This window comes from Drosophila miranda, chromosome XR, assembly GCF_003369915.1.
Source record: "Drosophila miranda strain MSH22 chromosome XR, D.miranda_PacBio2.1, whole genome shotgun sequence".
Classification (NCBI taxonomy): domain Eukaryota; kingdom Metazoa; phylum Arthropoda; class Insecta; order Diptera; family Drosophilidae; genus Drosophila; species Drosophila miranda.
Window position 1 is genome coordinate 22,127,542 of NC_046674.1, and position 281,489 is coordinate 22,409,030.

General features: G+C 45.4%; 23 protein-coding genes, 3 long non-coding RNA genes and 1 other non-coding gene across 41 annotated transcripts; 16 read left to right on the plus strand and 11 right to left on the minus strand.

Annotated features, from left to right (window-relative positions):
• Positions 1–18,315: 18,315 nt before the first annotated feature.
• LOC108153502 (gonadotropin-releasing hormone receptor) lies at positions 18,316–26,241 on the plus strand. Its single transcript, XM_017283553.2, has 5 exons — positions 18,316–19,089; positions 22,865–23,048; positions 23,113–23,318; positions 24,223–24,371; positions 24,482–26,241. The coding sequence occupies exons 1-5, from the start codon at positions 18,316–18,318 to the stop codon at positions 24,942–24,944; spliced, it is 1,776 nt and encodes a 591-aa protein (XP_017139042.1). The 3' UTR covers positions 24,945–26,241.
• A 1,419-nt stretch (positions 26,242–27,660) lies between these two features.
• On the minus strand, positions 27,661–28,545 carry LOC108165502 (U6 snRNA-associated Sm-like protein LSm2). Its single transcript, XM_017301560.2, has 3 exons — positions 28,435–28,545; positions 28,306–28,373; positions 27,661–28,216 (listed from the first exon to the last, which is right to left on the minus strand). The coding sequence occupies exons 1-3, from the start codon at positions 28,435–28,437 to the stop codon at positions 28,000–28,002; spliced, it is 288 nt and encodes a 95-aa protein (XP_017157049.1). The 5' UTR covers positions 28,438–28,545; the 3' UTR covers positions 27,661–27,999.
• Positions 28,546–31,651: 3,106 nt separating this feature from the next.
• Positions 31,652–32,477, plus strand: LOC108152763. The gene has a single exon (XM_017282335.2). It carries the CDS (start codon positions 31,755–31,757, stop codon positions 32,379–32,381), a length of 627 nt encoding a protein of 208 aa, XP_017137824.1. The 5' UTR covers positions 31,652–31,754; the 3' UTR covers positions 32,382–32,477.
• A 373-nt stretch (positions 32,478–32,850) lies between these two features.
• On the minus strand, positions 32,851–61,335 carry LOC108152762 (zinc finger protein 768). Of its 5 annotated transcripts, none has more exons than XM_017282334.2 (6): positions 60,315–61,335; positions 45,609–46,651; positions 44,777–45,533; positions 43,945–44,142; positions 43,493–43,881; positions 32,851–43,394 (listed from the first exon to the last, which is right to left on the minus strand). In XM_017282334.2, exons 2-6 carry the CDS (start codon positions 46,092–46,094, stop codon positions 42,804–42,806), a joined length of 2,421 nt encoding a protein of 806 aa, XP_017137823.1. In that variant the 5' UTR covers positions 46,095–46,651; positions 60,315–61,335; the 3' UTR covers positions 32,851–42,803. The 5 variants fall into 5 exon arrangements, with proteins under 5 accessions (XP_017137823.1, XP_017137821.1, XP_017137822.1 ...); XM_017282332.2 differs by having other exon boundaries at positions 43,490–43,893; XM_017282333.2 differs by having other exon boundaries at positions 43,490–43,881; positions 60,315–61,334.
• Positions 61,336–62,013: 678 nt separating this feature from the next.
• Positions 62,014–64,632, minus strand: LOC108153638. Its single transcript, XR_001774924.2, has 2 exons — positions 63,796–64,632; positions 62,014–62,502 (listed from the first exon to the last, which is right to left on the minus strand). It is a non-coding gene; the product is annotated as an uncharacterized LOC108153638 (long non-coding RNA).
• A 10,252-nt stretch (positions 64,633–74,884) lies between these two features.
• Trnal-cag lies at positions 74,885–74,968 on the plus strand. Its single transcript has one exon. It is a non-coding gene; the product is annotated as a tRNA-Leu (tRNA).
• Positions 74,969–85,959: 10,991 nt separating this feature from the next.
• LOC108153667 lies at positions 85,960–87,307 on the minus strand. The gene has a single exon (XM_017283781.2). It carries the CDS (start codon positions 87,080–87,082, stop codon positions 86,165–86,167), a length of 918 nt encoding a protein of 305 aa, XP_017139270.1. The 5' UTR covers positions 87,083–87,307; the 3' UTR covers positions 85,960–86,164.
• Positions 87,308–87,389: 82 nt separating this feature from the next.
• On the minus strand, positions 87,390–89,024 carry LOC108153666 (protein TsetseEP). 2 transcript variants are annotated; one of them, XM_033387752.1, is made up of 4 exons: positions 88,767–89,023; positions 88,507–88,695; positions 88,321–88,443; positions 87,390–88,272 (listed from the first exon to the last, which is right to left on the minus strand). In XM_033387752.1, the coding sequence occupies exons 1-4, from the start codon at positions 88,944–88,946 to the stop codon at positions 87,499–87,501; spliced, it is 1,266 nt and encodes a 421-aa protein (XP_033243643.1). In that variant the 5' UTR covers positions 88,947–89,023; the 3' UTR covers positions 87,390–87,498. The 2 variants fall into 2 exon arrangements, with proteins under 2 accessions (XP_033243643.1, XP_017139269.1); XM_017283780.2 differs by having other exon boundaries at positions 87,390–88,443; positions 88,767–89,024.
• A 7,351-nt stretch (positions 89,025–96,375) lies between these two features.
• LOC108165286 (oleosin-B6) lies at positions 96,376–96,960 on the plus strand. Its single transcript, XM_017301321.2, has one exon. The coding sequence runs from the start codon at positions 96,376–96,378 to the stop codon at positions 96,934–96,936; it is 561 nt and encodes a 186-aa protein (XP_017156810.1). The 3' UTR covers positions 96,937–96,960.
• Positions 96,961–98,783: 1,823 nt separating this feature from the next.
• LOC108150806 lies at positions 98,784–99,384 on the minus strand. The gene is made up of 3 exons (XM_017279109.2): positions 99,132–99,384; positions 99,005–99,058; positions 98,784–98,946 (listed from the first exon to the last, which is right to left on the minus strand). Exons 1-3 carry the CDS (start codon positions 99,288–99,290, stop codon positions 98,860–98,862), a joined length of 300 nt encoding a protein of 99 aa, XP_017134598.1. The 5' UTR covers positions 99,291–99,384; the 3' UTR covers positions 98,784–98,859.
• Positions 99,385–100,269: 885 nt separating this feature from the next.
• Positions 100,270–101,627, plus strand: LOC108165507. Of its 2 annotated transcripts, none has more exons than XR_001775965.2 (4): positions 100,270–100,442; positions 100,554–100,616; positions 100,677–101,252; positions 101,309–101,627. It is a non-coding gene; the product is annotated as an uncharacterized LOC108165507 (long non-coding RNA). The 2 variants fall into 2 exon arrangements; XR_001775966.2 differs by having other exon boundaries at positions 100,680–101,252.
• An 11,371-nt stretch (positions 101,628–112,998) lies between these two features.
• LOC108153012 lies at positions 112,999–114,104 on the minus strand. Of its 2 annotated transcripts, none has more exons than XR_004471571.1 (3): positions 113,977–114,104; positions 113,374–113,913; positions 112,999–113,317 (listed from the first exon to the last, which is right to left on the minus strand). It is a non-coding gene; the product is annotated as an uncharacterized LOC108153012 (long non-coding RNA). The 2 variants fall into 2 exon arrangements; XR_004471570.1 differs by having other exon boundaries at positions 113,374–113,916; positions 113,977–114,103.
• A 157-nt stretch (positions 114,105–114,261) lies between these two features.
• Positions 114,262–114,985, plus strand: LOC117186557. Its single transcript, XM_033387497.1, has 2 exons — positions 114,262–114,460; positions 114,621–114,985. Exons 1-2 carry the CDS (start codon positions 114,412–114,414, stop codon positions 114,956–114,958), a joined length of 387 nt encoding a protein of 128 aa, XP_033243388.1. The 5' UTR covers positions 114,262–114,411; the 3' UTR covers positions 114,959–114,985.
• A 415-nt stretch (positions 114,986–115,400) lies between these two features.
• Positions 115,401–116,088, plus strand: LOC108153011 (single-pass membrane and coiled-coil domain-containing protein 4 homolog). Its single transcript, XM_017282758.2, has 2 exons — positions 115,401–115,639; positions 115,693–116,088. Exon 2 carries the CDS (start codon positions 115,696–115,698, stop codon positions 115,870–115,872), a length of 177 nt encoding a protein of 58 aa, XP_017138247.1. The 5' UTR covers positions 115,401–115,639; positions 115,693–115,695; the 3' UTR covers positions 115,873–116,088.
• A 323-nt stretch (positions 116,089–116,411) lies between these two features.
• LOC108153010 lies at positions 116,412–117,937 on the plus strand. 3 transcript variants are annotated; one of them, XM_017282757.2, is made up of 4 exons: positions 116,412–116,730; positions 117,328–117,381; positions 117,460–117,542; positions 117,788–117,937. In XM_017282757.2, the coding sequence occupies exons 1-4, from the start codon at positions 116,716–116,718 to the stop codon at positions 117,849–117,851; spliced, it is 216 nt and encodes a 71-aa protein (XP_017138246.1). In that variant the 5' UTR covers positions 116,412–116,715; the 3' UTR covers positions 117,852–117,937. The 3 variants fall into 3 exon arrangements, with proteins under 3 accessions (XP_017138246.1, XP_033243389.1, XP_017138245.1); XM_017282756.2 differs by lacking the exon at positions 116,412–116,730 and adding an exon at positions 117,033–117,252 and having other exon boundaries at positions 117,788–117,922; XM_033387498.1 differs by lacking the exons at positions 116,412–116,730; positions 117,788–117,937 and adding an exon at positions 117,032–117,252 and having other exon boundaries at positions 117,460–117,638.
• Positions 117,840–118,705, minus strand: LOC108153007 (ER membrane protein complex subunit 4). Its single transcript, XM_017282754.2, has 3 exons — positions 118,540–118,705; positions 118,323–118,452; positions 117,840–118,259 (listed from the first exon to the last, which is right to left on the minus strand). The coding sequence occupies exons 1-3, from the start codon at positions 118,593–118,595 to the stop codon at positions 117,945–117,947; spliced, it is 501 nt and encodes a 166-aa protein (XP_017138243.1). The 5' UTR covers positions 118,596–118,705; the 3' UTR covers positions 117,840–117,944.
• Positions 118,706–118,980: 275 nt separating this feature from the next.
• LOC108151433 (ADP-ribosylation factor 1) lies at positions 118,981–123,205 on the minus strand. 2 transcript variants are annotated; one of them, XM_017280029.2, is made up of 5 exons: positions 123,110–123,205; positions 120,769–121,092; positions 120,548–120,657; positions 120,192–120,317; positions 118,981–119,809 (listed from the first exon to the last, which is right to left on the minus strand). In XM_017280029.2, the coding sequence occupies exons 2-5, from the start codon at positions 120,914–120,916 to the stop codon at positions 119,645–119,647; spliced, it is 549 nt and encodes a 182-aa protein (XP_017135518.1). In that variant the 5' UTR covers positions 120,917–121,092; positions 123,110–123,205; the 3' UTR covers positions 118,981–119,644. The 2 variants fall into 2 exon arrangements, with proteins under 2 accessions (XP_017135518.1, XP_017135517.1); XM_017280028.2 differs by lacking the exon at positions 123,110–123,205 and adding an exon at positions 122,590–122,688.
• Positions 123,206–123,211: 6 nt separating this feature from the next.
• On the plus strand, positions 123,212–125,093 carry LOC108151432 (tRNA (cytosine(72)-C(5))-methyltransferase NSUN6). Its single transcript, XM_017280027.2, has 2 exons — positions 123,212–123,560; positions 123,666–125,093. The coding sequence occupies exons 1-2, from the start codon at positions 123,495–123,497 to the stop codon at positions 124,914–124,916; spliced, it is 1,317 nt and encodes a 438-aa protein (XP_017135516.1). The 5' UTR covers positions 123,212–123,494; the 3' UTR covers positions 124,917–125,093.
• A 267-nt stretch (positions 125,094–125,360) lies between these two features.
• Positions 125,361–130,075, minus strand: LOC108151428. 2 transcript variants are annotated; one of them, XM_017280021.2, is made up of 6 exons: positions 129,735–130,075; positions 129,062–129,145; positions 128,560–128,988; positions 127,434–128,383; positions 126,101–127,376; positions 125,361–126,022 (listed from the first exon to the last, which is right to left on the minus strand). In XM_017280021.2, exons 2-6 carry the CDS (start codon positions 129,117–129,119, stop codon positions 125,925–125,927), a joined length of 2,811 nt encoding a protein of 936 aa, XP_017135510.1. In that variant the 5' UTR covers positions 129,120–129,145; positions 129,735–130,075; the 3' UTR covers positions 125,361–125,924. The 2 variants fall into 2 exon arrangements, with proteins under 2 accessions (XP_017135510.1, XP_017135509.1); XM_017280020.2 differs by having other exon boundaries at positions 129,739–130,074.
• A 244-nt stretch (positions 130,076–130,319) lies between these two features.
• Positions 130,320–132,049, plus strand: LOC108151431 (general transcription factor IIH subunit 2). Of its 2 annotated transcripts, XM_017280026.2 has the most exons (4): positions 130,320–130,416; positions 130,488–130,566; positions 130,624–130,965; positions 131,019–132,049. In XM_017280026.2, exons 2-4 carry the CDS (start codon positions 130,502–130,504, stop codon positions 131,947–131,949), a joined length of 1,338 nt encoding a protein of 445 aa, XP_017135515.1. In that variant the 5' UTR covers positions 130,320–130,416; positions 130,488–130,501; the 3' UTR covers positions 131,950–132,049. The 2 variants fall into 2 exon arrangements, with proteins under 2 accessions (XP_017135515.1, XP_033243387.1); XM_033387496.1 differs by lacking the exon at positions 130,320–130,416 and having other exon boundaries at positions 130,424–130,566.
• Positions 132,050–135,449: 3,400 nt separating this feature from the next.
• On the plus strand, positions 135,450–145,150 carry LOC108151429 (cationic amino acid transporter 3). 3 transcript variants are annotated; one of them, XM_017280023.2, is made up of 4 exons: positions 135,450–135,712; positions 142,382–142,999; positions 143,067–143,579; positions 143,644–145,150. In XM_017280023.2, exons 2-4 carry the CDS (start codon positions 142,384–142,386, stop codon positions 144,348–144,350), a joined length of 1,836 nt encoding a protein of 611 aa, XP_017135512.1. In that variant the 5' UTR covers positions 135,450–135,712; positions 142,382–142,383; the 3' UTR covers positions 144,351–145,150. The 3 variants fall into 3 exon arrangements, with proteins under 3 accessions (XP_017135512.1, XP_017135511.1, XP_017135513.1); XM_017280022.2 differs by lacking the exon at positions 135,450–135,712 and adding an exon at positions 140,200–140,378; XM_017280024.2 differs by lacking the exon at positions 135,450–135,712 and adding an exon at positions 140,201–140,361.
• Positions 145,151–154,902: 9,752 nt separating this feature from the next.
• LOC108150840 lies at positions 154,903–155,920 on the plus strand. Its single transcript, XM_017279149.2, has 2 exons — positions 154,903–154,990; positions 155,061–155,920. Exons 1-2 carry the CDS (start codon positions 154,988–154,990, stop codon positions 155,736–155,738), a joined length of 681 nt encoding a protein of 226 aa, XP_017134638.1. The 5' UTR covers positions 154,903–154,987; the 3' UTR covers positions 155,739–155,920.
• An 8,068-nt stretch (positions 155,921–163,988) lies between these two features.
• LOC108153498 lies at positions 163,989–175,713 on the plus strand. Its single transcript, XM_017283549.2, has 3 exons — positions 163,989–164,557; positions 164,624–165,599; positions 175,489–175,713. Exons 1-2 carry the CDS (start codon positions 164,250–164,252, stop codon positions 165,540–165,542), a joined length of 1,227 nt encoding a protein of 408 aa, XP_017139038.1. The 5' UTR covers positions 163,989–164,249; the 3' UTR covers positions 165,543–165,599; positions 175,489–175,713.
• A 10,969-nt stretch (positions 175,714–186,682) lies between these two features.
• LOC108153723 (cathepsin L1) lies at positions 186,683–187,759 on the plus strand. Its single transcript, XM_017283851.2, has one exon. The coding sequence runs from the start codon at positions 186,718–186,720 to the stop codon at positions 187,732–187,734; it is 1,017 nt and encodes a 338-aa protein (XP_017139340.1). The 5' UTR covers positions 186,683–186,717; the 3' UTR covers positions 187,735–187,759.
• A 15,149-nt stretch (positions 187,760–202,908) lies between these two features.
• LOC108152881 lies at positions 202,909–209,266 on the plus strand. The gene is made up of 3 exons (XM_017282514.2): positions 202,909–203,259; positions 203,331–203,631; positions 207,642–209,266. Exons 1-3 carry the CDS (start codon positions 203,094–203,096, stop codon positions 208,546–208,548), a joined length of 1,374 nt encoding a protein of 457 aa, XP_017138003.1. The 5' UTR covers positions 202,909–203,093; the 3' UTR covers positions 208,549–209,266.
• A 1,086-nt stretch (positions 209,267–210,352) lies between these two features.
• Positions 210,353–212,384, minus strand: LOC108152560. The gene is made up of 2 exons (XM_033387913.1): positions 212,192–212,384; positions 210,353–212,111 (listed from the first exon to the last, which is right to left on the minus strand). Exon 2 carries the CDS (start codon positions 212,053–212,055, stop codon positions 210,577–210,579), a length of 1,479 nt encoding a protein of 492 aa, XP_033243804.1. The 5' UTR covers positions 212,056–212,111; positions 212,192–212,384; the 3' UTR covers positions 210,353–210,576.
• A 54,474-nt stretch (positions 212,385–266,858) lies between these two features.
• On the plus strand, positions 266,859–268,904 carry LOC108165285 (muscle M-line assembly protein unc-89-like). The gene has a single exon (XM_033387804.1). The coding sequence runs from the start codon at positions 266,859–266,861 to the stop codon at positions 268,902–268,904; it is 2,046 nt and encodes a 681-aa protein (XP_033243695.1).
• Positions 268,905–281,489: the final 12,585 nt, after the last annotated feature.

The window sequence follows — 281,489 nt, forward strand, 5'->3', positions numbered from 1 at the left end:
AACTGGAGGCACGCACATCCTGCCAACTCGGCTCTGAAGAGTGTTGCCTAGAAATACGAGAATTCGTACTTTGGGGCCGGGACCCATAAGGCATAAATCACACGAAACCAACAACACGACACGTGCCCGCCGTAAAGGCAAGTCCCGTCAAAGTTGAGCTGTCAGCGCACTGCTGAGGGTAGCGGAAGCGGTAGACGTAGAAGTGGGAGTAGAGCCCTGCAGGGGGGCGGGATTAGGCAGTGTAATTGCAAATTCCACGCCACGCACTCTAGTCCTAAATCAAACCGAATTCAAGCCATTAATGTGACCGCAATTGCATAAAATTATCACGCACAGCCCCCAGAAGGCAGGGAAGGCAGAAGATTGGAAGATCTCCGAGTTTCGCGATTCCTTAAAGTCGTGTCAATGGCTTCCGTACCATATAGGTAGGCAACGGTAACGGGAAGGCATGGAATGGGGCAAGAAAGCATAGCTTGTGCAACGCTTTCACTTTTTAATTAAATAAATCGTGGCTGTGGTTGTGGCTGTTGCCGCGGCTGCCTTCGGCGGCCGTCTGCAAAGTTCGGGCCGCGGCCAAGCAAACTCGAATATTGCCAATGACTTTTGGAAATGCTGCGAAACTTTTTAAGCGTTCGCGGAAAGTTTTCAATACTTTGAGCTGCAATTAATTGAGCAGCTCTGACTCGGCGAATTTGGGTTTCGTTTCGGGTGGGGTTCTTGAACGCTTTCATTGAATTGAACTACAGGCCACCCATTTCCATTTCTCCATCGACAATTTGACCAAGTGTGTAATAAACATTTTATTGCTGCCACTAAGACACTTTTAAATAGAGGGTACAACGAGCCACAGCGGCGGCCGTGGGAAAATTCGATCAAAATAAATTTGCATGCGGGCAAATGGAATGGGGAACGCGGGTCGGAGGATACCCAGAGGCACTGCTCCCAAGGATGCCCTAAAGTGACTCGGAGATATTTTCAGCGAGAGAGCAATAGAACGACAAACGACACCCAGGCCCAAGATTCTCAAAAGACTTATTTTCCTTGGGATACTCTTGCAACGGGAGCGAGAAAAGATTTGCGTTAAAGTGGACAAGTGCATTCCCTTGCACATGGAGAGTCCTTTGGATCAAGCATCGTATCTCGTATTTCTGAATAAGGCACTACGCAAATTTAATGAACCTTAAAATGGAATGCCCGTGCCGGGCTATGGATATGATGGTATGGTACCCTCCCTAGAGGACACTTCCTTCCTCCCGCGTGGCCCATCGCGTGTCACGTGTGGGCTTTAAAGTGGAAAAGACAAAGGGAAACTGGGGGAAATTCTGACAGACAGAGGAAGCGACGAAAAATTGTCGAGCTTATTTATAACGACTGGAATTTGCTGCGAACTCGAAAGAAAATGGAGCAGGACGAGTAGAACGAGCAGGACGAGCAGACGAGCAGGAGGTATGACAAACAAGTGCGGGCAAGGACATTACTTGCGAGCAACGACGAATTAGCGAGGCGCTGGCATCCGACACCCCGCCTCCCGGCACGGGGGGACTCAATTCCATAGAGATTTGGACAGGAAGTAGGCCTCACACGAGGCATTAGCATTTTACGGTACGGTACGGTACGGAGGCTCCGTGTGGGCTGGGAGTGGAAGGGCCCCATCCCCGTTGCTGAAGCATTCCCTCGCATTTAGTGAAATTTATTTTCCCAGTCGCATCTGGCTCATCTGCAGGCAAACAAGATTCTGACATGATTTGAAAAATTTTGATGATACATTTATTTTCCGAGCTGGCTGCGAGGGCTCCCATGGTCAGAACATGTGCGGAAAGCCGCTCCCCCGAGATGGTAGGGATAGGGGTAGAGGGAGGGAAAGGGGTAGTAATATTTACTTTGCTCTTTCGAGCAACATATAAATACAATTGTGGAATTTGTTTGGCACAGCTTTAAAAGAAAGCAGAATGTAAATATTAAATTAATACGGAAGGAATGCCAATGCGCATCGAAGGAGAATTCAATCCGTTTCGAGGTGCAGGCAAGTCCTTGATGCTTTTTAATTGCATATTTACTCAGATTTATCAATATTCCTGAATATTGCACCAGCAAAAGGATGTGTGCATAGTGCAAGAGCCAAAAAGCAATTAGATCATCTTTTTTGGAATTTTCCAATTAAAATGTGCCCAAAATTGAACAACTGGCTTTAAGGGAGCTCCGTTTAAAGCCAGCCCAGCCCAGCCCAACCCAACAGCAACCTGAGGATTAGCCCGGAACATGGCCTATTTTGCCTTGCTGATGATGTGTTAATGAGCCCAAAGGGTTAACTATTGGGCTGATGATTACTCGAGCATCCGGCCCACTCAGATGTGGGCAAACTTTAGCGCATCATGCCAGGCCACGCCCCCACCCAACTCTTAGCACCCATACATACACATGTACACAGTTACCAAAACTACACTCACTCGTATATACATTTGCTAGAATTTCGGGTGCGTACGTACACGGTCATATTAAAGTCGTTGGGCATAAATCATGGAGCCACACAGAATTAAGGACCTGCGGCTGGAAATGTATTTATTTGTGGATTAGATTTTAAGTTGAATTTGTGCCCGAACGCAGAGGAGTGCGCGCACTAATTACCCACACAGCGCCAATGCCCCAAAGAGGCAAAGACGCTAAGAGGCAGTGTACGACTCGCGAGTGACCTTGGAGGGCCTCCGCAAACAATGGAAAACTTTGTGTGTCCATTCATTCACTTTAATTGAATCGCCCCGCCGTTAATGAAGAGCGTTGGCGCTGGCGCTGGCACTGGCACTGGTCTCGCGTTGCACGTGAGATGGGGCACTAGGCCACGGCGGTCCTCGTTCGTTGAGCAGTTTGTTATGATAATAATGTAAATTAATTACCGTTAGCAGGCATGGATTAGGCTGTCCGTCCGGCCGGACAGGACAAGTCCGGGAAAGTGCTTCTGCTCTTGGGCGCACAGCCGTAATAATAATTTCCTTTGCTGTTGCGCCGTGCCACTTAATGGGAAAGGCCCTAACTTCGCATTTTCGTGACTGCGGACGCTGTAAATGTTTTCCATAATCGTCTGGCTGCTGGCTTAACTGCAGTCGGGAGCCACTTGGCCTTGTCTGATCCCCGTAATTGTGATCAACTGCTGTTGCCAGGACCCAGCCCCGGAAGGCTTTGCGCCTGGAGTTGGGTACTTTTCGTATTTCGTATTCATTGACTGTCCATCTGCTGGCTTGTGACCAACTATTCGGGGAGGCGCCTGTAATTACCAATTAGCAATGCATTTGATATGAAAACTCTCGGACATAAATCACAGCCATCCGCCTTACAGCAAGGTATTTATTGCCTTTTTAACTAAATGCCACTAATTGCCAAGAGTAGCTTAAAAACGCTCGACTTTGTCGCATTGACCAACGATTTTTATAACACATAAAATATTTATGACCGGGCAGGTTCATAAAACGCTCGAAATCCGAGCGACGCCAGACCTGTCCAAACACCGAAATGCCCGAAACACTCAACGAGAAGCCCATAAATTCCGAATAGGCGATACCCAATGGGTGAAATGGGCTCCGAAGGCGCTCCACCGACCCACCGATCCACCGACCCAGCTATCCACCAATTCACGGGGCGGTCCATGGCGACTGCTTTTTATGCGCAGCACCGTCGTCGTTTTGTTTGCAATAAATGTTTAAACTCTGCATAACTTCTTAATAATTAAGCGCTGCCCATAAATCACGTACCCAAGACCGGGTCCGAGTCTGGGTCCGTGCCGGAGCTGGCTCTGGCTCTGGCTCTGGCTCTGGCGCTGTCGCTGGGGCACATTCCATTAATTAAATCGCTGCATTAAATGTATTATCGTGCTGTTGCTCTTCTTACTGTTATCGTTACTCCGGCGGCCATTCTTGGCAGTCCCTGTATTCCGATTGTTGGTTTATTTATTCCCCTGTCTAATTGGCTCTGCTAATCACAATTTGTGGTGCCTACTGTGTGGAGTGGTGCGATTGTGGGCGCAACGAGTTGAGGACCGCAACATGTGTTCCCATAAAACGCTTATTTTCCTTCGAAAAACATCCAAGCACCAACATTTATGCAGAGTTTTTCTGTAAATCATGGCAAACCCTCAATTCAAGGGGATTATCGCTCGTTAATAATAAATGATGGCCCTTTGCAGCTTCCTTGCAGGTTCCTTTTGTTTGTTTCAAATTCGTTAGCACCGTTTCTGTATCCACACCTATCCGGCTCCACACTTATTGTGTCCATTTGTGCCATAAAACGTGCTCATACGTTTTATCCAGTTCTCTAATTAAACGAATCTTTAAATATGATTTTCGCGGTGCAAGCCATTCGTAAAACAGAAAATCATCGAAATACCACTCTCGAATACACCGGGCACAGCCGAATTATTCGGCTGGAAAATCACGGGAAAATAACAACAAGCAACCAGCAAGAGCAACGATAAAAATAGCACCAGAACTCGCCAGACTTTGCATTTGACTCCTGTCATGTTTTACCACCTGCAAAGCACCCACCTGCTCCCAGGGAGCCGCTGCTGGCGGAATGAAGGATGCTTGGATGATGCCAGAAAACGCTGTGCTTTGTGGCTTGTTGTTTTGCTTAACGAATGAGTTCTTTAACCCTTTGGCACTGGGATAATGCTGGTTGTTGTTATTTATTGTGCCATTCTCAGCGGCCCGCCTAGTCCCTACCCCGAAGCGGTCTGCACTCGTACACGTTTTGGGAGATATTTTATTTGTCGTGTCGTGTGCCGCTGTCCTTGTCCTCCCGACAGACTCGAGTACAGGCGCAGGTAATTAATGGAGAGAATGTGTGGAGCACTGGCCCGTTTGTGATTGAATACTTAAGTGTTTTGTGTCTTAGGCGGGACGACTCAATTGTCAAGCCAGACGCCCAACTGAGGGATCAATTCCACACTGAGCGGAATAATTGTGTTACCCCAAGCTGAAAGAACGTGAAAGAACTCTACTTGAGATTTTGTGTCTTACCCTGAGAACACTTTCAGTGCAATGAGCTCTTAAACGATTCCTTCAGACAGGATAAGACATTTCCACTCACCTTATCGCGCCTCTTGATTAGTTATTTAGTGAAGAATAGGTTTAGTCACACTCCCACATCCTGGCCATCGAAGTTCGAGCTTGAACTCGAGTTCCTTGCACCGGCTCTGATGGCCTGCAAAGTGAAAAAAAATCGAGTTGAAAACAAATCCCTGCCACATCTTATGGCCGTCTGACATTTGGCATTTTCATGGGCATGTGGGGGTCGGTCGGTTGGCCGGTTGGCCGGTCGGTCCGTCTGCATACGTGTAGGATTGAATGGATGCCAGAACGAACATTTGTTTGATTTTCACGTACGCCTTTATTGCTGTATTTCATTGTGTTCGAAATGCCTCGACTCTCCGTCGGGCTATTGGCACTGTCAGACCTTGTCAATGCCCGGACAGCGGCACACCGGGAAACCAGGACCCTGGGACTTCGGGCGTACACCAACGGTCTACCACTGTCTGTGTTTACCCCGAATAGTCCGGGACGACCTGTTGTCAGACTATTTGCTTTGCATTTAGAGCGCAGGCCAGGCAACATTAATGGACAGCTAAACACTTGTGCACGCGCCCAAGAGGACTGCGGCCTCCTGTTCGCCTGGGAGAACTAGTTCCTATTTGTTTCGCTAAAGAAAGGAGAACAAAACCCTTGAGGGACAGGACTAAATAGGTGTAGGCGGCAAACTCAATAAATATCCTATCCCCTGTTCAAGCAGAAGCTTCGCCACTCACTCGCCCAAACGCCATTAGGTGGAGCGTGGGCCTTCAATGCTTGTCCTAAATAGACGTTCTGTGCCGTAAGCCCCTACCACCAGACCACCAGACCACCAGACACCCGCACCACCAGGGTCTGGGCGAAAAACGCTTTTTTTGTACCTATAAATTCTCTGTGTTTTGATTTAACGCCTTACCAGGTGCTTTGATTGAGCATGCTCCGCACATTGGCCCCCATCGATGGCGCCTTCCTCGCTCGGCTTTACTTGGCCTTCGCCCTCTTTTCCCACCTACTGGTCAGTCATTTAATCCGGGAATTTTCCCTGCTTTGGTGATTTATAATTTTAATGATGTTGCCATACCTGGGCATAAAGACGGAATCGACAGCGCGTGATTTCCCCTTTTCCTACCTAATCAATGTGTACTACACGCACAAGCTGCTCCAGCTCCATGAGCTGTACGCCCTCCCGTTTTAGCTGGGTAAATCTAGATTTCTGGGCTCGCCAGCCGTTCAATTTGGTCTGGCTCTGGTTGACTATGCCTGTTGATTAAGCGGTTAAAGACATTGAGAGAACTAGGACTCCGGCCATGAAGTTTGGCCCAAAAATACGGGGGCGTGGGCGTGGGCGTCGGCCAATTGACTGTGTGTAATGGACGTGGCCGCACGGCGTATACTTAATGTATTAGCAATTTGCTCTACCTGAGTTTTGTATTGATTTTGATTGGACTCCTGTTCCCCGCCCCATCCGCCATTAATTTTGTACGCAATCCACTCTCGTTTTGATTTTGACATTTGTTTGAGTTTGTTCACGATGGTAAAAGTTAAGTGTTCCCCAAATTGAGTTATTTGCTGATCCGTGATAGTCCACGAGAACGCCTGCCCCTGGCTGTCGGGGCTGGTTTAAAGCTAGAAAACGATAGGAACGTGCTGTCGCAGCGGGTTCGGATTGAGCTCATTGACTGCCACGGATTACGTTGTACCAGGATATGAGTCAATAGCAGAAGAACCCAAGTTTCCAGCCCTTTGATTTGTTTAAAGGGTAATCCGCTTAGGATTGTATTCGCAAATATTTGTATATCAATTCTCTGGTCCAACACCTGCGACAGCAGACTGCGATTCCAGCATTAGAAATCCCATGACGTGCTTAGCCCGGTTCAGGACCCCAGACAAAAGGTGATGCTACTGATGTTTTCTTTTAATGTTTGCTTGGATGGACTGCTGCTTCTGCCGCTCCTCCTCCTCCTCCTTATTGTTAAGCGCATTAGGGCTTCTTCTTGGAAACTAGAGCAGATCTAGCTGACCAAACCCCATCCTCTCTGATGCGAAAGTCAGCATCTGTGTAAACCGTTGGGTACTAAGCGCACAGTCAATGCCTCTTGACTCCAATTGTTCTTGTTCTTTTGTTATTTTTGCGGAGATAAAATTTTATATGCAATTGTGGGTCTGTCCGTCGACAGTTTTAGTTTGCCGGATCGATCCGCCAGCTGTCAGTTTCCCGTGGATTCCGTGCCTCTGCCGCCATTTGGTTGCGGCCCATTTTGCGCCCAATTCCCTTTGAAAGAATCGATGGATAGTAGGCCATAGTCCAAGTTTGCGACTGGTTCACGCCACATTGGGCAGCCCCTGATGCATAATCGGACTGTCATCTCAGCCGCAGCCAAACATATTCTGATTCCGCCTCAAGCGTGCCGCCTGTGTTCCACGCACCAGGAGGACATTGCTTGGGTCCTGGGAGCAGCCGTAATAATTGTGTATTCACTCCGCTCTTCCATACATCGAGAGGGTGTGACGATGCGCTGGTGCGATGTTGGGTGGCCTATTAGCCGCTTCATTTATGCCGTTCGTGCTTGCCCACAACAGCTAAGCGAACTAGTAGTCTGTGTATCTGACAGATTTGTATGGCTGTGGCACGCAGACAATTATGTTGGGGCATCCACAAACACGGCAACCAGAGACGGACGTACACTCCGTTTAGCCCTAATTAAAGCACATGACTAGGGCCGCTCATTCATTTTGCCTAATTGGAGAAACCCCTCGAATCGTCACCCTACTCCTATACCTACACCTAAAGGTCCGATTTCCTACGAATGTGTCGGTTCTCAGTTTTCTCTCAGTGAGTCATCAGGCCACGCAAATAACCACGTGTAGCTGCACGACAGGTGGGTCTTTATGACTAGATGATTGATATACTGGATCTGAGATGAAGCTACCTGCTGCAACTGCCCCTGCCCCTGCCCCTGTCATTGCTACAATTTCTCAATAGCAAATTGAAAGCATGAAAGATCTGCGAGCTGTTCTGCGGATTAACTCATTCTCTAAGATCCATTAAGGTCTCTGAGCGGAAATTATGCGAACGTCAGAGGGCTGGAGTGTTTGGCAAACACGCTTAAATAGTTTTGACCCTCTTCATAGTTCGGTTGACTTATGGTTTTTGCATCAAATTGGCCTATAAACCTTAAACGACTCAGCAATACTTACTGATGAAACCAAAGGAGACCAACAAGCTGAAGTCATGGATTCAGCTCTTTTGTCTTTCACTTCAATTTTCATGATAAAGTTATTAGTTCTCAAGTGAAATCATCTTGTTAATGCATGTAGCAGTCATGGATCATCGTTTTCAATATCAGGCATGTGGCGTAGTAAAAAACATGGATTCTGCGAATTTTTTAATCAATTTTTTCTTTCTTCCCTGCTCTTTTGAAAGTCGAAGAAAAAAAAAAAAATAAATAAACAAACAAACAGGCGTTTGTACCGTTCCTTGTTTGCATGACTTTTGACACGCCACCCGCAGAGTGAGCTGGAGCATTGTTGGATATGCCACTCTTACGTTTCCCTGCCACTTGTACCTGTGGCAGCCAGCAATGCCTACCGAGAATAGAACAAAGGGCCCCATGAATGGCAGCTGGGGATGTTCATTTGCAGGCCGGCCTCCGTGGTTCGCCAACATTGAGCCCCTGCTGGTTGGCACGTAAACAGGCGGCCCTGATAGGCATCGGAGATCAATTCGACTGCTCCTTTCCTTCTTCCTTCCCTCACCCCATGTCGGTTGCCACCTGTTAATTTTATTAAATGGATATCAACGCACCAGTCGTCGAAAAAAGTTCAAATATCTGAAGGCCTCGTTGGGCCAAAGGGCGCGAGGAAGAGCCCTGACTCCCGACATACATATTTCCTTGATTTGCTGGAGTTGGCTCCTGGACACCATCTGAATATTGGAATCAACGGTATTATGCCGTTATTATTGCAAGCATTTTAATTGTATTTATATATCCATTGTTAAAAATCGCAGAAAGAGTGAAGAAAATAGTAAAGTGTTAAGCCCACTTCGGCGGCTCATTATGTTAACTAGCCAAGTATTCAACTGAAGGTCATGAAGTATCTACGGGATACGTCCTCGACTCAAACGCCCTGCTGTCAAGGTTATTGTGATATAAAATACTTTACAAGTACATTCTTCTGTACTTGTGCCAAGTGCCAGAGAGGGCAAGAAGGAGCCAGACCTATGTAGTTGCTTGGTAGCCGAAGTGATGCTTAGGCCTAGACAGTCGGAACCCTTCTGCTTTGTTTTATGCAAGTGCAAAAGGTCAGCGGGACATGGGCAGGCCCAGACAGAAATTATGGTTACCAGATTTTCAATGGCCGAGACGTGAGACCGTCCAGAGTTCACTGGCCACCAGTCCATCCAAATCCCAATCCGAATCCGCTGCCACAGCCACAGATGGGCCAGATATACCCATCCGTATCAGGCCACAATTAAACACTTGGATTCTTGGCACGACTTTGGCTGTTGGGCTGTATTCCCATCTGTTACCCGGGGCACGAATATATTTGCATGCGTTTACGGGTCTTTTATTTGACGGCCATTAAAATGTTTAATTAGCGCTTCGCAAGTCATTCCGGCCAATTTTTTCATGAGCTCCACACGTCGTTTGCCCCCGTATCCACTCAATTGTAGGGACACGGATACGAGCACAGTAGAATTGTACATTTTAATTGGAATATTTGAAGCCCTTAGGAGCATGTTTATTTATGCTAACCTGTGCTCATGTTCCCGGAGCTCAAATTGGATAGGAATTTGTGCGATTTTCAGGCAGAACTGGAGCTTAGCTGCAGATTTTGAAAGCACAACTTGAAGGGGAACTTCAGGAGTTTTAGCACTTAAAAAAATTTAAATAAAATACTTTTCTTGCTCAGCAGCTCAGCAGTTGCAAAACAATTCCTGGAAAAATATGGAGCCAACCAACTGCCGAAAGGTTCAATGCCGTCTGCTGTTGCTTGTACAAATTGGTCATCGTAAGCATGTGACTAACAACGCTGCGTCATTTACGATACCTGTGTGCTATTCCGTACCGTGTATACAATGCCGTGTCCCTTCTGATTGGACTGCAAGTCCCAAGGGGGACGCCGATGCAGGAAAAGGAATTTGATTGACAATACAATGATTTGCCTGTAATTGCTGTACGCCGAATGATATAGAATTGATAAGGACGTAGTTCCCAAGGGATGTAGGTTGCTGGTTGAGTTTGGGTTTCCAAAAAGGCATAGAAAAATGTTCTCGAGGAGGGAATAGTTGGGTCTGCAACCTTCCAACTTGTGTTCAAGTTCAGTGTCCTGATCGTATTTGTATATGAAATGGATGGTATTCTGTCCACATCCGCACTTAATCTTCATACACGAATCACTAAATCATCTCATTTTCTCCGTAATGGTTGGGTATTAGGGCAAGATAAATTGGCAAGAGTAAACAGCTTTGAGGTGAGTGGTGCAGGAGCGAGTAATTTTTGTCTACTAACAGATATTGAATTATTAATGACGTCGGGCTTGATTGATACAATGTAGCTGAAGATTGTGGCGATTACCTGAAATAACAACACTTTTGCTAATGAATTCACACTTAAACTAGTAGAATTTCTTAATTTCGTTTGATGGAAAACTGTTCTCCTATTATGAGATACTGATTACGTTGAATGTATTTACATTTTTCATCCGCGGGGAATGCCAGAAAAGAGAATTTATGATTCCATTCCCGATTCATTCCCGGCAACGCTTCAATCGCTCTGGTTTAAAGCCTCTCCAAAGCACCAAGAGCCACCAGACACCAGGCAGGCACTTCAAACAAACAGATGTCCAAATAAAGTATGTAGTTTGGAGGGGAAAACGGAGGGAAAGATGCCAAAGAGGCTAGCAGAGCCCGGCAGAGCCCAACAGAGGACAGGCAGGCCTCGAGTGCCGGCAACAGGAGCCGGCATTGGCCCACGTCTGAGCAACATAAAAAATGTGTTCAAATACTTTAGAAAATGAACATCGCCGTACGCCAGAATGCCAATGCCAATGAGAGTCAGGGAAAAGCCCCGGAGTGGCAGCCATAGCTATAGGCACCAGCATCGGCACAAACACAGGAGAAAGTGAACGAAAATCATAGCTGCTGCAAAGCGAAAAGCCTCTCCGCTCTTGGGGCGACAGTTTCAATTGGACTCAGCCACCGCCAAAGCCGCAGTAGCCGAGAGCCGGACCCTAAAGCTGGCTGAAAATCAATTTGTTCGACATTTTTTCCGGCATCGTGCACAGTGGATCGAAGCATTGAACGCAATGAAGTGTAGGGAATACGAGTGGTAGGAAACAATAAATGACAGAAAGGTTTTCACAAAAATGCCAACTTGTATATTAAGATTTGTATCGTGTGTGGAGGCCTCAACTTTCTTATTGGAATTCTATTGGAAAACTTAATTTTCGCAATGCAAAATTTTGATTTGGGTCAATGGACTTTACTGTCAGTTATCAGCCTTCTCATCTTCCCCCCGTCACATACTCGTACTCGTAGCAGTGAGTGCCTCTGCGTGTGCCCCTGCCCTTGGCCGTGCCTAAGGCCTGGTCCAATCTGGGATAGGGATTTGGGTCTTGGCCGCCAGCGCCACCGTTGCTGTTGCTCCTGCTGCTGCCCATAAACTCCATTATTTATGCGGCACACTCTAGCAGCACATTAGTCGCTGGCACGTGTAGGACGTGGACGAGTGCCAATATTGGGGAGCGCTTGTTTATTTTTACTGGGCGGCTGTGTGTAATCAGCGGGGCATCCGAAGCTAATGATGGCCGGGGATGCTGATGCCGATGCCAGGAAGAGGCTCTTCTCTCTTGGTGTCACCTGCTACTCTAGCCGCAGCCCCAGCCCCAGCCCCAGTCCCACTTTTAAGTTTGAAGTAACCGCACTGTATCCATGCGACACGACATTCATTTTTACGTTTTCGACCTTTATTGTGTCGAGTTTTGGGACAGAGATATTTTACATACAGCTTGAACGATTGCGCAACAGTGGCGAACTTTTGCCAGTCGGAAGACACTCGGTCCTCGGTTCCATCCCTACATGCCATGCATACATGTACGCAGCGGTTTCCTGGCTCACATGTAGCAACCATCCCGGCATACCAGCATCCCAGCAACCGAGTCAAGTGCTGTGACAATATTGCGCAGAATGAAGATAAATCACAAGAAAAGCAGGAAGCCGTAGTCCCAAGCCCTAATTTTATGTACCAAATTATGCATTTGGCGGGGATTACAAAACGAAACTGGGAGCACGGTATGACGGTCCCGGATCGGTCTTAAAATTGAGAACGGAGCAGATACCGCACGGGTTCCTTTCCAGAGGCACACGTGCATGATAGTTAATACGAGTTTTTTTTATAATTCAATTATACTCTGCGTTTGTTGAAAAGTTAGTCTTTTCTCAGACTTTTTGGTTGCTCGGGGCCCAATAACGGTGCGCAGAACTCCTTGAAACGCGTGCCGGCATGGGTGATTTTCAATTGTTATTCCATGCCAAAATAGGCGGTGATTAATCTGCCAGTTTGGATGAAATGATCCTCTGCAATTTGTAATTTGTAATTTCTTTTGCTCAAAATGCATCAATTTAGTGTAGTTCTGACTGTCTGCTTAAGATTTAATGTGTCATGCAATACAATTACCTTGCTTGATCATTCCAGTGCCCGAGCTAAAAGGGGAATGTTTCTTTCTTTCTGCAATTTTTTTAAAATATATTCATTTCGATAGCAAGCACCAAGTGCTCGTTGTGCATAAATCACTTTATGCGATACGCCTGCCACCTTTTTTACAATATCGCTCTAGACACATAATGTAAATTTATTTAGTCATCAGTTGTCAAAGATACACGGTGCTCCTGCTCGGGCTCGTATGCTCATCTGTTCATTGGATGAGATCGTGAAATGCCTTCAAACAACATCAACATTGACAGCTTCAACGGCCAGTGCTGGCAACGATTTCCGCATCCTGCGTAAGTGTCTAGGAAACAATGCCAGGCGGTGGTTCGAAAAACCGAAAATAAGCGGACTCCGGGCGGGTGGAGATGCGGCACATTAGCTGAAATTGTTGCTGGTTCATCACACGTGACTGCGCTGCCACTCTTGGCGTCATTTGTCATGCGGCTCGTGGTTTTTGCTTCCTGTCTCCCATCTCCTACATACGTACCCTGTGGCATGTGCACATCTTGCTCTGGTTCTCATCGCCGAAAATGAATTTTTTTCCTATTTAGCGTCGTCTCCCCCCCAGCCCAATCTGGTTTGTTCTATGCGGGCTCTCTGTGGTAGTTGCTGTCTGGCATTCAAATCGATAATGAGAGGTAACAAAGCCATTCTTTCTATTCTCAAAACCTCGCGATAGCACAAAAAAAAACGACACACACGAGGGAGTGGGATCTGTTTCCATTCTGTTCTAATTTTCACTCATTAATGGGTCTTTTAGGGTGGGGGGGTTGGTGCGTCAGTTGCCCAACCTTCGTTGAGCAGCATACAGCTTTCTTGCAGCCACGTCTCCGCGGTTACCAAACTGTTGCATTATCAGCCTTAACACTGCATACTTCATATGCTCTATGAAAAATTTTCGAATTGAGGAATGAAAATTTATGATGTATGATGAGGCCAGTGCAATAGTGCGCTGGCCTTGGGGAAGGATTACAAAACAACAACAACCGCACAACGGCAGCACTGGTGGGTCCTCAGCCGTAATGAGTTTACTCTGGCTAATATGATTTTCCGGAGCTTCCAAAATTGCAAACTTCAAAATAATTGGATTAAATTAGGAAATGAGGAAATATGAGCGCAAAAGTTGGACATGTTTTCTGTTAGCAACAATTTGTTACATTTTTACTCACACACTGCCGCTTTCAGGTGGAATAAAAAGAACATTTATCTCTTCCATTATATTTTTGTATTATAATATTCAATAAAAAAAGTGGTATTTTTTGTAGAAAAATTTAATTTTTTAACTATTTTTTTGGGGTATTTTAAAACCTTTAATTAACTTTATGTTTTTCAAACTCTATTAATTCCAAGGCTACATATTTTACGGAGCATTTTAAATTAGAACGTACATGTGCACCGGCAACAAAGTCAAAATTTCACAATATATTTTGACATCTAGACATCGCAGCACCATGTACCCGTGTACCCAACAATGTTGAAAAGTTTCCATTCAAATACAGTTTGTTTCATTAAAATATCTCTTTTCGTTCAGAAGCTATTAATGAAGCAACCTAAGATGTGCGACGGCACACTCTGCGTATTAGCAATGTCTGCAAGGTTTTCATACGCCAAAGTTGCCAAAGGTTTTATGAATGAATATGCACGCAACACGTTCGCGGCCGGGCCGAACATGTTCGAGCTGGCTTCAAACCAACGCCACTTGGGGCCTGAAAAACTTGGAGATTTCTTTGGCGCTCGCCAGATATCATTTGTCAGAACTCGACGCGCGGCAACGGTTGAAAGAGCGCTTTGTGGAGACACAGCTTGGAGCAGGATTCTAGAGAACGAACTCTCTGTTACAGCTAGCTCTTGGAATAACAAGTGGAAGTGAAATAAACGAGTGAAAAGATAGAGTAGAAAACCTTAAGCAAAAATTAGTATTTTTTTTGTTAATTTTATGTGAACGCATTTAATTGGTATAAATATTAAGATATCTGTATAAAGATATAAACAGAAAAATATCAAGTTCTGCAAGCAACGAAGTCAATAAAAAAAATCTAAAAATCTAACAAGTTACCAAGGCAAGTTTTTGTACCTAGATACAGATGTTCCAAATCATATGATCTTAAAATAAAATACAGTAACACAATAATCTTTGAAAGACTGTGAAAGCTGTTTCGAATCGGTGTGTTCATTTGATCGACATGTACGAATATTCCCATTTTGTTTGTTTTTGTTTTGTGTCTATTGAATCCAGAGTATTAATCAAATTGGCATCGCAGCTACATATGTGGCATGAGGCAAACAGTGAATAGCGCTCATATTAAGATACGGATACTTGCGAGTAAAGAAGCCCATTGGGATAGATACATGCGGCGATAGACAGCCAGAGATCGAGATCTGGCAGGGGTGCAGCTGCCGAAATTTTAATGACATGATAATATTTAACCTGAAAATACCAGCTGTTGTGGCTTTCAGTGCTTCAGTGTTTAGAGAAGCGGGCGGTCCAGCTGTGTAAATAGCCGCAGTTTCGGCTTAGACAAAACCCAAAGGTTCCCAATACATAAACGTGAATGTGAATGTGAGTACAAATAAGAACACGAACGAACGCCAGCCCCAATAGCCAAATACCCGAATATTACCCAAAAACCCGGCTAATATCAGAGCAAGTGGAAAGTGTTGTGCTGTGTTGTATTGTATTGTATTGTGTCAAAGTGTTGTTACCTGCCTGCTTGCCCCCCAATTCAACCTACCACCAGGCAGTTCGTCCCTACAACGGACGCCCTCTGGACACTGTTTCCGTGGAAAACATGGAGCTCGAGTCCGTCTTTTAGCTGTGAGTGGGTTGAGGCACTGCCATCTTCCTGCCATCAGGGCAGCTCCTTATGAACCTGCCAACTAATTACAAAGTAGCGCAGCGCCAATATTTATAATAACAAACAGCCTTACAAATAAATTCCTTGGATTTCCTGACGAATGGGGAAAGTTTCCTGGAACTTGGAAAGCTGTGAAAACTAAAAGCAAATTGCACTTGAAATTTTTGGCACTTGTAAAAACTTTTCCTCGTTACAAGAGTAATAACCGAAAGCGACCCAACATTCAAAGTACTAAACACAACAACAAGAATCCTTATTAAGACAGCCCTGTGGCACATAATATTTGCAGTCAGCATTAACATCAAAAATTAACAATTCAAATAATATCTCTTGAAAGAGCAAGTAGTAATGGCCTAAAGATACTGCTAAAGATACTTTTGCCTGCAACAATAAGACAATTGGATTGTTGCTATCATCCTGACAAACAGTTCCCCATCGACATCAAATAGATGGGGGGTTGTGGGTTACGAGTTGGCTGGCGATTATACAGAGGCCAATTGCGCATATTCGAGTGCAGGAACATCCTTGTCTGTCCTTTATGTGTTAACATTTCTATCTGGTGGCATTTGGTATTTGAATATTCTATTGTTTTGTTCCGGCGAAGCAGTGCATCCATTCATCCGATGCCTTTTCAGTGCATATCAATTAGAGATTGATGTGGCATTGACATATTGCTAGTACACAGTATTTAAATGAATAATAAATAAACAAAGAAAGTAAAATGGCCTGCATTCTGATTCTGGTTCCAAACAAGTGAACCTTAGAAAGCAATTGGCGTTGCTGTCAGAATGAATTCCTGCCACACATGCAAATTGCTCGATATTGAAACAAATAAATTCAATAGGAAATATTTATGTATAAAGAGTTCATTCAACTGGAACTCAATTCAATTGTAGAGTCGCTCTCTACCAACGCATGTTAAATGATCGCATCCAATATTTCGAAAATGAATTGAGGATTGAAGATGGAATCGCCTTGATCTTTGTCGGAAAAGCGTCAAGTGTCAGTCTGATTACATGCACATACATACATATTTGCACTATGTCGATTCCGAAAAACAAGCGTCTAGACGGTTTGGACAGGGATTACTCCGGGTTGTGTGTGTGTTGTGTGCGGCAGGAATGCAAATCAATCAAAAATCGTGAGCGAAATTTGCTGAAAAGTTCACGCCAAAGTTCTCTCAACATCTTGGCTGTCGCCACACACGGATTATTGCTCAGATATCCCATATCCCATTTACGGGGAGCAGATGTGCCAAAGCCCGTCCCGGCCCGGCCACTGGCCCCGGCCGCCCACCGATCCATCAAATGCGCATTTGTATATTAATCGCGTTGATTAAACGCCCTCTGAGCGGGTGACGAGCGACGAGGTGTGGAACTCTCGGAGGCAGAGAGACAACTCTCGTTGACCCAGAGGAGAACGAACAGGCCATTAGTCGATAGTCGATACAGCCAGCTCCCAGTGCTCTCAGCTGCAGCGGGCTTATGCGGTTAATTTGCGATAAAGTGCAATTATCATGTACAATAGTTAGCAGGTTCCAGTTTTGAAATGAAATGCTTCACACAACCAATTACTCTCGATCTCGTTTGCTGGGCTCTTGGGCACTCACCAACCGATTGCCTTCAATTGATGTGTATCAATTTAGGAGGAGGAATACTTGCTTGAATGTTGCTTGGTCCGTTGCCTGCCGTTTGCTGCCGCGGGCGTTGACAATGCCGCGGACACGCGCTTTTCTGCTGCTCGAGTGCCTTGAATTGGGTTTATTGTTTTCGCGTTAGGCAGAAAGCAACGAACGCAATAACAAAGCCCCAGCCAAGCGGCCAATTTAATTTATGTTCATAAATTAATTTGGAAAATGAAATTTTATGGAATTTCACTTTGAACCCCCCACTGCATAACGACGCTCGATGTTCCGGAAAGCCGGACCAAAGTCGACTACGACAACATCAGCCACGGAACAGACAATCGCAGCGGAATCTATTAAAGTTAATTCGCAGCACTGCAGCGCTGCAGCTCGCTCTGATCCGGAGAACTTAATAGCCCAAGGCAGCCAGCCCCCGGCGAGGGCATGGCTCTATCTCTAATTACGATTCGATAATTGCGTCTGATAATTGCCGACCCCGTCGTTGACCCCAACGACATGTGATTTCCACGGCGCTGCAGCGTTTGAAATCGTATCCGCAGTCCGCAAAGTGTTCACCTGAGTTCAAGGTCGGGTCAGCAGCGAGAGCTGCTATTCCCGTGAGACTAAATGCAGCCCGACTGTCCCGTCTGTCGGCCTCTCATTGGGGGACGCAAATTTCAGCAAATTCCATTTAACTCTTCAAAGAAATTCCCCCAATATTGTTGCCAACGATTTTACAAGCAAAAAAACCATAAGCTTTATGTACAAACAGATTAAAGGCCATGAAATGGCACTAATTAATTTGCAATACATGTGATGAAATTATACATTCTATTTATATGACTTTCCATGACATCTTTTTGTTTTCTATAAAATATGTATTTGCAGATTTAATTCAATTTTCCGAGAAAGTATGCTCTTTTCACAACTCATTCAGAGTATAACGAAGTAAAGATGCTTACACTGCGTCCTGTACGGACCATCGCCTGCCCTTGAACCACCGACATTCGCCAGCGCCAGCGCCAGCGAAAAAACCAAATTGAGAACCAAATTAAGCCGTCCCCGGAGTCATGGAGATCGATTGGGGCACGGATGCCCGTCTGCCCATTCCCTCCGATGCCGCCAGCGGTGCCGAAAACGATCTGGCAAGCAATTGGTCGACTCTATCGAACTTCACACGCCTCTTTAACGCCGCCGCCCCCGACCTTGTCAACTACACGCTCAACATGCTCGACTTGAGTGTGTCCATGGCCACGGAGGTCGCTAATGTGAGCGTCTCTTCCACCACGCCAGTGCCCGCCTACGCCATCACGAACAGCTCCTCGATGGCCCACACCGACGGCCTACACGAGTCAGGCTCCCCGATGGCGGAGCAGGTGCCGGAGCACATGATGGACCATGCGCCGCAGCTGTCTCGTTCGGGACTGCTGAAGGTCTACGTTCTGGCGGTGATGGCGCTCTTTTCGCTTCTCGGCAACCTGCTGACCATCTGGAATATCTACAAGACGCGCATCTCGCGTCGCAACTCCCGGCACACGTGGAGCGCCATCTACTCGCTGATGTTCCACCTGTCGATCGCCGACGTCCTGGTCACCTGGTTCTGCATCATCGGCGAGGCCGCCTGGTGCTACACGGTCCAGTGGCTGGCCAACGAGCTCACCTGCAAGCTGGTGAAGCTCTTCCAGATGTTCAGTCTTTACCTGTCCACGTACGTTCTCGTCCTCATCGGCGTGGACCGTTGGATTGCAGTCAAGTACCCCATGAAGTCACTCAACATGGCCAAACGTTGTCATCGCCTGCTCGGGGGCACATACATCCTCTCGCTGGTGCTCAGCCTGCCACAGGTAAGTGCTGTCCCTTCAATTCCATTCATACTCGTACCAGCGAGACGTGCTACGTATGCACTCACGCTAATATCCTTCTTCTGTCTGTCAGAAATGGCTCAAAAAATGGTTGAAATGTTTGAGAACTGTCTTAAGTAATCTGTGCCGTTATAGTATCTTGTGGGGGTGGGCGTTCCATTAGGATAAGTTGCGGATTTAGCGTACCGCATACCTCCGACAGCCTTCTGATGAAGTTGAAGTAATATGTTTACTTTATAACACGCATACGCCCCGTGGCAAGGCTCAAATAGTCTTGAGTAGGCGCCAGAATGTGTGCAGACATTAAAAATGATTGCCTTCGTCGTCTCCTTCCGCCTTCTCTTTCCCCCCCTATAAGTGTGCACTAAATGTGGCTTTGAGCGGTGACACGCCCACACACGTGCTCGTCGCGGGGACAGTCTGCCTTTGCTGCCAATCGAAGAACGGGGGTAGCTGGGGGTCGCTGAGGGTCGGCAAGCCGTCAGCGCAAAGGGTTTATACCATTTTTACCCAAACAAAAAACTGCTGGCATTATTCATATTCTCCTTTCTCATTGTGCGAGGGCGCCCTTTGACGACGCCCTTCCACACGAAGATGGCCTGAGATATATTCCTTTCTCTGGCAGCTGGACGATAAGCCCGACAGGGACTGCATTAATAGCTTGTTCTCGGATTGCCCTTCTCTCATTGATTGCATAATGTGCGCCGCGGGTATGTATTGTGTCGCCCGATAACATACATATAACAAATCCAGCTCTGTTGCCTGCCCCTGATTTATGGACCGTGGAACGAGCTGCTTGCCCACAGTCCATCTATCAGTGTGGCTCGAGAGTAGTATGTTTGGGTGCTCAACAGTAGAAATACGCGCAGTCAGATAAGCAATTAATCTGTAAGGATTTTCGGAAATGTTGCCATGGAGCGAGGAACTAATTAAGTTCGATTGAAATCCAATTCGAAGGAAATACAAACGGACGGAAAGACCCAGTGTATGATGTTTATCCCATTCTTGTTATGCAGGTGCGGCACTTCCCAGTAATCTATGTGTGCTGGCCTAAGCGGGAGCTGCATTTAATTAGGGGACTCCCTAGTACACGCACATGCGCGTGCAGGCCCAGGTTATGTGGGAATGGACCAATACATGATTCCCGCCTGCGGTTCTGCTATCTTTTATCAGTGTAAAATATTGCCTCGAATGGAAATTGCGGGCCTACAGCCACTAGGAGGCAGGATTATGCCACAGTATTACTGTGTTTGTGTGGGTGTGTATACCAGGGTATACGGGTATGTATACTCGTCGTATGAGTGATTTGTGCGTGTGGGCGTGCCTGCCTGCTGTGCGTGCCGGCTTGTCAAAGTGTCTGACTTGTTTAAATGCCGCAAAAAATGTTAAGTCTAATTACATTTTTATGTTATCCACCTACTCATTCCACCCCAAGGGCGTTCCAGAGAGGCATTAAGCCGCTTTTTTGGCAGCTTTTGGAGTAGAGGGCTCCGCCGGCGGTCGTCAGTAGCCCGAGTCATTGTTTTCGACTCTTTCGCTCTCTCTCCCTCTCTTTCTCCCTGACTCCCTGACATGTCACGACCCTATGTCTCAGGCGACTGACTCTCGGAGCGCTCCGAACAAGTTAATCTCAAATATTAATTACGGTGTTTTCTGGAGCTCATGGGGCGGCTCTGCTATTTCTGGATCGCACCCCGATATAGTGACATAATTATAAGGCCACTGTCACCCAATTAAAAGAAACTTTGCAATCATTATGTCTCATTTTATGGTGCACTTTCGCTGGGAGCCGGCGCCTGAGCAAACTTTTTTCATTTCGTTTTATTGAACACGCCACATAAAATTTATGCGCCAAACAGACGTGACGGCCGAAAAACACCCAGCGTCCAAATGGAATTGCTTTAAATAATTTTCCGGACACCTCTCCACTGCCACACACGTTCTGTCACCCATCCGAGGTGTCACCCACACATGTTGATAAGCAATCACACCGAATTCAATATGAGACGCACCGCTGAACTCGTTTCCTCAAAAAAACCAACATGAAAACTTCCTTGACTGTCAATAAACAACAAATGCTGAAAAATAAATTCGCGTATTGGTTTCCCCCCAATGCACATTCCACAAAAAATGGTCGATACGAAAGATACGAACGATACGGAGTTCGCACAGCGACCACAAAAGAATGCTGACAGTGTGGAGTTCTTTCGGAACATCTGTGAGAGAAGCACACTACTGCCTTCTAACTTTGAGATTTCAGCGCAGCTGTGATTGTACGACTCACCACGATTATTCGAGTGGCTTGATACTCGTTCGATTTTGGATAACCGCTTGGGTGACGTATGCGACGCGTGGGTGAAGTCAAGATGCGGCCTTCTGCCTTTGATATTCTACTCGTATATACGAAAATAATATTTTCATTACCCTTGTGGCAAAACAAGTTCCTGGAATAAGTCTCTGTCCGTGCCGCAATAAATGTCAGGCCTCTCATTTTCGCCGGAATATTTTGTTGCCTACTTATTTGGTGGTCTCCATAATAGACTGCATAGTTGACATAGGGTACCTGCACAGAATTATAAATAAATTCAAACGAAGTGGATAGGGAAATGAATATGGCTCATGAAAAATTAAATTTCATGATTTAAAACAATTTTTAAATTTGTAAATATATAAATTGTAAATATATAATTGTTGTAAAACCAAATCAACAACCACAAAGAACTGAATCAAATAATCAATCAAATGTGTTTGTGCATTGGCTTACAGAAAGATATTGCACATACTTCCTGTCACTCTTCTGGATTAAAGACTTGGACTGTCCAAGTATCGTATCGATCCATATCTCTTAAACCCATTTTGAGCACCGCTCTGTTCGCTCTGTCCGGCTGCTTTAGTCGAGTCAATGGCTCGGAAGTTATAAATGTGCGAAATTAATAAAAAAAATCAACCATTATACGATTATGCGCTTTCTTTCGCCTAGTCCTAGCTCTAGTCCCCAAGTGTCTTAGGTCTTATGTCTTATATAGTTTTACTGCACCGCTTAGTGGTGCGTGGCAAGTTTCACCATTTGGGTCAGCTGCTGGCACAGCAGCAACAGCAGGCGACAACCGGCAACGGTTGAGCGGCGTCAAGAAACCCATAAACTGTGCAAATAAAATGCGTCTTAGCGTATTGGCTAAGCGCCGACCCATCTGTCCCCAGGAGTCCACCCAGTAAGTCTCGACTTCCGTTTTATCAGCGTTGGCCAGACTTGAAACGACCAGTGCATTGGATCCTGTGCGTATCCAGAGGCAGAGACATCGTCTTTTTTCTAAGACACAGGTGGGCTCTTATGAGGGTTAATAATGGAATGCGGTGTGTGCCATTCGAACTCGAACTTGAGCTGCCAAAAGCATGGAAGTGTGCCTTCAATTACAGGCCCATTCACGTCCAACAATGGGAAAACCCGAGGGAGTCTAGGAAGGCATCAAAATGTGCTGGCATTCGCAAATTCACAAATGAAAGCAGCACAGCTTCTTCAGTCAGCAATTTTTAACTTTGGCTTAGCTGAGGCCTGGCAGCCTTCGCCTCCGCCTTCGCCTCCGCCTCCGCCTCCACCTCCACCTCCACCTCCACCTCCGTCTCCTGGCCTCCATATTGGCCAACGTGGGAAAAAGGTTAAGCAAACACTTATATGTCCGTCTCGCATCCACACAACTCATTTCGCCGCTTCTACTCATTGATAAGTAACCAGTGCATAATTTCTTTCTCACTCAAGTTCTTCATATTCCACGTGGCGCGAGGTCCCTTCGTGGAGGAGTTCTACCAGTGTGTCACCCATGGCTTCTACACGGCAGACTGGCAGGAGCAGATGTATGCCACCTTCACCCTGGTCTTCACCTTTCTACTGCCGCTGTGCATACTGTTTGGAACGTACATGTCGACCTTCCGCACAATATCAAGTAAGTTTCGGACAGCTCGCATAAGTATCCTACTGATTTCCTCTCTCTGGTGCGCCCCAACCAGGCAGCGAGAAGATGTTCCAGGGCTCCAAGCTGGCTAACTACTCCACGAACAAGCTTCCCACCCAGACGAATCGGCAGCGGCTAATACACAAGGCGAAAATGAAGTCGCTGCGCATCTCCGTGGTGATCATCATAGCGTTCCTCATCTGCTGGACGCCCTACTACGTGATGATGATTATGTTCATGTTCCTGAATCCCGACAAAAGGGTGAGTACAACGTAGGCGTCGCTTCCCTTTCAAAGGAGCGCCATTTCAATGGGGTCCAAGGGCACTTCAGAAATTTCCGGCTGCTGACTGACTGACAGGCCGAAAAAACGATTTTTAGTATCGGCTGATTTCGATGGCACATCAATCAGAAGTCGATTTGTCAGTTTGTTTCACTTCAACCCGAGCCGCGCCATCAGCATCCACAGGCCCCAAAGGCTTCCAGCCTTTTCTTGTCTTGTCTAATATTACGGCTTGTGGCGGTTGTAAAGCACGAAGGAGCCAGCCCCGACCCCGACACGCCCAAGTCGCAGATGCTAGATCCTATTCAGGCAATCTTTCCATTCTTTCACCACCTGCTCGAAGGGGCGGGCCATAGCACATAAAAATGATTTCTAATGCTCAATTTTTAATTAATCGTGCGGCCCCCGGACCCGGACCGGCGTGTCATTAATTTTCCTTAACGGTTACGAAGGACAACTTTGATGACTCCCTGTGATTGCCCGTAAAGCGTGTACCAGAGGTACAGGGTTATGGCTACCTTTCCACAGTCTTGGGCTGCCACCGCCTGTGTGCCCTATAAAACTTAAACCATTTAATATCAAAGAGGGGACTGACTAATCCTTTTATTGAGCATTCGCATGCACTCGACTGTGACCACTCCGAGCACTTGTACCTGTGATAAGCGCCGTTAGATTTCACCAATGTCCATATATAAAGGGCACAGTCGGAGGTAGCTAAGACGGTCCGGTCCAACAGCCCAAGTGCCCCAACAAGCCGGCATTGTTTAGGGTCACAGGGAAGAGACCACAATCGTCCGCCTGCCTACCAGACCCATCCAGACATACACAATCCCGACAAAAGGACTGCAAAGAAAATTAATTTGAATTTTCCCATTTGTTTGCAGCTGGGCGACGATCTGCAGGACGCCATCTTCTTTTTCGGAATGTCCAACAGCCTCGTCAACCCTCTCATCTACGGGGCCTTTCATCTGTGTCCGGGCAAAGGTAGCAAGTCCAGTGGAGGCGGCAATAACAACGCCTACAGCTTGAACAGGTGAGTAGTGAGTCCGTGCCCCACCACGACATGGGCAAGGGCAAGGGCACTCCTTTGACACGGAACTCCGTTAACTCCGTTGCTCTTTCTCTCTCTCTCTCTCTGCACAGAGGCGACTCTCAGCGCACTCCATCCATGCTGACAGCCGTGACGCAGGTGGACGGCACCGGAGGAAGCTCCCGACAGATGCGTGCCTTCCGGCAGCAGAGCTACTACCGCAGCTCGAGCAACGGCTGTGCCGGACCACCCTTCAAGGAGCAAGTGGGTCTACTGCACGTGGGTCCAGGGTCCTCCAGTGCCGGTCCCGGCTCTGTGTCCGGCAGCAACAGTGCAACGCCGCAGCTGATGCGCAAGGGCTCGTCGGTGCGCAGTCCACATCCGCACCTGGCGATCCTGGCCCGGCACCCCAGTTGCCTGCGCGAACAGGAACAGCAGCGCCTTCTGCTGCAGACAACCCCATCCACTGTCGTTCTCAACTACGACGCCCAGCGCGGGGGTGTAGGCGTGGGTGTGGCCAGTGGAGCGCACCTCACCGCGCTGCTGGACAACAACGAGCGGGTGTCGAGCGTGTGAGACGAGCTGGCGATGGCGGCGGCGGCAGCGGTGGAAAATGTGGCGACGGATGGGTCGGAGGACGCGTGTTCCTGCTGCCATTGCCTGAGCAGGGAGCTGGTGCGGCGGCAGCAAGGTTTCCAAGAGATTCCAGTGCAGTGATGATGTCAGAAGATTAGAGTATCAGAGAATCACATAGAGTAAGAGTAAGAGTAAGAGTGAGAGCGAGAGGTGCACCTGGAACAGGATGAGCCATGTGCTAACCATGAGAGCTGAGGCGTCGATGATCAGATCACCGAGCCGAGGAACGTGTGGGTAGTTAATACCAATTGAGAGTTAAGTCTTCAAACACAATGGGTGTGCTTAGAGTAGAGTGTTTATTTCTAGCTTGTACGGTCTCCTCGCCCACACCGGGGGCAATCCCTGGCAGATGTGGGTGGGAAGGTACTACTCATCGATAAGCAGCGGGAGCCGTCTCGCTTTGTGGCGGCAGCGATGCAGCTCCAACGATAAGTATTTTAATTAGCCATTAGTCCGTTTCAGAGAGCAGACACATTGAACCTTCTGAAATCAGTCAGTCTGCTTCTATGTCATTGCAACGTTGAAAAGTTTGTTAGCGGACGGAATCCTGTCAGATTCGTCCCTCAGTTGTCATTTTCTGAAAATCAATTGTCTAACGCAGCCAAAAACCAAACAGGGTAATAATTACTTAATACATTTAACTATAAATATATCAATGTGCATTTTTTGGGAGACACGTTTCGCTCTCGAATAGTTCCCCCAATAGCATCTGCAATAGCATAGCAATAGCAGCCCCCAATATAGCAGCCCCCAACCGAATTTTTAAACAAACATTCATATCTATCCAACGAATTTCCAGAGTTTTGGAATGCCCTCATTACTTACTCAGAGCCTATTCCTGTTTTTCTTTTACGAGTAGCATTGTTTTAAAATGTATTTACTTGAAGACAATAATGTTTTGATTTTTGAATGTCATACGAAAGCCAAATCTCTGCTCAATTTGTTCGAAAAGTTATCCAAGGGAGTTTGAATTGTATGTATATTGGATTGGATTGGATTGGATTGGATTGGATTGGAGGAGTACGGTGCACGAGTACCGTACCCTTTGTAAGCTGATTGCCCCGAAAAATGTGCACGGATCCGGAGGACATCTCTACAGGATTACGTGTATGCCCATCTATTCAGCATCCTGATCGCATATTCATGTGCACCGTACGTTGTGTGTACTTATGTATAAATAATCTGTGTCAAATTTGTATAGTTTATTTTTAATAAAAACCGAATGATCCTTCCGAGACTTTACGAGCCAACTTTTTACGCCCACGCAGAGGCAGGGGCGGAGGCAGAGGCACAGGCAGAGCTCAACACGTTGATGAACTAGCGCTGGCGGGGGGGCCTATAAATCCACCGGGCTCACGTTCATAGGTCTCCACCCTCCACGCCTAGCATATTACAAAATTTTATGTGCGACACAGGCGGACGCGGACGTGGACGCAGAGACATGGGCCGCTCATCATGATAGGCAACAGCATAACATAGGCGGGGACACTTTAAAAACGTTGGAATCCACTGCTCCGACGCTGTATCTATCTCGCAGTCCGTGTTCAAATGCTGAACAATGGGGGGGCGTGGGCCTGCCCCCCAATCTGCGGCACGAAGTTTTTGCTCTGCCGTTGCGCTACGACGGAAACCGGAACCGAATTACCACAAATAATGAAAGTCCTGCGTCCAAAAGAATCCGTGCGGGAGCGGGGCGATGGCCGAAAATGTTTTTCTCGTCCTGGCCCAAGCAAGGCCCAGGCTAGGCCCAAGCAAACCCCATGCCCCGTTCCCAAGTCAATTATGCGCAGTCAGACGGCGACTTCTCTGTCTCGTACAACTTTTGATTGCACGATTTTTCACCCAGTATGTATTGCCTGGGTCCAGCAGTCTTTAATGTAAATGCCGTAAGCATCGAGTGCACAGAAATGTTTTACGAACGAGTATTTCATTTTTAGTACGCATTCTTTCAAACAAAGCAATTCTGGGGACGGATGGATAGCGGAAAGGGACAGCACTTAACGGCCCGTATTAGGTACGAGTATGGGCGGAGTGGAGGGGAGGGGAGTGGAGCGGGGGTCCCCAGGAATTAAAAACATTCCGCTGCTCCTCTCCATTTTATTGGCATAGCCAAAAACTGCTGTTTTTGCTGTCCTACTGGGTCCTACTCGACGAAGCATCACAGTGACAATGCCAATGCCAATTCCAATGCCTGAGGACGGACAGTCATGGCTGTGACAGCCGCCATTTCGTAGCAGTTGGAAAGCAACACAAAAGGAACAATCGTAAAATGCGAAATATACGTACATACATAAAATGTATGTACATACATTAATCGAGACAATTGAGTCTTTTTGTCGGTAGATACCATTCTACTGTGTTCATACATGACCTACTGGGAGTAGACGGGACATCGTCACAGCAATTATACAATTTTATGGAGCCATTCCTTTGGCCATTATCAACATGACGCAAACTGAGCGGAGGAGCTGCGACCCACGGTCGCCATTCGGGCATGGAACGGCATTGCCGCGGCATATCAACATAAAATCGAAAGACTTCCGTGGTCTACCCGAAACCTCAGGCTTGACTCATCAGAAATTGATGAGCCGTAAATAACTCACATAAATGGATTCATTGTGCTGCCCACGAGCACTATCGTTAACATAAATATGTATATGTAGTGCATGTATGTATATTTAGTGGTACTTTAGGCACTCCTTCTCTGCGCCCTAGGTTTCGTTGAGTGTTTTTTCTGTTGCGTTGAATAAAGCTTCGCCTGCTCAATAAATTATTTTGGAAAATACAATATCTAATGCGTATAGCTAAATGCATTACGTGTCTTACGTGTTGAGTGGTTCTATTATTTTGTATTAAATTTCTTCATTTGCTGTTTCACTTAGGTTTAGGGCGGGAGCCCTAATAAATATATGTAATAAAAGCCTTGGAGTACACAAACAAAAAAAAAACGTCCAGAGGAGCTGGACTGAGGTGAGCGTGCTGCAAAGGGGTGCTTCTACCGCGTGCTCACCACGGCCTCTTTGCGCGCGGCGTCTTGCAGCAGCTGGGTGTCCACCTCCTCGCCGGGCAGCTGGACGTAGCGGACGACAGAGCCGCGGATGAAGCAGTTCTTCACGCTGAGCATGTGCGGATATTTGTCTGGATCCGTCACACTGATGTCCGTTAGCTTTATATTCAGATACTGGTCCACGGAGTGCAGAGTGCCGCATATACTGTGGATGGGTTGTTGATTGGAGGGAAAAGAAGATGCATGATTTCGGCGGCCGGTTCCACGCACCAAATGCACAGAAACCACACTCACCTGAGGTCATTTTTCAGCTCGACGACGACTTCCTTGCCCACCAGAGATTTGAAGAACGAGTAGAAGAGCTGATGGCAACGAGGAAAAGTTCAATTAGCATTGTATATTACTTTATTTCAGACTTCTCACCATTGTTTTTGTTATTTCTTGCAAATCGATTGATGGATTTATCGATAATATTATAATAAATATTCTACACGTTTGCTACATAATGAAAGGAAAAAAGGGTATGGGCAGAACGGGCAGAGAGGCAGAACGGCACAGAAAATGCAACGCATGCAATGTAAAATCCACCCCATTTGCTCAATATACCAGGTTCGTACGAATCTTTTAATTTGCCTTGGCTGTTTTTGCCTGTTGTTGTCCATACTCATGTTTTCGTTGCATTATGAGCATTACCGATATATACCGATACAAAATCCCCGCTCTATTTAAAAAGCTGCACAACTTGGAAAATAATACTGTTTTTAATTATTCCTGTAGATCTATCTTCTCTGCTAACTTTCACCTGAACTGCGCTAAAATTCTTCCAGTTTCATTCCATTTCAAATTCGTGAAGTGTCTTTGATACTCCGATTTCGATATTCCAAACATATGGAAACGTACACAAAATTCCATAAATGCTAGAATTTACTTATCGATATATATTTTCTGTATGTGATATTTTTGTGTGATAGGCGGAACATATCGGAAGCAGAGATGCATTCTAGCTGTGAACCTTATTTTAGTAGTCTGGCAGCCTTCGACTGGAGAACCACTATTTGGCGGTCTCATTTAAATTCTAATTTAAAATGTTGTCAGCCGCTTAACACCTGGATATCTATGAAAATCTAGTGGTGTGTCTTAGATTATGCTTACATAAACTCGCGATCGGCCTCGACCGGCCTCTCCACAGATTGGGCAAGGAGTTAACAGAGAAAGAAAAAAGTGTTATTATAGAGGCATGTAAACTTTAACAGCGAGCAGGAACTATCAGAGAAATAACTCCCACGCTGCTCTGCTGTACCCCTCTCACCACCCTCCTTTAGCCACCCACTCTGCTGGAGTCTTATCCAAGCTTGCATTTTTCCCCCTCCCTCACTCAAAGCGGTCAATAAAATCGTGCGTCTAGAGGTGCGCGCGAGTCTAAATGCAAATGAAGTGAAAAGTGCAAGGCAAAATGCGGCAAAAACTGAGTGAAAGTGCGAGTGAAAAAGAAAATATGTACCGCAAGAACAATATAATGAGCGGGAGAATGATAAATGGACAAAAAGTGAGTGACAGATCAAAAGCAACTGAGCAAGCAGTACAAGGCGATAAGCAGTGTAAGGCAATGGTGCAAACGTAAATGGTCGAAAAACGAGTGCAAGTGCGAAAGAAAAAAAATTAACCGCAAGAACGGCTTAATGACCAAAAAGTTAGTGAAAGGCTTAAAGTGAGAGCGACAAACAGTTCGGCCATCTACGAGCAGAAACGAAGGCCGGTTACTAAGCGGAGCCTTGCCGTCTTATCACAGCTTACAGCTTCCCCTAAGGTCACTCATTAAAAGCGGTCAACAAAATCAAGAACAAAACAACGCAGCAAAAGGGAACATCAAATAATATTCAACGCTTATTGAAGTATGGGAACAGGTGAGTCCTTCTGTATTGGTTCATTCTTTATACTGTTTTTTTTTTCGATTTCTGTACCCGATTCTCAAAATGAGTATAGGGGTATATTAGATTTGTGGTGAAAATGGATGTGTGTAACGTCCAGAAGGAATCGTTTCCGACCCCATAAAGTATGTATATTCCTGATCAGCATCAATAGCCGAGTCCATTGAGCCCTGTCTGTCCGAGTCTGTCTGTCCGTCCCTATCAGCGCCTAGTGCTCAAAGACTATAAGAGCTAGAGTAACGACATTTTATATCAGGACTTCCCCGTTTACTTCCGCCCCCACAAAGAGCGAAAATCTGTGGCATCCACAATATTGAAGATATGAAATAACTAAAAACACACAATCATAGAGAGTGACCATATCTATCAGATAGCCGAATCTGGATCAGATCGAATCATTATTATAACCGAAAGGAACAAATCAATTTGCGGTCGTTACGCAGCGTTCAGACCCGTTTTCTGTCTCTCTCGCACGCACACATTGTCGCTCAATGTAGCCATACTGACTACATATGTATGTATCGGGTATAAATGTAGACTCACAACGTTCCCCCCCGTTCTTAGTATGTTATATATATATGTATATATTATCTATATTTATATACATATGAAGTGTTTATAATTTCTACACATATATTTTCTCGTGTATTCTCCTTTCGTTCCTTAGTTTGGCGGCCTAGTTAGAATTTATTACAGCAGGCACTTTGTATCCCAGGAGTTTTATATATTATTCATCAGTTTACCTTTTCGATTCTCTGATCTTGGAACGTGTCACAGCGTTTCCTATCATTTAAGCCTCTTTGCTAGATCAGCATACATATCATTTTAAACACTTTAAACATGTTACCGGATCAGGAGGCCTATTCGACGCAGGATAAGGAGAAGGACGAACGTCACTCCTACACTAAGGAGAAACCTCTGACCTACAGCAGCAATGTGTTGGTCGGAAATTGGTTCAATCAGCGCTATCGAAACGACATACGGTACGGGAACACCATACTCCCCGGGCTGACGGCGGAGGAAGCTTGCGAACGGCACAAGACATGCAGCCAAGCCACGTATACGCCCTTCACTAGAAAGGAAACGCTATACGATCACATCGAAAGCAAGCACCTCATGGAGGGAATCAAAGAATCGCAGAACTCGCGCCAGCCACTGGACCAGGACGATCGGTACCTCAATAACTACACCTCCATGAACACCCTGATGTTCAACATGCTGCCCAAGATGCGACTGGACGAGTGCCTACAGATGGAAAATGCAGGTCTGAGGTACCAGCCCAGCCAGCTCGATGCCACAGAATGTTACGGCAACAACAGTGTACTACGCAATAAAATTCGATGCAAGCTGCTCAGCGAACGCCCGAATCGTGGAGCTACCAGCTACATGACGGACTTCAAAATCAAAATAAAGCCCGTCGAGCAGGGGCTGGGAGAGTGGACGACCGCTGATAAGGCCACCAAGACGAAGGATCGCGGCAAGTTTATTTTCATGAATTGTAACATGCACGACGACTTGATGAGCCTTAATATTGAGTCCGCAGTCTCAAAGTACGCATAATATATACCATATTTAGAATGTATACCATACCTACAAACATACATCCAAATCCTTGGCCAACAGAATTCTGCTTGTCTAGTTTTTCAAGTGGGTGGGGGGTGTATAGTAGGTCGGTGTTCACTTGTTTATCTTTCATCTTAGTTTACTCTTTAATACTCAGTGTCTTTGATAGTTCTGAATTGTTTACTTGTATACATAGTTTTCATCCAGTTGGACTCGCAGATAAATTGATTTTCGTATTAGTAAAACAGTAGAATGCATAGCACAGGCCAGAAGTCCTTGCTGTGTAACATGGCCTCATCGCCGTATGGCAAGGAGGTGCTGATAGGCAACTGGTCCGAGCGCCGCTATGAGATCGAGGAGAAGAGCAACGCCGCCGTGCCAGGGGTGAGAGCACTGGAGGGCTGCGAGAAGCACCAGACCGTCAGCCAACGGACCTACACGAATGCGCCCTTCAAAGGGATGGACACGGTCCAGAATTACTCGGATCAGCGCCAGGAGGCCTTTCAGAACTGTAGGAAAAACTCGACATCAAGCCTGAGTTTAGTAGACCACATCTCCCTGACGCGGAATTTCACCACCACCAGCACCCTGACCTACGAGGTGCTTCCCCAGCGGTTCCTCAAGCAAAAGCAGTTGGATACCGGACACTGCGGCCCTCCTCAGCGCCAGCCCGAGATCGACATGCTGCAATCCTTCGGCAATCTGACCAGGACCTACAACTATAAAAAGCTTTTCAGGTGCGAGAAGCTACTGGCCCATCTCGCCGGCAAGGCACAGACCACATATAGCTCCTCCTACAACCGGGCGTTAAAAAGCAAGCCCATCATGGAGTTTGGCCCGGATTACGACGGGGTTGTCAAGTTCGATTTGACCTGCTAGGTAGCCGGCTAGCCTCAGTTCGGATCAGTGTGGACCAGTTGCCCAGATCTTTTCCAAAATTACAGGTGTTTAAATAAAACTACGAAAGCTATATTACAAGATTCAATTTATTTCAAATCATTTTCTTGTATAATAATATAGGTTCGTATTTTAAGTAGTTTCTATATTTTTGATGCCGGAAATTCATTGTGGTTTTATTTTTTTTGGTTGCACATGCCGTGGCATTGGATGCTTTTTGCTTTCGCTTTTTTTTGTTTTTTAGTTTGCAGAGTTATTTTGCTTGGATTCTTGTTTTTTTGTTTTTGTTTTTGTTTTTGGTTTTTTGAAATTAGTAGGTCGATAGACGTTTACAATACTCGTACTTTTGCTTTTTTCTTGTGTTATAGAATATATACTTTAATTTAATGTTAATTATTACAAAAAGTAAAATTTGACGACATTAAACTAGACGACGACTTTCGCTTAAATATTTTGCTTTTGATGCATTAAGATTTGCTTGCCTTAAAATCGTATTTTCGTTTTCGATTAATTTTGGACTGCCTCAATAGGTTTTTGCTTTTCTTTTTATTTTTGTTTTGTTTTGTTTTGCTTTTTGGCTGACGATTACGTTAAAAATTATGCTTAAAATCTAAACCAATGGAAGGTGTTGGTGGTGTGTGGGTCAGAAGAGGTGTGTGTGTGTTTGTCTGTGTTTGTATGGGGTGTATGTGTTGGGTGGGTCGGTGTGTACTTTTGTGGGTGGGGTCCGAGATTTACCGGGATCGTGTTGGTGGGGCAAGTGGCTGTGGGGTAAGTGTTTGCGGGTTGTGGGGTGCTCGGTGTAGCTCGTGTGTGGTGTGGGCTTGTGGGCTTGTGGTTGGGGGGTAGTTTAAGAAAGGTTCTGGTTATATGCTCGTATATATAGTTTTCTTTAGTTTGCTTACAACAATTAAAATTTTGAATTTTTAGTAATTTGTATTCTCTTGATATATCAATTTTGTTGCGTATTTGTATTGTATTTTAGTTTCGCTCCACTCGAGCTTTCGATTTTTCATTACTTTCGAAATTGATCAATGTTTGTTTTTTGGTGTTTGGTGTTTGGTTTTCGTTTTTGTTTTTTGCTTTTTGCGTTTTGCTTTTTGGTTTTTGCTTTCGATTTCCCAATTCGCGTTCTCTTACATTTATTACCTAAAGTATTTAGTTTTAGTATTACTTAATTTGTATGTAAAAAATGATGCTTATACATTTGGCTTAAATTTAAATTCAAATTTTCATTCTGTTTTTGTTGCTCCGAAAAATGTAATTTAATGTGAATTTGAATTTTTGAACTGCCTTTAAGTAGTTGCCTCGAGTGTTCACTGTGTGGTCTGTGCAATCGATAATCGATTGATTTTTGAAAGGCCGAGAGTTGTTTCTTTGTATTGCCGAGAATATATACTTTGGAATGGGCCGAGAAGTGTTTTTGTTTGCTTTTTGTAACTCTATCCTCAAGATATTTTGCCACTTATTATGATTTACTTTTTCTGTATTGTTTTCTTTTATGTTTTCTTTTCTTCGATTGCCTCTGGACAAGTCATCATTTTTTATTTTAGATTTTGATCTCTAAAGTGTTTCTTTTTTCGTTCAGATGCCAAAGGTTCCTTGACGATCATCCTCTGCAAGGATTCAAACATATGTTATGCACTTGTTAAATGTTCGCTTAAACGTTCTCCCTCTAGTTTTGATTGGAAATACCCTTTCCGAATAATTTTTTTTCATTCATTTCGCTTGTTATATCCAAATACTTTATCTTTTATTATGAACCTCATATTTGATTCAGCCAAACTAAGATGCTTTCAATAAATATGGTTTTTTTTTTGTTTGTTTGATTAGCCACAAATATTTTTTAAACTTGAGTCCCGAAACTTGCATGCCAGTGTGTTCCTGATGTTTGATATATATTTTTATATATTTTGTTTTTGTTTTTTGCTTTTGAAATTGTTGTTGCCTTTTCTGGTTGTTGTTGTTGTTGCTCTTGTTGTTGTTGTTGTTGTTCTTGTTGATGTGTGCAAAACAAAACAAAAAAAAAAGGATTGGAAAACTTGACAATTAACGAAAGATTGGTTTAGATTGTGAAATGATTGGAGAAATTCAAACGAAATGCGAACAAAAAGTCGAATAAACATCGTATGCTGTTGCTGTTGTTGTGTAGCCAGTTTTATTGTTTAATTCACGTGCAATCTGCTGTTGTAATTGTATTTGTAATTGTAGTTGTTGTACCAATTGATTAGATTTTTTTTACCAGGAAAGTGAGATTTATGTAGTTCTGTTTGTCGTTTGTTTCTGATCCTCCTCTGTTTTTTATGTCTCTTGTAATATAAAAAAAAAGGTTTTCTATATATTTTTTTCATTATTTTTTTGTTTTTTGGTTTGGTTTTTTCACTGATTCTGTTTTGGTTTTGGTTTTTGGTATTTCTTCATCTATATAGTATGTATAATTCTCTTTTTACACTCAATTACATAAATGGGAAATCATACAATTGAAATATAAAAATGTTTAACAATCTTTTAGCTATTGTTAGTGCTGCATCTTTAAAAAATATATGTATATAGTTGCTGCTCTGCTCTGCTCTGCTCTGCTCTGCTCTGCTCTGCTCTGCTCTACACTGCTTCCTCCTGCTCTCTGTTTGTTGTATGTATACTTAAAATTGCCTTTGTATTAGTCGGGTAATCCCCGTTTTGATTCGCATTCGACCTGCACTGCACTGCATCCTGCAGGATCCCCTAATCATCATTGTCTTCTATTGCTTGTTCATTCAATTGTTTTTCTGCTTCGGTTTCGGTTTCTGTTTCTGTTTCTGCTTCTGTTGCGGTTGGTTTTGCTGTATAAAAGTCGCTCAATAAGAAAAATGTATTTTTATTGTACTATGGTTGCTGTTGCTGCCCGCGGTATCCGTGGCATTTGTTGTAAGTATCTGTTGTAAATGAAGAGATTCGTTCGGTTTATTGTTGCTCATTCGCATCAGGCTATTGGTTAATTAATGGCTTATGGCTGACCCAGGCCAGGTACGTGTTCCGTCTCCTGATCCTGGCAGTTTAGTATCACTATTGCTTTGTCTTGTTTGATTCTATTTGATTTGATTCTGTTTTGGTTTTGGTTTGATTTGTGGTTTGATTTGTGGTTTGATTTGTGGTTTGGTTTTGATTAACTTTCTGCTCAACAAACAAATGTGTGTGTATGTCTTCGATTCGATTCTCATTCTCACTTTCTGATAAAAAGGTTGAAATTTAAGGTTGTGTGTGTGTGTGTGTCGTGGTGGTTGTGTGTTTGTTGTTGTTGTGGGGATGGTGATGGATGGTGGGGCTGGAATATGGATCATATTCTCACTCGTCTGTGGATATGTCGCGTTCAACTGAAAGTAAGAACTCCTGGGACTCGCTCGGCTCCTGTTACTCTAATCGCACTTGAACACTGCTCTTGAACTACTCTGATTGCTGATTCTTTGCGTTCCTAAGTACGTACCTCCTGTTGCATTAGCTATTCATTAGCAAAATGAGGAAAATAATTGATTTACTTATGTCGGTACTATTGCAGTTGCAGTTTGCAGTTTGTGATTTTGGTTTTGGTTTTGCTTTTGGTTTTGGTTTATGTACAGTTTCAGTTTCAGTTTTTGTTGAGTATATAATTAATAATAAGTGCATATCAGGGTCAGGGTCGGCGGCGACGCTGATTGTTGCATAAATAAAATTTGTTTCTATTGCCTCTGCTCAGTATTATTTCTATGGTAGTTATTATATGGTAGTCCCTGTCAATTGTTCATAATAATTACAAACGTATACATATTCCCATCAAATAAATGTCAACATAACAACAAATTGTGTTCGGTTCGTTCTCTCATCTGATCTGATCGTATCTGATTTAATCAGAACTTATTTACGTAATTTATCGTATCGTATCGTATCTGTATCTGACGATTGATTTCATTTCTTCGGTTCTTCTCCAATCTGCTTTACACTTAGGCGAGCGCAAGTTTTAAAAATATTTGTTTGCATTTCCATACTTCACTTAACACTTAATCGAATATACTAGTACTAGTACTCGTACTCGTACTCGTACGCGTATCTTTTTTATGTCGTTTTGAAAAAAAAAATGTTACTATATTTTCTCAGTTTTGGTTTATTTTTTTCGGCTTTTGCGTCGATCCTTTTCGGAAATCGACTTTTACTATTTTTTTTTTTCTGTTTAGTTTAGCTGATTTTTCCATTCGTTTGCGAACCGCTCGCTGGATTGAATTCTTCGAAGTACTGTAACTATTGTTGATTGTAAAAATTCTGTAAAATATTTTCGGTACTATTTCATGTTTGTTTGTGGTTCGTGGTTTGTGGCTTGTTACTGTTGCAAAAACAACAGTTCGTACATATATAATAATACATATAAATAAATCGTTTGATTTCTGTCTGTTATAAATTACTTGTTCTATGGGCACATTGTGTGTACTGCAAAAAGTCTATTCCTTTGGTCCAGCCAGTTTCTGGGTTCCGGTTCCGGTTCCGGTTCCGACGCCGGCTCGAAAGCCGGGCCTGAGTCTGGCATTGTCTGGGAACGATAAATCAATGATATTTGTTGGCCAGCTATGGCTTCCATTAATGTTTTAAATCTGTGCCATTTATATTGATATTATTGAAGAACCATTTGAGGAGAAACCAAATGAATTAGTGGTTAACCTCAATAATCTCGGGAGCCTGGAGCCTGGACGCTGGCTTGGACCAAGATGTTCGACGTTTTTGCAATATTTTGTATAGAGATATTTCACTGATATTTCATCAACTTGATCATCTGATTATAAACTAACGAGGCTATTGTTGTTTCGGATTCCCTCCATCTTTTGAAGAGGGGAACAGAGATTATTCTATCTTCGGGCTATTTTACAACTGATATTCAGTAATTCAGTATTCAGTAATATGGATAGTCTGCGGGTCTGTGTATGTAATTCTTCCTATTCCCTCGGCTGGCTGCTCGCACAAACTGTTTAAGGTTACTTCAAATATAAGTAGATATATCGTATATATAGAGAGTATGCATTAAATACGTTAAAAAATATAATACACCATACATATAATATAAGAGTTTAGGGTTTTCCATATGCACTATATGCTATATTTCTTTGCTTTGCTTTTGGTTTACATTTGGGTTTTGCTTTTGCTTTATTTAGAGTGTATTTTGGAGCGATTCAAATATTCCATTCAAATATTTTATTCCCTCCCTTGGGGTTCGTTCTATAACTCCATTTTCTTTGTGATATTTGAGAATTTAACTAAAAATCGTTTGGAGACTTGAGTTAAATGCATCTGTCTGCGTCTCCGTCTCTGTTTTCCAATTTGAAATCAAATCAAACAGCTGTTCAATGGGCATTCATCGCTTCGTAATATTATCGCATCGCATCGCATCGTATTATTATAATTCAGTATTATCATTGTCATTATCATTATCATTATCATTAGTATTATGCTTACCGTTTCTATTTGAAAGTGTATGTATTTCCTATCGTTTCGTTCCCTTACTGTTTGCTGATTCATTTGAATTGTTGCTTGTTTGTTTGTTGTGTTGTTTTTTGTTTGATGGTTGCTTTGACGCTTGGTGGTTGACTTAAAAACTATTATCACTATTGCAGAAAGCGGCTGTACTCAATTATAATGCATTCCCCCCCCAGGCAGGATCCGGTGTGGCATGGAGGTATGCACCATGCCACACCTTTCCCCTTTGGAGTTTGATTCATTGTTGTTTGTATGTTTGTTCGGCATTTACTATGAATTTTTGGTTTGTCTCTGGATCTGAATATAAGTCTGAGTCTGAGTCTGAAGTGTAAGCCGGAATGGTAATAATTTGATAGCATTTCTCTCAAATATTATACTGAAACATGTGTTCATTTTCTTAATCTCTTTATCATGACATTCGTTCATTATCTGTTGCTTGTGGTATTATAATTTTTCACTATATTAATTTTTAAGAAGAAAGGATTTTTCTTAGTGGTTTTGTTTGTTCTTTTGAGTTTTTGCTTTCTGGTTTGTCGAGTTGTGTGTCGTCGAAAAGCAGCTTTCGAGCTCCGAATTTCTCTCGCGTTTTCCTCTCTGATTTTGTCTCCTTCTTGATTTTGATCAAAGTTCAAAGTTTGTCATAGTTCATAGTTCATATTCATGCCTTTGCTTGCTTGCTTCTTGTGTCGTGTCGTGTTGTGTGGTGTGTGTGTGGTTTTGTCTTTGGGCTGTTCGCTTTATAGTACACGTTGTTGCTTATGTTTAATTATTATGGCTTTTTGAGACTGCAATTAAAATTTCTGCTATAAAAATTACTTGTATTTGTACTCTTGGTTATTTAAATTGGGCTATTGTTTGGTTGTTAGGTATGCTTGTAACTTTGTTTCTGTCTCTCTCTCTCACTTGTCTCTCTTGTCTCGCCGAGCAGGGGTATCTGCTGGCCCCTGCTGCCACTCGTTTTCTATATGTATGTATCTATGTATCTATGTATTTATGTATTTATGTGTCTCTCCTTCAACTATCTGTCGAGGCTCTTCTATGGTATGTTTCTGCACTGCTCTGTTCTGTGCTGTTCTATTATGTTATATTAGGTTATTCGTCAGGTGGTAGCCCCTTTGTCTGTCTAGGCTTTGAGTCATCGATCGGGAAACGTGTGTCCCCGATTCGTGATCAGTATATCAGTACAGTAAACACTCGTGGGTATGTATACTGGTATTTTGTCGTTTGTCATGGCCGGTGTGCTCTTGGGTCTGTATTCCTCCCTTCTCCCTGGGTTCCACTGAAGCATCTGGCTTACACATTTTTGGAGCTTTCTTCGTACTCTTCTCTCTTCGCTTTGAATTTTGTTTGCAACTACGAAAACGATCCGATCCTTCAATAAAACGTGAAAACAGAAGATAGGTACATATATAAAAATAAAAACAACTGAAACCCAAATCATACGAAAATGGTAAATAAGGTGGAAAGTATTTTCGATTTGCAGGCAGTTCCAGGACACTGGACTCCCTTGGAGGCCTGCAAATCGTTTGTGGAGCGTTTCAAAATTTTGTTGTTAGTCTTTATGCTAGAATTTATAGCGCCTAAGGTATGTTTTTGTTTTGTTTTTTTTTTTTTTTTTTTTGATTAAGTGTATGCTTTAAATTTTGTTTTATGCCTAAAAATGTACAAAAGTTTTATGTTTTAGTTTTGGTTTTGTTTTCGTTTTCGTTTCATTTTGTTTTTACTTTGCATTTATCACAGCGACATTCAGTCTAAATTTTGCTTTTATTGGAATTATAGCATAATTTGCCATAATTTACTTTGATATAAACATTCCCATCAATTTTTCCATTCCATTTAGTTTCTTTAACTAAAACTAAACATAATTTTGATTTAAAGCCAAAAGGTTTTTGTGTATGTGTGTGTGTGTTCGTTCGTTTTTCGATTTTTCGATTTTCGTTTAAAGCCGAAAGAATTGTTAAAATTTTGTCTAAAAAGGCCTAAAAGTATGCTAGAGTAGAGCATTAGCTTAGTGTTAAATTTGTTTTGTTTTAGTTGTCATAAGTATTCCTTATAGCAAATCATGCTGATCGCTCCGATCCGATCCGATCAGGCGGATCCAAGTCCCTTTGGTCTAATCGTAATTCCAATAAAAGCCGCCATATCTCGGTTACCGTATAAATTTTTGGATGTTGTTTTTTGCCTTTGTGCCAAAACATGCAAATTGTTCGTGGATAGTGTTTTCCATTTTTTTCAATTTCAATTTCAATTTTGATTTAGATTTCGAGTTTTCAATGTGCCTAAAGAGTGTTCTAAAATTTGGACTAACTTTACCGTAACCGTAGGTGTTAATAAAACTCTTACAATGCCAAAAAAATTTGCTCAAACTATTTATAAAACTTTTGTGCGTAATTTTTTCACTTTGTATTTTCGAAACGTTCTATGTACAATTTTCAATGGTCAACCCGTTCACTGGTTGGTTGCCGAAACATTTGCCATAACTGAGCCCCACTCGTATCACAAAAACCAGACGCCTGTCCAAGCCGAAAAATGTTGTGTTCAATGCCAAAAATGTCGTTCGTTTGCCCCGATAGTTGGGGAAATTATACATATATATCGTTTGGGGATGGGGTAGGGTCTAAAAACTGGGCTGGGATGAAACGATGAATAAACAGAATAAACAGAAGAGGAAAACGGAAAAATCGGAAATAAAATAATTGTGTTTTTGTTTTATTTGAAATCATTAAATAATATATGCAAACATAATTGATAATCTGTATGCCTAAAAAACAGCGAAAACAAATCGTATTCCGAGCACTTTCTCCGATTTACTTCCATCGAAACTTAATTGGCTAGACACTAAATGTATTAAATAATGAGTAGATAGTACTTGCAAAAGTGAAACGACTAAACTAGAGTTAATTTCTGCTCTCTCTCTCTCTCTCTCTCCCGCTCTTACTCTCGCTCTTCCATCTGCGATCCCATCTGCGATCCCATCAATACGTATTACGTAGGAAGCATACGCTATAAGATTAATAACAATCATAAATGCTTTGACGGTACATTGGAAAATTTGATATGAAACTAAATTTGTCATCTATATCCACACAGTGGTTTGGGTTTTGGACTTGGATTTGGATTCGGATTTGGATTCGAAGCAAGGGGAAAGGGAAAAGTATTGGGTGGTGGGGTGATTCAGATAACTTTTTGACTATTGTTCGATTGTATGGCACCTGAAGAGTCACATTTGAATTGCGTTCGCTATATAGTAGATCGATTCTATTCCCGCCCGTTCGCCTTCTCACTCTCTCTCTCTCTTCCTCTCTCTCTCTCTCTATCTATCTTGTGTCTGCCTATGGGTTGGTTGTGCGTGCACTTGTGTGGACATATTTGGGTTAAACGTATGCCTAATTACTCGTACTAAATAAAAACTCAACATAAATTACACACAATTAGTTGGGGAAGACAACAAATGAAGCCTAGTTCAATGTACTAAGGTTTCTACAACTTATTCTGCTCGTTGTATAATTATAGATTGCGTTTTAGTGTTATTTTATACATATACAAAAATCACATATCAATTGAAAAAAAAAAAAAAAAAATTAGAAGGCTCTAATAAGGGTTATCCATATTCATTCAACAAAAATTCGAATACTTCAACATATCTGGAGAACGAAATCAAAACTTAGCTGCTGTGTCATCGAAAAACAAATTGCTCAGCGCCAGCCAGCGTCTGTGGCGCCTCTCTTTCTCTCCCCTATAGCTGCCCTATCTATCGCTCCTATCGCTCGTATCACTTCATACTCCATACTCCATATCTGTCTATCCATTCATTCCCCCATCTATCTCTTGCTCTCGCTCTCTCTATATCTGAGTTATCCTAAGTGTACGCCTAAAATCGTATAACTCTTGTCGATTGTTTCAGTAATCATCGTCACTATCATCATCCTCAGCTTCATGTCTGACGAACTTGTGTTTGAGTGTGTGTGTGTCTGTGTGTATAAATATTTGATGTATTGGTAGTCTTAAGAGGTGTTAGGGTCCTTAAACGAAATTATCAAAAAGGAATCGTATAACGTTGTGTTTTGGTTCTCATTCTCGCTCTTCTCTTTGTAGCGCTGTAGCTCTCAATCGTTAACCATTTGCATTTGATGTTAATGGTCGTAATCAAAGGAGTTTAGAGTCCTTTTCGAAAAGACTAGTACTCGTCCTGTTTTCCTGTTTTTCCTGGTTCAGCTCCTCTTCTCCCGATCATCTTTTCTTACTCTTCGCCCGCTCTGCTCTGCTCTGCTCTGTCCCGTTCCCGTTTTTGTGTTACCAAAACTGTGTTTTGTGGTTTTAAGATTAAAGATTAGTTTTAAAAACTAAGAGAATTTGTATGCGTCTATAACTAGAGAACTTATCGAACCTATCGAACCTATCGAATATTGTGAATAGTGTGTTCCTCAATTTTGATTTCCTCTCCTCTCTCCTGCTACTTCTACTGCTTCTGCTTCTGCTTCTGCTCCTGCTCCTCTCTTCTCTCTCTCTCTCTCTCTCTCGCGCTTCCTACTGATGACATCATAGAGATCCGAATATCGAGTGTATGTGGGGATGGATGGGTATCGCATGTGTTAGAGTGGGCGGCGGTGGGGGCGCACCCCCGTTGGGCACTCCCGGGTGTCCCGGATGCCCCGGATGGGGCGGGTGGGACGTCGGCGGTGGCGGCAATGTGATCGAAAGCGTCACCGTTTGCGGTGCCGCCACCGATGAGGCGTGCGTGGAGGTGGGCGAGGCCGCTGCTGCTGCTGCCGCCGCCGCAGCTGCTGCTGTGATATGATGTGCGGACGATGTGGGCGGCGGTGGGGGTGGCGGATGGTGTTGCTGTTGGGGCGCCGTTGGTTGCTGTTGCTGCTGCTGCTGTTGTTGTTGCTGCTGCTGCTGGGCTCCAGGTGCTCCAGTGGTGGGATGTCACTGGGCCACAACGGAGGCGGACGGGTTCTGCTGCACCACCACGCCGGGCGCCACCGAATTGGCCACCGTGACGGTCACCGGCGTCGTGGGCCCCCCGTTCGCGTGTGCCACGCTGGGCTGCTGTGGCTGCTGCGTCTGGAAGGGGTGCTGGAAGGGCGGCCCATAGCACTGGGGGAAGTACAGCTCGTTCTTCACCACCGACTGCTGGACGACGGCTGCGGCCGCGGCATTGGCCGCTATGCTCCGCACCGGCAGGATGTTGGCCTTGTTGTCCACCGACGTCGGGTTGTTGTTGTTGAGGAACTGCTGGGCCGCCAGGCTCTTGGCGTCGTTCATCAGGTGATTGGCCACGGAGGCAACCTGTGCCACCGCGTTGCTGTTGCCCTGCTGCTGCTGCTGCTGTTGCTGCTGCACCTGTTGCTGCTGCTGCTGCTGTTGCTGCTGCTGTTGCTGCTGGTGCTGCTGCTGCTGGCGTCGCACCTTGGTGGTGTTGGGATTCATGTGGTTGTCGATGTGCTTGGTCACCTCGTTCTCGGTGGCGAAGCGTCGCCGGCAGTTGGGCATCGGGCAGCAGAAGGGTCGATCCCCCTGTATCAGAAACGAAACAGAAGAACAGAAAGATCGCTGGGGTTAGGCATCGTCGATTTGGGGGAGAGTGGCGAAGACTGAGGCCAGGCTACAACTACCTGGTGGGTGCGCGTGTGCTGGTCCAGAATGGCCTTCTGTCGGAAGTCCTTGCCGCACTGGGTGCACTTGTAGGGCTTCTCGCCGGTGTGGATACGCAAGTGCTGGTTGAGGATGGTCCGCTGGCGGAAGAAGCGCGGACAGTACATGCAGCCGAAGGGCTTCTCGTTGGTGTGGATCCTCAGATGCTGCGTGAGGTGCGACTGCTGGCGGAAGCGCTTGCCGCACTCCGGGCAGGGATACGGCCGCGACTCGATGTGGATGCAGCCGTGCTGCAGCAGGGTGGTCTTCTGCTTGAACTCCTTGTCGCAGATGGGGCACCGGACGTAGAGCGGCATGTTCGCCGGACGGACACCGATGTGCTGCAGCACCTCGGGCAGTATCTTTTGACCTGCGGAATGATCTAATTAGAGGATTGATCGTTCGAATGCCCTTGCCACTGCTGATCACTCACCCTTGCCGTCCTTGAAGTACGAGGGATAATGCATGCCCCCGCTGCCGTCTGGCGTGCCCTGGGAGTCGTCGTCATGGTATCCGCCGCCGGCACCGGCAATGTCTCCCTTCGTGTCGTTCTCCTCTCCCGGGAAGGGCACGTCCGAGGGCCACAGCGTCGGGTGCGGCCCGTTCTTGAAGATGAGGTGTGGCGAGACATCTGTTGGGGGGACGTTTTGATCCGCATCCGCCGCACCAATCGGTTCAACACGGAAGTAGTTAATCGATAGAGAAAGAGAGAGAGAGAGGGATAGAGCAAATGTTAGCAGCGCTTAGACTTGGCTCATAGCCGAGATACAAATCTTGAAGAGAGAATAGCATCTAAAATCTTTCGCTAAACTAGAGACAGATTTTAATAATCTTTTTGCTTATGTTTTTTGCAGTTGGCTTGCCGTTTGGTCGAGCTGCTGGGCAGGAAGATCAAAGATCGATCGATGGATAGATGGATAGATATACGAGTATCTGCTGCACTCTCAACGAATCGACACGCCAACACGAGAATCATCTTAGCCTAGGAGCATGAATTTTGATTTTGGGCCAAAAAAGCATTGAATTTTGCAAGGGAAATGGTTTGTTGCCAAAAGGTGCGTCAGGGTCAGTTTTCTGTGTAGCCTTCCGACCCCACTCAAACTGTATCTGTAGCTCTAACTGTATCTCTAACTGTATCTCTATCTGTAGTATCGGTAAGGAAGGAGTTATCTGTCGCTCGCCTTGGTGGGTGCGCACATGCTGATTGAGGATGGCCTTCTGGCGAAAGTGCTTGCCGCACTCGGGGCAGGCGAAGGGCTTCTCACCCGAATGGATGCGTATGTGCTGGTTGAGAATGGCGCGCTGGCGGAAGCTGCGCGAGCAGTACGGGCAGGTGAAGGGCTTTTCGTTGGCGTGGATGCGCAGGTGCTGTGTGAGGTGCGACTGCTGGCGGAAGCGCTTGCCGCACTCCGAGCACGGGAAGGGGCGCGCGTCCGTGTGGATCCGGTCGTGCTGCAGCAGTGTGCTCTTCTGCTTGAAGTCCTTGCCGCAGGTGAGGCACTTGAACAGCCGCAGGTCGCTGTGTGGCTTGTTCTTGTGCGGACGCCCCGGACCGTTGCCCGTCCGCCCGCCCGTTGTCACTCCGCTAACCGCCCCCACACCGGCACCCGTCGCCCCTCCGTTGGCCGCCGCGGCGCCTTCATTGGCATTCGCGTTCGACGGTCCGCCGTTACCGTTCTGCTGGCCATTCTGCTGGCCCGGCAGCAGCTCCGGCAGCGAGTAGGCCTCGCCGCCACCGCCTCCTCCGCCCCCTGCCCCGTTCTGCTCCATCGGCAGGACGCTCTTGTTCAGATAGTGGAGCGGCGGGAAGCCGGGTGGAGCCAGCATCCCGCCCTGCGGCGCCGCGTGTCGTGGTGCATAGTAGTCGGGCGTCTGGAAGCCATTGCTGGGATCGCCCTGTGGTCCGCCGCCGCCACCCCCGTTCTGCTGCACGTGCGGGTTGCCCGCCTCCCCTGGATTCGAGCCGGAGTGTTGGGGGTCGTTGCTGCTTTGGTTTTGGTTTGGCGCGGAGTTCTGCTGAAGCTGCAACGAGAAGGCAACCGTTAATCTGCTGCTGTGGATCTGGATCGTGGTCGGAATGTGAGAATCGGGACTCACCTGGTTCATGGCATCCTCCTCGCCGCCGGCATTCGCCCGCTGCTGCTGCTGCTGCTGCTGTTGGACCGAGGGATACGGACTGGACGAGGGCGACACCTGCTGCTGGCGGCCGTCGCCGCTGCCGTTGTCGCGGGGCTCCTGGCCCCCGCCCGGAGGACTCTGTGGCTGGCCCGCTGCTGCAGCCGCTGCGGCGGCCTGGGCGGCAGCCTGTGCCGCATTCTGTTGCTGTTGCGCCTGCTGCTGCTGTTGCTGCTGCTGGGCGTTGAGGTGCTGCTGGGCTTGCTGCTGGATGTTGGGGTACATGTCGCTGCCCCACTGGGCGGCGCTCGCCCCGAGGGCGCCCGGGTTGCGCTCCGCGTCCTGCGAGTCCTTGTAGAGGACGTAAGGCTGGCCCGAGTCCTGGGTAATGCAGTACATGATCTGGCGGGGCACCTTCAGGCCTGCCGCTATGCAGGCCGCAAACGAGGCCGAAAAGTTGATGGCCATTGTGCTCTCCCCTATGCTCTCGATGGGAGCCTTGTATATCCTATTGGTTGCTGCTGCTTGTCCTCTCTGTGTGTCCTTTGACTGGACACCCGGAGAGTTGCTGTGCCTCTCCTCTCTCTCTCTCTCTCTCTCGTGTGGCTTTTGTCTCTGTTGGGACTCCTTCTCTATTGACTTTTGATGCACATTTCTGCAGTTTCTGTTTCTCTTTCTTAGCCGCTTAGCCACTTAGCCACTTAGCTGCTGCTTTAGTTGGCTTTTGCTTCTGCTGCTGCTGCTGCTGTTTGGGTTTCTGCCACTCTCTTCATTTGTTTCTCTTCATTTTGTCCAAATTTAAAATTCCTTTCTTCTTAAGTGTCACATTTATTTATTCCTTCGTTTATAATAAACTTGTTTTTGTTTTTGCGTATCTGCTCCTCCCAGGAAGCTGTTGCTTTTGCTTTTCTTTTTAGTTTGAAATGAAATTGTATCTCCCTCCTGGTCGTGTTTTCTCGATGATTTCAAATTGGTTCCAAAGATATTTCTGGGCTGGCAATCGTCAATCCTTGTTTTTGGTTGAACTGAAAGTGGAAGAATTGAAAGGATTAGTGACGAAAGCAGATACTTTCTGTGTTGGCATGCAAAACGCCTTCGACTCTCAATTTCCAGGCGGTGGCAGCAGAGCCAGAGCCAGAGCTGCCGCTTTTTTAAAAGTGAAAATGAAAAGGCCGAGAGACATTAGCAGAAATGGCTGGCAAATTAAAAACAATGAAGATCATCAGCGGCTGATTGGAAGGAGTGGCGCACCAATGGACACCGCATGCCAAGCAGCCTGCTCGGCCCCCTTCCTTGCCACCGCCCCTGCCCCTGCCCCAGCCCCTGCCCCTGAACCCACAAAATGGTTGGTTGTCCACATGCCTCCTCCTCCTTTGTTGTCATGAGCGACCGAGTGCCGCCACCCGGCACCCGCCCCCGCTCCATGCCGCGACTTGACTCACTTTCTGTACTTCCTACCCTTCGTTAGAGGGTATTACAGCTTTGAGCAGAGGTTTTCCCCACACAGAAAACGAGGTACTTCTGATACGAAAGAGATTTGAGTATTTTCGAAAGGCGGCCGAAGTTTCATCTTCTTTCTTCTTCCCAGTTGCGTCAAAAACATGTCAAAATCGAATAACTTTGTTCCAAATTACCCACATATAACTGCCAGGGATATGCTAGGGTATTTAAGGCTGCGACCTGCCAAAAACTAGCCTTTTCTTTACTGTTTTGTCTTTTTTGCTTTTCGCTTTTCGCTCTTTGTTTTTTTTCTTTTTTGGTTTTGGTTTTGGTTTTATCTCTGTGCCGTGTTCTTTTTGTTGTCCCACGACAACGACGCCGCGCCGATGACGACGACGTGCCAACTTTTTAATGCGGGATCAAGGTCTCGGAGAGCCACAGACACAGCCAGGGACACAGACGATACACGGACGAGGAAAGGCACACAGATACACACGATCGCAGAAAGATATCCCCAGGCCGCGGCCGGCCCGCGGAGTAATGCCACAAGGCAGGCTGCAATATCCATTAAAAGTCTTCGATGGGGACGGGACGCGGTAGAGACTCCGCCGATCAGGCAAATGTTCTGATCCCGACTATGATGTGATAAGAGAGCCATCCCCATTGATGATTGACTTGTCTTCAAAGGGGTCAGAGGCAGAGTCGGAGCATGTGCCCGGAACAATCTCTGGATATACACACTCGTACGCTTACTTATTCGCAAATTGTGAGCCAATCAAATGAATCGAATCGACTGGGGCTGGAATCGCTTTGCGTGTCGACATCGACATCGACATCGGTTCAACAGCGATTACAAGAAGTTGTTGAGCCGGGGAATCGGCACGGTCAATGGGCAGTCGTCAATCGGCTATCGAGAGCCGGCTGTTCGCGAGAGAACGGCGAAGCAAACTACCTTGAACCCGCGAGTGAACGCGCCGCTGCAGCGTCGAACTGTGAGATACCTCAACACTGGAGAGAGCTGGCGGGTCCGGAACATGCACTCGGACTGGGACGACGGCGGCCGAGAGGGGGCTGGCTGTGTGCTCTCCCAACGACTGCACTGCACTTCGTGTCAAATGCAGTGCCGCCGTCGTTGCCGTTGCTGTTGCTGTTGCCTTTGCTATTTGTGAATTATTGCGCTCCATTGGCAGAGCGACAGCATTTGCAATTTATGCGTTCGTTGTCGTCGCAGGTCGCCGTCGCCGTCGCCGTCGCCGTCGCTGCCGTCGCCTTCCAGTCCAAACGAATCCCATTCCGATTCCGAGTGCCACTATCTGAGGAGCACGGCGTCCTCCCCTCGCCCGTTCACAGCGTGTAATGAGTACCCAAATCCGCTACGGGTATAACAATTTTGAGAAGCACTTTGCATCAGTCTAGATTCTAGGCGAAGATGCTCCACAAACAAACCTAAGAAAGGGGTCATAGATCTGATAAAAGCATTTACCCAAAGCCGAGATGTGCGACTCCTAATATGGTCTTTAAAAAGATCTCCCCATTGATCATTATTTACATCATTTCGCAATGCCATTCAATCTCTTTTTCCGCGCACATCCGCCATCATTTCTAAACACATACTCGTACTCGTACTCGTACTTCAAGTCGTATTCGCATCTGCAGTATGCATATGCTCCAGTTTTTGGTATTTTCGCTTATCGTCGAGCAAATTCGAGTTGCCAATTTCTGGCTCACGCTCCGCTGCCAGTGAAAGTTGTCAATGTACCCCCCCCCCACCTCCAGCTCCAGCACCAGCTCCAGCTCGATCTCCAGTGCTAGCCCCTGCCACCGCCACCGCCACCGCCACCGCCCCACCCACAACCAAGTCGTGGTCCACTTAAGGGGAGAATGATATTTCAGTTTCTATTTCTATTTAAATGGCGGCCAGCCAGCAGCAGCCAATGACGCCGTCGCTCATTGCCATTAATATACATTTATCTTGCACCATTCGTATCTCGTGCCGGTGCACTTGTATCTGGTGTCTTGTTTCTTGTATCTTGTGTCTTGTATCTCTTGGTGTGGCTCGTGTCTTGTGGTATGTTGTGTTGTGCCGGTGTCGGGGCTGTCAGGTGTGAAGTAGGTGGAGTTTGCCAGACCGCCCGCCCAACTCTTGCTCCCATTTCCCGTTTAAGCTGCGCCTCGTTCGGCTCTGCTGCGTATCGGGTGTCCGATTACCCGCCCCCATCGACGCACCGGACGATCTCGGACCCCATGTCCTCAATGTCCGATACAGGTTCCTCCGAATTCCTTAATTTACGGAACTATCTACGAGTACAACGAGTATCTATGGAGCTGTCACTGCGTGTCCGTCCATTGGTTTTATCTAACATACGAGTACTCATAGCTGGCCCCCTCCCCCAGCCCCATCCCCTTCCCAACCAAAAAAGAACGATTCTCAAGGTTAAGGCAGCGAAACTGAGAACAACAACAAAATATATACAAATTGCCAAAAAGTTTTTTGCGCTTGTTGCTCGACAACGACAACAAAAAACGAGCGCCAAAAACATTTTAACGTAATTTGTGCAGCAATCTAATTCAATACACAAAAGCTTTGCCAAACACGGAGAGGGAGAGCAATAGACCCGAACAGATAGATAGAGAGAGAGAGCACTCCGGAGAGAGAGAGAGAGAGAGAGCACACATAAACTATAGCGACAGGTACGGTACGGGTGTACCCCCATACAAAAGATAGAGATACTCGTACTCCCGCTCCCGCTCGCACGAGAGCTGCGAGTGCTGCGAGCGCTCCGAGCGAATAAAAACAATTTGCGCCACAAAAATACAAAAATAAGGCAAAAAGTGACTCACAAAAAAGAGCCAAATGGGCAATTTTTCAGCATTTTACGAGTATTTTGCCCAAAATCTGGTTACCTTTTGGGTTTCTATTTAATCGGGTTGAAGCGGGGGGAGGGGCAGAGAGCAGCCAAAGGGTTTATCTGTGGGGCTGGGCTGGGCTTTTTAGGCGATTTTTCATAGCGCTTTTCGTCAGTAATTGAATAAAGGAATTCAGATAGCTGTCATTGTCGGTTCGGAGGAGGTAGGAGCACCTGCCCTACTGCTTACCCTCCCCCTTTGGGTGGTACGTGACATTTTTACTCGTTTATGTGGGGGGTTGTTCAACTCGGACAGCCTTCAGATTATCTATAGGGCCTGCCCAACGTCTACCATCCTCATTTTATCCTCATAAAAATTAGTGATTTTTAACCGAATTATTCGGATCACTTAGGGCAGTAATTGAATAGAGAAAAATCCGGATATATTAGTTTTGCGCCCTTCCACTGTGTTGGGCTTTTCTTTCCTTTATTTTCTTCCCTCGTTTTTTTTTTTGGCAAATATCTGTACATTTAATTAACGCTCCATTCGACGCTGGCGTCGCTGTCGTGTGACAAACAACATTTTTCTACCGGCAAAAAAACAACAAGAGCCCCCTCCCCCTTTGCCCATTGCTGTGGGGCAGGCAGGCAGATGTACGGGTGGACGGACGGACGCCAGCACGCCACACATGCATTAGGAGTGGAGTTGGAGATGTATCTGTTAGATACATAGCGCCAAAACAGCAGCAAAACAAAAAAAAAGCACACATCAGCGGAAAACGCCAGCTAACCTACGGCAGAGATCCACAGCACACAGATACACACGCACACACAATTAAGTGATTTCGCTTGTTTTATTGTTGAACATTTTGTGGATTTTAGTTTTTTGTGCAAAAAGCATTTTTTTTGCTTATAATTCATCATATTCCTTTATGGGCTGACATTCGCACACAAAATTCGTAGATACTCGAACGCACACTCACACAGGCGCACACACACACACACGCACACCGATGTGCCCTACTCTTTCAGACCCCAAAAATATAAATGAATTTAGCCCCAGGGAGAATTTCGCAAAAAAAAAACAGAAAACAGAAAACAGAAAAAATCGCAGAAAATTGGGAGAGCAAATAAAAATTGCAAATGATTTGTGGCAGAAATGTATGTTGTTGCTGCTGCTTTTGCTTTTGCTTTTGCTTTTAGTTTTTGTGTGCCCCTTCTGCTTCTCTGCTCATTAGTGCCGTTTTGTGTGTGTGGAGTGCCGTGCCCCCCTGCCCCCCTGCCCCTCAGTCCATCCATCCATCACTCCCTACCACCCCTCCATATGTGTGTGTGCTGTATCGCCCCAGAGGCGAATCTCTTTTGCATTTTGTCAACTTGACTTACGCGCAAACATTTTCAAGTTGTGTATCTTTTTATTTTTTTTATTTTTATTTTTAGTGGATTTACATTAAATTTTCCTGGCTCTCTCTCTTTCTCTCTCTCTCTGTCTTATAATGGATAAATTCGAACCGTTCAATGTTCAATTGATTGGGTTCGAAATATGTCAGATTTCCCTGAAATTTACGGCACTCACGCCCAGTTATTGGCTCGGTGTTTTTGACACCTCCATTCGAAATGGCCTTGATTCAGATGATAATATTGATCCATGCAGTACTGCCTCTTGGGGGCTGGCTCGCAAAGAAGAGATCCTCCTTGAGGCGGTAGCCCACTGATTCTGTATCTGTATCTCAGCCAAGACATCACCGAGCAGTTCTTTGACATGCTGCAAAATACACTAACCTCAAAAAGTTGATTGCGGCAGGCGATGGCATGACTCGGCGACGGGTGGGAGGGTGAGAGGTTGGGGGTGGTGGTGCATACTCTTAGATACAAAAAAAATTGCAAATTGCAACGGCCACGAATACGAACACAGGCGCAGCGCGCACACAGATGCACACGTGCTCACACAGACACCCCCGAAATGAACCGAAATTCGTAGCTGGCGACTGCACAGATACTTCTACCAATGCACGTTGCAGTGGCAGATACACACACACACAGACAAACAGACACACACGACGAGATTCACGAACTCTGTCTGCAGTTGCAATGTTGCAAAAGGGAAAAACTGTCGACGATCACAGAAACTGTTTTCGTTGTTTTCTGTTTTCGGTTTTCGGTTTTCGGTTTTCCTTCTTTGATTATTTTCAATACATAAGTTTTGGAAAAGTTCACTTTTCATTTGGCGGTTCCTTCCAGCCTCTGCCCTGCCTCAGCCCCTGTCCTCCGTCACTGCTACTGCCACTGCCTCTGCCGCTGCCTCTGTTTCTGTTTTGGCAGCGTTGCGTATACGCCGCGTCGTGCGGCACACATGTAAATTATCTATTGTTGATTCGCGACACTTTTTGCCTCGTTTTCCTCTATTCTCGACTGTTTTTTTTGGTGCACTTTTTGCGTTTTATTTCAGTTCACTACATTTTTGGTTATTTTTGATGGCTGCCTGCCTGCCTGACTGCCTGCCTGCCCGAGAAGTTCCCGATGGGAGAGCGCTCCACACATGTGTGTGCGGACTGTGTACAGCAGCTTTTTTTATTAGATGTCGTCGACGTCGTCGGGCATGAAAAATCGAACAAAATGCCAAAAAATAACAAACCGAAAGAGATTCCGAATCCGAATCCGAACCGAGACTCAACTCAACACTCAGCGATGTCGTCGTCGTCTGTTTCTGCTTCTGCTTCTGTTTCGGTCGGTGCCTTGCCTTTGCCTTTGCCTTTGCCCCGTCCCAGTATCTGTATCTGTATCTGTGCCTGCGCCTGTATCTGTGTCTGTGTCTGGGAGCGGAGCGCGCCAACTTTTGCTTGAACTCAGATTCTCGAAACAGAGAGACACAGAGCGACACAGAGAGAGAGAGCGAGCGCGAGAGCCCCATCGCGGGACAGAGCGTAGCCTCTAAGCTTTTTTAGTCAAAACATTTGCAAAATTTTTTCCACTTTTTGCCGGCGAGGAGCCTGCATTGGTGTGAGTGCGAGCGCCACTCTTGCGTCTTACACAAGCGTCTCTGTAGTGGTGCAGTGGCGCTCTCAAAGCTCACTCGCTCTCCCGCTCTGCCGCTCTGCCGCTCTGCTCGCAGCAGACTCTTCTAATATTGGGGCAGCAGCTCTCTGCTTTGCTCCTCTCTGCTCTGCTTTGCTGTGCTCTGTCCTGTGCCCCGCAGCTTTTGGCGCGGCCTGCACTTCGGGAGCGCTTTCGTTCGCTTCGTTTTATTTTGTGTATAATCTGTTTTTTATTTCGGTTTAATTTGCAGATTGGGCCAAAAAAGATTGCAAGAGGCGCGAAAGGGGGGAGACTCGATGGAGCCCTGAACTGAATCTACTCCATGCCACATCAGTGCCAGCTCAGCTGTGTCTCGACAGCGTCTCATCGCTTAATCAGCTCAACCTTTGGACCTGCTGACCAAATACCCAAACCGTTAAGTCAATTACGATTTGCCACTCCCACCCCCACCCCCACTCTCATCCCTCTTGGCCATGACCGCTCCCCCCCGTCCCCCAGCCATTGACGATTGTAGCGAGCGTCCCACAAAGAGCTCTGCTTTTATCGTGCCAGAAAATTTGCAAATTGTTCATTTGATTTCGTTGCTTTCCGGGTTGATTGCTGGAAGGGGTGGCCAGCGGACAGTGGCCAATGGGTAGTGGGAGGGGGGGGCGGATAGGGCCGGCAGTGGGACTGACAGGTGCCGAGGGACGGACAGAGGACCGAGTGGGGGCCGAAAGCGTGTACAAATATTAAGTAAATCATTGTATGATGTGTATGCAGCATTATTGTATAAATAAACAAGGCGCTTTTTTATTACTATTTGTATTTTCTTTATAAACAGCAGATGCAAAAAGCGACCCTCGTACGGTTAGTACTACCTAAAAATACTCGTAACGCCCGAGCCCGTCCCGCAAGCGTACATCTGTCTGTGCAACAATACAATGCTACACATGCTGTACGACTATATATCGTACATTTGCTGACATCGTGTCTTTTGTGGCGTTTTTGCCCGATATTTTTACTTTCGACGGATTCTGCTTTGTTTTGGGGCTTCTGCAGTGCTGCAAAAACTGGCGGAAAAACACGAAAAATTACAAGTTATTTTTTTATGGTAAAAATAAAAATGCATTTTAAATGCCATTTCGAAAGAGAGGCCAAAACGAAACGAAAATCTTCCCTTGAGTTGAAATTAAACGAATTGGCATTTGGTGGTGCGGTACTCAGAGATACAATTCTATCTCGCAGTGTGTGTATCTCTCTCTCTCTTGCCTCAACTCCTCTCTGGGGCATCTTTTGTGCAGTTTGTAGTTTAATTTTAGAATTTCTTTTATTGCATTGTTGCCAAGAATCTTGGCTGCTCCTCTTCTAGCCGTTCCTGTGTGTTGTTTACCAATGCATTCAGCTGTTTTTGCACCCCGTGTATCTCCGTGTATATCTGTACCTCTGTGCTCGTATCCGCCTGTGTGTGTGTGTGTGTGTGTGTGTGTGTGTTTGGATGTGATTGCGCCTTGGCTTTTGGTTCAGTAACCTATCGATTTGATTTTGTTTACCTTCCCGACTTGATAAAATGAAATGTCGGAGAAAGCAAAGCAAAGCGATTCGCAAATATTATGACATGCATGACATTCGTATGAATGAATGAATAGGGAACGGAACCATATCCGTAGAGGAGATTGCCATACAGAATAGGCACTCACCCACTCCACTGATTTATTGATTCGATTCAATATATTCTTAGAAAACAAACCTATTCCCTGATAACAAAAGAGCTTGCAAGACCAAGGGGCACGTACCTAGGGGTACGTGGCGGACGCGGGGGTACGCTCTCTTCCATCCCGACCTAATGCAACATGTCGAACGAGTCTAATGCAATTACCTTAAATGACTGCAGAAATGCAATTTAGCGAAATATGTTCAAATCTTTGGGGTCTGAGAGTGGCATGGAATGGAATGGCCAACAGCTTAGGTGCCACAAGTATTTAACAACAGAACGGACAGCAGTGGCAAGTGCCTCGTTTTCAGGTGACAAAAATGCAGCCGTGCGTAATATTCCCCCCTCCACCCCTCTTCCGTTTGCTACTTTGTTGTCTGTGGGTTTTCCAATCCGGCGATGCGTTAAGTGTGAAAATCCGCACGCACCCAACCCTCTGATGGGTGAGGGAGAGGAAAATGGTAAACGGGAGAATGTTGCAGGGAAAGCCTCGCAACGCACATAGCATTGACCAACCTTGTCGCTTGTGGCACAAAGACCCACCTCTAGCTCCGCCCCATCTCCAGTACCACGTGGGTCTTTTCGTTTAATGGCATTTATGTAAGTAATAGGATTAGTGGGGACCATGGGTCGGACACCTTTTGCACCGAACCGACCTAAGTAGCTGCCAGACATGGCAGACTCTGACACTCCGCACCACTCTACCACTCTGCCACTCCGGCACTCTGTGGCCCACTCCGACACCGGAAGCACTTGCAGATGTTCTGCCAAACATTTCCTCGAGAACTAAATGAGTTTTGACATAGTTTTCCCTCGAGGAGTTGGCTAGAAGAGAACCCGAAACGAACCGAGAACCGAGAACCGAATCTCCCATCCCCATCCCATTCCAGCCACCGGTCCGGCCACCGAGGCGTATGCGCGTTTTTGCGTCTGGCAACTTTTCGAGGGCCCTCCGGGGAGTGTGTCAAATTCAAATTCAAATTGGCAGGCAGCACTCGTTAAATAGTTTGGGGACGAGAAGGTGTGGCGTTTCCCCGGAAGGGGGACTCCTATTATTTGCACGTGAAAGCGCTTCTCCCAAAACGAAAAATACTCGTACATATGTACACATTTTTATGCTTCATGTGCGAGTATTTGCCGCTTCTTCTGGTCGGTGGCACTTCCGTTTGTCGTCTTGCCAGAGCCGCTAATAAACTTTATCGCGTTTTGTTCGCTTTGTTTGCTTTGCATGAAAGTGAAAACCGAGAGAGATGCGTCGTTGAAGGCTCTCCTTCGTTTAATTTTCCCCCTTCGCTCACAGCAAGTTTTATGGGCAGAAAAGTTTTAGCGCAGACAGCAGACATCAGACATCAGACAGCAGCCAGCCGCCAGACGAAAAGAGATAGTTACCAGCAAAAGGGGGCAAACATCTGAGATGCAACAACAGAAGAACAACAGGAGGACAACAGGAGAACATCGGGAGACCCGAATGTGGGTGAAAGTCTTTGGTGTTCCACATTCGAGGAGCGAGGACTTGTACTTTAATTAACCGACGCGAACTTAACGACGGATCCTTCGCTGCAAGGTCTCCGAAACCGTCGAAACTCGGAAACTCGGAACCCCGGATTCCTGTTCACCCTGAGAGGGGGGGGAACCCAGCTTGAACACCAGCTGAGCAATTGTAATGAGGCTGTCTCTTTCTCACTCCCCTTTTCCACTTGTCCCCTCCCCCCTGACAGGCCGTAAATCAAATGAGGCAAATTTGTGGCAACAAAGGAGAGAACGAGCCATGAACATGAGGCATGGGGCATGGGGCATGGGCCATCGGCCATGGGGCGCTTACAAAGTTTCCACTGCAGTTAAATGCAGTTGCAGGTTTACAATTTTATAGCTGCCTTGCCAACGCCCCCCGAGACGCCCCCGGGAACCCCTCCTCGTGAAGCAGTCTGTTGGGGGTTTGGTGGCAGGCTAGTGGCAAGCTCTGTGTGTATGTGTATGTGTTTGTGTGTGTCTGGCTGCATTGTGCCCCCAGCACTGAGCATTTTTATGCTATTTCTATTTGGCTGCAGACAAAAAGTGCACTTGTACGAACATTCGCAGTTTTTAGAGCCAGAAAAACGCAGCAGAACAAAAGTGTGGCCTGAAAGGAAAGACAGAGTGCGATGGGGTGGGGTGCGGTGGTAGGGGTATGTGGCAAGTGGAGAACTGTACATTCATGTGTGTGCAAATGCTAAATAAATGTGGGCTTTTTGTTCCAACGAGTGCGAGTGCGAGTACGAGTATTGTGGATGAGGGATATGCATGCATTAATGAAAAGGTTCCCCAATTGTTTCCTGCCCCTTGCCCCATGCCCCATGCTGCTGCTGTTTTTCTTTTAAATATTTATACCTTTTTTTCTCTCGCTACCATCTCGGAGTACCGTCGGCTAATCGGATTTCCCAGCAGCCTCTTCTCTTTGATCTAATTTTTGCTTCACGTTTCAGGCTGATATCAAAGAACGGGGCGGGGTGCTGCCGCTACAGCCGAAAAAAACAGTTGGAAATGTTTTAATGGCCTTATTTGTTCGTCTGCTGTTTACCTATTCAACCCTTCACCCCTCCAGCCAGCCACCCTTCCGTACGGCCACCCAGCCACACAAGCCCCCTTTCTCGATTCATCCTTTTGGCTCGGTAAAATGTTTATTGCATGGTAACGTTGTCGTCGTCATGTGGAAAACAACTCCCCCCCCCCCTCCCTCGCCTGCAGGTCTGCCACCATCCTGCACAATCCTTCCACCCACCATTCGGTGGCAAGACGAGCGAGCGATCTCAGAACGGGGCGTATGAAAATGTTACGCATACGCCCCGTGCTGCCTCGCGATAGGCTGTTGACATGCATCGGCCAGCCCTCCTGCAGCCCTCCTGCAGCCCTCCTGCAACCCTTCTGGACCCCTCCGTAGATTGTTGTTTATTTTAAATAAAATACAGGCATTTCTTCTGTTTTTATTTTTGGCATCTGCAGATGCAAGTGGGCGTGACTAAAGGAGGAGGCCCCTACATACGAGCCTTCACTTACTCTTCACGCTCCGCCGTTGACTGATCTCTGCAGCTGTGCGCTGCAATCAATGGGTGAACTTTTGGTAAAGCACATTCCATGCTCCCATTTCCCTCCTGTTCTCCTCCCTCTGTGTCCCTTTAATGTCTATCCTGGCTAATTACGAGACCAGGCAAGCGTTAAAAAAAAACCTTTTCATCGGAGCCCCAACTTTTGTGGCCCTGCGGCATGTGGGTGAACTCGTTTCGCTGACTTTTGACAACTTCAAAAGCATTTCAGCTAACATTTCTGCCCTTCCAACACACATGTGCGGGCCCTGCCGTGTCCCTGCCGCCCCACCTCCGTGGCTCTCCTCCCATGCCTGATGTTGAACCTAAGCTTCCGGCATGCCTGTGCCTGTGCCGCTGCCGCTGCCACTGCCACTGCCTCTGGCTCGAGTCTGTATTCATATTTCCATCCATCTATCTTGCCATCTACTATCTGTCATCTATCTAGGCAAGCATCCCTCTAACTAGCACGTATCTGGCCCATACGCAACGTTGTCAAGTGGCAGCCACAGCCAGCGATGCCACCAAGGCCAGCGAAAGCAGCCATCCACCAGAATTGTTGGGCGGCCAGCCATCCACTTGAGGCCAGAGGGCTCTCCATTCTCTATCACGTGGCATGCCACGCTCATGCCATCTGCTGTCTCTCAGGACTTTCACTTGCAGCATCAGCGAGGAATGTTTACAAATATGTTGTGAATATTTCTAAATAGAGCTTTGAATAAGTTGAGAGGATAATTAAGGGGAGACCAATGCAAGAGTTCTGCGTAGTGCTTGCTCTTAGGATACGGATTGAATCCATCATGGAGCCCTCTCCACCCTCACCGGCCTCTTTAGACCTGTAGTCACCTCGCCGCAAAGAGGCCAAACCTTGGGCGACACAAAAGAACACCAGCTTACAATTAATTCCGATGTTCTACACCCAAAACGAGACCCATTCTGCCCCTCTACTCCTCTTCTCATCATATGTCACGTTCGCTCTAGACTCCACAAAAACTACACATTCAATGACGGGGCGAAAAAATCAGCAAAGAATGAGAAATTTTTCCGCAGCAGCTGCAATAAAATGAGACAAAATGGAGGGGCAATGGGGGAAAGGGAATGCGACCGAAAAAATGCAATTTCCGTGCGGTTCGGTGGGTTTTTTAGTAGATTCTCGGTAGAGTGGGGCTGGGGCTGGGCGGCTGAGTGGGTGGTTGGGTGGTTGGGTTGGCTTCTGTGGCTGCCACTGTTGCCAAGTGCAAGCGTAGCGAAAAATTAAAAGACAGAAAAAAGTTTAACGAATGTAAATTAAAGTTGTCATTAATGACATGGCCCACACGTACGCCCCGCATAGATGCAGATACATTTACAGATGTAGATACAGATGCAGAGAGAGAGAGAGAAAGAGAATAGGTGTGTGTGTGTGTGTGTGTGTGTGAGAGGGAGAGAGAACATATAATTGCGCTCTTTTGGGCAACGCGTCGCTGGCTTCAAACCCATTAAAAATTGCAGCTACTTTCTGGCCAGGGGGTGGAGCGGGCAGACAGTCTCTGCCGCCGCACATCCTCGTGCCGCACAGCCTCTGCTGGCCTGGCTGACCAGGGTGCTCGGCAGCTGCCCCTTCGGTGGGAGACCACCCCTTTTCCCTGGACAACTACGCCACTGCCCACGCCTCTTCCGCAGCCGCAGTCGCTGCCACTGCCACTGCCACTGCTGCCATTTGCCGTTAAAAATGTGTGGAGTCAACTGTACTTTTACGCTCACACACTCACGCATGCACACCCACACACACACACTCACACAGACAGGGGGCATTTTTATATACGAATTTTATTTCAATTCATTTAAAAAATATGTGTAATGCTTCCTTTTTTTCTGCCGCTGCCACTGCCACTGCCACCGACGCAGCCACTGCGGCTATAGATGCCACTGCTCTGACACTCTCCTCCATCTCCCCTGCTCTGCTGCCGGCGCTCATCCTTTCGACTTTTGTGTTTCGATTGTCGATGGACACAGCACACAACCCACCCACCACCCACCATACACCATCAGTTTTAATGGCCAGCAAAAGGGGTCGAAGAAGGATGTGGAGAATGGAGGCTAAAGGATATGTGGTTCGCGCGCTCTTTGGGTGTCCGTCGCGCATTTTTTCAATAATTAATTTTTTGCGCGTAAATGAAATTTGCATGTAGATGAGGATACAAGTATATACACGCAGACAAATGCACATGCACATGTACGTGTGTGTATCTCTGGGAGGCTGTTATATAATGTATGGATATATGGATGGATGGATGGACGGATGGTCACGGTCTCTCTCGCTTGGGCAAGTAAATGGTTTCTGTGTTCTGTGTTCTGGCTTCTGACAGTGCATACGTTTTTGTTGCATACTTTTTGGCGCGCACGCCTCCTGTCCTTATCTCTTTCCCCCATGCATGGGGCATATCTGGCATATCTGCGCTCGGACTGTACTCTTTTTTCCTGCACTGTACTCTGCCACAGATCCCACAGATCAAACATTGTGTATACGAACACCTGGAACTTGGAGCAATCCCACCCAACCGTATCCCCCTATCTACTCCAAGTCTATGCCCATTAAGATAGGTATACTCAGACAATAAGCAAAAGTACTCACCAATTCAGCAGCCAATAATGATGGCTTGTTTTCCTTAGCCAAAGTTGTGTACCAAATGGGATTTCGGGGAATGTTGATTTATGCCAGAAAAACTCTCCTTCTCCTTCTCTCTCTATTTCGTTTGCTCCTCTCCACTCCTGTCTATAGTTTTAAGATGCTCGAATACTCGTGTTATCATAAATGTTAATATAATTTGTTGTTTAGCTTAGAACGCTCCGCTTATCTGAATGGATTTTTGTTTGGTTTTTGTTTTTGTTTTGTATTTTTTTTTCACACTACTAATATTAGCTTTAATTTGTTTTTGTATACGTACGAAATGCTTTCGAAAACTGTTTTTACATGTTTTAGATCATAGTTTTGCTTTTGCTTTTGCTTTTGCTTTTGCCACGATATGAATAATTTGAGATAATTTTTATATGGATATATATTGTGATATTGTGATGTTCTTCGATCTGATCCTCTATCGTTCTCTCTCTTTCGATCTCTCGCTTCTGCGAAGACTCCTTCTCTGCTCCGGGTCTCCGGGTCTCCTGTGTGCTGCTTAGCCAACGATGGCCGCACACAGATACGCACCGCACACACACATACACAAATGTACAGTTCTCGTTGCGCAACTTTGGCACAAAACTGTCCTTCTCCCCCGTTTCCTAGTATTCACTCGCGAAATGTTTAATGTTTAATGCTTAATGTTTCTTCTCCTTTCTCCTCCCTTGTTTTTGTCGATGGCTTCACCTCTCAAAGTTTTTTCATTCAAGACTTTTTCAGAACATTTTCTCGACCGCGTTGACGAACGTAAAAATTCAAAATACTAAGACGAAAATTCAAATCCTAAGACAAAGTTTTAAATTTTATAAACGACAAAATTGTGCTGCTGCTGCTTTTCAATGGATTTCCGTTAAGCTTTTCGTGGCTGTTTTTCCGTAGTTGTTTTTTTGTTTTTGTTTTAAAGACACAAAAAAAATTTAACAAATTTTGGCTATTTCCTTTTTTTTTTGTATTCCGTTTTTTTGTTTTTTTTTTTTTGGATTTTGTTTTTGAATTTCAGTTTTCACTTCTGCTGTTTTGCTGTTGCTTTTCTGTTTTCTGTTGCTGTTGGCTGTTTCGTTGATATATTTTCTATTTTCTTTTCTATTTTTCCTGTTAACGATTATCGCTTTTCTGGGCTGCGGTTTTTGGGAGGCGGGGGGGGGCTGGAGGCTGGCTGTGGGGCTATTTCTTTTGATTTTTGTTCTGTTACTCTTTCCGGTTTTCCGGTTTTCTGTTTCTGTTTCGATTTCGTTTTCTGTTGCTATTTCTATTTCCGTTTTCGTGTGCTGTGTGTTGGTTCCTTCGTTTGGTTTCTATTTCCGTTTTGTTTGATCTGCTGTCTGCTTTGTGGTCTGGTTTATTGGCTGTTTGCTTTTGGTTGTGGGTTCTGTTCTTCTGTTTCTTCTGTTTGTTTGCTGGTTTCTTGGTTTGTTGCGCTCTGATTTGTTATTATCCTTCGATATCTGTGGTAGTCCTTTTATTGGGGTTCTCGTATTATGGTTACAGTTTTCTCTTTTATTATTCCTTTATCTACTCTATTATTTGTTATTATTTTCTTGTTGCTGTTGTTGTAGTTGTTGTTTGTTGTAGTTGTAGTTGCTGTTGTTGTAGTTGTAGTTGTTGCTGTTGCTGTTGCTGTGTTTGTTGTAGTTGTTGTTTGTTGTATTCCAAATTTTGTTGTGAATTTTGTTTGTTAAATTTTGAGAAACTAACTGAAAATCACTTTTTGTTTTTCCATACAACTGAAGATGAACTTTAATTTGTTGTACTATTTCCTCTTGATGTTGTTGTTGTTGCTGTTGATGTTGTTGTTGTTAGATCTTTGTTGTTGTTTTTTTTTTGTTTTGTCGTAGAATTGATTGATGGAAATTATATACAAATTATTCAGTTATTTAGTGATAAGAAGGCTTCAAAATAATAAGTTTAAATGATTGCACATAAGTTGTTATCGTTATCGTTATCGCTGCTATTATTATTACATTTGTATTATGTTGACGGATCTTCTATCGTCTTCGTTTTCGTTTTGGTATTATATTAATAGTATTATATGTGTTATTATTATTATTATTATTATTATTCAATTAAATAAAACAATATTTCAATAAGTATCAACAACGTTTTAACGTAATCTTTAAAAATGTTCCAAACAGTCAAAAAGCACCTAAAGATGGAAGAAACAAAGAAGATATCATCATTAGTATCTGGGTTCCACAAAGCTGGTTGCAACATTTGTAGCAGGGGCAAGGTCGTCGTCGCCAGTTGGCTCTTGATATCAGTTTAGCAAAAGGGTACAACGAGGACTAGAAAATATACAAATATTTAATGTTTGGACAGATATTATGTATATTATAAGATCCGATTATCCTTGCCACCAAAAGCTACCGACGCATAAGAATTGGGGTAAAAGTTAAGACAGTTATAGGATGGGAGGATGTCGATGGGCTTTTGAGAAATGAGTTCAGCGTGTTTCTCGGTTCTGGGTTTTCGATTCTGGGTTCATGCCTCATCGTTATCATGGCAGCCTTGTCTGGCTTCCTGTTGCCAAAATAAATTCAACACATGGCACAAACGCACACACACACACACACACACACTACCAAACACGCACGCACGGCAAACGCACAGATACTGCAGACAAACAACCGCAGACAGACACCCCCCACCCGCAACACCTCGACATCGAACACACACCCCTTTCGCTCTTCTATTCCTAACCCCAGACACGCGTGCTTTTCCTCTATGGAGACACGCATATTGTCTAAACAGCAGCGAAAGCCCCCGCTTCACAACAGAGAGAGGAAAAGCGCCACGCAAAGAGAGCCATGGAACGAGAGACTGTGTGTGTGTGTGTGTATAGGAAGGACGAGAGGACAATGGACATGCATGGGAGGGGAGGAAACTAAGCGAACAACAAAATTTTCAAGTTCAAAACGCCGCCAGAAGATACAACGAGGCTTTCGATAGCAAGGGGGCGTCACTGGGGGTGGGGGGTGGGGGGTGGCATTGAAGGGGTGTGGCGCAACAAAACCAGAACTAAGCACGAAAACAACAACGTGTGAGGGGTGAACAGTGTAAAATCAAACCCCCTGCGATACGATCAAATGCAGAAAACAACGGTGAAAAAAGCTGCGGCGGCGGCAAAGTCAACGAAATAAAAGTTAACCGTCGGCGACTGCACTATGCGCGGGGTGCAGGGTGAACACAGATTCCCGGATAGCGATACACAGACACAGTTAGACAGATCTTAATACAGACAGAAGCAGAGGCAGACACAGACACAGACACATGGGGCACAATGGCACAAAGGGGCAACAGACAGACAGACAGACAGACAGATAGATAGACGGACACACAGAGACACATCCACCCGGCACAAAAGCACAAAGTTCCGATTAGTTGAGCAAAAATTGTTGAACCGCATCGGGGAGAGTCAATAGATAGTACTCGCAGATACCTCGCTCTGTACCCCATGGGTACACGGCAATGGTAACGGGTCTACAGCGACGGCCACACATTCACCAGATGTGTGGGGTGTAGTGAGTCCTGCACTTCCTGTTCATCTCACGGTCTTGGAAGTCTGTTCTTTGCACTCGGGATTCGCACAACATTTCCACAGTATTCACATGGAGCAACCGATCGTTGATCCCAAAAAAAAAAGTGTTGTTCATAGATGGATCCATCTGTTTCGACTCCAACTAATCTGCACATCTGTTTCACATGCAAATACCCTTTAAACCCCCCAATTCACAAGGCCATTTGGCGCACAACTGTCCAGAAAAAAAACGCACACATAAAAAATATTTTTCTGACTTGACAGAAACTGAATGATGCTGAAATTTTTTGGCGAATTTATTCCCCAAGACATCGCACAGATACAATTACAGTTACAGATACATTTGCACAGACACACACTCGTCTCGAGAAAAAAAATACACTCTGGATCGAAAAATAGCAAGAATATCGTGACGCAGATGTAGGAAGTATCGGAATCTGCTGGAAAGATGCAAGACGGAGACGTGGAACCAGAACCAGACTCCAAAAACACGGGAACAGAATTTCTTTAGAGCGCGCAAAAAACTCAAAACTCAGATGCCGCACAAAAATGTTGCGGGAACCCGTCAGGAGCCAGCGAGCTCCACGAAACGCACCGAAAACGGCCAAAAAGATGAATATGTGCAAAAATCTTTTGCATACGCTCAAGAACCCCATGGAAGGCGGCAGAGCTCGCAGTCGCGTCGCTGTCGCGGCCGGCTTTGGCAGCGGAGAATGGAGCGGCACTCTTCGCTGCGAGAGAACAGAAAAGAAATTGAAAAAAGTCGTCGTCGTCGTCGTTGTCGTCGTCGTCGTGGTCGTGATGAGTGGTAGGTGGGCGGAGGGAGTGTGGGAGGGAGGGTGCACAAAGCTTTTACAGACGCTCGCGCTCAGACAACAAAAACGAAGCGAAAATGAAACGAAGCGAGCACAAAAAGGCGACGGCGACCACGACGAATGCGCTCCGCTCGCTCCCCTCTCCAACCATTCCCCCCACTGCAGCTCCAACACAAGCACAGCGAGAGAAAGAGAGAGGCCGCCACTCAAGAATTTGTTTGTGTGCGAGAGCGACAGAGTTGGTGGCAAAGAGACAGAGACACAGAGAGAGAGAGAGAGAGCAAGCAACGACAAGTAAAGCAAACAAAAAGCGTCGGCAAAAAGTTTGCAAAAAAAAGTAGCTTGACAGTGGAGTCGATGGCGGCGGCGGAGGAGGCGTGCAAGCATGTGGTGTATCTACTGTGTCGGTGTATCTGTGCACAGGCTACATGTGTGTGCCTGAGTGTGTATCTGTGCGTGCTTGTCGCGCGACTCACATGGGGCCCGCAGTCGGCTGCGACGCGTGCGTCGACAGAGCCATCAGCGTCGCGTGCCTTTGCAGTTGAAGTTTTGTTGCCTGCTTTGGGTGGCTCCATCAGGCAGTGAAGGGTTAAACATTGGCATGCAACGCTCTCTGTATCTCTGTGGGAATGAGTGTCTTTCTGTGTGTGTGACGGAGAGAGGAGGAGGAGCTGCGACAGGTCTGGCCTGCACCCAGCCCCTCCTGCCATCCTTCCCAGTGTCTGGCCCTGTGGTTCCTTTTGGCGGACGGCGCGTGAAAGTGTTACGATTCGAAACCGCCAGAGCTTAGAACTAGGTAAATCAGTCCCTGCCCCAAGGGGAGGCACGAGAGCTTAGATTCGAGCTTTTTCACGCGCCAAAACGCTGAAAATTTAGCTAGATTCCATGGAATTCCCCCATAATCGTATCTAAAGGGTATCTAGGGGTACTTCTGTTCCTCAATGGAACGTTTCGTATAACCCATTTCTATGTATAGACTTATCTCTATCAGCTTCAGAGCCTTAATCAGTTCCCCCCGTTTCTGTTGCTGTTGTTGCTGTTGCTGTTGCTGTTGTGGTTGTAGGGTCCCAGGGGGGAGACAGCGGCATACCCATTCTATATGCTGCGTTTTCCTATCCGTCCTCCTATCAGTAGAATAACAAAAGTGCTCACTTATAAATATTTATGAAAAACAAAATGATAAAGCGAATCGAATCGAAGCAAAACAGCAAACGTCGCTGAACGCTGACTGAACAGCTGACTCAAACAAAAGGGAAAGACTATAGAAGACTATGCATACATACATATGTACATATGTATGAAAGATCTTAAGGTCTTTAAGAAATAGATGAGCCAATGTAGAAGTACAAAAGATCTTGAGACTTTTAAGGAATTGCTCTCGTGTACTCGGGATCTTTCTTTAACATTAAAAATATCAAATCTCATCATTGCCAGTGGAATCGTCTGTTTCCAGATCCTCGCCCTCGCCATGGGAGACTTTCTTCTTGCGGAAGAGTATCCAGTCCACCAATGACATGATGCGACTTTGACGATTCACTATGCTTTGGATCTTCAGTATGGCCCCCTCGCCGGCCTGCATCTGCCGGAGATCCGGGATACTGGTCGCTTCGATCAGATCTGGAATCCTCCTGCCCTTGCAAATGATGAAACTGGGCTTTCCGCAGAGATTGAAGGCATCTTGTTTCGGATCTTTCGGGGACTCCTTCTCACGGACGCCTGACTGCCCCTTTGGCACTGAGATCTTTGTCAGAGATTTCGAGAGAGAATTCTCCATCATGTTCGACTGATTCATTTTGCAGAGCAATAATTTTTTTATATTCCTAGAACTGTTTTCTGAACTAATTTTACAATTGAAATTTCATTTGAATGACACTTGGTTTGACAGCTAGGCCTGTCTATCTGTCGGGTCTGTTTACAAGACACAAAGTACGAGTGTTGAATCATTTTCTGAATTGCCAAATTATCCTTGGAAATTTCTGTCGGCTTAACGAAACATAAATTTTCCGATTTAATAAAAATTTCGCCATGTCTGATCGCCTGAACCTCGGAAAGGAGCGGAAGATACACGAAATTCGGGCCAAGCTGATGGGCGTTTTGGACCGCCAGAATGAGATCAGCGCCAGCCTGGAGGTGGCCATGAAGCACATAAAGCTGTGCCAGACTAAGTTGGTGGACTACTGTTCGAAGAGAAGCCAGACGACCATTGGGAAGGATGGTGGCACCGACAAGACCCTGAAGGCTCTCATCCGCCAGATCCGGATACTGGACCTTCTGGGGGAAGATAGCTTTTCAAAGAGCTTGGAAGAGCAGAATGACAGCGACGAGGAGTTCTTTTACAAGGATTTCTCGCTAGGGAGCCTATACGACCCTGACAACTTCGATCTGGAGCAGTTGAAAGAGGATCTGAAGAGTACTGGTGCTGTGCCATACGATGACGATCCCGAAGACACTGTACGGTGCAATGTTACCATCTAAACAACGTGAAACGTGACAACGGCACAATCTAAGCAACGTGAAACGTGGCAACGTTGCTCCAAAAACAATAGAAACTCTCGTTTGGCGCCAACACGAAAACACAACAATGTATAAAAAGCGCCAGAGCACACTTCACAAAGAGAGGAGAGAACTGAAATCGGAATCGGAGAGGCACTGACTGGCAGCAACAGCAACAACATTTGCCGGGTGTTTAGTTTTTTTGCCGGTGCAAAAAGTAGACGACAAGCGGCCCCCTCTGAAAGCTTCCACTCTCCCAAAACCCAACTTAACGCGCGCGAGCGAGCCCAATTCCGACCCCGACCTTCTCTCTCTCGCTCGCTCGCTCGCTCTCCAGTATAGTACATCATCACCCACGCAGACAGACACCAGCATCACACATGGTACATGAATAATGCAAATAAAGAGTCAACTCCGAGTAGTTTCTGCGACCATCCGACCATTGGCATTTGTTGTTTTCTAACACCTTTTGCAGAGCGGGCACTGTGACTATGACAAAGAGTTGGCCCCTCTGAGGGGCCCTCTAAAACATTGGTATTCCGATGGACGCGATCCGTTATAAAATATCGCTTCGCTCGGAAATCAAATCTCAGCAGACCTTCTCACACTGTATTTATGTAGAGGTCATGGAATTGATGGCTTTGGAAGGGTATCAAAAGGTTCGTCATCGGCAGCTACTTATTATTTCTTAATTTTAGCATGTCTTCTTCCTCTACGCCCCCACTCTCTCTCTGTCTCTCTCTGGCGCTTCCCATCGATGGCCTCGGCATTCAAAACGAAGCTTCAGGGCCTGCCTGGCATCGGGACAATGGGGGCCGGGAGCGAGGAGAACGGACGCGGTATAATTGTGTTTTTGTTTGCGTTCTCACTTGGCGGCGCGGCGTGGAATAGGTTAAGAACAGGCCAAGACCCACTCACTCGGCCCCCCCCCCTCCCCCTCCTCACGGCCAGCTAGTCGAACATGCAGGGGGTTTCTATGGCCACAGCAAAAGCTCTCTGCTCTCTGCTTTCTGCTCTCTTAGCCGCTACTGGCGCTGATAAGGCGTCCTTCGCTCCGCACCCTTCTGTCGGGCGGGGGGGGGGCTCTAATCTTATCGCGAGGAAGGAACGAGAGTTTGAGAATCGCACTTCGTGGAACAATTCTCTGTGCTGTTCTGTGCGAATTCTTGCTGCCTTTTTGCCAAAGTAGTAGTTGTTGACTCGAATATTAGGTCACACAAAAAGCCGGTTTCTGTTGTATGTAGCTTTTGTATCTGTTATCTTGTGTGGAGCGCTTGCATATGTGGGTGAGCTTCATATCTGTCTGTGTGTCTGTGTGTTGGGATATGTATTTTTGGGAGTGTGTGTGTGTGTGTGAGCTGGAAAGCCGGTTTCTGTTTCTGTTTCTGCCTCGCTGTTGCTTTTTGCGACTTTGTCGACTTTGGCTATGTAAATTTTTAGCCAGCCCATTCCCATTCGCAGTCCCATTCGCAGTCCCAATCCCAGTCCCAGTCCCAGTCCCTCTACGAGTACGAATACGAATACGAGTACAAGTATAGCCCCCAGCCATGTCCGAGCATATGCTCGGACAGAGAGTCAGAGTGAGAGTAAGAGGCAGAGCAAGGGAGAGAGGAAGGAGAAATAGAACGCAATAAATATGAATTAGGCAAGAGGAGAGGATGGGTTGGGAGATCCGACCACCGCCGCCGCAGACTATGGGGTTTCCCTAATGGCCTTTCATCCGAATTTGCATTAATATAGATTGGGGAATTATGTATTCAATCATTACGGGAATGCGGCACTATACATAGATTACATGGGGGGGTGGGAGGTACTGGTTACTGGTACATATGTACAAAGGTGATGATGGTAGTGCTCTATCCATCCATCCGTTCAATCAGGCTCATGCAATTTTTATGCAAATATTTCAATTTGCGCCCCATGTCTCGTGGCTCATTTGCTGAAATCCTCTTCCGCCGCCAAAGAGCATCGATTAGCCACGAGCGAAATTCAATAGAATCCAGGTGCAGATACACACACAGATACCACCGACACATGTGCATTATCCTCCTGCAGGTACATATATGTATGCCCATAGACGGGGGCGATTACCATTTTTGTAATTTGCAGTGAAAAGGCTTTTAATTTGATGGGAAAACATAAAGGAGCTGGATGGGACAGGAAAAAACATCCTCACGTGGACAACACGTAGGTGGCCTCGGGGCCAAATGCCTACCCTCCTCCCCATTTACCATGCCTACCCTCCTGCCGAGTGGATGGCAATAGCAGCAACAGCCTTTCGTTCAGGATATGCAGATAACTGTAAATAACCGATTATATGTACACACAAATACACACACACAAATGGCATACATATGTACACATGTACATATATGTATATGTACATCATGCCACATATGTACATGGGGCAGAGTTTACATTTGTTCTTGTTGCTTAATTTACAGCCTTATGTCACTTTTTTGGTGCATTATACTTTTTCATTATCGCGCAGCAGCAGCAGAGCAGAGCAGCACCCAAAATCAGATAGAGAGAGAGAGGGCGCATCGAATCTCCTGCTGTCTCCCTCCCTCTCGCTATATCCATCTCGTTCTGGCAGTGTCCGAGCAAAGAGAGTAGAAGAAGACCACACATCAAAGGGAAATGAGTTTTCATTTAGCCTCACACAAAAGCGGAAATGAATCGAAATAAATAAATAAATTGCACCTGTCCCACCCCGCAGAGCCACCCAGTCATCCGCCGTCCGCCGTCCTCCATCCGCCCTCCCATCCACGCGCGCTCTCTTCCTTTACATACACGCGATCCCCTCTCCTCCCTGCTGCAGCATCCCCCCCCCACCAGTGCGGCATTGCACATGCGTCGAGAGAGCGAGCGAGCGAGCGAGCGACAGAGAGAGGGAACTGCAGCAGAAGCTAGCCATCTCGCTCTGGCACCCACATATAGCGCTCTCCCTTTTCCGCACGGCGTGCATTCAACCCGGCAACGCACCTGAGCCACCCGCTGCCCCACACCTAACCCCACCGCCACCGCCACCACAACCCCAAGCCCAGCCCCACTGCCATGCCACTGTCCTCGAGGCATTTTCATTCTCTCGCTGCATTCCTGCTCGCCTTTCGTCTTTTCCTTTTCGCCTTTTTCTATAGAGGAAAACCCTATTTGCTGTTTGTTTTTCCCGGCGACAGGCCCCCCGGTTGTACCATCCGCTCTCCGGCCCACCCGCTGTCGCTGCCTCCGTTTTGTTTTGCTTTCGCCTTATCAAACTTTGGCGCTCTCTGGCGCCCCCCAATCGCCCACTCAGCCCCTCCATTCCGCTTCGTGTCTCTGGTTTTGTATTTTGTTTAGGTTTTTGCTTCTGTTCTGTTGTTTTTGCTTTGTTTTCCCGTTTTTACTTTGACTTTCATTCAAGAAGAGTCTTCGTCGCGTCGCCTCGCCTCGCCTCGACTCGGGAGGGAGGGACAGATTGGAATGGAATGGAATGGAATCTCCTCTTCGCGACACAGAAACGCAAACGCCCAGCCACGACGATGACGATGACGACAACGAGGGGCCTTGCCCGACTAGAACAAACTCCCCCCGCCGCCACCCGTGCTAGAAAATAGATCACAAAATGGCTAACAAAACCCCATGGAGGTCGGGGAACACACACAGCGATATGGAGAAAGCACATGGAAAGCGGCAAAACACCGCAGCAACATTTCTAATGAAAATTAAAGAGAGCCGAAAAGTTGTCTAGGACCAGCATCCGATGGATGGGTCTTTAAGATAGAGCTTCTATTACACGATTCGTTTTCCACCGATGCCATTTCTATTTTGGCATTCCCGTAATATGCACAGCATTCATCCACTAATTTTCACGAAATTCTATCCTTATGTCTGCCAACTAAATACCAGGAATCGTAGGAATCATAATTTGTATAAAATTATACAAATTAATTAAATAAAAACTAATTTCTGAATTGTATTGTAAAAACTCTTATTTTTAATTTGTATAGAACAAATTGAAAATTATTATTGAACTCAAATATCTATCGAATCTACGCTACAATACCTTTCGTTTGGTACATGATATGCCAAACAATAATTGCAGTCTGAAGGGCTATAGTTATCCACTAGTTCTATCTAGGCTTTAATCAGCTTACAGACCTTCATTCTGAACGCTTTCACGAGCTCTTATTTGTGATCTCTGATACTCTCAAATACTTCAAGCCGATATTCTCTTGGAACGATTGTTTTTCGCTTAAATTAACTGAAGAAAAATGTATTTTTTCAGGGTATATTTTCATGATTTGTGTCTTCAGAGAATCAGAGGCTGATCATGGAGTACATGAAGATCTGTCGAGGCCCAATAGCTTAGAGGTATACTACTTTTTTGGTGAATCGATTATTTACATCTCAACTATAGACAAATCACTTCTTCATCCACATGACATACCATCGCTAAGCTCTTCTCCTTTACATATCCTTTTGATTCATTCAAAAATGCAATCAATCGCACTTTGGGAACACATGGGGAACTAATGGGGACTCCGGCTCTTTGGGAAACTTTGGGAAATTACGAGTTGTAGGTATTTTTTAGGTAAGTCGAAAAAAGCGAACAATTTTTGTTTGTTTCGAACGCGAGAGCGGAGTTTTCTAAACTAATTTTGTTAATCAGATGCATCGGTCGCCGCAGCTAACTAGCGACAACAACAAAACCGCAGAATACGGAATACAGAATCCAGAATAGCGTCGACGTCAGCGTAATAGAGAAATAGGGGGTGGGCCGATGCGGGTGGTGTGGCCTCTCTGCGGTTTAGGGCTGTAATAGGGGTAGTATTTGCATAATTTACATCCAAAACACACTGCACACATACACATGCACACGCACATGCAAATAAAAATACAAAAGCACATACACACATAAACAAAAATAGAGAGTGGCTATGGGCACCCACACTGCGTATACTTAATCCATGGTACGCTTAGGCTTAGGGGCCGCCCGAGGCCCGACGCGCGAGACCTGCACCATGTACCATACACCATGCACCATGCACCTTTCACCATACACAACGCACACTCAATTCACTCACTCATGCTTTTAGGTGCTTCCCCGCTCGACAAAAAATTAAGAGGAGAATTTTTCCAACACAGGACCAAGTGGCGCGCCAAAGTTGTAATGTTGCACTAAATCAGGCAAAATAAAACTTATGCGACTAAACCGAAAATTTTGAATGTGTGTTGCTGTTGACAAAGCATTTTCGAAACTGATTTCGCCCAGGCAGGACGCACTGCCACGCATTTGTTGCAACAGCAACAACAACAACAACAGCTACCACTGCAGCCAGAAAAAACTCATTATGAGAGCGGGCCGGCCACTGTCGACGCAGCCACAGCCACAGAAGTGGGTCCGTCCGGGTTACAGTCTGGGGCCGGGGCCGGGGCCCATCAATAATTAGCAGACCTATTAATACGGAATGCAGGAGGGTTTGCTGCCTCCACCACGCCGCATCCACCGCCCAGTGCGTGGCGATTGAATTTTTTATATTCCTTTTTTTTACATGTTAATTTATTCGATTATTTTGTTGTTTGCGCATCGTCATGAACATAATCAGCAGCAGCAGCAGATGCAGAAGCAGCTAAAGTGGCAGCAACAGCAGCAGCAGCAAAAGCAGTGGCAGAAGCAGCAGCAGCAGCAGCAGCAGCGGCAGCGGCAACAGCGGCTGCAGTGGCATGCGTCAACTGCAGCAGCGCATTAATGCCACGCATACCACCCAACGCATTCCCCCCTCCTTCCCAGGCATCCTGCGGATCTCCTACTGCATCTCCGCCTGCCTTTTCATTCGCTGCAGAGTTTTTTTAAATTCTTTTTTAGATGCGTTCGCACACAAAAAGTGCATTCATTATTTTTTCACTCGGCGCCAATCATTCACAGTCGGTTTCGGCCAGAGGATCGAAGACCGGCTTCCATACTACACGGAACAGGTACAATATTTTATCGCAAAGAAAGAAAATGACTTGGGGTTTAAAGATCAATCGTTCCTACGAGTATTTTTAGAATTTGGGAGAAATTTGACTATAGGTCTCAGCTATCACTGAACATCTACTAGTTCAAGGTCTTCCAAGTAAAAGTCTATAAGAGGCCGATAAACTGCGTACTGCTTCCCCAGATTCTCGTATCTTGGAGGCGAAAGATCTGCATTGTGCAGATGATATTCGGATGCATACCGCCTGATCCGGCATAAAAAAGAAATTATAATACAATTTATTATTAATTTTTTTTCCTGCTGCACTCACAAAGAGCCGCCGACCAACCAAAATGCAACCCACACGCCGTTCCCAGGGGGCGGGCCCAAACCGCACGCACGCATCAACGCATTATTCTCCCTCTTTTTTTTTGTATTTTATATTATTTTTTATGTTGTGTTGTGCTCAGCGCAAGTATTACACTTTTATTTCGTATTTTTTATCGCATTTTATGCGATTTTATTGTCATTTTGCGTAGCCCAAACCAGTGACAGCCGCCTGCCCACACCCCCAGCGGAGTATATAGCAAGTACATATGCAATATATGTACATATATGGTAGGATTCGGCAGGAGCTGGACGTGAGCGTTATGCAAATGAGCCTGTGCGTGTATGCAGGTATGTACATGCTTTCGACGGGGTAATGCGAATGTTCACGTATTCGATATTAGTGGTATCCTCCACCTGGGGAGCCTAGAATGGAACAAAGAAGGGATTTCGCAACTGTTTATAGCCATCGGCTATAAATTCGCACATTGCCCACAATCGGCGAGTACATAAATCGCCGGTACTTGCGGCTATATATTGTATAGTGGCCAACGTGTCTACGAAGCAATTGAATGAAATAGGGCTGATGCCTCGGAGGTGGGAAATATTAAAATAAATTGTCGCAAATATACGAGTACGAGTGTATTTGTATTAAATTCGGTTCGGTTCGGTTCGGTTTGGCAGTACATAGTTCACTCCATATCCAATCATTGTGAAAACATTTTGATTGAATAAATATCCATAATAAAATAAGACCGCTTATTGGCTAATTGCAAATCGGGAAATCGGCAGACGATTGGCTGGTTCCGAGGATCGGAGAGAGCCTTTTTTCTGACTAGAATCCAGTCCGTCATTGCTACATCATTATCCCATGATAAGTACAGTTCTCTCGGGCAGTGGCAGGCGACATCCGAGCCAGTGCATTAAGTGCATCCTCCTGTCGACTGTTCATTTTGCTGTCCCTGGGTTTGGGCCACGCACAAACAGCCCCTGGAGGTGGGAGTGCATTGGGGTCGGGGTCGGTGTCGGGGTCGCTGTCGGGGGGCCATACATACATGGGAGCAGCTCAATGTAGTATGTATCTGAAAAAACATATTCTTATTTAACATTTTTGTTTAATTTTCGGCAAGCGCACAAAAAATTCGGCCACCCTGCAGTGAAAGGCGTCGGGCATATCCCTACCGGCAAGAGATGTCTCTGTGTAATTGAAGAGCTGTGTATTTATCACTTCCACTGCCTGATCCCCGAAACTGTGATCCATCGCTTCATCTAGTGCATTCGTCAATTCCATAAAAATAGTACATATTACATATTCATTAATTTTCCATTCAATGATCGATCATGGGCGTAGATGTCATCGTTCAAAAACGGGGTGGGATGAATATCAGGGAAGCATTTACGATGGAGATCGCTACAGTCAGGATGGCCGAGTGGTCTAAGGCGCTGCGTTCAGGTCGCAGTCTACTTCTGTAGGCGTGGGTTCGAATCCCACTTCTGACAAGAACGTTCTTTCTTTTTGTAATTTTTACTCTATTTTATTTGGATTTTTTCCTGGTTAATGTATTTCCTGCACACAGCGTCGCGCCTCGGCGCGAAAAACAATGCAACAAAAATACATTTTGCATGGAAACATAGTACATCGCTACATAGTCGTACGTCACCCACCATGCCCACCATTTGCCCCCCTTATGTACTCGCATTGTTTCCATTTACAGCAAAAAGAGTCCGCAAACCAAATTGATTTTTATTCTACAACATTTTCGAATGTTTTTATTTCGCAAACAATTTGCAACCCTTAAAAAAATCCACGCCGGCTTTCACATATGCGAATTTTTCGGGGTTTTCGTTTTTTAATGATGCGAATCCGATGTACGAAATTTTCATTAATACTCGCACTCCGTCCGGCCGGCCTCCCCTCATTGTGTGGCTGTCGCTGTGGCAGTGGCATTGGCGAGGGTGCGAAAGAGATGGCTAGGAAGCACCACAGACACTGGGGCGACATGGACATGGATATGGACGTGGACATGGACAGGGACATGGGACTGTGGGTTTAAAGTGCGTCATGTATGTACATGTACAGGTCAGGACATGGACTTGGTGGAGCATATGCAGGGCTCCGAACATACATACATGCATCTGCCTATGTAGTACATAGGCCTTTACATGGGACCCGAGTGCTTATGCAATGCGGTTAACGTTCCCCCCATCCCTCACGAATCTCAGGCCAGACCACACCAGATCTCTGCTGTTTGTTTGAATTCTTTTTCAAAAATAATTGAATGTTATTTTCAATTAATTGTTCGTTAGGCGGGAGCACCTACCACCATCCAGAACAAGGCCCAGACCCAGACCCAGACCCAGACCCAAACCCAAGCCCAGCTCCAGGCCGAGATGCAGATACAGTCACAGGTCCAGGCACAGGCTGGCAACAAATTGGCTGCAATCGAATTGCCTCTCGATGCACACTCCCAGATACGAGCTAATGGATAATGCGACCCCGTAATTGGATTATCGGCGAATGAATAACCCGCCAAATTTACTGTGCTGTGTCCCTCTCAGTCTGCTCCACTGAAACGTGAATTAAAGTTAAGTAAAATCCAACCATGTGGCAATCGGACGGGACAAAGAGGATCCTGCTCTTTGCGAGATCTACATAAGTATGCTGGGCAGAACAAAACCTCAACGAAGGTTACAACTCTTAAGGCCTATCCGAATATTGTCATGAAATTGCATCCTGAAAATAATACTTATTTGTATACTCGGCCAAGTGGGATAGGTGGGAGTTAAACCAGGATAATGACATGACCCGAATCACTTATAAATTCTGACTAAGAAATCGTTCCTGGACAACAAGGTTTCGCCGGATCTTAGTCCCATATATCATCTTTGGGGGATCGTAAAGAAAAGGACTTATGGCAAAAAGTATAGTCCTGGGGGATTTCATGAGTCGTAGATGCGCTTAAGTCACTGAATATCGTGGTGCCACAAACAAATATTAAAGCTAAAAATTAATCCACTATTCAAACAAAATCAGAAAGAAGACAAAACGATCGTTAACGTTGTGACTCTTATTTACATATACCCGGTACTCCGTCTACTGACTGAGCATAAGTGAGGCAATATATTTTATGGTATGTCGTTTGGAAAACGAACAAAAATTGCATACAAATCGGCCAAACCATTTAGGAGACTTTATATACAGCTTAAGTTCCATAAGTCGAACCACTTCGAAGACTTCGACTTACAGCGTTAAACGTAATGTGCTCGCTAAAAACTGTTGCCACACGTTGTATTTCGAAAGTAACAAACGTTCGAGTAATTGAAGTTCAACTGTATGTATTAGATTTGATCTGTTTTTTATTTTTCCTTAATTTTTTTATATCTCTGTCTCTTTTTTTTCTATTTTCATACAAATACCAGCCGTCTTATCTCGCCCCCTGTCGCCACAGCGCGAACACTGCACGAAGAAGAGTGGGTGAGAGCGAGAGAGGGAAAGAGAGAGAGAATAAGCCCGTAGAATGCGTTGCGTAGCCACTGAAATTGTATTTGTTCGTTCTGGCTATAATAATAAACCGATCTGATGCAGGTTCGGCAACCTGTTAGATATGGTCAATCTCTTTAATTTGTATTTCTCGTATCTTCAAAATTGTGGAAGCCACAGAAAGACCTTTCGCGGGGGTTATACATATATGCTCTTATAGTCTCTGAAATCTAGGCCCTCATCGAGAAGAACGAACAGATGGACAGACAGACATGGCAATATCGAGAAAACGGAAACGTGCTCTTCTGGGTGTTACACACATCCACTTTCACCACTCTTTGAGGATCGGGATATTCCGCTTATATTATTTTTTCTATGACTGTATGTACAATATTTGCCTTTGACAATCGTATGTTTTCAGTGTGTAGTCCTTTCGAGCCCTTCTCGCAGCTTCCTATTCAGATTCTGGCTCTTGGCTTATTATTAGCTTCGAGCATCCGATTGAATTAGACTACTTCAAATGTAAAGTACCCTGGCTCATCCTCCGTTTACCTGCAGCCTGCACTCTGCACCACAAGGTTGCATACAGAGGGTGCCCCCACATATGTATGTATGTATGTACATACATACATATATTGTAGTACATGAACAAGGCTCAGTCTTTCGTAAGGGATGCAGCAGGAGGCAGCCCCAAAGCAGCATAAAAAAAACAAAAAAAAACAATAGAAGAGTAAAGTGCATTTTAAATTTTGTTGCTATCGATTTTCGCGGGGGGAAAGAGACGGCCAGAGCAACAGAGCGAGATGGCTAGCGGCCATCCCCATATACAAATATATTTGTACATGTATGCACATGCAACGGGGTTGCACACATACATCGGACTGTTGCATATATGGAGTAAGCATAAAAAATGCAAATGTGCATGGACATGAAAGCCTACCCCACCACCAGCCCCTTCGCTCCTCCTGCTGCTCCTGCTGCTGCCGCCTCCATTTGCATTGCCGAAAAATGCAACAGACCGAAGCCTGGTCCTTGGTCGAAGTCGGAGCTGGCGCTGGAGCTACGGCCGGAGAGACTCTGCCTTAAATGCACCCAAAAGGGTTGGCCCAACATGGGCTGGTGGAAAGGGAAATCCCTCTGAGCTGCTTTTTGCATTGTGGAGCCGCCTTTTGGTCCAGCCTAGAACCAGGTACCAGGTCCAGGAGCACCTAATGAAGTTGCAAGCCGCTTGTCATCTGTACCTGGCAACCCACATGGATGGTGGGAATGGGAGCATGGCAATGGCAATGGAGATGGAGATGTTAATGGTAATGGGAATGGGTGTGGATATGTAGATGGGTTGGGTAGACGTCCAAGAACTGAGGCCCATGTTCGACGTGTTGTCAGCAATTCAACCGCACACAGACGATTGCCAATTGGGAATGCACGGATGCAGTATTCAGTATGGACACATCCTGCGTGTACAGTCAGGTGCAATATCCGCAACAGGAGAGTCTTACATTTTTAAATAATATTGCATCCACTGCTGCCCCATGCCATACATGCCACCCATGCCACCCATGCCAGCACTGCCGCCACCCTTAAATAAAAATGGCAAATGAATGGCCATTTTTGCAACTGAAGTTTGCGGTTTGTCCTCAAAGTACTGGGACTCTTCCAACGTATCCTTATTGGGAAATAGACGTAGATACCCATCCATCGAAAGCACATCTCTTGGCTCGTAATTAATATTGATAAATGGATACATTTCGAGCGCACTTCATTGGCCAAGTTGCACTGCAGTTGCAGCAGTCAATGGGAGATGGCAATGGCGATGGCAAGGCCTGTCAGCAATCCCTCCACTCCGAAATCCCATTGCCAGAAGCATGGCGATGAAGCTCACTCGGGAAATCATCCATCAGTTGACAGCAAAAGGCAGACAGACAGGCAGACGGACGGACAGATGGACTGACAGACGGACAGAGGCTGTCCAATTCCGAGCAGGAGATGAATATGAAAACTCGGATAATAGACGAAACGGACATTGATGCATGTATGATATATGAATCAAAATAATGGCTGGCGGTGGTTCGGTCTCGTGATTCGGTGATTGTGGGGATGGGTGGGGGGGGAATGTAATTACGCAGCCGCGGCATCTGTTGCTATGGGAATGGGCTGCCGAGCTGTACATTTCACTGCCTGAATGCGCGAAAAAAAATGAGTCCCACAGCAGTGGGGCGATGCGAAATATATCCATTAGCTTCTGCTTAAAACATTTTCATCGGTAAAAGGAAAAAACGAAGAAACCCAGGAGCTACTGATAATTTTTGAATGCACTTTCTACGAGAAAAAATGATGTTGTAGGCCCGGGTGAGTAGATCACTTCCGCATACTTGCAATTTCCCAATTGAAAAAATTCAAAAGCCGCGGCATACACAAAAATTAATTAATTTATTAAAAAGAAAATTGTAGCACCTGTGAAAATATTTTACATGCGTGTCGATAGAGTGGATTTATCTGAAGTCTTTTACCATTTTCAATGTACCTCACGTACTCTTCTTCGTGCAGTGTTCGCGATATGACGAAAAGCAGCGAGATAAAACGGCTTTTTTGGTGTTAGAATAATCAGTATAAGCAAAAAAACGGATGTAAAAGATATGTTAATGTAAAGGAATATGAGAAAAAAAAAAAATCGAATATATAAAAATCTCGCAAACTGGTCGAAATGTTTACATGAAATTTTTTTCGGGACGAAACCAAATAAAAATCGCAATATAAAATATTTTGTATAAATTACATAAATCATAAGCACACACACATACATATGTACATAGATGCTGACTGAGTACCGGCTATAAAGTAGAGCCGCGGCCCTTGCCGCTAGTCAAAACTTTCCCGCCCGTTTGTGTATTGTATGGTCCTAATTTTAGACGTTAGTTCTTAAGTGGCTATAATTCTCAACAAAATTAGATAATAATTGTTAAAACCATTTTAATTGATTAAATTGATTGAAAGAAAACTACTTATAAGAAATACTATCAGGTAAAATTTGTGACAAAGCTGAACCTGTCCCGAATCAGAACGGAAAAGAGAGGCTTTTGGCCGCAGCGCAGTGGAGTGGGGGGGGGCTATTTATTTCGGTGCATGCTTCAAAGGGGGGCATGGTATTCTTATTGTGCATATGAAATATTGAAATTTAGCCCGTAGGCTTATACCCGTATGAAAACAAGAATAAAGTCGAGGCGCCTCCTCGGCCGCATGTAATGAAAATTTCAACAGAACACAACGGAAAAAGGGTGGATGTGAGTGGGCGCTCGGAGGTGGGTGGGCTTGTGCGGCAGGCAGGGGTTGACTTTTCAAGAGGGACCTGGGACCTGCTGGGCCACTCGACATATTGAAGCATATTAATTAAAAACATTTTCATTTATTAAAAGAGCAGTCGGGGAGGAGGAGAGCATGAGCGGCCGGTGCACAGGAGATTGTGGCACCTGAATAGCTGCAGAAGCAGCAAAAACAACAGCAGCTGAGGGGCGAATCAGCAGTACTTTGCTGTGTTCGGAATTCCCTGTAAAGCAGGGAATTGGTATCTCCAACGGGGACGGGGATAAGAGTAATTCTATTAGCCATTCAAATGAAACCGCCTCCATGCTAACCACTAATCCCTGGCATTCCCTGGCCATTCCATCAGAAATATGCATCCAGAAGCCTGCAATTTTCAGCCAAGAACATTCGCCATTCGCCAATGGCCGTTAATCGTTCGATGCCTTCCGATTTGCCCGATGGGACAGTCCGCCAAGCGGCAATTTGTCCCTAGTCGAGTCCCATTGGGGCGCCTCCAAAAAGACAGAAGGGGCACATATTTTATCAGGCTGGTTCCTAACAAATTGCTCAACAACCAGCGACCATAATCGTAATCGTAAGGCATACCAGGATCCATAGATGGAGGATGGTAGATGGTAAATGGGAGATGGGAGGGACTCGAGAAAAGATATGTGTGTAGGACCACAACATAAATTTAAATGATAATAGCGAAAACATACATTGCCAGATACTTTGTTGCTAATTGCGGTCGAGGACGACTTTGCTCTAATTGAAATACAACACGTATTCCGGTAGAGTCTTCCGGGGGTGGTGGACTGCGGAGGGGGGAGGGGAGTCTGCAGACATACGGAGTGCAGCTTCTGGACTCTGTCTTGTGGCAGGTGAACTTGTTTCTCTTTTGGCGCTCCGCTAACCAGACACCATTTATCATTACGAGCCCCGAGAACTGGGAAAACTAGATTTCACTGACCGACTACAGGCCATGGCCACAGCTACGGCTACGGCTACCGCTACCAGAGAGTTGTCTCCGCTGGGAGTCATCGTTGTTTTGAGGCATGTGGATCGTTCGTACTCTGTTCCCTGTGCTCTGTTCCATGTTCCATGTTCGATCGGGGCTCTGAGATTTTTGCGAAAATTAATTTTAATTACCCAACGATGTTGTCGCCGAAAGCCGCTAAAGTTGCTGGCTGTCTTGTCAGTTCTTCATAGACAGCTGATCAATAACAATTTTCGTGGCATTTCCGCTTCTAATTAAGTGCGGCAGAGATTGTCGCCAGTCGGATGCGAGATGCCATCCAGGATTGGGCAGGCTGGGTATGTCGTAGCAACCAGTAAAGATCTTTCACCATTATGACAGAGTTCGAGAAGTACTTGTAAAATTCGAAATTAAACATGCGTCCATTCCGACAGAATTCAACAATCTCCGAATCCGTCCCGGGGACCAATCGAGACGATTTTCCAGAGATCACCATTGAGTCCACAATGGAGAAGCTCCTGGAGGTCCGGAATCGCCTGCATGGCATCTCGGAGCGCTCGCAAGCGCTGGAAACCGGGGTGCAGTCTCTCCGACGTGTGCTGACCGCCCAGGCCCAAAAAGATAGTAAGAATGCCTTGGGAAAACTGGAGGAGTTACGGCAAATACGGAACGCCATCTCATCCGCGAAGAAAGATAATGAAGATGAACTCAGGAAAGTTTTAGGTCGTATCACATCCGTGAAGAATGGGGAGAAGTTGGAAGATAATGAAGCTTCAGTCAGTGGAGTTTTAGGCTGTAGTTTTCACTAAAAACAATACGTTATTGAAGAAACAAAGGAACGAGCGTATGTTCGAGTGGTTTTTTGGGTGTGTGTCTTTTTGGGACTGAGAGCACGTGCCCTTGACCGTGGCATAATACCGAAAAATACCCAGGCACACGCTATCAAGAGTCGGAGGCATTCGTCATAGCGGAACCACGCCTGGGAGGAGAAGATCACCATGTACTCGTATACGTATTGTATATGTGGCAAGGTCTATTCAGACACCAGAATAAAAGGTAGCTCTCCCTCCTGTTCCACCTCCACTTGTGATTCTCCCAACCGCAAATGGGAGCGGGAGGAGAGAAGAGAGCAAACTAAACACAAACTGAATGCAAAATTTGCAGCATGCGTCATTAGGCTGGCTGGCTGCTGCTGCTGCTCGTGGGGCTGAGGGGGGAGTTCAGTGGAGTGCCAGTGGAGTGGCTGTGCCAGTGCAAGTGGAAGTGGCATTGACGCTGCCGCTGCCGTTTCGACGCACGCTTCGCTGGTCAGTCATTAAGTGAGTCAGCGGGTTGGTTGAAGTGCTGACTGACCAGTTCCTTCCTCGCTCTCGGCCAGGCCCAGACACAGACACCACCCTCCAGGCATGTGTGTGTGTGTGTGTGTTAGCCTGTGGCGAGTGATAAAAGGCAGTCAGGGCAATGTGGCTGCGGCTGCTGCTGCTGCTACGCCTACACAGACGACTCTGGGCCCATCGTTTAAAACAATTCCAGGGGAGCGTGCGGCAAGGGCAGGGGCTTCCACAGATGCATGCAAAATTGAGAGAGATGAAGGGAGAGTGAGAGGGCCAGAGTGTCCATGGAATCTGCTTATTCCTGTTCTATTCCCACAGCGAGAACTGTAGCCAAGGTGTATTATTAGGTGAGGTGCAACAGCTGCTACTGTCGAGCCTCAGAGCCTAAGACAGCCTTGGATGATTGAGAATTGATTTTCTTTTCTTCAGGCTATAGGAACGTCCCACCTTATTTCGATTACGCAGTGGCTGTAGCGCATCTATCTTTCGGCTAGACCCAAACTCACACGCCCACACACTCTCTCTGTCTGTCTGTCTGTCTGTCTGTCTGTCTGTCTGTCGTTTCTCTTTGGGGGCTAATGTCCGGGCTTCTTGTTGCTCTCTGTTTTCTCTCTCTCTCTCTCTCTCGCTCTTCGCTCATCATTCGGGTCGAATAGTACGAGTACTCGTAAAATCCTTGAACGAGATCATCAATCTTGCTTTGTTGTACTCGTACTCGTAGCTCCCATTCCCTTTCCAATTCCCCCTGTTCCTGGGCCAGGCCCTCCTTTCGCCTTTGTTTTTGCTCTTCTCTTTTTTGCTGTCGCGCCTTTTTTGTATGTCATTTGCCATGCCGCCCGTCCCTTCCGCATTCGGGTAGTATTCCCCGCTTTTTGTTCTTTACTTTATTTATGCCGCCCAGCCTCCCCCCAACATAACCCCAACCCCCTACCCACCAAGCAGACAGAGGGACAGCGGAAAAAGCCAGCGGCAAAAACTGCAATCACTTTTTGCTGTTGGTTTTTGTCAGTTTTTTGCGAATTTCACTTTTTTAGTCATTTCCATTTATTTTATTTGCAGTTTAGAGCCCCCCTCCCCAACCCCGTACTGTGCCTCCTTTTCCACCCACAAATGGGGAAATGGCGGTGAGTGGAGACAGAAGAGAGCAAAAAACAGAGCGAGAGAGAGCAAAAGAGTGGGTGGAAGAGTGAGAGCGGAGCTGGAGCTGGAGGAGTTGGTTGCATTTCATTTATGTTTTTTTTCTTAACTTTTGTTTGGCTGTGTTAGCGCTAGTGTATCTGTTTGCGTGCGTGTGTGATGCAATGACCTCGAACTTTGTTTGCCCATCGCTGCATCTTGAAGATCTTTTTTTTTCTACTATACCCTTGATGAGAGTGGGTACAATGTGTTTTGATCAAATGGTTGGAAAGCAGGAAAAGATGGATTTTGTAAATACCTACACATACATTTGTATATGTACATATTTATGTGTATGTATGTGTACATAAGGAGTGAGTGGTTGGGGGGTGGGGAGCTGATATTCAGAGCAATATAGCCATCTACAATTCATGTAATAATTCTTTATAAAAACAAAGTTTTACACCTTTCTACTTTGAAATAGCTCCATTAAATTTTAAAGATATCGAAATAAAAATGCATTCCAGCATATCTAAACAGCCTGCACTTTAATACTTTGCAAAGCAACTCAACTATCTAGGAGATGAACCTGCTAGGGTATCAAAAGCTTCGACCTTCCCTTTGTTTTTTGCTTGTTTCTGGGCAGTGGTTATCGCATCTGGGCTTGCCGGCTTTCAGCATTCGGCTTTCGGCTTAGGGAATTATGGACTGCAGGGCATGGCCTGGTCAGTCCAGGCGCCCGCCGCACAGGCTTGTGCCCTGCTCCGAGCTTAGTAGCCGGAGAAGCTGCTCATCTGGTCCGCTCATTGGCGGCTTCAGCTTTGAGGTGAAATATTAGGAATTGGAGGGAGTATGAAGATTTTCGGAAGAGCTCCAATTCATAATTATCATCAAAAGTAGCATGCGAGACTTTGCATTTATATGCATGTACAATAAAAATCAATAAAACTCTACATCCCCACACTCCAGCCACTGGGAGCGAGAGAGAGAGAGAGAGAGAGCTCGAGAGCTCGTGTGAAAGAGCGGACAGTGGCACTACCACAAGTTCAACAGCCCACGCATACAGGCAACCCGGCACTCAACCCTTCACACAGATACACCGGCAATAAAAACTGCAATAATATTCGTGTGTAAGCAGTGCAAAAAAACGACTCTCTCTCTCACCAATACAATGGCAAGCAGGCGGCCCCCAAAGCTGGACGCAGCAGCAGCAGAAGCAGCTCCAAATTCGCTGTCGCTCGTTCTCCCAACTCGTTCACTTCTCTCCCAAATGGCAGAGCGGCGCTCGCTCGCTGGCAGCACGCGTTGCATGCTGCGACTGCGACTGCGAAAGCGGCTGCGATGCCTGCAACATTTTGCGGTTGCTCTCGAAATCTAAATTTCAAGTTCGTCTCCCATGCAACTCATCCGGTGTCAGAGAGTTTTGGCCAGCTTCAACTAGAGCCCACACCAGCACCCGCATTTTGTCTACGGCTACGGTTGCACGATATTTTTTCCCCACATGCTATTTCAGAGCACACTAATCGCACAGGAATACGGTCACATTTGTCTGCAATGATATTTACAGGGACCCGTCGGTGTTTCTAGCTGGAGAAGACGGTCCAGCTCTCTGCTGTCTCCGATGTTGTACCAGTGGAATAAAACGTTCTACGAAATAAGTTTGTCTTTCAAAAAGCGTCGGTTAAAAACGTACACTAAATTCCGCTTCTATTACGAGCGACAGCCGCAGAAAAGAGAACAAAAAAAACATGCGAAAAACCTATGCGATAAATAAAGCAGCACGAAAAAGGGACAGAGAAAGGGACAGCGGCTGCACCGGGAAGGGCAGAGAGAAGGAACGTGGCCCCAGCTCCAGCTCCAGCTTCAGCACCAGCCCCCGTTCTGGTTGAAAACGAAACCGGATTTCTTTTTTGATTTATTTTTCCCCACTCCCCCGCTCCCCACCTCTCGCACTCCCACACCACACTTTCATCCAGTTTTGTTTCCTTTTTTTTTTTAGAAGTTTTCGAGTTGTCTCGTGTTTGGAGCTGCCTTTTTTTACATTTGACTGAGTTTTCGGAATGCAGTTTCCCTTCTGGAAACTTTGCCCCGTTTTGTTATGTTCCGCTGCAGCAGCAGTGGGTTCCGGGGTTCCGGGGCTCCGGGGCTCCGGGGCTCCGTGGCTCTGCGGTTCCGGGGGGTGGGTTCTCTTCTTTATGGTTTTATTTTATTGGATGGTTTATGTTTATTTTCCACTGCCCGGTTTCCGTGTAATGTTTTGCATATTTTTGCGGAGTGAAACAGGTTTTACTTTTTATTTATTTCATGTATTTCTGTTTTATTTTTTGAATTTCTCGCCATCCAAAAAGGAATACGAAAAGCTTTTGTTTTGATTTTGAAATGGAACTGGTTTTCTGAGTCAGTTGGTTGCTTGTCCAGATCGTGTGAGGGGTGGGGTGGGGAGAGTTGGAGGCACCACCTTCAAGAACTTGTGGCCCAGTGCCCCACCATTAAGTCGGCTTTGCCTCTGCCTCCTCGTTGTCCTTTCGGGCACCACTACTGCTGCTGCTGCTGTTTCTGCTGGGAAGTCGCACCATGTCCACGTTGTAGAGCCGAAAGCCGACCTTCTTGCACCGCAAATTGAGGGTGACGACCATGCAGTAGAGCAGGACCATGAGTTGTCTGGCCCGCAGCACATACGAAGCACCCATGCCGTCAGGGAAGATCGGCTTGTCCCACTCGGAGCAGTCGTAGAGAAAGTAGCCGCCGTCGTGGCTGGAGCTGAAGCCGAAGGCAAGGCGTCGCTCTTGGCACTCGAGGATGCCCCATTGGAAGCGCGTAAAGAAGTAGCTGAGAGCCTCCAGGAGACTCATGGAGGAGCTGGCCGGGGCGCTGTAGACATGCCCGAAGGCCACCAGCTCCATCTGCACTAGGAAGTGGATGTCCTGGAAGTCGCACTGGACGGACATCTGGTCGGGACCGAGGTTCTGGTCCCACCGCTGGCTGTACTCCACACTGTCCCGGTAGTATTTATCCCCGTTCACGACAATCGCGTCCAATAGCTTGCTGGTCCAGTCGCCGAGCCGCCGGAAGATGCTGGCTGCACAGCAGGCCACGACGTAGCAGCCCAGGGACTGGCGACCCCGCACCTTGCTATCGAACCAGGCGGCCCGCGGATGCAGTCCGCCCCACATCGACCAGAGGCGACCCTCGATCTCCACGTCGAATTCCCGCCAGCGGGTGTCGCTCTGATGGCGCGGGCGGCCCTCGAGGTTATACCTCAGTCTTCGACTCCAGATCGGAGAACTGTTGCCGGGCACCAGCCAGGTCATAGACTCGCTGCGAACGGTCTGAGACGCGGGCTGCTTGAGCAGCTTCATCAGACCGGCGATGGCGGCCGGATCTTCGGACTTCTGATGATGCAACATCTCTCGGCCTCGAACCGAAGAGGGTTGGCAGCGATCCTGGAGCGGCTGTAGAATCAGCGATCACCATGCGCTTGAAGCCAGTCTCTGGCCACATTTTGGGACTCCACGGTACACCAGCTGGTATGAGGCTGGTATGGGGATGAAACGGGAAATTTGATGGGGGGAAATTACGGAGAAAGTACAGAGACGCACAATTTAAAACTGAATGAAAAGGCACAGCCTTCTAAAGCCAAAAAGGCTGCTGTAATGAGGCTGCTTCATCACTCCCCCATAGGTGGAGTCACGAAACGAAAGAAAAATGCATCGATCGTGTTTTCTTGTAATGTGTAATCACTGTTGTTACAAACACACACTGATGGCATTGGACCAGAGTCCACAGTATGATTTAAAGTGCCACTTCGCGCTCTCTAATCGGTTCAATTTCGGAAGAGGTCCAGAGACTCATTTACCGGTTGCTCTGCGCACTTACAGCGCTTGAGCTCCTCGAGGACCTTCTTGGTTTTCTTGAGCAGACACTCCCTTGACAAATACAAGTCCTTTTCCATCTGGGCCAGCCTGCGTCCAATCCTGTCCTGCATACTCTGGAGGACGGCCATGTCCCGCTCGGCCCGGTCTTTGCTGATCTTGCTGTTGCCCAATTTGTCGCAGAATGCTTCAAAGTTCTGGTCCAAGGTGACCATCTTGTCCTCCATGCCACTGATTTTCTGCCTGAGATCCTTGACGCGACTGTTCAAGTCCTGCAGAGGCTCGACTGTATCTGATTCCTCGGGCTTTTGCTTGGCGTCACTTGGTGTCTGATAAATCTCGCAAACCTTCGACAAGCTGCCACGAAACTGTTCCCAATCAACGCTATCGAGGTCGCCATCCATGTTATTTGTGAAATCGTTGATCTTTACGACAAGCTGATTGATTTCATCCTCCTTGCTAACAGCATCTTCGGTAGACTTCTCTTCAAGGATCTCTTTCGTTTCGTCCGTCTTGTCAATGTCTTGGTCTATCTCGCTGGATGTCTGGGGTTCGGCCTGGAGATCGACCAGGGGCTCGACCTGAGGCTCGGCTTGGGGCTCCGCCTGGGACTCGTCCTGCGGCTCGTCCTGCGACTCGTCTTGCGGCTCGTCCTGCGACTCGTCTTGCGGCTCGTCCTGCGACTCGTCTTGTGGCTCGTCCTGCAGCTCGTCCTGCGGCTCGTCCTGCAGCTCGTCCTGCAGCTCGTCCTGCAGCTCGTCCTGCGGCTCGTCCTGGGTCTCGACCTGGGGCTTGACCTGGGGCTTGACCTGGGGCTTGACCTGGGGCTTGGCCTGCGGCTTGAACACGGGCTCTTTGACTGGGTGGTCTCTCTTATAGCCACACATGATGCCCCTCTGTGGGTTGAGCACTTGTTCATTTATTCCGTAAACGGATACCTTTTTGACCCAGCCACGTACCTTAATCAGTGTCGACTTGAGGCTCTTGGCCTTAGAGATCGCCTTCGTCATGAATTCATTACGCATTTCTTTGACCAACTCCTGGATTTGGCCAGAAGCCGCATAGTCGGCCGACAAGCGCTTCTGATAGTCACCGCAGTTGTCTTCCTCCGTTGGCTTATCCAGCGACTCGTACTCGATCAAACCCTTCTGCGAGGGTGCATCCAAATGTTGGTTACTCGCATCCCATGGGATAATCTCGCTTTAGAGGCGATACTTACCTCAACCATGAAGCCCAGATGTATGGCGTCGGAGGTCAGCTGCACACCCACCGGATCCTGGTTCAAACTGTCCTTGGGGGCGGGCAGACCGTAAGGAGATTGGACCACCTCGTTATCTGGCTCAGCCTCCCCGATTCCCATGGAAGCGTCGTCCGTAGGCTGCTCCCGATTCGATTCCATTTTACCGAAAATTTTCAATTTAAAAATGTTTCACGTTCGTCTGTATTGGAATAATAACAAATTTAAAATGATTTGTGGCTCCGATTTGATGTGGAGATACAAAACGAAATGACAGCTGACACTTGGCCTGGGCCTAGGCCTACTTTTTGAGCCAGTGCTAATGGGGAAGGGGGGGGTTCCTACTTTTTGGGCCAGTGCTAATGGGGAAGGGGGGGTTCCCTGATCTGATTATGGTTGACCCGCCCGGGAGCAGTACGAGTACAACCAGAAATTAAGTTCGCGTTGCAGCAACGCATTAGCGCAACCAATAATTTGAGGCATCGTAAACACGTCGTAAATGTTGCACTGGCAAATTTTAGGCCTTAATTTTCTATAGAAGACAACGGGGGGGGACAAGGGAGTCCCCTCCCTCTCCTGGCTCCTGCCTCATTGCTCTCCAGCAGGGAGCTTCTTGCAACTGCAAGGCGTAATTACAGTCCATTAAATTCGCAGCGTTTGCTCCGCGGTTGCTTCTTTCACTTGGCGCATGCATGATAAGTGCCACTTGCCACTTGCCGCTTGCCTCCTTGGCACTCGCCCCATCCCCATTCCCATCCCCACCACCTTGGCCAACGTGCGTTCATCAAAGGGAAATGAAAACGTTTCGCATTTCTCTTTTCGCTGCTCTTTCTGTGGCATGCAGCAACAGCGGTCTTTGTGTCTGTCGGTCTCTGAGGTGTAACATACAAGCAAAATATACATACGTATATTCTTATGCTGCAAGGGCATATTCGATTCCGCAAAACTGAACACAGAACTCATTTTTTGGACCCTGATTTACCAGCTTTAAATAAATAATAACGAGTTCCATAGTCATAAGCCCTGAAAAAGGTTACACATAAAGACAATAAAGAATGAGTTCCAAGAATGGTAATCCGTAAAGGCTACGACACATATTCAATGAAAGTATGGACTGGGAATCCGTTTGCTTCAGGAAATTCCCGGAATATTCTGAGTGGCATCCCCTCGAGAGGCAATGCAGGGTGATCCAAGAGTCGGCTCTTGAGCTAAAAGTCCCCATTTGTTTTCTCATATTTTAATTAGAGCCTTGTGCCACTCGGTGTCCGTTTGTCTCCTCACCGCTGACTCTTGTGGCCCCAAGTTAGTTAGGATTCAACCTGCCTCTGCCTCTGCCTCTGTCCCTGCCTTAAGACATATAGCAGTGGCACTTCTCAGCCAGTAATTACATAACTCGCTGCCATGCCATCCAGTTGACCATGGCCATGGCCGTGGCTAGAAGATGTCGGAACGAACGGCTGCCACAGCCACTGCCACTGCAACTGCCGCCCCTGATAGGTTAATCAATTTATTTGAATGCGGAACGCGGACGAGTGTAATTGCCCCTGCGATGCTTATCGTCAAGTTGATGGAAAAGAATGGGATAAGAGAGCCATCCCAGCGATCGCAAATAAAATGCGGATAAGTGGGTCTGGATGAAATAAAAAGATCCAATCCAAGATGATCCCATCTCTAATGTGGCATTTCCTAGCATTTCCCGCAAGTATCTGAGAGTGGAATATTAATAGACCTGGCAGCAAACCGATTCAAGTGGGTCACAAAGCAGATATGATTAGGCCAGAGCCGGGGCAGATCAAATGATCGACTATTAATAGAGGTGGCCTGGCGTGGATAAAGCGAGGAAAGCGTCGCGTCGCTGGGAAAACTGGATGGATGGAAATTGTGTGACCAATCGGCAGAAAGTCAAGGCTTCGACTACCACCAAAAAGGTGGAGTCCGTTGACGATCTTTCTCCTTGATCTTGCCAAAAGACAGAGTTCCGATCCCCCTTTTCTGGCTTTATCCAGCCATGCCAGCCGCAGGTTTGAAGTTAATTTTTTTGAATTATAACCAAGTCCCCAGTGTCCCATCTACTCGTAAAACATTCATCTATTATATTATGGCGATGTATTTTTCCGCTGCGGTTTTTCTGCTATTTGCTATGATTAATTTTATTATTATTATTCCTTCTCATTGTTTGCAGCCAAATAAAAAACTCGAAATAAAAACAAATGCTGCTCAAAACAGTATCGAATTATTGGATAGATGTTCGGAGAACAATGACGGGGGGAGGCCGAATGCAATTAAATTAAAACTGCACAAACATGCACAATTTACATAAATGAATCCCGTGATGATTTATTAATTTCATTTTGTATTAAAATCCAGCATAATTTGCAAAGCTTTTTATATGCACAACATATATCAATGAGGGAACAAAACGCGCGCGCGTCCAATACATCCAAAAAAAGGAAAAGGAATGCTTTATAATTGGAATTAATTGGAAAAGTTGTCGGATCAGAGAAAAGCGGAATGACAAATTGTTGATTATATTGCTATTATAAAAGCATGATTTGCCGAGGCAGAAAAACCCGAGCCTAATTAGCTGTTTTTGTACCAGGCGCCTGCATTCCATCTCCATTCCTCCATGTCATTGTGGCATCTCCAGGCACCATCAATCGATATGGTGCGGACTTCGGAGAAGCCTCGGCCAGATCTTGCACTTGCCTGCCCTATCGCGGCAGTGGCAATGTCTTTGCGCCTTCGTCCAGAAAGGTCAGGGATGCGGTCCGTCTTGGACAGAGAGATAAGGGCCCATGGACAAGAGCCCCCATTGTTCTCGATTTGCTTGTGGAGGGGACACAGGGCCACAGAGCTGCAAGGGGAATGACACATATAGTAATTGTGGAAATACTAAAATCCCACTAAAAAATGAGTTTCTCTTTTGGTAATGAGTGAGATTCGCCTGGAAACCTTGAAGTGGTGAGTGCCTGAATCGAACCGTAAAGTGCAACACAATTTCTCCGCCCCTCGAAGCCTCACCTGCCACACAGCACTTGCTCCTGCCACAGCCCACACATGCCACAAGTTGAATTTTCATTATACTCTTTCGTAGAGAGTGTGTTATGATTTCAAACAGGTGTTTGCTAGGCAAAAACTGCGGCCTCAAAGGATATATATTCTAAATCAACAGCGAGGCAATGTGCATCGATTTTCAACATATTCCTTTTATATTTGATGACTCCAGCATACGAATTTGTGCCCGTCTAGGAATAGACAGATCCGAAAGTGTATAAAAACCATCAACCCCTTGAAGCTGCCAATTTTTTGTACTTAATTTTTCGTTTTGTTGCATTTTGTTTTGGCCGCCAGTCGGCTGACCGAACTTGAAATTTGATATCCACTACAACAGCGGCACCAGACCAACAATTGCAACCTGTTGCAAGTAGTTGTTGCCTTAGCCAGAGCCGAAACTCGATGTTGTTTGCTGTTGCTGTTGCTGTTGCTGTGGCTGTTGCTGCTGCTTTTTTGTCGCCAAATCCTGTGCTGTGATACTGTGATGCTGTGGCGTTTGCCCACGTGGTGTCATGAACTTGCCAATCCATTCCGGTGAAAACCAACAAGGCTGCTGCTGCTTCTGCTGCTGTTGCTGCTGTTGGGGAGAAATTTTCCTGTGGAAAGTCGTTAAAATATTTCTGTTCACACTGCTCGAGTATGAGTATGAGTATGAGTAGGAGGAAGAGGAGATCTGCTGGAAGGAGCCTTCTTCTCCACAAAGGATGCTGGAAAGAGCCACAACAGTCGACACCCAAACAAAATCCATGGGGCTTTTAATTGTCAAAAGTGTAATGCGACAGCGATGCATCAACCGGAAAGAGAGCAGAGCCCCGGCCATGATGATGACAAAGGCCCAGCACGAGGCGTCATGCCACTGGTCTCGTGTAACAGCCGCCTGGGTGGATGGTGGCAACACTTGAGCCAACACGCCGTCGGCCGGGGACACGTGTCTGGCTGAAAGCAGGCAGGGTGGGGGACGGGATGGTATGGGCTGGCAGGCAAGTGGCTAATTAGGGCTACGACAGCCACTCCTCAAAGTAAGACACCTCAGTGGCTGCCAAATCAAAACGACAGATGATTTGCATTGGAGCAACAGCAACAGTTCCTCCATCCATTCTCGACTCTTCGCAGATGATGGCGATGGCGTGCAACCGACAAGTCCAACTATTAATCCGAGTATGTGGAACACAATTCCTCTGGCAATTGCCAAGGCAATTTCACAATTATCGCATGTACTCCTCGTACCTTAAAATTCCAGCAACTTATCCCTGCCCCAGCCCCAGCCCCTGCCCAAGCTCCTCCTCCCGTTGCATGAGAGCTAATTGAAAAGCTGCGTGTCCGAGTACGAGCTGGAGAAGATATGTGTGTCTTCTATTGAAGAGCGGGACTGGGACTGGCACGGAGACTGAGATCGGGACTTGTGTGGTCTTATCGCACTGACAGTTGTCAGTGCCGATAACTGACACTTTACACCAAACCATTTATGTTCTATGTTCGGTCTAGCACTTTCTGGTCTGGATCTGGATCTGGGTCTGGGTCTGGGTCTGTGTCTGGGTCCCTCCTCGCTCTGACATTATTTGTCAGAGATTTTTTGACTGGTTGCTGGATGGGTCGGTTTCCTAGCGGTGTTCCAAGAGCGTCAGGAAATGGGACTCTGGGATAAGGCGAAGACAGATGGACAGATTGACGGGAGAAGATTCAGATTCGGATTGGGATTCAGATGCAGAATGCAATCTTCCACACTTCCTTGTTGGCCCTCTGCCTCTCCCTCTCCTGAATGACACAACACAATAATGGCCAAGACCTAACCCAAATACCAACGCATTGTCCAAGCTAATGAGCGGGCCACTTAGGAGCGCATTCCTGCAACTCATGGAACATCACCGAAGTGTGCGCAACTTTAATTTCCAGCGCCATAAATCAAATCCGCGACCCAGCCAGCCAGCAAGCAACCAGCAAGCAGCCAGCCACCAAGTCAGAGCCAACTCTAAATGAAGTAGTTACCAGTTGCCATCGACCAGGCCGCCGCGCATTGAACGCCATTCATCATCATCATCATCATCGCCATGTCCATGATGCAGGGAATTCAATTCACGCCTGCGAGGAATGCCTTTGAGAGTGCACCAGCAGTGGTGAATCCCCATATACCCATGTCCCCAGCAGCAGCAGCAGCACCACCAGTTGCAGTTGCAGTGCGTCGCATGAGGCGATAATTAGCGCGCAATTGTCGTTAACGCCGCCTTTGTCTACGTCTATTCCTGCCATGTCCACCGGGGGAGCAAAGGGGGGACGGGAGAACCCTGAGTCAGCAGCAGTTGATCGTCCGCCAGGAACGTGACGAGCACCACAATTGCAGTCAATCAACGATTGGATGAGATGTGGTTGGGATGCGGCTGGGGTTGGGTTAGATTGGGATTGGGATTGGATGAGATGATCACCTGCAGAAGGTGTACACTGCACATACGTCGCGTCGATTATTCTATGCAGCAAAGACTCGGCAAAAGAGCTCCTCTAGGAGCAACCGGTTCCTGCATAAATCATAAAATAAAAGACACTAAAAGCGAAAATAAATCACGAGAGCGCATGGGGGAAACCGGGCGGACATTAGAGAAATTTGCCTGGCCACAGGACCGGCTACCGGCTACCGGGCTACCGGCTGCCCGAGATCCCCTGGCCGAATATTAATTGTGAGTGCACCGGGCGCATCAATTCAAAGCTGGGGACTCTCCTGCTCTGCTCTGCTCTGCTCTGCTCTGCTCGAACACTCCACAATCCCGCGGCGAACCACCACAGCCACAGCGCATGCGTGGCTGGATGAGGTATGGGACCTGAATATAGTCTCCGATTGCCTTTGAAATATGACGCCCAGTTTTTGCGCACATGGAAATGGATTTCTCTGGCGGGGCCATTTCCAATGCGAATGGAGCGTGGATTTCCGAGAATTCAACAAAACATGGGCGTTATTCTCCTCCATTTGTGCAAATGAACCTCTGGAATGGCTGCTGGAACGGCTGCTGGATGGTTGTGATGCATGCGAGTGAGATTCAAATTTGCCACAATTATAGTACATATGTATGCCACAATTCTTGGCCAGAATGGAAGGGTGAACCAAACCAAACCAAACCAATTTCGGAAGATTGTTCCCGCCAATTAACAATAAACGAATGTTAATCGATTCAAAGTACAGTTGCCGCATGTTCTGCTAGTCTGCAGTCGAAATGCCATTACGGACACATGCTAATGATGCCCCACATCTCTCTCCCTCTCTCTCTCTCTCTCTCTCTCTCTTTCGCTCTGTGGCTCTGTGTAGATCTCTGGCCTAAACGCGATGAATCTGCAGTTTCTCTGGCCCATAAACTGACTGCCAACTACCGACTTCTGTCCGTTTGCGAATGAATGCCTCCTATGGCGTCGACTCAAGTCGGCAGGAAAAACCGGCAGTCAGCAGCAGGCAGTGTATGGCAGAAGGAAGTAGGCAGAAGGCAGAAGGGGTGGTGGGGGATGGGGCCTCCTCCAGGCAAGACCCAAGCACCAAAGCGGCGGCAAAAAGTGGCAAATGTAATTTAATAAATTAATTACATCAATTAGTTGCTGCATTTTTATTGAAATTGCTGTAAATATTGGGCTAGACAACTCGGCCAGCAGCCAGCAACGGCCAGCAGCCAGTGGCACTACTGTCTGCCATTCCGCCTGGATTTATGGAGCATTTCTCATCGCCCGGCAATGGAGCAGCGAAGCCTGCCTAACTTATGGGAAATTTATTCGATGTGGAATCGGTAGGAGTGTCCCTCCGGCCCGGAGTTAATGAAGGCGCTTTGTATTGATTAGCCCGTGGAAGGGGAGACAAATGGGTATTCAAATGTGTGCGGTATGTGGGGTGTGTGTGTGTGTGGGGGGGGGGGGGGGGGACAAGTTATTAGATCTAAAACAATTTTCAAAAGGGAAAGAGAGCAGGGAAGGGGGCACTCAATCGATTTACAGTCCATTATGTCAGTCAGATCCGCAACCTGCCCCAACTCTTTGTCTTGGGATGGCTTCATTTATAGTGTCAAGCGTGTTGTGAGGGGGAGGACGTGACTAAACTGCTACCTACACCATCTGCATAATCCGTCGGGAATTACTTTGGAAAATGCCCAAAAACCAATCGAAACAAAGACAGACCTGCCCAGGCCCCATGCTAGAACATTGGCTGCATATTGATGTGGGGGGATGCCGATGCCTATGCCGATGCAATAACATCCAAAATACACATCCAAATCCACACATCAACCATATTCGTAGCTGCAAATGTAAATGCAAATGCAAATGCAGCAGCGCCCCGTGATTGATTCAGCTGTGGATCGTGTTGAGCTGTTTTGTGTCGCGCTTTTGGGGTCAGTGTCAGCGGGAGGTCGTGGCAGCCGCTCCCGCACCCGCACCCGCACCCGGACCCGGACCCGCCCCTCCCATCTTCGATCACACACGCAATCCGCATCTTAAGCAGAGCCCCCTTTCGACGGGGGTCTCGTATGTATATATTCCAGCCCCACCGCCAGAGCACCGTGTAGTCATGACAATGGAACTCAGCTCGACGGTTGCCTGTGTGCTAGCCACTCTCTTTGTTCTGGGCCTGGTCCAGGCGGATGTGGGCGTGGCACAGCAGCGCCTCCGCCTGCAACAGCAGCGACAGTCGTCCTATCCTGCGGCTGGCTACAAGCCGGCCAGGCAATTCCCCCTCCCCGCGGCCGGAGATCAGCCGCAGTCCGCCCGGCTGGTGGCCACCGGTGCCCAGCCGCAATCCGCTCGCCTGGTGGCCAACAGCGAAGCGCAGGAGGATCTCGACGATGCCGCCGAGGAAGTGGAGGTGCCCATGTCGAAGGTAGCGGCTCCTGTTCCAGCAGCAGCTCCAGCTCCAGGTCGAGGTCCTGGCGCCGTGCCTGTCCCAGCCGCAGTCCCATTCACACCCACAATCGCATACTATCCGGCGGGGGCTGTGGGCTTTGTCCATCCAACGGCATACGCCAAAATCATTGCAGCTCCGCAACTGCCACAGGCGGCATTCGCAGCCCCGCAACTGCCACAGGCGGCATCTGCCTATGTGACCGCGCCCCAGTACTACGCCGCTTACTTTGGATAAGTCGCAAGAAGACGGGGATGGGATGGGGGATGGGGATGGTGGAGACGTACCTTAGCCACCATAAAATATATTCTAATAAAAGTTGATTGTTACTGTTGAACACACTGACTGGCTCTGTCCGGGATATGATGTCCCGAAGATACATATTCCGACTCCTAGAGGCTGCTGCTGCTGCTGCTTCTGCTTCCAGAATTAATCTTGCTCATAGTTTAATTGCGCGCTTCTCCTGCCCTCGTGCCTCCTGCCCTTGTGCCTCCTGCAACTACTGATCGAAAGCCATGTGATTAGGCATGCTCCATCAACATGCCAAATCTCTGAGACGACAACAACGAATCTTGGCCTCCAGCTTAGGCTGGAAGAACAGACAGAAAGCTGCTTACCGAACGAACGGTAGGCACTCACTGCACCTAACGAGCATTTGTGCAGCTTGTGCGGGGAGAGGGAGTGAGTGGTGAGAAGGGGAGGGAGAGCTGCTCCGACAATGAGTGAGCAAAGATAATCTATTATGACCGTAACAAGAAATAAATCCCAACTCGGTAATCCATCATTTTACGACTTGGCAATCAAAACAAGGAGTTTAACTAAAAGAGTCAGAGTCTCGGCCTGCCCCGCAGGACTGACGACTGACGACTGACGACTGGCGGACAGTCAGTCGAATAGTCGAATAGTTGACTCTGGCTTTGGCTTTGGCTGTGGCTCTAGCTCTAGCTCTGGCCCAATCAACGACAACCAGGTTGGATTTTGCTAACGAACAAGTCGAGAGTCATGTTAACGTTGGCCAGAACTAGAATCGCAGCTCTCTGGCTCCCTGGTTGTTGTGGCCGCCTGTCCTAAGATTGTTTGGGCCTGGTCAGGAAACATGCATTTTGGACAGGCTCATTGGCCGCATGCACATTCAGGCCAAATCAAAGGAGCAACTGGTGGAAAGCTGGCTCAATTTACGGGGCTGCCTGACGTGACGACATAGCCAAGTTGGCAGCTCTGGGCCATTTTGGGGGCCCCCGACTAAATAGTTGCCAATAATCCGTGTCCAAACTGATCGGGCTGCCTTTTATGGCCATGGACGAAATTAGATGCCAAAATGCGGCGACCGACCGACGATCGCTGGATGGAGAGGAGTGAAGTGGTGTGGCGGAGGGGAGGGGAAGAGAGGGGAGGCGAAGGATGGATGCTTCATTACCGATGCACAAACTTGGGCGTGTGCGTCTCGGTTGATTTGCAACGGTTCTCGGCCAAACATTTTGCATTATTATTGCTTCATCAAGTGTCCAGCAGCAGCAGCCAACGCAGATGGGGCACGCCGCAACGGAATGCCAATCATTGCAGAAACCTAAGCAGTGACTGCCTGCCTGCCCCCAACGAATCGGACAAAGGAACAAGACAGAAGACACATGAGACATATGAGACAACTGAGGCACAAGAGACACACACGACCCGTAAGAGCATTTGGAACTGCTCAAACATTTTTGAAATCGCATTTAGAGGTGAAGGTGCAACAGTTGGTGGCATAAACGATTCTGACTGGCCCCAAATACGCCTGGAATAGTATGAACGGAATATCCTTTGTTAACTTTTGCACTTATTTGTGGCGTACATATTCATTGAACGTCACTTTATTTGATCAAAGTCGATACATTTGTTTAAATAAAAACCCTAACATGGCATTTTTCCATCATCCGAGATCTGTTCAGAGGCTGATCTGTGGAAAGTGAAAATAAATTAACGAAATTAGAATTGCGTTTCGGCGTACTTTATTTCAACCTAATTTATTGGGTAAATGAGTCCCCTATGATCTGTAAATCTGTTGTGCTCCCTCACCAAATGATAATTAATAACCACAACCAAAGGTCAGTCCAATTTTTTATTCTAACAGTGAATTTTTGTAGGTCGGAAGGTGGATGCTGATATGAAGCGAAGCTGGAATTACTTCTTCTTGGTGTTGTCAATTAGCTCTCGTATCTTGTCGTTCATTCGCTGGACCAGCGTTTGGGGATCATCAACACGGGGCACCTAGAAACAGATTTATGTAACAGTAGAGCTAATTTAAGACTGGAAGGTGCAGCTGTACCTGATAGTTTTGGGATGTGTAGATGCCCGTGTAAATTCCGGCTCCAAAGGTCAGCTGCAAGAGAAGGCGGAAAGATGGAAACTGTTAAAGTGTGTTGCATTGGAGCGTTTTCACACTTTTGGCTGACCATAGAGAAGCACAGGGTTCGTTTGAAGTTCCAGAATGGCTTCTTTGGGCAGTACGGAATCGTGTCCTGCATCTCAGGGCAGCAGCTGTAGGAGGGTCGGTTGTTGCCCGCTCCACATCTGGCTTTCATCAGTTGCAGACCGACTCCAAGCAACTTCATTTTTGTGAAATTTATTTACAAATATTAATTTTTACTGACGAATTTTGTTTGGAAGTTTTACCAGATTCCAGGAGATTACTGGGATCGGATTTGGGAAAATATCTATGACTGACCACTGAAACAAATATTATGTATACAATTGAATTTACGTTCCGTTAAAGTTGTCCAGCAGCCAACGCAGATGGGGATTTGAGGAGCTGAGAAGGCCAGAACAGAATGCCAATCATTGCAGAAACCTAAGCAGTGACTGCCTGCCTGCCCCCAACGAATCAGTCAAAGGCAAAGCCACAAGAGACACGAGAGACGACCCGTAAGAGCATTTGGAACTGTTCAAACATTTTTGAAATCGCATTTAGAGGTGAAGGTGCAACAGTTAGTGGCATATCTGGTGGCATATCTCCCCAGTTCGCTGCCACATAGAAGGCAGCCACAGGGGCTTAGCAAAGCGGCAGGGTAATTAAAAAGCAAAATGGGTTACCGAACACCCCGACTAGTGTGGGCGGCACACTTTTCGCCCACACGGGACGACGACAGTGGTAGCCGTATCAGTTACCAATCAGTCGGTCTGGAGTGTGGGTGGGTGGGCATTTCTGTTTTTACATTGGGGAAAATGTTTTCCAACGCCAGCGCAGTTGAAAATGAAAAACAAGCAACAGACGCAGTAGCGGCAAATTGAAAAATAACAAAAACGAGCCGCATAAATCCGAATAGCGAAAGAGAAACAAGAGCATACAAAGAGCAACAAAGAGCATAAGATACTATATGTGGTTTGAATAGGTATTATTAATAGTATACATATTCTAATAGAGCTATTATAAATAACATAAGGTGTGACGCCCAGCCGCACAAATAAATATTAAAATTCGAAAAATATGGCGCGCCCGCTCTTCACAGTGAGACCATACCACAGCCACAGACGGGCACATTACCAGCTGATAGAGCACAGTGTGACCGTAGCGAAAAAGCCAATGGGCACACTCCAATTGGAGCCAACAGACGGAGCCAGCATCCGAGGCTTTGACCTTAAGTTCTCCGTGTCCTACGCCACTCTGGAGGTTTTCCCATTTAAAATCAGCTGGCGCAGTTGTTATTCAGTTATTTTTCAGCAGATGGTACATTATTTAGCTACCTGCACACTCTACGACGTACGACGTAAGTGCTTCGCAGGTGCATACATTACCGAAATCGATTCCTTGTTTTCCCCTCTGTTCATCTTTTCCATAGACAGTATTTACTTGGTTCTCCTTTTTGTATTCCTTCCAGCTCTATTCGACGAGACCCTCTCTGACCACAAGCTGATATGCCTCGATCTCCTCCTCTTAGCAGGTAAAGTTATTAAGTTATTATTTATTCATTTACTTTATTTAACTCTTCCTCTCATTTCAGCAGGTTGCCCCCTTCGGATGCCAGAAATACCTCTGGCGTGACCGTGGACACCGTTATGACCACCATCGCTTACCAGGAGGGTGACGCATTCTTCTGACGGCCTTTCACTCCAGGAACCTGACCGGTTGACAACGCTAACTCTCGGCTCCTGCGCACGGGTTCAGGAGGGGCCAGGAGGGGTGCGTGTCAACATAACCCCGAGCGCCCCTGATTCCTATCGCGTGAGGCTGTGTCGTTTGGCCTGGGCGACCTTTGGGTCCAGGCACTGCCATAGCAATCTGCCTTGCGTCCCACGCTGCTTTCTCCGCCTTTCCAGTCCGCTCTCCGTCGGCACCTCCTCCCCATCCTCTCGGGAGGTCCAAGGGATGTCTTCTTGGCTCAACTGTGGCAACCACTGGCTGCTACTGACATGCTACTGGCCATAGCCATGATGCCACTGCTGTGCCGCTAAGTCGACAACGTGGTGTCACGTCCGTTGCAGCATGGACAAGTGATCAACGGTGCACGCGCACGGAAAGTATTGTGAGCAACCCCCCATTCACACGCCGTCGAATCAAACGCTGGGCTTAGAGACGCGTAAGTAAATCAGTATATAAATATGGACATATTTTAAGATGTATCTTCCTTCACAGAGGACTAATCGGATTACCACGAGCCGAGTCGTACCACCACAGTCCTATCAGACAGCAGGACAGAAGCGAACCCTTTGCAAGATCCCAACCTAACAAGTCATCGTCATCCTTCGACCTGGCCATCGACAACAAGTACTTTGACTATGACAATCAAGAGAGGAGCTACGCGGGCTACTAGACTCTAGATAGATTTCGTTGTTGTTAAGTTTAGGGATATACGCGTCCATATATGTATTTAGATAGTAGATACAAATGTTTCCCACTTGTTTATTTATTTATACTAAGCTAAGTAATGACGAATAAAACTATTGAAAAATCATCCTTGCTGTATCCTGTATCGGAACAACTATCCAGATTACAAAAGGTGTGGCACGCCCAGATCGGATCACAAATAGCGGAGAAAACTCAATTTTTTTTATTGTTGAAAAGGTCCTTGATCCTTGATAAAGATCCTCCATTTAATCAGGGCCATTTTGTCGATGACAGGAAGCCATCGCCCAAATAGCCCAGAAAATGGTTTGAGTCCTTACCGATGGATCAAGGACATTATTCTGATAACGGCGGGCCATGGCAACCCCCGATCAGGCCACTAATAGGGGAGAAAACAAGATATATATGTCTGCAGGAAGTATCATTGATCCTTGGTCCTTGAAAAGGACTCCAATAGGCCAGGGATATTTTTTGGATCACAAGAAGGCACCGCATGCCCAGATCGTCCCACAAATAGCCGAGAAAACTAAAAATGTATGGTTGGGGTTGTTGGAGTCCCTACCAAAGGATCAAGGACACATTCTGATCACACCGGGCCATGGCAGGCCCTAATCGAGTCCCAAATAGGGGAGAACATAAGATATATGTATATGTCTGGAGAAAATATCCTTCATGCTTGGTCTTTGGTAAGGACTCCATCAGATCAAGGATGTTATTCCAAACACAGGAAGCCGCCGCACATCCCGATCGGGCCTAAAATAACGGAGAAAACAACAAAAGTTGTTGTTGTCAATTGTTGTACAAATTTTTGTTGTTGTACAACAACAACTTTCAAGTTGCGACCGCTCAAAGGGAGAAAAATGTTAATTTCAAATCTGGGATACCAGGCAAACAGAAATAGCAAAAAGCCGCTGGTTTTACTTTAATTCCTTTTAATTTTATTTTTACGTTTTTTCATATTTTCTTTGGCCGCTCAAAGCGAGAAAAACGTTAATTTCAAATCTGGGATACCAGGCAATCAGAAATAGCAAAAAGCCGCTGGTTTTTTTTTTAATTCCTTTTAATTTTATTTTTAATTTTTTTCATATTTTCTTTGGCCGCTCAAAGGCAGAAAAACGTTAATTTCAAATCTGGGATACCAGGCAAACAGAAATAGCAGAAGGCCGCTGGTTTTTTTAAAATTCCTTTTAATTTTATTTTTACGTTTTTTCATATTTTCTTTGGCCGCTCAAAGGGAGAAAAACGTTAATTTCAAATCTGGGATACCAGGCAAACAGAAATAGCAAACAGCCGCTGGTTTTTTTTAAATTCCTTTTAATTTTATTTTTAATTTTTTTCATATTTTCTTTGGCCGCTCAAAGGCAGAAAAACGTTAATTTCAAATCTGGGATACCAGGCAAACAGAAATAGCAAAAAGCCGCTGGTTTTTTTAATTTCATTTTAATTTTATTTTTAATTTTTTTCATATTTTCTTTGGCCGCTCAAAGGCAGAAAAACGTTTATTTCAAATCTGGGATACCAGGCAAACAGAAATAGCAAAAAGCCGCTGGTTTTTTTTTAATTCCTTTTAATTTTATTTTTACGTTTTTTCATATTTTCTTTGGCCGCTCAAAGGGAGAAAAACGTTAATTTCAAATCTGGGATACCAGGCAAACAGAACAAGGCAAAAGGGCGCTGGTTTTTTTTTTTAATTCCTTTTAATTTTATTTTTAATTTTTTTCATATTTTCTTTGGCCGCTCAAAGGGAGAAAAACGTTAATTTCAAATCTGGGATACCAGGCAAACAGAACAAGGCAAAAAGGCGCTGGTTTTTTTTTAATTTCCTTTTAATTTTATTTTTAATTTTTTTCATATTTTCTTTGGCCGCTCAAAGGCAGAAAAACGTTAATTTCAAATCTGGGATACCAGGCAAACAGAAATAGCAGAAGGCCACTGGTTTTTTAAAATTCCTTTTAATTTTATTTTTACGTTTTTTCATATTTTCTTTGGCCGCTCAAAGGGAGAAAAACGTTAATTTCAAATCTGGGATACCAGGCAAACAGAAATAGCAAAAAGCCGCTGGTTTTTTTTTAATTCCTTTTAATTTTATTTTTAATTTTTTTCATATTTTCTTTGGCCGCTCAAAGGCAGAAAAACGTTAATTTCAAATCTGGGATACCAGGCAAACAGAAATAGCAGAAGGCCGCTGGTTTTTTTTTTTTGAATTCCTTTTAATTTTATTTTTACGTTTTTTCATATTTTCTTTGGCCGCTCAAAGGGAGAAAAACGTTAATTTCAAATCTGGGATACCAGGCAAACAGAAATAGCAGAAGGCCGCTGGTTTTTTTTTAATTCCTTTTAATTTTATTTTTAATTTTTTTCATATTTTCTTTGGCCGATCAAAGGGAGAAAAACGGTAATTTCAAATCTGGGATACCAGGCAAACAGAAATAGCCAAAAGCCGCTGGTTTTTTTTTAATTCCTTTTAATTTTATTTTCACGTTTTTTCATATTTTCTTTGGCCGCTCAAAGGCAGAAAAACGTTAATTTCAAATCTGGGATACCAGGCAAACAGAAATAGCAGAAGGCCACTGGTTTTTTAAAATTCCTTTTAATTTTATTTTTACGTTTTTTCATATTTTCTTTGGCCGCTCAAAGGGAGAAAAACGTTAATTTCAAATCTGGGATACCAGGCAAACAGAAATAGCAAAAAGCCGCTGGTTTTTTTTTTAATTCCTTTTAATTTTATTTTTAATTTTTTTCATATTTTCTTTGGCCGCTCAAAGGCAGAAAAACGTTAATTTCAAATCTGGGATACCAGGCAAACAGAAATAGCAGAAGGCCGCTGGTTTTTTTAAAATTCCTTTTAATTTTATTTTTACGTTTTTTCATATTTTCTTTGGCCGCTCAAAGGGAGAAAAACGTTAATTTCAAATCTGGGATACCAGGCAAACAGAAATAGCAAACAGCCGCTGGTTTTTTTTAAATTTCTTTTAATTTTATTTTTAATTTTTTTCATATTTTCTTTGGCCGCTCAAAGGCAGAAAAACGTTAATTTCAAATCTGGGATACCAGGCAAACAGAAATAGCAAAAAGCCGCTGGTTTTTTTTAATTCCATTTAATTTTATTTTTAATTTTTTTCATATTTTCTTTGGCCGCTCAAAGGCAGAAAAACGTTAATTTCAAATCTGGGATACCAGGCAAACAGAAATAGCAGAAGGCCACTGGTTTTTTTAAAATTCCTTTTAATTTTATTTTTACGTTTTTTTATATTTTCTTTGGCCGCTCAAAGGGAGAAAAACGTTAATTTCAAATCTGGGATACCAGGCAAACAGAAATAGCAAAAAGCCGCTGGTTTTACTTTAATTCCTTTTAATTTTATTTTTACGTTTTTTCATATTTTCTTTGGCCGCTCAAAGGGAGAAAAACGTTAATTTCAAATCTGGGATACCAGGCAAACAGAAATAGCAAAAGGCCGCTGGTTTTTTTTTAATTCCTTTTAATTTTATTTTTACGTTTTTTCATATTTTCTTTGGCCGCTCAAAGGGAGAAAAACGTTAATTTCAAATCTGGGATACCAGGCAAACAGAAATAGCAAAAAGCCGCTGGTTTTTTTTTTAATTCCTTTTAATTTTATTTTTAATTTTTTTCATATTTTCTTTGGCCGCTCAAAGGCAGAAAAACGTTAATTTCAAATCTGGGATACCAGGCAAACAGAAATAGCAGAAGGCCGCTGGTTTTTTTTTTTGAATTCCTTTTAATTTTATTTTTACGTTTTTTCATATTTTCTTTGGCCGCTCAAAGGGAGAAAAACGTTAATTTCAAATCTGGGATACCAGGCAAACAGAAATAGCAGAAGGCCGCTGGTTTTTTTTTAATTCCTTTTAATTTTATTTTTAATTTTTTTCATATTTTCTTTGGCCGATCAAAGGGAGAAAAACGGTAATTTCAAATCTGGGATACCAGGCAAACAGAAATAGCCAAAAGCCGCTGGTTTTTTTTTAATTCCTTTTAATTTTATTTTCACGTTTTTTCATATTTTCTTTGGCCGCTCAAAGGCAGAAAAACGTTAATTTCAAATCTGGGATACCAGGCAAACAGAAATAGCAGAAGGCCACTGGTTTTTTAAAATTCCTTTTAATTTTATTTTTACGTTTTTTCATATTTTCTTTGGCCGCTCAAAGGGAGAAAAACGTTAATTTCAAATCTGGGATACCAGGCAAACAGAAATAGCAAAAAGCCGCTGGTTTTTTTTTAATTCCTTTTAATTTTATTTTTAATTTTTTTCATATTTTCTTTGGCCGCTCAAAGGCAGAAAAACGTTAATTTCAAATCTGGGATACCAGGCAAACAGAAATAGCAGAAGGCCGCTGGTTTTTTTAAAATTCCTTTTAATTTTATTTTTACGTTTTTTCATATTTTCTTTGGCCGCTCAAAGGGAGAAAAACGTTAATTTCAAATCTGGGATACCAGGCAAACAGAAATAGCAAACAGCCGCTGGTTTTTTTTTAATTCCTTTTAATTTTATTTTTAATTTTTTTCATATTTTCTTTGGCCGCTCAAAGGCAGAAAAACGTTAATTTCAAATCTGGGATACCAGGCAAACAGAAATAGCAAAAAGCCGCTGGTTTTTTTTAATTCCATTTAATTTTATTTTTAATTTTTTTCATATTTTCTTTGGCCGCTCAAAGGCAGAAAAACGTTAATTTCAAATCTGGGATACCAGGCAAACAGAAATAGCAGAAGGCCACTGGTTTTTTTAAAATTCCTTTTAATTTTATTTTTACGTTTTTTTATATTTTCTTTGGCCGCTCAAAGGGAGAAAAACGTTAATTTCAAATCTGGGATACCAGGCAAACAGAAATAGCAAAAAGCCGCTGGTTTTACTTTAATTCCTTTTAATTTTATTTTTACGTTTTTTCATATTTTCTTTGGCCGCTCAAAGGGAGAAAAACGTTAATTTCAAATCTGGGATACCAGGCAAACAGAAATAGCAAAAGGCCGCTGGTTTTTTTTTAATTCCTTTTAATTTTATTTTTTCGTTTTTTCATATTTTCGTAGGCCGCTCAAAGGCAGAAAAACGTTAATTTCAAATCTGGGATACCAGGCAAACAGAAATAGCAGAAGGCCGCTGGTTTTTTTTTTTTGAATTCCTTTTAATTTTATTTTTACGTTTTTTCATATTTTCTTTGGCCGCTCAAAGGGAGAAAAACGTTAATTTCAAATCTGGGATACCAGGCAAACAGAAATAGCAGAAGGCCGCTGGTTTTTTTTTAATTCCTTTTAATTTTATTTTTAATTTTTTTCATATTTTCTTTGGCCGATCAAAGGGAGAAAAACGGTAATTTCAAATCTGGGATACCAGGCAAACAGAAATAGCCAAAAGCCGCTGGTTTTTTTTTAATTCCTTTTAATTTTATTTTCACGTTTTTTCATATTTTCTTTGGCCGCTCAAAGGCAGAAAAACGTTAATTTCAAATCTGGGATACCAGGCAAACAGAAATAGCAGAAGGCCACTGGTTTTTTAAAATTCCTTTTAATTTTATTTTTACGTTTTTTCATATTTTCTTTGGCCGCTCAAAGGGAGAAAAACGTTAATTTCAAATCTGGGATACCAGGCAAACAGAAATAGCAAAAAGCCGCTGGTTTTTTTTTTAATTCCTTTTAATTTTATTTTTAATTTTTTTCATATTTTCTTTGGCCGCTCAAAGGCAGAAAAACGTTAATTTCAAATCTGGGATACCAGGCAAACAGAAATAGCAGAAGGCCGCTGGTTTTTTTAAAATTCCTTTTAATTTTATTTTTACGTTTTTTCATATTTTCTTTGGCCGCTCAAAGGGAGAAAAACGTTAATTTCAAATCTGGGATACCAGGCAAACAGAAATAGCAAACAGCCGCTGGTTTTTTTTAAATTTCTTTTAATTTTATTTTTAATTTTTTTCATATTTTCTTTGGCCGCTCAAAGGCAGAAAAACGTTAATTTCAAATCTGGGATACCAGGCAAACAGAAATAGCAAAAAGCCGCTGGTTTTTTTTAATTCCATTTAATTTTATTTTTAATTTTTTTCATATTTTCTTTGGCCGCTCAAAGGCAGAAAAACGTTAATTTCAAATCTGGGATACCAGGCAAACAGAAATAGCAGAAGGCCACTGGTTTTTTTAAAATTCCTTTTAATTTTATTTTTACGTTTTTTTATATTTTCTTTGGCCGCTCAAAGGGAGAAAAACGTTAATTTCAAATCTGGGATACCAGGCAAACAGAAATAGCAAAAAGCCGCTGGTTTTACTTTAATTCCTTTTAATTTTATTTTTACGTTTTTTCATATTTTCTTTGGCCGCTCAAAGGGAGAAAAACGTTAATTTCAAATCTGGGATACCAGGCAAACAGAAATAGCAAAAGGCCGCTGGTTTTTTTTTAATTCCTTTTAATTTTATTTTTACGTTTTTTCATATTTTCTTTGGCCGCTCAAAGGCAGAAAAACGTTAATTTCAAATCTGGGATACCAGGCAAACAGAAATAGCAAAAAGCCGCTGGTTTTTTTTTTAATTCCTTTTAATTTTATTTTTAATTTTTTTCATATTTTCTTTGGCCGCTCAAAGGCAGAAAAACGTTAATTTCAAATCTGGGATACCAGGCAAACAGAAATAGCAGAAGGCCGCTGGTTTTTTTTTTTGAATTCCTTTTAATTTTATTTTTACGTTTTTTCATATTTTCTTTGGCCGCTCAAAGGGAGAAAAACGTTAATTTCAAATCTGGGATACCAGGCAAACAGAAATAGCAGAAGGCCGCTGGTTTTTTTTTAATTCCTTTTAATTTTATTTTTAATTTTTTTCATATTTTCTTTGGCCGATCAAAGGGAGAAAAACGGTAATTTCAAATCTGGGATACCAGGCAAACAGAAATAGCCAAAAGCCGCTGGTTTTTTTTTAATTCCTTTTAATTTTATTTTCACGTTTTTTCATATTTTCTTTGGCCGCTCAAAGGCAGAAAAACGTTAATTTCAAATCTGGGATACCAGGCAAACAGAAATAGCAGAAGGCCACTGGTTTTTTAAAATTCCTTTTAATTTTATTTTTACGTTTTTTCATATTTTCTTTGGCCGCTCAAAGGGAGAAAAACGTTAATTTCAAATCTGGGATACCAGGCAAACAGAAATAGCAAAAAGCCGCTGGTTTTTTTTTAATTCCTTTTAATTTTATTTTTAATTTTTTTCATATTTTCTTTGGCCGCTCAAAGGCAGAAAAACGTTAATTTCAAATCTGGGATACCAGGCAAACAGAAATAGCAGAAGGCCGCTGGTTTTTTTAAAATTCCTTTTAATTTTATTTTTACGTTTTTTCATATTTTCTTTGGCCGCTCAAAGGGAGAAAAACGTTAATTTCAAATCTGGGATACCAGGCAAACAGAAATAGCAAACAGCCGCTGGTTTTTTTTTAATTCCTTTTAATTTTATTTTTAATTTTTTTCATATTTTCTTTGGCCGCTCAAAGGCAGAAAAACGTTAATTTCAAATCTGGGATACCAGGCAAACAGAAATAGCAAAAAGCCGCTGGTTTTTTTTAATTCCATTTAATTTTATTTTTAATTTTTTTCATATTTTCTTTGGCCGCTCAAAGGCAGAAAAACGTTAATTTCAAATCTGGGATACCAGGCAAACAGAAATAGCAGAAGGCCACTGGTTTTTTTAAAATTCCTTTTAATTTTATTTTTACGTTTTTTTATATTTTCTTTGGCCGCTCAAAGGGAGAAAAACGTTAATTTCAAATCTGGGATACCAGGCAAACAGAAATAGCAAAAAGCCGCTGGTTTTACTTTAATTCCTTTTAATTTTATTTTTACGTTTTTTCATATTTTCTTTGGCCGCTCAAAGGGAGAAAAACGTTAATTTCAAATCTGGGATACCAGGCAAACAGAAATAGCAAAAGGCCGCTGGTTTTTTTTTAATTCCTTTTAATTTTATTTTTTCGTTTTTTCATATTTTCGTAGGCCGCTCAAAGGCAGAAAAACGTTAATTTCAAATCTGGGATACCAGGCAAACAGAAATAGCAGAAGGCCGCTGGTTTTTTTTTTTTGAATTCCTTTTAATTTTATTTTTACGTTTTTTCATATTTTCTTTGGCCGCTCAAAGGGAGAAAAACGTTAATTTCAAATCTGGGATACCAGGCAAACAGAAATAGCAGAAGGCCGCTGGTTTTTTTTTAATTCCTTTTAATTTTATTTTTAATTTTTTTCATATTTTCTTTGGCCGATCAAAGGGAGAAAAACGGTAATTTCAAATCTGGGATACCAGGCAAACAGAAATAGCCAAAAGCCGCTGGTTTTTTTTTAATTCCTTTTAATTTTATTTTCACGTTTTTTCATATTTTCTTTGGCCGCTCAAAGGCAGAAAAACGTTAATTTCAAATCTGGGATACCAGGCAAACAGAAATAGCAGAAGGCCACTGGTTTTTTAAAATTCCTTTTAATTTTATTTTTACGTTTTTTCATATTTTCTTTGGCCGCTCAAAGGGAGAAAAACGTTAATTTCAAATCTGGGATACCAGGCAAACAGAAATAGCAAAAAGCCGCTGGTTTTTTTTTTAATTCCTTTTAATTTTATTTTTAATTTTTTTCATATTTTCTTTGGCCGCTCAAAGGCAGAAAAACGTTAATTTCAAATCTGGGATACCAGGCAAACAGAAATAGCAGAAGGCCGCTGGTTTTTTTAAAATTCCTTTTAATTTTATTTTTACGTTTTTTCATATTTTCTTTGGCCGCTCAAAGGGAGAAAAACGTTAATTTCAAATCTGGGATACCAGGCAAACAGAAATAGCAAACAGCCGCTGGTTTTTTTTAAATTTCTTTTAATTTTATTTTTAATTTTTTTCATATTTTCTTTGGCCGCTCAAAGGCAGAAAAACGTTAATTTCAAATCTGGGATACCAGGCAAACAGAAATAGCAAAAAGCCGCTGGTTTTTTTTAATTCCATTTAATTTTATTTTTAATTTTTTTCATATTTTCTTTGGCCGCTCAAAGGCAGAAAAACGTTAATTTCAAATCTGGGATACCAGGCAAACAGAAATAGCAGAAGGCCACTGGTTTTTTTAAAATTCCTTTTAATTTTATTTTTACGTTTTTTTATATTTTCTTTGGCCGCTCAAAGGGAGAAAAACGTTAATTTCAAATCTGGGATACCAGGCAAACAGAAATAGCAAAAAGCCGCTGGTTTTACTTTAATTCCTTTTAATTTTATTTTTACGTTTTTTCATATTTTCTTTGGCCGCTCAAAGGGAGAAAAACGTTAATTTCAAATCTGGGATACCAGGCAAACAGAAATAGCAAAAGGCCGCTGGTTTTTTTTTAATTCCTTTTAATTTTATTTTTACGTTTTTTCATATTTTCTTTGGCCGCTCAAAGGGAGAAAAACGTTAATTTCAAATCTGGGATACCAGGCAAACAGAAATAGCAAAAAGCCGCTGGTTTTTTTTTTAATTCCTTTTAATTTTATTTTTAATTTTTTTCATATTTTCTTTGGCCGCTCAAAGGCAGAAAAACGTTAATTTCAAATCTGGGATACCAGGCAAACAGAAATAGCAGAAGGCCGCTGGTTTTTTTTTTTGAATTCCTTTTAATTTTATTTTTACGTTTTTTCATATTTTCTTTGGCCGCTCAAAGGGAGAAAAACGTTAATTTCAAATCTGGGATACCAGGCAAACAGAAATAGCAGAAGGCCGCTGGTTTTTTTTTAATTCCTTTTAATTTTATTTTTAATTTTTTTCATATTTTCTTTGGCCGATCAAAGGGAGAAAAACGGTAATTTCAAATCTGGGATACCAGGCAAACAGAAATAGCCAAAAGCCGCTGGTTTTTTTTTAATTCCTTTTAATTTTATTTTCACGTTTTTTCATATTTTCTTTGGCCGCTCAAAGGCAGAAAAACGTTAATTTCAAATCTGGGATACCAGGCAAACAGAAATAGCAGAAGGCCACTGGTTTTTTAAAATTCCTTTTAATTTTATTTTTACGTTTTTTCATATTTTCTTTGGCCGCTCAAAGGGAGAAAAACGTTAATTTCAAATCTGGGATACCAGGCAAACAGAAATAGCAAAAAGCCGCTGGTTTTTTTTTAATTCCTTTTAATTTTATTTTTAATTTTTTTCATATTTTCTTTGGCCGCTCAAAGGCAGAAAAACGTTAATTTCAAATCTGGGATACCAGGCAAACAGAAATAGCAGAAGGCCGCTGGTTTTTTTAAAATTCCTTTTAATTTTATTTTTACGTTTTTTCATATTTTCTTTGGCCGCTCAAAGGGAGAAAAACGTTAATTTCAAATCTGGGATACCAGGCAAACAGAAATAGCAAACAGCCGCTGGTTTTTTTTTAATTCCTTTTAATTTTATTTTTAATTTTTTTCATATTTTCTTTGGCCGCTCAAAGGCAGAAAAACGTTAATTTCAAATCTGGGATACCAGGCAAACAGAAATAGCAAAAAGCCGCTGGTTTTTTTTAATTCCATTTAATTTTATTTTTAATTTTTTTCATATTTTCTTTGGCCGCTCAAAGGCAGAAAAACGTTAATTTCAAATCTGGGATACCAGGCAAACAGAAATAGCAGAAGGCCACTGGTTTTTTTAAAATTCCTTTTAATTTTATTTTTACGTTTTTTTATATTTTCTTTGGCCGCTCAAAGGGAGAAAAACGTTAATTTCAAATCTGGGATACCAGGCAAACAGAAATAGCAAAAAGCCGCTGGTTTTACTTTAATTCCTTTTAATTTTATTTTTACGTTTTTTCATATTTTCTTTGGCCGCTCAAAGGGAGAAAAACGTTAATTTCAAATCTGGGATACCAGGCAAACAGAAATAGCAAAAGGCCGCTGGTTTTTTTTTAATTCCTTTTAATTTTATTTTTTCGTTTTTTCATATTTTCGTAGGCCGCTCAAAGGCAGATACCAGGCAAACAGAAATCAACGGAAGGTCGCTGGTTTTTTTTAAATTCCTTTTAAATTTGTTTTTACGTTTTTTTCATATTTTCTTTGGTCGTTGAGAGTTGTTGTTGTACAACAACAACTATTGTTGTTTTCATCGTTACTTGAAGCCCGATCTAGTCGTCCGAAGACTTCCTGTGTTCGGAATAACATCCTTAATCTGATGAAGTCCTTATCAAGGACCAAGGATTAAGGATATTTTCCCTAGGCATATATATCTTGTTTTCTCCATTATTCGTTGCCCGATCGCGACATGCGACGGATTTCTGTAATCAAAAAAATGTCCTTGATCCTTCGCTAACAACACCTGCCATACAAATATAGTTTTTCCGGCTATTAGTGAGCCGATCTAGGCGTGCGACGGCTTCCTGCGGTCGAAAAAATCTCCCTGATTTAATGAAGTCCTTATCAAGGATCAAGGACATTTTTCCCAATCAAAAACATTTAGTTTTCTCCGCTATTTGTAAACCGGTCTGGGCGTGCCACACCTTTTGTAATCTGGATAGTTGTTCCGATACAGGATACAGCAAGGATGATTTTTCAATAGTTTTATTCGTCATTACTTAGCTTAGTATAAATAAATAAACAAGTGGGAAACATTTGTATCTACTATCTAAATACATATATGGACGCGTATATCCCTAAACTTAACAACAACGAAATCTATCTAGAGTCTAGTAGCCCGCGTAGCTCCTCTCTTGATTGTCATAGTCAAAGTACTTGTTGTCGATGGCCAGGTCGAAGGATGACGATGACTTGTTAGGTTGGGATCTTGCAAAGGGTTCGCTTCTGTCCTGCTGTCTGATAGGACTGTGGTGGTACGACTCGGCTCGTGGTAATCCGATTAGTCCTCTGTGAAGGAAGATACATCTTAAAATATGTCCATATTTATATACTGATTTACTTACGCGTCTCTAAGCCCAGCGTTTGATTCGACGGCGTGTGAATGGGGGGTTGCTCACAATACTTTCCGTGCGCGTGCACCGTTGATCACTTGTCCATGCTGCAACGGACGTGACACCACGTTGTCGACTTAGCGGCACAGCAGTGACATCATGGCTATGGCCAGTAGCATGTCAGTAGCAGCCAGTGGTTGCCACAGTTGAGCCAAGAAGACATCCCTTGGACCTCCCGAGAGGATGGAGTGGACGGAGAGCGGACTGGAAAGGCGGAGAAAGCAGCGTGGGACGCAAGGCAGATTGCCATGGCAGTGCCTGGACCCAAAGGTCGCCCAGGCCAAACGACACAGCCTCACACGTTATGTTGACACGCACCCCTCGTGGCATCGTGAACCCGTGCGCAGGAGCCGAGAGTTAGCGTTGTCAACCGGTCAGGTTCCTGGAGTGAAAGGCCGTCAGAAGAATGCGTCACCCTCCTGGTAAGCGATGGTGGTCATAACGGTGTCCACGGTCACGCCAGAGGTATTTCTGGCATCCGAAGGGGGCAACCTGCTGAAATGAGAGGAAGAGTTAAATAAAGTAAATGAATAAATAATAACTTAATAACTTTACCTGCTAAGAGGAGGAGATCGAGGCATATCAACTTGTGGCCAGAGAGGGTCTCAGCGAATAGAGCTGGAAGGAATAAAAAAAGGAGAACCAAGTAAAAACTGTCAATGGAAAAGATGAATAGAGGGGAAAACAAGGAATCGATTTCGGTAATGTATGCACCTGCGAAGCACTTACGTCGTACGTCGTAGAGTGTGCAGGTAGCTAAATAATATACCATCTGCTGGCGCGATGCACGCGATCGTGGATGCAGTATCGATCTGGCAACACCCAAACGCCTGAGGGAGCCCTGAAAAATAATATGCGCCAACTGATTTAAAATGGGAAAACCTCCAGAGCGGCGTAGGACACGGAGAACTTAAGGTCAAAGCCTCGGATGCTGGCTCCGTTAGGCGTTAGGCGAACACCAGAGCCGAAGACCCTGGGATCTAATCCATAATGTTCGTTTGCGACATATTCGCAGTAAGAACAGAAACATCTACAAACTGTATGTTATTGCCCCAAGCAAGAGGCTCAACCATTGCTCGCTAACTGCGGTCAACACTTTTTCCTTTTGGGTCTAGTGACTGACCGAACAGCAAAATACCATGCCCGCTCTCAGGTCGAACTGGTCTTTTTCGTTTCTTAAGTAAGTGTTCCTTTTTCAGACACCCCGAAAGTGTCAACCTCTATTTGCGAGTTCTGGGAACAACAGCTAACTTCAGGAAATAAAACCCGCGTCGCTGGAGCTCATCGGGGCAGTCCATTTGGGTTCCCTCTGAACGTGCCTTATCCTCCGTTCTCGTCTCTCGAAGCGTACTGTATCCTCCTCATCATGACGCCTCACAGAGCGACTGCACTCCTCCGCAACCTTGGTCACCAACCGATGAGAAGACCTACACTCACCATCACGCAGCAATCAGCCACGTGCGGTTCCGTAGAAGAGCCTCAAGGAACACCCACAAATGACTACGATCCGGGATATAGCTTGACACTGTTAATCTAAAAACAATAAACACAGAAAGCTTCTTGTGCCGCGTAAACCTTGTATAATTCTTGAACCACGAGACTTTCTATTCCAGCTACCACATCCAGAAATAAAAATTTGTGTGAACCCCGGCACGGAGAGCATACCCCGTCCAAAAGTAGCGTCACAAAATTTGCCAAAGTAAAAGTACTTGAGCACTTAATTTAAAATGCGCAATAAACACAGAAACCTTTTTGTGCCGCTTAACCCTTGAATAATTCTTGAACCACGAGACTTTCTATTCCAGCTACAACATTCAGAAATAAAACTTTGTGTGAATCCCGGCACGGAGAGCATACCCCGTCCAAAAGTAGCGTCACGAAATTTTGCCAAAGTAAAAGTACTTGTGCACTTAATTTAAAATGCGCGCCCGTCAAAACTGTCATTTTACAGCACTGAGTTTCGAATCAGCTGTGTCAATAATTGACATACCAAAAACGACTACAAAAAACGAACTTTCTTTTGGGGCTAACAAATAAAACTTGTTGAGCGTAGAGGTAGAATCGACCAACTTGTCGTTCCCGCTCTGTCTCACGTGTTTGTTGTTATTCTAATTATACATATCCACATGCAGAAGAACACGCAAGCGTACGCATTAAAAAAACTCTACACGTCACCAAAGTTTCTCCCCCACAGGTGTGTGGTACTGCCAGCCAAAGCGTAAGTGGATCAAATAATCAAATAATCGTGTGCTTAATAGTTCGATATTACAGAAAATGCGTCAATTGAAAGGCAAGGTCAAGGAGACGCGCAAGCAGAAGAAGGAGCGTAAACTAGATAATGTGGAAATTCAAGGAAAAATTCGTACAATAGTTTTGCCGGCCATGGGCGTCTTAGCGTTATTTGTAGTGCTGTTCGTCTACCTTAAGACGCGGCCTGCAGTGACTGCCTAGTGGACACACAAACTGTGCAACGATGAACATGCATCCCGTCCGATGACCGTCTATAGGCTTAAGTTAGTGTATTTTCTGAATTTAAATGTTACCTGTGCAGTGTGCAATTCATGTCTAACGTCGTTTACTGTACAAATTAATATGTATGCATAGTAAAATTAAAAGAATACCATTCCACTCTCTGCGGAGTGTGATTCTAAGGTTTCCAGAAACGGATTTTGATTTAATTTAAATTTTCTTTAATTTCTGTAAAAACTTCTGGCAGTAGTGCTGCGAAACGTTTCATCATGGCAGGGCTGCACTAAAACGGTGAAGAAAATTTGGCGCAAGAAACGAAATATTTGAACAAATTTCCCGAAAAAAGACTGAGGCTTTAATTTTAATTTAGAAAGCTGGAAATATGCAAATTAATTATGGCTTTTAGCTGTCCAGACAGAGATATATTTACCACACTGAACCTGACAGCCACGAACAAGTTTTATTTTTGGCTGTTTGTGTTTTCCTTGTGTCTATATCATTTTCTCCCAGTCCACCACTCTTGATAGTAGCGCTTGTCGCTTGCATTTGAATAGCCCCTTAGAGGCAAATTATTTATTAAATCGGCTATCAAGTGCAACTTAAACACACTTTTTCGTAGAGTAATTGTACAACCAGAGAGCAGAGCACGCCAGCAGCACTAACTGAGATTATCTAATCTCAGTAAAAAGTTAAAAGTGAAATCAGCTGTTCGCCCACACATACACACGCAAATCTGCGTTTGACATTTCTTACACACACACACTCTCACTTACACATATTAAACTGGCGGCGGGTGAAGGCAAAAGTGGCTTCAATTATTCGACAATGCTTAAGTTTTTGGTAAGTTGCATTTTCTAATATTATAGCACAGCGTTTGTGCAAAGAAAAGCCCATTTATGTGTGCATAAATACAAAGCATCAGGTTTATGGATATATCATCAATTTGTGGTTCTTCTTTTTGCGGCGGTGACGTTGTTGCCGCGGTACCTCGTCATCATCAAAACAACCTTTTGGCCAACAAAAACATACAAATTTGGATATTAGACAAGCGCTTTCAAGGTTATATAATAGGCGACAACGAACCCAATCCCCAAATCAAATCACAGTAATCTCTTGGAAAAATGTCAACTGGTAAAGCTTCAAAAAGTTATCTACTTTGGTCAAATCAATAAAAATTAATAGTTTTACATAAATTTCACAATAATGAAGTTGCTTGGAGTCGGTCTGCAACTGATGAAAGCCAGATGTGGAGCGGGCAACGGCCGCCCCTCCTACAGCTGCTGCCCTGAGATGCAAGACACGATTCCCTACTGCCCAAAAAAGCCATTCTGGAACTTCAAACGAACACTGTACTTCTCTCTGGTCAGCCAGAAGTGGGACCAACCAACCAATGCAACAAATTTTAACAGTTTTCTTTTTGTCCGTCTTCCCTTGCAGCTGACATTTGGAGCCGGAATTTACACGGGCATCTACATATCTCAAAACTATGAGGTACGCCTACCACCCCTACACTTAAATTGTCTCTACTGAAAATAATAAAACTATGTATGGGTGGGTATCTGTTTCCAGGTGCCCCGTGTGGATGACCCCCAAAAGCTGGTCCAGCGAATGAACGAAAAGATACGAGAGCTAATTGACGACAACAAGAAAAAGTAATTCCAGATTAGATATAATCTTACGGGCATTGTCGTTCACTACCACCAGTCGCACCACAAAAATTCATTGTTAGAATAAAACATTAGACCGACCTTTGGTTGTGGTTATTAATTATCATTTGGTGAGGGAGAACAACAGATCAACAGATCATAGGGGACTCATTTATCCAATAAATTAGGTTAAATATTAGTTAAATTAAAGTGCGCCTGAACGCATTCTAATTTCGTTTTACTTTCCACAGATCGGCCGCTGAACAGATCGTTCATGACATCAAAAAGGAGGCCAAGAAGATCTTGGATGATTGAAAAATGCCATGTTAGGGTTTTAATTTAAACAAATGTATCTACTATGATCAAATAAAGTGACGTTCAATGTACATACTCGCCACCAATTACAAACTAGACAAATGATATTCCTCCTCCATAATATTCCAAGCGAGTTTGGGGCTGGACAAAGGCCAGCCAGTCAGAGGCGTGTGTGGGTAACAGGCCCATGCTATGGCATTTGTAAAGGGCCAGCGCTACGTTGGCCAGGTTTCCCAGAAAGTAGACAATTCGCTGACCAGTTCCCTGGGCGCCTTCGGCCATTTTCGAGGTAACTTGGGTTGTGAACATTGCCTTGATTGGCCGCACCAGCATCATGCCGACCATCATAATAGGGAAAATCGATATAGAATTGCCGGACATGTACATGATGAACAGGTTCATGGGTATCTGCAATGAATCCAAAGGTTATTACGTCCAGCATGGAGCCTGCATGGTCGACTAGACACTTACATTCTTCAGCGGTCCTAGAGCCAGATCCCATGATTTCTTTATAACCAAACGCTGATCGCGTACGACTTCGGTTTGATTTACCACTGCACTGGGATTGTAGCCCAGCGGAGATGGAATTTCCGAATTTTTGCTGCTCGGGAAAAACGAAATGGGGTGTGAAAATATCTCTTGTGCCGCTCATACACATATTAAATACTCAATTCAAAATTGCATTTACCTTCCATTAAAGTCCAACGCCCACTTGAATTTCTTTGAATTTTGCTTTGCAGACATGCTGAGTTTTCTTTTTATTTAATAATTGAAACAACTTCACAATTCGGGGTGAATTTTTCATGCATTAACACAAATTGGGGTAGCTAGTGTGGAAAAACGTCAATCGTCAAAATGAACAGAGTTGCAAAACTTCAAACGCTTGAAAATATCGTTATCGATAGACCACAACAAAAGAAAACGGGTATTGTCAAAAAAAAATTATTATTTATTTCGTATTATAAAAATGTCCAGCCGGTTTTATTTATTTAAATTTTATTTAGAATTACCTTTTAAATAGTACGTTTTCCGTTTTAATATGGTTTTATGTATATGCGTGTGTTTGTTTTATGGGTTTTCTTTTTTTTGTTTTTTGCCAAGCGACGACACGAAACGAAAGTGTTAAAAATTAAAATGGTTTTTGTTGTTTATTACTTCTCATTAATATTACTTTTATATTTATAAAATTAAAAAGAAATATATATTGATGAGGGGGGGAGAGGGAGAGAGGACAAAAATAACTTAAAAAAAGACATTTTTTACCATATACTTTAGTGTTTTGTTTCCTTTTTTTCTTTTGCGATTGGTTGGGGTTTCTCTTTTAATCGTTTCGTTTTTAAACATCCAATAATTATGTATATAAATTTAAATTAAATAATAGCGTTCTTTTATATGCTGATGCTGCTTGAAAAGATCTGTTCTTGCAATTTCAATTTCTTGTGTTCTCAACGGACAGGAAGGAGCCTTTTAAGTTATGCGAAGATCTCTACTCTTGTTGTTTATGTTGCTGTTGTAGTTGTTGTTGCTGTTGTTGTTGTTGCTGTTGTTGCTGTTGTTGTTGTTGTTGTTGTTGTTGTTGTTGCTGTTGTTGGTGTTCCTTCTTGATGAGGATAGGATTTCCGCCGTTTTCCTGTGTCTGTTTTGTCTGTCTGTTGGTGTTTCTGACGTTGATGTTGGTTGTTTTCTGGTTCTGCTTCTGTTTCTGCTTTGCTTGAAATCAAAGTTAGTGTGTATTTATGTTGTTGCTGTTGTTGTTTTTTGTTGTTGTGGTTGTAGTTTTAGTGTATGTTTAATTAGCGATTAGCATTCTTCAGCTGATTGGACAACCAGTCGAGTCCCTCGTAGAGTCCATCGCCGCTAGTTGCACACGTCGCTTGAATGTACCAGTTGCGGTTTCTGAGTGAGTGCAAACCGAGCTTGTCGGTAATTTCAGCCGCATTCATTGCATTTGGCAGATCCTACAACGATTCAATACAAAAATGGGTTTATTTGAGGTTATTTTGGGATAGTTGCAAGAAATATTCTGTGTGGTGACAATAATTGGCATATCAGTCCCGTCTTGAAACAAAATAAACTTTGAATAATCATAGTATCAATCATAACAAGTTATTAACATCATCTAGGAGGGGGTCTCTGGCGGTGCCACATAATCAACAAAGGTGCACGGTCTATTGCTGCCATCGGCTGGCATACACACATATGTTTGCAACAACTGCCGGCTCTTATCAACGTATGTATGTATGCATACATTTTCTGTTTCACACATATTCGTTAATGGAGTTTGTCACCGCTTTGGTGTGTTATGTGGCAACCGATTCGGTTCGCAATTCGCATGCTTACCTGTTTGTTGGCGAATATTAGTAAGACTGCATCCCGAAGCTCGTCCTCCGCCAGCATGCGCATCAATTCCTCTCTCGCCTCACCGATACGCTCTCGGTCATTGCTGTCAACGACGAAGATAAGACCCTGTTGTAACAAGAAAAAACAAAAATGTATTCCAATTAGTGAATCCATGGAGAATTGAAGCAATGATCTATCTGTTTTTGGGGGGTGTGGGGGGTACATATCAGTCCCGTCTTGAAACAAAATAAACTTTGAATAATCATAGTATTAATCATAACAAGTTGTTAACATCATCTAGAAGGAAGGGGCGGGGGGTCTCTGGATGCGATAGGTGCCAAGATCCAGTCACTTACTTGTGTATTCTGGAAGTAATGCCTCCACAATGGACGAATTTTGTCTTGGCCGCCCACATCCCACACTGTAAAGCTAATATTCTTGTATTCTACAGTCTCCACATTGAAACCTAGTCGGAACCGAGTCGAGAGAGTGAAAGAGAGAGAAAACACACATGAGAATGAGTACCGAGGAGAAAAGTAGCTACAATTGCTAGCTAGCTTGTTGCTAGTCCACTTACCAATGGTAGGTATCGTTGTAACAATTTCGCCTAATTTGAGTTTGTACAGAATTGTGGTTTTACCAGCGGCATCCAAACCGACCATCAATATTCTCATTTCCTTTTTGCCAAAGAGGCCTTTAAACAGATTGGCGAATACGTTTCCCATAGTTGCTTGCTTTTATTTCGATTCTTTTGATTGGAGAAGTAGGAAATCGGTTATGCTGCTGCTGCTGCTGCTGGTGGCCTTCTTGCTTGGCTGGAATTATTACAAGTTCAAATCCGAGTTGCAAATGCTGTTGATAATATGCAAACTCTGGACTTGTGTGCTTGGACTTGGAGAATCTGCAAATAAACCAAACAAAATCGATATTAAAATTAAACAATAATGCCGGCATATGGTACAGGACTGAACTTCACTTATCGTTGTGGCAACTGGAACTGATTCGAGTGACAAATAAAACAAAAGATGCTATGATGTGATGTTATGTTAGGCCCTTCCCACTGAATTGTTCGAGCTGTCTGAGATTGGGCCCCGAGGCAGAGACTCCTTTGTTTGGCTTAATCGTTTACCCCAAAGCTGACGTGTTGATTGCTTCCACAACTGAGTCACAACAATTCGCTTATGAAATTTAGCAACAATCCCATGGAACTGTTCGGACATGAGCTTTGCTTTGAAAAACAACGCAAATTAAACGCAACTTAAAAAAAAAAGCTCGGCCGTTTGGGAAATATAGTATAGTATTTTTTGCCCATAATATCAATGTGTTGCCCGCTTTGCTGGCTGTGAATGTCGATGTCGGCGGCCGCCGCCGCTGATAAGATATTGATTTTTGTTGTTGGGAGGCGATGACGAGTCGGAGGCACTGCAGGAGGGTCGCCTTTTCTCCACCCCGTCTCATTCACGAAACGTGTATAAGCTGGAATGCGCGTAAAATGATAAAGCCAGGGGCGAGAGGCTAGATGGAAATTCGCAATCTCGGAGAGTATAAGTTCTAAATCTGCGGTGAGTCACCCGGCGACCAGCTACAGAGTCCAAGTGGCTCCGAGTGGATTTGTGTGTGAGTTACATTTGTACAACCAGCACTCTCTCCTGCTCCAATGTGCAATTCAATTAAAGTTTTAATTAAAGAACCGAAGACGATGTCCCCTGCTCTTCGTCGCACTCCCCTCGCGCACGAACAGCAAAGCGTTGCCAACGAAACATAATGCGCAAATAAAAAAGAAACATCACGCAAATTTTGAGATACACTCAAATTTAGTGATAATTACCAAAGTTTTGTGTTTATGTTGCTTCGGATCAACTAATCAAAATGGAGAAATGAACAGTAGAAATTGTATGCCGGAAAAGAAAACGAAAACTACACGTAGCAACTTTTATTTGCCAAGCGACGACGACTACGACGACGACAAGAAGCGACGGCAGCTACACCAACACCCTGCACACGCACACACTCACACACCCATGAGCCACACTCTAGGGTTGCCTATTACGTTGTCGAGTCGGACCGGACGCCCTGTGCCAATTGAATTGAAATCCCTATTGTATCCTCACATACGGCGGATTTCAGGATAGCATCAGCAGTATATGTACATATTTAGATTTTCTTGTCGGTAAATTTCAAATTGGATGCAGAGAGAGCCTTTGCTCTGAAATTTATACGTGGTTAGTGTGCGTCTGTGTGAGTGACGTATGCTTTTTTTCTCCCTTTGAGGTTGGTGAAATGCGACGGCGGCAAGACCTTGTTTTTTTAAATACAGTGCAATATTCTGTGTATTCTGCACTAGTGTCAATGAATCCAGGTTGGGATTTTTTAACTGCACATTACACGTTTTATTTACCGATTTATTTGAGCTTCTTTCGTGGATTTTCCTTTTATTAAATTTTCTCTGCTGCCAAACACACCACACACCGAATTGTGAAGAGAAATATGATGGAAAAAATATCGATATGAGGAATGTGTGATGGGCGATAAGTATTACTAATTCTTTTATCAAGGGGCCAAAGTCGAAAAAACTTTGAAATTATATAATACATTTACCAAATGTTCGATATGAAGTAAACAAGTAAAAAAAAATAAACAAAAAACAATTTAGGAACTTTGATAATTTGTAGTGCGCAAGTTAATAAACAATTTTTAGACGATACATTTTCGGCGATTTCCGATACTATTTATCACCAAAACTCCCCACAGCGGTGTACGTTCTAAGTTTGTGTGTGGGTATGTTTGTGTGTGTGTGTGTGTGTAGAAATGGCTTACACTAATACGAACACACGAACACTGTCCACACTTTAGACCAAGGAAATAAATCCATTTTACTCATACACTACCCCTGATTTTGACTAAAGTCAAATACGCACCAACTAATTGAATCAAATGCACACAAATTTGAGCGGAAATTTTAGAAATTTCTGCTTGGAAATGTCAAAAATCACAGAGCAAAAAAAACTTGACCGAGAATACACTTGCCGTTGAAAAAACTGCAAACTCACCAACATAAACGTTGTGGCATGGCGTGTGTTAGAGTGAGACGACAATGTTACAGATGGTATATGCTTTGAAATGCTGCCACGTCTCTTCTTCAATAAATATCGAAATTTATACGCACGCAAATGATAGATATCGAAATGAAACATATACGTACATACATATGTATGTTTACTTTATTACAGTCGGCCTTAGAAAGTCCTGTTTTTGTTAGTTCACAGTTGGTTGAGGCGAAGTATTTAACTAACTTGGCGCCCCATGTTCTACCCAAAAACTCCGTTTCTGAGCAACAGTTTGCTGGAAGCCGAAATTCTTAAAGTCAATGTGAGAATGTTGTTTCTACGGCTTGCACCATGTGCACAAAAACGATAAGGCAACACTGGTTTTCAAATATTAAAACTGTTGATCTCATATAATGTTTTTATTCAGTCGGCGGCTGTGTCGCAACTATTGGAATGGCTCTGTCGGACTCCACGTGTCACCACGTACAGGGTGAACAGACTGCGCACCAATGTAGACACGCACAAGGCGCAATTGGAGGAGCATCTAGCAAGGAGATATCCATGTGGCCAGCAGGCTCCGAGGATTTATGGCCTGGCGGATCTGCCCGAAGTACTGTGCATAGCTCCCCTTGAGGCGGAACTGGCGTTGTCCGTACCCGATCCTACGCTCAAAGAGGTCATTGTGGACACCAGCTGCGGAGCTGCTCTGCTGCGGGGAGCTCACATTTATGCCCCCGGCGTTATGGCCATGGAGTCGAACACACAGCTGCAGGAATGCGTCAATGTCTATGCTGACTTGGCCGGCAAATGCAAGCGAGGGATGACCACGCGCTACGAGAACTCGGAAAAGGTCTATGTGGGCGTGGGCAAGGTGCTAATGCAACGCTATCAACTGTACAATGACAAGGATGAAGCTCCCACAGGGATCGCCGTTGAAATGCAATCGAATGTCAGTGGAGTGCCCTCGCTTGGGGACCTCAGCAGCGCAGACGCCCTGCTGCAAAATCTGCCCTCTATTGTATGCGTGCGTGTCCTGGACCCACAGCCTGGTGAACGCATCCTGGACATGTGCGCCGCTCCGGGCAACAAAACCACTCACATAGCAGAGCTAATGGGCGATCAGGGGTGCGTCGTGGCGTTGGATAACTCCGCGAGTCGTGTGCGCGGCATGCTGGGGAAACTGGGGAACAACTATCGGAGCATACAGGCGCACGTCTTTGACTCCACAAAAGCAGTAGCCGCGTCGAGCGATTCGTCGTGCCCAGCCGCTCCACCCTTTCCATGTGCCAGCTTCGATCGCATTCTTCTGGATGCCCCATGCAGTGGTCTGGGCAACCGTCCGCAGCTATTGTGCAGCATTAAGCAGGCCAAGATCTTGAAATCCTATCCAAACATTCAGCGTCGTCTTCTGGCACAGGCTGTCCAACTTTTGCGCCCTGGCGGCATCCTCGTCTACAGCACTTGCACAGTCACCGAGGCCGAGTGCGAAAGCATTGTGACCTGGGCGCTGAGAAAGTATCCCGAACTACGTCTGCTGGATGCCACACCTCGGTACGGGGGTCCCGGCCTGCCACTCCCGGATCTGGAGACCGCTCAATCGAAGCTGCTGCAGCGCTTTGGTCCCGGCAACGATTTGGACACTGTGGGTTTCTTTATTGCAAAATTTCAAAAAGATTAAACGATTATTCAAGTTATCTCGGGTTTTATTTAATTGAATTGCAGTTCTTTACATATTTTTGCTTGCATTTGTTTCGAGGCGAGGTTCCTTTTCGGGGAACATTGGCCGATGGCCGAGAGATTTCTTTCACTTAGCTCCCTGCAGAATGGACACAAATTTCATAATAAATGAAAAAACCACACAATGATATCTTTTTAGAGTTCTAAATATTAAAATTACTTGTAGAAATTACAATTCACATCTATCGTAATGTTAATTATAGTCTAGATATTATTTTAGCAAACGATGCATTTTTCATCTCTCTCTCTATCTCTATCTCTCTCTTTCTTTTCCTTTATATCCCTCTATCTCTCTTTTTCTCTCTTTCTGTCGCCGATTACACATTTATATATATTTATATATACGTACTTAACTTAATTAATTAATTACTAAATAATTAGTGTGTTTTTTTTTTTAGGGATTATGGTAAAGAAAATGCCGTGTCCTAGGCCTTGCTCTGGGTCTGGTTCTGTTTCTGGTTCTGATTCTGGTCCAATAACATAAAATAATTCCTCTTCGCTTGGATTCCTTCTTTTCGCTTACTTAATAAGTCGCCCCGCAATTGAATGATCAACTATTATCTAGCTGCATGTGATTTGTTTTTTTTTTTTATTTTTCTGACGTTCATCTTAGCTTCTGACTTAATTATTCTTTTGGCTAATCCCCAAATGGTTTCTCCTCCACTCCTCTAAAAACTGTCGGGAAAACAATCACATTAGTGAAGACGAAAAGAACTTGCAAAAAAAAATAAAAAATTATATATATATATAATAAGGGAAAAACCAAAGTGTACTTTAGTCAGATGGAAATGGATGTCCCCAAAATGTATTCTCGGGAATGTCCTATCCTAAACGAAGCCGCGCAGGTTTAACGGCGGCCAGTGCTCTCATTCTATATATATATATGTAGTATGTATATCTGGCTTAGGGGCTACGCCTAGTGCTAGGTTAAGAGACTATTAACATGTTTTTACGTCGGGATGTTGAGGGTCTTGAATTGCTCCTCGTTCATCTCAGTCATCATAAAAGTGCCATCCTGTATCATCAAAACGACGCGACGAGTGCCCCCTGAGAAAAAGTGCAAAGAAAGGAGAGAAAGAGGAGATTAATGCACAGAAGATGGAAGATTATTGTTATTTGTATTACCTGGTGAGGGCAGATCCGCTCGCACCACCTCGGCCGGGATTTGGGACTCGGTGCCATCGCTGTCAGAGGTCGTGATGTGAATTTGTGCAGTGACCGGTGTTCCCGTGCCGGTGCCAGAACTCTCCTGCTGCAGTGCGGCTGCCTGATGCTGGGCCAGCTCCTCCTCGGTCATGGAGACGAGAATTTGCTCGCCATCGGATGTTGCTGCTGCAGCGGCTTGTTCCCCAGCTTGGACAGCCTCAGCCACGGCATGGTCTAGCGAAAGGACATCCTGATCGTCGCCTTCAGCGGCGGCCACATACGCGAACTGTTGCTCGCCATCCGGGCCCTGGGTAACCAGTATGGTCTGGCCTTCGGCATTCTTGCCAGCCACCTGGTAGACGGTGCCATCTTCACCTCTTACCAGAAGAGCAGAGCCGTCTTCGTTGGTCAGCACCTGCTGATCGCTGCCCAAAAGCGCATGCGCTGCCTCCAGCTGTTCGCGCTGTTCCTCCTGCATTTGCTCATGCTCGACCTGCAGCTGCGACTCTTCCCCCCCAATCAGCTTGCCAGTGATTGGGCACAGCTGGACCTGTTGCTGGTGCAGATCCTCCTCCAGCTCCAACTGGAGCGGTGTGGGCTGTGGCGTTGGCTTGGGCGCTATTCTTTGCCTTTGCCCTGGTGCCAGCACCTTTTGTAGCTGCGATTGGGATTGCTGCTGGCGTTGCTGGCGAGCCTGGGCCTGGCGTTGGGCTAATATTTCCTCCCTGGTCACCACCTTGCGAGTTACCTTCAAGTCCCCAGACTTGGACAGCTGCAGGATCTTCTGCTCTGGCGTCACCACTTTGGTGCCGGCTCCTGGCGACGCTTGATGCCGTTGCTGGGGTGTACCGAGACCAGCGCGTGCCAGGGGCCGGCCGCCAGGATGTGCCCTCGTCGGTGGCTGCTGTGCGCGAGCCTGCGGCGTGCCTGCCAAAGGACGACGTTGCACCGCCGATGATATCGGACCGCCCTGACCAGGGGGACGTATCACCTGCTGACGCTGGCTTACAGTCACAGGCGAACTGGAATTGGAGTGTGAAGGGCGGGCTACGCTCAAACGTTTGGCTATGCCCCCTCCTCCCACTGTCGTGGCTGAGGCGATACTGGTGCTGGTCTTTTGAGCGGCAACGGGGGCTGCCACTGCTGTGACGGGGGCTGTCGGCTCCGAGTGCTCAACGCGGAAGACCCCTGTATTATTGCTGGCTATCTCCGAACGGGACAGATAGCGTACAGGACACTCGACTTTATTATTTTTCTGAAACGGATTTCAAGATGAATTATCGTTTTTTACAGATGATCATCATTTATTTACCAAATGCAGGGTGTTTGGCATTTCCGGTTTACGAAACATCCCAGAGCTGGTGGTGTCGTCCGTGTAGATGATCTCTCCCATTTTGGTACTGTCCGCTCCGGAGGCAGCAGAGTTTCCATTAATTTTGGACGCAGCCTGTCTATCAGCCGACTGGACACGCGACTTGCTTTGCTGCACGGAGCTATCGCCGTTTTTTAAACGCTTCACAGTGTGCGTGGGCAGATCCTCCTCGAGATCCTCTAGTTCCACCGAGTCATTCGCTGCGATCTCTTCAATACTGGAATCAGTTTGATTGAGCTTGCGTTTGGTGGGACCCGACGTGGCGGCGGCCCATTCCTGCTCGTTGGCGGATTCATCGTCGTTGCCCGAGGAGGGCGATGAAGAACCTTCGCCAACAGCAGTATCGGTTACCCATTGCTTGAACGCATCCATGGCTTTGGTTTTCGAAGTGCGCGATGGCCGAGAGGTCGGCGATACTTGTGCTTGAGGCGTGGCTGGACTGAGTGGAGCTGGAGAATCGGTTTTCGATGAGGGCACTGGATGCTGCAGACGCTTCAAGGCATCCAGTCCCTTCTCTCTGGTCAGTTTCTGACGAGCCAGCTGCTTCTCAAACATTTGTAGGAAAAAGGGCACACTCTCGAGATTGGCCATCACCTCCCAGGTGTTGTCATTGTGCGAACGATCCACCCATTTAACCAAATACTCGTGTGTCTTGCGTCTCGGATTGAAGCGTTTAGCGACAATCTTTTCCACAGCCTCTTCAGTGCGCTGTTCGGTCTTGGCATCACAACGGGTGGCTATTCGATTGTTCGGTTTGACAGCACCACCACTCGAGGCAGTGGATGTTGTTGTTGGTGGCAGCGTTGGGGTTCCTGGCTTGGATACGGGCCGTTCGTTCTCAATGTCTTTCAGTTGGTTGGACAAGGCTGGCAGCTTATTAGCGGTCGATTCTGAAAAGAAGTCTACAGTTTTTAGACGATCTCGATTCTAGTCACACATTGAAAGAATGTTGCTGGGTATCAGCATCGAATCAACCACGAGACTAAGCTTGAATATGCTTTATTTTTGTATACGGATACAGACACTGATTTAATAGTAATTCCGTTTCTATAAAATTTATACTTACTTCTGGTTGGGGATGTGCTTGCGTTGTTATTGCTGTTCGAAGTGTTATTATTGTTGTTGGGATTCACAACCGTTTTGGTGATGCGCACTGGCATATCCTGCAGCTGTCCATGTGCAATCTTGCCAAAAGACTGTATTGTCTTGCCAGCCACAATCCATGGCTCCCTCACGCTCTCCTCGAGCCTCACCCAATGCTGGTACATGGCCCATGAATTGCTAGCACTCGATTCCTTGCGAGCATGCAACTGTGTGGCCTTCCACAGTGAAAATGCCCAGATTGAAGGCTTGGTGTCCAGCGAGTCCTTAAGGTTTGCATTCTCCTTCTCGCAGGCATCTTCCTTGTGCGACTGAAACTCCTCGACAAAGTTGTAGGCCTTCAGGCAACGTCCACATACGAGAACATCCATATTTGCCAGATTCTCCTGGGCAGCTGAGAAGTGAAAACAAAACGAGTTACTTAAATTGCTTGCTATTTTTCTGCCATTTTTTTTTCCTCCACTTACCTCCGATAATGTTTGCGTGCTTTCCAATTTCCGTCGGTGCTATCTCCTGTGCCAACATTATAGACAACACCAAAGCCTACGGTTCTGTCGAATTCATTTAAATAATCAAAATAAAAGAGCAAATTTATTTAGTTGTTGTTTGCTTGCTTTTAAAAACGGAACAGCTAACAGGGGGAAGAAAAAGTACAGTGCCGTGGTGTGTTTTCGTTTGCATGGGTGGCAGCCCCGAATGTCTACGGTGTGTGCCCAGAATGGTGGGTTTCTCTAATGCAGCGGCGCGGCGCCTTGGTTACAGCAAGCCAAAATACACAAAAAATGCAATGCACTGCAGCGAACCGGGCACACAGCACACAGAAAAAAAGAAACACACTGGGGAACGAGGGTACACCAGATTGGGAATATCAAATTGTTTATATTAAAAAAAATCATTTATGCCATTTTAAATTGCTCCGTTTTTACAACCTATTTAACATATTTAATAGTAGTTGACTCCAACCGCTACCAGGAAAAGATTACAATTGGCTATTTGTTTCATTTAGTTCATTTAATTTTCACTTTTTGATATGTATACTGATTCCCGCTCAAATTGCTCGCCAGCAACAATGCTTGCCATTTCACAACTTTTTGCGTCAAATCAATAATAATGGACCCACTTTTACACTGCATTACTTACACACCTTCATAAACCAAATCGATCTGGAAACGAAAGTTTATATTGTTTTTTGAATGTTAATATAACTCCAACTGTTTTCTCCAAATGTCAATACGCGCAGCGCTGTTCTGCTTTCAACTGCTCGCGCGAAACTCTGAATGCCAAAAGCAAAACGGTGTCTATTTGCCTGAAACGCAGACCAGCGGTGGTTAGACTGCGGCTAGGGTGACTTTTGTATGAGCTCTTTTTTGGATATATGCCGAATAACCTATATATTAATTATGTCTGGGATTGTCGAATATATTAAATGTATTAATTTTAACACATATTTTGCTCAACTGCCACGAAACTTCTACACGTGCTCACTTTCTTGTGTGGTTTCACAATTAGCCATAAATCTCAAATGCCTAACCAAGAGTGTAGTGGACCTTTCAGATCGTACACATAAAATAGCACTTGCTAAGCCAATCGCGTGTCGTGTTGAGTTCATTTACTGATATGGTAACTTCGTGCACCCTGATGTTATTCAAGAAATTTAAATTAAATTGTAGAAAACATTACAATTAAACCCAGTTCATATTTTTTGTATGTTGTTTATAAAATAAGAGCTATGTAAATAATTTAACAACTGATTTGGATAGACAAAATATTTCGCCATGGCATGATTTGACAACCCTCGACGTTGTGTTTTGCCGCTGCCTTGGTGTGTACACACTTTCACAGTTGCCGGTGAATTTCGCTGATATTTGTTTTATTTAATTGTTTTCTATTTAGCTAAATAAAATATCATGGCTGATGACGACCGCGACGATCAGAAGGAGTACCGCTGGGAGACGGGATATGAGAAGACATGGTAATATTGCGTAATATATTATAAATCATCTCAACTCAATGTGGAGCAACTTCTCAGGGAAGCCATCAAGGACGACGAGGATGGGCTGCTCGATGGGGCAATCGCGGATATTATCCAGAAGGCCAAGCGTCAGCGGCAGGCGCAAAAGACGAAACAGAATCGTCTGGGAATGATGCGACATCTATTCATCATACTCGACTGCTCCGAGTCGATGAGCGTGCCTGATCTGAAGCCCACGCGCCTACGCTGCACCCTCAAGCTGCTCGATCAGTTCATCGAAGAGTTCTTTGACCAGAATCCTATTAGCCAGATGGGCATTATTGCTCTAAAGGCGAAGCGTGCTGAGAAAATAACCGAATTGACCGGCACCTCGCGTGTGCATCTCAAGGCATTGGAAGGGTAAGTGAGAGTCCTGAATGATTGCCATCGCAATAATCCATTGGTTTTCTCAGCCTAGCAAATGTGCCTTTGACCAGCGAGCCATCGCTGCAGAACGGCTTGGATTTGGCATTGAAGACCCTCAAAGTTGTTCCATCGCATGCTTCGCGGGAGATTGTCATCGTGATGGGCTCCCTCACCACCTGCGATCCCGTGGACATTAATCTAACTATCGATGAGCTGAAGAAGGAGGGTATACGCTGTTCGGTAATCTCATTGTCGGCAGAGATTCATATCGCCCGCTACCTCACCCAACAGACTAGGGGCACATTCGGCGCTGTCCTGGACGATGCTCATTTTAGGGATCAACTCATGTCCCAGGTGGATCCGCCGCCTGCGGCCAAGACTCAGCACAATTCCCTCATCCGTATGGGCTTTCCGCACACCAAGAACGAGGTGGAGGGCAAGGATGCACCGCTCTCGATGTGCATGTGCCACATAGAGAATCTGGAGGAGCCCAGCGAGCTCTGCACCACCGGACACCACTGTCCACAATGCAATAGCAAGTACTGCGAACTGCCCGTGGAGTGTCAGTCGTGTGGTCTTACGCTAGTCTCGGCTCCACATCTTGCCCGCTCGTACCATCATCTGTTCCCTGTTCCCAACTTCGAGGAAATTCCGTTCGATTCTTTGCCGAAAGCCTCCTCGGACCGTGGCGGGACCGGGACCGGGACCACGGAATGCTACGCTTGCATGAAACTCTTCGTCCCAGTCGCTGACAAGACTGTTTTCAAGTGCGGTTTCTGCAAGCAGTTCTTCTGCCTCGATTGTGATATCTTCATTCACGACACCCTGCACGCCTGTGTGGGCTGCAACACCATACCAGGCGTCGATGGTCTGGTCTATCAGCAGAGCTCCAAGTCCGTCTCGGACTCTCACCACCAGCAGCAGGCGCACGATTTGCACCCAGGAACGTCCAAGCAACGTGGACAGTTTAGCATATAACTACATATAACTACACTACCGCAAATCTGGCCATCTGCACTGTAAATAGTTACTAAAACTCCATCGTAGCATAGGGCGAATACACACCGATACAGTTCAATTCATGTTCGTGTTTTGCATCATTATAAATTTGCTGTTTTGGTATGGCTAATAATTGTGAAGGTGAACGCAGAATCTATATGGCTGTGCCCATTAACATTCATAGTTAATTTTTTGCTTGTTTGCTGGCGATTCACTGTGCCAGCCGGGCGGACTTTTGTCTAGAGCCCGCTTGAGTTCATCGCCAGCGCTCGAAGCATTCGGTTGGGTTGTGTTTTTTTTTTAATTTTGTTTTCGTTTGATTCGATCCCAAAGCTTCACGGCTTCCACAGGTGTTCTCTGTGATCTGTTTGTTGTCTGACGTTGAATAAGGTACGAGTAATAATAATAACAGACGCGTTGGTGTGTGAAGAGTCAAGAGCGAGCCCTGAGCCCCTGAGCCCCTGATCCCCCGATCGCCGACCCCCAGAGAGTTCCGAGTTTGTTTTGGAGTCGTAGCAGAGATAATATACGCGTACTCTATGGCCCCATAAAGAATTATGGGGCTGCTTTAAACTAGTATTTAACTGGTTTGAGCTCAGCCAAACCGCCAAACCGCCAACACCATTGATCATTTTATTACAGGTTGAATACTTATCCGAATGAAGAGTTTCGAGTGGACTCTGGAATAAAGGTTCCAACTCTAGCATTCGGCGATGGCGTTTTTTTTTTAAAGACTTAACGTTCTAAGTGATTCTGTTTAGATCCTGTAGTTCTTCTGATTATTGTACATATGTACATATGTACATACATTAGGAATATACATAGATCATGGCCCTTGGATAAATGTCGCTCATGTGTTGTGTCCTCCCCAGTTCGTTTGGTGTAATAGTCGTTCATTGAAGCTGATTTAAAACGCAAATCGCAGATAAACGACTGGCAGACAGTCTGGTCTAGTCTGTCTAGTTAATTACTGACTATCCCAGTAGCATACCTGCATACACCACTCATTTCCACACATACGAGTATTCGCGGAATAAAGACGTTTCCGCATTGGAGCGCCAAACGAAAAAAAAAAAAATAAATAAAAAAGGCGAGAAATCACAAATCGCTGGGTGATAATTGTGTGTGAAAGTGAAATGAATCAGATGAAAAGAAAATAAATAAAATATCACTCGTTTTTGTCAATGGCTGGTACAATTAACGACAATTAAAAGCAAATTGTGTTAGGGCCGGGCTTAATTGAAGCACCAAGAAATTCGTGGCCGCTTCAGGTCTCCCCCATCAGCATCATTTGGAAAATTGCATAGGAAAATATTTTGCACAGGAGGAGGCGAGGTGTTCATGAAACGCTGCCCGGGGAAAACTAACCGAAATTTGGTCGTAATAATAATTTATGCAGAAATAGCCCGAAAGTGTGTTCTCTAATTTGCATGGCTTGTCGGCCGAAAGGAAAGGCGGAAAAGCCAATGGGTGGGAGCGGAGGTGGGGCGGCCGTCGAGGCAGACTTTGATGCTGGAAACTTTTCTGCGGCTAATCACTTGTTAAGTAATTTGTTGCGGCATGTTCGGTAGCAAAAGGGTTGGATCCCCGGAGTCCGGAGTCCGGAGCCCGGAGCCCGGAGCCCGGAGCCCAGAATATAGTACGATACGAAACCCTCGTAGACACATCCCCCACATCGATTGGTTTGGATTGGATTGGTATTTTCCCTGGGGCAAAGTTATTTGCATTGTTTAGAAGTTGTTTGGGAAATTGTTGTGAATATTAATATAAATACTTTTGCAATTTGCAAACACTGATTAAAATATGATGTCTGGCAAATTGACTTCAAAAGCTACTAATTCACGAATTCAAGAGATGAATAATTATTACCCACTGGAAATCCAATCGGTGGGGTAGGGTAGGCACCTCAGAGGCAAAGGCAATCAAATACTTGACGTATAAAACGGAAGTTATGTAAGAGTTCCATTAGCAGTTTCGCTTTCTGGATGGGACTGGGATTGGGATTGGCCCCAGCCCCAGCCGCAGCCCCATCCCCAGCCCCATATGATGTCGAGCCCATTTCTGGTGTCTGGGTTTAATTTTAAATATTGCTAAATGAATAAATTAATTGAATAAAGGGGCAATCCAATTAGCAAGTTTTCAGCGCAAATGAGAAATCGATTCTTATATCGGAACATAATTTAATTATTATCGCAACACCCGACAACAGAGCCCAGCTTGGGGTTGTTTATAAATACATTACATTAATTTACCCACAAATAGATATTAATCATTCTAGTTGATTTTTTTTTTTGCTTTATGCAGCACATTTTTTTCTTCTGAATTATTAACAATCTATGAAAAGCCACAAACAAGAATTCCGCTTTCATTTCTCAAAACAGCACAAAAACACATCATCAACAGACGGAAAATAGCTTCCGGCCAATTGAAATGAAATTGATAATCCTATTTCCCCGCCGCCACCCACCCACTCATCCATCCATCCATTCATTCGTCTATCCATTCATACCACCCACCCTTCTCCCAACGTACAGCAAAATCATACAAAAAAATGACAAGGAATTAACAAAAAAAAAAAGAAAAGAAAAAAGGCGATTAATGTCGGTAAATGGAGTTTTTCCTTGATTTTTTTGTTTGGCTTACCTCCGAATGCAATTATGCAATAAATGCTTCACAATGTTTGCACAACTTTTTAATTATAAATGTTGAATTGCTAATTTGAAATGCGGCGAATGCAAATCCGCGGACGGCTTGAGGGACCTAGGCTCCGTCTCTATATACTGTACTAAAGGTGTATGTACTAAAGTTAGTGCCTGCAGTTTAATTGCAGCTTACATCGGGCCGTGATAGCCTTAGCCCATTTTCCATGAAGCGTGGCCGCACCTGGGGTAAAACCGCCCACTGCCCGGGTGAGCCCCACCGACCAGGTGTGGGCTGTTGTGTCTATAATTTGATCGTTTGGAAAACTCACGCACTTGCATAATTAAGTTGCATGATAAAGGTGGAGAAAGAGTGGAACATTGGGGAATTTGAAAGTCTTAACATATATATTCCAGATCTGATCTGATCCGATCTGTTCCCTGATGATCGTAGCCGTCTCTAGAGTCTAGACACATCTCCTGGCTATCACTCGTAGAGCTGAGGCACTACTTGTGACAAAATGATGTTGAGTTGCTCCTAGCTCAACTAGCAAACATGTGTATGATATGATGTTTATGATCTCTACATCATATCGGTGTTTGTCTAACTAATGAATCTCATCGCCTACCGTTCTAGGGTTAAAACACCTTCAGCAATGCAATGCCATCACTACGAATCAATAACTGTAAACAGATCTATTTCCATTCCGCTCTGGCACACGTCGTACACCATCTTATCATCAGTGCATCAGCTCCCTCGTCTTCTCTCGTCTGGTTATTGGATTTCCTTTCACCTGCTCCTTCGCCTGCGCTAACTCTCTGCGGTTCCAGATCTTAATTGCTGTTTGTTTAGCGTAATACAGATTGCAGAGCGGTGCGCGCCGGGAGAGCAGTACGTGTTTGATAAATTAATGTTTTTTTGTCCCTTTGCGTTGCTTCGATCTGTTTCGATTTTAAGTATAAAATAAGGCGCGAATGATATACGGATAATACTTCGATTTAAGTGTCGTCGCGTGACTGTCGTTTCAGTGATTTTCTCCGTAATCTTTCCATATAATATAGCCTGAAACGAATCTGCAACGGAGGGCACTACTTACACCACGGTAATTCCGGTTTCAGAGAGTTTATACATACATACATATGTACGTCCCGCGGGTTCTTCTTGCCTTTTTTTTTTAATTTTTTATCCACAATTTCGGTTCTTATTTATTGTTTTTATATTACGGCTCGGACTTTCCTTTTGATTTTGTATTCCACGCATTTTTTCCATAAATGACATCATTTTAAAGTCATTTTTTGTGTTTTTTTTTTGTTTAAAGAGAGATGTACACCAACATATGTATGTGTTTGTGATATTTATTGTACGTCTGTAGTGCTTTGTTTTGTTTTTTGTATTTTTGGAGTGTTTGTCTACGGATTGGAAGGTCACCCACCACAACATCATTAACGACTTCAAAATAGAAGTGGAGCTCCATTAAATGCTGATCTATTTGAATCGTTTAATGATCATTTATTTGGCCTAAGCTTAATACCGGGTTGCCTTCCAGCATTGGGATTCATACAGCCACCCTCTCAAAGTACTTGCTATCACTTACTTGCCGCAAAACACAAACACTCTTCGAATATGGCCCAATGATAACTTGAAAGGAACAGGCCACGCCACATAGCAACTGGGGATTGCACAAACACAGAAACCACAATAACAGTAACAGAAACAGAAACAGAAACTGATTAACTTGACCGATAAAATTATCTTGTCAGGGTTTAGGTGGAGATTTCGTTGCGTTTCGGCCAATACAGAAATCTCTATCAACAGACTACAAGTCATATACATACATATATGTACATAAGTATATAGGTATATATTATTTCTGAGAATAACGAGCACGAGTCATGAGCCAAACATTTCCAATTGAAAATGTGTGTACTTCAAACGGTATCTGAGAGGGCTTTTACATTGTAATAGCTGATTGTGATTGTGAAAGTAGAGATGCAACATTCTTGAAACATTCTTAAACGATTATCCGGATTGCAATTGAACCAGAGAGCATTATGTGGCCAGAGGCAGCAGTCAGAAGTCAGCAGTCAGCATCCCCGACTCTCGGTATTCCATTTGAGTTGGTTTTGAGCGCGCCCCCACACAGATTTCCATCACCATAATTAGCCCGGCTGAGTAACTGCCTTGCTGGCGACTGCCTTTGCGAATGTCAAGTCAAGAAAAGTTCCCCACCAAACCAGTCGAATAAAAAATGCAGCCGCATGCGGCGCGCTTCAAAGTCACAAACAATTTGCAAGCCACACTGAGCACTCAACAAGCCGCATTAAAATACAGCCCATTGTTGTGGCACCCATCTCCCATCCCCAAACTCCAACCAACCCCCAGACGCAGCCGCAGCCGCAGCCGCAGCCCACCGACAATCCAATCCTCACCTGACAACCAGCTAATACAAATTGTTAATATTATGAAGTACGGCACAATGTTCTACTCCAGTCAAATTGAAACTTTTCGAAACAAACGAGCAAAACAGCGCAAAAATAACCATTCATACTCGAGTATAATGCGGCTACTGTGTATTGTGCATATAACATTTAGGATTCTCCAGCGGGTTCAGTGACTCTCGGAGTGTAATAATGAGAGAAGTCGCTGGGGAAAAAAAGGGGGTACAAAAGTAATCTCCGTAATTATGGATGGGTGAATGGGCAGAATCCTATCAATTGGTCCCAATTTGCCAATATACAGAAATGGCTGCTAACAGCCCGGAAAAGATGGCATTAGAAAGGTGGACGTACTACAACAAAAGGCACTCCACTCTTCACTTATCAATGTCGACAATTCAATGTCTCTTCATTTGTACATTCTCCGTGTCAACATAGACGTCGACATCCTACCGGCCAGATAACGCTCCCCGTGCCATGCCAGCCATTCCATTTCATGAAGATAATGTGAAGCAAACTGGGGCGATATTCATAGTCTCTCTGCCTATCTCTAGCTCTCCTTCTCTCTGGCTATCAGGGGGAAACACAACATGGGAATCGCTCATTCGAGCCATGGAGAGTGCAGCTATTAGCAGCTCTTATCTCGAGGGGTCTTGCCAAATGGATGAGGGCCTACTTTAATTGCATCAGATATACGTAGACGTATGAAATTATATGGCCCCGCAGGCCGACTTTGCACTAGGCCGACACATGGAGTGCCTCTTCTCGGCTTTACGAGTGTTTTCTACTACGTCAAGAATTCTCGGGCGATTAATCTCCTCTCCAAATGTGTCTGGCCTCCAGAGAAAGATAATGTCCACGATTATGTTCCCAAAAATTCTGGCGATTATACAAATTTTGGCTAATTTTTATGAACCGTCTGGGAGGCGTTATAAATCTCCAACTGATGCGATCTACCAGAAGACCAACCACGAAATAAAATTGGCAACAAAATATTTATAATCCTCTTTGCTAATTGTGGGTCATAAAAAGGAATTGCAAAGTGCGTAAATAAATATTTCTGGATGTATGTATGCTTCAAACGACAGTAGAAGAACTATTCAAATGGGAGAAAATTCCTAGGCAGATGGCGATTCCTGGAATTCAAATGTTTGCCACGGCACGGGAAAGGAAATCGTAAAATTCAGTCCCCAGTTGAGCGATCATAAATTAAAGTGGGTAAACAAATATTGGACAATGTAGGACTCATAAATCGATTGATTGGGCACTGCACTCGTACTCGTACTCGTTTTCGTACAATACCAAAGATATCGCTTTATATTTGTTCCATAAAGTAAGCGAAAATTGTTGTTTTGTTGCGGTTCCACAATTATCCATGGGGCTTAACGGCCATATACCGCGAAAAAGGTGTGAAAATGTTTATCAAAGAGTTGCTCAATGGGAAGATCAAATATTTGTTAGTAATCGAACATAAATTAGCGATCAATTAGGCCATCTTTTGGTCTGGCACCGATTTATCAAACAAAAGTGACGTCACAGAACGACGCTTCTGACGTCAAAATGTCTCGGAAAGAAGTGTTAACTGAAAATGGAGTGGTACCACTGGACCACTGGTCTCCAAATAGAGACGTTTGGGACCTATCGTTAGTCACAAGCCACATCCCATACCATGCCGTCCCACCCACCATTAAAAAGATTTCAAATCGTACTTTCGAACTCAAGTTTTGTATCTGTGGATATGTTTCACTTGGGGGGATTCATGATGCAGCAAACTAGGCCTACTACTTACCACATATAGCTACTATAGACCGACAAAACGAGATTTTCAGATGTTTGCGGCGACTCCGTGATTTGTTTTTCAAGTTTGACTAGACCGTCGTCCCCTCCCCACAGCCCCACGGCCCAACAGCCCCACAGCCACCGTCACAGCCACCACCACCACCACCGCCACCGCCACCGCCACCGCCGCTGGCATAGCCATAGCCCCAGCCGGTCTCCGTATGGCTGGCTGCGTGGCAGACACACTGCTTTGGGCCGAGCTTTTCACTCGATAAGTATTTTGACAAGTCATTGGTTTGGCCCGAGGCTGCGTCTCCGCTTCTAGCCAGACTTTGGCGTTAATGGTTTCTACGGGAAGGGGACGGAAGGAGAAGGACGTGGTGCTGGTCAAAGTCGCATTTCATTCCATTGGTATGGAAAATAACCGAGGTAAATGTGAAAACTGCTTGGCCAGCTTCAAGATTTCGTAAGGCTGAATGTTAGGGTCTCTCAGCTGCGCCTACAACTGTTTCCAGAACGATCGGAATCGTACGAGCAGGCCGTCGCAAGGCCTCTTTGGATGGCGCTTCCCCCGCCGCCCAACTGTGTCAAGGTCGATCGGCAGGCGCTTCAGTCCACGTCTCGTAGTAGGTCTCGATCAGTGTCAAGCGGGTACAACGGCCTGCATTCTAAACGAAGCCGCTTACAAGTGTTACACTCTGCATTCATGGCCTGGCCTGCCCGTCGATCAGTGGCAAGATATAGACAGGTAGAGCGCGCATTTTTCGGGCTACGGACGTGTCTGAATGTTCAGCGAGCGAGCGCTTATCAGAATACCCGAAAGTGGGCTGTAAATGTGTTGAAGTACAGTGATATGCAGCCACAATTGCTAACGACTCTCGTCGAGGGCTGGCTAATCAATGGCACGAGCGCTGACAGTCGGCCCGCAATAGTCGTAAAACAATGGCCCAATGGCTGGCTTATCGGGCTGTGACGTCAGGAATGTGTGGATGAAGAACGATTAGGCCCATCTGTTAATACCTATAGCAGTTATTATCGGTGTGCTATTTATTGTATACATTTATGTAATTGGGAGTTCAACATTCGGTTTCAAGTGCGAATCGGGACTAAGGCCCGCCCGATCGCGCTCTCGCTGGCAAATCCGATTTGAACCGGAAACATCGTCGCCCTGCGAAATGCCTGCGATATCGTTGTCGGCGCCGTCGTCGTCGTCGCTGCTTTCGTTTGGGAAAAAGTTGTTAACAATATTTTTGCCGACGCGTCGGGGGCCAGAAGTAGCAGCAGCAGCAGCAGCAGCAGCACCAACAGCCGCAGTGAGCAGAGCGTCAAAAGCGAAATCCAAAGCTTTAACCGTTCCACCGCCAGCGGCCCACGATCAGAAACACTTTGGAGCGCGTCGCGCGCGGTAACTTGATCGGCAGTTAGTTAGTTTTTTTCCACGCAAAGATTTCCCACCGAGAGTCTCGAGTGTGACCAAAGTGAAACGGTGCGCCTTTTTTTTTGACTTGAACCCGCCAGAAAAGAAACGAGGGAAAAAGTATGTGCAAATGACAGGTGATGCGAGTATTGTAGTATATCGGGAGACGGTCCCCATACGCCAGAAAGGACTCCTCCTCCTCCTCGCGCTCCTTCTTTCTCGCGCTAATCCCAAGAACCCAGCAAGCAAGCGAGCAGCCAAATCCCACCTAATTAGTGGGGGTCTTATTTATACGACCAAGTCCCGAACCGACCTAAAACAAAGAGAATGATCATAAAGTATACAATATGCGGTGCTTATAAAATTGTGCAATTTATAATTGCAAACTGCCTAAACCCAAAGTGTGCTTTTATCAAGGGAACAAGAAAATAACGAAATAAAAAAATATAATAAAAAAAAATACTAAGAGGAATGCGGCACGGCCCGGCCGGGCCGGGCCGACTCCCAGCTGACCGACCACGCAGTGGCATCATGGCATCATATTTGGGTTTTCGGCCTCAGATCCAACACTGGATTACCTCCCCAGCACCAGCTAACCCCCCACCCCCCCAAAATATGTCTCGCACTTTGCATAAAACTCGATCTGATATTCTGTCGCCATTGCTATTATATATCGAGCTGTCTGTTCCCATGACAGATTCGAATTAATTGGTCATTGAGTGACCTATAAACTAGTCGCATACCTAATGTCGGATAGCCGACCTTCGCACAGATGATTTAACATTAACATCACGCAGCCCTCTACCTCTCGGGAACAGACAATTTAATTTTTTTAGTTTTCCAGCCTTTGTCCGATAGATAAGGCATCGGAAACAGGTATTGGCTCTTGGCGATTTTGTAACTAGACTGGGACATGTGTGTGTGTGTGTGTGTGTGTGTGTGTGCGGAAAAGCTTGAGGAAAAGCGAAAGCCTCGCGATCGCTATCTAGAAAGAATCAATGAGCTCACTTTCGCTGGGCTGTCCTTGAAATCAACGAGACTCTTCAGTGGTCTATTAGTCCCCACATTAACACCGATTTCTCGTGCTAATCAGCCTTTCAATCACTAAACCGCAACCCGATAAGATAACACACCAGGCGTGTGCTCATCGAGAGCCCAATGGCAGGGAGGCTTATCTGGATTACTAAGGGGTCGAAAATATTACACTTTAAACCCGAATTGGGGGTTGGGTAAAACCAAATAGTACCATAGAAAATGGCTAATTGATTGGCCCGATTGGGACAAGACATTGTAAACAGTAGACATATAGGCAATATATGGCTTGTGCCTGCCGGAGTGAGTGTTGATAACCGATAAATCGGCAGGATTACTTTCCAGGAATACAGGTGTACCTGTACATGGTTTAATCTGTGCACATAAATAATCATCTATTGAGCGATAATAGCGTTTCTAACTGGGCAAATCAGTTGGAGCACAACTCGAGAGATGGTGAAATCGACCCTAGCTATACATCTCATACTTATAGTATATATATATGTACGTGTGGGCTATATGCCCTTCGTTACTATATCTATATGACTCGGAAGATTGCGGAATAGTTGTTACCGTTCGGTTACATTATATGACTTTGTATTCCTGATTTCATTTACTAGCTCACAAATCAACTGCTATACTATATTTTAGACTGTCATCACGTTTTGTACTGGTTATAAACTGCATACGTATGTATATACTCGTGTTCTCGTAAAAGCCAGGGAAAAAATGCCCAAGTGACAGTCGTCGGAGTACGTTCAACAGACATTAATTATATGTGCATATGTTATTGCTCTTTCGCCGACCTGTTCCCAGTAACGAGTTACTACTCCGCAGTGAATCACAGTGCCGTGCCACAAAAAAAACACAAGAAAGACAGACATCAAATGTTATTAGGGATGGCGGATCGGGGATTCTATCGACACAGACCGGGAACGCAGCTCAGCTCTGTTTCTCTATCTGTTGTCACAGCCGCTTTGGAGAGCCACTTGTCGAGATATGCTAGTCTAGCCCCAACCCAACCCATCTGTCGCGATAAGATATGCTAGTCATTTGGAACATGACCTGGACAATATCTAACCGATCTGTTTTCTTACTGAACTTTTAGTAATGGCGAAATTCTGGAATGCACTCACCCGCCGCAAAACGGACGACGTCAACGAGGGCGAGTCCCAGCTGGCGCGTGTCCTCAATCTCTTTGATCTTACGGCCCTGGGCGTGGGCAGTACTCTGGGACTGGGCGTCTATGTCCTGGCCGGACAGGTGGCCTACAACATTGCCGGTCCGGCGGTGACCATTTCATTCCTGATCGCGGCCGTCGCATCGGCCTTTGCGGGCATCTGCTATGCGGAGTTTGCCGCTCGCGTGCCCAAGGCAGGAAGCGCCTATGTGTACAGCTATGTGACCATTGGCGAGTTTGTGGCCTTCACCATTGGATGGAATCTAATCCTGGAGTATGTCATCGGCACTGCTTCCGTGGCGCGCGGCCTGAGCGGCTACTTTGACGCGCTGATCGACAACAACATGTCGAAGGCGCTGAATGAATCGATGCACATGGATGTGGGCTTTTTGGGCGACTATCCGGACTTTCTGTCCTTCGGGATGGTCTTGCTGTTGGCCGGAATCTTGGCCTTTGGCGCCAAGGAGTCCAGTTTCCTGAACAACATCTTCACTTGCGTCAATATAGTTACGATCTGCATTGTTCTGGTGGCCGGAGCCATGAATGGTGAGTGGCATGCTCTTGATTTCCCGTGGACGTCTGATCCTCATTTGTGTGTATTCCTTCCGTACAGCGAATGCCGATAACTGGCGCATTCCCCAGGACCAGGTGCCCGAAGGAGCCGGCACTGGTGGGTTCATGCCGTTCGGCCTTGCCGGAGTGATGGCGGGAGCGGCCAAGTGCTTCTTTGGCTTCGTGGGATTCGACTGCATTGCCACCACGGGCGAGGAGGCCATCAATCCCAAGCGCAACATCCCGCTCTCGATCGTCATCTCGCTGATCATCATCTTCCTGGCCTACTTCGGGGTCTCCACGGTGCTGACGATGATGCTTCCGTACTACCTGCAGGACAGGGACGCCCCTTTCCCGCACGCCTTCGACGTCGTCGGCTGGATCACAATCAAGTGGATCGTGACTATCGGAGCGGTGTTTGCCCTGTGCACCAGTCTCCTGGGAGCCATGTTCCCACTGCCCCGCATCCTCTACGCCATGGGCAACGACGGCATCCTCTTCAAGCGGCTCTCCAAGGTGCATCCCTACACGAAGACGCCCCTTATAGCCACCATTGTCTCGGGAATCTTTGCCTGTGAGTTGAGCGGTTTGAAAGTGATCAACAGAATTGATTTCTGACCTTTAATTTTTTCTGACAGCCATCATGGCCATGCTGTTCAATCTGGACCAGCTCGTGGACATGATGTCCATCGGAACCCTGCTGGCCTACACCATCGTGGCCATTTGTGTTCTGGTCTTGCGCTACCAGGACGAGGACATGACCAAGCTCGTGTCGGTGAAGGCCCCAAATGTGTTCCGGCAGTTCTTCAACGGCCATTCCTATCGGGAACCCAACTCCTTGACCTCTAGCATCACCAAGGTCGGCATCGTGGTCTTCGCCGTCGTGTGCCTGGTGTGGTGCTCATTGCAGAAGGTATTTGACCTTGACAGTACCGGTGGCATAGTGTCGCTGAGCCTGGTGGGCGTCGTACTGATCCTCATCGGCGTGGTCATTGGAATGCAGCCAGTGTCGACCATTGAGCTGACCTTCAAGGTGCCGCTGGTGCCGTTCGTGCCGTGCCTGAGTGTCTTTGCCAACCTCTACCTGATGTTCCAGCTGGATCTGAACACCTGGATTCGATTCCTCATCTGGATTGTGATTGGCTATGTGATCTACTTCTGCTATGGGCTGCGCAACTCTACTCAGATATCCAGGAATCGCAACCACGCCGAGGTAGCGGCCAATGCCTTGCAGCAGCAAAGCAACAATTATCTTGGCCAGCACGAGAACCGCGCCTTTGAGCCCGACTTTAAGGCGGAAAATGGCGTCAAGCTGCCGCCGTACGAGTACTCCGAAAAGCTTTAAGCCCGCAGAAGCAGCCAAAGTATTATAGGTCCCTTTTTTTTTTACCCGACAGCGCACTTTTTCAGCTTGAACTTCATTTACTCCTCGACATTTTCTCTTGAATAGAACAAAGACTCTTGCCTTCCTAGCTAGCACGTGTATGTGAGAGAGATGAATAGATTGCGCATAAAAATTAAATGGATCCGCACACCCACCCCCACTCTTCCATCTATCCCCCGACCCCGTCTTATCTGTCCCAGCGGATCTGTTATTTCTATGCGCCACGCACGCTTCGTAAGCGACTTCTAGAGAGAGCTCCAGTACCAGACTCTGTTTAACCATTTCGCCATTTTACTACCATTTTACGTATACTTGATTATCCAACCAACAACTATTTTTTTTAACTGTTTAACTGTTTGCTCCGCTAACCCCTGAATCCCTGAGTCCCCTTCGCAATGCCCCATTTTGTTGTGATATTTGTAAATATGTATGCCCCCCATATAACATATGTATATGTATATGTACTGTATAGATCTATAATGAATGATCCCATATTTGTATATTTTTGTCACAATTAATGTAAATGAAATACTGTAGCAAACTAGCCAACTACTATTTTATGTCATCGCAGATGCCTGCTCGTGCAACCTGTACCACCATAAGCTGCACTTAGTATTTAAGCTCTTTAGCTGCTAAGCCTTTACTTTCCTTTCCACAATTGTTAATACTTTGCCAAAACACCAGAAACCAGATACGAATTTTGCCCACTTGCTTGTTTAATAAAATCCAAATGTTGTTCATCACAAAACGGATGAGATATTTAATTGAAATTGCTGTCTTAATGGTTTAATGGTTTGTTTGTGCCGGGATTATGCGTGTACCTATGTTGCTGCACAAAGTATTTATCCAGGAACAGCGCAACGAAATAAAGGAGTACAGTCCCCAGAGCGTAGAAACTTCTTCATGAGTGCCATATCCTTATGCGTCTGTTTCAGGTTCTCACAAACTTTGCAGCCTCTTCCATATGCATTTCTGCTTTTTTTGTTGGCAACTGTTGGACTGGACTCCGACTGCGATTGCGACTGCGACTCCACACTGTTTGCTAACCAGCTTAGTTAAATGCCAAAGAATCTGGACCCCACACCGCTGTTTTGGCCAGCTCCTCCTCCTCCTCCTCCTCTAATTTCTAAGCCTGGGGAAACTTGAAGAGTAAATAGTCGGAGCGGGTCGAAAAAATTCGCAACTCAGAGCCAAAAAGCCAGACAAAAGTTGCTTGGGATAATGCAAGCAAACAGAGGAGACCCTACTCACCCCCACTCTTACACACACACACACACACACACACACACACATTCGAGTACGAGTACGAATGGGGATGGGGATCCTGAATATGCCAAGTGGAGGATTGGTTGAGCAGCAGGGATGGTCGACAAAGGCGTCCACTGAGAAAATACAATTGTTTTGCCCGGATTTTCTCTTAACCCCTTCTATTTCAATCTTTTCCCCAGCACTAATTTATGCATTTTAAAAGCATATCAAATGCTTACGTGGAGCCGGAATGAAACGAAGCGAAGGGCAGGGGAGGGGAGTGGAGTGGGGGCGGCTATCCAGCTATAGCCAGCAAAGAGGATATTCAGAGAGGGAATTGTAATTTGACTTTTGTGTCTTTGCTGTGCACATATGCGGAAAAATGCAATTTTTCACACGCTGCCATTGTAGCAATTGAAGGAAGAGCTTTTGCACAAAATCTCCTTTTCTTCCCTTTCTCTTTTTTCCACCAGCTGCTGGGTAATCAATAGCCCCTGGTACTCTACAGAGTTAGTCTCTCTAAGAAGTATTTTCGGTGGTATTATATGGTCATATACGATTAATAGCAACATATTTCGAGTCTTACATACATATACATATGTATTTTTTATATTTATTTTAAAAATTTCAAGAATTTAATACATGACTTTTACATTATACATTGACATGCGCGCAAAGCATGTGACACTTACGAATTTCTACACGGTATTCTACATACATATGCCCAAAAGTATGCTATGTTTAACTTTTTAAGTTGGAGGGAAACTGGCAAAAATTGTATTACTGTATTGTTAATCAATGATTTCATAAGAATTGTCTGAAAACATCAAGCTTCTATCACTTTATCTTGGGTTTTTGGATGAAAATAGCTGGAATTTCATACCTCAAAATAAGTTTATTTTTCAAACTGAATTTTTGTGGTGTGCAGGCTGCCTCGATTCGAAATTCTTTAGCTTCTCGCTAAAAAATAAGAACTACTTATAGTAGGAAACAAACATAAATAATAATCGCATAAGATTCGTCGAGACTCCGAACTTTATTTATTAACTATTCTGAAAACATTTCGTCTGGAAATACTATCACTGAATATCTGAGCTGGACTCACAATCCATCAGTCATCTTTAAATTGCTTCTGGAAAAGCAGCCACAATTGGAAATAATATTGTCAACCTTTTGGAAAAATCATATGAATATCGTTCTCCTCTTGTGCAAATTGGATGTGATGGAACTGCTTTGAGCACTGGACATAAAAACGGAAAGAAACCTTAATAGATCTTACAGTGGCTTGTTTGCTAGTGAATTACCACTTGGCCATTTCTTTACTTCTGTGGACGGTATCACAACAGGCTTTAAAAGCCTTACTGGCAACATAGGCAAAGTGCTCGATTGCTTCAGCAATCATTGTCTCACAAACCTCGCCGATACCCAGGGACCCTGAGACTTTCTCGTTAGCTAACTAACGAACAGTTAATCCTTACAGGAACTGACCAATTTCGTCAAGCAGCTGGTTCGGCTAGGATTTTGTGCCAAAAGATGTTTATATTTGGGAAATGGTCTAAAGAGCATTGGTTTGAAAAGCCATGCAAAGAAATTCCTTTTTCAAAATATATTATTGGCTTTGTTACAAGATGATGCGTCTAATAGTATAAGAGAACTGATAGAATACTGAAGGCGCATAAGGAGCCAAAAGTAAAAAAAGTTCCAGGACTTTAGGTTCACGCGTTCAGGCGAATGTAAAGGTAACAGAGCCTTCAATGAAAATTATGTATAGAGACAGCAATATTGAGAACTGAGTTTAATCAGGCAGATGAAAAGATGAGTGAAGCTGTGTTGGCTTCATTGTCTGTTTGAGGACCAGAAGCTAGGGATGGGTTCATTCGTATCCGAATAAAAGGAAGGAGGGGAATACCAATGTTTGAGACAAAACAATTGTTACTCCATCCTAATGTTCGTGTCCATTTCGTTTTATATTTTAATCAGCTTTCGGAAATTAGATCCTAATAATAATATGTTCATGTTATAAGAGAACTGGGTCCGGATACTGCATTCAGTGCCGACCATAGAACGGCCCTCGTCCTCGTAGACCGCGCAGCTTATTGCTAATTGAATTCAAATTCTTCTTAAATGAAATTGTTTTGTTTCCCTGTTCCGTTGTTGTTGTTGTTGCTGCTGTTGTACGAAACTGCACCGCAGGCAAAAACATGGATACCTTGCTCGATTTATATCCTCCGAAAATACATACACATAAGGGAGAATATAGTGGGTCAGCCCCCCCCTCTGCCGGTAGGTATTATGTATCTAATCGAGCATGCAACATACATCTATAGCGTCATATCCTCGCCTTTTATGCCCTAGCGAAAGAATATTATGTTTTGGACCACTATTGCACCGCTATATCCGATAGAATCGATAGATAAACCAGATATTTCGAAGAAAATTTAAGATACTCCAACCAAACGCTACCAACGGCAGTCAAATTGAATTGAAATCGACTGACTATTATATCATACCGCAACGAATGAACTATCTTCTCTTCGCGTTAAAAGTGTAGTTCAAGAGTCGTGGGAATGTCTGTCTTGTATAAATGCTGACGAGTGGCCGATCTCTGGCCCCCATTAAAGCGCTATATTTCCATTCGAATGCCGCTTCCACTCCATCGAATCGCAAGGTTCAATGTAGGCGCGTGGGCTGGGCATGGGCGTGTGCGTGGGCGTGGAGGGGGGGTGTCATTCCGAGTATGCAATGCAATTTGCGTTACAATTGCGCTCAAATAAAATTTTGGCCTAAAAGTATCAGATTCGATGCAATGAGAGCTGCACTGAAAGGTGAATAAATAAACAATAAATGCTCGGCAAGGGCTATGGGATTAGGGTAGGATTGTGGGAGGATGCGCCTGCCATTTTGGCCGCTCATTGCGCGCGCTCTGCGTTTGTGGTTTCATTTGTGAGTTTTAATTAAATACGTTTAAATATTTGTTATTTCCGACAGACAGAGAGACAGAGGTGGGGGCAGACAATGCAAAACCAAACCAAACCAAACGAAACGAAACGAAACCGAAGCGAACAAGCATACCAGGAGCGGCATGGATGATGGTGGATGGAGGAGCGGACTGTCATCCGTCCACCTGGTAAATATTAGCGAAAAATTAGGAAAGTATTTTAAGCGCAACATGTTCGTCCTGCGGCTTTCAACATCAAAATCCCCCGTACGCGCACCGCACCGAACTGCACCACAGCAGGGAGTTCCTGTTGTCCAGGGTCCCGCGCATCATTTGCAAAAGTTTTCGGTGCGTGTGCATTTCATTTATTTATAAATAATGCATAATTAATTTAAAGTGCGTGCGTAAAATTGTTGTTAAGTGCTTAATCCTGTAAAACTCACGGAGAGCAGCAGGAAGCGGAACATGGACGTGAACGCGCAATCAAGGGCAGCGCCCAAGAGCGCACCGGATATTGATTTGCATTTTGCATGCATATTCCATAAGCCTATAAACTATCACTAAATCGAAAGAGAAGAGCCATGCGGGAGGGAGGGACGGTACGGTTCCGCTGCCTCTGAGAGTTTTCCATTATTTATTTGATATTTATTAGTCAAGTTGTGGGCTGAAACGGCACTGCAGATTGCTCATTTATTTCATCACAAACATTTCTGTTTTCCAAATCCAGTACTTGACAGCCACAGCCCTCTCTATTCTACTCTTCAAACCAATTAACTGAAATTTCAAATTTTCCAAATAGAATATAAACCAAAATTGCTAATGATTCTGGTTCCGTCATTTCCGCGCCGCCAAGCCCACATAGCCTACCACCCTCCACCCTCCACCCCATTGCCCAATGCAATTTGAATCCGCAGTTTTGTCAAAGTCAGAAAGTTCAAAATTTTACATGCGGTCAGAAAATCAAATTAACTTTTAGCGCGTATACATTTTGGCGTGACCACAGCTTGGTAATAGTCTAAAAAAATGTAATATTAAATGAAATAGAGGGGCTCGAAATGAAGCGACGGGGCCATGTGCATATAATAGGCCGATCAACATCAATTAAGAAAATAATCCCCGCATTATTCGAATGGGAAAGCGAATGCGACTGCCATTGCGATTGCGACTGGGACCAGTGGAAGGATGTGAGTGCGAGTATATAAATATTGTTTGACATCGACGAGGGCACAAAAAATTGTCATCTCCGAAATCCGGGGAGGAGCGAATTGGGGAATTAAGCCAACATTTTCCACATATGCTAAGCGTGTGGAAAAAAATGGGAGCAGACCATGTTGTGCGGTCGTAATGATGACGCTTCTGGCCAAGCGCATTCCGGATGTTGGTATAAATGACGACGATGATGATGACAGGTGCTACATACAAGGACATGACATTTATGAACTCGGATCCTTGCACGGAGCACGGAGCACGGAGCACGGAGTACGCTTGGATGGTCCGCTGTTGAGTTGCAGAGGGGATAATTATAATGGAGGGCTATGGAGGGGATCTATTTTACGCAAAAACTGGGCAAGAGTTCTTGAATCCTCATACAGTGATCCCTTTTACCGTGCATACATTCACTTTCAATTAACATTTTCAAGTATTTTCAACATTTTCCACACTAATTGCATTTTACGTGGCTCATCAAAACAAAAACAGCACCAACTAAATAAATACACACATTTTCTCTCTATTTATTTGCGCACAGCAGGTGCTGTTGATAAAACAAACAAAAATGCGTGCTATATACTGTTCGAGCAACCACACAAACACACACAAATACAATGTATGTATATGTATATCCATATAGTATATATGGTATATGGGGAAATGTGGTTAGAAGGCATTTTAGATTTCGGCCAAAACATTGACGCATCGAGCCATTTAACCAAATTCATCATACGCACTGTTGCATGGTTCGCACCTCTCGATTATTATACCCGGGTACTGGTTACTCGGTAGAATAGTAGTACAAGGGTATATATATTATTCGTAGATCGGAATCGGAGTCGGGAATCGATCAGGTAAAAACCTTGTGCTATTATCAAACTATTGGAAATATCGAAGACGTGAACATAAGAGAGCTGTTCAATAAGTCTGACTTTTAGAATTTTCCACCTCTTAAATGATTAGGAGAATTCTGCATCTGTCGACAGGAATTTATCATTAGAAGACTCCTGTCAAAACTTGAAGAAGCTGCGTCTTTTGGATTGTGTGTTTAACAGCCTTTGATGGCAGACTTCCTCGTAATTTGAAGAGAAAATGGAAAAACGTGAATTCCTGTGTGCTCATTAAGCATTTTTTTTTTTTCAGAAAACCCATCACTCAATCCATAAATTTCAATGGTAAAAAAGGCGCTTACTGAATATCGTTGTGGCTTTAGCCGATCCGATGTTGAAAGTGGGAGAGATTGTGGAAGCCATAGGTAGTTTATTATTTGTGTTTCAAGGCCCCTTTTGAACCAATATGGCTAAGATATGAAAGTTTAGCTGGATTATATATTTAGAATCTGGAGTATTATCTACTTAAAATAGATAAGAAATACTTATACACCCCATTTCAAAGCTTAAGACCAGGGGTCGGCACGGCCCTGTCCATTGTGCTAAGGAAAAGGCGCTCACGTACACGTGTGGTCCAGTGATCGGCACCAATTAAATACAACTTTTTGTTTCATTTTTCCTGCTGTCTACGCACACAAGCTCACTGTAAGTTCCGTTTGAAAGTTAGACTGCAGGGGGTATCATTAAGTCGGTAGGTTTCCGTTTGACGGTTCTTGTGGACGCAGCACTTGCAACAAGCCCAACAAATATATGTGCGGAAAGCAAACATGGCCATAAAATCGCATTTGGCATTTTGTGTAAATCAAATCAGCAGAGCGGGAAACGGAAACAAAAGCCCGAGTTAGGGGGCAGTACGCGGGTGGAAAGGACTTTATGTTTTTTGATGACCATAATGAAAAGATCAAAAGGCCATAAAATGCCGGCTCCCGTGGAGGGCAGTAACAAAAATATATCAACGACATGTGTGGCATTCAAAAAGACAAAAAAGAGATGCATAAAATTTTAAATGCAAATACGCAACTCACAAAAAAATAAAGGTGGAAAAAATAAAAGTTATCATATAATATGGAGAGTAATGGGGCCATTAAGTGGGTTATGCCGATGGGTTATAAAGTGCCGGGAGGATAAATGTCCGCGTAGATATAGGAGTAACCCCCAATGCGAAACTCTCGCACCCAATCGCCTCTTCATTAATGCAATCCTGGCTTCAACTGTTACCAGCCCCATTCGAAAATCCTCTCGACTTTGACCAAATTAGTACGCTTTGGGGCGGGTGGGGGCACAGTGCGAAAACTCAATTTGCTGCTGAAACGTCTCCACAGCTCGGTGGATCCGATTAGGGTCCAGGGAGGACAGGGACAAGAGCGGGGGCGGGGGCAGGGTCCAACTCTCCGTTCGAGTTCCATTTAGTCTCGTCAACTGCCATCAATTTGACTAACAATATTCACGCCAATTAACAAATTAATTGCCTACTTTGCTGGCTGCACTTGAAGGCAGCAAACACACAGATACAAACACACAAACGCACACACGAGCACACTAACACACACGAACACAACAAACTGTGCACACTCGCTCTCAGGCATATTCCCAATGGCGTCTTAGTTTTATGGGCAAACACAACACAGCCACAAAGCAGAAACGTTAATGAAATTTCTAGCCCAAGCGGCGGCGCTACGGCATTCAGCCCACAGGGCTGACAAAGGGTTGGAGGTGGGTTGAGTGGAGGCAGGGGCAGCAAAGGGAGTGCCAGTTGTGCAACCTCTGCCCGGTAGGTGGCGTATTTGCAAAGCTTTTAATATAATGACACATTATCATGGCGTAGGCTGCGGCAATGTCAAAGGCAGGGCATACACACACACACACATTTGCATGGGTGATGCATGGAACAAATGAGCTCACGCATAAGCAGATAAAGAGGGGGGTGGGGTGGAGTATGGAGTGGCAGGAACGCGGGACAGAGATGCACTTTCAACCGTTCGTTCGCATAGGGTATCATAGGATACGTACATACAATACATACATCTGGACCCTTGATCATTCTGGACTGCATATGCAACTAAAATTCATGTGTATAAAGGACTGTAAGAGATTAACAACTGAATATTGAATACCTTTTCAATATTTAAATAATACTCTCTTCATCATCAGCACTTTACCTCTCTAAGATTGGTCGTTGGATCAATGAGATCAGAGAGGTATCGACTCAGAGGGAGGGTATCTGGCCACCTCCCATCGAGTAAGGCTAGACTTTTCCATTGTGCTGGTATGCTCTCTTGTCGTTGTGTGCCCTCCCATCACCCCACCTCATTCTCTGCACTTTACTGTCGATTTATTACTGTTATTTCTGCTGATTTTACGCATACGACCTGTAGGCCGAACTGGCCCGTTCCAAAAGGCGCTTTAAATTGGCTAAAAAACCGAAAAACAGAAAAGGGGAAGTGCAAACAGTATGCTCCCCTCTTTCGCATATGCTCGTCGCTTATAAAATATGCAGCAGCAGCAACGCTTGTTGCAACAATGACAGTATCAACAACAACAACAATTGCCACAGCAACAACAGTGGCATCCATTTAATTTCGTTTTAATGCACAACATACATATATCCCCACGAAGGTGTCCTGGCCGATTGCCGAGAGCACCGCCGGCCATTGTCCTTATGCCGAGCGCAAACAATTGTACTTTATCCAGCAATCAAATGATTGCAAAAGAGAGGGCCACAGAGAGGGGTCACAGGACAGGACAGGCCAGGACAGGACGGGGGCTGCGGCAATTAAATGGCAGAAGTCTGTTTAATGCATAATTTTTGGCCGAGTTGCATATTACTCATGTTGTTGTTGTTGTTGTTGTTACTGCCAGCCCTGCCGATTGTCGCTGTCATCATTTGTATTTGCCTGTTGTCTGTGTTTGTCGAGTGCCAATCGAAATTTTATGGCACCACTTAGCGGACAAGAAGAGCAAGGTGTTGATGCTTTCAGATACCCTTTCAGACACATAGATTATACCCATGAAATATATACCAATCAAATATGACTTCAGTACTCCCAAAGACTTGGTTTTCATCGCTTTGCTTCAAATAATTGCCTAAAAAAGTCTCCATCGAAACATACAGTCCATACGATGTGGTCTGCCTTTCGTTGTCAAAGATAATAAAAATTATTTTCAGAATTCGACAGTAACACCTATTCATAGCTTTCAAATGGATGGATAGCTTAAATAGAAATTGTAGAAATTTATAGATACATATATTAAAGTAAATCTAAAGCAAATACAAATCTTTGCGTGTGATGATGGCTGGAATGCTTTATAAATAGCACAGAAGTTTGCCAAAAATAACCAAGAGTCTCCTGGTCTTAAGGGGGGCACCACAAGAATAGACACTGTGGGAGGGATCTCTGTATACCAATTCTCAAATATTCTTTAAGGACTGCCACATTATTCGCTCGTCATTGCAATTAAATAAGAATAAGAATTCGAAAAAGATTGACAAAACGTTGCTATTGTCCAAGTAAGCTATCGATCATTCTAAAAAGCCGCCTCAAGTGGCCCTCGTCCGAGCAGGAAACAAATTTGCCAAAAGTGTAGCGATGTTCAAGGTCGGAGAGCATCTCAAGAGGCTGTGCCAAGATGCTTGAGCAGAGAACTCGTGAAGTGGCTAAAAATGAGTGGTGTTGTCCGTACATGGACTGCTAGAAAATGTGGGAGTCCAGGAGGAACGCATTCCTTAAGGTTGCTGATTTTATGGGGAGACTGCAAGAAAGAAAACCCCGAAAACAGTTGCATGTGCATCAGTGGATAGCTTGGAAAACCATAGTTCCATCCACATTACCATCATCGAAACATTCACAAATTATGATTGCGATACTCGTCCAAGATGTGGAGAGACACTTCAGAATGAAAACCAGATCCAAAAATAATTTTACTCAAGTGCGTGGCCGAAAACGAGTCGAAGGCGGACGGACGGGACGGGACGGTCCACGAATGGAGCACGTCCAAACTGATATTTGGTTGCCAACAACCAGTCGAAGGCATCGTCATCGTCATCGTCATCGACATCGCCCAAGTGGTTAATAGAGTCCGCTGATGGCTTCGATGTATGTACAATGTACATACACTTGACTTGGCTCCATATTACGTTGATTGTTTCTACCACGGAGATTGGTAATAAAACCTGATTTCGATCGGGGATTTCGCTATAAATACGCAACGCGATTCGGAACAAGACATCATTGGGTTCAATACCTTCGACACAGTAACATCTTCAGTCAGTTCGAATATAGTTTGCCAATCTCCACAAGAACTATAGCTTCAGAATGGTGAGTGAATCCACACTTGGGATCACACTTGGAAGTACAAACCGAACCTTCCTCCCCATTTTCTCTATAGAAACTCTTCATCGGTGTCCTCTCTCTGTGCCTGGTGGCCATCGCAGCTGCCCAGTCGGCCGATCCGGCGGCTTTGGAGCCCTCGGCAGAGTACCTGCCCCCTGTTGGCGACGCCGAGGCCGCTAAGCTCTCCGAGGATGGCTACCGCTACAAGACCGTGCGCCGACTGAAGCTGCGCCACCGCCGTGAGGTCCCCAACCAGGAGTACCTGCCGCCTGTGGACAACGCACCCAGCCAGGAGTACCTGCCCCCAGTCGACGCTGCTGCCATCGGCGACACCAAGGTGGCTGATGATGGCTACCGCTACAAGACCGTTCGCAAGCTCAAGTTCCGTGCCCGCCACCGCCGCGATGTGTCCGAGATCGCCGAGCCCAGCAACGAGTACCTGCCCCCCGTTGAGGTGTCGCTGGCTCCTGAGCTGAAGACCGTCCTGGGCGATGATGGCTACCGCTACAAGACCGTGCGCCGCCTCAAGCTCCGTCGCCACCGTCGTGAGGTCGCCGTCGCTGCCGAGGAGGCCTCCGCCGAGAGTGCCCCCAATGGTGAGTACCTGCCCCCCGCCGAGGCTGCCGCACCTGTCGAGGCCGAGCCCAAGGCTGCCGCTGAGGAGGGAACCGAGCTGGCCAAGGACGGATACCGCTACAAGACCGTGCGCCGCATCCGGTACCGCCGCCACTAAGTTTCTGGACACGGACTGAGGAATATTGAACCAAATTGATCCTGAAAGTACACAGAGTAGAGCCGGGGACCGGCCCCTGCCCCCTTCGCGGCTGACTCGACAGCAATCTTTTTTTTCTCCCAATATACAGACTTTCAATTGTCCCAGCATATGGAATAATAAAATTTATTCACGAAAAATCAGTTGAAACCGAGTTGAATATTTTGTCCGCCGACTGCTGGCTGTTGGTTGCCTCTCCTCAATCATGTGGCTTGCCAAGAACCGAGAACCAAGAACCGAAGTGAAATTAACATATTTTCTAAATTGCACATTAAATAATATCCATATAGGAAAAAACGGAGTACGAGAGAGCGAGCAGAGCCAAGCCAATGGCTGAAATGGAATTGAAATCAATGGCCAAGTAATGGCCAAAAGGAGGCGGAAAGGCAAAAAAAAGAAAGGAAAAAAAACAGAGACGAGAAGCAAGCGAATGGAAGGGAAAAACTTTTGGCCTGCGCCAAAACGGGGCGAAATTCTATTTAGAAATGAAGTGTGCTCTTTTAGGCGCACCAGCATCCACCATCCACTCAAAGTGCAACGACTCCCCCCCCTCGGAACCGACTCCGCGACTCCTCGACAGCCTGCTCGACTGCTCCAGCATCTTTTTACGGTCAACTTTTCGTAATATTATTTTGCATTTATTTGCACAAAGTTGATTTTTCCTCTGATTTCTTTGTTTTCTTTGGTTCCCTTTGCGGACTGGCAGCCAAATTACAATATTGTAGCGGTCCATGGTCCTTGGTCGCTCCTCGGATCCATGGACCAGAACCAGAACCAGAAACAGAACCAGCGGGAAAAGAGTAAATAAAACATTTTTTTGTGCGCCAAACATAAAGTTACGTAATTGAGCGCTTGACTCTTGAAAGCTGATGGTTCGGGCACGCCACGGATCCGTCCACGGGTCTGGGTCTCAGGGCCAGGCCAGAAAAGGTTATCGACGAGTTCAAGTTGAATGAATATTCATTTCATAATAGATTGAAATTAGCCACCAAAAGGTTGAGGTTGAGCACGCGTACTCCTCTGGGACAGGTGGTGATTCCTTCTCATCCGTGAAAGGGGTTTGCCATCTCTGGAGATACCAGGCAAAAGGCTAAGGCTAAAAGCCAGGCACATGCATTGCTAATTGATATTGATAAGCTGCCATGGGGCATGCGGCATGCGGCATGGCATGCCATGCTATCTTTCGTTGCCGTTTGAAGAGCACACTTTTAATGGGCAGCAGGCAGGTCTAATCTGGCCTGCTCGCCTCTGCTCTGTTCTGCTCTGTTTTGCTCAGCAAATTTACTTCACTTTCTGGCCCAATTAGTAGCGATTGGCATTGGCCAGAACCAGGCAAGAGGCAAGAAAAATCGTCAAAGTCAAACATGCAAAAAGGCCAGATGCAGCAAACTTTTTGGCCAAGCGGAAAACTTTTCGAGCAGCAAACTTGTGAAATATTTAAAATTATGGTTCTTGTCCGGCATACGCCAAACACAAGGAATGCGAATGCGAATGGCTTGACCCAGGTCGAGGCCGTGCATCATGCACTCGATGCGACAGGGTGCAGGCAATTTCAATTGCGCCTCTTAGCCACTTACGACTCTCCGTTCGAGAGCAGAGCAAAGCAATGCAAAGCAAAACGGTCCGGTCCAGGGCCAAAGCAGAGCAAATTGAGGTGAAGTATTTAAGGCCAAAGCGGCTTGGGTCCCGCTCCCTAGCTCCGCCCCCGCCCCCGATTCCGATTCCGATTCCGACACATAAGCGGATGAGGCCACCCCGGGCCCGGTAACGTGGGGGGCAACCAGCTGGCAGTCGCACTCTGATTGCAGGGGCTCGCTCGCATTCTGTTGCTTATCTTCTTTGTCAGAGATTTTCTCGCTCTTCCTTCTCCAAAGTGTGTCTGTGTCTGGCAGAAGAGCACAAGAGCACAAGAGCAGAACTGCCAACTGGCAACTGTTTCCATTAAAAAACCATTTAAATATTATCTCCACCGACTTCCTCCGCCTAATCCACATGCGTCGGCCGTGGGGGCCATCCATCCGCTTGACGTTCAGCCAAATGACAGATACAGGCCGCCAAAGGAATCTCTTTGCATTAATGAGCTTTGAGTATTTCGAGTTTGATTTTATTAATTGGGCTTTCATTGGATAAACATCTTGATTAACTTTCTGTCGTACAGCCTGTCGCATGGGCGCCTCTGAGGCACAGATATTCGACTCGTTTGACGCACCAATTACAAATGCAATTACAAGTGGCAACAATGAAATTAGCAGGCAAATTGTTTCATTGATTTAAGAGGCCCATTAAATGTTTATAGCACTCTCCATAACCATCTCCATACCATTCTTGTGTCTGTCTCTGGTCTCTGGTCTCATTCGATTGTCATTTCACAAATTCTTTCGCCCCGAATATTTCAATGGGACACTGGACAATGCCTAACCAATGCAATTTCCTCCTAATGGATTGCAAACATTCTCGAATTAGGTTCAAAGAATTTTTCGCAAATATGTTGTTGACTCCATTAAATGGGAATTTGGCCAAATTGTGCGGTTTTCAGCTTATTTTCCGTACGTACTACATTCATATTTGTGTAATTCCCTTCCCAGATCTTATCGTTGCAAAACAATTTGTCATTTCTGTGACATCTTGTTGCTGCTCCATTAATATCGTACACACGGAACGGCAAGCGAGCGAGCCGAAAAATATTTGCTTGCCACAGATTTACATTGCAGTAATTGATTTAATTTCAATTGTGGACCGTGTTCGTCTCTGGCTGCCTGGATGGTTGAAGGGATGGATGGGATGGTGTGAGCGTCGGGAGTCCATCCAAACACGAGAATATTGATAAGTCAAATCGAATAGTGATGGTGCATGGTGTGGGTGTGGGTGGGGGTGTGGGTGAGTGACTGGCCCACAGAACTGCGATTGATAAATATCAGAGTGTTTTTAAAGCTTATTTTTCAGATGTCCAAACGGGAGACGACGCCAACGGGCGACAAAAATAAGTAAACAAGAGAAACAACGGCAGCGAGTACAGTAGATCCTCACAAATTATCAGGGCTTCGGCTCTGTATATAAATATTTTATATAAACACTAAAACTTTTTTGAGCTAGCTTGGAATATCTCGACCCGAAGCAAAAGGGTGTCTGCCGAGTACTAAGGAGCTATTGCTTTTCTGTTTCTGTATGGTATAGAGATCTGATTTTAATGAAGTTGATCTGATCTATGGAAATCTGATTTCGATGGGTTCCCTATTGACCGTTTTCTTACTTCTGAAATTTCAATTCGAAAGCTTTCCGTTTGCCTAATCCATATAATGTGTGGGGGATAATCGTATGGGTGAGGCTCTACTGTAATAAAGTTGATTGCAGCAGTCGGTGGCAAATTGAATATTTGCCCGCATGTGAGAGAGAGCGTGTCTCTGCGAGTGAGTGCGATTCTGTCTCTTTTTCTCTGTTTGCACGAGTATTTGTAAGCATTGTTAAATGTCGGCTCCACCATCCACATCCACATCCACAGCATCCACAGCGTCCACAACGGAACAATATCTGGATGATAAATGCAAAGTAGTGAGAGAGAGAACATTCGTTCGCTCATTCTCTGGAAACTGTGTTCCACCATTGTTAACGGTTGCTCGTGCGTGGATGCAGATTGGGTCTGTCTCCACGAATTTCTAGCTACCAATATCCACCATATCATTCAACCCTTCTTGCTCTCTGCGGTCAATCGCTCTCTCTCCCTAAATCTCTCGCCAAACTATCCTCAGCTGTTGCTTCAACGCCTGTTTCCACTGTAGTACAATTGCTGTTTTTGTTCTCTGTTGTTCGGTATCTCTATCTCCTCCACGAGTACGTTTGTTGGTGTTGTTTGAGGCAGCGCACTATGGTCCGAACGACCACTTTTGTTGGCCAAAATTAATAACTCCCGAACAGAACAAGATTTTTTCATTTAGTTTTTTGTATTGGATATATATAATCAATAAGAATTGGATTTAAGAAAAAAATGGGTGTGGCACCGCCACTTTTTTTAATAATGCATATTTAAATTATTAGTTATAGTGAAAAAAAGTATTAAGCATATTTTATTTAAGAAAACGGCGTTGCACGCCTAAACAAAATTTTGATTTAAATAAAAATAAAATCGTTTAAAGGTTTCCGTAAATTATTGCTGAGATCCTTGTCTAGAAGCAAGGTTAACGCCTCGTTAGGTGAGATATGTGCCGGCTTTCCGACTGGGTCCTGTACAGCCTTACGAACTTAGTTAGCATTCTCTGGGCATAAAGATAATAGTAGTGAAATAAAGGCTTGTGGCCAATCCACATATTTTCGTTCAAACATCTGTGAATTTTACTTGCATTTGTTCCGGTATGTTGCCAAGCGATAACAAATTTTCTTGCTGGTATCTTCAAAAGCTTTATTAATTTCATATGATATGTCGCCTTAAGATCCGTTTTCAATTAATTGATAATTTTACCCTTTTTGAAATCCTTACGGCAAACAACTCTGCATTTTCGAATTTGAGGTTATGCTCTATTAATGCAAATTCCAAGAATTGTGGTGAAAAGTGGCATTTCTTACTATATACATTTCAAAAAGAATTTATTAATCTACGAGACACAAAAGGTTTCAGGGTGGGACTAGGTAGGACTCACTTTGTACACCTTTTCAAAAATTAGTTTTCATTGCAAGTTGGCACATGTTGAAGGCCTCACTTTAACCTTCAATTACGAAGACATCACAACTACCAGAGACAGTTAAAAACTCAAAACACGTAGTAAGAACCCGACAGATTAAGATTCATCAAAAAAATTTAATCACATCTTGCCGTTTTTCAATTTTTGAGAGATCTAAAATGGTTATTAATTTGGCACTTTTTCCCTTCACGTGCTTTACTATAAAAACAGTTGGGTTGCACAGCTGATTTTGCGAATGTGGCGCCATCTATGGAAAATTCTAGTACGCAGCTTTAATGGTCCATCTTTTTCTAATGCAGAGTGATCAAAACCAAGTTTTAGTTGTGACTCTTAAAAAAAAAAGGTTTTGGCCAACAAAAGTGGTCGTTCGGACCATAGTGCAGCGTCTTATGCCAATCTTTGGGTTTTATCGATTTTCTTTTGTTTAATTTACTGGACCTCTTGCCGCGCGGGGGAGCGCGGAGCCCTTTTCGATTTCGTAATCTAGTTCGAATGGCTTTGTCTTGTTTATTTGTTTGAGTCGAGCTCTTGATAAGGTTCGAGTAGAAGCTACCGAATATTCCCCTCTTTGTTTTAAGTACGAGTGCTCTTGCACCCAATTTATGTACATATGTGTATCGAACATGGTAGAGGTATCCGTGATTCCGACTAATCCGAAAAGTATTTAGTTGCTGGCATGATCTACATACATAGATATGAACAGCTTTTTATCCGATCAGATGTTTATGGATTGGAAAAGCATAGAAAAATATAATTTTTGTATACAAAAAGCCAATAAAAAATCAGGTGGGCTAACGTTTCAACACCAAAATGCATCAAAATACATATACATATGTACATATAAATACTTATATATGTAGTGTACTTAGAGTGCCCATGGGGACAGACAATAGTCGGAAAAATGTCGTCGACAGAACATGTGCACGACGCTCAAGTAACTGGACACAATTCGACGGTGTGTCCGGTATCTAACACATATGTACATAAAACATACCGTCATCAGCATCTTGCTTTCGGAAATATGATCCCAGAAATCCAAAATAAGTCTAAATACCAAAAATACCAACAAAAACGAAGTACTACAGAAACAGCTTTGAAGCAGCTGATCAACGAAATCTCAAAAGCAAAACCAAAACGAAGCCAAATCTCGTTCAGGAATACCATTGATGGCTATTGGCGACGAATCTGTTGACTGTTGATGTTACCCCGCGCTTATCGGGCGGCATATTAATCAGCGTTTTGGAATTACTCACAGACCACAAGAGTGAGCGGCGATAAACTTGCCACTGCTGCCACAAACGGCGTCGATAAGAGAACCAACTGCGAACTGCGAAAATTTGTGTTTTACCAAAGTTCTCTCTCTCTTCTCGGATTGTTTACAACCCACCGAAGAGAGGGACAGCAATACAACAACGACAACAACAATAGCATCCTCAGAGAGGGATGCTCTCTTTGTGCACTAACACGCGCGCGAGAGAGAGAGAGCGAGCAAGCAATTGTTGCTCTGCGCTCTCGCAGAGGCTGGCTGCTGCGCCGCCAATTTGCAAGAAAATTTAGTTCGTTTACAGTTGGTTTTTGTGGGCAAGTTGTGAAAATCGCATCGAGGAGAGAGCACACTCCGACAAGGAAGAGTTGCCAACACGCAGCAGAAAGTGGCAGCTACCAGCAAAAGCAGCAGCAGCTAGCAGTACAGTGAGTGGCAAATGGACAAACCCAACTACCAAGTGGTGAAAACTGATAACTGAAAACTAAGCCAAAGTTTGGAAATACGAAACACGAAATACCCGTGTTTTAAATTGTGGAAATGAGCTTGCTGCTGCGTGCTCTCTTGCTCCCGCTTAAATAATATGTGTACACACACACATTGGCAAGCACTCACACGCATACTTGCATACACATAAGTACAATAATACTTATGTATGTATTTTCATATGTGTGCGGTAAATTTTGCCGTGTTGCCGAACCTCGTTTGGAGATTTCTGTGTGCGTTTTGTGGTGGCAGCAAATAGTTGTTGCAAGGCCTTCGAGCAGTAACAAACAGCCAGCATAGCATCCATCCCCCAATAAGTGGCAGCAACGGCGACGACTGACGCACACAGCAGCAGCAGCAGCAGCGGCACCAGAGGCAGCGGCGGCCACAACAACGTTGTTAATTGAAATAAATTGAAATAAATTCCACAACGTTTGCTGCTCATATTGTTAATAAAGAAAAGCAGCAGCAGCGGCAACAGCATCAACGGCAACAACAACGACCGAATCACCAGCATAAACAAAACAGTGAACCGCCCAGTCGAAATATTCAAATAAAACCAACTGGAACCCGAAATCAGGCAAGCATTTATTCCAAAACAAAAAATATTTAAAAAGCTAATTGAATGTGTTGCCCTCCTGTCCCTACTCCCCCTTGAAGAGAGATTTTTCTCGAGTTGCAAATAATCAGCAAATGCGTTCGCCAGTTCGTAAATTTGCGTTTAGTTGTGTTTCTCGATTTTTGGTATCAGCGGCAAATGCGTGGCAAATACATTTATTTTTAGACGAAAGTGTGTGCCCGAACAAGTGTGCGAAGACTCGTATGTGCATTGCAGCATCGTTGAAAATAAGTAAATGAAATTGGCAAAGAAAAAAATAAAGAAAAAAAACAAAAAGACTGCTTCCAAAGTGCATTCAAGACGAGAATCAAAGAGAAAATATTTTAAAAAAGAGCTTGGTTTGAGTGGAGGATCTTTCCTGCCTATTCCAGAACATTCCTTTGATTGATATAGGATTCAGTCGATCCGATCTGGTCGATTTCCCACTCACATTCCAATGATTAGTAGAACTAGTAGAGATCCTTCTCTTGGCAGTATTCAGGAGATAGCTTTTGCTATGCCTCTAGTGCAGTTAGACTCTTTTCTAGCCTCGCTCTCGTAAGCAAAAAGTTCTTATAAGATAACCAAATAAATAAATAAATAGTTCCATGTCGAATCACTCGGATTCGCAGAAACAACAGCACACGCACACACAAACACACACAATTGTTTATGTTATACGATTGCGGCGGGGTTTTTGATTTCAGCCAACTCACAGAGTACTTCGATTTGTATACAAGTGGAAAATATAGATTTGCGGGTTTGGTGTGGCAACAGAAACAGAAACAGTGCCTCAGGTGGTACGGTACAGTCAGTACACCTGGATGGAAGGCGAGTTAGAGCGAATTTTCCAGCTATTGTTCTATCATTTGATTTTGCTCGTAATCAATTTAATATTTACATTGTTTTCTACTGTTTATTATCTCAATCATCTACTGCTCCCCCCAAAGTCAATTGAATTTATTTCTAAAACAAATATAAACCCACCTTCGCGCCCAGGACTCGAACTCTCTCCAGGTTCAGGTTTAGGTTCATTGAACTCCCTAACCAGCCTCAAGGACCTCGGCGACGACCCTTACCCTTTCGGGACTCAAGAAGAGCGCCGTAAAGTATGCAACGGCCATGGACCATCAGGGCATAAACTAATATTAACGATTTTCTCACTTCACTTCTTTCCCTCCTACTTTCAGCAGCATCCGTGCAGCAGCATCCCACCGCAGTGGGCCAACAAACACATACACACACACACACACACACACACACACACACACACACGCGCGCGCGGACACTCGAACAACTCTCACCGACAAGTGTACCAAAAGTCGGACATGCGCAAACACCATTTTGGTAGTGGTAGCACGTCAGAAGTTAACGTTAATAGCGCCTAAGAGAGCGCACCGAGAGAGGGATTAAGGGAGCGCGCCAAAGTCGTAAGAGAGAGCCAGCCCGAAATGGCCTTTTCGCGCCACAACATTGAAAAGCGCCGACTCATCGAGCTAGTGCGCCTGAATCCCATCCTGTGGGACTGCCGCCTGCCACACTACAAGCGCTCCGACAAGAAGAAGGCCATCAAGTGGAACGAGCTGGGGCGCATGTTCAACGTGACCGGCGAGCGGGTGCAGCGGACCTTCACATCCCTGCGGGAGATCTTCCGCCGGGAGCTGAACCACGAGAAGATGCTGGGCACCACGCGGTTCAAGTCCAAGTGGGAGTACTACGATGCCATGGCCTTTCTCAAGGAGGTGATACGAGAGCGGAAGTAAGCTTTTTATTTTATTGAGGAGGCTTTAGGAGCTGCGACTTACACTTTCTCTTTCTCTTGCAGATCACGGGAGCGCGTTAAGCAGGGCCCCACTGATCCTGCCACCAGGTCAACTTCTACCAATAACAACAACAACAACAACAACTCGAACAGCAACAACAACAACAGCGTGGCATTGGATGAGTACCAATATTTTGCCCCAAGCGATCCCAACAATCCCAACAATCAGCCGCAGGCTATGGCCCTCACGTCAGTGTCGAGTCCTGCAACCATCCTGCCCAGCCTCAGCCAACTGCCTGCCGCACTGCTGCCACAGGCCCAACATTTGCAGGCCCTCCAGCTGCAGCCGGATGTGACGCTTACCTCGTTGAGTGCCATTCCCAAGCATCCGCCGTCCGCGACAGCATCCGCAGTGCCCGCCGCGCCTGCATCTCCCGCCCAGGTGCTGTCCAGCTCACGTTCCTGCAGCTCCTCGCCCTCCATCTACATCAAGGACGAGCCAGGCTCTCCAGAGAATGCGGACGGGCTGGCAAGCGGAACAAAGCTGGCCACCATTCGTCCGCAGACCAAGCAGCAGCTGAAGGCGCGCCTGCAGGTGCCAGCACCCAAGAGCGCCTCGATCTACGCCACGTCCCCACCACGTCTCATCATCAACGCGAACAACGAGCTCATCGATGCCGATGCTGGGGACCTGGACGAGGATCTGGATGACTTCGACGAGGATGACGACGAGACAGGCCGCTACTCCCCAGTGGTAGATGTGGATATGATGGGGCCCGACGGCCGCTTTTCGCCCGCAGGCAGCAGCTACACGCGAGTGGGTGCGGGAGGAGGCGGGCGCTCCCAGTCCCGGCATCTGCCCAGCCAGGAACTGCTCTACATGAAATTCGGAGACTTTCTGGCAGCCCGACTGAACACCCTGAATGAGACTGTGGCCAATGAGTTGATGAACAAGATACTGCTGCTCATCGCAGAGAAATGAGCGCCGCAATACACCGCATGCCGCATGCTCAAATATGATTGAATCGACAAAGGAGTGGTGAGTGGAGCATAATTTATTACGAGTGTTATTTATAAGGATCGGTGGATAGCTTTTCACTCAGCCCAGCACGGTGTTGCATTCGATAATAACTTCTAGTCTAAGGAGCAAAAACCATACAGCAGGAGAGGACAGTACAGGACAGAGAGCTCTCCTGTAAATCTACGGAATGTGTGATGATCTTCCTGATTTTTTGAGGAAATGCGAATGTGCAAATCGTTTACAAAAATGTTGTAATGCTCATAGCTTTTATGCTCTGGCCAGAAATTCTTGAACTAGTTTGGCCCTGGGTGTGCTCTAGAAATTTATTGCCCTGACCAATTTATTTAGCAACACACATACACATATTTAAATTTCGAGTTTTATTTACACACAAAATGCCAGAGCCATAAAAAAGTTTTAATTTCCGGACGTTGAAGTGGACCCCAGACACACACACACACACAGCCACACACGCAGCCACACACGACCGGACGGAACGATGCAAGTTTGGAGATTTGAGAGCATTTCACGCATAAATAAAATGCCTAGGACTCTGCAACATGACAGGAGCCAAGTCCCACTCCCAAAGCCCTATATTCCAAAACCGAATAGGCCCCATAGAAGAGCTAACTGACGGCACAGCCCACAATGGGCGAAGCGCAGCCGAAACTCAAAATTAGAACAAAAAACGAGCCATGCAGCTCTAAGCTTTGCTTTTTGACTCGGACTCGGAATCGGACCTCAGACCTCGGACTTGGCCACTTTGGCCATCTGACGGGCTGTGGCGAAAGGGCAAAAATGAAAGAGCTGCGTGCCGGATATGCGAACGTTTAGCACCCTGGATAGCCCTTGGTATAGATATTCAATATATATATACATATATATGTCGTTGCAACGAAACAGCTGATTCGCTGGTAAAATGCAGGGGAAATTACTTTGCTTTGGATCAAATCAGCAACAAAAGGAACAGTTACACTCGGAATCTAGTGGAGTTCCGCCACCAAAATGTGCATCTCTTGGTCCTTTACTAACATCGGAATGTTGATTAACCAATGATCATTATACTAAGGGTAAATGTACAAATTGACTCTTGGGCTTGGGTTCGGGAGAAGGGTGTCACAGATGGAGACATGTGTGTAGCCTTCATAGGCAGATTGCCTCGATGACACCACAGCAGTGCCCAACCAAGTTCAAACTGTGTGTGTATCTGTATCTGTATCTATCTGTATCTGTATTTGTATCTATATCCGTATCTGTAACTAGTAGTAGCTGCAACTGTGCGAATGGCTTCGCACTCTGGCACTCTCCAAAGCGTCGTCGGCATGGAGCGTGTGTATTTACGATTTTGTAATATTTATGCAGCGACGCCTTTGGTGTGTGCCCTTTAGATGCCATTGCGGCTGCCCTTCCTATACATCCATGCACCCATCCGATGTTGATGCCCGCACCAGCCCGAGCACCAGCCCGAGCACCAGAACCAGCACCAGCAGAGCACCCGACACCCCACTCTTATCTATGGTTTGGGCCAAGTTGCTTTACGAGCACAGACGCAGCCTCGGATTTGAGTTGGAAAGTGGAATCGAGGGAGCCTCCAGCACAGTGGGTGGCGTGTCCGACCTTTTATGGATAGTTACAGCAAGTTTGTTGGCACTTACAACATTATAAATTTGCCATAAATTATCATTTTATGGATGCAGCTGATGACACGATGGGCAACAAAAGATACTTTTGATCCGAAATGAGCATTAAACGGGGCCAAACAGCGGGGCTGGCTGCATCATCGAGGATAATACCATCCCATTGAAGTGTGTATTTTAAAGGATCGATAAATTGCAGAAATATGACATCCCAGTGGCATTATTGTCCATGCATCCCATCGTAGTACCCCCATCGCCATTACTATTCGGAATTCACAGTAAATAAACTTAACATTTCCTTGTCTAGGATGCCACACAGAGGCCCACTCTTGAACGGAGACCGCCCTTTGGCTGTCTGAGTGCCTGCTGCCAGCCTGCCAGATTTCCCAAACACTTTCCACACTTCCGCCCGTTCTCGTTCCCGTTCCCGTTCCCATTCGCATTTCCGCTCAAAAAATCAAATCTCAGTTGGTTACAATGTCTGAGGATGCTGATATACGCACTCCCTATGCACTCGTTCCGGGTCTCCGCCTCTCCGGCTCTCGTAGGACTCTGACTCTCCCCGTCAATGGGGCAAGTTTTAAATGGCGGCGCTAAAAAGTATTGCATGCCCCCGCCGGAGCGCGCGGCCCCTTTCTGCACATAAAATGCATATGCAAGTTAATGTTTACAATAGTCGTAAAAGTTTAATGGATTTTGCCAGCTACTGCACGGGGCTTAGGATCGTAACTTTCGAAATCAGTTTTTTCCCAGAGACAGCTACAGAGAGGGAGTGGGTGTGGGCGATGGTGAGGGGGAGGGGCAGCACACAGTGTGTGTGTGTGTGTGTGTGTGTGTGTGTGTGTGGCAGGCACATCAGCAGGCCCCAAACTTTCGCGCTGTTTGTATAATCAAAATGCATTTATTTGATTAATACGCCGCCATCTTTCTCTCGCTTTTCCACTTTTGCCAAAATATTTGGAAAAGCTTCTGTTGATTTTATTTTGGGAATTTTCCTTTGTTTTCCTATTGACTTTTACACTTTTGCCCCTGCCTGGTGGTATTGGTGGTGTTGGTGGTGCTGCCATGGCCGGTGATGGGGGAATAGTCGGGGACTAGTTTGTCGTTTGGGGTCGAAACGGACACATACTCGTATGTATTCGAAACATATGTATATTGTAGTCTCTATGCCTCGTCGTAGAGTGTGTAGAGTGATTATGTTGTACTAATATTGGGAGAGACTGGCAATCGGCAAACATTGAAGTGGGGCTTGGGATTGGGTTTGGGCTTGATTTTGGGCTGTACGAGTACAGCTTAAAGGGCTGGCTGCGTTGCAAATTAAGCGCCAAAACTAATTCATTAAACTGGAGAAGCAGATTGCAATTGACAAATTATGGAAACCGAAACAAACTCCACAAGACTTCCGTATGAATTTATCATCTGGCTTTTGTCTCTGGGAATTCGGTTTGTGATTGAGTGCATTCCATTCAGGTCCATCATCTAATGAAATGCATATGCCAATCAACATAATTATAACTTTGAATGGTGTGTAGTGGGGCCACGCCCAAATTGAAAGGGCCACAAAAACCAGCAACAGGCAGCAGCCAGGCAGCAGTCAGGCAGCATCAGGATGGGGGTTATGTGGAAAAGGATATGCCAAAGCCACAGAACAGAGAGAACCATCATCGGAGCATGTATCGAAGCAAATCTAACATCTGGCTACAGAATATGTGGCAGCCAGGATGTGTTTAATGGTGATCGAATGCGGGATACCCAATAGCTCCCTTTTGACTCCTCCCAAAGCTCCTGCCACATTGTCCGCCGCTGCAACGGATACGTATGTGAGGGATATATGTGCATAATTTATGGTCTTGCAACTTCCTCGTGCAGCCCCGATATACCCTGGAGGGCCCTGGGTACTCCTTCTGCCTTCTGTATTATAATGTTAACCCAAGCCTGGCGCACACAAAGAACTTGTCCAGAGGATGGCGATATGGATGTGGCTGTGGCTATGGCTATGTCTGTGGCAGTGGCAGTGGAAGTGGCTGTGGATGACGATGCCTAGGCCTGGGCATATGTCGATGACTATAACTATGAGTAGTATCAATATTGACAGCCATTAATATGGCATTTTATGCAATAAGCAGAGACATTGATGAGGCGGAGTCCGGAGTCTCGGCTGAGCCTTGCTTCTGTCTCATGGCACTGCTGCATTTTTAATGAGCTCCAGTGGAGGAGGCGCCTCGCCTCGTCCGGGCTTCCGCTGTTGCCTGATGACTGGGGAAATGCTTCCGTCTGCGATTGGAAATTTGCCAACCCCGTCGTGTGGGAGCCGTGTGGGAGGCAGCCACTTGGGGGCAGGTTAATTTCAGAGGTAGCTGGGGGCTGGTGGCTGGTGGTTGCTAGGAGGTTGGGGATTGAAAAGCGGAAGGCAAAACGGAAGCGCGCAGACACACACGATCTCGTCTTGGATACCTCGTAGTCGTATCTCCTTCGTATTAATGGCCGGAGGACATGTCAAAGGAACTGATGACGCGCCGCGTCTCCAGACCGACGTGCACTGACTGCAATCATGGAAACCAAACCATGCTGATGAGGCCCCCAGGTATGGACGGATGGATGGGTGGACAGATGGATGGGCGGGTGGATGCTTCTTTAGATACTTATTGTCCGTGCCCGCAACCCGATACGGACCTGCAATGCCCTCTGACTATCCTGCATATCAATCAGGCGTGCCGGCGTGCAAAAAAAACACGTCGGTCGCCATCTGCCGCCGCAGATTGCAGATTGCTCAAAGGATGAAATGAAACAAAAATAATTGCACAGAATTTATCGCCAGATTTACCTTTCGGATTTGGCCTGCTCGAGCGCGTTTCGTTTTCCTAAATTAATAATTTTGATTGCCTCGCCTTGACTCTTGCCTCTTGCCTCTTGCCTCATGGATGCTGTGCTGCAGCAAAGCTGCTGTTGCAAAGTTGTGCCGCTCCGCTCTGCTCTGCTCCGCTGCGCGACAGTTGTTTAAGTTTTGCTTGCGAAAAATTATCATCATTAGTGCCCGAACTTTGAACTTTGCCTTTTCGACGTCACTTTGACAATCAAGGGCGGCGCACTTTCTTTCGCTGCAAAGTTTCGTTCTGCAAATAAATTGTCTCGTAAGCTAATGAAAATGCCGGAGGCTGGTAATTAAGTTGCAAATGCAGCAGAATTCAGAAGAGGCGACGGATGGGGGGGGGCGGAGTGTCATCTGAATTACCCAAGATTATGTTGAAAATATATTCCGTTTTGGCCAAATGTTTTGGGTTTGTGCCAATTAGAGAAACCATTCTTATTGTTTTCTAAACATTTTCACCGCACATTTTGCCAGGCACGTTGATGTTGATGTTGATGGACTGGCAGCATCAGCAGCAGCACAAAATGGTTTTGGTAATATTTTGAGCCTTGCGAGTCATCAAGGACATGGATGCTCCACTCCTCCACTTGAGGCCACTCCACTCCACTGCACTCCTCTCCACACAAATCGACTCGACTCCCACTCGAATCGTATATATTTTGGCTGGCCACAAAAATTGATTGCCGTAAATGCCGAAAAGCAAGGCAAATAATATTTGTGCTGTTCTGTGGCTTTTTGCGGCAACGATGGCAGAGCACACAGCATTTATAAATAAATTACAGAGAAAAAGAGGAAGGGCAAGAGAGAGAGGAAGAGAGGTTTTTGGAAAAAAAAAATCAAAATATCAATTGCTGAATGCGTTTTCCATTTCAACGAAACGGGAAAGCCTGCTGCCTCCAGCCAACTGTCTCTTCGACTTGGCAGATTGTTTATTCAGGGTTCCACAATTAATTACCACTAAAAGTGCGACCAGCTGTGACAGAGAGAGATAGAATGAAGAAGCGAGAGAGAGAGAGGATGTTCGGTGAAGACACAGAGACAAAAACAGACTAATTACATTAGCTGCCACAACGATTTGTCTCCCGACTCAATCAAAATGTTGGCCCTTAGTGCAGGTTGCAGACGCTGCTTCTCGGAGGCCTGCCGGAATGCTGCAAAATTCCTCAGAATGTTGCCACAAATCACCAGGAAACATGATGACAGCATACGGTGCCTGACTGCGCCTACAGGTATGCAACAGTTCTTGAGAAAGCCAGAAGAGAATGGCAAAGGCACTCGAGTGGGAGGGGGATTGGGATTGGGAGTGGTTGTGGATGTGGATGTGGATGTGGGAGAGGAGCTCGCTGTTTATGCATTTCCCTAATGAAATGCAAAGAAAACAAAGCGAGCTCCAGCCTAGCAATATCCCAGCCCCAGCTTACAGCTCGGGGTATCCGCCCTGCGATAGGCAATGCAAATTTCAGGAGAGCCCTTCTTGTGGCTGCTTCTGCTGCTGCTGCTGCTGTGGCTGAGTGGTAATTAAATATTTATTTTCTCCGTAGCTATTTGCTTTGATTAATAGCTAACAAAAATGGGGAAAATAGGAAAAGATAGGGCTTTGCTGCGGGGCACACACTTTGGATACCCTTGCAGATAATAAATAGAATAAATTGATTTGTTTTGATTAAATATCTCCCTATAAGAACTACCCAAACGACTAGTCTTCCAATCAAGAATCTGGGTCTATATGGCATTGCAAATATCTGATAATAATCATAGTATCATCTGAAAGGGTATTACAACACAACAGGCGCCTCAACGTCATGTTCTTTGGCTGTTGGATGTTTTTAATATTTTACAATTTCCCAATTGTTTGCCTCCCCCCTCCGCTTTTGTTTAACTTGAGTTACGAGTATTGTTGGTTTTTGTTCAGTTGTTCAGTAGGTAAATCAAAAACTTGGAGAGCGAAATCCGGGTCTTTGACTGGGTCCCATTTAATTTCGATAATGTGTTTCGGATTTGACAATTGATTTGGGTAAGCGGGTGGGGGATTAGGGATAGGATTACGGGCCAGAGAGTCCATTGAGATATTAATAGAGCCTTGGAGTTAAGACCCTGGGCTGTCGTAGGGCTGGACACGTCGTTCAGCCATGAGTCACTCTGTGTGGCACAGGACACCACGACACAACGACACCAGGGCCAGGACCAGGACCAGCACCAGGACAGAGCTCTTTCGACACCCCATGGGTGTCAACCAACCGCATTCAGTTTGCATATTGACACGTCTCCTAGTGTGCATGAGTAATTTATTGTTTTCCATGGCGTACTTCAAGGCGCCAAACTGGGAAATGGCGCAAACACAAACCGAGCGAGAAGCGCATGGAAATGTTGCATGGAAAAAGGTCAGCGAGACACATTACCACATGATTACGAGACCACAGGGACCACCGACTTGACCTCCGAACAGCCACCAGCAGCCAACCACAGGGAACGCTGGAGCTGGAGCTGGAGCTGTAGATGGCGATGGAGGCAGACAACCGGCTCCAGTTGCATATAGTATCCAGCTGCTGCTCCATCTCCATCTCCCGCTCCACTATCTTCTGCTCGATCTCCGTCTCCTGCTCGAAATCCGAATGCGTAAAACCAAAGGGCGAACAAAATGGCACCACAACAGCGGAAATGCGCAGGAGGCAGAGGCAGCGGCAGAGGCAGGAGACAGAGGCAGGATTGCAGTTGCACCAAAGCGTCATTAAGTCAATTTGTGAGAGGCAAAGCGGCAACTTAATGTGCAGTCGGGGACCCCGGGACCCTGGGAGTTGAAGAGACCCCCGACTAGCAATAGGAATTGGACCAGCACTACGACTGGTCCTAGGCACTAGGACCCCAAACATGGACACACCAATTATCCAGAAATGCCAACACACAAAAGCAAAACCATGGCATAAGAAAGCTGGGGCTTGGGGTTGCTGTTGGGGCCGCCCCAAAAAGGAGATTGCGCTTTTGCGGTTGTGTTAAGTTGATTTCCGGGCACGTCTGGTCCCCCTGTCCCTGTTCCCATCCCTATCCCTGTCCATTCTCTCACACATAACCCCACATGGGGGCTTTCAAGATGTCCTACGCCAATTATGCGTAGGGGCCCCATCCTCTGCTCGTCAGCGGTATATTCATAAACAGACGACGATGTCCCTGTTGTCAATGCCATCATCATCATCATCAGCGCCATGGTTATCATCGTTCTCAGCAGTCTTGCAGTAGGTGTTGGCCACGCCCCCTGCGTCAGTGGCTGTCACAAGCACCGGCACCCCCCACAGCCAGGCCCCCCCCCCACTCGACCCACTCATTTCCTCCTTTTCCTCCTATCCCCCGATAAGGTGTGCTGTAAATTATACGCTTTTGCGTTTAGCCTCCGCCACAGACCTGTAGTCTGGGTCCAGCCTCGGAGGAATCCCTCCTGCTGTCTGCTGCCCGCTGCCCGCTGCCCGCTGCCCGCTGCCCGCTGCCCACTGCCCGCTCCATCTCCGTCCAGTTCGGACAGTCCGGCAGTTTGATGTTTTGCGGTTGTGTTGATGTTGTCCCAGGGCCGGAGAATGAGCAGCCAAGTGAAGGGCCCACCCACAGATGCTGGTGGCCTTTAATATTTAAAGTGCGCTTTTAGGCCAAAGTTTGTCCATTATCCTGCCGACATGTTATTGTCCTTTCGCTTTGCGGTGCCGGGGCCAATTAATGAGATTTCCACAATGCCAGCATCGCATCGCATCGCATCGACCGGAGCGCATCCGGGCGTGGTGGGGATGGGGGTGGTGTTGGACTTGGTGTTGGGTGTGGGTGTGGGTGTGGGAGGCATTGTTTCGAGAAGACAAGACGGTTGCCCTGGAGCACAAAGGTGAAGGGCCCTCCACTGGGTGCTTCATCTGGCAGTTAAGAGGTTGAACAACAGCTAACTTTAGAGCTTCAAGAGATCCGTTTTCTCAAATCAAGGTAGAGCTATGATGATGAGTGGTAATCGCAGTTAAGTTGTCCCTTAGTGCACCTTGGAGTACCCCTAGTTTTCTTTGGGAAATAACCCTGCTCTCCGGCTGGGAAGCTTCATTTGAATAATCCACTTTGATCGTCACTCGAAAACCCCTTTAACAGTTCGAAGCGGAAATGTTTCTTTAGCAGGAAAAACTTTCACACTTTCCATCGCACCATCGCACCCTCGCACCATCGAGCCATCGCATCATCGAGCCATAGCCACAGCCACAGCCTTAGCCTTAATTTTCATTAGCTGCAGTTTCCCATCTTCCGAGCCGAACCAAACCGAACTGGGAGGAACTCTGTGCCTCCTTCGAGTGTCTCCTTGTGCAGCCAGTGGCAGAACAGACCGCAAAGTTGGGGCAGCCACTGTGTCATTTGTTATGTTATTGGTTTGGACATTTTGCAAATTGCTTATTTAGCAGTGCGTAAAATCCACAGCGTCCTCTGGCTGCCTGCTGCCTGCTCATCCTGCTCCGGTTCCGTACTCTCATTCTGCTCTCGTCCTGCGGTTCTCTTTTTGTCGAGGCCACACACATGTCAAGGAGCAGTAGATTCTGCTATTTCTCGCCTCTGAATCCTGCTCGTGCTTCTGCCTCTGCCTCTGCCTCTGTGTCTCTGTCTGTGTCTGTGTGGCCCAAGAATTTTTTCCTCTTCTCCATTGTTGTAGCCTCAAAGTTAACAACGTGTCAAGCAAGCGGTTAGAAGGTCTCCTCTCTCTCCATCCGTGCCTGTACTGTCCTGTCCTGTCCTGTCCTGTCCTGTCCATCCCGTCTAACCCGTTCGCTTCTTACCATACGCAGCAGTATAGGGAGATTGGCAGGGGTGCCAGAGATGCCCTGGGTCGTGGCAGGTGTCACCCATCCAGTTATTTGGCCAAGTGTTCGAAAACTGTCAATGCAGTACAATTTTCCCACTTGCACATGAGTATATTTTTTTTTTCCGACTTCGGACTCTCATCTGTCCCCGTAATAATATTTGTCTTTCATTCTGTGTCATTTACTCCGGCCTCCCGGCCTCCCGGCCTCCTGGCCTCCTGGCCTCCCGGCCTCTGGTTCTAGTTCTGGTTCTGGTTCTTGGTGTTTTTGTGTGGCGCCTAATTGCCTGCTACATTTTGTGGCACTTGGGTGCGGCAAAAGGGGCAAAAAGGACCCCGAAACGAGTGTCATAAACTTTTTTACGACTAATATTTTGTGAGGCTTTTTAATTAGGCGAAATGGTCGTTAAAATTGATTTATTGCCTGTGATGGGAATTGTTAATTGGGGGCTCTTTCCAACGGGTGGGGGCAAACGGCTATAAAATTGAATAACTCTCTTGAATTGATCGATAAGCTAAGGTCCTTTCCTCCCTCCCTAAAATGTTTGCCTAATTACTAACATCTACTATTCTGTTCTCTTCTCGTTTCAGCTCCCAGCCCAAAGGCTAACTTTTAGGATAATGTTAAAAATAATAATAATAATTTTTTTTTTTTTTTGAATTAAGTCTGTATTACTCGGATGTGCCATGGAAGACAAACGGAAGGAAATGTATGGATAATCCAACACTAAAATATATCAAGTGGTTTTTGAACTCGAAAAAAGTTTTAGAAGGCAGCAAAGTTGGAGAACTCAAATATATTTGGTTTCATCGAAATAATTGAAAGTTTCAGTCGTTTTTTATGATACGTACATTATACATTGTACGTGAACGTGAACGTAGCCCTCGTCGTCCCAGTGGAGTAGGCAAAAACTTCTGGCCACTTTATCGCTTTAAGTGACTGGAAAACTCGGTAAAGTTCCAATGCTCCTCCACTGCACGGCCACTAAACGGTTCAACTTTATGCAAATTGTGGAGCTCCCAGGAATCTTCAACCAAAAACGATTAAACGTCATTAGCATTATAATAGCATTTTACTTTCGCGACTTTGACTCTACCAGAGAGCTCCACGGTCCGTCCCTCCGTCCGTCTGTCTGTCTGTCCGTTCCCACCTCCTTGACGACTCACCTTTCTGTCTGCCCAGGTCTGGGTCTGGTTCTGAGCCTGGTCCTGGTCCTGACTACGGCTCTGCCTCTCATTCGTCCCGTCCGTCGTCCTCGTCCTCTCGACCACGACCCCGACTGTCCTGGATGGATGGGCAGTCATTCATCTTCATAGTAAAAACAACAGCACCAACAACGATACGATGTGATTACAGTTCCGTTTTAATTGTAATTAAAGCGATTATTACGACGGGGTTTTTGTCTCTTTTGTGCCCTTGCCCTTGCCCTCCATCTCCATTCCATTCCATTCCGTCTAGTGATTCCGCCGCGTCCGCGTCTACGTCCGCATCTGCCCTCTTAAACTCTGCGCTTAATCTTTGCTACTTGCTACTTGCGACCTGCAGCTTATTTCAATTTAAAAATCCCGCCAAGTTTTTCTATTTTCCCGCACGACTTTTGCGTGGGCCGAGCCTAAGGGCTTTTCCTGCGATGCGATGTGGGGGCGGGCGGAGTGAGGCCAAAAACTGTTTCTTGTTGCATAGAAAAGTTTTTCTTACTTATTTGTTGGTTGAGCGCAGGCTTTGGGCACGGGGCATGGAGGCATGGAGTGAGGTGTAGCTTGTGGCACCACCTGGCCAAAAAACTTGCTGTTGCTCTTGTTGCCGTGTCTTGTTATGTCTTGATGGCCCCCGTCTCCGGCGAAAAATTTGAGGCAGGCAGGCTGGCTCGTATAGTATATTTTACTAGAGTCTGGCACTAGTTCGACTTAACTTACGGACTTAACTTCCATAGAATTGAAATTGATTTGGCCTTTGCCTGCAGCAGGCTGCAGCAGCCACCAATTGCAGTCGGAAGCGCAGGAGGCCTTCCTTAGAGGAAGGTGGAATACGGAACGAAATAAAATTAAGTTCGCATAGCATACTGCCAGGCGCCTAAACAAGTTGGGAGAAGTAACGTTCGACTCATAATTTCACCCCGGTAACCCCGGTATTCCCAGCAGAGTTCAAGGGTATGGTATTCTGTATATTTGGGCCAAAAACTGGAACAGAAGAAAGCTGAGCCACAGAGATGTCTTCGGATAGGTCCCAATTATACGTATGTTCTTACACATATTTCCCAAAACATCTTAAGATTCGTGCTCCCACTATTAACCTCGTTTGCTCATTGCAAAGAAGGAGTATGTTGCACTTAATTTACACTTTTCGCAAGCTCTCGCCTGCATTCTTTTGGGTCCTTTTAAATGAAAAGTAACTGCAGGAATGGCAAAAACATTAGCAACAGCTACAAGAACTACATCCCGATCCCCACCGCCGTCTGCCCACCTCCAACCAAACACAACATTTGGTTGGTGTAATTTTTATAACGATATTTCCCAACTGAGTTAAGTAGCAAAACTCACTTCGCATAATTACACAAAGTGTGGGAATGAGGGAGAGGTTTCGACTAAAAAACTGTAATTAGTGGTGCGAAATTAGTGTTATCCTGGCAGGGGCAGGGACGGTGGCAGGGGCAGCGGTAGGAGGGCGGAGAGAGCGATGAAAGCAACTCGAAAGTGAAATGAAACACACACGCTGATAGTTTTTTAATGTGTGTGCACATTCGTTGATGTATGAATGCAGACACATCTGCAGTTGCAAGTTGCAACAGCCCCTTCCAAACACCCCATTCACACACACACACACACACACACACACACAAAAACACTACCCCACCTCTCTGCAAAAAAAACTAGCGGTAGAGTGGGGCTCGCAGGCTTAGGCTTTGCGCCTCTCCGGTGCTCAAAGCGCTATTTGGGTCAACTACGGCGTCTACACACGTCAAGGGGGGAAGAGGTGCAGTGCGGCACGGGTCGGTTGGGTACAAAAAGGTGTGGGAAACTTTTTTATGAACTGTTAAATTTCCAATTAGCGCTGATTGTTTCGATTTAACGGAAAACAAACAGTGCGTGTGAAAAGGTGAACTACCTCGTCGATTTTCCACGCTGCCTTCGCGCTCTCTCTCTGTATCGTTATGAAAAGGATGGCTGGAATTTGAAAATCAATACCAGTCGGAGATAGAGATACATATATCGCCAACCAGAGATATATAGATACACAGGCAGCTCCCTTGTGGAACAATTTATAATATCCACGGATTGATATTGCTCCTGGATCGGGGAGTCCGGAGACGATTGAATTCCCGACCAACAACGCAGCTTACGAGTGGGGGGCATTATTTAAATCAATAATTAATGCACTTGACTACGCTTCACGTCAGAGTCTCTGCTTCCTGCAAAAGGCCTTCACAGTTGTCTCTGCTGTTGCTGCTGCTTTTGCTGTTGCTGTTGCTGTTGTTGCTGTTGCATGTGTCAACGCCCATGTCCAGAGGAGAAGTCTCGTCTGGGGTCTCCTTTTGGCGGCACTAGCATTTTTATGACCATAATGTGCAAGCACACGTACGAGTCTCCGCCAGCCACCCACCCGCCATCGAGCGCCAGCTCCAGCCACCAACTCCAGCAACTCCAGCTTGACTGCCACTCCAACTCCCTTGCTCCCCTGTTGGCCATCTACCGCGTGTCCCAGGTCCTCCGTCTCGCCGGCCATTGTGCGGATATCGCATTGCTCCCGGTGCAGGCGGTCTGGTCCTGGGCCTGTGGCTCCTTCATCGGTTCTCCCAACAGATGAATGTCTGTTAAATATTTATGAGTATCGAAATGTTGCCTCAATGCATATTATAACAAATGAAACGTCAATTTCATGCGAAAAATGCAAACAGCATTGACATCCCAAGGATTGCTGTTGCCGTTGCTGTTGCTGCTGCTGCTGTGGACGAGGACCAGCACAAGGAGCTTCAGTAGTCCGGCTTGGCTTGGTGGGTAGTTGGTCATGGCTGGCACGTGACAGGCCTATGGGCATGGGCTAAGTGGGTGTCCAGCCCGTTCTTTCGTCTTTCATCTAGCCCCGTCTGTCGTCTGTCCGATGTCGGATGTTGGATGTCGTCTGTCGGATGTCCTTTGGTTTCTGCACAATTTCATTATGGAATTTCATGCTCTCCGTCCCCAAAGGACTGCACATTCAATTTGGTGAGCTCAAAGTGGAGTTCTTCCACATAAAACATACATTTCATGGACTTTTGGAGTAGATAATGGGTTATGACAGACATTTTGCCCCACAAAGCAAAGACCTCCTCTTCGACTGATGGCAAATTTCGTAAATGTTCGGAAAATATCTAAGAACTGTGTGCTGAAATAATATTATGTTGTCCAAGCTGCCAGCTTCAATCAAGTGAAAACTCATTAGCAAAAGCGACTCCCAAAAAATCTAAAGAAAACTCCACACCACTCCATTCCTCAAGAAAAGCAGCGCAAAAAATGGAGCAAAAATATTATTACAACTGTGCGGAGCCCACGGGTGGGCGAGGGGGCGGGGTGTGACGAGTGAGGAGGAGCGAGTGATAGGCGTTTTCCCAGCCTAGCAGCTAATTTGCGAAGGAGCAGAGCAATAAAAATTGTTTATTGAAATGTGAAAAAGTGAAAAGTGTGCGCGGGCGAAAAATTCCAAATACGCTCCAAGTATTTCCTTTTGCTTTGCGCTTTTCCACTACCCGTTTTCCCCACTTTTCCCAATTTAGCTTTTATTTTTGCAATTGCAAAAGTCTGAATTTAATTAAAAATGCAGCAGGCTCTACTCGAACCCCCCCACCCCCTCTCACTCTCTCGCGTGCCCACCATCCACCATCCCGCTCTTTGTACCGCTGTGCACTTGAACTGCCAAAGCAGGACAGACGCAATAATTTTCATGTTAGATGCCAAAAGCGTGCAAAATGTTTTTCAACTATCAGACAATAGGCCTGAAAGGACAATGGGAGGACATACAGGCGGCTACACTGGCAGAGGTGCGGATTGCGGGGGCGGCAAAGAGGGAAGAAAGTTGAGCCATCACCGACATAAACTTTATTCAAAAGACCAAATACAGGGAGCGAGAGTGGGCCCCTACTGCCAAGGTGTTGTCGGCAGGGAAAGGGATGGGTACAAAATCAACAATGGGAGAAGACTCAGCATCGCCCACCGCATCTTTTGATACCCTTTGCAGATCTATGGCATTAAGCCCAGAGACAACCCCCGGCTCACTAGCTTCACTCGCCCGCGCCGTTATGAGTAAAATATCAGGCCACGAAGACGTCAAATTTTGTATTTAATAGAAAGATGCCTCAAATGTCTGGCTACGGAATACATAATCCTAGTGTGCGGGTTGTCGAGGCCACTCTTTTTTCTGCGTCGCAAATACCAGCTCAAACTCATTATACCCTTCCTGCAAGGGTATAGCAATTTATAAATAATAATTTCTCCTCACCTGCTCCATTCTCGAAGGCGGACCGGCCCGGCCCGGCCCGGGCCCGACCCTTCTGTCGTCACCAGGCGGGCAACCGAAAGGAGATGATGGTGCTGCAGGGACAGGAAGGCAGGGAGACCACCTTTGTCTAGCCTACAAGAATAACAATAAGCTCAACAGCAACAACAGCAAAGTGCGCAGCCCCGAGTGAGAGAGAGCGACAGAGTGTGAAAGAAAAAGAGGGAGAGAGATAGAGATAGACACAGAGAGGGTGAATATTGCTTGAGAAATGCCAGCGGCAGTTGATGAAGTGCAGACAGCAGACCGTTACTAGGCAATGAAGTTGCCATGCCTTGCCACCCACCCACACACCCACACACCCATAACCCACCTGCCAACTGCCTCAACACCGCCCACAATTGCCGCCTAACATCTACCTGCCGCCGCCCACTGCCCCACACTCTGGGAGGATGGTCACACCTGTCTCTTTGGGATCTTTACCGTTTGCCTGCCCACTTTTCATTGTTTTAATTGTTTGTCAGCTTTTGCCTCCTCTCCTCCTCTGTCTCTTGCCTCTGCCCCACTCAATCTCAGAAAATTTACGACACAAAATTTCCCCCCTTTTTGTGTGTGTGTGTGTGTGTTTGCGTGTGGGTGGGTGTGTGGGGGCTTTCTAGGCCTGAATTCTGCTGAGTTCTTGTCGTCAATCTTTGGGGCAGTTAATTTAGTTGGGCATATTTATTAGAAGGAGTTCTCTCTTCCAGAGTAGGTCTGTTCCTGTTTCCATCTGATTTCATTCCGTTATTAATGGCCGCCCATTTTCGGTTGGGTTGGGGTTGTCTCCTTATCGGCAGACAAGAGTTAAGACTTCAAATGAAAGGTAAACTTTAAAAATTATCCCATAAAATTTGTATACTTTATGCATGGACTTTTATTCTTGCATAATCGTATGAAACATATGAAAGCTCAAAATATATATCAAAATTTTGCCTCTACAGCCATACGACGTTTCAATTCAAGAACTTTTCTAGACATGAAATATTGCAAGTGTTTCTACCTCATAGAAAACTTTATGGAATGCCTGAAAAGCGGTATTCTCATACCAAATTTGGTCGAAATTGTTGGAGTTGTTTGAAAGATCTCAGGAACATCTAACGCATTTTCAGAAATAGAGTTGCCAATTGTTTGTTCAATTCTTCGTACAAATGTGCTTTCAATTCGCTCGCTTTTTACGAGCTAAGCCATCCGTAATGAACCGAGTTCTGGTAAAGTCCCCAAGCGTGCTCCCCGGGGGATAAAAGCAACACGGCCAGGGTTTCCAGACAGTAACCAAAAATCGCGCATCGTTTGCTGTCGAGCTAGAGAGAGACAGAGAGATAGAAAGATGAAGAGAAAGAGGTGGGGGCGCCACGGACGTGGACCAGTTCAGTTATTGTCAACAGGATGCGGCAAATATGCCACTTTTATGGCACGCTTCCGTATCCGGAACCCGCCAGCGAAGGTGGTGCTGAACAGTGCTCGTTCCCGACTCTTCCTTGCCGCCCAGCGAGGGTTGGGAGATTGGGAGAGGTAACAAGGCGGATATAGTTGGTAAATTACGGTGGCAACCTGTGCAGCGACTCGCAGGATGCACAGCCAGCCAGCCAGCGCAGAGAGTGGCAGCGCGATATGCAAAAGCGCAAAAGTGCCAACGCACTGCACTTGGGCCATGCCATGCCACTGCCACTCGCTCCACTCGCGCCACTCGCGCCACTTGCCCCACAGTAAGACAAGATGCTGGATGAACTTGAGTCTGAACAAGGAACCTTTAATGCCCTTCGCCAAGCCGACTTATCCATTGGACCATTTTTTTACACCGCTAAATTGCCCGAATAGCCCCGTAGCCATGAGTTTTCCACCAAGTTTCATCCATGGGAAGATTGGAGAACTTTTGAAATTTGGTTTGGAAATCTCGAGGAGCTCTCCTTGACGTCGTAAATGGCCCGATAAGGTGACGGCGCGACCTCGATTGTGAAGAGTATCGAATGGCAGGACGCTCGCTCGTCTGCGGGAATGGGTACGGCAACTGGTGCGAGTGCGAGTGCAAGTGCGAGTATCGATAGCAACAGTTGCAGCGGGTAGGTAGCAGCGGGTGGCGATGGCGGGGGCGGTGGGTGCAGGAAGTGGCTAGAAGTTGGCTGCAGCTGGCGGCAGCTGTTGGTGCGGCATTTTTAAGTTTTACGTGTGGCACGTGCTGCAAACCGGGGGCAGCCAAGGATAGGAGGAATGCAAAAGATGCCACACAGCAACTGAGACTCTAAGACTGAGACTCTGCCACACGTGCGCGTCCTGGGCGCGTTGTTTTTCCACTTTTTTCATGACTTTCAACAGCGCGTAAAACTAAAGAAAAACTGTCAGACCAGCGCGCTGCAGAGCTGCAGAGCTGCCGCGCTGAGGTGGAGTGGAGTGGAGTGGTGTCAAGGTGGCACTTTAAGCTGCGGCTGCGGCTTCTATGAGTTACGGACCGCCAGCAATCAGAGCAGCTGCGTAAGTGCAGCTCCCAGTGCAGTCCCAGCGGTGAGCAGAGGATGATTGGAAATGTGGGCCACTGCGACAGTTACCAGCTACCAGAGGGCCAGGAGGACAGGACTGGCGTCCACCAGTCCACCAGTCCGCATAAGAAAGAGCTCGCATTCGAATCCCACTATATATTCAAGTCAGTAAAAGAATTTAGCAATAATTCAGAGAGGTGAAAGCAGCATAAAATATATCGGAATTCAAATGTGGATCGCAGATGATCCGAGACAGCCTTTAACTGCCTTCCATCAGCACTCACTTATGCATGTAATATCCTGTCGTTGGGCACGTTCGAGCGACTCAATTCCGGGCACTTGTCCTCCGAGCTGGCAGGACAAGTGCTGGCTGGGACATTACAAAGCGATTGACCGGAAGAGGACACGGCACGCACGCAGGACACTTGCGGCCACCGCACGAAAGAGTAAAGTTTGCCGAAGAGTTGCCAGCTGCAGCTGTCGAGGAGGAGCAGGACCTCAACTCAAGGAACTCAAGGAAGGTCCCCCTGCAGAGATTTGGAAGCGTCAAGCAAACACTTCGAAGGGCAACTAGAAGTGGCAAGTCGAGTTGGTTTGCCCAAAGCTGGGTCCAAGCAATCGTTAGTAGATGCGACAGCACGGGGACCTTAAAGCGCAACTTTTCCCCCATTCCCCATTCCGATTCGGGCAAAACTTCTTATGGCCTTCTTCTTATGGTAGTGGTAGTACGATAGTAGCATGCAGGAGAGTATGCGCTTAAATTATGCGGCATTCATAATGCAACAGAGTCGAGGATGTGCCATCGTACTCTTTGACATATTCCTTCCAGAAACTGCTGCTGAAACTTGGCAACAACCAGGCGCCGAAGGAGGATGTGGAGGCAGGCATTAAATTTTATGCACATTCCCCCATATACACACCCATACCCATACCCATGCCCATACCCCGTTTCCTTACTCCAAGAGTCCATATCCTGGATGAGTGCGCTGTGGAGCTCGCTTAAGCCCAAAATAATGCCCAGGCTTCTGGCCCATTATTTCAGCGAATTTTCTGTTGCACATAAGTGTGCTAGTTGCTGCTTCTTTTCCATCCTTTCTTCCTCCTTTCCACTGCTTTCTCTTGCCTCTTTCATATTCTATTTTATTTAAGAACTTTTCCGCGGCAAAGGCAAAGTCAAAAAATTTATTTAAAGTTCAAAGTTGCCTCCTCTTTGTATTTTATTTTACGGCACTTTTGTGTACTCGCTCCGCTCGAATATTTAAGCTTGCTCGCGATTTTTGCGGCATTAGGAGAGTCTCTGCTCCGCAGATGGAGCTATCAAATTGGTAGCTTCCAAAAGGAAGTTCGGATCGGATGACTTCCTACTTCCTGCACAATGTTCTCAAGCTACATACATAGATACATTTTTGATTTACAATAAACATTGCATTGTTTGATTACTCCGGACCCACGACCCATGACAAACATATTCAATATTGAGGAAGGGGCTAGGACATACGTATCTCTGGAGTGTCCGCGTCCACCCACACTCCCACCCACACCCCGACACACGATATCGATGTCGATGTCGGTGTCGTTGTGGATATGCATTGTTGCAATGAAAACCTAATCTATTTTTGATGAATCGCAATTGTAAATTTCAACAATGGTAGTGAACCCAACGCTTCAAAGAGCTTCAACGAATTATTGTGTACAAAATACTCGTACTCGCATATTTGTGTATGAGCTTTTGTGCAGCATGCCCTGATATTTGTCTGTCTTCGATCCCATTAGCTTTTTAATAGATTATGAAATCTACTGCACATAATAACTGCTTCGTGAATGACAGAGCTTCCAATTATGCGGCTCAATGCGATTTGACATCCAGTCTTGACCGGAAATTCCCTGATCTCCTGTCTCCCATTTCAGGGAGATCTAAAAACCAGAGATATGAAATGTCACTTTATAGATGAGTATTTTAGGAAGGTATTATGGGTATTCCCTGTCTAGCTGCAGGGTGTACCAATGTCTGCAATGAGGGCTCCAAAAATGCCCTTGCTGTCCTCTCGGCCGGGAGCATTTTTTGTGTGCTGTTCGTTATAGGAGTATTCCAGTCCATAATGCAATTGAAGTGCTGGGCCATATGTGCGCGCGGGTCCACATTGCGAGGAGTAGTAGTTGGCCATTGTGGGGGATACTTTTGGCCCTCTATTGATGATGATGATGCTGCTGATGCTGATGCAGATGCAGATGCAGATGCTGATTTCGTATGCACAAAAACAGCCGAGTGGCAGATAGAAATTGTCATCAATAAAATAAATTGTTGTATTATTTTCGTTTTATTCAGTGCCCCCGCTGTTGTGTCCCGCCCCGTTGTGTTGTGGCATATGCAGTTGTTTTGCGATTGTCTGACAAAATTAACAGAAAATAAAATTACTGCTTACATCCTGCTGCCCCCCCCAGTATCGCTTGTCTCCTGTTGGGAGTGCACTGCATAAATCATGAGCCGAGAGAGAGAGAGAGAGAGAGAGAGAGAGAGAGAGAGTGAGTGCATCATGTGGGACGCTTGGTCCTGCGAATTGAGTCAATTGTGTGGAAATTATGGATGCATGGGGATGGATATGGATAGTGCCATCGATATAGACAGAAAAGTCATTTAAATTCATCTTTCTTTTTGAAATAAATACTCAGAGTGCAGCAGAGCTCGGAGTAAATGCCGAATCCAATCCCATCATAATACTCGTAGTACACACAAAAACACAACAATTAAATGCATTCGGGGCGTGTCCTGTAATTAATAATTTATTGACTAATTGGATTATGATTTGCACACTCGCCAAACACTGCATGAACGCTTTCGCTTCGCATCGCTTTGCACCGCTTCGCATGCCAGACCTTATCAGAAGAGAGCTTGTTCGAAACCTACAGTGACTGACATGGAATTTGGCTTTTTAGTGGTTTTTTAATGAGATTAGAAATGCGCTGCGCCCTTTGTCTAATGACATCAAGTGCAGCGTGTTCGAGTGTTTGATATGCGGCTCGAATGGAATTACAAAAACATTATTCGCATCATTGGAAATTGTTTCTATTTAAAAGTGAAGCAAATAAGCATGACATTCATGATATTACGACTGGACGATACCTCTGGCTACTACCAATAATAATTTCATTTACAGGATCGTTTTTGTATTCGAATAGATCTAAATATTTATACCAATAGATTTGCGCCGAGGTTGGAAATGGTAAATAATATATAAAATTAATATGATAATTTGGTCGAAATGTACATATTTCATATTTAAAATATATATATTTCATACTAAAAATAAATATTTTCATACTTAGATTAAATATATTTCCTGCAAATCAAAGTAAATTCTATATAATTCCACTCTTACATAGCGCAGTTTTTTTAATTGTACATTTCACGGGTTTTTCTCCGTTTGAGGCTTCAATAGTTATTGAATAATTCTTCATGCCTATCAGACACATCTGTGTGAAATTTTACAGGTTCCTTTTATAAATTTTATGTAAATTTTAGTTTTTGTAATATTGTTAGTAATTAAATAATAATTTAATTAATTTAATAAAACTCAAGTATTGTGATTTGGACTCCAAAAATGTCGAGTGCAGCCTATCACTGTTTTCTCCATGGGTTCCGGGAATTCTTGCGAATTCCTGGAACGAAGCTGCGGGCCAAGCGATAAGCCGAGCTGGGGTCTGCTCCAAAGAATAATCGCTACAATTATCGTCGGAATACTGTGAAAATATTGCTGAAACATTGAACATAAATAAATAGCCCGAGCTCGCAGAGAATCGCCACAGTTATATTGTGATATTTGCCCCGTTGAGATCGCAATGAATTTGCCCCGGAGTTATTTGGCTTTTCATTTCCTTTTGCTTCTGCTCGGGATCGCTTGCGCCACTGCCCGGGTGTCCATGGCGGAATGGAACGCGTTCAAGCAGAAGTACGGCAAGCTGTACGACTACAATGACAACATGCGCCACTATGGCATATACAAATGGAGAGCACTGAAGGTGCAGGAGCACAACAGACGATTTGCAGCGGGCGAAGTAGGATACGAAATGGGACTCAACGAGTTCTCCGATACCATTCAAAACGTGATCGCCTTCCGATCGAATGGCGCCGAGCCCGAGGCAGATGCTCCCACACAAAATCGGACAATTCCGTCCAACTACAAGTATTACGATCAGATAACGGACGGAAAGGACTGGAGGGAGTCGGGATGTATTTCGCCGGTGGGCAACCAGGGCACCGAGTGCCTGGCGTGCTGGGCCTTCGCTGCTTCGGGGGCCATCGAGGCTCATCTGGCACTGAAGAATCATCGGCTGGTGGAGCTCTCTCCTAAGCACCTGCTCGACTGTACGAACGGGTACAGCGCCAAATGCGAGGGAGGGTGGGTGAGCGTGGCGTTCAACTACACCATTGAAAATGGCATTGCCACGAAGGAGTCCTATCCGTTCGTGCCATTGAGTGAAGAGTGTCGCTACGACAGGACAACTAGTGCGGGCAGGGTGCGTGGCTATGTGACCCTGAATAATGCCGATGAAAGGGAACTCGCCGAAGTGGTCTACAACATTGGCCCCGTCGCCGTCTCGATCGACCATCTGCATCAATCGTTCCAGAACTATAAGAGAGGTGTACTGAAGGATGAAAAATGTAGATCGGACAGGGGATCGCTCCGTCATGCCATGCTGGTGGTGGGTTTTGGCACCGACGCCGAGTGGGGCGACTACTGGCTGATCAAGAACTCCTATGGCACATCCTGGGGGATAGACGGATATCTCAAGTTGGCACGTAACGCGGGAAACATGTGTGGCGTCGCCTCCATTCCCCAGTATCCGCTCGTATAACTTTGTCATATTTTAAAATAAAAAATGAAGAATCAAATATACATACGTACAAGTGTGTTCTCTTCTTTCAGTTTTCTGGGGGCTCCGTTTTTCGTACTGGCCAGCTGTCGTTTAGGGCCGGCCATCAAATAAAAGAGTTCATTTGACCATTTAATACTTTTGGCCCGCCACGAATTGCCCAAGTGTTTTGAGGGTCCGGGGACTACCATAATCTCGGATTGCTGGCCCAGGAGCCGCCGCACAGAAACCCAATAATTGACACATAAATAACTTTAAACAACTTACTTACAAGCCCTGGGCTCGGGGGAGATACGAGTATCATGCCTGCCTGCACACTCTCCAGGCCCCAGACTTCAGGCTTTGGCCAGGGGCACGGGCACGGGCACGGGTACGCCCACACAATCTTATTAAAAATGTCCCCGGATAATACAAGGAAGGCTGCGAAGGAGGAGGAGCGGAGAGCGGGTCGGGGCCATAGTTGGCTCGCATGTTTGTGCAACTTTTAACTGCCACCGCTGGGATAAATCATAAAAGGATATTTCTGTGCCAGCCCTGAATGTGGAGTGGAGAACCAGCTGGACAGGGGGGAGTTGGCTGTGGGGACTGGTGGCCGAGGACTGGTGGGGCTCACTGTCAGGGCCATTACTTGGCTGGAAAATATTTTTACAAGCTCTGCTTTTAATGTGGCCAATTGGCGTGGCTTTTCCTTGGGATTGTCTCTCTTTGTATCTGCGTATTCTTTGTGCCATTTATTGACATTTCTCTGGCACTTTGCGTGGAGAAGAAACTACTTTGAGTGGACGTGGACCTTTGGAGACTTACTGCCTGTCCCAGAAGCCCCAGAAGCCGAAGTCCTTTCAGGTCGCGGTCACTTTGATGGCTCATAAAAGGATCAATAAACTTGGGAGCGCCCACAGGTGTTGGCCCAAAGGCCACAAACAAACTTTAGGTCGTTGAAATAGAAAAACATCATCTCCTTCGGATCGCATTTGTCGGTTTGCTTTATTCCCGAAAAAGCCCCACCAGGAGACAAAAAGGGAAACTCTCGGTACGGCAAAAATTCGACTGCCACTCTCTTCTACATTGTGGAACATGCAAAACAACTTCCGTTGCCTGTGGCAGCTGAGGCATGCCCCTGCAAAAAAAGAAAAAAAGAAAAAAGAAAACCGAAAGAAAACAACAAGGGAGCAGTTCCACTGTACAGTGGAAAACTCTATGATTTCAGTGGAAATGTACTAATATTATGGGAATATTTTACACTCACTTTATTCCATAATATGTACATATGTATGTAGTGTTATGATTTATGCAGGGTATACAATACAGTTTCTACGTAATTATACGTAAGCGCCGGGATCCCCCAAATTTGCTCGCACTTGTCATGAGTGATGAATAAATATAGAGAGAAACCACAACCACGAGTTATGTTCTAACGATAATTCTTTTACTCCGCTCTTTACCTAACGACCTATTTGATTAGAACAATAGTATATTTTCTCTGTTTCCATTTTTCTCAAAAATTTGTATTACATATGTCTCTCTTTTCTTAAGGGACCTCTAAAATTTGATCTTTTCAGTCTGGCTATAATAACGATCCGATGTGATTATTGTGACCTGATATGATCTGATAACATTATGATCATTTTCTACGAATCTGCTTTTTCCTTTTTTTTCTTTCACAGGAGTCTGGATACAAAATTTGATTCCTCTAGCTTTTATAGTCTCTGAGATTTAGGCGCTCATCGATACGCACAGACAGACAGACATAACTATTCCGACTCGGCTATTGATGCTGATGAAGAATATTCTTATATGTATACATATGTATATATACTCTTTGGGTTGGGAAACGCTTCGGTTAGACTTATTTTTGACAGCATTTCCATCGTGCTGAGCCCACTGTTGGCTCTGCCTACCCCGACCCAAAAATTCAGTTCTCGCGGTTTGTTTGCGGTTGTGTGCTGGTGCTCGCGCCTCTCTTGGCCACGCATTGGGAAATGGGGAACTGGGAACAGAATGAAAATGTGTTGCATATGCAAGAGGCGCCCCGACACGCACGACAAAGAGGCAGGCCAACAACAGTTGCAACAGAGGCAGCAAAAGCAACACCAACACCAACAACAACAACAGCAACAGCAAGAGGAACAGAAGTGGCAGCAAAAGCCAAAGATGTTGATGAAGCACTGACACAAGTGACGACGTTGGCGGCTAGAGTTTGATTGAAAATTTGCATTTGGGCCTGGCTGACTCTCTTCTGCTATGGCGCCTTCTCTTTGGGCCAACCCCACCCCTCCCCATTTCTGCGTCTTGGGCGGGGCGGTACGAAAAGTTTGCAGCCACTGACAGCTGTCAAATAGATGTAGCACGGTTTTGTCGCTGTGCCTCGGCCTTGGCGGCAATGGAAGACAATTTTGCGGCATTTTGAATTGTAAATTTCTCGCGTCAAGTGCCAACGAAGAAATGGCTGTTGCCCGAATGAATGAAGCGGTGGATGAATGGATGGATGAATGCATAGATGGATGGATGGATGGATGGTTGCTTGGTTGTCTGTCAAGTGCGGCAAACTACTCGTACTTTTGGCAGCTCCTTCGTCACATGTGGCTCCACAGAGTGGCGTCACCTGGCCCAACACGGTATACGGTATAGTATCCTCTCCATCCTCCCCATCCCACCGCTCAACCGCCCAACCACCCGCCTCTGTTTGCATTCATTCATTCATTCCACTAAAAATGCAAAATCTCTCCAAAATTTCCCGTCGTCACTGCAACTGCAATGCAATTTACACTTGAATACGAAATGTTGCGTATGTTGTTCCACCCAAAAAACCCAAACGCCAAACAAAAATACCAAAAAAAAAAAGGAGAAAAAAAAATAAGGAAAGAGGAAAAACATAAACCTGAACCCGAACCCGAATCAGAACTTTTGGGGATTCCGGGAATTGCGATGAAGGGGCAAATTCCGGGTGCTTGCTAAGCAACAAATTTCTATGCGAAAAATGCTAAAATTCTCCGCACACCCCCCACCCGTATCCGTAGCCGTACCCCCAGCCCGGTACTCGATTGCAATTGCGCATATTAATTGAAAATTTCTCACGCAAAAAAGACTCTGCACTCCACAGTAAATTGGTCCACTTCCATAGCCCAGCCCCCTCTCAGAACGAACCCCAAAGGCTGCATGCATAACAATGCGGGGTGGAGGGTGGGGGGAGGAGCGAGGCAGGGAGTATATGCCGCGATTGGGTTGTACAAATCGGTATTACTTTGGCCAAATGGAAATGCTAATCAAAATATGCAAAGACTGATCGATGTGCGCGCAGAATGATGATGGACCTGGTCAAAATGCAATGGAATATTTTCAGCAAAGCACTCGCAATCGCAATCGCAATCGCACTCGATCGATGCCCGTCAATTATTTGTATTTGCACAGGGACATTTTTCCAACGATTTTGGCCAAGAACTAACCAAATTACATGCAATTTGGTGCCCAAGAGCTTACTAACTCTAAGCCTCATTTAAAAATTACTCGCTTCAGCTGGCTTGCAACAGCCACAGCCACAGGCTGAGTGCGAGTGCGACTGCGACTGCGACTGCGAGTGGCAGTGCCGGCTTCCTTTCTTTCATTAGCGGAGTAGAAGGAGGAGGAACCTGGCGCTAATTTTGGCCAAAAACTTTTAAATGTTCACACTCCGAAGAGCCGTGTGTCCAGCAGGACACTCTTTCCGAGTGCTGCAGACAGACCCAGACCCAGACCCAGACCCAGACCCGGGGCCACATCCACAGTTGTGCACCCTCTAATCATTTTAACAGCTGCCAATCATCATTAGTGCTGGTGTGCCGTGCCGCTCTGTGCTCCAGGATTAGGGATTGGGGATTAGGGATCGTGGTGTGAACGTGGTTTGACTCCTCGTCTGTCGGTTGCTGTCGGTTTAGCCAGTGACTGGAACTGGGGCTGGGATGGGGGCCCGTCGAAATTTCAAAGCCATTTACAAGCTACAACTATAAAACCGCCAATTAGCAACGCGTTGCCAATAAACTAAACAGCGTGGGAGGGCGCCCACAATTCCGATTCTGTCGTCAAACGTAAGGCGAGGTAGGGCTACGGGTATTCCAGAATTTCTTTTTCCGGCTCGCTGCACGCTCCTCTCTCCCAGCACCTGCTCCTGCTCCTGCTCCTGTTCCTGTTCCTGTGCTCCTTTCTCCTCCTTCCTCCACATGTTAGCCGGGCGTTTTTAAGCCAATTCACCAGACTAATCAGTATAAACCACTTCAAAGCAACTGCTGCTGCTGCTGCTGCTGCTGCTGCCACGTCGACGGCGGCGGCAACAAATTTCCTTCTTTGTAATGCGCCGGGGATGTGCGCGAATTCCGATGTGTCTGACGCGGTACTAAAGCCCGGCCCGGCCCAGCCCGGCCAGTCGTACAACCCGTAGTCGATATAAAATGCTGCTCGAATGTGTAGAAGCTATTTGGCCATTTTACTTCCCCTTTTCGTGTGATGGAGGCCATCAAAGCGGGTATGCCTCTGCCTCTGCCTCTGTGCCTCCTCTGTTGCAAGGAAAGACAGAGAAAAGAATGAAATCGTGCGGTTCTCTCAACGAAAGAGCATTTCCAGTTCGAATCGGGAGCCCATGCGGCACTCCCTTCTCGCTGTGTTAAGTGGTCCCTGGCAAACGTGTTAAAATGTGTAATTTAATTTCGACAGCCAGCGAACCTCATTTCTCTCTCAGACATTTACAGCCGCACTCATGTTGAGATTTAAGCGCAAACTTCAAACAAATTTAAGGGTCTTCTGGATTGGAGCTAAGCCGGTCGAAAAAACTTTGGCCAACGCCTGTCCCAACCAACCAAAAATAAGCAACGGACAAGCGGAAAAAATCAGCATTGACAACTGGCAGAGCGGGGGGGTTGGGTTCCAGCTCTACTTCCAGTTCCAGGCCAGGTCCCGAGACGAGACTCAACTTTTGGCGGCCATATGTCAATTTGCTGTTACAACTCGTTCACTGGGACGACGCTGGGACAACGCTGGGACGACACTGGGAAACTCCGAGAGCTTCAAAACTCCGTATTCCACACTCAATTTCAGAGACGCCTCCGATTTGCGGGTCTGGCGCCGACAGAGAGCTGGTGCTGGTGCCGTTGCTGGGGCTGGGGCTGGGGCTGGGGCGGAAACTTTTTAACAACTTGGGGTCTCGGTCAGCCGAAGAAGTTTTCTAATCTGTTTTCTGGTAGGTAGTAGAAGATACGAGTATGAAGGGCGGGTAGGTTGATTTTCGTTTGTGATTTTTAAACGGCCCTGGCCATTGATCCGAAGTCTTTTGTTGTGCACTGTGTGTCGGACACGCAAGTGTTTACTTTCCCACTATATTGGGAGAGGATAGCAGAGGACAGGACTCTATAGGGGACATGCTCTGGGGTAGTATATTTATCTTTAGAGAATTGGCGTGGGCGATGGGCAGGGAGGGGGGGATAGGGAGGGCCTAAAATCAACTTGTATAGAAAGTCAATAAAACTGTTTGACAACTCAATGACTGCCACGCAGATTGAGACGGTGTTTGTCTGTGTGATTGGGGGGAGGGGAGGAGAGGAGTTTGGGAGTGGGAGTGGGAGTGGGACGACCCCTATGGACACATTAAATTTACAATTTATGGCTTGCCAATCGCCAGGAAGTTTTGTGCGAGCTTCCACTTTCCCCCCAAAAGTGGCAGAAGGGGGGCCTGACGGGGCAGCTTTAATTCGGGCATAGTCCGATGAAGGGCTGCAAAAAGAGGTAGTAAATTCTACTCAAGGACGTCGACACGGCGCCCCCTTTCTACATATTTCTACAATTTATCGTATACTCGCCAGAGATGCAGAGAACCACTACAAAACTTTTGTGGTGGCCATATATCTTGCTCCCACGGAAGCTTTATTTTATCTGCAATGCAATCATCCGATTACAACGCATAAACTGCTTAAAGACTTCAATAGTCGTAATGCACAATCCATGTAAGCCCTGCGACCCATGCGAGTATTCTTTTTTGAATAAAGCCATTCGACAGACGGACAGACAGGGAGGGAGGGATCCAGAGAGCAGTACAGACAGAGAGACAGAGAGACATTTATGGCATTACTATGATGGTGATGCTATCAACTTCCCCGACCAAAAGGCCAAAATGTTGTTAAAAATGGCAATTAACTGCATACTCACGCACAGACAGAGCGTGAAAGAGAGTGCAAGAGAGAGAGAGAGAGAGAGAGAGAGAGAGAGAGAGAGGGAGAGCAAGAGAGCGAGCGCCCACATGGCGTATGCGTAATTTATCATATTTTTACACGCATTTTTATTTGCATTTTCCGCCATTGCGAGCACTTTTTTTCCTACTTAAAATTCGATTTATAACAATTTGCGGTAAATAAACTTGCATCATAAATTGCCGCTGATATTTGAAGGGGCATCACGCCGTGCATTCGGGACTGGTGTGGGCTTTGTGTGGGGGTGGCGGGGCATTCGTCCACCTTCTTTTGTGGGATATTTTTACAATCGCTGCATTTCGAAAGTGCATTGCACTTTGCTATCGTTTTTATTGCTCAAGAATCATTGTTCCTGTTGTTTGCTGCGCTTCATATAATTAACGCATAATTTATGCATGACCCGGCGATTGGCGATTGGCGATTGGCAATTGGGTGGCCAGGAAACGCAGGACCTTCGGTTCGGATTCGGATTCGGGCCTCGGCATTCGGGATTCGGGATTCGAACTCGGATAAGAAGGATGAGAGCTTCCTTGTCGGGGTTTTTCTTTTGGCTTGTAAATAAAAACTTTACATGGCCATTTAACCGAAGGCGTTTTAATACGATAATGACAATATTTCACAAAGGACCCGGGAACAAAGGACATGACTGTGGCTGGGCGGCTGCTGCTATCAGAGGGCATCAGGACCTGGGCGCCCCTATTTATTGAACGGACGTGGCTGGCCCTCTTTAATGCATAAGAAGCAATTTTCAATCAATTCGATGAAGCCTGCTCCCGCATAAAGCCCAAAGGCCATAACGAACACCGACCACCCCTGAAGTCTGATCCTAAAACCACCTACGAGGAGGACTGCAAGTGTATGGACCACAGTATTAGCAGACCATTCCGGGCAGGGATATTGCAGCTAGCTGCAGCTAATAAAACCCATTTCATTAATGTCAAGCACGACCATTTGGAGCCAAACGGCTTTCGGTCTATTTAAAAATTTATAAACTTAAGGTAGTCTTACGAGTATAACCAAGTACGAATACGAGCAGAGAAGAGCTCTCTGAATGTTCCTGTTTCCCCGCAATAAACTTGCAAACCACATGCTGGGGAAACCCACAAAAACCATTCCCAGCCCCATTCCCAACGCCATTCAGTTGCTGCCTTAGATTGGAGACCAGCGCAGGCGGTTGGGGGATTGGGATTTGGGGATCGGAGTGGGCGTGGGCGTGGCAGTGTGTGATTAAAGGAGAGCAACGGGTTGAGGGCGGTGTTGAGCAAATGGAAAACCATTTAGCCAATTTAAATGTTGTTCGAACAAGCTGAAGCGAGAAACAAAAACGCAGCGTAATAGACAAAACCAAAAAATCAACAAGAAACAAGTACTCGCCGGAACAGCATGGCATCCAACCACCGACCACGAGATACCCTCTATCCAAGAGAACATTTGACAGTGAGACTGCAAAAGGAAAGGAGTCAAATGTCTATGCATGAAGGATACTGCTATAAGTGTGTATATGTTTGCTGTTTGCTGTCCCTGAATGAGATATACCCTTTTTTATTCACGGAATAGTACGGGGTATTGCTGCCAGCAAAGGCTAGAGGGAAAAAGTTACAGCAAAGCAGCAAATCTCATGCAGCAGCACGGCAAGGACGTCCGTCAGGAGACGCATCGCATCCCACGCAACAGATACGACACAGAGCGATAGTCGTAAAGGGGGGGGGGGATGGGGGCTGGAAGCAGAATGGGCGAAGTGGCAGAGTCCTCCGAGTCCATCAGTTCATTTTATGTTGGCAACTCCGTTCCCCTGGCCTTTTCCCATCCCCATCCCCATCCCCATCCACACTTCACTTAATTAGATTGCGCTTTGGGTGCATGTTTACTTTTCCGAGCAGCTACAAAAAACTCGGAGAAAAGACAGGCAGGCGACTAAAGAAAAACAGTCGACACAAATGAGGGAACAAGAGAAATGCTTCACACACACACACACACACACACACACAGACACACACACACATGTAGAAAGAAAGAAAGAAAGCACAAAAGAATGAAGGAAGGAAAAAACTTATAAAACACATTTGTGGGCGAAAGTGAGGACAGGACGTCTTCATCGTTGGTGCAAAAAAAAAGTGTGCCACATTTCAGAGCAGAGTTCGAGGTCTCCCAGCCAGCTCACAGCTCCCAGCTTCCAGCTCCCAGCGAGAGAGAGAGAGAGCTGGGACCCCTAATAACATAATAATAGCAGAGACCAAATTATTTCCCCAAAGAACGGCTCTTGTCCTCGCAGTTGGCAGCTTACCTTGGGGAGAGTGCGGCAATAGTCCCCTCGTCCGGAAGGGATTCTAGAACAGGCATCGGATGCTGTATATCCTTATGGGATTGCCGTTCCATAAGCAGTATTCATAGATAGCCAAATAGTTCGATTGCAGGCAATTTCCTACTATGCTCTCTTACCCGAGAAGCTCCGAGAGCCTAAACAAACACCATGTGCTAGTTGGTCAACCCTTTCGGCTGTGATGTGACATTGGCTTTGTTCCCCCCATCCCAAAAAATCCCCAAAAACCCCGAGGTTCTTCCATTTTGCTCCATTTTAAAACTACCAACAGCAGAGAGCAGTGAGCAGTGAGCATTGAGCAGCAGATGTTGCCACAGTTCGTTCTCGGACTCATTCTCGTAGCTGGTTGTAGTTGTGTCCCCGCGGGCGAGTTGCCTTGATTATGACAGTGGGGCTTACATGTCAGAAACAATACGAATGATACCAACAACAACAACAACAACAACTGCGGACGGGTATAAAGCATTGTAAGCCGAGTTCTTGTTCTTGTTCTTGTTATTGTTCGTGGTTGGTAGTTGGTCAATGTTATAATTTGCCACATGTCTCCATGGCTCCTACAAGGAGACATGGGCACAGGACTCGACTCGCACATACATACATACGTGCATACATATATAAATCTTGGGATAATTCTGGTACTCGCATGTTAAGCCCAAAGTCAGCCCAAGAAATCTCTGGGCTGCCGCTGCCTGATTTCCGTTTGCTTCAACTAACAATTTTCCCATTTAAATGTAGATGGTTACCGCAAAACACACTGCCAGTTCGCCCCTGTCCCCCAGTCCGTCCCCAGTGCTCCCATCCTGGGCCGAACGAACGAACCCTTTCACATGAGAGGGCGCCTTCTTGGCATGTCCTCTTGTAATTACTTGGCCAGTTCCTGGGGCCGACTGGGCTGGTTAGTGTGTGCTGTGCCTGCCTCTGATTGTTGAGTGATAAGTTGTTGTTGCAGTTGTCTGCTTGGAACATGGCAGCTTTTCCCCCAGAGCGGAGGAGGGTCCTTCACTTGCACCAAACACACACCAGAACAGAGCCCCGTGCCCGCCCGAATCCGCTGCAGACTACCGGGGGCTACCAGTGGCTACAGGGGGGCTACAGGGGGCGGGGCTACTAACTAACTCGCCTTGGACTCGCCGAGGGACCTCTGAGGGTCGTCATCGGCACCGCGCGTTAGCGTTGGCGTTGGCGCTAGCGTCGCCGTTGCAGTTGTTTTGCTGTTTTTGGTGGCCCAAATGTTGCTCTAAATTGTTAATTAAATTTTTGTGTTCTCATTCTCTAACGGACATGTGGGGGCAACAGCTCCAACAATAGTAGAGCATAGCGCACTTTTTTCTGCAGCAAAAGTTTACGTTTTGGATTCCCTTTCAAGGGGTAGGGGGGTATCTGTGTTTTAAGAAGGATCTTGCATCATGCTGAATTTTCTGGCTTATAAGTGTTTTGTTTCCTGATTATAAGAGCAATACATTCCCTTTTTTATTCAATCAGTTAGGGTATTGTCGGATTCGGTTTCCCCGCCCCCCTGACTTGCCTTATTTTCTCGCTCTTTCTGAAAGTGAGTTACAGTAATTAACAGCAAATGTTGGTTTTCCACGACAGCAGAACGGAAACCACCACAAAGAAGATGGACTAACTGGTTGGAGCGACTGCATTAGATCATTTAGACATGCCCCATGCCCCAGGCAGACAGCTCCTTTAATTTTATCTGTCCCTCTTCATGCGATGATATTTTCAATGCATTGCATTACGGATGTGGGCCCGAGGCCCGAGGCCCGTGGCTCGACAGGCATTCCCAACTAGTTTTATTTTCGACCCAGACTGTGCCACTATCAGTCGGCCAACCACCGGCAAATACATACTACATCGACCGCAATAGCAACAGCAACAGCAATTGTACGAGTGGCAATTACAACAATCAACGGAATAGGACGGACGACGACGGGTCGGTCGTCGCCGCATAAACGATAAGCGATGACAAAGTCAACATATGTATGTCCGTACGTACGGGGAGAGTACGGAGAGAGAGAGGTCCGTTCCAAGAGCTGGGCCTACTACGAGACCAAAAGCCGCGATTACACAAACGACAAACGGCTTGGACATGAATAACACAAACTGAGGCGAAAAATCTTCGAGTTGGGGCAGCTAGTCCAGATCAAGACTAATCAGACGTAAGAACAAAAGGTATACAATGTACGGGCGCTGGTAAGGGTAAGGGTAAGGGTAAGCGTAAGGGTAGGGGTACATTTCATATGCAATCTTTGAGTCATGGTGTGCTTGAAGAGCGTCCAAGCTCATTATCAGCATTCACAAAATCCATCTTTCGGGGCAACTGAATTGAAAAAAGTGTCATAAATGGCTTTTAAACCGCTCCCCTAGGAGCTATCGAGGTATTGTGACCTTCATTTGCATCTTTTCATCGAAAAAAGCTTCTGCTACTGGCTTTACGTTCCGTATCGCCAGGCACATGGCCATTACCCAATTGCGATGATATTTAAGTTGTTTCTGTTATTTCCCATGTCGCCAGCTTCGAGTGTGCTTCGATTACCAGCGTCCGCCTGTCCCTCCGTCGCCTGGTGGTTGTGGTTCTTAACGATATGCGACTATTTTGACCCCAAGAGACCGGGCAGACCGGGCAGAGAAAGAGAGAGAATGCCGTATGCCGTATGCCGCCGAATGCCGTACAGAGGCCCCAAACAGCAAGAAACTGAAACTGAAAACATACGCACACAGCTGCACATTACGCCACAAATTTATTTGGATTGGGGTTGGGTCAGAATTTAAATATTCCAACGCGCCAGGCAGCACCGCACCACACCGCCACCATATCACCATCGGCAATAACAACAAAGTATAAAACGGCAACTGATTTTCGCCCGGTACGGGACTGATCGACAGACGGATGGATGGATGGACGATCGATTTCGATTCAGATTCCAGCCCAGATTCGGTCTTGGCTTCGCCTTTGGCTTCGGGCTCGATCTGCTTGATTTGTCATGAGAGTCCGTCGGATCCATTTGCCTATTCCCCCCCATCCCATACCATACTATCCCGTCGAGTCGTCATCTTTTTTCTTTATCTACGCGCGTATTGCCAAATGCAGCGGGGTCTAGGTCTCTCTGCCTTGGCCCGAGGTCTCAGTCGGTTGGTTCATCAGAAAAATGTTGGTTAAAATTATTCCCAACATGGTCTGGATCGTTTCCCCCGCTTTGTGGACACAAACAGAACAGTCGCTTCGCTTGCCTATAAATTTTATGGCCTGATTGAGTTGAGTCGAGTTGAGTTGGGTTGGGTTGGGTTGGGCTGTGAGCTGCGTTCAATTAGGGTTCGTTTTCGTTTCAGTTTCATTTCGGGCTTATCGAATGGGTAAGAAGACAAGCAAAAACGCCAACAGTTACGATCGTTCATGCCGTTCCTCTGCCTGCCTTGCCTGGCCTGGCGTTTTGACCTGTGTCAATATTTATTGACTTTGTATTTACAGCCAAGACTCTATTTGCATTGAATTAGTGATTAATTTCACTGATAAGCAAACCGATCGCTTGCCATGGTATGGGGACGGACGAAGAAGGGCTCTGGTATTTCCTAATACTCGTAGTATATTCGTATAAAAACATCTTTCAATGCTTTCCTTATGAAGAAGGTATGTACATTGTACGTGAATATATGCGAGTCGTTTAAAGGAGTGAAGACTTGAAGATAAGTGTAGTTTTGGGAATACTCTTCGAATATTTATTCTATGTACATTTATGATTATATTTTAATCAAATTTGTCCCATAGGTTTAAAACTGAATGCTATTTATCATGGAATTATTTTTTTTTTCGAAGGATAGTTGACGGACAGAGTCGTATAATATTATTATCTGCGTTGCAATACCTGCAGTGGAAAAACCAGAGAGAAGTTGGTACACAATATTCATTACCAATTGTACCAATTTAATGCAGATCCTGGATACTCGTATTAAACATGCACATATGTACATACATACATATATGCATATGTATATTATACGCACCATACCTACATATGAAACTTATTCATATTTTATTTCATTGCAAAAATCTTCCTGTTCATGCCTGTTCGTTGGGGCTCTCAAATTCACTTTACTTTACCATTTTATGGCTGCCCAATTAACTGCGCATTATTGCCAGAGTCCAACTAAAGGGCAGAAAACTCATTTTGCCCCATAAAAGTTCACATAAAAACACATGTACATACATTCATATATATTCTTGTGCATATATGTATGTATGTATGTATGTATGAATATGTATTTATGTATGTACATAAATATGAGAATTTAATCAGCAGTAGCCGTCAAGTAGAAAACAAATTCCGCTTGCATGGGTTTCAATTTGGCTTGAAAAAATACCAAAAAGCGAGGAAGCTGAGAAGCGGGAGACGAAGGTCTTTCATCTGGCGAGAGATCATGCGATCGGGCCAGATTGAGGCGGTGGTGTGGTGGGTCATTGAGGGTACTGCAACGGATGCGGCCTGCTGTCCGTCCGTCCAGAAGATTGTGAGCGCGAGATGGAAGGAGATGGATGGGATCGACTGTGAGTGGAAGTGGGGGCCCAGAGTTTTTGCCAGAAAAATTATCGTGACAACATTTGTGCGGGCACGTTGTGGCTCTGCCCCAAAACAGAATACATTAATTGACACTTGGCCGGAAATAGTTCATTAGGCATAAATTACGTACAGACAAAGCATTTCATTTCTCCTCTCTGTTCTGACCTCTCTCTCTCTCTCTCCCTCTATCTATCTTTCGCTGCGTCTCTCTTTTTGCCATTTGCTTGCAGTGCGAGAGTCCGAGTCCGAGTCCGAGGCGGGTTGTTGTCGATTGTAGTTGCTAGATTTTCAGCGGCTTAAATGGACAGAAATAGGGAACGAACTATGTACATATGTATGTATGTGCATACATATACTACATATTACTGTTATCTCTGCTGCTCTGCGGCGAATGGGAGTCCAAAGCGCAAGCCAAAACAAACGCATACACAAACGGATGCATCTCGCTCGCTCACTCACTAGCTAGAAGTCCTCCGTCTCTGTTGCTTCTTGGCAGTATCATCAACATGTGTGATCCAAATGTTCTGTTCTCTTGTAAATTTTTACAAACGAGGAAATACGATAATGAACTGAACTTCGACTTCGGATCGGAATCGGAATCGCGGTGGTAGCTGCAGCGAAAGAAGACGGCGAAAGGCAGAAAGACCGAAGCAACAGAAACAGAACAAAAATTCAACAAAAACGCAATTGTAGACGCGAAGAAGAGACAGAGACAGAAATGAATTCATCGCTGCCCTCCTTCCCTCCTTCACTCCACATTACTTAAGCGGGCTCAAATCTGCCCCCTAGCACCCTCTAGCAGATCCCCCTCTCGAACACACACACACACACACACATCAGTTGGCTGATTGGAAGAGGAGGGGAGGGTGATGCATGCATACGAAATGGAAACTGAAATGAGTGCTGCAATTGTTGTGGGACAAGAAAGAGGGAGTTTTTGAGGAAGTACTGGTACACGATGCGATTGGACCACTGCGAGTGGGCCGATAGTCTGTTCGTCCCGGCAACAGTTTGTCCCGCTCTTAATAAATAAATTTAATCTGTGAGGGTACGAGTATGCAATGGGGGGTACAATACCGCTCTGTACTTCTGTACTTAAGAGTCGACCAAAGTGTGGGTTATACCCTTGAATAGGATACTATGATTCTGTGTCGATCGCTGTCCGCCTGAAAGTTTGCTGCGTATTTCCTTGAAGTGCAATTAATCGATAAAACATGAAAGTCATTTCAAAAGGAAGTGCTAAGCAGTGACATTATCATACAAGCTGTTTGTTTGATAAAATGATGGGTTTTTTTGGAATTTTTCAAATACAAATTCGATATATGTATGTATGTACATATTAACAAGCCATTTTATAAACCAACAAGCTCTGCTGTGGAGTTTGGCCGAATAAATTAATAAATAAATAATAAAAAAATATGTACATATGCAGATGTACATATGTATGCATGTACGTCGATCATGAACTAAGCGGCCCTCAGCTGTAGGGTATTGCATTGCCATCGCTGTCGCCAAGAAGAAACGGCGAACCGAACCCAGAGAGGGGAGGCTTCAACAATTCGTCCATCGGCTACTGTAAACCGACGACAAGCGCGAACGCGTCGACGGATTTTTGTATTACACACATTTTCTTGTTCTGTTCTCCTCTTGATTGTATTCACGGGAATGTTTGCCAGTGTGTGAGTGGCTGTGTGTGTGCGCGCGCGCCGTCGTTGCTTTTCGCGTTCGCTCGTCGTTCTTCGTTTGCTTTTACTTTCTGTTGCTCTTGTGTGATTGCAATTAAACGGCATTTTTCCATTCTGGTGAGAGCGCGAGAGCAAGCGAAGAGCAGAGCGTTTGTGACCTGGTCTGGATCAACGTCTGTCTCGGCCCGACTGACTCCGATAACGGTACACTATGGTCTATCTAGACCTCGGGCGAGACAGAGAGAGAGTGAGAGCCAATGAGAGAGAGAGAGCGCTGTCGCTGTTGCTGTTTCTTTTGCGCTCTCCTTCATGATGTGCGCGTGATTTTCTGGCTTTGAATGCGGGCTTGCTGCCGGCGTCGACGCAGGCCGCTCGGTTCTCTGCTCTGCTCATTGCGGTGGTTGTTATTTTTTTGGTTTCCGTTTTTATTCGCCGTTTAAACTTGGTCGTGAGAGGGTAAGCCTCCAATCCGCCGCCCCGCGATCGTGTCGTCTTAGTGGAAAAAGTGCATAGTGAAGACGGAACACTGGCCGCCAACATAAATCTGCAGATTCTCCAGCACATCTTGATGGCCCCCGTGAGCGCTATCTCTGGCCGATCGCCCAGTGCCACCAATTCGTTGCAGGATCTGAGCGCGGCCGCCGCTGCCATCGCCCTGGACATGACTCCCAAGGTGGAGCTGATGCCCCTGTCGTCCTCCACGGCTGTGGCGCCCACGCAGAAGATCAAGAAATGTGCGTAGTCCTCGCCTGCACCATCCTCAGCCCCCAATCAACCCCTCTGTTCTGTTCTCCCCCCCAAATAGTGGTGCGACGAAACGCCTCCGACAAACTAAAGCTCATCCAAATGGTGCACGACAACCCCATTTTGTGGGACTCGCGGCTGCCCAACTTCAAGGGCGCCGAAGAGGAAAAGAACCGCGCCTGGGAGCACATCGGACGCGAGTTCAATGCTCCGGGTCGCCGAGTGGCGCGGGCCTTCAAATCTCTGCGAGAATCCTATCGCCGGGAGCTGGCCCACGTCAAAATGATGGGCAACGGCTTCAAGCCCAAATGGAGCCTATACGAAGCCATGGATTTTCTGCGAGACGTTATCAGAGAGAGAAAGTGAGTACAAAATGGGGGGTTTTGTAAACAGAAAGTTGTGTTGTGAAAACACATGAAAGGATACATGACGCACCCACCAATGATAGTGAAAAGGATTGTGTTCGATATTGAATTGTACATTTGAGAAGGTTTTCTGTCAGGATTGAGATAAGTATGGTATATTAGTTGTTAAATGGTCTTGGTTCAGATATTTTCAATGTTATTTTGTATTTATCAAGTCGTTAGCTCATCTTACACTCACTCGATGTGTTCATTGTCCGTGCTTTTGACTAATATTACAAAGAGTTTCGATAAGCGTCTGCCCTCTTGATCGATTCATAATAGGCATTGGGGTGTGCGGTCAAAGTGCACCTTCAAATCATGAATAATGGCTTTCGTTTTTGGCTTGGCTTGCCTTCGGTCTGGGTCTGTCATTTCCATTGTCAGTGGCTTTGTCTTTGTCTCACACGCTTTACTGGCCAAACAAATGTGTGTGTGTGTGTGTGTGTGCAGTGCGGGTGCAAACTACTACCCGATCCCATCTATATTTCCTTTCGATGACTCATTCGCTAGATCTTGGTTGGAAATCGCAAAAGATGGCACACATAAAATAAATTGTTATTGTAGCTGAGACACACGCACACAAACACATATGTATGTATGTATACTCACAACAGAGGTCTGGGGTAAGGTTTGTGCTCTCCCCACGTTGTTAAATGTTGTCGTTGTCGTCGTTGATCGGTGAAGCAATCCATTCCATGCAAAGTCGGTTTGTGGTTGACTGTTGTGTTGTTGTGGGGTGGCCATAGCCCAAATTATTGTTTGGAGTGTGTTTCTTTTCCTGGAAACTTATCAGTTCATGGGGGTAGCGCCTGCTGCCCCCAAACGCCATTGCAGTCGATTGTTGTTGGCATACATTTCCTTATGGTTTTTGCTCATATGAGTCACGCTAATAGGCAAACATTTTGGGGAAGATGATATTTTACTACCCTTAGTCTTAATACTATTTGCGATCTTGCCGGGATCTGCCGAGCTGGGATCTACTTTATAGGAAAGCTGCAACTTCCATTGCGAGCAATTATTCTGAGCTCTGGCTCTGGCGCATATCCTTTCAAAACACTAACCAGTTGCCATCGCTGATGATTTGCATATGCCCCGGAACTCCGAACTCGGACAAATCTCAGCTCCAGTATCTGAGAAAAACATCTGCCCAATACAAAAATACAAAATACAAAATATGCATATGTGGATTGTGGATGGGATGGACGTGTGCACATTCAAGTACTAGCAGAGCGAAAATCGGAGCGGTAACGTGGAAAAAACCAATCCCGAACAAAGGAATGACCAGGCCAGAGACCCGCCAGCCGAGAGTCTGCCCCGACCAATGTTCTGGCTCATATGGAGCTCTACTTGTATGAGAATGTGTGTGTGTGTGAGTTGGCTTGTGTATGTGTGGATTGTGGATTGTACTTTATGTACATATTTATATGAAATAAGGCCATTTCCTTTCAATTGACTGTACCCACATGGGCAACAAGCAGTCGACGGCCCCGACACATGCCCGCACACACACACACACACACACACACTCACACACACAAGAGTCCATATGTATATATATTTAAATTTTTATTATTTTGAGCTGATAACAGACAACACAGAAACGGAACGGACCCGGCCCGGGCTGGCCCGGCTCGGTACAGCGCTTGAGCCGCCGCCATAGCCCCATGTATAGAGCCATAGCCATAAAAACAGATCTCGCCAAGCAGCGAATATTCGTATTATACAACGACCGACGACGAGGTCTCGCCACCAGCCTCCATCCAGCCTCAGCTTCCAGCCGACAACCGACAGCCGCCAGCCTCTAGCCTTAGCATCATCGCCACTTGAACCAAAAACAAAATTGAGGGAAGCTGCAAAACCAACAAAAAAAAAACGTACTGCCTGGTCTGGTGGTGGTAGCGCAGCAAGCAGCCCAGCCCGGCCTCAGAGACAGTGAGAGTGTAAGAGAAGGAGGGATAGAGAGACAGGGAAAGAGCGATAAATTAATGAGAGCAATATGAAAATGACAATCGTGGACCAAGTTTAGAAAAGAATCGCAAACGACGAGTCGGTCGGTCGACTGTGGGAGAGAGAAAATGAGCATGTCAGTGTGAATGTTCTGGGTTGGGTGTGTGTGCATGTGTGTGTGTGTATGGGTGAGCAATTGAACATTCTCCAGCCAGTCTCAGCCTCGGCTTTGGCTTCGACTTCGGCCAGGGTTAAAAATATGCCCACGACCAGCAGCAGCGGACGGACCAGCGAAACAGCAGAGCCACATCACATCAGTCCGGGCCCGGGGTTGCTCTGCTCGGCCATCTTCCATCTCTCTCTCTGCTCCCCGATCAGGTCTCTTTGCGTCCACGTACGCGTAACCACAATTGTGGTCAAATAAATAGCAATGCAAATGAAAGTTCTGCTAATTTCCCTGAAAAGTTTTCCAGCATGTATATTACATCTCTTCCTCAGAATGTTTTTAAAGAATAACAGTAGGTACCCATCAGGCTTCTTATATGAAGATCTTTCGACTAAAACTGAGACATGATCTGTGGGTAGAGTCTGTGTTGCTATTATTTTGACCGCTGCTGTGTTCCTGTTCGGCTCTTTGCAATCTGCTGTCTGTGTGTCCCGCTTATGATTAAATAAGCAAATGAGCTGCAAAATTGATGAAACTGTTGTTTGGCCTCCCCTCCCGCCCTACACCACTTCCACGGGAGCCGCCGCCAAACCACGCCCGAAATCACAGTCCGGCGATCTCCCCCTCCGTATCGAATTGCTTTTCCAGTGCGTCACACACAGAATGTGGGCGTTTACCCACATTCCACATTCCATTCCCACATTCGGTTCCCGGGTGATTTCTTTGCACTGCCAAATATTTGTACCGACTAAGCAATTGGAGGATTATTATTACCTTTATCACTCGATCAATAAGCTGGGATTTTGAAATCATAATTATTTGTATGGGGAGTGTTTCAGACGACTCAAACGACACAGAGAATAATCTGGCCAAATGCAGATAACGCAGCGATCTGTGGAATTCCCTCGAATATGCCACAGCGTAGAATGTGGAAGTGTAAACTTTCTAATGGTCTGGCCAGGGTCCTGTCCTGGGTCAGAGCGGAAGCAAATATTGATAAGCCCAGGGAAAGAGCTCGAACCCAAACCAAATTCGAGCCAAGACCACAGAAGCCGCAGGCAAATAGAGCCATTCCAGATAGTGGAACATGTGAAAATGCATTTGGCCGTGATTAGTCCTGCATGTCAGTTGGGTCTCTTCTGGGCCTGGCATATCGTTTTACAGAATTTTCCAATTGTCAACTACCTGCGCGAGAGAGAGAGAGACCCGGGACAGATAAGGCGTAGAGTGTCTCGGAAGAGGGGGACAAGTCTGTTCTTTCTTCCCCTCTTGTCAATGGGCACAACTGGGCCAAGCCGCGCTATTTAGCAAAATTGGAGTTGGGGGGCAACGCTAAAAATAGCCACGTTCAGGCGTTCGTTCCTCCGAGCACCCAGAGTAGAGTCCCTGACAGCTGCATTGTTTTGGGAAAATGCTCTTGAAATTTGAGACGCCTGCAAGGAGAAGCAGGAAACCAGCCCCGAACCAAAGAGGACGACCAAAGCGGGAGAGAGATAGAAAGAGAGAGAGAGAGACAGAGACATAGAGAGAGATCCAGGTCTGTTTGGGACATTGAAATAAGTTCTGGTTCTGTTCTGTGTTTTTCTGGTATCATATTGTATCGAATCTGCTTTTGGGGTTTGTTTGAACACGTTCTTCGTTGTGGGACCACTATTGGGGGTTGTCTTGGATTTTGTCTATTTCTGGGATTGGTAGGGATTGGTAGGAGAATCGTTTTGTTTCAGCTAAATCGGGGTTTGACTCAATAGAACGCAGTAGAAGCTCACTTTTGGGGATTACTGAAGCTCTTGTCCTTGAATAAATTTTATTAACAGTTCTCCATTATCTGTTCTGTTTTTGTTTTTCCTCCTTTTAGAGGCGCCTCACATGCCACAGATCTCAGCTTGAGCGCCTATGCTGCTCATCTGCACAACAACAATAATAGCCACAATAACAACAACCACAGCATTCTGGGAGGAGGAGCTGGTGGCAAGGGAGGCGCCATGAAGCTATCCTCATCCTTCAACGATTCGGCCTCTGCACTGAATCTGTCCAAGTGCTCCACCCTGAATGCGAGCGGCGACGATTACTATTGCGATTACTACGTGAAGCCGGAGCTGGATCTCTCGACGGGGGGCGGGGCCGGCAGCAGCAGCAGCGGAAGCTGCTCGGGAGCTGGCGGAGGGCCGCCCGCTTTGCCCCAGCCAGCCCATCAGCACCAGGCAAATAACGACAGTCGGGTGAGCTCCACCAGGAATGAGAATCATCACCTGCAGCAGAGCTACGACGACATGGACGCGAGCTCGTTGCGGAGCGGCGACGAGGATGTCGATGCCGGCAATGGCTCTGATGGGGTGGAGGAGCTGGAGGCTATTGATGCGGACTTTCCCTATCCCCTTATACTTGACTCGAACTCGCCGGGGAGCACCAATGCCGGCGTGGATGAGGTGGCTTCCTCGCGTAAGCGCCGTCGCAATGGCGAGCAGGAGGACCTGGACGACGGCGATGCCGACGCTGATGGCGGTGTCATCGACGGCGATGACTATGAAGAGCAGATGCTGCAGCAGCATCGGCATTTGCGTCAGCAACAGAATGCCGCTGTCGGCACCGGGGGATTGGATCTGCCGCCACCACAAACTGTTCGCGAGGTCCTCAACTCGAAGTTCTGTGGCTTCATCTCCGCCAAACTGAACAGCATGGAGGACTCCGAGGCGGATAACCTGATGAACCGCATTCTCCTTTTACTCGTGCAAATGCAGCAATGCGAAGGATCTGTAAAGTAGAGACGCACCAGGAGGCGGTTTCGGGATCTAGTTTTTATTAGCGAAGAAAAGCCCATTATGGACTAATGCGGCTGCTCAAAGCAAATAGTTTTCTTGCCATTCATTTTGCTCCCCCATTTTGCCATAAGAAAAGTAATGCCAAAACTGTGCCATACCAAAAAGAATCGAACAAATATGCAACTGAAGGAACTGGTTATCACCTATAGGGATCGTATCGTTCCTGCTCTCATATCAATAACTACATCGTAGACATGGAAAACATACACTCAAAGCAAAGACAACACAAAGACAAAGACAAAGAGAAACACAAAGACAAAGAGAAAGACAAAGAAAGTAAGAAGGTTAAGAGAATTAGTTTAGTGTAAATGTAAATGTTAATTTCGTTCTAAGCCCCGGATCAACTGCAGAACTAATGCCAACATCTCATCACATGAAAAAGAGGAACACTGCACGAAGTAGAATACTTTTTTTTTTTTTTTTGTATATCCTCTAAGAATATTAATTCAAAACACTCTTTGAAGTTCGTAGTAGAACACATGTGTAGGTACAGAACACCGCATACCGAATATTTACTATATGTTAGCCTTAATTTCTTTCATATAAAGAACATATTTATAATTTCATTTTTTTCGTAATTATCTAAGCACAAACCTTGCCATATTTTGTAAATCCTGGAGAAAATATACAAAATGCTTTAATAAACACACAAAATCTAGTATGGAATGAGGTTTAAATAGGGACACATGCAATATGTGTGTGAAAGACTTGTGATAAATACAATTAGATTTCCCCCAGTTGTCCTTCGATCCTTATCAACATCTTGTATCTGCGATCATATTGTTTGTGTGAGACAAATTTGTCTCGCATCTTCGGAATGTTTTCCATACATAATTTAACAGGCCAAATCATATGTGTGTGCCGTTCCAGCCAACCCCTCCATATGCGTGCAGCCCGCATAGACCATGACCAAGTCGCACATTTGGCCAGATGTCACACATACATGGCCCGTAGAACCCTCTTCACACGAGACTAAAGAGAGATACCGAACCATTAATACAGAAGGCGTCATAAAAACCAGTCAACAATGAGACAAAAGATTAGAGCATGAGCATGCGCATGCGCCAGGGCCAGGGCCTGAGATACTCTCCTCGCATGCTCGCAGGGCCCAGAGAGCCGCCAGATGTGGGCATGCCACAACCAAATTCGAAAACCAAAACCGATACAGACCCGCTTGGGACCAGAGGCAGAGACAGACAGGGACAGGCAGAGAAGCAGAGATCTGGCTATGAATGAAACTCTGGCAAAGGGAATGGGGCAAGGGACCCAGCAGGGCCCGAGTAAGTGCTGAGATTCTCTCACACACACATCGAGGCTGTGTGCAAATGCTAAAACCAAGATAAACAACCCTTAAAATGGGAATTGGCCTGGCCAGACCTCTGCCTAAAGCAACAAAGGGCCTCAAACCCTCGAAGCTGCTGCTGCAGAAATCGCGTCGCGCATGCGCGGAAAATTGCCAAAAGCGGTCCCCGGTCACGACAGAAGCGCACACAGCTCAGAGCTCAGAGCTCAGAGGCCAGAACTGGTTTCCCATAGCGATGATGGCTGTATGGCTGGCTGGATGGATGGCTGGATGTATGGACCTTTTGTTAGCCGTCTTTGAGAGCCGCTTAAGGGATGCGATGCAGCCATGTTATCTGGATGCTGACGGTCCCAGGGTTCAATGACCATGGCTATAATTCGAGGGTAACACAGTCGATAGCGTTGATAAATGATAAATGAAGCACAAACACAACCATGATGGTAAGTACATGGATTTGAAAGTGAAGAACGCAACATCAATCACTGTTTATTTGCTTTACATTCGTTAAAAAATATATATTCTCTGTTAAACCCAGAAGAATTGGCAAAATTATAATCTTAATTTGGCCCAAAGCACTTTTAGAGTGACTTCCTTTTAGCCCTACGGTGTAAAAGTTCTCAAGGCCAAACTATTATTATAATTTCAATCTGTGGTCTGATATTTCTGATTCAGCATTTCTTGTGCGGATGTTTCCTTGTTTCCTCCCTGACATCGCTCCACATATCGGCGCCCCCTTGCTTCCCTGGACGCAGCTTGTTAAGGCTCTGCATGCTAGAACCCTGAGTATTCGCCGATCTACCGCTACATGGGGGTTCGTCCAGTTTCAGGTACTTCCAACTGAGCGGCCAGCCTTTGGCCAGATTCTCAGACGGAGAGCCATTCGCCTTTGGCTTTCGATTTATGTGGATGTCCGGCTTGCAGCGGCTCCCTTTCTGGACCGCTTCTAAATGGTTCTTGGCGGTTGATCGCACCTTCTTCAGGGCTGTCTCTTCACCCGTGCGCCGTTGGTAGTGCGGCAGGGACTGTGTTTCACGCAAAACGGCGTAAAGTCTACCGCGACTTGGCGACAGATCCTTGCTGGACATCTTGCTGAGGATCTTACTGGATGTATTGGGTACACTTCCGCTGACTGATCCACTCTTTCTGCGCGCTCGGTACGCTGGGCAATCTTTGCTACAGTCGCGCCTAGAATGTCTGTCGCCGGCCCCGCCATTTGTCGCCGTGTTCTTCTCCTTCTTGTCTGTCTTCAGGTCTGTCTTCTTGTCTGTCTTCTTGTCTGACTTCTTGTCTGTCCTCTTGTCTTTCTTCTTGCCTTTCCCCTTGCGGTTCTTTGAATTGGACTTGGAACGCGAAGAGTTGTTGACATCATTCTCGGTGTCCTCGTAGATGGTGTCTGACCATGCCTCTGAGAGAAACGTCGCCTTGGACGCTTTTCCCTGTAGTCCTTCATATCCCTGTTCGTCGAAATCGTGTGATTCCGCACCGTCTCCCTTGGAGTCACGTTTCTGACCATCTCTGTCCATCACGAAGTAGTCGGCGGCCGCCTCGGCAAGGTTCTGGAGACGTCCCCGCAGCTGCGTGATGATCTTGTGCTGCTTGACGCGCACACTGCCCAGGGTCGTGGCGTCCGACTGGAGCGTGTGCAGCTTGTCCTCCTGGTCGCGACCAGATCCGTCCAGTGGCTCGCATGTCATGCGCTCCAGCTCCTTGAGGAGAGTGATCCTCTCGCAGTCCGAGGCGGCGGCTATTTGGCGCAAGCGGAACTGCACCTTGGCATAGTGCGACGTCAGGGTGAAGAGGGCCTCCTGCAACTGCTGGACATCGTCCTCCAGCTGGCACTCGTAGGGAGTTAGCTGTCGTCCGACCATGTCTCCCTCCTTTTCCTCATCGGATGCGATCTTTGAATGTGAGCCTGAGTGCCCAAATGGAATGTGAAAGTGATGATGGCTCGAGCCATGCTCCTCCTTTGGCTTTGTTTTGTGAGACTTCGCTTCATCATGTGCCTTTGAGTTATCCGCCGGCTCGCCCCCTTTTTTGGAGGATATACTATGGGACGATGCCTGCGCCTTTGGCGGCTCATCGGATTTGGGCTTACGAACGCATCCGCATCCACAACTACAACCACATGCACATGTACTTAACGACATTTTGCTTGGAGGTCCTGCTTGTGTCTCAGCCTTGTCGGAAGTTTCTTTGGTTGGATCTGTAGAAATTATATTTAATTTTGAAAGTTTTCCAAAAGTATCAAAGTTGTTTCTTTTTGTGAGTGTCGCTTCTACTCACTAAATATTTGAGACTCTGATCAATGAGAACAGCCTGCCGATGTTTGGGACTAGCCACTCCACTGCGATGGTAGAAATGTATGCGAATACGAACCAGAAAACCAGTGATTGGATGAGAAATATTGTAATTGGGTGCACTTCCCCTGGCCTACACATGGGAGTTCGATCGGAGTTGGTTGGGATTTGACTCGGAATATTTTCAAGCAGTTACAAATATTTGACAATTTTCTAAACGACAAACAGTATTCGATCGATGCAAAGAAGAAGCCATATGGTAGATGGGTGGATGGGTGGACCGTTATCCCATTGTTGCCGATTCATTGACACTCGGTCTTAACCAGATTCTACTCTCCGCTCTCTCGGACATTGTTTGGGAAAACAACGCCGTGTCCCTGGGCAGGGAACACTCCACCAGAGGTGGCCGCATGCAACATTAACACGCGAAATGTGCAACAAGCTGAAAAATTGCTAGTTGTAATCAATGCCTGGTCGGGCCCATTCCCGTCCCCGTCCCCGTTGCCGTTGCCATTGCCGTTGCCTCCCCCAGTTCTAGCTCTACTTCTACTACTATCTCCATCCGGCCCATACACTGCGCCGCAGGGCGCCAGAGCAGAACACACTAACCAAATTTCATGTATCCGAAAGATTTAGCCGTGTTGCGAGCAATTGATTTGGCCCCTACACGGGCACGGACGCGGACGCGGACTCGGACACGGACACGGGCACAGACACGGGCATGGTATTGGGTACGGACAACGGGCAGCGGACACGGGACACGGGACGCGGGACATGGACAGGAAGGCACCTGGCTGCGCTACGAGTGCAAGCCCTTGAGGGAATGCCGAATAGGAGCGAAAGCCCGTTGCACGAACAAGAGGGTCCTGTCCTCCTACTTCCCCTGCTCTTCCTCCTCCTCCGGCGCCTGGTATCGGGGAGCAAATGCCGCGTTGCGTCATTTGTAAGCGGATGAACATGAAAACTATATAAGATTTTAGGCAAATTGGGGGATTGGGAGGTAAATGGATGGGGGGATGGGGTGAGATGGGGGATTGGGGGTGTTGGTGGCCGTGAAGTGGCGTGTCGTGGGGTCTGTCGGTAGTCGTGCGTGCGTCTCGTTTCGCAACGGATTTTAAATGAAAGCTGATTACAGACAACCGGGCCAAAGGGGCAGAAAAAATTGGTAAAGAAAAATCGCTAGAAGCATCTGAGCATCTGCTCTTTGGGCAGTTTTTGCCGTACTGCAGCACTCTGGAGGGGCTTTGCGAGGGTGTTTGGACAATCAGATAACAATATTACTTAAGCAGTTCTTTGTCGTCTTCTTGGCTAGCTTATTTATTACCCCCCGGGCACTGACTGCCCTCCCATGGTGAGTGTTGGGGCAGGTCCCATTTGGCTTTCGCACTTCGGACCCGCAGAACAGCACAGCACAGCCCAGCCCAGAGCCCCACCTCGTAAATCGCACCAAATTGCGAGTCCGTGGAGTCGGCGGTGTCCGCGGAGTCGGTGCTGGGGCCAAAGAAGTGATATGGCCAGAACGTCAGCTGTCAGCAGTTTGTGGCTTGGAAATGTAGAGCACGAAGGCGAGAGAGTAAGACAGCGAGAGTGACACGAGTGGAGCTGAACCGAGTGCCGGCTCTCTCCTGGAAGTCGTACGGCACTGGAATTCACTCTTAGGTCGATGGCATCGCAATTTAAGAGAGTCCATTGTTTACTTAAGAGCGGCCAGAGGGTGGGGGGATTACAAGAATGAAATATAAATAAATATGATTTATTATTAAATATTACAATTATTAGGAGAGTGCAGTAAACATGGTCTTTGGATGTGTACATATGTGTATATGTTTATTCTTAATATATTTGAAATGTAAATTAATTCATTAGCCGTTGGTTTTGCCGTAAGAGAGAACCTTCATCGTCGCCTGCTGGCAGATGAATAAATCTGCTTTGCTATTTCTGCACTTCAAAGCCCAAACCCAAACACATTCCAGAAATTCCAATGAAATTAGCCGAGTGTGCAACAGCGCGCCCCCCAAGAGGGGGAGAGGAAGAGAGAGTGACTGAATGAATGCGAGAGAGAGAGAGCAATCCATGCACTTCGGCTATGCAATTGCACTCTCCCGCTCTGGATGCCCTGAACGGAACATCAAACATAAAGCGCCATCCCACCGTATTTGGTTATTCCGTCGGACCATTTAATGGGTCCCGTTGTAGAAATAACATAGAATTAATCAGATGGGATAGAGATTCGCTTTAAGGGGTCCCGTCCCACAGAATCACGAATGCCGGCTCCGGCTCCGGCTCCGGCTCCGGCTACGGCACCTACTCTTTTGCGGGCTTTGATTCCGGCTCCTACTCTTTCGCGAGCTCTGGATTATGCTCGGCTCTCGCTCGGTTCGCACTGGAAGCCTTTCGGCCTGACAGTGGCTCTGCCTGGCTGCACATCGTTCGACTACGATTCCCGACGGCTGTTGCAAAGGAAGCAAAGCAGTAAGCAGTTCCTGGCCTGCACTTGCCACTTGCCACTTGCCGCCGTTCCGTGTGCTCCGTGTTCCGTGTTCAGTTGCAAACGAGCGACCTAGGCGACGGGTTCGAAAGCTCGCACGGCCACCCCCACTCTCACTGAAAATCCAGAGACTGCAGGCCAACTGGCGAATAATTGTAGAGCCAAAAGCGTTAAGTGCCACGCGCTGGCCGAAAAGCAAGCAGCTATTTCTGTAAATTCTGTAAAGTTCCGGTTTTAATACGCGGCTAAGTAAGAGCATGCGACTCTGTTCGCCGCCTGACAATCGCATCGGTGAGTTTTTTTTTGGTGTCAAGTGTTGGACATATGTAGAAAAAGAAGGCGGGCATAGGGCATAGATAAGTGCCAAATGGGCAGCAGATTTAAGAGATTTTCCATCAATTTTTTTGACAGTGCATCATCGTGGCAGCGTGGTAACAAGCTTCAGCCAGAGCTTGTTTCCATTAAAATATTTCCTTCGAGAAATCCGCCGAGTCCTGCCCCGAAATTACCTTCAATTCGACTCCGGCTTCGACTCGTATTAGATTGCTTTTCAATCCATTGCAAGGGGGAAAAAGGAAAGGCTTGGGCTTGGCACGTGCCTGAACTTTGACAGTGCTGCAGATTTTCCTGATGCACAGACAGGTACGTACAAATACATACATACATACAAACATACATATGACTGCTAGAGATAATAAAACTTCTGATTGATGGTAATGGGCTTAAAATCAGTGGTAGAGGATAGACAGACAGAGAACAGCAAACGGTAAACAGAGAACAGAGCCTGTCCAATTGAATATTTAAGTTTTATTTGATTGACCAGAAATAAGCAGCAGATACCAAGATTTGTCTCTAGGCTGCTGCTGCTGCTAGTGCTGCTCATTTGAAAATTTGAAAATATTAATATATTAACCGCAAGAAACCAGCTCGGACGCGTGTGACCACAGAATGACCAAAATCAAATAAATAATAATCCAGAACACAGAAGCCCAAACAGAAACAGAAACTGAATCAGGAGCAAGTGTTGAAAGTGTCGGAATTTGCAATTCGATTAGGAGAGATGATAAATTCAATTAAGTTGCAGTCCTGATCGGCCTGGGCTACAACCAAGTTCTTTTCGGGTAAGTGCAAATTTTTGTCGATGTCAGAAATGTATTTACTTATCTGGTGATGATGGAAATTGAATTTGTCGTGGGAAATCCCAGCCGATAGGAAATCCATTGGGAGCTTCCACTCAACAGATTTCAAACAATGTTGCTCCTCCTCTCCCTTTGGCTCTGCCTCTGCCACTGCCACTGCCTCGCCCTTTTCCTTTCCCTTTTCCAACAAAAATCCTTTAAGAAATTGCCTTGGGAATTCGTTCTCGGCTCATCATTAAAATGAAAACTGCACTTGGAGTGCTTCTAAATATCAGAGATAGACAGAGAGACAGGGAGACAGACATTCGCATGCAAACAATATTAAAATACTTTCGTCGAGCGTCGAGCGGTGAGAAAAACGGATATGCAAATCGTTTCAAACTGCAATTGCATTGCAGAAAAGTGAATGAAAAGCGCCATATACCCTGAGGAAAAGTTTTAGCAATTCATTCAGTCAGCCAGTGGGGAAGTGGAGTGAAGTGCAGTCGCGGAGTCGGGGAGGAGTCAGACAGTCAGGGAGTCATTCAGTCAATCAGCAAGCAAACAACAGCACAAATTCTCGCAAAATTACAATAAACAATGCACAAAGTGCGAAAAGTACGAAAGAATTTTAATTAAACACAAATAACAGAGAGAGAGAGAGAGAGAGAGAGAGGGAAAGACAGGAAGGAGAAAAGGAAATAGCACCAGGAGAGGATCCGGGCAAGGGTTGGCTGCTTTTGGCGCACTTTTAATTGCAGAGGCTCTGCAAATGCATGTTTTGTGCGAGGAGCTTCAGGAGCCATCGATTGTCATTTATTCTCCTGGAGATGGATGGCCACGGAGACGGGGGACGGGGGACTGGAGACCGGAGAGGAGGAGCAAGTGCTCCCCACTTCAGGTGAAGTGCGAATTGAGGCGCCGTTGGAGTGCAACCAGAGAATAGCTCGCTGCTCAAGTGGAAAAGCGCCTGAAGAGGGCCGTGCCGACGTTGTTGGGCCAAGGTAAAGGGAAAGGGAAAATGAGGCAAAGATGCAGGCCATCAGCACAATAAGAAGCAACAACTGCAGAGATGCTTTTGTCTGTCCCGTGGGGAGCAGGAGTTGAAAAAAAACCAGAAAAGAAAGAAAATTATGTCAAAGGTATAGAGAAGTGGGACGAACAATAGCAAAACGCAATGCAAAGATATTGGTAGTAATGCCAGCGGAAGTGCCTCGGAATTTTAAGTTTACTTTAAAGTCGATTTACAAATGTTTCCCTATTGCTGACAGTAGCAAATCGAAGACTTTAATGGGTACATGTGTCCAAACATATTCGAAAGTCTGGGCCTGAGTCCAGTGATAGGTTTGATGAGCTGGTATCAAAATCAGTTCAAGGCTGTCCGACGGCGAACTGCAGAGTAGCCGACTTATAGAAGATTCCCGGTAAAAAAAAGCTGTCCATGGCACACAACGAAGGTACCCCTCCGTTATCTAGTCCGATCGGTCGACTATCATTCAGGAATAAAAGTCGATCGTTTTATCGGTCAGTTTCAAGTCGAATTTTTGGCACATCACATCGCTTCCAGGACCCTGGAGCAAGTGTTCGACGTATGATCATTAATTTAAAGGTAAGTCCCCATTGTGTAGTGTCCAACTATTCGAAAATCAAAAGAAAAAGGAAAAGGTCGAACAAGTTAGGTACACTTTCTAGAAAGATACTTTTCATACCGCCCTCGCTAGCATAGCTCGAAGAAATTGGTGGAATGCAGGAGATCCAGAAGATCATCCGATTGCACAGTTATGTTAAAGCTTAAAGCTCAGCTTAGGAATGCAATAGGTAAAGGCGAATAGACTTTCTTCATGTGAAATCAGGGGATAGTTTCACTTACGGCACACGTATATATAGATTTTCGTGATAGCAATCGCAGAGTGAATGGTGAAGACACGTGGAGTTACATAACTTCCAATTTTTCGCTATTATCCAATCATCCACTGTTTATTTGGATTAATAAATCCGAAGAGTGGCGTTAGCTGAACTACCCGAGGGAAAAGTGCAAATAAAGTGAAATTCTTGAAAGAAGCAAAGGTACGTTAGTCCACCGTGGAAAGATAAGGTTCTGACACAGTTTTATTTGGGGATAGGAGTACTGGAAAATCTTAATACAGCCAAGCCGGCCAACCAATCTACGGTATCAACTACTAAAACAACAAAGCTGACAGTTTGGGAGTTAGTGCAGTGCACATCCACGGCGGCAAAGTGAAGGCTGAACCGTTGACGTTGGGCTAGCTCAATATCGGAAATCATTTACGGCTCGTGAAAGACCAACCACCATACACCACTGCTGGATGTCCGAACTTCAGTTTGAACCTGCCGATCTCAAATACCGGAGGACATAATCGTCACCAACCTACGAAAAAGGATTACAAAGGATTGAGTAATTAGGCTAGCCTAAACCACATTGCCTCAGAACCACTCTTGCTGTCAGCAGATTTTTGTTTATTTTGATTCCCGTGTTTCTCAAGTTAAATTTCAAGTGCAAGTTCCCGTTTGCCTTTATCATTATCACATAAAAATCTATACGCTGCTGCTCTAAGAACCAGCTGTTTAGATCCACATATTAATATCTCGTTTATCATTGTGTTGATTAATGTAGTAACTAAATAGCTTCCTCCAATGAGTAAATTTGTAAAGTAACTGAAGATTTTGAAAACTGAGCAATATGAGTTTGGGATAATGTGTTTCTCTTTATATATATACATAAATTTAAACTGACCAACCTCTAAATTACACAGCGTATATAAATGAATCCGTCAAAGTCATCTTGGGCCCAACGATACACCGATGAGTTTCATCAATTACTGTGAGTACCACTAGTGGCTGAAACCACAATGCCTATACACCAATCCAGGCGTAAGATTGTTAAAGTAGATATGTATATATATACTGATTTGAAAGAATATTCCCCCCCTCAAATGCTCAAATAATTAAGTTTTTTTGCTGATCCAAGAAGAAGAAAGTCTGTATATTTTTGTTTATTTGTAAATGTAAGGAATCGGATTATATCTGTAATTTATGTAAAAAATATATATATCAATACAATCTCTCATGGTCAGGGACATTTAACATAAAAATAAAAGGAATTGGTAATCATGAATATGTCTGCCTAAGCTAAATATTGTCTCCGTCCGTCAAGTACTTATGCTTGTCTCTCTCAAAATGCACTAGAAGATGTTGAATCTTTGAAATGGGACAACGCCCGAATGTAAACGCGTTTGTCATGGTTGGGTGGGTAAAGACTAGGGACATACATCACCGCTGTTCCCTCCATCAGACAGAAGACGAACTACACCTTATTCTAAGCGGTTTCTAAATGCGTATCGGCGCAGAGTAGAAATGAGGTTTCTTTTTTGGTTATTGATATTAACGTTGTGATCTTGTTTTTTTTTTTTTGAAGCGCATTATATTGATTTGTGTCAGGAAAACTGTGTAGCTAGGGGAGAAAGAACCCCGACCAATCCGACGAGCTGGACCCGAGCACAGCGAGAATGCGCGCCTTCGAACCTAGCTTCCTATTAACATGAGGTCAGAAAAAAACCATCTATTGGCCAATGTCGGAGTTAGAGCCTAAATAGGCTCTGGCCCTAACTCACTGGCGAAGACTGAACACTACAATTGCTGTCCTCTTATTCCTCATTCCCTCTTTTTCCTTATCTGGCTTAAATCACTCACAACATAAGTTATAGGAAAACCCTGTTAAAAACCACCTAATGAATCTTCCGACTCAATCCGTATCGTTTTTGATTCGGTTGCTTGATTTATCCGATCTTCTCCGGAAACTTTAATCGAGAATATGTTTTACCAACTCTCCAGCATCCATCCGATAATTTAGGCACAAGGGAAACTGATTTTTCTGGGCCTGTTCTGATGTTCATTCTCGAAGTACGACTGAAAACTGAGTCGTCCCGTCCGATAGTATCGCTTTATTGGCATTGTTTAAATTTTAAATGGCATGCGACAAACCCCAAATAGCCAAAGCCAATACATTTAAATAAATAAACTGTGAAAATTTTGCCAAAAATACCAAAAACTGTGAATTTAGCCAACGGAAGCCTAACGCAAGCTAAACCAAACCAAAAAAAAACCCAAAAACACACAAAAAAACTACAACTACAAACGCATAAAAGTGTCAACATGGATTTCAATTAAAAATAAACTGGTCGAAATGCGAAATTAAAGCACACGCCTCTCGGCCCGCACTAATGAATATTATGCCTCCGGCAACGGGACGATGTTCAAATATTTCCAAACAATTAGAAAGCGTGGCCCCAGAGCGTGGCCCCACGATTGGCCAATAGTAGGAGCCGGGGAAAGGTCACTCTTAATTGGATGTACATTTGATGTTCCTGTATAAAAAAGGTGCTCGCTAGGGGTAAAATAGAATCCAGTTTGCTCGAATTTTTGACCATTTCCTCTCGCCGCGTTGAATAAATATTTCCTGACATTTTGTGGCATTTTTGCATGTCAATAATATTTATTATTACTATTTCAAAGGCATTATACTAGCAGCAGCAGCAGCAGCAGCAGCAGGGGCAGGTAACGGTAACTGGCAGGCAGCAGAAGCATGATTCGTGCCGCAGAGTATGCCACAAAACGGTGCAATAATTGGAGCTCGGGTTGTGGAGGGGCGGCACGGCACGAATTGGTTGGAGAACTTGCGCCCCGTAACGACCAATAATTGTTACAAATCGAAAAGCTGCCGACCCCAACTCCCCGCCACCGCCCCCGCCTCCGCCTCCGCGTTTTGCCATTTTTCTTTTTTATGCATTGTAATTTTTCACATTTTTGTTCATGCAAATCGATTGATGGCGTTTGGCACGCAGCGGTAGAGGCATCCAGAGAATGGAAAAAAAAGAAAAAAAAAAACAGAAAATTGCTTCGATTGGGATTCAGTTGGGCAGGAGTCCTGGCAGGAGTCCTTTTTGGGTTGCATGAAAATTGTGGAAAGCATTGTTGAAGTGTTGACCAAATATTTGACAACAATTTGTCGCAGGCGGGGGAATGTCAAACCTCGAGGAATTACAGGATTCCTCCGTACATACACTCGTATCGCACACTTTTGTTTAAGCTTTTCAGGATTTTCGCTCTGTTCTGTTCTGTTCTGTTTTTCGGTATGCCATTTAATCTGGTTACTGGAAGGTACCCCCCACTGCGGTCCCTTTATGTTATGCCACATCTTAAACTATATATACTCGTATTTTTCAATATCGCAAAAACGGAAAAAAACTGCATTGCGCCTGGCATGAATATATTGTCTACATGCGAGTGCCCCAGCTACCCTGCTACTCTGCTACCCGCCGATATTTGTATGGCGCCATCCTTGCGACAGGCCGCAAAAAAAAGATGCCTCTGGCTCTGTCCTGCCGCAGGCGCTAGCCTCGTTTGAAAGGCTGCACTCCGTTTTTGGTGTTGTCCCCCCAGATCCCCAGATCTCGTAGCCCCCTTTCGGTGAGCCCACAGCCAACGGGCAGCATGGGACACACAAAAGCGCGTAAGCGTATTATTAATGGCCTGCATAGAGGGCGGGATCCGGAGGGCTGGATGGGGCGTGCGGATGGTTCCAATTGTGTGGCACTATCCGTTTCCCCGCACCATCCACCGCACACACACAGGCCAGTTCATATTTACTGCTTGTCCCGATTTTGGCCGGCATTATGGCCAGTTTGGGACTGGGCTGGGATGGGATGCTCTCGAGCCCAGTTCTGCATTCATCTATCAGTCTTTGCTGCTGCTTGCCTTGGTTTTCGTAGTTTTTAATAAAATGAAAAAAAAAAAACTGAAAGGAAAAACCATTGTTACCGCTTTTCCTCCCTCTTACCACTTTGTGTGTTGTATACTTTCAGGCTGAAAATGAAATTTTAGCCCTGTTCCAGAGTCCACGCGTCCCCGCGTCCAGGCGTCCAGCGTCCAGAGTGTGTGCGGTCTGGTCCGCCTCTCCTCGCCTTCTGCCCGGCGATGGCAACGCGCTCGTTTTTCACTTTTGACTCGTTGCAAAATATTTTAAATTGTTTTCCGAAAATGCAATAAAAATTAATTTGGCCAGAAGTTCGAGGGACAACACATATACATATACATATATATAGATATTTATGCCCCCCCCCTCCAGCCAATATGTATGTCTATAGAGATATAATAAAGGATTCACTGGCCATTCGCATAAATATACTCCTTTCAGCGAGTGAGTTTTGATGAATACATTTGGAGGGATTGCCATTGATTGTACAAGCAACGACGTTTCTGGAGTAAAACGAGATAATGAACATCCAGCAAAAAAATTTATCGCATCCTGGCTTATAATTATGTCCTGTTGGGCTGTCACCGTTAGTCTTCATTAAGTGGCAATGACAGAGCAGATTCAACAATAATTGTAAATGCTGAAAAATCATATATTTTCAAATGATTTACATGTCCATCCGATCGATGCTCGATGTACTTCTATAAATTCTCATTGCGAGCAACTATTTTTAATTACTTGACGGCACTGCATTTGGCAGGAGGAGCTGTGTGTGTGTGTGTGTGTGTGTGTGTGTGTGTGAGTGGGGAAGGCATCAAAGGATCTCCTGAAAGCGGACTCACATAATTAATTTATTATGCAGACCCCGTTAATACGATGCGTATTAATATTAATAATATATTGTCTGTGCACTCCTTCTGTCGTCCGACGACATGCCGTGGCAACACAATTGACAATTATTAATTTATAGGCAAGGCATTAATCGAAATAAGTAAAAAAACAAAAAATTAAAGATGGAATCCAAATGATGGACAGCTTAATTGTTTTCGACATCACTGGGTGATGTCAGCAGCTGTGTGATCTGTCCCACCAGGTCGTGAGTAATCGTGACTTTAATGTTCATTAATTATTTGCCAATTCCCAAGCAAAACCTTCAAATGCATCCGCATAGGCAGTCGGCCCACCTGGTTAGTCACCTTCGACCTTCGGGCACATTACATATCCTGCTGCATGTCCAAACGAATAGCATTTTCTAATTTACCTACCATTTCACATTTTCCACCCACCAATTTCACCCTGCTCCTTATCCCGACTCGACTCCTCTTCCACTCCACACACATACACAACCGCAAATAGCGAAAATATTTTTGTTTTCCCTCAAACACACAGCTACAAGAAAAATGTTTGAAATTCCACGCAAAAGAATGCAATGGAAATTTGTACACCCAGTAGTCGTCGTGGCACACAAAAGGGTATGTTGTATTCGTTGTAGAGTATGCCACTGGGGATGCATGTATGTACATATGCAAATGCTGCTAAGAAGATAATGTTAGAATCCGAAAACAAATGAAAATCCTCAGTGGTACTGTGGATCTCTGAGACATAATTTTTTTGTAGATTTGTTCCCGATTAGCAGGTATCCTGTCGTCGGAATCTCAACTATACGGGTTGTGTTTCTTCTTGTTTCGACTAGACATTTGCTTAGCCATCTGGGTGGTGGCGTGGGCGGGGGTGCGGGGATGTCGAGGTTTCCCATGCGGAAGTGGGCGAGCGAAGGCGACGTCAATGCGCGATGGGATGGCAGACGGAAGTTGTACGCAAAAGACAATGACTAAGCACACAAGAACGAAACACACATATACAGACCCTCACATCTACAGGCATACGGGCGGAGAGTCCCACAGAGTTTAGTAGTGAGGGGGGTATGGGGGGGATGGAATGGATGGCAGGGGTCGTAGCAGGGCGACAATGCCAACAATATGCATACAATGCAAGCCACAGATAAAGTTTCCTTCTAGTTTTTCTCGGACTTTGTTCTCTCGGAAGAGAAGTTCTCCGAGACAAACCGTTAGGAAAATGCAACTGCACTTAAATATGCACATGTCGGTGGTGCAGGCATCTGTGTCTGTGCGTGTGTGTGCCTGTGGGTCTGTGTGCGGCTGTCAGGGAAAATAAAAACATTTCTTAAGGCTTTTTGATGAACATTTAAACGGCAATGGCCATCGCCGAACGAACATCCTCTAGGAGTCCGTATCCCTAACTGTCCTCCACCTCACTCCCCCGAGTCGTGTTTTCTTTTATTCATGAGCCTCTCTCTCTCTCTCTCTCTTCATTCAAATGAATTTTCCTATCTTTCCGCCCTTTATTTTTCAGTTTTTCAGTTGTTCAGTTGAGGCTAACGTTTTTGTTAGGCGGAAGTGGAAGTGCCCTTTTTTGGTCATGGGCGTGTACTGGCCACCAGTTTTGAGTGCGGTCTTGGCCTTCAACTCTTTCGGCCTTTGCTATTCTTTCACACTTATCTTCTGTAGTTTTTCTCTGTGGCTTTTCCTTAGAATATTCCATCAGGCTTTAACTGGGACACTTTTTTGTTTCTTCTATTTAAACGGGTTTTTCCCATCGATTTTCGGCTCTCGACATATTGAAATCCAATCTGGAGCCACCAAAACGGTCGTGGTCGCCAAACCCTTTCGAGCCATATAAATATCGTGGGCGTTTGCAGTTCAATTAACTTCTGGCCAAAAAGCCAGAAATACAAGAGCCAGAAAAACAACAACATGAAAAAACAACAAAACAAAACTCGAGGAAAAAACTTGGTAAAACAGTTTAAACTTTTTGGCAACAGCCAGCCGGCAGACAAGCGTTGGCTTTGGCAAGTGGAGGGGGAAGCGGTAGCGTATTCTACATTGACATGCGATGCGGGCCAGCCCCTGCCCCTGCCCCTCCCCCTCCTACTCCTTTTGGCCCCATTTAAAGCAGCCTTCATGCACTGTAATTTGTGGGGAAAATGCGCTTTTAGACATATACTTATTGCGCCGACTGTGGCAGACAAGAGTTTTTTGGGTACTGATAAAACGTGCGCTTAAACAAATTGCAGGTTAATGCAAGGAGCGAAAACTATACGGAGAGAGGGAGAGAGAGAACTTTCTTAAATTGTAATTTTCCACTCAGATAAGGGCCGAGCCTCAAGTTCCCTCAAGTGCTGGTTGACCCCTGACCCCTACTCAACCAAAACCCGAGCAATCCAGCAATCAATTAACCTGACTCAGGACGTGTGCTTGGAGGCGTGTCCCATGTTGATCCCTTGTTTGCTAATGTGCGATTTTGATTGATATTTGACATTTATGCTCTCACCGAGTATTTGGCCAACACAAGCTATCTGCCTCTGCCTTGGCCTCCGTGACCGTGCCACCGTGCCACTCATGTGAAAGTCTTCTATGAGCGCCCAACACCAGTGCCGTCAACAAACAATTTTCGACATTTCAACATTCATTAATCAAAACGGAAATTATGGGGGCAGGCAGCGCACATACGTTCGTCCGTTCGGGTGCACAAAGCATTTACAACTACTACGACTACGACTACGACAGAAGCAGGAGCTAGAGCTGGAGCTGGAGCTGGAGCTTGACTCGTTACTGCTTTTTGGCAATGGGTTTGAGCCAATTTGTGGCATGCTCGTTGGATTCGGAAGAGGTAAAAGTGTGGGAACTGCAGCAAATTAAAGAGAACATGAATGAGAAATGAATGATGGAAGGAAGGAGCGTTGGTGCGTGTTTTATGCCCCAAGACCCAAGATCCGAGTCCGAATTCCCCTTCAGTCAGCCGTGAAACCACTTGAAATTGAAATTACCTCGAAATCCTTAAAGCTCGCCAAAACAGAAGAGAACTGGGGAAATGTTCAAGGAGACACGACACCGAGCTCATTGCCTATTTTTGGCCGCACTTCACAAATCTAATCAAAGTTTTACACATCAATTGTTCTATGCCAAGTTCCAGCTTTCAGCTGCCATCTTTCAGCTCCTTCTAGATGCCAGATTGATGCCGCCTCGAATCACCCGATTTCAGATCCCAATGAGTTTTCCAATTTCGGCCACCAAATATGGCAGCTCCAGCGAAACGAAATGTAACAAAAGGAGCCAGGGAGCAGGCAGGGAGCTGCGACACAATGAATGAACAATAAGTAAAAGGAAATTCTTGTGTCTTTGGCCATGGCCAAGAGCCAAAAAGGTATGAAAGTGGAAAATTGTGAAATCTGTCAACGGAAAATATTTGAATATCGACGAGAGGACAGCCGCCTGCCTGCCTGCCTGCCTGCCTGGCGGCTGAAGACGATGCCATGCCATGCCATGCAGGATGTTTGCCTTTCGCCGCAGACGATGACGTGACTCTGTCAGGGCCCCAGCCCCCCGACACCCGCCCCCCGCCAAAGCCCCGTGTCTCCTACATTTCACTCGTCCCGTAGTCATGTGGATGAATGTTGAATGAGCAGCAATTCAAGTGGGGAAAAACACACACACACACACACACACACACACACACACATACACACACACAGAAACAGAAACAGTTATATCGGGAGATGGTGGCTAGGACCGAAGCAACGGTTGGAACCTGTCCTGTTGCTGTCTGTCGATTTCCGGTTTCGATTTCATTTGTTGTAGCTGCTTTCAGCCCGCTTTTGCCAGCCAAATGTTGTCTGGAAAACTTTGTTTCTATTTTTTTTTTCTATTCTATTTGCTGAATTTTGCTCTGACTAGCATGCATATTCCTATCCTTGCTATATGTGTATTTATTTTCGTATTGTTTGTTTAGCAAAGCAAATGGTTCCTTTTTGTGCAGTTGGAGCCAAGCCTTTTCTTTTCTTTACTGCTCCTTGTCTCTTTGTTTCCTAATTTTAAATATACGTGCATGTTTGCTTGCGAATATAAAGGGATTTATCTTTAAGGAAGAGAATGGTAAGAGAAGAGGAGATATCCATGAACTTTGAAAATTAGTTAGATGGGGAAAAATACGGGGGCTACTATTCTTGATTTAAGGGAGACTTCCAGGAGAAATGGGTAGGGGACTATCCTTCTTCAATAACAAAGCATCTTTCCATGATCTATGAGTGCCCGTCACGATTAAACCTTACTAGTATTCCCTCTTGTTCTACAGCAGTGGGACATTTCGCTCCCCCGGGGAACGAGGTACCGATTAAACCCACAACAAGCCTCAAATGACCCATCAAGAAACCGTTTACAACAAATTCGCAGAGATTTGAACTAACAATAAAGGGAACTAAACATACTCCATGGCTATTTAAACTAATAACCGCTCAAAAATTACCGACAACTTGACCACGAAACGCTTTCCTTGTTGAATGGTTGCCCGAAATGAAGGAAGAAGCGGCCAATAAAAAGAACTGAACAGAACAAAACAGCACAGAAGAGAACTCTCAACAAATGCCAAAAATTTATGGGCCACAAAACGGCCAAATTTACGCTAGTCACGATTTTGTAATTTGCGACTGTTTGCTGTGGCTATTGGCGAGTGTTTTCCCTCGCTCTCTCTCTCTCGCTCGCTCTCTCTCTGTTGAGCGACCGCCTTCCCGAAAATGAGGGAAAATGAGCAAAGGAAGATGTGAAAGGTAATAAAAAACCTAAGGCAGGCGCCGAAAAATGATTAAACATAAAAATGCTGCACATATCAAAATGAAAGCTTGCACACACACACACCCACAAAAACACACACACACACACAAAGCTCATTAATGTGTTGGGGGGCGAGGCGAGTGAGTGGCAAACGAAAGACTGGCCGAAGGAAGCGATAAATGCGTTGAAACATGCTCGGCAATTACTCATTTTACGATGATCGCACAAATGGTCAACGGGGCGTATGAGCTACGCCTCCGACAGCAACGACAAAGGCCGCCGCGTCACGTGAGTCCTCCTCCGAAATGGCTTTAATAATAAGTTGAGAGAAGGCCCCCGATGCCTACGCCGATTGTCATTGTCTTGCGGCAGGGGCCGAAATGAATAATGCGGATTTAATGTCCTTAATGTGCGAGGCCGACCACCACCGACCACGGCATAATATTGTATTGTATTGTATTGTAGAAATCTGGCAAAAGTTTTTGTGAAATATTCTGCCACGTATCGAATATATGTATGTTCGTACTTCTTTTGTTTCCTGAAGAAACCCAAAGAGTTTGGGTATTAAAAACCACAACCATTGTTCTGAATTTCGGAATTTGTACACTGCAATCAATGCATTTGCATATCAGAGGGAAATCTCATTCAAACATGTTAGAACGAGGCTCATTCTTATTTCCTAGAATATCTGTGGAAAATGCTCGAATTTTCAACTCAGTTAAATTAGTGAAATTAGTTTTTTTGCTGCGAAAATTCGCTCAGTGTGTATTTTCTTGGTGTCATTCTTCTTCGGCTTTCCCTTTGTTGTACTAAATTAGGCGACACTTAAAGCAGTTGTGGGCCACCGAGAGGACTGCCACAGAGAGGCAAACAGAAACAGATAGAAGTTTACGCCCACACAGGAAGTTTGAATTTAATGTTGAGTCCAGGGCCAGGACCAGGACCAGGGCTAGGACCAGGACTAGGACCAGGACGAGGGACAGTGCTGTCCGTGCGGTTGCTTCGAGGGGATAAGAGAGGTTGGTTGGAGACAGCGGAAGTGCGCGCTTAAGTGCTCATTATGTTTAGTTAATGCCGCTATTTATTAGAAAATCTAATGGGTTTTTATCCTTCCCTTTCTCTTTCCCCAACTTCCCTCTGTCCACGCCTTCGTCGTCTAGCTGTCTGCCCTGCCCCTCTCTTCCTTCCGCTCTGGAGAGAGCGAGCATAAAAATAATATTTGTGTCATTTATTTGGTTATTTGTTGATTTATGTTTTGGTAATTTGTTACAACTTTTGTCTACCGCAATTTGTAGCCTCGAAACTCGGTTGATTGTCCTTGGAGACTTCTTGTGGTTTTTGCATAATTTAAATTTATGCACTTTATTAGAGAGCGCGAATAAGTGTGGTGGGAGGTGGGAGGTGGGCGGTGGGTGGTGGCAGTTGGGTGTTGGGAGGTGTTTGGTGGTTAGCAAGCGCGTGTTTTCCTAAATGATTGGGTGCATAAATAAATATTAATGATTGCAAAGCAGGGGGCGTAGACATGAGCAAAAGATGGTTAAGATCCTTGCTGGTGGCGGCATTAAAAGCGCGGATTTATCTTAAAATATGTCGATGTTCCCAGAGATGGCTGAAGGATGGAAGGCTGAAGCTCATAAATATGGAACAAACCTATTTTTAGTGGAAACAGTTTGTTTCTAGCTTACGATCAACCCGTATTTAAAATGCTATTTGGCGGTACTTAAAGATTATTACTGAAAGATAAATTCGGAGAATACAGAAGCTGCATAAACTACGATTTTATGTTTATGTTTTAATACGAATGAATCGATTTAATTCGAAACAACATTCCGAAATAGTCCACAATCGGTTAAAAAGGAAGAATCAATCCTTAAGCCATGGATCCAACGTTGACATGATCCTGTCTTTCCTGACATTTGAGTTAACAGATTGACAGTACCTGTTTTTGAAGAGCGCTCTTCTTTATTTCCATTTCGATGGGACTGGACTCGCGTCTATTTTGTGTCTGATTTTTGGACATTGCCTTCCATTAGGCAACTGTCGCCATGGCAATAACCGCCGCCGCGTGCCTAGGCCATTAGCCAGCGGCTGGACCAAGTCAGACTGCGGCTACATTCCACGTCCTATTACAGCGGCCGCATCCATATCCACACCCACATCCACATCCACATCCATATCTGCCTCGACATTGGCATTAACATCAACATCAGGCTCAGATGCTGACGCTGATGCTGCTGTCAAATAGCCGGCAATCACTCAGTCAATTTGGCTTTCTGGCTTACAATTTTTCTGCAGTTTTTTCGGAGTCTCTCTCTCTGTCCGCCTATTTGTCCGTGGCTTGATTTATGGATGGACCGCCGCCGCCCCGATCGAGAGAGCGCTCCTTTTTGTGTGCCACAAGCCGGAATGAAATCAATGTCTGAATTAAATCGTTGAATTATGTATGTGGTGCCCGACACTTGGCTACTCTTTTCCGGCTAATTCCAAAATATATTTCCCCCTGCTGTTTGCTCAAATTATTATCTGGCATAGCAATCCATATTTTGCATTTAATATCGGCCTTGTTTGTTTAAACAAAACACAAAACAGAGACACCAAAGTAGATGGAAAATGTGGGCCGCTGACATGGATATTCATATGTACATATTAATTGAATTTAGGCAGAATCTGACCCAAAAAATGAGTCAACTGATTCCCACCAATGTTTAAGCCCACCTTTAACCACCTTATTAACATAACTGAATAATTTATTTGCATGTACAAATATTTGTAGAATGTTTGGGATACCTTTAATGGAGAGCACTGCCAGCCAAATGGCAGCGAAGAAAAACCCTGAACTCTGTGGCCATAACACAAATAAATCTCGAGTCTTTCGGTTGAACTTTGCCCGACCGCATATCACCCTAAAACCAAGCTGGGAAAACCAGGGCCAAGTTTTTGGTCTCAACTCCAATTTCCTGCGGCATTTCTCGAGTGGAGTGGAGTAGAGTGGAGTGTAGTGGAGTGGAGCGGTACGAGTATGTCTACGTCTACCGTACCCGTAATACGTCGCACGCTTTTGTGTGCAGCTGTCAGGTGTCAAAGTGTTGCAGTCAATGAGCTTTTCTTATACACGTCTACATCGCCTCTCCACTCACCATCTCCAGTCTCCATCTGTTCGTTGGCAGCGGAGGGAGTCCTCTTCTTGTCAGTTGCCAGCTCACGTTTTTTTTGGGCTTCTGGCTGCCCAATGAGGACGATAACGACGATAGCATCTGAAGCAGCTGTCCTTTATCGTTGTTTTTCCCCCATTCTAAAGACGCGGTGAGAGATCGGAGGAGGGCAGGGAGCTGGCCTGTCTGCGGGGGCAACAATCCATAAACGAACAAATTGCCTGAAAATCAATTTCGTCGGCGGCTACTTTTGTCCGTTCTTTCGGCTTTTCCTGTCTTGTGGCTGTGGCTGTTTCTGTGGCTTTGTTGAGGCGTTTTTCCGGCATAAGTAGCTGGTTTTATGTGTGTACGTCCGTCGAGCTAAGCTTGTAAAATTTATGCACATGTTTTGCCCGAAAAACCTTTCCGGAATTCCCTTCGTCTGGGGGCGAAATTTGTCTGGCTGGACGCCATAAACTACAGTCCAAAGTAGTTTGATGGGTGTCGAAAAGTCAAGAGGTGTCTGGCAATAGCATTGGGAATACACGAGCACACAGGATAATTCAATGACCCCCGCCCCCGTGCCCGACCGAGTGAGCTTTAAGATTTCCATTCTTCTGCGAATCGTCGGAAATGAGGAATGCCTGAGCATAATGTTTTGCCACAAACTTGATTAGGACCCCGGTGGGGGCAAACACTTGACTGCATTTACAGTGTCCTGTTGTCCAGCTGTCCAGCTGTCCTGCTATGCGTCCTGGAGGTGGCCCCCACTGCGCGCCCGCAGTGAGGCAGACAACACCTCCACAGATTGGACAACGACTGCAAACCCTTCCTTCCCGCCACAGACTCCGACGCCCACAAAACGCTAAGCGATTAAGCTCTAAATGTCACTCGAATGTCATTTGATTACACGTTGATGTTTGGAGATGACTTGGGAGATTGAGGCAGAGCCAGATGCCGATGCTCGCCGCCACACATCTTCTCACATCCCACATCATATACCCCACATTCCGTATCCCAGTAGTTGCCAGGAGATGCTACCTGCTTCCCTGCTTCCCAGCCAGTTTGCTGGCTAACCAAAGGTGAGCAATTATCGGCACTTAAGCGTGGCGGCGTCCAACGGACCGGAAGTGCCAGGCAGGCGGGCGGCTCCTGGAGAGCACAGATGGATGGAAGGGTGGCCAGGCTGCCAGGCTGCCAGGAGTACCTGGGAGCTACTAGTTGGCATAATTTAGCTGCCGGTGCAGCCACCGGAGCGAAGCCTCGCTTCCTGCAGCTTCCAAATGCAACTGAGCGTACATAATTAATTATTTGCATGTGTGTGTGTGTGTGTGTGCTGTGTCCTTGGTAGTATCATGTGTCAGAGAAGGGAATGCTGTTCGCTTTCACTTCCCTGCCTGCCTCCCTTCCGCCCTTTGGCCCCTGTGTCTGGGGTCAATTAACAAATGTTTGCGGTCAAAATTGCATACAGATTGAATGACTTAGCCTTCCGCATTCCAATTCCGCATTCCCGTTCTCCATTCCCCATTACCATTCCCCATTTGTTGTTTGCACTTGATGCCCTGATTGACTGATTGATTGATCGATCGATTAGTTAGTGCGCTGCGCTGCGCTGCGCTGCGCTGCGGCGCGGTGTTAGTGTGTCGCACCCCGATTGAGTTGCACATAGAAAAATTAATCACATTGAAATTAGGTGACGTCTGGCGTTTCAATTAACTGTTAAGCAGGTCAAAGCTCGCACCGGCTACCGCCATTCAAAAGCAATTTCAAATTCAATTTGAATCTCTTTTGTTTGCCCAACACAAAAGCTTTCTCAGGTGGCAAAAATTCAATCAATATAAAACCATAAAAGGAATTGTCTTGGTCTTCGTCTTGGATATATATTTTTTATTATATTCTCCCCCAATCATTTGCATTGCAGTGGTTTCTCTGATTTTCTATGAGTTTTTTTGCTTTTCTTTTTGTTTTCTTTGTTGCCAAATGCAGGCTGGTGCTCTCAGTCTCTGGGTCTCTGACCGGCGGATACCCATCGTAGATGTAGATGAAAATAATTTAAAAACTTAAGAGTCTCGCTTCAACGAAATTATTTTCACAGCTGCTACACGGATACGTTTGTGCTCCACCATTATATTCCGCTTGGACTCCTCCACTAGCATCAGTGGAAACCGGGCATCCAAAAAAACTATAATTTAGTCTAGATTTTATAGTATAATCAGCAACATCTTCTTCATTAGTCACATGCTCGTAAAATGCAAATATCACATAAAATAACATCAGCCATTCGCATTCACATTCCCGTTCCTCAATCCTCTATAAGATCTAAACAAACTGTCAAACTTTACAATGGCATTAGAGAGAGAGTGAGAGGGAGAGAGTGGGCGAGCCGGGGGTGGGGGACAGAAGCAGAAGGTCATTGGAAAAGGGAAAATCCGTCAGACGAAGAAACAAGTAAACAAAAATACTGTAACATCCATTTTGTCAAGTCCTTTGGCCCCATCCTTCACGTCACACTCGGGGATCTACAGAGGAGCGCCAGGGGGAAAGGCGAAAGAGGAGGGAGGAGAAAATGTCAACAATTTTCTTGGCATTTGCGCCTAAAAGCATGCTAAGTCAAGTTCCTCCCAGTCCCAGTCTTTAAAGTGTCCGCCCGTCCCCGTCCCCGGCACCGTGCCATCCCGTCCCTCAGTTGTCCGTACTCCCTAGTCCGGACTGAGGAAAATGCAGATTTCTACGCACAGTGAGAAAAAGTCAATGGACGTGCCCAAAGCAAAGCTTTGAATGCCAAGTGACACTTGAAGTGGTCGTAGTGGGGCCTCCCTCGGACTCGTAACTGGCAACTGGCAACTGGGGTTGCTGTGATGGGGGCAAGGGAATGAGTCTGTGATGTTCTGTTCTGTTCTGTCTTGGCGTAGGAGTACGTTCTGAGCCTGGGCTCAAAATCGATTCAATGCGACATCATATGCTTGAGCGGAGCGTCAAGCGGCCGGCACTTATTAAATTGAAAATATTGTGTGGCCTGCTTTAAGGCTCAGAGCTGCCCCAAAATGCGGACAGACGGGGGACTCCCTTTTGATTGATAGCTGTCTATTGCTATCCCAACAAAAAATTTAATAAATGAATGTGGCTTTTATTGCTTGCTCCCCCGAAAAGAAAAGCCGCAATCGGGTAAGGGTACGAGTATATGGAAAATGCGTGTGTTTTCCGGGAGGTTTTCTATCAAGTTTATCATGGCCCCATTTGATTAATGGCCCCCGAACGACACAGACCTCACAGACACACCCCCACCACCACCCCCCACGCCCAAATGAGTGATGACAGCTGCCAGGGAAAGTAGTTTTCAATTAAAATGGGAAACTTTTCAATTTGCACTTTTCACTTTGACTTGATGAATTTTCCGCTTGGCTAACCGCAGTAGCAGCAGCGCCTAAAAGACGACAACTACTTTGTAGACTCTCCGGCGGAATGTCTCGACATTTACGACGACCCAGTCAGCAGCTCTCCTCGCTTAATGTAAATCCTTGTTATCCTTCATTTTATGCTGCCACTAGTGCATTTGTCCCCCCATCTTTCCCATCTCCATCTCCGTTCTCTTTCCCATCTCTCCCGTTCTCGGTTCCCGGTTCCTGGTGCCCATCGCCATTGCCATTCCTTTCAGTGTCTGGAGCGCTGCAGCTTTTCAAGTTTATGTCGCCAGGGCATCCAGGACCTACCATCGCCTTCGGCCTGGCCTCCGTTTCGGCTTTGCGGTTGTTTCCTGATGTCCGTTTTCCTTCACCACTCTGCTCATCGTTGTCTCCATGTTCTTTACGACTTTGTGTCTCTGTTTTATGACCGGTTTCATCGTTCGTTTTCGCCTCTTCTTTTTTCGTAATTATTGTCACGTATGCGCTGCAAAATTTTATGTGCCCCGACGACGATCATCAGAGGGCAGTGGAAGGACACTCGGACGACGGCAGATGCATTAATTGCAAGCTTGTAAAACGTTTCGCAGACCAAATTTTTATATGTCAGAGATTAAGTTTGCAGAATTTCCAAACGGGCTGGAAGCCCCGCCGCAAGCTTACAAAAACCAATTAATTTTTACGCTTGTCCCAGAGCTTAAGGTTTTTAGCCATAATGACTCCGCCATAGTCTCCGGTAGACTCAATTCAGAATTTAGATGCTGTGTATATTTAAGTTTTATTTTTCTTATTAAAGACACATATGTATGTACATATCTTTCCATCTCGAAGACAAATGGAAAGCATTCTGCTTGTCCGACAGTAGAACCAACAATCGGCATTGCTCCAGGACATGCAAGATGCTCCTTCACCTTGATGGGTATATTACTGTATTCCTGGTCTGCCTCCAACGTTCGATGTTCGTGTACTCTCCCCATACTTCCCCCAGGCTCCTTAGAATGTTCTATTAATGGGAAAAACCGCTAATAACCCCGATGACATGCAATGCCCGAGGAGCCTGCCTCTGCCTCCTATCTGCCAGCCACATCCGCATCCGGAACTATTCAAAGAGCAATTCATCTCACACAATACGCCTCATTGGCCATTCGGAGAACAAAAAATCTGCTGATAATCGGCTTATAGTTTTTGGCCAGCCAATTTCTCAAAGTCTCCCTCTCACCCCCTCCCCAGTTTTCCCCGGCTCCCTTTCAATAATTTTCCGCATACACGCGCCGCAGAAGCAGCAGCAGCAGCAACAGAAGCAGGAGCAGGAGCAGAAGAAGAAAAAGCAAAGCGTAAGCATGTAATCATTATTTTCACTGGCCAAACAAAGGAAAAAGACAAAGTTGCAGAGTGGTAAGAGGGGCAGCAGAGGCAGGAGAGAAAGGACCTGAGGATGTTGGAGAGGAGGATGAGAAGGAGCAGGAGAGCATAATGAACCCTAAATAAAAGTGCGCTCGCAGAAACTTTTGGCCTGGGCCTGAACTTTTCCCGCTTTCCCGCTTAACACTTTGCCGCAACAATTTATCGTTTTTGTTGCCTTTGCCGTTGCCGTTGCCGTTGCCGTCGCCGTCGCCGCTGTCGTTGTCGTTTGCGGAAGTGTTTGGCATTGCCAAAAAAGATAATGTTGGGAAGACGGAAGATGGTGTTAAGATCCTGAGGACCAAGTTTTTTCCTGGTATAGCCAGAGCAAATCCCTAGCATTGGCGGCGGCCCCAAGTGCGAGACAAACTTGCAATGCGCATTGAATTTCAAAATGCGTTCATCTCTCACCCGCCGCCCGCTGCGGTGGAAAAACTATCTTCAAGTGGGGAAAATAGTGATAGAGAGGCAGAGCAATCGCATGGGAGTGGGAAAATCTGTGAAGCAACGTAAACGAAACCGCCATATTATTTCTACATTGATTACAAATGGTGTGAATTCTCCTCCGAGAGATGTGGTAGTGGTGGAGCCTAGGGATTGGAGTCGAGAGTTGTGAGAACGGAACGGGAAAAATAAAGAGGATTTCGCTTGTTTGTTTTTGGTAGAGGAAGCTAATGTGTCTGGTTAATGCAAGCCATTTGCCTATCAACGAATTCGAAAAGGGATTTGTGCAACGGATCATTATGTATGCGCAATTGATTTATAGATTATACTTACGAGTATCTGCCAATGGGGGGGGGAGGGGGATCTCTTTATCCCTGCACTGATTCCCTTGATTCCTTCAGCCCCCAATCCCTACATCCAATCTTTCCGTATAAATCCATTAGCTATACAATTTTCAGTCCCTTTGTACCGTTCCTTTGATGCATATTCACACACTCATAAAGATACATTTTGAATGCACTCTCTGATTGAAACAGATATTAAAAAGAGCTCCCTTTTGGCCAACACTCTCTTTTGGCTAAAACTCACACAATTCACATGGCAATTGAATTGCCAGGCAAAGTGAAAAGAAGCCCAGCAGGAAAAGTGCAAGTAGGAGCTCGGCTCTGGCTCAATGAAAAGACTCTGTGCCCCTCGGCTACCCTTGGAAACAGAGGGATGTAATAACATTCGCAGCTATTTAGAGCAATTTTTTGCACGCTTCAACTTGGAAGCTTCCTCTGAAGGGAATTGTCAAAGGGAAGGAGACGTGACACAGAATGAAATGAAATGTACCACCAACAAAAGGCGACACACTGAGTGAAGGAAGTGCTTCTACTAAAGGGAGCAGCACCACGAGCAACGCGCAGTAGCTGCTTTAACCTATTCAGCTGAAGGAACCTCTTTCCTTTTTGCTTCCCTTGCAGGCACACAATTTTCATTTCCGCTTTTTATTTGCACGGCGAACCTGATGACGGAGTCGCACTAGCAGTAGCAGTCGCAGTCGCAGTCGCAGTCGATGTCGGGTATCGGTGTCGGTGTAGGGGACGGCTGGCCGAATACCTTATAGACAGTAAGGAAGAGAATTTCGTTTGAGCTTACTTTGTTTGGGGCCAGTGCCAGTGCCAGTGCCAGCGCCAGCGCCAGTGAAAAGGAGAGCCAAGAGAGACACTCGTATCTATGTGAGTGTGTGTGCGAGGAGGAAAAGTTTGCTCCATTTGCGTCGCCTTAAGGTGAGTTTAATGAAAAGTTGGTCATGGAGGGGATGCCCCTGGCTCGCCCTGGTATACCAGGCATCTGCCTTCACATGAAAGTGGAGGACAATAGAATCCAGCTGCTGTCCGAGAAGGCCGCCCAGAAGCTGCATCAATATCCTGTTGCCATTTTGCGCTATTTACAAAATGAAATACGCCGCAAGTTTTCGGGACAGAAACTAAAACAGAACCAGAAACAAGAGCCAAAGTAACCACGAAAATTAAACTTTTGTCTCGTTTGTGTTTACTTTGGCCTGGACGGAGGACGGAGAATGGAGGACGGTGGACGGCGGTCGGAAGGGTGGTGCGGCGGTTCACATGGAGTGGAAAAAGTTTGCACGGAAAGAAAATGCAATAGGGGAAATGAAAATGGAATTAAAAATAGTATTAAGCAAAGGATACACAAGCTCTATAAGAGGAGTCTTTAAGAGATCAATGGTGAATAGTAGGGGCCTTAAAGAGGTCCCACAAAGAAACAAAGCTGTCTGTCCGGATAGGTGGAGACTCTATATACAGGTTGCAAACGAACCAAAAATTCAGGTTTCAGCGGCTCACTGCTTGATCACTTGCCTGTAATGGCAAATCGAACCAAATGTTCAGGTTTCAGCGGGGACTGCTTGAACCAAAGCTTCAGGTTTAGTTCATGAACTGCTTTCAGGAGGATTTCCAAGAAAACCGAACCAAGCCTTCCGGTTTCTGGTTTAGTCAATGGACTAAATATAGGATCTTTTGCTGCTATTTTTCCACAGGTTGAAATTATAAATACAAATTATATTTATATTGCCGATAAGCTTCGTTCCACCTAAAATGTATTTGTTCTGGTGGGAAAGGACAATGACGAGGCACCCGAAAATAGCGTTCTCCCTTACATATTTAATTCTATGGAAGACCTAAAACTGCAAACCTAATCAGCAAGCCTTTCGTCTGGCGGTTTCGGTGAGAAGTACATTCAGCAAATGTGCTGTCTGCATAAAATACGCTTTTTATTAGTCTGCATCAAAGCGACACCAGACAATTGGATTGCCCTGGCTACCAAAAAAAAAAAAAAAGGTTAAGCTGCCGTCAGACGGCTCTTACAACTTTCGTTAGACAGGACGAACCGAGGTTTGGCTGCTAAAAATTGTCTTAAAATAAACTAAACTCGCATTGTCTTCACTCTGCCCTGCTCTGTGTGCAATCAGGGAAAATCAAATATGTAAGTACTGCAAATCTAATTTTCATGCGAGCTTCCTCTCAGCCAATATTTCCGCCCCAACATCCGGAAGGACTTCTCTTTTCTTTTCCGTTCCATTTGGTTTTTTTCTTTTTTTTTTGATTTGATGAACACATAAATAAATAAAATGGCAGCCAGGAGTGGTTTAATAAAAGACGCGATAGAATTGCTGGCAATGGCACAGTGCCCTGCGGAAACGGCTGGCAATATGCTCGGTTCGGTTCCGCTCGGCCCCACGGTCGCCGCTGCTTCCACCATTTCCACCGGTTCCAATGTTTCCGCTGTTTCTGTTCTGTTTCCGCCCCATCCCAAAGGTGCGAATGCGTAAAGGCGTTTATTACTATAAATATTAAAATGGGATTACCAAACAGACGTACTTCAGGTTTTTTATTAGATCTTTGCTCTGCGGACGAGGGAGTTCCACGATGTCCCGATGCTCCGGGGCATTTCATTCGGCTAAATGCAGGGTTGCAATTTCCCTCTCGTGTTGACTTAGCCGTCACTTTGAGTTCTTTTGGAGGAAACTCCTTCCGTCCCGTTCTCGTTCTCCTTCTCCTTATACTTCTCGTCCTTCTCTACCTCTTGCCACTGGCACGTAATGTAAAAGTTTCCTTTGCCGCCGAAGAGATTTACTTATGAAAAATAAATTTGCACTTGATTCATCCTTCGTCCTGCCTTGGCTTTGTTATTCGCCTGCTCTTCCCGTTCCGGCTTCACACCGAAATTCCTCCTGGTGCTCCCTACCGCTCCCACTGTTCGTCTCTTCCTTCTGCTCTTCAATAGTTTCTCCCACTTGTTATTTATGCTCGCGAGCACCCTCTAATCTTCGCGTGGGGGTTCTGTTCTGCGCTGAGTCAGTGTTGGGTAGCTGTGAAATTTATGTTGCACCACGTGGCGTGAGGTTAAAAATTATGTTGCATACCTTTAGCGGTAATGGGAATTTTCATCCAACGAGAAGCCGGAGCACGAAATGTGATTAAGGTGTGCACACATATTCGAAAAGCGATGGCTGGCTGGGATTGATGTGAGGGGGAGAGAGTGAGCGCAGACCTGGACCTGGACCAGGACCAGGACCAGGACATTGCCTCCTCCTAATGAACACATTTCCCACTTCCTGCCTACAATCGCACCCTATCTATAATCTTATCCATCTTCAAGATCCAGAGAAGGAGAAGAAAACTTTGGGCTTTGTGCAAAAGGAATACATAAATCTTTTTTTAACATAAATCATAAACTTTTGTAGCTTATCGCTAATCTGAAATCAGAGAAAAAGGGTAAAATGAAACATGAATATGCCTCGTTCTGATGCAATCTGTGAGGCAAGATCGGGAAACTAAGTGCAGCACAAAAAACAGAGAGAGAGAACATTGCGAAACAAAATTTTTAATGTGTTGAACACCAATTAAAATCATTTTTACACAAGAAAATTATTAAATTTAAATGGCCAGCGAACACGCAGACGGAGCAGAGAGAGTAGAGAAAGCACTGCCCTCAGAGAGTGGGAACAATTTATAAAATCAAATTGAAAATGCAGGCAACGTGGGAAATGGAAGGAAAAGGAATGGGCGCTGCGCCTGAAAGTATGCTTTAAATTAAAACGAGCTCAAAATGAGCCAAACGCACGCACACCACACGAAGGACACAGTAAACGGCTGTGTGGGAGTGTGCACATGTACACATACAGTACATACCCACGTGTGTGCGGGAACCAAATTAAAATGACCAAGTCTGGCCACACTTCTCACTCTCTCTCTGTCTCTCTCTCTTTGTGGGTTCGGGGAGCCGTATGTCCTTTTGGTCCTATTGTTTGCGGCCGAAACGGGCAGCCAAACGACCCGTTAAAATGTTCCTCCTGGTCTCGGTTCGAATTTGGAAAAAAGATACATTAAAAACAGGAGACTCGTCTCATTCCCCTTTCCCTTTACCGTGTGGAAGAACTTGGCATCTCTGTTATGGAAGCTTGCCTAAAAGTGTGCAATGCATACATGGCGCGTCCTGTCTCCTACCCGCTCCCCTCACTCTGTCCACTAGCAGGCGAGAGGAGAACTCTGCATGTGCGTGAAATTAATTTGTGATGTCCGCTCTTGGTCAACGGTCAACGGTCTGCGGATGTGGGGACAGGGAGGAGGAGGAGGAGGATGTGGATGTGGATGTGGAAGCTGGTCGGTCAGGTCATAAAGCACCTGTGCGTTGTCGCCAGGCGCCCCCAAAAAGTATGCTACAAATTGCTTTAATTCCCCAACGAAAATAAGTTATTCCGTTTACGAGTATGTGTGTGTGTGTGTGCGTGGGTGTGCATGCGTGGTGACCCCCCTCCCCCCTCTCTTCTCCAACAGCCGCCAACTTTTGCCATGTGTTAAAATTAAAAAGTTTTGTCTCTGTTTTGTTGCCTTTTATCTCTTTTTTCTAAGACTGGCCCAAAAAAGCTCCTCCTGCTCTTTCCGTACTTCCTGCTTGTCCCCAAAAGTGAGAGACTTTTGTGTGGTTAAGTAAATTTTATTTTGTTTTCCTCTCTCAATTATATTGTCAAGGTCAATTTGTTGTCTTTTCATTTTATGTTTGCTTCTCGAGCATTGTTTGTTCTCCTTCTCTCTCTCTCTTTTTGGCTTTGGGTGCGGCTTCCAAAAAGGACACGTGTGCCTTCCTTGTTGTGTGTGTCTTTCTGTTTGTCCTGCATATGGAAGCAGCTGCTGCTCCTTTGGATCTCAGGCCATCGAGTGTCACGTGGCGCAGTTTTAAATTGAATTTGGCAAAAGGTGAGCTTTGTGGTTATTGTTAAGGCCATAAAGTGCTGGCGCTGGCCGCTCTAATTGCATGGGGAATTGATGCTTGGAATAAAATAGTTTAACCAAAAACTCTAACGACTCACATAGTCACAGAGTCTCCGTTTGCCTTGAGCTCTTTGGGATTCAATGTGAGTGTAGGTAGCCCTTTTTTCAGACATTATAGTTATGCGCTTTAAGTGAGGATACTATGATTTGGATTGGACGATTACAGGGCAGAGAAGGAAGCTAAAATGTTATGTGAAATCTATCAGATTTGGATGTGATCAGTGTGAATTCCTAGCTGATCGATCTGGAAGGCCTTTTTTGGTTATTGCGAGAACATAAGTCAAGATACTCCTACGATTACTCTTCGCTTGTAGATTCATCAAAATCCTCCAATATACTCCCTGTTTTTCCTCTACCAGTCCAAGGCAAATGTTCCCAGCCCAACCCCAGACAAGGAAAAACTCTTTCGTCCAACAACTAGTTAGCCGAAAAGCTGCGCCTACCTCTGCCACACCCTTGCCTTTCCGACTGGCATGTACTCCGAGTAGTATGTAAAAAACTGAAAAGCTGAAAAACCCCACTAGGCGTAAGAGCAAAAACGAATCCAATAAACTTTATTGCCTCGTTGCACAACTATCGTAGTTGATTTTTCCGCCCTTTTTTCCCTCTTTTCCTCCCCTTGCGTAGGAGTATCTGTCGGATGGGAAAAGCCAAGACCTGTGATGTTGTTGCTGTTACTTTATTTGAATTTGTCTAACTGGCGCGTAAATAGCCTTGAGGCAGTGGCTGAAGCGGGGGCAGCGGCAAGAGGGCAGCACAGCACTCAATTCGAACCCACATGAGCGGGGCGTGGCTGGAGGCCATGTGCGTATATGTGCACACTTACACACATCTGTATATAACCGTGGTATAAGTACATATGTGTGTGCGGTGCCCGGATAGTGGTTCCAAGTCATATCCTGTGTACGGCAGAGCTCCTCTTTGGTTGTGGCCTTCCGCTCTCAGTCGAAAATAACAAAAGCGCTCACAATTTTCACATTCATCAACAAAAAAACTGCGGTTTACTCCAAGCTCTTTTTTTTTTTTTTTTGATTTGTTAGACAGGATTTTCAGATAACTTTTTTGGCATGTGTGGCGGGGAGCGGGGGTTTGAAACCTGGTGATGGTGTTGGGCTGAATGCCAATACTACTCGTATAATATTTGTCCTTGAGAAAGGCTTTTCCTGGCATTGGATAGTTTTCGGTCACTCCACCTTCTGGCATTCCGAGCACCGTTTTTAGATTGAAAGCCCTTCAACGAGCAGAACCTTTCCTTCCACTGCACTGCCTTGGATGCACGAATGAAGTTTCCTTTTTTATTGCTTCTGAATGATATCTAATTTGGTGCGCACATGCGAAATTTGACTGGCGACGCCTATAAGTGCCACACCCGTGCCACTCCCGGTCGCTCCTCCCACACGCCAATAGAGATTGAAGCAAATCGAAGGATATTTTCCCTACGGTAAGCTCCATTTACAAGTTCCCCGGATCAAGTGAAGCAATCAGTGGGCGTGCTCTCTGAAAGAAGAAAAACTTTCTGCTCCCTCTATGCACACACGCGTGTCTGGGCTTAGCAGCTGCTTGCTATTTTTTTTTTTTTTCTTTCGGGGCGTGGCTCTTGCCAATTTGGCCTTTAATCAGCTTAACAGACATATTTAATGCTGCAAGCCCACAAGTCCCCCCCCTCCCCAACCACCACGGGAGGAGGGCAGGGGGAACATGAAGTGGTGCTCGTAGTTTGGCAACTGTGCAGCTGACAAAACCCATAAAGGTTTTTCAGTTATTGCTTTTAAATGATTGTACGTTGTTTACACAAGTTTTTCTGCCTGGAGAGTTTTCCGGGAAGACAGCAACAACGACAACGACAACGACAACGACCACGTCGACACTTGCAGAACAGAACAGAACAGAACAGAACAGAAGAATGGCGAATGGGATTGGGATTGGGGAATGGATAATGGGAAATGTGTGATGGGAAAAGTGGCCAAGTTGGACAAAGAATTTAATTTCTTTTCATTCTTAGGACAGCCGCCTGCTGATGGCGCTTTTTGGACATGTTTCGGAGATTTATAGAAGGCATTGTCCGAATCGAAATGAGAGATTTTTGGATCTGGGTCTGGGTCTGGGTCTGGGTCTGGGTCTGTGTAAGGTTCTGGGTGAGAGGAAATTATTCGAGTATCTCTGATGAGTTGAGGAGTGAATGGAATGGAAACGGCAGCCACTGAAATAAATTGAATTAATCAAGCGGAAGGACCGAGTTATTTCGAACTAATTGGAAGGGTTTATCATGAACGGGTCGGTCGGTCGGTCGGTTGGTCGCTCTGTTCTAAATCACTTCACAAATCTCAATTGTTGCTGCCTGCCGGCAAAACCATACATACCCGTACCTCTAACCGTGCCCCTACCCCGTGCTCATACCCGTACCCGACCATACGGCATCCATTAGATTTCCACATTCTTTCTGTGTTCAAGTTCGTAGTCGAAAGTTTTCCCATTCCGCTTGTCAGGAACAGGCGCCAACTTTCCTCCTTTTCAGTCCCATCCGTTTCCATCAAAAAGCATCGAAATCGAACCAAAAATCTGCCAATAACACTCAAATGCTTTTCGCCTCTCCATTGTGTATCTTTGTATCTATGTATTCGAGTGCGTGTGCGAGTGTTGGTGGGGTTGTGGGTGTGGATGTGTGTGCCTGTCAACGTCAAACACTTCTTGTTAGCAAGTGTTATGTATGTTCACGCTGCTTTTCAATCCTGCCTGCCTGCCCCTTTTGTCCGCTCTTTTTGTTTTCTGCTGTGCTGGCATTTTCTGCGATTTTTCCTTTCTTTTCATTTCGTTTGGTTCCTTTTTCGTTTCTTTTCGTTTACTTGTTCGTTTTGCCGACTTCCATGTAATTTTCAACGCAATTTTCTTGTTGGCTGGGTATCTTACGCTCCTGTTTATGTTTGAGTTTCAGCATCTGAAAGTGTGCTTCAAAACTTCACCAGAAGCAGGAGCCACAGCCCCAGCCACAGCCCACAGTCCTGGTGCCTGGTTCCTGGTCCCTGGTCGGGTGTCGATATTCGCAGGACCCGTCCGCACGTGTTTCGCGTCTCCTTCAGCACCGTTTATGGCCATCCATGCCATGGACCAAAGGTCGTGGGAGAATGCAAAAGCAGTTTCCAGAGGTTTTTCCTCGGCTACTCGCTTTGTGTAATAGTCGCAATTGTAGTCAAGTGTCGGGGAGGAGCAAAAGTTGAGTGCTGGCTGCTGCTGCTGCTGCTGCTGATGCTGGACTCTTTTACAGCACCATGACCTTCCCTTTTGGCTCTTTTGGTGTATCAGTGCTTTTGTTGGAGGGACGATGGACGGTTAGCGGTCAATTGTTTTAGCCTCGGAAAGTGCTATTCAGATGGACAAACAGAAGGTGGGTAGACGGTGGCATGCGAACAAAAGGTTGCGTAAAGAGTAAGCAAAAGAAAGGGTCACTTCTGAAAAGGCTTGAAACTGTTGCCCTAAATCATGGACAATCTCACGTTTACGTAAAACTATCGAGGCGTCTAACTGTTTTATCTCTTGTCCACGCCATCGATTAATAATTTATACCCTTAACTTGGTTAAAAGTGTCCCCAGAGCCCGAGAGACTCCATTGACTCCCCATGTCGTCACCTAACCCCAGGTTCACTTTACCTATTTCCCATTCGTAATCCCATTTGCCACAATAAATTCACTTAAGCCTCACCCAAATGCCTTCAATTATGCCTTCAGCATGTCCCATATGCAACCGGGCCTCAGGTCGGCTAACCCCTTGCCCCTTTCCCCTTTCCCCTTCCCCATACACCATACACCATCCACTACTCCCCGGCAGGACAAGCGGCTTAGAACTTAATTTCCTGTTTCCACTCATAACCAGGCGGCAGCAGAGTGAATTTTCCTTCTTCTACGAATATCCAGTGCTCCGTAAGGCTCTTTGGCCTTAGTCAAACACGCAACTGGAAGGAAAAAAAAAAAACGGAAAAGAGGCAGAGAGGCAGAGAGGAAACCTAGAGGAGAGCAGAGTGTACAAGTCACTTAATTAAATGTTGCTCATACGCAATGGTGTGCGGGGTGCAAACAGAAGCCAGCGCTGGCCCCCTGCTCCTCTATTTGTCCCCGAAGGGGTCCTGCTTGGAAAATCCTTTGAGTGACTTTAAGCCATCATCGCCCTATGCAAATACACTTGGCAAAACAAGCCAGAAAGGCAACACCTGGAGATCCTTGGAGCCTTGGTGCTGGCGGTGTGCACGTGCACCTCCCTGCTCTCTGTGCTTTCTGCTGCTCTCTGCTGCTGCACAAAATCCCCTAATTAAATGTAAATTACAAAATGCTTCAATGCAATGCCAGAGCAGAAGATGCCAGACGAGAGGACGAGCTGGCAGCGGGGGCCTGTACGTTGTAGGGGAGCGGTCGGCAAATGGGGTAAAATGGCAAGTGGCGTTGTCATCCCGAGTTGAAAATTGTAATTTTCATGCTTATTACAATATTTATGCGCGCTAAGCACTAGCAGAGTCATACTCCTAGACGTGTCCTTGGCTGTTGCTGTTGCTGGTGCTGTTGCTGCTGCTGTTGCTGCTGCTGTCTTGGCATTTGACTTTTTGTCGCCTGCTCCCTTTCTGCAGCGTCCTTTTTCTTGTTGTTGAATTGTTTTCTTATCATTAGTGCTGATGAAATGTAAGCCAAGGAGGATGTCAAAGTTTCGTCCTGGGCTGCGTAATGGCTGCCATTTCCGCTTTGGCTGGGACAACACGACACGCGCCAGTACCGCCACCAAACTTCCAGGACACAATCCTTGTCTCCAGACTCCTCCAAGCTCCAGGCTCCAAGCTGCAAGCGCCCAAGCATCTCCTTGGTGGTGGCATCACCATCCAGTGTCCCCATCTCCAGTATCAGCTTGCAGCTTTGAGAGTTCCCTTATTCCGATGGCATCTCTGGGGCTTAGGCAGATGCAAATCCCTCTGCAGTCTCCCTCCTGTCACACTCTTTTCCCGCCACCGGCGAGACATTAAGTATTAAATTTTCAGAAGCTTTGGTTTAAGATTTCAGCTTCTGTTTCTATTTCTGCTGCTGCTTCAAGTATCGACACATGGAGTGGCCGTAAACGTAGGCAACATAAATCAAACCCAAAAACTATTTTCATTTACAAATTGAACTTGGAAAATGGGCGAGTGGGAGTGGGAGTCAGAGTAGGAGTGGGAGTAGGAGCGGGAGTGGGAGTGGGCGGGGTGACTATAAAACAGCAGCCATTAAAAGCTAGCACACAGCAGTAAAAGCTGTACATCCAGCTGGGAGACGAGGACGGGCAAAAACTAAAAGCCGACAAGAAAAACCGAAATTGAGGAGCGAAAGCGAACCCAAAAAAGTAAAAGTCTTGCGCGTCGTTTTACGTGCTGTTGCTGCTGCGTGCAAAACCGCACGCGTAATAAAGTTAACGGTCTCATATATAAATGGGGGGCGGCCACAGCTCCATTTTGGGTAGAGGGAGACCCAGAGAGACCCAGACCCGGCCAGGCCTCTGTGGTTTGGCAATTGCTGGAAATTTGACAGTTTTCCAAAAATTTTCGCAATTAGATGCGAACTACGACAATTGCAAATGGCGGCGACCAGCTGAAGGGCAACCGGAGACGGAAGTGTAAGACTGCGTGTACGAGCAGTGCTCCCGTGTGTGGGTGTGTATACTCTCTCTCTCTCTGGTTAACTGTTTGCCGCTGATGAAACTCTCAACGGCTGAGAGGGGGAGAATCAGAGAAGCTGGCAGCCCCAAAAACCCCAAAGATTTTTATTGCATGTGACATTTACACAGCATTTGATGTTTATTGAAGTGCGTTGATGTGTGCGCACAGGAGTGTGTGTCTGTGTGTGCGTGCTCTCAGCGGGAAAAGAGTTGATAGTGTGAGTGTGGTAGAAAAGGTGTTCGGTTAAGCGGTTTGCCGGAAGAGCAACTTCCCAACTTCCAGATATATTTTCCTACACACCTACATATATACAGCTGACTAGAGGAGCAGATACATATATATATGTATGTATGTATGTATATGTATGTAAGAGCAGCAGCAGATTAAGTGGCAAAGAGCATGGAGCTAAATCGAGCATTTGTGGGTTTCGTCAGTGTCTGGCAATAGCGGGTTCGCTTTTTTGCCTAAAATGGTTTTGAACGTACGTCTGTGGGTTATTAGCGAGCTGTTTATGGGATATTAATATTCAATTGTGAAGGAAAGTTTCGGCTGCTGTGCGGCGAACCATGTCTCAAGGGCAAAGTTTTCAATGTGGCCAATGCATGGCTGAGTGGAGTGTAATATTCAAGGTTCGGCATCTTTCTACATCATTTGCTGAAGAACGGCAATGGTATCCTTTGAATCAAATGACTCGAACGAACGGTACAGTTCAGTTAGCAATGATTCTGGTGATTCTGGCATTTTAATATGAAATACTAAAAAGCAGTAGGTACTCCTTTAAAAGAATGATCAAAATAGCAGATCTAATACATCGTAGAATCATAAAATACATTTTCCCTTAAAGAAAATGTTAAGTATTCTCTTAAAGTCTGCAAAATATGCTCCTACCGAACTTTGGCTTTAAATATGTTTGCTCTTCCCCACCCTTTAGTTGTTCCACACTCTCCTCCTCCTCCTCCTCCTATCCATATTCTGCTCTACTTAGGCACATGCTGATGACACATCCTGCCCGAAAGTACGAGTATGCGTAGCCAGCATGCTAAGCAATGTCTTTGAGGTGTGTCTCCGTCTCCGTCTACCCCTCCCCCACTCTCTTCCTGTACATGTATTTTGCACATGGAGACGTGCATGTGTGTCCATGTGACCTTTAAAGCATTTTTGGCTACCAGAGTACATTGTTCGTGAAATTTGTGCCTTTGGCGTGTGGGCCTTTGGAGCCGGGAGCGACGGGTGGCACGGGCAGCAACCGCATATTAGCTGACGGGGGGGAAACATTTCAACCTGCTTACCCTGATCAGCTTTTAAGCTTTTCTCTTTTAAAGTCTCAACTCGAGCGATGCGATGGAAAATGCGTATTTAAATAATTTCCAAAATTTCCCCCTAAGCTTTTTAAATACTCTCGTGCTCGTTCTGGGCTCGGCGGCGGGGTGGGGCTGGACTGGGCTGGGCAAACATTTGCATAAGAAATTTAAGCTTGCTTTTCTGTGCTACTCTGCTGAGCATTATTTACACTCAATTCACCTTTTCGTCTTCTCCTCTGCGGCATTCTTCTCTCATTTATATCCTCTGCAAATTCGTTTCTTTACAGCATGAAAGATTGAAGCTTTCCCATAGAAACACCGAAGAAAAGAAGCGAAAGAAGCGACTGGAGGGGGAGAGAGAGAGAGCTGCAATCCATTGCTTCTTTCAGATCCTTTCATTTGCTCGGTTGGTCACAGGAATTCCCAAAATTATTACAAGTGTTGCATTCAAATCAAGAGAAACATGAGGTAAGATTTAAGAAAATCTTCAATTCAACAGAATTAAAGTACAGAAAACTCTGGAATCTAAATCAAGAAACATGAACAGCAGAGAAGAGACTTCGGAGTAGGGAAATGCTGACTGGAAAAACTTTCCATCCAAATCTGAACTTAAACTCGATTCGTTTTATCAAAAACTTGAACTAGAAATTTGAGGAAACTTTTATACAACTGACCCACATAGACAGACACTTCCCTCCGACTTGCAACTTCCATCTCCCTGACTCTTAATTTCTGTCTCCTGGACTTCTTTAAAAATCACAACAACCAAGGATCTGGATCTGTGGGCGGGCCGAGAGAAACGTTTATCTGTGCCAACTAATTCCTACAAATTACAAGTGGACCAAAGATTCTGTCTTAGCGCCTCTAATAACTACATGGCTGGTTATTATAAAAGTTTTTCCATTTCGTAAAACTTTTACAAAATGGAAATTCAGCTTTCCCCCGCTCACTGCCTTCTGCCCGTAGTTTTTCTTGTCTCTAAAAAAAAGAACGACACACGCACGCATGAAAATGAAACGATCAAAATGTGGAAAAAGTGAAGCAATTTACTGGGACACGTTCTCCCATTACATGGATTCGAAGGATGCAGTCCGCCCCCAAACTCTCAGTCTCAGTCCCAGTCCCAGAGCGGGTGACTTAAGAAATTTCATGCACACACACGCACACACACACAAGTTTCGCAGTGACTTTGTAAAGCTTTAGCTTCTGGTCTTGGTCCTGGTTACCAATGTCTGTCCCGTACTGAAACCCCTCTTTCTTTGTGTGACAGGATTTGAATTTGAAATTGAAAACAAGTTTATAACGTGAATTGGCAAATATGGAGCTCCAGAAAAGAGGGGAGTCCACGCACGACAGACATTGTCGCACTCCCAGAGAGACAGAGAGAAAAAGACTCTCCATATGGAAGGAACAAGTGGCTCAAGTAGCAAAACTCTAGAAAGGGCTTTGCACTGGGCCAAGAAACTTTGGCCATGGATTCACTGCTGCCTGGACTTGGACTCGTACTGGCACTGGTGCTGGAACTGCTACCGGCAACGGTACTGGCACTGGTACCCCTTTGTCGTTTGATGCACATTGAACATTGTTGCCAACACCCCGTCCCGTCCCCCGCCGAACTTTCATTTGCGTAAGTCGTTGCCAGCACATACGCCGTGGGGCAGATTGCTTCTCGCCTTTCTCCGTTTTCCATTCAAATTGTTTTCTCTTTGCATTATAAACATAAATATGAGAACTTGTATATGCATATGGCCCCTTATACCATATCCATATATGCATACAGCCCCGTTTTATATACATATGTATGTGCATATGTGTATGTGCAAAACTCTGTACTGTAACACACTTTTATGCATTCAAACACACACACACACACACACACACACACACGAACACGCACATTGTGTGTGCCATTTACCTAGAAAAGGAAAACTGCTGTTGCTGTTGCAGTTCCAGTTCCAGTTCCAGTTGCATTTTCAGTTGCAGTTGCATTTTCAATACAGGTCAAGTTTCTTGGTCTTGAAAGGAGGTATGTGTTGGGGGGCTTTGCAGGCGAAAAACAACAAAGACTCACAAACATGTCGATAGTTCTGGCAACTGTTTTACTTAAAATTCAAGTGTTTTTCTTTGCGATAATCGCACTCAGAACAGAATACTAGTATAACTGCACTATCGATACGACAGTAATTTGTCAGTTGGTGAATCAACAAAACCAACAATTCTGAGGAAAGAGAACGCTATAAAAGTTGAACGATTGGGAAAATCAAGTCAGTACAATCAGCCCCCTTGAGAGACCAACAATATAATGGAGAAAATCACCCTGTTCGCTTGGATCTGCCTGATCGGGACTGCTGTGGCGACTCCGATGGGTTTCACCCACGCAACGACTTCACCCAAGCAGGCGGGCACTGCTCCAGGGGTTGTTCACTGGACCACGGGCGTCCAAACCAAGGGTTCCACGGCTCTTAACCAAACAAAGACCACAACTAACGGTAAACCTACAGTTCAGACCGTAAAAGTAACAGCTACTACCGCAGCGCTGCCAGCCGTTCACAACTCCAGTGCTATCCAGGGATCCACGACGACCGTTGACACAACATTACCCGCTGCATCTGATATCAAGACTCAGGCACCTAATGAGGCCACAACTCCGCCTCCAGCTCATTCTGAGGAGACTGTGGCCACCACTGAAGCCGCAACAACCGTAGCAGTAGCTGAGCAAATCATTCCAAAAGAGGCTCAGTCTGCTAAGCAGAAGCAACGCAAGGCGAAGAAGTTCGTTTGAGAATGAGGGTAAATGCCCGATATAAACAAAAACATACACATATAAATATCTGAAATATCCATATACCCATATAACATAAATAAAAGAGCGTTTCCAAGGGGAATTATACTTATCTTTCAAATAAATAAAGGAGCTAACCAATAAAATATTTAAAGAGGAAGGAAAATCTGGAATGTGTCTTTTCAAGTATCAATAAATGCAGAATGGGTTTCCTGGGACTTGCTTAAACTCAATGATTTACCCAATGTGCAATGCACATGATAAACATATATAAATATATATGTAATCTAAGACACATCGCTACTAACACATACTTGACCATATTCGATCCATCCCAACCCACTTTGAGTACTATATCTGCAAGGCCATCACGTATCCCAGGTATCTTTCTACCGCAATAAACACGAAATGGGACAAAAAGCTGTTATGAAAACTAAGTCCTCGACTGGGAGTTGGACAGGACTTGAATTTTCTCACCTGCGACATCTTTTTGCTGTCGCCACAGGGACACGACACAGACTCCCGGAGACAACGAGGCAGACAACAGAGCTAGCTGGCAACTAAAAATTTAACAAAACCAATTATTTGATTTTAAAATTCCATTAAAAGATAAAAGATGGTGGATGGTGGATGGAGGATGGACGATGGAGGAGTGCGCTAGAAAATGGAGTGGCATCCCGTGCAAGTTGAGTTGTGGCCAAATCGTGATGCTGCAAGGACTTGAACCTGCCCCGTGGCATCCGGATGTTGACATCCCGGGCCGCCCTCGGATGCCACGGAAGGAGCAACAGCGTTGTCTTGAGATAAGCAAAGTAGAAAAAAACAAAAAACAAAAAAACAGAAAGGGTTTAACACGTGCACTCGACGGAGCCATAAATAAAAGTCGAGCCCGCCATACGGACAAGGAGCAAAGGTGCTCGACCAAGGACCAAGGACGATGACAGGACCGATAATGATGACAGCCAATTGTGGCAACTGTGAGAGCTTGGGACACTTGTGTCTGGTGGGGGGATTTAGATACTTAGTTGGTGGAATAGAAACACTCTTGAACTGTTGCTTGATAGACTTTCCATGTTCAATGTTTCGTTCGCTTTCGCTGCAATGTGCACCGGGACCGCATTTTGTATAGGCCTCTCAAATGAACCCCAACTTCCTCCTAACCGCAGCAGCTCCAATCCAAGTATCGATCCACTCAACCATCCAACCATGTGGCAACTCTTAACCACACTTCAACTTCATGTGCCTGCTGCCTCGCTTATGCATAATACAATTTTCTTAGTTGCAGTTCCCCAATCTACAGGCTGTTTCTACTACTCTCTAATACAATTTGCAGCAAGTTTGGCGGCTGGTGCACCACGCTCTCCCTCTGTCTCCCTCCAAAAATGGACTTGAATGTGCTTCTCGCTGCGCTGCCCTGAGGCTGGGCGAATAAACTACAATCTGCAGTTGCAGTCGCTTCCGCTTCCATTCCCAATCCCACATCTTCGGGCCACATCCACATCTACACTTCCGCTCCCGCTCCCGCTCCCGTTCCAGCTCCCGTTCCAGCCATTCATCAATTTATTTAAATTTTGTGCAAGCCGCAGAACTTGACAGCTGGCTGTCAGTCGCTTCGCTGGCCAGCCGCAGAAACTTCTCCTCGGTTCTGGCCCAGACTCTTCGCTAACAGAATTACCCTCGGAACTTGGGAGGGGAAAGGCAACAAGGCAAGGAGAAGCTCCTCTATTAAATCATATTTTCCGCTTCTCTTTCTATTTGCTGTGTTGCCAAACTTCAACCTCCAACGTTCCAGCTCCAGCTCCAGCGTCAGCTCCAACTCCATCTACAGCTCCAACTCCTAGTCGGAGGCTGACTTTTATGCCATCAGCATCATCCTTATGCGCACATAATTTCTACTTATGTTCTTTTCGCTCCCTACCCTGCTCCACACCACCCCAGCCCTCACCTACATGCATATAAAATGTATTTTATAGTTTTGCAAAAGAAAAACTTGTAAGAGCATTATACTCAAAGTTTCAATGTGCATTTCAATTACACTTTGGCGCAAAGTGTAGCCAAGCAGTGGAGCGGTGGAGCAGTGAAGCCGAGGAGGAGGCGAGGCGAATGATAAAAAATGAAGGGGCGAACGAATGGCTGAGTGGAGTAGAGTGGGCGTGGGCGTGGTAATAGCCATTACACACATTGTAAAGTAGAAAGCCATTGTACCCGTAGCTCCTCCTTCTGTTGATATCTTCTAATTGGAGTCCAACAAAGACGTTGTCGCTTCGCATGGCACTAAGGCCCGGTCACTCATACGCTCTGTTGTCCGCTCGTTCGCACACACCCATAACGTTCCCAAGCACCCAGTCATAGTCATAGTGCCTGTCCGTGTCCCCTGTCCTATCACCCCATCACCCTATCATGGCTCCTTCTGGTAACGCTTATCCCTTTTGTCAGTTGCTAATAAACACGAGAAGCAAGCGTATAAATTGTTGACATCTTACTAGCTGTTGCAGCAACTGTTGTTGACAGAAACAGAACGAGAACGAGAATGAGAGCGAGGCATGTGGCAGGAACACGAAGGGTCTGACTGCAAAGAGGGATCGGATGGACAAAGACTGACAACAGTTGTAGCATTTTTCATACGTCAGCGAAAAGTCTCTTTGTGAGTGGCTAATAACACAGCCCCACAAAAAGAAAGTGGAGATGTCTGTCCCGAGCAGTTGGGAGAGAGTCAGTCTATATGTATTTTTTGTTTAAATTCTGACATAGGATACAGATTCAGCGGCTCAATTTCATTGAATTGAAAGAATTGGAGTGTTGATTGGAATTCATAATCATTGACGAAAATTTACAATCAAATCAATTTGGGCATGTGAAAACCTTTAATATTTATCATTTAATGGTGTAAAAAGATCCTACATTTAGTCCATCGAATTAAACAGAAACCTGAAGGCTTGGTTCGTTTTGCCTGGAAATCATACTGCGAGCAGTTGATCAACTAAACCTGAAGCTTTGGTTCAAGCAGTGTCCCGCTGAAACCTGAAAGCTTGGTCCATTTTCCCTTCACAAGAAAGTGATCAAGCAGTGCCCCGCTGAAACCTGAACATTTGGTTCGTTTTTCATTCACAAGCAAGGGATCAAGCAGTGCCCCGCTGAAACCTGAACATTTGGTTCGTTTTTCATTTACAAGCAAGGGATCAAGCAGTGCCCCGCTAAAACCTGAACATGTCTTTCGTTTTTCATTCAGAAGCAAGGGATAAAGCAGTGCGATGGTGAAACCTTAAGGTTTGGTCCGGTTTGTCCTGAAATTACCCTGAAAGCAGTTCATTGATTTCACTTGAAGCTTAAGTCCAATTTCCCTTCGAATCCAAACAGTGGTTAAAAGTACGAATCAGATTTTAAATTTGAACTCGACTTCAACGATATAGAAAATCTGAATTGTTTAAACGACCACACATGCCAAGTGAAAGTCCCATTTAGTGCTCGATCTTTCCATTATTTAATATCCGCTCTAGCCGTTTTTTGCTCTGCTTGGATCTTCCAGTTAGTCAGTCGGTCTTTTGGGGAAAAAAGCTATATAATAGATTTAAATTATGCCAAAAAAATCATGCGCATATAAACAATTTGAGGCACACGTACATGTGTTTCTTCCTCAACTCTGGATAAACTGTGGAGAGTGTGTCTTGCCCCGGCCCCGCCTACAATCCATCCTGCTCATCCGGCTCGTCACCCCCGCTTAACAGTTTGTGCAGCCAAAACGTGTTTATGTCTGTTCATTGTCACATTTACTTGTAAACTTTTTTTTGCCCTAGAAGCTAGGAAGTCTTCGTCCTGCCCCTGTCTCTGCTGCGGCAATCTGCCTCTCGTGTCCCGCATCGCATTGCAACACAGCGCATCGAAGCTGCCACTTTGGACCCCGGCCAGGACCCTGCTGCTCCTTAGACACGTCAGCGACACATGCAGTCTGCAGTCTCCAATCTGCAGTCTGGTAGTTGCAAAGTCTCTGCTGCCTGCTGCAGGGGCAGGCAAGCAAAAAATTGAATGCCACAACAGCGGCTGGAGCAGCAGCAGGAGCCGGAGCAGGAGAACGAGGCAAGGACGAGGGCGGGCGCAACGGAAGCAAATAAGAAGCAGCAGCAGACGACGATTAAAAGTGCAGACATCGCTGGGACATAAACAAGGCAGGAAGTTGTAAAAAACACATAAACAAAGTTGGCAGCAAAAACTAAAACTAAAACAAAGCGCACCAAAAGGCATCCAACGGAATTTTTCTCGTACTCGTACTCGCACACTCGTTCTCATTCAAGGATCCATGGTAGTCGTCGACATTGGCGCCCTCGACATCCTTGTCGTTCTCGTCGTTCTTCGAGTTAGCTTTGCGCCAAAAGTGCCCTAAGAGCGGTGGGTCCTTGCTGGCTGGATGTGCTGCAAGACGTCTGTCGAATTGCATTGGCAGGCTAACGACAATTGCAAAAACAAGAGTGGAAACCGCTCTCAAAACGGCAACTACGAATAAGAATCACACTTCGGGACACCAAATCTCAGGAGCCGTATTAAAAAGATCATTTGACTGCATTTATATGAAGATTGTATTTGATAGGCAGGTGATATGATTCCGTATTCAACTGGATATACCCTTGTGCAGCTATCGGTACATTGCTCTGTTTTGATAAATATATTATAGCATTGCTTCTTTTAAGAAACGTTTATTTTTATTACAAATACTTGCTTTTGAATGCTGTATGGTATAGTAAGCGGATCTTGGCGGCTTGAACCCGCTTTCCAATTAGAAATGATAAGTGCATGAAGTTCTGCAAGATACCTTCAAAATGAAGGAGCTGCTTATTAAAGTTTCCTTTTCTGGTCCACAATATATATATGTTATATGGTTGGAGGGGCTTTTTTCCGTGCGCCGCAGACATCGGGCAGCCGTCATACCCTCTCGGTAAGGGTATAGAAACAACAGTCAGCTCCAATTGTAGCCAGCCCGGAAGCGTCTGCTTAGCGGTTGCATTTCCGCGTGGGGACTACCGCCCGTGCGGCAATGCTTGTCCTCCACACACAAACATGTACACATACACACGTGCGACTACAAATAATACAAACTAATACAAATAAATATGCATACGTGTGCCCCTTACGCCTTCTCTTCCCGGCACTTGAGGAATAGGGATTACAATTTCATTTCAATTTCCTGCTTCTGCTTCTGCTCCTACTGCTGCTCCTGCTGCTCCTTCTCTTATGCACACAAACAAAATGCAACGGCGGGGGGTGGAGGTTCTGTGCAGCAGCTGTGCCGGCTACTTGGCTCGCCCCTAGAAAGTGTGCGACATCTAAGGGTGTATGTGCGTGTGTGTTGTTTACTCAAGGCTTAAGGTTTAAAATGGATTTGTTTGACTGGCAGCAAGCCGACTTGAGCAAGAATACACACACGCACACACACACACACACACACACACACAAATATAAATACGAGTACGTGTTCTCCCCATCTTATCTGGATACCCATCCCCATTCCAGTCCACATCCACATCCCCATATCTATGTATCTTCCACTATCCTGGTGCATCTCAAACACATGTCGTACACGCTCAACGCCATTTAAGCTATTTAACAGCTTCCTTGAGCTTTCTTCCACAACGTTCGTTTCCTTTCTGCTAGTTTTCAATTTACTTTAGTTTTTCTACCCATTTTCTTTTTCCATTTTCCATTTGTTTTTCCATATCTGCTTTGTTCTGGGTCTGTGCCTGCGTCTGTGTGCGCCATGGCTTAATTAGCTTTTGTTGCTCGGCAAAAGTTTTTACTTTACCCCGGCTTCCTCTTTACCGATTTCCCGCTTCTTGCGAGTATTATTATTTTCAAGCGTTTTTTAATTTGTAATTTTTATGCCGGCTGTTTCTTTGGATTCTTCTCTTTTTCCCCTCTCGCCATCGGTACTCGTTTAGCGGCATCCAGCTCCTTCGGCGGCGACGTTCTTTCCTTTTGGCGTCTGGATTCGCAATTGAGTTTCGAGTGTAATGGCGAAAGTTTAATGAGAATTGGGTAGTTAGTTAGCGGTTTAAGTTGCTATTCGGGCTGCTTAAGTGAAGTCGTTAGTGTGGCTGCCTGCGAAGGGGTACCTCAATCAACTCGAAGCTACGAGTACAAGTGTTTTTCCCAGACTTCCATCCATCCTAATGAGAGGGACGACTTCTGTGAAACGCGACGTGAGTCAGACAACAATCACCCAAAACACAGACCGACTGCTGTTAAAGAAACAAAAGTGCGCTCTGCAAAATTCAAAGTGCAAATCTTCAGTTTTTGGAGTGGCAGAGATACTAACTTCCCAATCCCATGCCCATGCCCACCGAAACAGTTGTTGTGCAGCTGCAACGAGTCTTCCGAATTCTGAATTTTGCTCTCTATAAAACCCTGTACACGGTAAGCCTTGTGGTAGTCTGAAATACAAATGAAAGCCATTGTACTGCTAACAATTTGTGCGGCAGTAGTTCTGGGTACGCCCCTTAACGGCTCTCCAGCTGGAGCAGCATCATTGCCGCACTCGCCCCCGTCCTCGTCCCCATCCCCGTCGCCTACAATTGTGCACGCATTTCCACCTGACATCCAAACAGGCCAAACAGACAGGTCAATCAAGGCCGAAACTCCACTCATTCAGAAGAGTTATACGACTGCTGCAGGAGCAGCCGTAGCAAACAATTCGACAGATTTTCAGCACACTCCTTCCCAGACTCCGACCAAATCAAACGATTTCCCCAGGCTGCTCGTTCAACAAGAAAAACTTCCGAAAACTCAGCAAAGTGACAGAACGACGAAAGAGTGGAATACACCTGTTCAAAAAGCTGATCCAACGGAAAGCACAACAATAGTCTCAAGACTATCCGATGGCCAGCACCATGTCGATTTCCAGGACAGACCTTCACAGATTCCCAGCAAAAAGATAGAGCAGCCTGTCCCACACCACAACAGATCACAAGCTAAGGAAAAAGGCAGAACTGACTGGAATCTATCGGTCCAAGCGAAAAATTCAACTGATACGCAATCAGAAGTCTCTCGACGGACGGTGCACTTGAATCTAACGGTCCAAAAAGATCATACCACAGAAAGGAATAGAGATATTCAGCATCAACCCGATGCTCAGCCCCATGTGATCTCCGGGAACATTTCTTTGCAAAATCCAGACAAGCCCATCGCTGAGGTCAGGCCCGCCGAATCTCGGATAAAACTCCAAAGTACTCAGAAAAGCGGCAGAACGCAAACAGTCTTCAATTCATCGGTCCACAACGATCATCCAACAGAAAGGAATAGAGATATTCAAAGTCAGTCCAATCCTCAGCCTCATATGATCACAAAGAACATTTCTTTGGAACATCTGAACAGATCTATCGCTGGGGTTAGGCCAGCCGTTAAACAGAAAAATCTCCAAGGAACTCAGAAAAACAAAATGATAGGCTGGAAGACATGGTTGCAGCAAAATAATCTAGCGGATAAAAGAACGAATACTTCAAGACAATCCGATCATCAGCAGCAGTATCAGGAGAGTTCTTTCCATCAGCACATAGCTCCCATCAAAGTCTTCGACCTACGTATCCCAGCAGAACTCCGGCCCAGTCACAAAACAATGAAGGATTTGAATCGATCGCTCGAATACGATAATCCAACAGACAGGAAGCGAAACTTTCAAGGCTCGGGTTTACCGCCTCACGTTGATTTCCAGGACAGTCCTTTCCAACATTCGAGCGAGCCCATAGACAAGGCCGTACCTGCTAAGCAAAACAGACTCCCAGAAGCTCAAAACAGCGGCAGGACGGTAACTGACTGGCATCCATTGGATAAGACAACGGAAATATCAAGAATCTCCGATCATCTGCAACATTATCAGGAGGCTTCTTTCCATAATAAAAAAGACAGTCAACAAAGCAGAATCCCGACAACTCAGGACAGTGCAAGGACGTTGAAGGACTGGAATCCATCGGTCCCAAACGATAATCCAACAGAAAGGAATATAAATTTCCAAGGCCAACCCGATCATCAGCCCCGCTCGTACTTCCAGGACACTCCCTTCCAACATTCGAGCAAACCCATCGATGAGGCCGTGCCGCCAGTTCAACAAAGCAGATACCCAGAAGATCAGTACAGTCTATCGGTCCAACAAAAGAACGCAACGGCTAGGAGACCGGAAGATTTAAGACAATCCGATCATCAGCAACATTATCAGGAGGGTTCTTTCCATAATCCGATAGAAAGTCAACAAAGCCGACTCCCATCAACTCAGGACAGTGGCAGGACGTTGAAGGACTGGAATCCTTTGGTCCAAGGCGATATAGTAACGGAAGTCCCAAGAAAATTCGATCGACTGCAGAAATATCCACTCGACAACCAGGGCTCACACATTCAACAAAGCAAAATCCCAACAGCCCACCACAGTGACCTAACGTTCAAGGCGTGGAATCCATCAGTACAAACCGATAAGCCAATCGAAAGCCATCTTGATATTCAAAGCCAGCTCTATCGTCAGCACGATGTGTTTTCCGAGGATCCCAGGAAACCCATCGATGATGCCGGAGAGCGTATTGAACAAAGCAGACTCCCAAAATCTCAGCCCAGTGGGAGGGCATTGAATGACTCTAAGCCAACGCTCCATAACGATAATCCAACAGAAAAGGAAAGAAATTTCCAAGGCCAACACGATCGTCAGCTCCACGTTGATTTCCAGGACAGTCGTTTCCAACATCCGAGCAAACCCACCGATGAGGTCGGGCCGCCTGTTACACAAACCAGACTTCCAGAAGCTCAATACAGTGGCAGGACGATGACTGACTGGCATCAATCGGTCCAAAGCGATGCAACGGATAAGAGAACGGAAAACTCAAGACAATCCGACCATCAAGAACATTATCAAGAGGGTTCTTTCCATGATCCGATAGACAGTCAACAAATCAGATTCCCACCAACTAGGGACAGTGCCAAGACGTTGAAGGAATGGAAACAAACTGTCAAAAAAGATAATCTAACAGAAAGGAAAAGCAACCACATGATATCCGAATTTAATCTTTTCGAAGATTCGAACAAATCCATCGACCATGCCGGACAGAATATTCAACAAAGCAGACTACCGGCATCTCAGCAGAGTGGGATAGCATCAAAGGGCTTGAATACATTGCTCCAAAACGATAATCTAACTACAACGAAAACAAATTTTCGTCAGCCAAACGTGGATTTCCAGGACAGTCCTTTCCACCATTCGAGCAAACCCACCGATCAGGTCGGGCCGCCTGCTATACAAACCAGACTTCCAGAAGCTCAGTACAGTGGCAGGACGATAGCTGACTGGCATCCATCGGTCCACAGCGATGCATCGGATAGGCGAACGGAAAACTCAAGAAAATCCGACCATCAGGAACATTATCAAGAGGGTTCTTTCTATGATCCGATAGACAGTCAACAAATCAGATTCCCACCAACTAGGGACAGTGCCAAGACGTTGAAGGAATGGAACCAATCTGTCAAAAAAGATAATCTAACAGAAAGGAAAAGCAACCACATGATATCCGAATTTAATCTTTTCGAAGATTCGAACAAATCCATCGACCATGCCGGACAGAATATTCAACAAAGCAGACTACCGGCATCTCAGCAGAGTGGGATAGCATCAAAGGTCTTGAATACATTGCTCCAAAACGATAATCTAACTACAACGAAAACAAATTTTCGTCAGCCAAACGTGGATTTCCAGGACAGTCCTTTCCACCATTCGAGCAAACCCACCGATCAGGTCGGGCCGCCTGCTATACAAACCAGACTTCCAGAAGCTCAGTACAGTGGCAGGACGATAGCTGACTGGCATCCATCGGTCCACAGCGATGCATCGGATAGGCGAACGGAAAACTCAAGAAAATCCGACTATCAGGAACATTATCAAGAGGGTTCTTTCCATGATACGATAGACAGTCAACAAATCAGACTACCACCAACTCACGACAGTGGCAGGACCTTGAAGGACTGGAATCAATCGGTCCAAAACGATAATCCAATTGAAAGGTATATAGATGTGAAAGGCCAACCCCCTCGCCAGAGCTATATGAATTCCCAAGACAATTCTTTCGAACATGCGGGAAAACCATTCGGTGACGAACCCACCCAAGCAAACCCAATGTTGAAGGAGAGGAATCTATCGGTGCACAGCGATCTTTCAGCTGAAAGGAACGATCAAAACATTGCCAGAAAAATGATGTCACACCGACAAGAGTATCCAATGGAAGGAGCAACGGATGGAGTCTTAGGATACAGAACGGAAAGTTTGGAACCGCTCGAGCATCAAATCCAATCTCAACATCCATTTATCCAAAAAGGGATCGCTAGAAAAGCGAGCACTATCGATGATATTGTTCAGACGACTACAGAGTCGTCAGAAGAAACCACCGATGACAATACAACGAAGAAGAACAGATCAGCAAAAAAAGGAAAGAAAGCTAGAAAACCGCGTAGGAAAGCCAAAAATCGTAAACGGAAGACCAAAAAGCAAAGAAATGAGGCTTCCAGGAAAAAGAAACGAGTGACAACAACCACAGAATATTATGAAGACGAGGAAAAAACCACGGAACCCGACGAAGAGTGACGTTTTTAACGAATCAATATATGGATCCGCAAGCGCCAGCTCTTGTGGTACTTATGATTAGTATTGTCTTAATGCAATATAATATTGTATAATCTATGTAGATATTGCTTAATAAATATATTGAAAAATTGTATACTGTACGAGTATTAATTAACATGCATTTCGAATATTTGTTTTATTCGATTCTGACATTTTTTGCCAAAGATTTCGAGAGAGTGAAGATGGTTTCTTTTAAAGCTGGAGGAAGCGTCACCACATATTCATTATTGTGAAAGCAGAGACACCAGACTCGCATACTTTTCAATCCTTTCATAAATATTCATTGGTAAAAACCACATCACTCAGTCGAAAGAGAAATGCGAAGCCAGCGTGTAAGGGCTCTAACAGTCGAAATCACGACTATAAGATACCCGCTAAAGTATTTTGGGCAACCATTTTGCAAAGATCCTAATATTCTCTGTGCTATATATTATTGTCTCACAGACTCTGGTTCAGACGGTCATAGAACCTGATGCCGTTCATCAACATATCTGCTCTTAATCGGACACGTTTCCTTATGATAGTGGCATACATTTAAAAACGCACAGTACACAATACCACCCCTCTATTCTACGAGTAACGGGTATTAAAAAAAAACAAACCCCCATCTAAAAAGGGTGTAAGGATGGAAGGGGCAGACACTGGTTACATTCCACGGGTTTGTCTCTGTCGATATGCTTTTGTTTTGCGTTTCAGTGCTGCATGGTTTTCCTACTCCCGTTCGCATTCACATTCACATTCGCATTCAGATTCCAATTCAGAATGGAACCCATCTTTATGCAACAAATATGAATTGTTGAAGCTCCGCTCCGGCTAACTCGTAACCGGAGCCACAGAATTTTGTGGCGCTGAAAATCGGGCATTAGCGTTTGTTTGATTTAGGTCAGTACGACACAGGGTCTCACAGCTTCCACTCGTAGCTCTCGGCACACAGCCCCCAAGGCGGGTTCGTTCGTGTCCCTGGGATCGGAGTGGGTATAGGTATGGGTATGGGTATGGGAAAGGGTTATTCTAACGAATGCATCCGCGTTTCATTTAAATTTAGATGAACAACATTGTATTCGGTTGCTGGCGATGTCGTCCTGTGTTGGTGCTTTTAATCTGTGTCAAAATATTTTCCATTTTCGAGCAAGAATGTTTCCTATATGAATTTTAACGCTTCGGGAAATGTTTTTCGACAGCACCATGTAAAATATATACGTGGCAATATATTTTCGACAAATTCGTGCTCCCCCTCTCTTTTTACTTTTACTTTATTATTGTTTTTTTGTTTTTGCTTTTGTGCTGTAGGTTTTTTATTGCACATTTATGCGAGTATGTGTTGGAGCTGGCTACGATTTTGAGGCTATTTGTTGTATTTGCTTTCAATATTTGAGCAATTTAATGGGGGTTGCGGGGTTACCGGGATGCGGGGATGCGGGGCGTGTGTGTCTAGGGATTAGTTTCTGGCAGTGCCAAAATATGAATTGGTTGGTATTAAATTGTGTATCGTTCGATGAGAGATCGAGGGACTTAGAAGAGATTTGTGCGAAATAAAAGCTTAGGGTAATAGAAAAGGATCTGAATGGGCAAGCTGGCGACTATGCATATTACATTCTCTCAAAGGCCAGATACGAGTGGTAGGTACATATGTATAGCATCTACATAGGTACCTACAATCAACTGAATAGTATCTCTATATCCACTTAATTGAGTTCAACATGAGTACGTAATACTCATGCAACTGTTATATCATTGCGAAAGCAAAGTCATGTCCTGCTGTTTGCGTTTGCTGTTGCTGCGCTGCCACAATAATTTATGACTAAAATAGTTAATGAATTGAAAAAATTGTTCGTGTCAGCAGGGAGCATGAAATGTTTTTATAGTGCAGATGCCGAGCCCAGAATGCGGTCGCTGCGCTGTCGATGTGTCTCTGGTATTTTCCCCAGCGCCATCCCCAATCTCCAATCCTCAACCCCTTCCATTGCCATTCCTGCTCTGCCTTGCTCGCCTGGCTGCCCCGGAGATTGGCAGTTGCATTGATAAGTGCTTCAGGCCATAAAAATGTGCATGGCTTGCTCTACATATGTACATATGTATGTATCTATGTATGTACATATATGCATGTGCTCTCTATACACACATATACCTCCGCTTACTTTCGAAACCCGGCTGTGCTGTTAGTCAGGCCCATCTGCTGGAAAACTACTGCACCAATGTGTAACATGCCCATAAAATTGTTTTAATTTCGAAGCTTTGTTCTTAAGTTGTGACTAAGTGAGATGATTCTTTGATCGTTTGGTGACTAAAGCCCGGTGATGTCTCGACTGCGATACGGATACGGGCTGGCAGCTATAAAAGACTAGTCGGAAATGGCCAGAGCACTCAGTACCATCCAAGCAGCCGCATGATGCAGTTGGTAGCATTTCTAGTACTTTCTTTTCCCCTTTTGGGAGCACTGGTTGCCGCAGACATGTTTCAGGTGATATCCGAGAATCCAGATACAGGACTGGCCGGTAACCGCTCCCTGGCGGACAAACACGGTAATCCAGTCAGCAGTACAACGTCCAGTTCCTCCACGCGGATGCACAGCAGCTTGCACCACGAGAATCGAACACAGAAATTCGACGTGAAAAATTACTTTCGCACTAACTCCACTCGGCTCGGATCGAACAACGCCACTGACTTATTTGGATACAAAAGATATACTCCGACCACAGGGGATCAGCAGCAACAGTCACCCATCACTACTCGTCAGCAACTCTTTAAGCAAACATTCGTAACTCCGCAGACTGCTCCGGCATCTTTCTCCTCCTTGGGCTTCGGCACTGGCTCATACAAGGCACTCACATACCCCACGGCGATCGCAGCATCTACGCCCAAGCCTACCAATATTCGAACCACCAAAGTCATGCTGCCCCCCGAAAGCCTATTCCTATTCGGCTCTAACAACCAGAGAACCACCACCACTGGCCCCAATAGTACCGCAGCCATGCCCAATATGATGGAGTCGGGTGTACCGTGTGCTGGAAGTGGAGCGGCGCTGGGAGAAATGCAGCCCCTAATTCTGTTTGTCACTGTGACTGTGACAGTGACAACATTTAGAATGGGGAACGCCATTTTTTAGACAAACAATATCCATAATTAATATTATAATGCTTTATCTCTTTATCTGTTATGCTATGATATGATATGATATGATATGTACTTAAAACAAATAACAAGTAAATAAATGATCTTAAACAAATTCTTTGAGGTAGTATTTCTGCAAGTATATTGGAAAACATATGTGAAGAAATGAATTCGACTTCCCTTCATTTGACAACTGATTTTTTACAGATTTTATATTTTTTTTTGCCTTAAGCTTTTTTATGAATTCTCCGCAAAAAGTGTTTTTTGTTAGTGCAAGTGACATTGAAAATGAACGATTAACAGCAGACCAAATGGGATTTTTAATTAATTTTTATGAAAATACCAATTTGAGTCTCAGTTCATTTCAATTTATATTTATATGATGTTTCAATAAAATGTCGTCGAAAAAAACTTGACAGAAAATTGGATTAAATAAACGAAAAAATGATCGCACAAAAAACTGAGTCTATTGCAACAAAAATGCTGATTTCCAACGTATATACATATATATTTATTTATATAGTAAAATATGTCACAAACTGTTCATAAATTCATTTAGCGCATGAAATTGGCGCCACGAACAGAATTGCATGTGCATTATTTAGCATTTAAAAGTGAATTTCATATTTTACGCGGCAGACAAAAATCGCACACTCGCATATCCACATATACATATGTATATATAAAGTCGCAGTCGGAGTCCCATATGCAAATACATATACGTACATATATATGTATGTATATACGATAGAATAGAGTACTATTTTGTAAATATTTGATACACGTTTGCCATTAGGAGGGGCGTGACATCATCGGCGGCCATCGAAAGTTTGTTGGGAAAAACCAACAGACTGTCAGGTGTCAAGTTCAGACATTGAGACAGAGAGAGAGAGAGAGGGGGGGAGAGAGAGACCCACGTTCTTTGGTGTGCCTAAGCGGCCATCAAAACGCCATTCAGAAGTCGCCGGTATGCAAAAATTGTGCACATCTGTTGGCTCTGCCATTTGCCCCATTTTCACCTTCAACTGACTGGGTTCCTGTTCCTTCCCCTCCCCCCTTTTGGTGCACTTCCGACGTTGGGTGGCGTCAAGTTCAAGTTCTTTTCACTGTTGGCTCATGTTGACACAGCTGACGCGGGAAAATGGGGGAAAAACAACTGCAACATGGCTGCCAAAAGTTGTCCAAACTTTTCCCGCTCAACGCAAGCAGCAAAAGACTGTGCAAGAACTAGAGCTCTTAAATCTCATTGGTGTGCTCTGTCTAATACGGTACACACTTCTGTTATGATTTAAGAAACGCATTAATTCTGCTTTGTCGGATCTCAAATATAGCGGCTCTAACAGTTCCTATAATGGCTAAGATGATGCTGACTTCTCTGAGTAGTTTTTGGCACTCTCTTCAGTGGGATTCGATTTAATTTGGATACTTCTATAGTCGTTTCTATCGTCTTAATAGTTTTTCTGGAAATCATCTTATTCTTCGTTACGAATTCCGGATAGACTGTGACGACCGGAGCTCCTACTCAGTATATTTTGTAGACACGGAAGGGACACCAGGCCGATTTAAAATATTAGATCCGTTTAACCTATTGTCCATCAATTTTTAGTAAGTTTATTTAGATCTCAGAAGATAACGTATTCACATCACTCCGAGCCGATACTAGTTCTTCTTTTTCGTAACCTTTGCTTTCTTCTTAAGATAGGCTGCCGTGTTTTTAAGGGCTTTCTTGGATTGCTTTCTTTTAGTTTTGGCTGCTTTTGTGGTGGTTGGGACTGTGCTAGGCGCCGCCGTGTTGATTAGGGGGGTCGTGGTGGTGGTGGTGGTAGTGGTGCTAGTGGCGGTGGTGCTCGTGCTGAGGCTGTCATTTAGCAACTTATCGTAGGCTGCTCCCTGGAAACTTATGAGAGGCACTTCAATGGCACGCCGCTTTCGGGTCCCGGGAGCGTCGATTGTCTTGGCCAGTCCTTCCAAGAAAGTGTGTTTTGCGGACTTAATGCCGACTGGGTCCACGTCTATGATTGAAGGGGATCTCCTGATACTTTGCAGAGCTTCATCCTGACAGGACAGCGTTATGATAGAGACCAAGCTGAGGATGGCTAGATATTTCATGTTGCTGTTTTATCTGCTGCTGCAGGCAAACTGAATTTGTTTGAAATCGTTTGCTGTATATATACAAAAAAAAGCGCCGAAGCCAAGTCCCCCAATAGAAAGCATAACACATTAATTTAAGTGAAGCTTCTGTGATGGGAAAACAGATGTTCTGTTCCAGTGCCACCTCCAATTATCAATTTTGTACCGACAGCTGCGTATGGGGTATAAAAGTTTGTATTCTGGTAGTTGATGATCAGTTCTCTTCAATGCATCAAGCAACGTACAATCGCAGCGCATTCAGAATGCGTGGCATTATCATAGTTTTTGTTAACTTTACTCTCGTCGCCATGGTCCTGGCGAGAGCCAACACCGAAGAGCTCCAAAAGAAGCCGATTTCCCATAACGAGGTCTCGCTGACGGCCAATTCAAACAAAGCTGCTGTCAAGTCCGAGCCACCGACCACGCTTTCGCATGCGAACTTTTTTTTCCGCCACTTGTCAACCACAAAAGCAACAACGGCAGCGGTGGCAGGATCCAAGGGACGCAAGATGACCACACTCAGTGCCGCCAAGTCCGCCTCCACCCCCACAATTCCGAATTCCGACAACAAAACCCCTAACAAGATCGACAAAAAGATCCCCAGCAAGCCGGACAAAAGTACAGATTATAAGACAACAAACACAAAAGAACTCAAAGCCACCTCCAAGCCCACTACTAAGACCGATAGGAAACCCACACCCAGCGCTAAAGAAAGCTCCAAGGACACCACTAGGAAGGGAGGGAAACCCACCACCAAGCCTTACATCAAGTCCGACTCCAAGGCCCCCTCAAAGGCCGAAGGGAAGACTAACTCCAAGCAAGGGTATAAGACGACGACAATGAATGAACTAAAGGGCACATCAAAGACCCCCTCAAAGACCGACACAAAACAGATTCCCAAAACCAAGCCAAATACCAAGATAACCACCAAGATCGATGCAAAACCTGGCACCAAATTGCAACACCCAAAGCCCGACACCAAGGGCTCTAAGTCCGACACCAAGGGCTCCAAGTCCGACACCAAGGCCCCCGCAAAGACCGACACAAAACCACCCGCTCCCAGCTCTAAACCCCAAACGAAAATCAGCACAAAGATCGCCGCAAAGCCTCAAATGAAGAGCCCTCAGCCCGACTCCAAAGCTGCCACAAAGGTTCAAACAAAACCTAACTCCAAGCAGGAATATAAGACAACGACAAAGAGTGAAGTGAAGGCCACCTCGAAAACGCCCACAAAGGCTGACACAAAACTCCCCCCCGGAACCAAATCAAACACCAAGGTCACCACCAAGAACGACTCAAAGCCCACCGCCAAGCCTAAAACCAAAGTTTCTAAGACCGAAACCAAGGCCACCACAAAGACCGACACAAGCCCTAACCCCAGGCAAGAATATAAGACAACGCCGAACATTGAATCCAATACCGCTACAAATGCCCCAACTACGATCAACTCAAAACCCACCACACCCACTGACATCAAGACTACCCTGCTCGATACCAAGGACTCCACAAAGGCCGACACAACACCAACCGCTAGGGCAGAGAGTTTGATCACTACCCAAGGGGAAATCAAGACAACCACCAATACCCCTACTATGATCGACACAAAACCCACACCGAGCGCTAAGGCCACCACCAAACAGCCCGAGAGCAAGACCGATCAGGTGCCCATCGGTAAGACAGACGCAACCAAGACCAAGGGCAAGGCAGACAGCAAAACCGAGGCGAACACCCAACCCAAAAAACAGTCTAAAACGGACACCAAGTCTAACTCTAAGACGGACACCAAAGCCCATTCGAAGACGGACACCGAGAGTCACCCCAAGACCCATGCCAAGACAGAGCCAAAGACCAATGCCAAGACCGAGACCCATGCCAAAGCACACCACAAGCCCCACTCGAAGACCCAACCGAAGACTCATCCCAAGCCCCATGCCAAGCCCCACCCCAAGAGCCATTCCAAGACCCACGGTAAGGCCCAGAATCACCAAAACAAGATCAATGCCAACAAGACCGACACAAAAACCCCCACGAAAACTCAAAAGACTCGCCGTTCCAGCCGCGGCAATGAAACGGTCATCCAGAATCCTGATGTAATCCACCAAGGAAACGAATCAAATTGGAAACTCCTGGAGACTCCCAAGCCGGAACTGATATCAACTACGCCCGTGGTTCCTGTTAAGGCAGAAATAATGTCAACTCTGACTACGGTTCCGACTCTACCGACGACCACCAGTCGTCCCCCTCTTGAAGGATTCGCTCTAGTCGAAGCGGCGAGCTTGCAGGAGGTTGATCTAGCCATTCACAAAATGATGGAAAGCACCACTGTAAGCATCAAAGATAAAGGGCTTCGCTGATGACGAGGAGGATGGGAGGAGTTGGCCAATATTAATTTCTTACTCGTAGCACCACTAAATACAATAAAATATAAAGCCACAGCCGAGTCGAAGTTAATTTTTCTCTAGTTTTAAGTAGTTTCTACAACACGCAGCTAATGACCATTGAGCGACTGGACATGCAATGAATATTAATTGCCCCACATGTGCAGCAGCAAATAGAAATAGAAATGAGAGTACGCCCCAAACCATGAAACCATAAATCTCGCACAATTAGCATTAAAATGCAATTTGGGGCAATTTAAACACACATCGTACACATCGTACTGTACTCCAAAAATCGTACTCGTACTCTGCAAATCCCATTGATAGTAAGCATGCAATGGCCCCGACATGGAGGATGCCAAATGCAAATGAAAATGCCTGCTCGTCCTCATCCTCGTCCTCCACCGTTGAACAGGGCTAAAAAATTCAACTGGGCCATAATTTCCAGTTACTTTCTAATCTGCTGATAATATTAGCGCTCATAAATTTTCGCATGCTTTTGTATGCTCGTATTTTTGTGCCACTGGAAATCTGTTTTTTGCCTGTTCGCTTCGTTTTTTATTATTTATTATTTTTTATCGGCCCCGCCGAATTTAGCCTTTTCTTTCTTGTTATTTTTCGGATCCAGGGTCCGGGGTCCGCGGTCCGGAGTCCGGGGAATGCAAATATTTTTTTGTTGGGGCCTGCAGCAGCTTTTCAAATATTCATTCATGCAAATTCATTAAGATTTTTTAGCAACTCGCGGACCGCGTTATGAATGCAAAGGCCGCAGAGAAAGCAGAGAGACAGCAGGCAAAAATATTACGTATACGTATTGTGTATAACGTATACGCCACCGCAACGGACCAAAAAGTGCTTTGCTGCCGACTCTTTATAACTCCTCATACCGCTGCATCTGTAGACGATTGAGTTGTTCTTTTTATTTTTCGTCGGTCCACCGCCATTTTCCACCTTTTTAGAGACGGTCGGAGGAAATTCTTATGCGTGGAGGAAAATATGAAAATGTGTGGGTAGAAAAGCAAAGCTGTCCATGCTATTAAAAATACAGCATAGTAAATTAAAAAACACTGAACAAAAAACAAAGATGCCAACAAAAAACATGTTAGAAAAATGCAACAAAAGCCACTGGAAAATGTTCTTCTCCTAGCTGCCGTCGCCATCTTGGCTGCGGCTTTGGAGATTTCCTTTTCTCCTTTTCTTCCTCTCTGTCTCTCTACCCTCTGCCCTCTGCTCCTGTCTCCTGTCTCCTGTCCCCTGGCCCGTGGCTCCTGCTTCTTTCTGCTGTTTTATTTGCATTTCGCTTTAGTTTTCCGCTTTTTCACAGAATTTGCCGCTTTTTTAATTTCTCAACAAGCTTTTTGACGTCAAAATAAGCGTAATATTTAGTTGTACTCCGCAGAAGCGAGAGCGGAAAAGGTGGAAATAAAGAAGGCAGACATTATGTTTAGCAACGTGGAAGTAAGCATATTATTTCGCTTTTTTCATAGACTCTACCTTTACCTTTACCTCTACCTCCACCTTCACTTCATGCTGTTGTTGGATTTTCAGTAATTATGCAGGTGAAAATGCAAATTTTAATAAAGAGAAATTGGCAGAGCTGAAGTGCAGAACAGGACCCATGCTGTGCCACAGCCAGAGTCAGAGCCAGAGCCCCAGTCTTTGGTGTTGCGTTAAGTGGTGGGAGCTTCCTTGGACCTGTTTCGATGAAGTAAATTAATGCATAATATATTTATTTTTCATTTCAGATAATCAAAAAGATACGTTAAGAGATACACGTGTGTAACAAGATTATTGGGTAAGTTTTAAATATCCATGTAGCATATACAATCCAATAAATACAATAAAACGCAGGCATTTTTTACTTTATTTTTTTTTACTAGTATTTTATCATATTTGTAAAACCTTTTCAATATATTAACTGTCAGGCCGCAAAAATTATGCCAGAGAAAAGAGCAACGATTGAGATAAATATCGCGCATATAAATATCATAAAAGAAAGCGCCATAAAAACGGAGAAGATTATCTTGTGAAATGTGTGGGGGTTCCAATGTTCGAGAAGTTTGAGTTTAGATATCAACGACAGTTTATCTTTGGCTTTTCCTTTGCTATGGGATGGCCACATACCAACATACCCACATACCCACAGACCGACATACCCACACCCCGGAGCAATCCCAACCAATGTCAAGGCATTATGAAAAATGTTGCACGCCTAAAAATATGTTGGGGGCTAAAAATGCAAAGCAATTTAGTGGAAAAAGCCACAACAGACAGAGACAGAGGCAGAGACAGAGGCAGAGGCAGAATCAGAGGCCCCTACATCTACTCGTAGAAGCAGAAGGAAGGAAAGCCGAGAGCAGAAGCAGCCTGCTGGAAACAGGGAAATTTCTGCCTCTCTGGTATGCCTTTGTGGCTTTGTGGGTGGTTGCTTTCAAATCAAATGAGAAGGCACAAAGCGAGGCATACGAGGCATGTGAGTGGGCAGATCTAGAGGCAGATCCAGAGCCACTGAGGCAGTGCGGCAGTGAGGCTCTAAAGGAGCATGTTGCTACGGCTGGTGGCGGTGCGGTGGTGCGGAGTCATGTCGAGGACACACGCCCAAACTAATTTATTACTTTAATTCGCGTTCAAAGTGGCTGCCGTTTGTCTGTCGTGTCTGTTGTGTGCCCTGCTTCCGTTTCCTGTTTTACAATTTTTGTTGAGTGCCAAGTAATAAATGATGCGTCATTGGGGCAGACATCGACCACACTCCCCAAGCACACACCTCCCTTCGCTGGGCCCGTCACATGTATCAAATTATGCGTCGCCATGGTGTCGTAAATCGTTTTTCGAAAGCAAGTGCCATCTATTGGCGGTTTATGTGTTCCCGCTTGGCATTCGCTTCTATCAGTATTCACCATCGAGTGGAAGGGACAGCTTCTAACCCAGTTTCCACTCCTCTAGTTTCTGTTTTAATGCCCTCGCAGAGGGTCTCTTAGTTTCCAAGCAATCGAAACTCTTTCGCTTTTTGTGGTTCTTGAAAAGTCATACTCTTCGGCAGAGTGTATGCATCGGGAGGGGTCTTCAGGTTACAAAATGTGCAGAAAAGATGCCCTTTTCTTTAATCTTCTTGTGACTTAAAGAATATCCCATCTTTAATGTGCTACTTACTTATTCATCCGATCATTTCAAGTGCCCTCATATGCAGTATAAACAAATTTTAATGCAAATATCACTGGGGCTCGGGCTCGGTCCCGGGCCCTGCTCCGATGGCCATCGCATATCGCATGCTTTAGGGAACCATCGCGCTAAACCAATAACCACTTAACACGTTCACGACATCGTCAAGAACGCAAACATCCAGGACCTCCCTCGCCCAGACCCGTCTAGCCCCGCCCCTTGCTCCAATAACAATCATACGCACCATTGTGCAGCGCAGCCCATGGTGGCCAGGCCATCATCAGCAGTCGCAGGGAAAGCTGGGAAGAAAATCAAATTTTCCACCGTCATTAAACGCTTTGTAAGGCATCCCTGACGTCCTCCTGGTAGATATGTCGACACCGGAACGGCGGCGGCAACTTTAAGCAGGTGGTCCTTTCGTCCCTGGGATGATCAACACTTTTTTATCATTTAATCCCGCGGTCGCCTCCATACAATGGGGTCCGGGAAGCGTGAACACCGAGCGAACGAACGAGTAGCCACGGCAGCTGCTTGTTAATAAATTTAAAGGACATTAAATTTGTTAACAGCAATTTAACTATTAACGAAACCGTTGGGTGTTCCCAGCCAGCTTTCTGGTTCATCCATTTACAAGGATTATTATCTTGCCTTTGCTTCCCTCATCTCACTCCGGCTTCGGCTTTGGCTTCAAGAAAAATGCGGACAACGCAGAAGCCAAAGTGAGAGACCAAAAGCCAGACGAAGGAACACCAACAGGCCAGACAACGGAAGTGGGTTAAAAGCAGAGCACACACACAGACGCGCATGGAGCCATCTTTCAGTTGTATGCCACGTACTCGTATACATATACGTTCATGCATATACATATGTGTGTCTGGCTGCTCTCTCTGCTCTTCCCTGCAGTCGTAAGCCATAATATCGATTAAGGATTATGATAATGATTGTGTGCTTAAGTTGTAATTGCAAAACTCAAACAGCCACACACGCAGATCCAGACCAGAGCTATACGAGTATGAAGTAGGCACCGCCTTCCACCCTCCACCCTCCACTCTTCACCCGGCGCCCAGCACCCTCCACTCCCTGAAGGGAGCTTTGGGTTCTGTCCTCCAGTTCGCTTGTTTGTCGCTCAGGTTTATGTGCATGAATAAGTCGTGAAGATTGATTAGGAATTTGTGTCATGGCATTAGTGCTCCTGTTGTTGTCGTTTCGTGGTGTTGTTTTTGCTTGTCGTTGGCTTATAATTGCTCAATGTCGCACAGCTCTCTTAATATGGCTCGTGGTTGTTGTTGTCAACCATAGAATCCGGCCGAAAGCCGCCTTTTGGCTAATTCGACAGCCCGCTCAAAATATGCTGACACTCGTCCCCACAAAACGAGCAAACAGTGCATGAATAATGTATTCGCATACAGCAGCTGCTTCTAGATTTGTAGACTACTCGATTTGTTTATTAACTTTTAGACAATAAACACTGATATTCATTTATACTTTTCCAATTTCCACATCAAGGCATTAACTGTATTTGGTAACAGCTGTTTTTGGGCCCCTCAGACCGAAGTTGAATGAAATGTTGCTGTGACAGGCCACAGATTTCTCCAGTGAATAAAGTTACAAGCTGCTCCTGTACGCCGACATTATTTGGACACTGTAGCATGGTTGTCTCCGGCACATCCAACCAACGCCAGGCCCGGCATTGAGGCATACTTAACGATTCTTCAAGTAACCCATCAATTTGAATTCCCCCTAATTTTGTGGCTTATCAAAAGGAATCGAGTTTAGAATATGCAACATTTCTAGTAAAAGGAGCTGCTGCTAATAAGACATACTCCCACATTTGTACCACTAACGTACTACTCTATGGGGAAGCCCATTTAGATGAGGGAATCCACCTATCAAGTCGAATTCCATGCTAATTTTTGCTGTTTATCAAAAGGGATTATATTTCGAATTTTGCAGTGTCGCAGTGCCGCCATTGGGGACGAGTTCGCAACATTTCTTGCATTTTTCGCAACTGTTTTACCTCAGTTTGGTCTGGCAACAACCAACAACTGACAGCTTCTTTTGTCACTTTTTGCACTGGCAGCCACTGAATGGGTTTGTTGCACCGCTCCACAGTACCACTGCCAGTACGAAACGAACCGCTGGAATGGCACACAAAAAGCCGGAAACTTTTTAGCTCTAAACAGCCAAAAACAAATAGATACGCCAGTCACTCCGTTTACCTACGGATCCCCCCCCTACGTTTAGCCTCGCACTCGTAGTCGTACTCCACGTGCGTGTTTGCCTTCCTGTTTGGGGTTCTGGTACTGGTTCTGGTTGTGGTCCTGTTCTGCTTCTGCTTCTGTTTCAGTTTCAGTTTTTGTCTGCTGGTTTTTGCTCCAATTTTTCGCCCCTTAGTTGCTTTCAGAGAAAGTTTTTACACATCCCCGAGCTGCTGCATTGTTTTTCATTAGGCATTAAAAATTGTTTTCCCTGCGTCGTCGACTTAACGCGCGGCTACTTTGTGATAATGCCAACTATTCATATAGCGAGAAGTTTTGCACATCCCTTGACAGCGGGGCAGAGTGACAGACATTCTGTGGGACATTCTGTGTGTGTCAGGCTAATGCATGCATGTGCTTGTTGGAGCTTTTATTTATTTTTTCCCCCTTTTTCGCTAGTGTGCCAGCCGTCAGAAGCGTATGCTGAGGCCCAGAGCTCTGAGTGGTAGTTAGATGAAGGATAAAGCATGCTAATTATTTAGGATCCAGACTCATTGGCTAATTCGTGGGTGTTTTAAGGCCGATAGCTGTTGAGTAGTTTAACATACGGTGGGGACCCCCCACTATGCGCCAAAGGGAAATATGTTACCGTTCCATTTGCCATATGCTGTAAGTGATATCGATTTCCACAGCAGGTAAATGTCTTTGATTGGAGTGAAGTTGGAGTGGAATGGAGAAAAGGCATGCCAGAAGCTGCTGGAGGACATCTGGAGGAGGTGCTGAACAATAAGCGGTTGGAAAAAGTGGGGTTGGTTTAACAAATAGAATTTGGGATTTTGCCTTTCTACGCCGGATGGAAAATAAACCAGAAATCCATTTCCTACAACAGCGACGGGCGCAAGGGATCAGGGCTCAGCGTATTTTGGGAGGCGGCGTATGTGAGCGGAATTTCAAAAGGCGACCAAAAAACCAAATCCAAAGCCCGAGAGATGATAAAATATCATAAAAATATTTGCTTTATGTGCGCCGAAAGTCGTCTCTCTCCCGCGACGTTGGCGTTGGCGTTAACGTTTGCCTTATCTGTGTCTGTGTCTGTGTCTGTGCCCCATCCGCCTCCTTGGGAAGGTGAATGGACGGATGGATGGTTTGGCGATGGTGACGATGGCGACACGAGCATTTAGCGCGTTTTGGGAAGGAATCAGACCCCGTGTGTTTGTGTGTGTATTCGTGTGTGTGTGTGTGTGCTTATGTTTGTGTTTGTGTTTGAGTTTCAGTTTGAGTTTGTGCTGGCGTGCGCAAATATTATGCTATTTCCGGCCAAAGTGGTTTTTGATAGTCATCTAACCAAAGTCGGCATCGCTTCGCATCGTTCGCATCGCATCGCATCCCTGAATGTCGTCTGAGGGGATAAGGCTGGAGCTGAAGCAGCTCTTCAAAATATCGATTTGATTTACGAGTGTGTCTTGCCACAGGCCACGACTTACATAATCGAATGCCACATTAATCCACCGCCAAACGGCCACTTCATTGGATTGCAATTGCTTCTTCTTTGCCTTCGAGGGTCTGTTGCCTGTCTGTTGCTCATGCGAGTACGAGTACGAGTACGAGTACGAGTATATGGCTAATATGCATACCTGGGGGCTCTGTTTGTACTTAAAAATAGATTTTAATACTGCATTACAATGCCAAGCACGTGTCGGGTTTTAAAAACTTTGTCCACAGCAGTTGCATAGACTTGCACATGGCTGTGGGAGGGGGTATACGTATCGTGTTTGGGAAAAATCAGACTTCAGCAAAGTAGAAACGCAAATACTCTACCAGTTTTTTGAATCAAATGGAAAGAATGAGCTGTCAAAATGCATTAAAACGAAGTCTAGTCAAAAGTAGATTTACTGTTGGAAAAACATTAAAGGATGTATCATCTCTACTTTTTTTGAGCGCATGATGTGCCATAGCTTATGCTTAATTAAAAGTCTGCTAAAAATGTTCAACAGCTGTTATTCTCACTAAGCAGCTGCTGCAGACATAATTAAAGCGACTTCGAGAAATCACTTCATGTTATTTCCAGAGTTCGTCGTATAATTCGCCAGCATGATTGTTGAACCGTTAGACTGGAACTTGTTATATTCAATGTACCCATCTATATGACCTATCTATCGTGTGTCCCGAAGCTTCCTAATAATGGCAATTGCAGCAACGCCAGGATGCCAGGACGAGGCGGCAATCTCATGCGCATTTTTAGCACGTATTTCTAATTAGCACATGCAATGCGCCACTAAGCCCGGAAGCAGCTTCTCTTTTCTATTCGCTTCGCCTCGGCTCGGCTCGGTTCACTTCACTTCACTTCACCTCCCGTCCTATGGTACGGAGCCATACCATGCCACACCATCTTGCCGCAGAGCAAAAGTCAGCGTGACCAGCGTCAAGTGAGCAACGATGAGTTCATTAGGGGCAGATGGAGGGAGCGGGACGGAGAAGCTCTCTCGCTGCGGCACACGCCAAATAATATCAACGTCATTTGGAGAATGTTGACACAAACTGCGGTAGCGGTAGCGGTAGCGGATGGAAACGAATGGAAGCGAATGGAGATGGAGAGCTCCTAGAGTGCTCCGGGATAGTGAATGAACCGTTGGACGCTGCCGATGACTGGGACGTGCTTTAACGCCTGTCTTAGAGCTTTCGGGCTTGTTTAACCAATGCAGCAAGCGACGACTGTTTGCCGTCGACAATCCGTAGTCTGAGTCCGTCCAGAGTCCGATATCCAGAGTTTGCAATCCTCATTCCTCAGAGGAACGAGTTTCCGTAGCCAACGCCTGGAACGTGTCCTAACTTAAAAGGTGCTGGAGAGTGGGCGACCCAGCCCGACCCGACCCGACCCGTCGGCATCTTTAAAGTGTACCCTGCTTAATTGTTCGTAAAATTGACCTGCAATGCAATGCAATGCATTGCACACACCCACCTCCCAATCAATCAATTTTCATTGATTTTATTTAACAAATAAATGAATAAAACACACTGAAAATGCAATGCGGGAGGAGGAATGCCGAAAACAAACTCTGTGGCAACGATTTTTTTTATTAAATTGCACAACAAATTTATTCCGGAGTCACAGTCCCGGGTGTGGGAGGAACAGAAACAAAAAACAATTGGCTTTTTGCATAAATAAATAAGTGCAGGAAAAAAAAGGCCACCGAATGGCAACTGTCAGTCACGTGTGGTCTTGTGACAGATGACGTCACGGGGTGCGGATGTGCATGTGCAGACAGGCTCTGAGAAATGCTCCACGAAGGCAGAAATTTAATTAAGATGCATCAAATATGTCGACGGGCTGCACTGCGAAAGAGTAAGCAAGAACAGAGAGTACTGGCAACTTATTAACTTAATAAATAATTATTTAAAATTGTTAGAGAACGCAGCCATTCAACGTATCGCAACACATCCTCTTTGAGTTTCCTTCAGATAAAATTATGGAAATTTCAGCCTGCCAAACACCCACGCACACACACAGCGTTCCTCTCGCGTTTTAGTATCCAAAATATGAGAAATTCCATTCGCATAATTCAAATGTTTTGGTAAATTGGCGCGTACGATGGAATCTGAACAATAATTATGGCTGTCTGTCGGAATAGTGTTGCAGGCAGCGAAGTTTCCACGCTCATCAGCCGCTTTTCCACACCATCAATTCCGAATCAATCAATGTCTGTTTGCCATAAATCATGCACATATAGAAAGGTGTAGAAAAAGTTCTTTCCATGGGGCTGAGAATTAACAGCCACGACGGGGATATAGTTGTGCATATACATACATACACACGTATATATATACATAAGTACCTATGTATGTATCATAAACAGATGCTGCATTATATATTATTTATAATTTTCATCTGTGTGTGTGTGTGTGTGTGTGTGGCTGAGTTTGCATTTTAAAAGCATCTCTAAGATGGAGAAAACTTTTACCGACAAGGTTTTCACGGAGTTTTACCTCTGACTCTGCCTCCGCTGTGCATTTTCTTGTCTGGCCGAGACGCATTTTCAATTAGTTTCAATGGCACTCGGCACACGTGCCGTAGGAGTCGCTTCCTGGCAAATGTATCAACGTCACAGGCACATACAGTGCAGGGGGGCCCCTGAAGCTCTTCATAGTCGGGGAATAGATTGCCAATAAATGCACCATTAAATCAGCTCCATCAGTTCGATGGGGATAACGGATGGGGATGGGGCTGGGGGTTGGGGGATAGGGGAATAGGGGAATAGGCGGTTAGGGGGAACCATTGAATCGCTCCTATCGTGCCGTTTTCCCGACAAACTTTTGCATAAGTATGCACCAAGGCTCCAAGTTGTTTGTTGCGTGGAGGAGAAAGAGCTCTTAAGAAGTTTCAATGGTATACAAAAATCGCTTTGGGTTTTAGGGTATTATGTATCCCATCTTACTATTGCAAATTGCAAAATTATCAAATTACGTTCCCCTCCCCGTACACGAATTCGCTGAAAATAATATGTTCTGATTAACAGAAGAAACCATTTTGGATCTTATAATTAGTACAGCCATGAGCAGAGTGCCTCTCTCCGTATTCGAAACAGATTTAATTGTTAGAGATGAGTGCGTTATAGTTAGGATACAAGTATTGTGTGGTTGCTGCGGTGTTCATGCAGTTTGTAGGCGATCGATGGAATGAAAGAAGGACGCTCCCCGCTATGCGCTTTTGCATATCTCTATATCAGTATAGCCAAATTTTTCCCACTCTTGGCTGGAGATAGTTTTTTGAGTATAGAGAAATATGTAAAGCCACTAGTAGTCAGAATCTCACTTTGTATATCTGCTCTTTGGCTTCATTTTGCGATCTTTATTCCCTTTCATATACGTTTCCAGCGAACACTTTTTTGTTTGTAATTTTTTGTAGCAGCTAAAAATGTAAAATACGCTTTTAATTAAATTTCGTTGGCAGTGCAAACTTTAAAAAAGGGGAGCCCCAGCGCCAACACCAACACTATCGTGAAATATTGTTCGCTTGTGTGTATAGACGTACTCAACACAACCTCGTGTTCTTTTTTTTAAATGTAAATTTTTACACACACCTGAACTGAACTGAACTGAACGGAACGGAACGTAACGTGGCGCAGGTCAAGAGCGTTTTTAATTAACGTAATGGGTTGGCCAAACAAGCCAAAAAATAATATAGTTTCCAAATTAAAAGGGCTTGTATGGGTTAAAGATTGTGCATATCAGAATGATATCAAAGTTCGGGAAAACTCTCTCTGTGTGTGTGTTTCTGTGTGTATGTGTGGGTTCCCCCTGTTTCACTCTGTCCCCCTGTGTTCTGATATGAGTGGAAAAGGGATATCCCTTTAAGAGTATGAACATTGCCTCCTCGTTGAGTTGCCAGCGAGTTGGGGATGGGGTGCGGCTTTCATTTCCATAAAAAATGTATTCGCATTCAACTCAGTTTCCCAGATCTCCGGGACAAACAATGACCGTTTAAATGCCGCGTATGCATTTAATAGTCGCAAAGTTATTTAAAGCGCAACTCCACTGTGTGTGTTCACGTTCACGTCTACGTTCACGGAATGCAGCAGCCCGTATATGGTTATAATTTTCATAAAAAATCGTTATGAAGTAGCAGCAGGTGTAGAATAAGCGAAAAAATAATAAAACTCCAACTAGAATTTCAGTGAGAAAAAATGATATAAATTATGGGGTGGTGGAGTCGTGGGGCGGTGGGGTGGGTAAAGCGCACAAATGCTTTAACTGAATTATGGAATATTTAAAGGGATATCATTTCCATAAATACAATGTGGCGGATATGGTTTTTTAAATGTGTATGTTGTTACCATAAAAATCCATCAGAATCAGAACTTATGGAAGCGTTTTGCGGTTGCCTGCCGTTAAGACATTCCCCATCCTTATATCCTTATACCATTTTGCGGATTTCGCTGATTTCTTAATCGGAGAACCACTTTCTTGTACAGCAACACACTTATCGCGGGGTGGAAAAGCGAATTGCGAATGAGCCCCAAGTATTAGAGCAAGCAATGACCCACAGCATTAGGGGGAAAATGGGATGAGAAAACCGCCAACTCGAATCCAACAAGTAAGCAATAAAATAATGGAAATCTAAGCAAAACTTTTTGCAATTAAGCGACATTTTTATTGCTTCCTCAATGCAATTTCGGGCCCAGACAGAAGGCAGAAAGCAGAAGGGAAAGGCCCAGATGGTTTCGGAAGGAGGAAACCAAATAAGGGATTGGAGGAAAACTTTGATGGCGTTACAAATTTTTATTACATTTTCTGGCCATTTCTCGCAGCGTTTCATTGAAAAGCGACAAAAGGGACCGAAAACAACAAAATTAAAAAAAAAAGGAAACTTGGTGTCCCTTTTTTTTTAGAGGAGTACGCATCCCTTTTCGACTTGACACTTGTTATTTTATGTCCTGGACCCCGTTCTGACGACTAGTTGATCTTTTTGACAGCTTTCTGGCAGCCCGACGGCGTGTGAAAATATCCGTGCCCATGCCCGCCCCCCCCCAACTCTGGTGTCCTCTAACCCGGTGTAATTTCCATTATTGAGTGCTTGCCGAAACGACGACATGACAAGCTGTAAAGCATGCATTCAATATTATTAATTAAATTAATTTTCAAGTTCTTTTTTTGAAGGGGAAAAAGTAGAAGAGGTTGATTGATAAATCGTTCGCTATAATATATGTATATTTACAGGATAGAAAGGCTATCCTTTTACTGAACAAATTATATTCAAAGTTCCTCCGAGTTTATTCAGGATTATGGTACAAGCACTTCAGAGCAGAAATTTAATTAAACTGCCATTGAAAATGGCCAAAACGAACCCTTGAACCTTTGGCCGACCACTTCCAGCTTAAAGCTTTACCACCTCTGGGGCTTAAATCAATAAAACTCGGCTTAAAACATAACACGAGCGAGTAAATTTCATCGTTGTCGTCCTGTATGTTGCTTGATCCTTGGCCTCCCTCCTTCAGTTTCATTTCTCCCGTCTGCGCAACAACACACAGAAACTGCGCTTTCACTTCCGCTTCCGCTGTTTAGCCACACTCTGGCGAGCGATTCGAGCGCCACACGGGGAGAAAACGCCGAGCTGTGGGCCACTGAATGTGTCTGTAAAAGTCTAAACGATTATCAGCTGAATAAAATGAACGGCACATGGAATCCCGCTAGTAACTAGTACTCCTAG

Excerpts from the sequence above, each read along its gene's own strand:
- LOC108152560 (XM_033387913.1), bottom strand. The coding sequence starts at position 212,055 with ATGTCGTTAAGTACATGTGCATGTGGTTGTAGTTGTGGATGCGGATGC.
- LOC108151431 (XM_017280026.2), top strand. The coding sequence starts at position 130,502 with ATGGCTGATGACGACCGCGACGATCAGAAGGAGTACCGCTGGGAGACG. Across the intron at positions 130,567-130,623 it reads ACGGGATATGAGAAGACATG|GGAAGCCATCAAGGACGACG; the intron begins GTAATATTGCGT and ends GCAACTTCTCAG. Across the intron at positions 130,966-131,018 it reads CATCTCAAGGCATTGGAAGG|CCTAGCAAATGTGCCTTTGA; the intron begins GTAAGTGAGAGT and ends TGGTTTTCTCAG.
- LOC108153010 (XM_017282756.2), top strand. The coding sequence starts at position 117,094 with ATGAAGTTGCTTGGAGTCGGTCTGCAACTGATGAAAGCCAGATGTGGA. Across the intron at positions 117,253-117,327 it reads GAACACTGTACTTCTCTCTG|CTGACATTTGGAGCCGGAAT; the intron begins GTCAGCCAGAAG and ends CTTCCCTTGCAG. Across the intron at positions 117,382-117,459 it reads ACATATCTCAAAACTATGAG|GTGCCCCGTGTGGATGACCC; the intron begins GTACGCCTACCA and ends ATCTGTTTCCAG.
- LOC108153667 (XM_017283781.2), bottom strand. The coding sequence starts at position 87,082 with ATGTTGCATCATCAGAAGTCCGAAGATCCGGCCGCCATCGCCGGTCTG.
- LOC108152763 (XM_017282335.2), top strand. The coding sequence starts at position 31,755 with ATGCATAGCACAGGCCAGAAGTCCTTGCTGTGTAACATGGCCTCATCG.
- LOC108153498 (XM_017283549.2), top strand. The coding sequence starts at position 164,250 with ATGGCCTTTTCGCGCCACAACATTGAAAAGCGCCGACTCATCGAGCTA. Across the intron at positions 164,558-164,623 it reads GAGGTGATACGAGAGCGGAA|ATCACGGGAGCGCGTTAAGC; the intron begins GTAAGCTTTTTA and ends TTTCTCTTGCAG.
- LOC108151428 (XM_017280021.2), bottom strand. The coding sequence starts at position 129,119 with ATGTTGGCACAGGAGATAGCACCGACGGAAATTGGAAAGCACGCAAAC. Across the intron at positions 128,989-129,061 it reads GCACGCAAACATTATCGGAG|CTGCCCAGGAGAATCTGGCA; the intron begins GTAAGTGGAGGA and ends TTCACTTCTCAG. Across the intron at positions 128,384-128,559 it reads AAGCACATCCCCAACCAGAA|AATCGACCGCTAATAAGCTG; the intron begins GTAAGTATAAAT and ends ACTTCTTTTCAG.
- LOC108153502 (XM_017283553.2), top strand. The coding sequence starts at position 18,316 with ATGGAGATCGATTGGGGCACGGATGCCCGTCTGCCCATTCCCTCCGAT. Across the intron at positions 19,090-22,864 it reads TGGTGCTCAGCCTGCCACAG|TTCTTCATATTCCACGTGGC; the intron begins GTAAGTGCTGTC and ends TTCTCACTCAAG. Across the intron at positions 23,319-24,222 it reads TCCTGAATCCCGACAAAAGG|CTGGGCGACGATCTGCAGGA; the intron begins GTGAGTACAACG and ends ATTTGTTTGCAG.
- LOC108152762 (XM_017282330.2), bottom strand. The coding sequence starts at position 46,094 with ATGGCCATCAACTTTTCGGCCTCGTTTGCGGCCTGCATAGCGGCAGGC. Across the intron at positions 45,534-45,608 it reads AGGAGGATGCCATGAACCAG|CTTCAGCAGAACTCCGCGCC; the intron begins GTGAGTCCCGAT and ends TTCTCGTTGCAG. Across the intron at positions 43,395-43,489 it reads ACACGCGCACCCACCAGGTA|GGGGATCGACCCTTCTGCTG; the intron begins GTTGTAGCCTGG and ends TTTCTGATACAG.
- LOC108151429 (XM_017280022.2), top strand. Across the intron at positions 143,000-143,066 it reads GGTGGCCGGAGCCATGAATG|CGAATGCCGATAACTGGCGC; the intron begins GTGAGTGGCATG and ends CCTTCCGTACAG. Across the intron at positions 143,580-143,643 it reads TGTCTCGGGAATCTTTGCCT|CCATCATGGCCATGCTGTTC; the intron begins GTGAGTTGAGCG and ends TTTTTCTGACAG.
- LOC108165502 (XM_017301560.2), bottom strand. Across the intron at positions 28,217-28,305 it reads GAGCTGAAAAATGACCTCAG|TATATGCGGCACTCTGCACT; the intron begins GTGAGTGTGGTT and ends ACCCATCCACAG.
- LOC108153011 (XM_017282758.2), top strand. The coding sequence starts at position 115,696 with ATGCGTCAATTGAAAGGCAAGGTCAAGGAGACGCGCAAGCAGAAGAAG.
- LOC108153666 (XM_017283780.2), bottom strand. The coding sequence starts at position 88,946 with ATGGAATCGAATCGGGAGCAGCCTACGGACGACGCTTCCATGGGAATC. Across the intron at positions 88,696-88,766 it reads ATCTGGGCTTCATGGTTGAG|AAGGGTTTGATCGAGTACGA; the intron begins GTAAGTATCGCC and ends GCACCCTCGCAG. Across the intron at positions 88,444-88,506 it reads TCAAGTCGACACTGATTAAG|AGGGGCATCATGTGTGGCTA; the intron begins GTACGTGGCTGG and ends CTCAACCCACAG.
- LOC108151433 (XM_017280029.2), bottom strand. The coding sequence starts at position 120,916 with ATGGGAAACGTATTCGCCAATCTGTTTAAAGGCCTCTTTGGCAAAAAG. Across the intron at positions 120,658-120,768 it reads TACAACGATACCTACCATTG|GTTTCAATGTGGAGACTGTA; the intron begins GTAAGTGGACTA and ends GGTTCCGACTAG. Across the intron at positions 119,810-120,191 it reads TAATATTCGCCAACAAACAG|GATCTGCCAAATGCAATGAA; the intron begins GTAAGCATGCGA and ends GAATCGTTGTAG.
- LOC117186557 (XM_033387497.1), top strand. The coding sequence starts at position 114,412 with ATGTTCGTTTGCGACATATTCGCAGTAAGAACAGAAACATCTACAAAC. Across the intron at positions 114,461-114,620 it reads AACAGAAACATCTACAAACT|ACACCCCGAAAGTGTCAACC; the intron begins GTATGTTATTGC and ends TTCCTTTTTCAG.
- LOC108151432 (XM_017280027.2), top strand. The coding sequence starts at position 123,495 with ATGTTCTACCCAAAAACTCCGTTTCTGAGCAACAGTTTGCTGGAAGCC. Across the intron at positions 123,561-123,665 it reads CCGAAATTCTTAAAGTCAAT|TCGGCGGCTGTGTCGCAACT; the intron begins GTGAGAATGTTG and ends GTTTTTATTCAG.
- LOC108150806 (XM_017279109.2), bottom strand. The coding sequence starts at position 99,290 with ATGAAGTTGCTTGGAGTCGGTCTGCAACTGATGAAAGCCAGATGTGGA. Across the intron at positions 99,059-99,131 it reads GAACCCTGTGCTTCTCTATG|CTGACCTTTGGAGCCGGAAT; the intron begins GTCAGCCAAAAG and ends CTTCTCTTGCAG. Across the intron at positions 98,947-99,004 it reads ACACATCCCAAAACTATCAG|GTGCCCCGTGTTGATGATCC; the intron begins GTACAGCTGCAC and ends ATCTGTTTCTAG.
- LOC108152881 (XM_017282514.2), top strand. The coding sequence starts at position 203,094 with ATGGCCCCCGTGAGCGCTATCTCTGGCCGATCGCCCAGTGCCACCAAT. Across the intron at positions 203,260-203,330 it reads CACGCAGAAGATCAAGAAAT|TGGTGCGACGAAACGCCTCC; the intron begins GTGCGTAGTCCT and ends CCCCCCAAATAG. Across the intron at positions 203,632-207,641 it reads GACGTTATCAGAGAGAGAAA|AGGCGCCTCACATGCCACAG; the intron begins GTGAGTACAAAA and ends TCCTCCTTTTAG.
- LOC108165285 (XM_033387804.1), top strand. The coding sequence starts at position 266,859 with ATGGTCCTGGCGAGAGCCAACACCGAAGAGCTCCAAAAGAAGCCGATT.
- LOC108153007 (XM_017282754.2), bottom strand. The coding sequence starts at position 118,595 with ATGTCTGCAAAGCAAAATTCAAAGAAATTCAAGTGGGCGTTGGACTTT. Across the intron at positions 118,453-118,539 it reads GCGTTGGACTTTAATGGAAG|CAAAAATTCGGAAATTCCAT; the intron begins GTAAATGCAATT and ends TTTCCCGAGCAG. Across the intron at positions 118,260-118,322 it reads CTCTAGGACCGCTGAAGAAT|ATACCCATGAACCTGTTCAT; the intron begins GTAAGTGTCTAG and ends GATTCATTGCAG.
- LOC108165286 (XM_017301321.2), top strand. The coding sequence starts at position 96,376 with ATGGAACTCAGCTCGACGGTTGCCTGTGTGCTAGCCACTCTCTTTGTT.
- LOC108153723 (XM_017283851.2), top strand. The coding sequence starts at position 186,718 with ATGAATTTGCCCCGGAGTTATTTGGCTTTTCATTTCCTTTTGCTTCTG.